This window comes from Lutra lutra, chromosome 8 (assembly GCF_902655055.1).
Source record: "Lutra lutra chromosome 8, mLutLut1.2, whole genome shotgun sequence".
In the NCBI taxonomy this organism is placed as follows: domain Eukaryota; kingdom Metazoa; phylum Chordata; class Mammalia; order Carnivora; family Mustelidae; genus Lutra; species Lutra lutra.
This window is the reverse complement of record NC_062285.1, coordinates 40,422,225-40,677,929: the sequence shown is the minus strand read 5'-3', so window position 1 is coordinate 40,677,929 and position 255,705 is coordinate 40,422,225. Positions and strand designations below refer to the sequence as shown.

Here is a 255,705-nt window from a genome sequence, read left to right as displayed (position 1 = left end):
CTTCAAAGTATAGGAATAGAGGGAACATTCCTGAACTTCATCAAATCTATCTATGAAAAACCCACAGCGAATATTATCCTCAATGGGGAAAAGCTGACAGCCTTCCCTTTGAGATCAGGAACACGACAAGGATGTCCACTCTCACCAATCTTGTTCAAGATAGTATTAGAAGTCCTAGCAACAGCAATCAGACAACAAAGAGAAATAAAAGGTATTCAGATTGGCAATGAAGAAGTCAAACTCTCTCTCTTCACAGATGACATGATACTTAAAATGGAAAACCCAAAAGACTCCAACCCCAATCTACTAGAACCCATATAGTAATTCAGTAATGTGGCAGGATACAAAATCAATGCACAGAAATCAATTGCTTTCTTATACACTAACAATGAAAATACAGAAGGGGAAATGAGAGCATTAATTCCATTTATTATAGCACCAAGAATCATAAGATACTTGGGAATAAACCTAACCAAAGAGGTAAAGGATCTGTAATCAAGGAACTACAGAACACTCATGAAAGAAATTGAAGAAGACACAAAAAGTTGGAAGACCATTCCATGCTCTTGGATCGGAAGAATAAACATTGTTAAAATGTCTATACTGCCTAGAATAATCTATACTTTTAATGCCATTCCGATCAAAATTCCACCGGCATTTTTCAAAGAGCTGGAGCAAACAATCCTAAAATTTGTATGGAACCAGAAGAGACTCCGAATTGCTAAGGAAATGTTGAAAAAGAAAAACAAAACTGGGAGCATCATGTTGCCTGATTTCAAGCTTTACTACAAAGCTGTGATCCCCAAGACAGCAAGGTACTGGCATAAAAACAGACACATAGACCAGTGGAATGGACTAGAGAGCCCAGATATGGACCCTCAAATTAATGGCCATTTCATTTTGTTTTTTAATGCTTCTGCTCTCTCTGGTAAAATTACTCTCTGAAAGGGCATAAAGTATAGGAGATAAATACTATGAAAAAAGAATCCACAAAATGGGAAGCTTCCTTATGATATGTTTTTTGAGAAAAAGAATCACATCTTAGATGTCTTTTTATCTAACACTACAGGGTCTTGAACATATTAGATGTGCAGCAAATGCTAGTTCAACAAACTTGAGGAAAGACTGTCCTGCCGGATCTACCTAGAAACAGGTGGATGAGTTGGAAGCAGCCCCTGGGGGTGAGCCCCGGGGGATGGTCATGCTTTACTGGTGCCACCCTCCTCTTGTCATCTGCACAGCTCCATACAACATGGTTCTACTCTGGCCCAGCTCCCAGTAACTCTTCTGCTTCTACACCTCACATTCACTCTATGTTTGGACAAATCATCTAATAATAATCATCACTGTTAATTAAATACTTCATATTGTTCCCCAGAGCCAAAAATTCAAAGTTGTTATTCTGCTGTTGGGTCCCTCCATAATCCTATCTCCCACCCCATCCCAGTCCCTTGAACTCTTCACTAGGTTCCCAAAAATGGTATATGCAGACAAAAGCTGAAGTAGACATATGGATTAAAGTAAAGAAATGTGGATTTTGGAAAATTAAGTAAAATGGAAAAAGATCAAAATGTAAAGTAATCAGGTAGAGTTTTTTGTTTGTTTGTTTGTTTGTTTGTTTGTTTTTTATCATCAAAATCTTTCCATGCTCTCACCTGCAAATTGGAGTAAAAAATAAATTAAAAATGCATGGTCATTTCAATTTCTGGCATGAAATAGGGTAGATCCACTAATCTCTATTCCACCCCACAAAGAGCAGCTAAAAACTCTGAACATTAACATACATGAAAAGTGGAGAAAAGTGGGCAGAATGGCTGGAGATCTTGGAGCTGATGAACAACAGCAATAAGTTCCCTGTGTTTTCTTTCTCCTAATGTATCTTACCCTGGATGCTGGAGAAGTTGTTAAACTGTAAATGTCAATAAGAGAAGACAATAAAAGCCCCCAAGAAAAGCCTGCTCTCTCTAGCCAAAGGAACAGGAAAGGGACAGCCCAGTAAGAAAAAAAAAAAAAAGTTTAGATAATAACTGACCTACCACAGTCAACAGCCAGGACTGAGAAACTTGCTATTGCCATGGCAATCCCATCAGCAAAGACCATATGGACAGCTTGGGTTTCCACTCTGCCTATCCCCCTCCAAAATGGTGTCATAGAAAGCCGAGTAAGGAAGCCATAATTTTATCCCTGTTCTCCAGGATGCCAATAAGGGAATAGTAACAAAATGGCTCTCTCTTGTCCTAGTGGCATCAGCTGAGGCCTAATGGGGAACCTGAACTTTCTCCCTCAGCAGTAAAATGAGGTACCCCTGCCCCACCAGGTTTCAAAGGAAGCCAAGTAGTAAACCTAGACTTCTGTTCCCACGTAGCGTAACAAAGTAGTATCTTCCTTTCCCCAACAAGGCAGTGTCAGAAAGCTTGCTAAAACAGAAGATTTAAATAAAATTGAGTCTAATAACACAATGCCCCTAATGTCCAGGATGCAATCAAAGATTACTTGTCATATCAAATCTCAACTTGAATAGAAAAAGGCAATCAACTGACACTAACACCTATATGGCATGGATGTTAGAATTGTCTGGAAAAAAATTAAAGCAGCCATAATTAAATAAAAATACTTCAGTGAGCACTATAAACATGCTTCAAATGAATGAAATGAAGACATAAAGAAAAACCAATTGGAAATTTTGAACTGAAAAATACAATAAATAAAAATTGAAAATCCAGGAAAAGCCTTAAAAGCACAATGAAGAAAACATAGAAAAGAATCAGGCAACTTTATTAGAAGATAGAATAGAAATTACTCAATCTGAACAACAGTGAGACAGACTTAAAAAATAATAAAGAGGGATGCCTGGATGGCTCAGTCAGTTAAGTGTCTGCTTTTGGCTCAGGTCATGACCCCAAAGTCCTGGGATAGAATCCCACATGGGATCCTTGCTCAGTAGGGAGACTGCTTCTCCCTCTGCCTGCTGCTCTCCCTAATTGTGCTCCCTTTTCCTCTCTCTGACAAATAAATAAAATCTTAAAAATAATAGTAACAGAGCCTCAAGAACCTTAGACTTTAAGAAAATATCTAATATATTTCATCTGTGTCCTAGAAGGAGAGGAGAGAATGTGAGGCTAAACAAGAATTTAAATAAATAAGGGCTGGAGAGAGGGGGGACAAGATGGCGGGGTAGTAGGAGGAGGCGTCTTTTCAACCTGTACCCTAAAGTGAGCTGATTACCTACCAAAGAACTCCGATCACCCATGAAATCAGCCTGAGATCAGAATTATACACACCTGGATCTCTACAGGGGCAGAAGACTCCAGTAGGCAGGTAAAGCAGAGTGGGAAAGGCGGACTGATATCAGAAGATAAACAAAAGGGGGAGGGAGCCACCAGAGGTGACCGGTTGGAAAGTAATACCCCTAATACGAGCGGGAGTGCCCTGCATGTGGGGACCAGCATTAACTTGGAGACTGGTTGAAAGCACTCCAAAAGAGCAAAAGGTCACAGGGGGGAAACTGTGGGAATCGGGGCAGCTAGGGACAGGGGCTTAAGTCCCCGGTCCCAGGACAGCCTCCCTTGGCGCGGAGCCAGAGAGAGTGTGGCGGAGAAACCAGGTCTTTGTCCCTGAGCCGCCAGCGCGCCCGAGATTGCGTGGGTTCTGGCCCCTGTGAGGGAATGGGAGCCACGCCAGAGGGCAGAACGCGCGAGCCCTGCTACAGAGCCTGAGATGCGCGCGCCCCTCATCCTCCCCTGAGAGAGGTGCAAAGGCCCAGCTGGCGCTCTTTGACACGCACCATTGTTTCAGAGCCTAAGACGCACGCCCCAGACTCTCCCCTGAGAGAGGTGCACACAAGCCGGGTGCTCTTAGACCCAGAAAGACCAGGCACTCCCAGCGCGGGCCAGCAGGAAAATCTCAGTGTGTGATCGCTGCTTGGAACCTCTATGGCGGTCTGGAACTGCCCAGACAGCCGCCGCTGCTGTCGTGGTTTTGGGTACAAGCAGAAGATCCTGCATCCCCAGGGACCGCGACTCGGAACCTACTCTGCCAGCGGCCAAGGGGGGATTTATATGGGCTCTGCAACACCCACAGAAGAACAGACTGAGGCTTCTCTCTGAGAGGGAGATCAGGGTGCAGTTTGCTTTCCTCTAAACCTACAAAAACCATCAAAAGCGGTCAAGGCGAGAGGGGAAAAAAAAAAAAAAAAAAAAAAAGGTGAACAAACATAAAAACATCCAGAGAACAAAAGCCTGAAAAAACCGGTTTCCTCAGAGCCCACCCCCTTGAGGGGGACTGGAGGACTTAACTCAAGGAACATCATTGACTGAAAACCAACATGGCAGGCCCCTCCCCCAGAAAACCAACCAGGAAAGAAAAAAAATAAAAGACTACAAGAGAACCACCACCACTACTTCGTAGGACAACTTTTATTTTTAATTTGTTCCCACTATTCTGGCTCATTTTTTTTTATAATTTTTTAACCTATTTACCATCACAGTGAGCTGTGCAGTACATCAAATTCCATAATAACCTTCTAACCTGAACTTTTTGATACATACACCTGTGTTTTTATTTTGCATTTCTATTTTTTGAATTTTTTTTTAATTTTAGTTTAGTTTAGGCTAGTTTATTCGTTTTTTATTTTTATTTTCCAATATTCATATAGAGTTAAACTTCAAAGTAATCCCCTTTCCCCAATCAATACTACCCCTATAGGTAAACCAATTTTTTTATTAATTTTATTTTTTTTAAACATATAATATATTTTTATACCAAGGGTACAGGTCTGTGAATCACCAGGTTTACATATTTCACAGCACTCACCATAGCACATACCCTCCCCAATGTCCATAACCCCACCCCCCTCTCCCAACCCCCCTCTCCCCATCAACCCTCAGTTTGTTTTGTGAGATTAAGAGTCACTTACGGTTTGTCTCCCTCCCAATCCCATCTTGTTTCATTTATTCTTCTCCTACCCCCTTAACCCCCCATGTTGCATCTCCACTTCCTTATATCAGGGAGATCATATGATAGTTGTCCTTCTCTGGTTGACTTATTTCGCTAAGCATGATACCCTCTAGTTCCATCCACGTCGACGCAAATGGCAAGATTTCATTTCTTTTGATGGCTGCATAGTATTCCATTGTGTATATATACCACATCTTCCTTATCCATTCATCTGTGATGGACATCTAAGTTCTTTCCATAGTTTGGCTATTGTAGACATTGCTGCTATAAACATTCGGGTGCACGTGCCCCTTCGGATCACTACGTTTGTATCTTTAGGGTAAATACCCAGCAGTGCAATTGCAGGGTCATAGGGTAGTTCTATTTTCAACACTTTGAGGAACCTCCATGCTGTTTTCCAGAGTGGTTGCACCAGCTTGCATTCCCACCAACAGTGTAGGAGGGTTCCCCTTTCTCCGCATCCTCGCCAGCATCTGTCATTTCCTGACTTGTTAATTTTAGCCATTCTGACTGCTGTGAGGTGATATCTCATTGTCGTTTTGATTTGTATATACCTGATGCAGAGTGATATGAAGCACTTTTTCATGTGTCTGTTGGCCATCTGGATGTCTTCTTTGCAGAAATGTCTGTTCATATCCTCTGCCCATTTCTTGATTGGATTATTTGTTCTTTGGGTGTTGAGTTTGCTAAGTTCTTTATAGATTTGGGACACTAGCCCTTTATCTGATATGTCGTTTGCAAATATCTTCTCCCATTCTGTCAGTTGTCTTTTGGTTTTGTTAACTGTTTCCTTTGCTGTGCAAAAGCTTTTGATCTTGATAAAATCCCAATAGTTCATTTTTGCTCTTTCTTCCCTTGCCTTTGGTGATGTTCCTAGGAAGATGTTGCTGCAACTGAGGTTGAAGAGGTTGCTGCCTGTGTTCTCCTCAAGGATTTTGATGGATTCCTTTCTCACAATAAGGTCCTTCATCCATTTTGAGTCTATTTTCGTGTGTGGTGTAAGGAAATGGTCCAGTTTCATTTTTCTGCATGTGGCTGTCCAATTTTCCCAACACGATTTATTGAAGAGGCTGTCTTTTTTCCATTGGACATTCTTTCCTGCTTTGTCGAAGATGAGTTGACCATAGAGTTGAGGGTCTATTTCTGGGCTCTCTATTCTGTTCCATTGATCTATGTGTCTGTTTTTGTGCCAGTACCATGCTGTCTTGATGATGACAGCTTTGTAATAGAGCTTGAAGTCCGGAATTGTGATGCCACCGACTTTGGCTTTCTTTTTCAATATTCCTTTGGCTATTCGAGGTCATTTCTGGTTCCATATAAATTTTAGGATTATTTGTTCCATTTCTTTGAAAAACATGGATGGTACTTTGATAGGAATTGCATTAAATGTGTAGATTGCTTTAGGTAGCATAGACATTTTCACAATATTTATTCTTCCAATCCAGGAGCATGGAACATTTTTCCAGTTCTTTGTGTCTTCCTCAATTTCTTTCATGAGTACTTTATAGTTTTCTGTGTATAGATTCTTAGCCTCTTTGGTTAGGTTTATTCCTAGGTATCTTATGGTTTGGGGTGCAATTGTAAATGGTATTGAGCCCTTAATTTCTATTTCTTCTGTCATACTGCTGGTGTATAGAAATGCAACTGATTTCTGTGCATTGATTTTATATCCTGACACTTTACTGAATTCCTGTACAAGTTCAAGCAGTTTTGGAGTGGAGTCTTTTGGGTTTTCCACATATAGTATCATATCATCTGTGAAGAGTGATAGTTTCACTTCTTCTTTGCCGATATGGATGCCTTTAATTTCCTTTTGTTGTCTGATTGCTGAGGCTAGGACTTCTAGTACTCTGTTGAATAGCAGTGGTGATAATGGACATCCCTGCTTCCAGTTTTTCTCCATTGAGAATGATATTTGCGGTGGGTTTTTCATAGATGGCTTTGACAATATGTGCCCTCTGTGCCTACACTTTGAAGAGTTTTGATCAGGAAGGGATGCTGTACTTTGTCAAATGCTTTTTCAGCATCTATGGAGAGTATCATATGTTTCTTGTGCTTTCTTTTATTAATGTGTTGTATCACATTGATTGATTTGCGGATGTTGAACGAACCCTGCAGCCCTGGAATAAATCCCACTTGGTCGTGGTGAATAATCCTTTTAGTGTACTGTTGAATCCTATTGGCTAGTATTTTGGTGAGAATTTTCGCATCTGTGTTCATCAAGGATATTGGCCTGTAGTTCTCTTTTTTGACGGGATCCTTGTCTGGTTTTGGGATCAAGGTGATGCTGGCCTCATAAAATGAGTTTGGAAGTTCTCCTCCCATTTCTATTTTTTGGAACAGTTTCAGGAGAATAGGAATTAGTTCTTCTTTAAATGTTTGGTAGAATTCCCCCGGGAAGCCGTCTGGCCCTGGGCTTTTGTTTGTTTGGAGATTTTTGATGACTATTTCAATCTCCTTACTGGTTATGGGTCTGTTCAGGCTTTCTTTTTCTTCCTGGTTCAGTTGTGGTAGTTTATATGTCTCTAGGAATGCATCCATTTCTTCCAGATTGCCAAATTTGTTGGCGAAGAGTTGCTCATAGTATGTTCTTATAATTGTCTGTATTTCTTTGGTGTTCGTTGTGATCTCTCCTCTTTCATTCATGATTTTATTTATTTGGGTCCTTTCTCTTTTCTTTTTGATAAGTCTGGCCAGGGTTTTCTCAATCTTATTAATTCTTTCAAAGAACCAGCTCCTAGTTTCGTTGATCTGTTCTATTGTTTTTTGGTTTCTATTTCATTGATTTCTGCTCTGATCTTTATGATTTCTCTTCTCCTGCTGGGTTTAGGGCTTCTTTATTGTTCTTTCTCCAGCTCCTTTAGGTGTAGGGTTAGGTTGTGTACCTGAGACCTTTCTTGTTTCTTGAGACAGGCTTGTACCGCTATATATTTTCCTCTCAGGACTGCCTTTGTTGTGTCCCACAGATTTTGAACCGTTGTGTTTTCATTTTCATTTGTTTCCATGAATTTTTTCAATTCTTCTTTAATTTCCTGGTTGACCCATTCATTCTTTAGAAGGATGCTGTTTAGTCTCCATGTATTTGGGTTCTTTCCAAATTTCCTCTTGTGATTGAGTTCTAGCTTCAGAGCATTGTGGTCTGAAAATATGCAGGGAATGATCCCAATCTTTTGATACCGGTTGAGACCTGATTTAGGACCGAGGATGTGGTCTATTCTGGAGAATGTTCCATGTGCACTAGAGAAGAATGTGTATTCTGTTGCTTTGGGATGAAATGTTCTGAATATATCTGTGATGTCCATCTGGTCCAGTGTGTCATTTAAGGCCTTGATTTCCTTGTTGATCTTTTGCTTGGATGATCTGTCCATTTCAGTGAGGGGAGTGTTAAAGTCCCCTACTATTATTGTATTCTTGTTGATGTGTTTCTTTGGTTTTGTTATTAATTGGTTTCTATAGTTGGCTGCTCCCACGTTAGGGGCATAGATATTTAAAATTGTTAGATCTTCTTGTTGGACAGTTCCTTTGAGTATGATATAGTGTCCTTCCTCATCTCTTATTATAGTCTTTGGCTTAAAATCTAATTGATCTGATATAAGGATTGCCACTCCTGCTTTCTTCTGATGTCCATTAGCATGGTAAATTCTTTTCCACCCCCTCACTTTAAATCTGGAGGTGTCTTCGGGTTTAAGATGAGTTTCTTGTAGGCAACATATAGATGGGTTTTGTTTTTTTATCCATTCTGATACCCTGTGTCTTTTGATTGGGGCATTTAGTCCATTAACATTCAGGGTAAGTATTGAGAGATATGAATTTAGTGCGATTGTATTGCCTGTAAGGTGGCTGTTTTTGTATATTGTCTCTGTTCCTTTCTGATCTACTACTTTTAGGATCTCTCTTTGCTTAGAGGACCGCTTTCAATATTTCCTGTAGAGCTGGTTTGGTGTTTGCAAATTCTTTCAGTTTTTGTTTGTCCTGGAAGGTTTTTATCTCTCCTTCTATTTTCAATGATAGCCTAGCTGGATATAGTATTCTTGGCTGCATGTTTTTCTCGTTTAGTGCTCTGAATATATCATGCCAGCTCTTTCTGGCCTGCCAGGTCTCTGTGGATAAGTCTGCTGCCAATCTAATATTTTTACCATTGTACGTTACAGACTTCTTTTCCCGGGCTGCTTTCAGGATCTTCTCTTTGTCACTAAGACTTGTAAATTTTACTATTAGGTGACGGGGTGTGGACCTATTCTTATTGATTTTGAGGGGGGTTCTCTGAACCTCCTGGGTTTTGATGCTTGTTCCCTTTGCCACATTGGGGAAATTCTCTCCAATAATTCTCTCCAATATACCTTCTGCTCCCCTCTCTCTCTCTTCTTCTTCTGGAATCCCAATTATTCTAATGTTGTTTCGTCTTATGGTGTCACTTATCTCTCGAATTCTCCCCTCGTGGTCCAGTAGCTGTTTGTCCCTCTTTTGCTCAGCTTCTTTATTCTCTGTCATTTGGTCTTCTATATCGCTAATTCTTTCTTCTGCCTCATTTATCCTAGCAGTGAGAGCCTCCATTTTTTATTGCACCTCATTAATAGCTTTTTTGATTTCAACTTGGTTAGATTTTAGTTCTTTTATTTCTCCAGAAAGGGCTTTTATATCTCCCGAGAGGGTTTCTCTAATATCTTCCATGCCTTTTTCGAGCCCAGCTAGAACCTGGAGAATTATCATTCTGAACTCTAGATCTGACATCTTACCAATGTCTGTATTGATTGGGTCCCTAGCCTTTGGTACCGCCTCTTGTTCTTTTTTTTGTGGTGAATTTTTCTGCCTTGTCATTTTGTCCAGATAAGTGTATATGAAGGAGCAAGTAAAATACTAAAAGGGTGGCAACAACCCCAGGAAAATATGCTTTAACCAAATCAGAAGAGATCCCAAATCGGAAGGGGGAAGAAAGAGGATAAAAAGAGATTCAGAAAGAAAAGAAAAATAAAAAGAAGAATAAATAATTTAAAAAAAGAAAATGAATAAAGAAAAAATATAATAAAGAAAAAATATATATATTAGGTAAACTAGTTAAAAAACTTTAAAAAAGGAAAGGGTAAAAGTTTAAAAAAATTTAGCAGAAGAAGAGAAAAATATTGAAAAAGAAAAAAAATTAAATTAACTGCAAGGCTAAAGAATCATGGGGAGAAAGCCATGAGCTCCGTGCTTTGCTTTCTCCTCCTTTGCAATTCCGCTGCTCTCCTTGGTATTGAAACTGCACTCCTTGGTAGGTGAACTTGGTCCTGGCTGGATTTCTTGTTGATCTTCTGGGGGAGGGCCCTGTTGTAGTGATTCTCAAGGGTCTTTGCCCGCGGCGGAGTTGCACCGCCTTTACCAGGGGCCGGGCTGAGTAATCAGCTCGGGTTTGCTTTCGGGAGCTTTTGTTCCCTGAGCGCTTTCCGTAGAGTTCCAGAGGACGGGAATGAAGATGGCGGCCTCCCAGTCTCTGGCCCAGAGGAGCCGAGAGCCCGGGGCCCCACTCCTCAGTGCGCCCTCAGAGAACAGCGCCCAATTACTCCTGTCACTGTGGCCTCCGGCCGCGCTCCGAGCTGACCAAGCCTGTGACTGGTTCAGGGTAACCCTGAGTTTAGAGCTCACTCCTCGGCTCTGTCTCTGTAGCCGGCTTCCCCGTTCTAATACGTGTAAGCTCTGTGACACTCGGAGACCCCCGATCCTTCTGTGACCCTCCGGGACCTGAGGCCACGCTGACCCCGTGTGGGCTTCACCCCGGTTAAGCCTCTGGAGCAATTTCCCTCAGCGGAACAGACTTTTAAAAGTCTTGATTTTGTGCTCCGTTGCTCCGCCGCTTGCCGGGAGCCGGCCCCTCCCCCCGCAGTCTATCTTCCCGTCACTTTGGATTCACTTCTCCGTCAGTCCTACCTTTCAGAAAGTGGTTGATTTTCTGTTTCTAGAATTGCTGTTCTTCTTCTCTTCAATCTCCTGTTGGATTTGTAGGTGTTTGCAATCTTTAGATAAGCTATCTAGCTGATCTCCTGCTACCTGAGGTAGTCTCAGCCTGCTACTACTCCGCCATCTTGACTCCTCCGGCTTGATCAATTTTTTATTATTTTGTTTTAATTTCTCTATTTTTTTCATTATGTTGTCTTGATAGCTCTAGGGATTATAATATGCATTCTTAAATTTTCTGCTTCAAGTTACTACTATATAATTGTTAGGTATTATATAATTTTAAGTTTAATATTTTTAAAATGTAGAAACCTCCATAAGTGTAATTCCACCTTACTATGTCACTATTTCTGCTCTAAATGATCATTTGTTTTTGAAGATTAAGAGAAGAGAAAATGTAGTCTTTTATATTTAGCCACATACTTTCTGTTTCGAGTGATCCTTGTTCCTTCCTGTAGATCAGAGTTTCCTTCTTGTGCAGTATATTATTAAAGTATAGTTGACACACAATGTTACTTTAGCTTAGGTGTGAAGAATTTTCTTTAGTGCTTATTGTAGTGCAATTGTACGATTAAGCTTTCATTTATCCAAAAATATGGTTTTTTTTGAAAAGTATTTTTGCCTGATGTATGATACTATGTTAATATGCACACTCTTTCACTTCTTTAAAGATGTCATTTCATTGTCTTCTCCATGGCACTGATATTATTGCCCCAATAGTGGCCTTTAAGATTTCTTTCAGTGGTTTCCAAAAATTGTGTAATGCCAATACATGCTTTTGAAAAATGCATTCTGTGAAAAAGACACTTAATATTTGCAGCTTTGTGATTTTCACTAAATTTGACATTTTTTTCAATTATTTCTTTTATATTTATTCTCTCATTCTTTCTCTGCTCTCCTTCTGTGACTCATTACAATTAGACTACTTGATGTTCCACAGTTCATGGAGTCTATTTTAAAAAATCATCTTATTCTCTTTTTACTTCACATTGGATAATTTCTCTTGGTATGTTTTGAAATTCATGAAATTTTGGTCTGAAGTTGCCAGTCTGCTAAGTTTTTATTCAGTAAATCCCTAACTAAAAATTACTACTGTGAATTTCAATTCTAAAATTCTAGAATTTTTTTTAACATACAATTATTTGCCCCAGGGGTACAGGTCAGTGAATAATCAGGCTTGCACATTTCACAGCACCCACCATAACACATACCCTTCCCAATGTCCATAACCCAGCCCCCTATCCCACCCCTCTACCCCTCAGCAGCCCTCAGTTTGTTTCAGGAGATTAAGAGTCTTTTATGGTTTGTCTCCCCCCGATCCCATTTGTTTCATTTTTTCCCTCCCTACCCTCATGACCCCCCAACCTGCCTCTCAAATTCCTCATATCAGAGAGATCATATGATAATTGTCCTTCTCTGATTGACTTATTTCACTCAGCATAATACCCTCTAGTTCCAACCACATTGTTGCAAATGGCAAGATTTTGTTTCTCTTGATGGCTGCATAATATTCCATTGTATATATATACCACCTCTTCTTTATGCATTCTTCTGTTGATGGACATCTAGGTTCTTTCCATAGTTTGGTTATTGTGGACATTGCTGCTATAAACATTTGGGTGCACATGCTCCTTCAGATCACTACATTTGTATCTTTGGGGTAGATACCCAGTAGTGAGATTGCTGGGTCATAGGGTAGCTCCATTTTCAACTTTTTGAGGAACCTTCATGCTGTTTTCCAGAGTGACTGCACAAGCTTGCATTCCCACCAATAGTGTAGGAGGGTTCCCCTTTCTCTGCATCCTCGCCAACATCTGTCCTCTCATGACTTGTTAATTTTAGCCATTCTCACTGGTGTGAGGTGGCATCTCACTGTGGTTTTTTGATTTGTATTTCCCTGATGCCAAGTGATGTGGAACACTTTTTCATGTGTCTGTTGGCCATTTAGATGTCTTCTTTCCAGAAATATCTGTTCATGTCTTTTGTCCATTTCTTGATTGGATTATTTGTTCTTTAGGTGTTGAGTTTGATAAGCTCTTTATATATTTTGGATACTAACCCTTTATCTGATATGTCATTTGTGAATATCTTCTCCCATTCTGTCAGTTGTCTTTTGGTTTTGTTAACTGTTTCCTTGCAGTGCAAAAGCTCTTGATCTTGAGGAATTCTCAATAGATCATTTATGCCCTTGCTTCCCTTGCCTTTGGTGATGTTTCTAGGAAGAAGTTGCTGCAGCTGAGGTTGAAGAGGTTGTTGCCTGTGTTCTCCTCAAGGTTTTGATGGATTCCTGTCTCACATTGAGGTCTTTCATCCATTTTGAGTCTATTTTTGTGTGTAGGAAATGGCACAGCTTCATTCACATTGGACAGCATGTGACTGTCCAATTTTCCCAAAACCATTTGTTGAAGAGACTTTTTTCCATTGGACATTCTTTCCTGCTTTATCAAAGATTAGTTGACTATAGAGTTGAGCATCCGTTTCTGGGCTCTCTATTCTGTTCCATTGATCTATGTGTCTGTTTTTGTGCTAGTACCATACCATTTTGATGATTACAGTTTTGTAATAGAGCTTGAAGTCTGGAATTGTGATGCCACCAACTTTGGTTTTCTTTTTCAACATTCCTCTGGCTATTCAGGATCTTTTCTGGTTCCATATAAATTTTAGGATTATTTGCCCCACTTCTTTGAAAAAATGGATGGGATTTTGATAGGGATTGCATTAAAAGTGTAGATTGCTTTAGGTAGCATACACATTTTCACAATATTTGTTCTTCCAGTTCATGAGCATGGAACATTTTCCCATTTCTTTGTGTCTTCCTCATTTCTTTCTTGAGCACTTTACAGTTTTCTGAATACAGATTTTTTTGCCTCTTTGGTTAGGTTTATTCCTAGGAATCTTATGGTTTGGGGTGCAATTGTAAATGGGATTGAGTCTTTAATTTCCCTTTCATCTGTCTTAACTGTTGGTGTATAGAAATGCAACTGATTTCTGTGCATTGATTTTATATCCTGACACTTACTGCATTCCTGTATGAGTTCTAGCAGTTTCAGAGTGAAGTCTTTTGGGTTTTCCACATAAAGTATCATATCATCTGCAAAAGAGTGAGAGTGACTTCTTCTTTGCTGATTCAGATGCTTTTTATTTCTTTTTGTTGTCTGATTGCTGAGGCTAGGACTTCTAGTATCATGTTGAATAGCAGTGGAGATATGCCATGTTCCTGACCTTAGGGGAAAAGCTCTCAGTTTTTCCCCATTGAGAATGATACTCCTATCCTATTGGCTAGTATTTTGGTGAGAATTTTTGCATCTGTGTTCATCAAGGACATTGGTCTGTAATTCTCCTTTTTTATGGGGTCTTTGTCTGGTTTTGGGATCAAGATAATGTTGGCCTCATAAAATGAGCTTGGAAGTTTTCCTTCCATTTCTATTTTTTGGAATGGTTTCCAGAGAATAGGTATTAATTTTTCTTTAAATGTTTGGTAGAATTCCCCTGGGAAGCTATCTGGCCTTGGGCTCTTGTTTTTTGGGAGATTTTTTAAAAAGATTTTATTTATTTATTTGACAGACAGAGATCACAAGTAGGCAGAGAGGCAGGCAGAGAGAGAGAGAGAGGGAAGCAGGTTCCCCTCTGAGCAAAGAACCAAACTGCTTCAATCTCCTTACTGGTTATTGGTCTGTTCATGTTTTCTATTTCTTTGTGGTTCAGTTTTGGTAGATTGTATGTCTCTAGGAATGCATCCATTTCTTCCAGATTGTCAAATTTGTTGGTGTATTGTTGCTCATAATATGCTCTTATAATTGTATTTCTTTGGTGTTGGTTGAGATTTCTCCTCTCTCATTCATGATTTTATTAATTTGGGTCCTTTTTCTTTTCTTGTTAATAAGTCTGCCCAGGGGTTTATCAATCTTATTAATTCTTTCAAAGAACCGACTCCTCGTTTCATTGATGTGTTCTACTGTTCTTTTGGCTTCTATTTCATTGATTTCTGCTCTGATCTTTATTATTTCTCTTCTCTTGCTGGGTTTAGGCTTTCTTTGCTGTTCTTTCTCCAGCTCCTGTAGGTGTAGGGTTAGGTTGTATACTTGAGGCCTTTCTTGCTTCTTGAGAAAGGTTTGTAATGCTATATACTTTCTTGTCAGGACGGCCTTTGCTTTGTCCCAAAGATTTTGAACAGTTGTGTTTTCATTTTCATTTGTTTCCATGAATTTTTAAAAATTTTATTTAATTTCCTAGTTGACCCATTCATTCTTTAAAAGGATGCCCTTTAGCTTCCATGTATTTGAGTTCTAACCTTCCTCTTGTGATTGAGTTCTAGTTTCAGAGCATTGTGGTCTGAAAATATCCAGGCAATGATCCCAGTCTTTTGTTACCAGATGAGAACTGATTTGTGACCCAGGTTGTAATCTATTCTGGAGAATGTTCTATGTGCACTAGAGAAGAATGTGTATTCTGTTGCTTTGGGATGGAATTTTATGAATATATCTGAGATGTCCATCTGGTCCAGTGTGTCATTTAAAGCCTTTATTTCCTTATTGATCTTTTGCTTAGATGACCTGTCCATTTAGGTAAGGGGGGCATTAAAGTCCCCTACTATTATTGGATTGTGTTTCTTTGATTTTGTTATTAATTGGTTTATATAATTATCTGCTCCCATGTTAGGGGAATAGATATTGAAAATCATTAGATCTTGTTGGACAGACCATTTAAGTATGATATAGTGTCCTTCATCATCTCCTATTATAGTCTTTGGTTTAAAATATAATTTATCTGATATAAAGATTGCCACTCCAGCTCTCTTTTGATGTCTATTAGCATGGTAAATTGTTTTCGACCCCCTCACTTTAAATCTGGAGGTGTCTTTGGGTTTAAAATGAGTTTCTTGTACACAGCATATTGATGTGTCTTGTTTTTTTATCCATTCTGATACCCTGCATCTTTTGATTGGGGCATTTAGCCCATTTACATTCAGGGTAACTATTGAAAGATGAATTTAGTGCCTTTGTATTGCCTGAAGGTGACTATTACTGTATATTGTCTCTGTTCCTTTCTGGTCTATGTTACTTTTTGGCTCTGTCTTTGTTTAGAGGACCTCTTTCTATATTTCCTGCAGGGTTGATTTGGCATTTGAAAATTAAACTTTTAGCTTTTGTTTGTCCTGGAAGCTTATCTCTCCTTGTATTTTCAGTGACAGCCTAGCTGGATATAGTATTCTTGGTTGCATATATTTCTTGTTTAGTACTCTGAATATGTCATGCCAGTCCTTTCTGGCCTTCCAGGTCTCTGTGGATAGGTCTGCTGCCAATCTTATATGTCTACTGTTGTATGTTACAGGCCTCTTGTCCTGAGCTGCTTTCAGGATTTTCTCTTTGCCACTAAGGCTTGTAAGTTTTACTCTTAGATGATGGGGTGTGGACCTATTTTTATTGATTTTGAGGGAGGTTTTCCGTGCTTCCTGGATTTTGATGCTTGTTCCCTTCACCAAATTAGGGAAATTCTCTACTATAATTTGCTCCAATATACATTCTGCCCCTCTCTCTTTTCTTCTTCTGGGATCCCAATTATTCTAATACTGTTTTGTCTTATGGTATCACTTATCTCTGGAATTCTGCCCTCGTGGTCCAGTAGTTGTTTTTCTCTCTTTTGTTCAGCTTATTTATTCTCTTTCATTTGGTCTCCTATATCACTAATTCTCTCTTCTGCCTCATTTATTGTAGCAGCTAGAGCTTCCATTTTTTATTGTACTTCATTAATAGCTTTTTTGATTTCAACTTGGTTAGAATTTAGTTCTTTTATTTCTCCAGAAAAGGATTCTCTAATATCTTCCATGCTTCTGGACCAGCTAATGCCTTGATAATCATAATTCTGAGCTCTAGTTCTTACATATTACTAATGTCTGTATTGATTAGGTCCCTAGCCATTGGTGCTGCCTCTTTTTCTTTCTTTTTTTTTTTTTTGTGGTGAGTTTTTCTGCCTTGTCATTTTATCCAGATAAGAATAGATGATTGAGAGAACAAAATACTAAAAGGGTAGCAACGACCCCAGAAATATATATCCTAACCAAATCAGAAGAGACCCAAAACTGTGGGGAGAAGAAAGGGAAAAAAAAAAGAAAAAAAATATGTATTAGACTGGTGAATAGAACAGAGCCACACACCTGATTTTGGGTGTATTTGGTCTGTTAGAAGGAACAACTTCCCAAATTTTAAAGAAAGAAAAACACATATATACAAAAATAAGGGTAAACACAATGAAGGGATGGAACATGACTGTAAAGATTTAAATTTAAAAAATTTCTAAAAAAGAATTGATGAGAAGTTGGTTGAGAAAAGAAAAAAAAAAAAGAGGAAAGAATGTGATCAGGCTGGAGACTAGAACAAAGCCATGCACTAAATTTAGGGTATGTTTTGATCTATTAGAAGAGATTGTATCCCAAAATTTTAATGAAAAAGAAATATATGTATACAAAAAATAAGGTTAAATACAATGAAGGGGTAAAATATAATAATGAACGTTTTTAAAAGGTTTAAAAAAAGGTGTTGATGAGGTAAAATAGTTAAAAAACATTAAAATAAGAAAGAGGGAAAATTTTAAAAAGTAGAATAAGAAAAATATAAAATTAAAAAAATTTAACTTTGAAAGACTAAAGGATCATGGGGAAAAAGCCATGAACTCTATGTGTTGCTTTCCCTTAGTTCTGGAGTTCTGCAGTTCTCATTGATCAGTGAATTTGGTCTTGGCTGGATGTTCTTGCTAACCTTCTGCCCCCAGAAGAAGGGGCCTGTTGAAGTGATTCTTAAATGTGTTTGCCCAAAGTGGAATTGCACTGCCCTTGCCAGGGCCTGGGCTAAGTAATCTGCTTGGGTTTACTTTCAGGAACTTTTGTTCCCTGAATGCTTTCCATACAGCTTTGGAAGACGGGAATGAAGATGTTGGCCTCCTAATCTCCCACCTGGAGGAGCCAAGAGCTCAGGCCCCACTCCTCAGTGCTCCTTCAGAGAAAAGCAGTCAATCCCTCCCATCTCCCTGGTCTCTGGCCACTTTCTGAACTCATGCAGCCTGTGACCAAACGTTTCTACCTCTGGCACACGGCCTCGTTTGGAGTCCCCAAACCCAGCAGATTCCTGCAGTGCACTCCTGTGCCACTCCTCCCAGAGGAGGAAGGTGAGTCACCCCAGATCTGCCACTTATGGGGTCCCTGCTCAAAGTTCAGTGGCCTAGCTATGCCCTGGATCATGGTTTAAGGTAACCCTGAGCTGAGAGCCCACTGTTCAGCTTCATCTCTGCAGTGGCTTCTCCTGTCTGATACCTGGAAGCTCTGCCATACTCAGACACCCCCGATCTTTCTGTGACCCTGGGGACCCACACTGTCCCCACGAGGGCTCCACCTCTGCTTAGCATCTGGAGCAATATCCCTCAGTGGAGCAGACTTATAAAAGTTCTGATTTTGTGCTCCACTGCTCAGTCCTTGCTGGGAGCTGGCCCCTTCCTCTGCAGTCTACTTCCTGTTGCTTTGGATTCACTTCTCTGAACATCCTACCTTCCAGAAAGTGATCAACTTTCTTTTTTTTTTTTAATTTCTTTTCAGCATAACAATATTCATTGTTTTTGAAATACACCCAGTGCTCCATGCAATACATGCCCTCCCTGATACCCACCACCTGGTTCCCCCAACCTCCCATCCCCCACCCCTTCAAAACCCTCAGGTTGTTTTTCAGAGTCCATAGTCTCTCATGCATTTCTGTTCCTAGAATTGCTGCTCCTCTTCTTTTCAATCTCCTATTGAGTTTGTAGGTGTTCAAAGTGGTTTGATAACTACCTAGCTGAACTTCTGAAACCTGTTGATATTTCAGTCTCTTAATCCTCTGCCATCTTGCTCCTCCCCTCCCATTTGGTTCTTTATTAGAGTTTCTAGTTTTTCTTTGAGATTTCTCCATCTCACCAATCATTATGTCCATCTTTTTTTTATATCCTTGAAAATCTGAATAGTAGTCTTTTTAAAGTCTTCTTTTAATGACCACATCTGGATGATCTGGTGAATTCCTATTGACTACTTTTCTTTTTTAATGAGTTACATTTTCCTACTTCCTCACATGTCCAGTAATTTGTGATTGTATCTTTAATGTGGTGAATAAATCCTTGCAAAGCATCTGGCTTATATTTTCTCTAAAAAAATGTTGAAGGGTTTTTTTTTTTTTTTGCATATTAATATACTGGCAACTTATTTTGATGCTGTTGAGACTTGCTTTTTGACTTGTGAGAGCAGTTTTAGAGTTTCTTACCCTAGGGCATGGACCTTACTTGTAAGCACCATGATCCTTAGAAGAATACCCAGGATGTTCAGTAAGATCTCTCCATTAAGACTCAGCCAGAGCTCCTGCATCCCCAAAGACTGTGCCTTTAATGTCTGTTATGCTCTCAACCCTGTTGCAATAGGCTAGACTTTGTGAAATTTCTTCCTTACCCATTCAGCCTATCTCTTGTCTGAAAACCAAAGGGAATACTCAGACAGCTCCCTCTTTCTATGTAGCTCCTTGAATTTTGGTACTCTGTACTGAAATTTTCAAATGCTTTAACACCTCCTATCCTCTATCCTCTGACTCTCAGCTCAGGGGACTATCGTGCTCTGCTTGGAGTTCATCAACCAATGGTTATAAAATTGTTCCCAGGTAAAAAGATGGGATAAGTGGAGGGCTCAATTCATGTTTTCCTCTTTTAGGATTAGTCTTTTGCTGCCTATTTTCTGAAAACAGTTGTTTTCATATATTGTGCTCAATTTTATAGTTGCTTTTGGCAGGAGGGAAAATTTAAGGTAAGGTAGAAAATATCCTTCTTTCAAACCTATCAAACTCACTTTCACTTGCCTGCAATTTCAGAGTATCTTTTCCTAAGTGCTTCTTCCAATTTTCTTTCAAGCTGATAGTTTCATCTTGAATTATTTAAATGTAACTGAATGTATTTAAAGTCTCCCTGGAATGCTTAAATGACAAAGAAACTGAGCTGTTGGCTGGCAGGTGGTGGTTGGTAAGTAATCATTATTCATCAGATAACATTTGAAGAACTGAATTTAAAGGCTTATTAAAGTGAATTTCATGGGTAAGTATGGATTTTACAAAAATTGTGTCTACTCTAGTTCTGATGGTAATAGCCAAGACATCCTTGCTAGATAACTGATAAAGCTCACAACCAGGTGTGGAAAACACAAACAAAAAACAAAAACAAAAAACTCACATGTTTTGGTTGGGGCCCTAGTTCTTCTCTCCTTTTGCTACCTTGTTAAGCTATCTATATTGGTCTATTTCCCAGGCTATTCCCCCTCCCCCACCTTGGGGCAATTCTGTTCTTTTCTAGGTACTTAGGGATGATGAATTATGTGAAGAGTTCTGTTACCCTGCCATTTCTCAAGTTAAATGTTTATCAATTATATTGAATATGCCATTGGCTCTTCCTAATTCACACTCTTAATTCTATCAAATGAATTAGGTTTTATTATGCTCCCTAATTCTACAGTATGATTCGTTTCCCCTTTTCCCCAGTTGCTATGGTGAAGGAGATTTGTCTAAGCCTCTTGACTATTGATAAGAATTATCTTTAAAGTGAGTTTTATGGGAAAGGTTTTTTTCCTTGTTTTTTTTTTCTTTTTTTCTCAACAATCTTGCTTATATTATTAATTCTTCTTGAGTCATACTAGTCATATTGCCACTCCTGGCTGAACAGATGGAGTGAAAAACTATTGCTTTGGAATACTTGTTCTGTGTCATATATAGATTTTAGCACAATGATAAATATATAGTCAACCAATTCAGGAAATGAGGAAATATATGCAAAAGGGAAACTATTTGCAGGTTAATTGTATTAACCCCTAAAATTGTAGCATAAAGAAGTATGATTAAAACACTGAAAGGGAAAGAATACAACCTGGTCCAGAGTGAAAATTACCCTTCTGATCCTTAGTTTCTTTATCTATGAAATGGGGTAACAATCCCTGCATCACAGGTGGTTAAGAAGATAAGATGAGGTCACATGTATGAAATGCTTAACCTTGGCTGCCCATGGAAGGTGCTTACAAGATATTTATTTCCTTTTTGTCCTCCAATGCATGTTTACAATCTACAGATAAGCTTCTTCAGCAACTATTATCAAGCTTAGTCTTTGTGAAATGAATGAATCTTCTGAAATTACATAGATATTTGTAGTTAAGTAAGGGTACAGTTTAGTCCCTTGAGAATACATTATCCCCAAATGAGTATAGAATGAACAGAAATTTCAGTGAGGAAATATGAGAGAGGAAGGAGTTTCCCTTTAAAATGTCAGCATTATGAGCAACAAAATCAATCAATTATGAAATATTTACTATCTGGCTAGAAGCTTTAGAGGAAGAGAAAAGATAAACATTATTAATGATTGAGTCACCATTTTTTCCTTAATAGTGTTAAGATTATTTATTCATTCATTTATCTATTTATTTATTTTAAAGATTTTATTTATTTGACAGAGATCATAAGTAGGCAGAGAGGCAGACAGAGAAAGAGGAGGAAGCAGGCTCCCCACTGAGCAGAGAGCCCAATGCGGGGCTCGATCCCAGGACCCTGAGATCATGACCTGAGCCAAAGGCAGAGGTTTAATCCCCTGAACCACCCAGGCACCCCAAGAAAATATAAATATAAAGTTGCCCATACTTGAATGTTCCACTGTTATGTTTAATTCCAATACACTTCTACTTTGAAAAACTTTATTCATTTCCTCTGAGCAGAATTTATGCCCCCAATCTCTTTCTAGAGCTTCAAAGACCAGATATCCATTTTTTTCACTGGACATACCTGATCTTGCAGAGGACTTTCAAATGTGCCTAGTTAACCCAATTATTTCCCGTCATATTTACTCTCCTCCTTTGTAGAATCTCCACTATGGGCACCACCAGGCACTTGATTGCTGAAGTTAGAAACTTCAGAATCTTCTTCCACTACTTCTTTCCCCTCAGTTTCGATTTTCAGATGGCTACCATGTCTAGTGATTTTACTTTAAAATATCATTTATAATTTTTTCCATTATGAAGTTTATAAGACCATATTAGAGAATTTAAAAATAGAAAAAGAAAATTAAGTGCCTATACAACCTTGATACAATAGTTTTTGTTATTTATTACATTTATTAGTACAATTATTATTTCAGGGTATTTCCTTCCCATCTTTTTCCTTATACTTCTGTTTGATTTTCCTGTTTTAGTCTTCTTCTTTGCTTTTTTTGAGCATTTGAATACTTTCTGTACAACAAGATGCTTCAGGTTTATCTTGTATTTTTTGTGCCCCAGAATTAATCATTTCTCTAAGGTACACAGATTCCTAGTATTGGAGAATCTGGACTATGAGCATTGGTTTTCTTTCAAACATTGCTCTGATTGTAGTCACACACTGGACCAGGATGTGGTTCCTATCTTGATTCTAAGCTATGTTTATTGCTTGAGTTTAGTCATCTCTGAGCAGATCTGGCAGAGTGGTAGGGTAGGCAAGCAAGACTCTACTAAAGTCTAGGTGCCTCCTGGAAAATAATGTATGGTAAGGAGAGGAATCAAACAGACAGGTGTAGACAAATGCAAAATCATCATCATCTGATGGGAAGTAGTTCTGACTAGGTATGGTAGATGATGTTTGAATTTGTCTCTGACTCAACATTACTCCCATTGCTCATCAGATTTGTGTCCTGGGGAGAAAAATGGTTGTCAATGGCTAAAAATGCAAAGTCATTTTCACTACCAAAATTCATAAGGCAGCAGATACAAGATAGCTGGGCTTTGATGCCCCCTACTTCCAACTATAGGGAACAAGAAAAGTAGGAATAACTTTCCTTCCAGTATTGGCACAGGATGTCTCATAATTTTTGGCACCTCTAAGGTGCCTGTGAATACATTTGCTGAAGCAGTGGGGGCTGAATACTCCTCAGAAGGAGCTTGTGGGCTGTAAGAGTCTGCTGTGTTTGGTGGAGAGACCACCCACTTAGGATTTAGGAGGAAAAGGATAAGATGTTACATGAAGCCTGGCTGCACTACTTCTAGGATCCCTCAGGGGACTTTCAGAAATACATGAGTCTTTGCAGAGGCATGGAATCCATTAACAGCTGACATAGTAAGGGTCAAATTAATTTGTGCTCTTGGTGGCCCTGTGGCACTATTTAAGAGTCTTATAAAACCTCATCTAGGAAGCTCAGGCTACCTCAATGACTTATTAGCCTGTTCTTCACTTAGCATTCTCTTCTAAGAAGTTTTCATGTTGCAGTATGGCTTTCAAAACCCACCCCCCTTTTTTTAAAAAAAAAGATAACAACAATGATAATATATAATGTTTTTGAATATACCAGACCCTTTGCAAAGTTTATCTCTTTTAAGTGTCACAGCTCTGCAAAGGAGAGTGCTATATATCCTCATTTTGAAGATGAGAAAAATGAGTTTGAAAGAGGTGAAATAACTTGCCCAAGTTTACCTAGCTGGTGAATACAGAATCACCTTACTCTAACACCCGTACTTTCTCCAACAGTCTCTCCTTGTTGACATAGCATTTTAATATTCTATGGAGTGGAGGTACCATAATTCACTTAGTCATTAATGTATCAAATTATGTAATTATTCCCCTGTGCTTGGACATTTAGGTCAGCTTATTATTATTATTTTTGCTGTTATAAACAAAAATGAGGTAGACAGCTCTTATTATTTTTATCAAGTACCCACCTCTACATTCTGAACACCTGAACTATTTGTCCTAATTAAAATGATTGGTACTTTATTTTTCCTATAACCTTCCTCCTATTTGTTCCTTCTGTTGGAGGGACTGAAACTTACATACTTTTCAAGATGCTACATACCCAGGCAGGACTGTCACTTGGCCTTTTAGCCCATGTTGGGCCATTAGCTCACGTTGGTCCCTCCCAGAGGGTTCTAATCACAGTGACCCTCATTGTAAAACATTCCATTCCCTCCATGCATTTCTGAACTTCCCAGGGCCAAGATGCAATATTCATTTAATTCTTTCATTAAAATGTTGATGACTAGGTCCCATAGTAGACCTGTAGAATTGGAATCTGTAAGTTTGGGATCTGGACATCTGCATTTTTACCAATCTATATAGGTGATTTTTATGGACTTGAACATTTGAGGATCACTGCCCCACTGTTCTGAGTAGCGACTAGATGCAGAAGAGGACAGCCAGTATTACCACAAAGACATTCATGTGGTCCTTTTGAGGTAGATGAAGAGTAGAAGGAGAGAAATACTTTTTGGTCTCCAGCTGAGCGAACATCTATCCTATTCTAGAAAACAATAAAGTGACAAAGATTATGATGCAAATTTTTATTAGATTATTTTGTCTTTAATAGATAATTTACACAATATAATACAGAATTAAAATATATAAAAATTGATCAGCAAAAATTCATTCTCCTTCCAACCTGTATTCCTCAGTGCTCTAGTCCCTGCCACCCCCAGAGGTAACTACTATTCTTCTGCATGTTTTTAATAAAGGGCTTATAATTTCATAATGTGATGTACTTTAGTAGTAAGTTTGTTTAGAGTAAGAATCACACCTTTTTAAAAGAAAAACTTTTAATTTTGAAATTACTATAGACACAAAATTTTGCAAAAATAGTACAGAACACTCCTGTGCATGCGTCATCCAGATTCCCCCAATGGATGTATTTCAAATAAGTATAGTGCAATAGCAAAACCAGACATTTGACATTGTTAATTTGTGTGCATACTTCTATGCCACTTGATCAGATGTATAGATTCATGCAACAACCACTACAATTAAGATATTTTAGAACTAGCCCATCACCACTACACATTACATAACTTATAATAGTCCACTACTATCATCACTTTACTAGTTCAAATGAATCGTAAAAATCTTACCTTATTTTAAGCTTTTTTACCCTCTTGCATTTATAATATGATTTACTAAGTACTTCTTTCACATTCTTTCCTTCCTCTTTTCCTTCCTCCCACCTTCCCTCCTTCTCTTTCTCCCTTCCTTCCTTTAAGCTTTATTTATTTCTTTTAGAGGGAGCATGCTTGCATGCACATGCAAGTGGGGGGAGGTGCAGAGGGAGAGAATCTTCAAGCGGATGCCCTGATATGCATGAAGCCCACCTTGGGGCTTGATCTCAGGACCCATGAGATTATGACCTGAGCTGAAGAGATCTGAGGCTCAACCAACTGAGCCACCCAGACACCCCCAGGATTCTTTCTTTTGTTTTGTTTTGTTTTTTTCATTTTGAAAATTTCCTGTAAGCTTTGTTTTAGAGTAAGATCCACTGGCCACAGATTCTCTTTTGAAAAAAAGAAAGAAAATGTTTCTTTTCCTTGCATTCTTTTCTTTTGTTTGAGAATGTGTTGATTTCTCTGCCATTCTTTTTTTTAAATATTTAATTAATTTATTTATTTATTTATTTGACAGAGAGAGAGAGAGAGAGATCACAAGTAGGCAGAGAGGCAGGCAAAGAGGGAGGGGGAAGCAGGCTCCCCACTGAGCAGAGAGCCTGATGTGGGGCTCAATCCAGGACCCTGAGATCATGACCTGAGCTGAAGGCAGAGGCTTAACCCACTGACCCACCCAGGTGCCCTCTCTGTCATTCTTGAGGAATATTTTTGTTGGATAAAAGATGTTGGATTGATTATTTTTTTCTTTACCTACTTGAGAAATGTTATGACACTTCCATTTGGTTTCTGTGATTTCTGATGAGAAATCTGCTGTCATTTACATTGTTTTTTCCCTGTAAGTAAGCTGTCATTTCTCCATTGCTGCTTTTAAGAACTTTTTCTTTCTTTTTTTTTTTTTTTTTGGTTTTTAGAAGTTTGATTATGATGTGATTTGGTGTAGATTTCTTTAAGTTTATTCTATTTGCAGTCACCCAGCTTTTTAAGTTTGTAAATTTATGTCTTTTACCAACTTTGGTTAATTTCCAGCCCTTATTTATTTATTTATTTATTTTACCTTTTTTTTTTAATCAATTTTTTTTTCAGCATAACAGTATTCATTGTTTTTGTACCACAGCTAGGGCTCCATGCAGTCCGTGCCCTCGCTAATACCCACCACCTGGTTCCCCCAACCTCCCACCCCCGCCACCTCTTCAAACCCTTCAGATTGTTTTTCAGAGTCCATAGTCTCTCATTGTTCACCTACCCTTCCAATTTCCCCCAAATGCCTTTTCCTAACTCCACATGTCCTCCATGCTATTTGTTATGCTCCACAAATAAGTGAAACCATATGATAATTGACTCTCTCTGCTTGACTTATTTCACTCAGCATCATCTCTTCCAGTCCCATCCATGTTGCTACAAAAGTTGGGTATTCATCCTTTCTGATGGAGGCATAATACTCCATAGAGTATATGGACCACATCTTCATTATCCATTCGTCCATTGAAGGGCATCTTGGTTCTTTCCACAGTTTGGCGACCGTGGCCATTGCTGCTATAACCATTGGGGTACAGATGGCCCTTCTTTTCACTACATCTGTATATTTGGGGTAAATACCCAGTAGTGCAATTGCAGGGTCCTAGAGAAGCTCTATTTTTAATTTCTTGAGGAATCTCCACACTGTTCTCCAAAGAGGCTGCACCAACTTGCATTCCCACCAACAGTGTAAGAGGGTTCCCCTTTCTCCACATCCCCTCCAACACATGTTGTTTCCTGTCTTGCTAATTTTGGCCTTCCTAGCTGGTGTAAGGTGATATCTCAATGTGGTTTTAATTTGAATCTCCCTGATGGCTAGTGATGATGCACATTTTTTCTTTGTCTGATAACCATTTGTATGTCTTCATGGGAGAAGTGTCTGTTCATATCTTCTGCCCATTTTTTGACATGATTTATATACTATCAGGACAAAAACAAAAACACAGAAACACTGGTGGAAGAAAAAGATGGGAAAGTGGTTATAAATTCTCAGTGTGGACAAGGAAGGTTGTTTTGATTCTTCCTGGATGTATCTTGATATCTTTGTTAAAGGACTCAACTTTCCTAGGCTAAATGGGGATTAAAAATTGGTTTACCTGAGGAGGAGTCAAGATGGCGGAGAAGGAGCAGGCTGAGACTACTTCAGGTAGTGGGAGATCAGCTAGATAGCTTATCTAAAGATTGCAAACACCTACAAATCCAACAGGAGATTGAAGAGAAGAAGAACAGCAATTCTAGAAACAGAAAAGGTAGGACTGGCGGAGAAGTGAATCTAAAGCGACGGGAAGATAGACTGCAGGGGGAGAGGCCAGCTCCCAGCAAGCGGCGGAGCAATGGAGCACAAAATCAGGACTTTTAAAAGTCTTTCCGCTGAGGGACATCACTCCAGAGGCTTAACTGGGGTGAAGCCCACACGGGGTCAGCGTGGCCTCAGGTCCCGGAGGGTCACAGAAGGATCGGGGGTGTCCGAGTGTCACAGAGCTTACACGTATTAGAACGGGGAAGCCGGCTACAGAGACAGAGCCGAGGAGTGAGCTCTAAACTCGGGGTTACCCTGAACCAGTCACAGGCTTGGTCAGCTCGGAGCGCGGCCGGAGGCCACAGTGACAGGAGTAATTGGGCGCTGTTCTCTGAGGGCGCACTGAGGAGTGGGGCCCCGGGCTCTCGGCTCCTCTGGGCCAGAGACTGGGAGGCCGCCATCTTCATTCCCGTCCTCTGGAACTCTACGGAAAGCGCTCAGGGAACAAAAGCTCCCGAAAGCAAACCCGAGCTGATTACTCAGCCCGGCCCCTGGTAAAGGCGGTGCAACTCCGCCGCGGGCAAAGACCCTTGAGAATCACTACAACAGGGCCCTCCCCCAGAAGATCAACAAGAAATCCAGCCAGGACCAAGTTCACCTACCAAGGAGTGCAGTTTCAATACCAAGGAGAGCAGCGGAATTGCAAAGGAGGAGAAAGCAAAGCACGGAGCTCATGGCTTTCTCCCCATGATTCTTTAGCCTTGCAGTTAATTTAATTTTTTTTCTTTTTCAATATTTTTCTCTTCTTCTGCTAAATTTTTTTAAACTTTTACCCTTTCCTTTTTTAAAGTTTTTTAACTAGTTTACCTAATATATATATTTTTTCTTTATTATATTTTTTTCTTTATTCGTTTTCTTTTTTTTAATTGTTTATTCTTCTTTTTATTTTTCTTTTCTTTCTGAATCTCTTTTTATCCTCTTTCTTCCCCCTTCCGATTTGGGATCTCTTCTGATTTGGTTAAAGCATATTTTCCTGGGGTTGTTGCCACCCTTTTAGTATTTTACTTGCTCCTTCATATACACTTATCTGGACAAAATGACAAGGCAGAAAAATTCACCACAAAAAAAAGAACAAGAGGCGGTACCAAAGGCTAGGGACCCAATCAATACAGACATTGGTAAGATGTCAGATCTAGAGTTCAGAATGATAATTCTCCAGGTTCTAGCTGGGCTCGAAAAAGGCATGGAAGATATTAGAGAAACCCTCTCGGGAGATATAAAAGCCCTTTCTGGAGAAATAAAAGAACTAAAATCTAACCAAGTTGAAATCAAAAAAGCTATTAATGAGGTGCAATAAAAAATGGAGGCTCTCACTGCTAGGATAAATGAGGCAGAAGAAAGAATTAGCGATATAGAAGACCAAATGACAGAGAATAAAGAAGCTGAGCAAAAGAGGGACAAACAGCTACTGGACCACGAGGGGAGAATTCGAGAGATAAGTGACACCATAAGACGAAACAACATTAGAATAATTGGGATTCCAGAAGAAGAAGAGAGAGAGAGGGGAGCAGAAGGTATATTGGAGAGAATTATTGGAGAGAATTTCCCCAATGTGGCAAAGGGAACAAGCATCAAAACCCAGGAGGTTCAGAGAACCCCCCTCAAAATCAATAAGAATAGGTCCACACCCCATCACCTAATAGTAAAATTTACAAGTCTTAGTGACAAAGAGAAGATCCTGAAAGCAGCCCGGGAAAAGAAGTCTGTAACGTACAATGGTAAAAATATTAGATTGGCAGCAGACTTATCCACAGAGACCTGGCAGGCCAGAAAGAGCTGGCATGATATATTCAGAGCACTAAACGAGAAAAACATGCAGCCAAGAATACTATATCCAGCTAGGCTATCATTGAAAATAGAAGGAGAGATAAAAACCTTCCAGGACAAACAAAAACTGAAAGAATTTGCAAACACCAAACCAGCTCTACAGGAAATATTGAAAGCGGTCCTCTAAGCAAAGAGAGATCCTAAAAGTAGTAGATCAGAAAGGAACAGAGACAATATACAATAACAGCCACCTTACAGGCAATACAATCGCACTAAATTCATATCTCTCAATACTTACCCTGAATGTTAATGGACTAAATGCCCCAATCAAAAGACACAGGGTATCAGAATGGATAAAAAAACAAAACCCATCTATATGTTGCCTACAAGAAACTCATCTTAAACCCGAAGACACCTCCAGATTTAAAGTGAGGGGGTGGAAAAGAATTTACCATGCTAATGGACATCAGAAGAAAGCAGGAATGGCAATCCTTATATCAGACCAATTAGATTTTAAGCCAAAGACTATAATAAGAGATGAGGAAGGACACTATATCATACTCAAAGGAACTGTCCAACAAGAAGATCTAACAATTTTAAATATCTATGCCCCTAACGTGGGAGCAGCCAACTATAGAAACCAATTAATAACAAAACCAAAGAAACACATCAACAAGAATACAATAATAGTAGGGGACTTTAACACTCCCCTCACTGAAATGGACAGATCATCCAAGCAAAAGATCAACAAGGAAATCAAGGCCTTAAATGACACACTGGACCAGATGGACATCACAGATATATTCAGAACATTTCATCCCAAAGCAACAGAATACACATTCTTCTCTAGTGCACATGGAACATTCTCCAGAATAGACCACATCCTCGGTCCTAAATCAGGTCTCAACCGGTATCAAAAGATTGGGATCATTCCCTGCATATTTTCAGACCACAATGCTCTGAAGCTAGAACTCAATCACAAGAGGAAATTTGGAAAGAACCCAAATACATGGAGACTAAACAGCATCCTTCTAAAGAATGAATGGGTCAACCAGGAAATTAAAGAAGAATTGAAAAAATTCATGGAAACAAATGAAAATGAAAACACAACGGTTCAAAATCTGTGGGACACAACAAAGGCAGTCCTGAGAGGAAAATATATAGCGGTACAAGCCTGTCTCAAGAAACAAGAAAGGTCTCAGGTACACAACCTAACCCTACACCTAAAGGAGCTGGAGAAAGAACAATAAAGAAGCCCTAAACCCAGCAGGAGAAGAGAAATCATAAAGATCAGAGCAGAAATCAATGAAATAGAAACCAAAAAACAATAGAACAGATCAACGAAACTAGGAGCTGGTTCTTTGAAAGAATTAATAAGATTGAGAAAACCCTGGCCAGACTTATCAAAAAGAAAAGAGAAAGGACCCAAATAAATAAAATCATGAATGAAAGAGGAGAGATCACAACGAACACCAAAGAAATACAGACAATTATAAGAACATACTATGAGCAACTCTTCGCCAACAAATTTGGCAATCTGGAAGAAATGGATGCATTCCTAGAGACATATAAACTACCACAACTGAACCAGGAAGAAAAAGAAAGCCTGAACAGACCCATAACCAGTAAGGAGATTGAAATAGTCATCAAAAATCTCCAAACAAACAAAAGCCCAGGGCCAGACGGCTTCCCGGGGGAATTCTACCAAACATTTAAAGAAGAACTAATTCCTATTCTCCTGAAACTGTTCCAAAAAATAGAAATGGGAGGAGAACTTCCAAACTCATTTTATGAGGCCAGCATCACCTTGATCCCAAAACCAGACAAGGATCCCGTCAAAAAAGAGAACTACAGGCCAATATCCTTGATGAACACAGATGCGAAAATTCTCACCAAAATACTAGCCAATAGGATTCAACAGTACACTAAAAGGATTATTCACCACGACCAAGTGGGATTTATTCCAGGGCTGCAGGGTTCGTTCAACATCCGCAAATCAATCAATGTGATACAACACATTAATAAAAGAAAGCACAAGAAACATATGATACTCTCCATAGATGCTGAAAAAGCATTTGACAAAGTACAGCATCCCTTCCTGATCAAAACTCTTCAAAGTGTAGGCACAGAGGGCACATATTGTCAAAGCCATCTATGAAAAACCCACCGCAAATATCATTCTCAATGGAGAAAAACTGGAAGCAGGGATGTCCATTATCACCACTGCTATTCAACAGAGTACTAGAAGTCCTAGCCTCAGCAATCAGACAACAAAAGGAAATTAAAGGCATCCATATCGGCAAAGAAGAAGTGAAACTATCACTCTTCACAGATGATATGATACTATATGTGGAAAACCCAAAAGACTCCACTCCAAAACTGCTTGAACTTGTACAGGAATTCAGTAAAGTGTCAGGATATAAAATCAATGCACAGAAATCAGTTGCATTTCTATACACCAGCAGTATGACAGAAGAAATAGAAATTAAGGGCTCAATACCATTTACAATTGCACCCCAAACCATAAGATACCTAGGAATAAACCTAACCAAAGAGGCTAAGAATCTATACACAGAAAACTATAAAGTACTCATGAAAGAAATTGAGGAAGACACAAAGAACTGGAAAAATGTTCCATGCTCCTGGATTGGAAGAATAAATATTGTGAAAATGTCTATGCTACCTAAAGCAATCTACACATTTAATGCAATTCCTATCAAAGTACCATCCATGTTTTTCAAAGAAATGGAACAAATAATCCTAAAATTTATATGGAACCAGAAATGACCTCGAATAGCCAAAGGAATATTGAAAAAGAAAGCCAGAGTCGGTGGCATCACAATTCCAGACTTCAAGCTCTATTACAAAGCTGTCATCATCAAGACAGCATGGTACTGGCACAAAAACAGACACATAGATCAATGGAACAGAATAGAGAGCCCAGAAATAGACCCTCAACTCTATGGTCAACTCATCTTCGACAAAGCAGGAAAGAATGTCCAATGGAAAAAAGACAGCCTCTTCAATAAATCGTGTTGGGAAAATTGGACAGCCACATGCAGAAAAATGAAACTGGACCATTTCCTTACACCACACACGAAAATAGACTCAAAATGGATGAAGGACCTTATTGTGAGAAAGGAATCCATCAAAATCCTTGAGGAGAACACAGGCAGCAACCTCTTCAACCTCAGTTGCAGCAACATCTTCCTAGGAACATCACCAAAGGCAAGGGAAGAAAGAGCAAAAATGAACTATTGGGATTTTATCAAGATCAAAAGCTTTTGCACAGCAAAGGAAACAGTTAACAAAACCAAAAGACAACTGACAGAATGGGAGAAGATATTTGCAAACGACATATCAGATAAAGGGCTAGTGTCCCAAATCTATAAAGAACTTAGCAAACTCAACACCCAAAGAACAAATAATCCAATCAAGAAATGGGCAGAGGATATGAACAGACATTTCTGCAAAGAAGACATCCAGATGGCCAACAGACACATGAAAAAGTGCTTCATATCACTCTGCATCAGGTATATACAAATCAAAACGACAATGAGATATCACCTCACAGCAGTCAGAATGGCTAAAATTAACAAGTCAGGAAATGACAGATGCTGGCGAGGATGCGGAGAAAGGGGAACCCTCCTACACTGTTGGTGGGAATGCAAGCTGGTGCAACCACTCTGGAAAACAGCATGGAGGTTCCTCAAAGTGTTGAAAATAGAACTACCCTATGACCCTGCAATTGCACTGCTGGGTATTTACCCTAAAGATACAAACGTAGTGATCCGAAGGGGCACGTGCACCCGAATGTTTATAGCAGCAATGTCTACAATAGCCAAACTATGGAAAGAACTTAGATGTCCATCACAGATGAATGGATAAGGAAGATGTGGTATATATACACAATGGAATACTATGCAGCCATCAAAAGAAATGAAATCTTGCCATTTGCGTCGACGTGGATGGAACTAGAGGGTATCATGCTTAGCGAAATAAGTCAACCAGAGAAGGACAACTATCATATGATCTCCCTGATATAAGGAAGTGGAGATGCAACATGGGGGGTTAAGAGGGTAGGAGAAGAATAAATGAAACAAGATGGGATTGGGAGGGAGACAAACCGTAAGTGACTCTTAATCTCACAAAACAAACTGAGGGTTGCTGGGGAGAGGGGGGTTGGGAGAAGGGGGGTGGTGGGGTTATGGACATTGGGGAGGGTATGTGCTATGGTGACTGCTGTGAAGTGTGTAAACCTGGTGATTCACAGACCTGTACCCTTGGGATAAAAATATATTATATGTTTATATATTATATGTTTATAAAAAAATAAAATTTAAAATAAAAATTTTTTAAAAATTAATCAAGCCAAAGAAAGATGGGAAAGGAATGACAGAGGGGAAAAAACAGATGTGATAAATAGAAAACAAATAGCAAAGTAGTAGATTCAAACTCAACCATATCAATAATTATGTTTTAAAAAGGGGGGGACTAAATGTAAACACACCAACTAAAGGCAAAGACTTTTAGACTAAATCAGGCATTGCAAAACTATGATCTCACAGGCCAAATCCAGTTTGCCCCCTATGTTTTTAAAATAAATTTCTTTTTATAGAGCAGTTTTAAGTTTGCAACAGAAGTGGGAAGTGTACAGAGAATTCCCATACACTCGTCGTCCCTGCACATTCATAGCGTCCTCCACTATCAACACCCTGTACCAGTTTAAAATTTGTTTACATCAATGAATGTCTATTCACACATCATTATCATTAAAATCAATGGTTTACAGTAGTGTTCATTGTTGATATTATACATTCTATGGATTTTGGCAAACATATAATGGCATGTCTCCACCATGATAGCATCATTTATAATAATTTCACTGCCCTAAAATCCCTCTGTGCTATGCCTGTTTATCCCTTCCTCCAAACTCGGGTAATCTCTAATCTTTTTACTGTCTCCATGCTTTTGACTTTTCCAGAACGTCATACACTTGGAGTCATATACTAGGAACATATTCAAATTGATTTCTTTCACTTAGTAAATGCATTTAAGTTTCCTCCCTGTCTTTTCACAGCTTGATAGCTCATTTATTCTTAGAGCTGAATAATATTACATTGTTTGGGGTGCCTGGGCCCGCTCAGTCAGTTAAGCATCTGCATTCAATTCAAGTCATGATCTCAGGATCCTGGGATCCAGCTCCACATCGGGCTCCCTGCTCAGCGGGAAGCCTGCTTCTCCCTTTCCACTCCCCCTCTTGTGTTCCCTCTCTCTCTGTGTACCTCTCTGTCAATAAATAAATAAAGTCTTTTAAAAATATATTACATTGTTGGATATATCACATTTTATTTATCCATTCATCTTTTGAAGGACATCTTTGTTGCTTCCAAGTTTTTGCAACTGTGAATAAAGCTGCTGTAAACATCTACGTGCAGGTTTTTGTGTGGACATAAATTTAAACTTACTTAGGTAACTTGTTTAGGAGTGAATACGGAATAGTGTGTAAAGAGCATATTTAGTTTTCTAAGAAACTTCCCACTGTCTTCCAAAGTGCCTATACCATTTTATATTCCACTAGCACTGAAAGAGAGTTCCTGTTGTTCCAATGTTCTCACCAGCATTTGATGTTGACCGTGTTTCAGATCTTAGCATTCTAATAGGTGTGTGGTGGTATTTTGTTGTTTTAATTTGCAATTCCCTAATGCATATGAATGTGGAGTATATTTTCAGATGCTTATTTACCATCTGTATATCTTCTCTGAATTATCTGTTCAGTTGTTTTGTCCAGTTTTTTTTTTTTAAGATTTTATTTTTTTATTTCAGAGGGAGTGAAGAGAGAAAGAGAAAGTATGAGCAGGGGAGGGGGAGGGGGACAAGCAGAGTCCCCACTTAACAAGGAGCCCAACCTGGGGCTTGATCCCAGGAAGCTGAGATCATGACCTGAGCCGAAGTCAGTTGCTTAACTGACTGAGCCACCCAGGTGCTGCTGTCCATTTTTTAATAGGATTGTTAATTTTCTTATTGTTGAGTTTTAAGTGTTTTTGTATATTTTGGATAATACTTCTTTGTCAGATATGTCTTTTGCAAGTATTTTCTCCCAGTCTGTGGCCTATCTTCTCATCCTCTTAACATTGTCCTTTGCAGAAGTTTTTAATTTTAACGAAGTCCAGCTTATCAATTATTTCTTTCTTGTATTGTGCTTTGGTGTTGTATTTAAAGATTCATCACCCAACCCAGGATCATCTAGATTTTCTCATATCTTCTAGAAGTTTCATAGTTTTGTATTTTATATTTAGAACCAAAATTCATTTTGAGTTAATTTTGTCGTGAGTGTAAGCTCTATAAATACACTTGTTTTCTTTTTCTTTTTCTTTTGAATGTGGATGTCCAGTTGTTCTAGTGTCATTTGTTGAAAAGATTATTGTTTTTTAAAAAAAAAATTTATTTATTTGACAGAAATCACAAGTAGGCAGAGGGGCAGGTGGGGGAAGGAGGCTCTCTGCTGAGTAGAGAGCCTGTTGCAGGGCTCAATCCCAGGACCCTGAGATCATGACCTGAGCAGAAGGCAGAAGCTAAACCCACTGAGCCACCCAGGTGCCCTGAAAAGATTATTACTTCTTCATTGTATTGCCTTTGTTCCTTTCTCAAATATCAGTTGATTTTATTCATGTGGGTCTATTTATGAGCTCTCCAGTCTGTTCCGTCAATCTATTTTTCTGTTCTTTTGCAAATATCACATTGTCTTGATTATGGTAGCTTTATAGTAAGTCTTCAAGTCAGGTAGTATCAATTCTCCAACTTTCTTCTTACTATATTGGCTCATCTGAGTGTTTTGTCTCTCCATCAACACCTCAGAAACAGTTTGTTGATATCTACAAAATAACTTGGTATTTTGATTGACAGTACACTGAATCTATACATAAAATTGAGAGGAATTAACATCTTGACAATATTAAGTCCTTAATCCATGAACATGAAATATCTCTCCCTTTATTTAGTTCTTTGATTTTGTCCATCTGAGTTCTGTAGTTTCGTCATATAGATTGTGTATGTATTTTGTTAGATTTATACTGAAGTATTTAATTTGGGTGGGTTCCAATGTAAATGGTGTTGTGTTTTTTTTTTTTTTTTTAATTTCAAATTCCAATTGTTCATTGCTGGTATATAGGAAAGCCATTAACTTTTGTATACATTAGCCTTGTATATTGCAACCTTGTTAGAACTTCTTAGTTCCAGGAAGTTATTTTGTTGATTTGGGGAATTTTCTACCTAGATAATCACATCATCTGTGACCAAATAGTTTTATGTCTTCCTTCCAAAGCTGATCTTTTTTATTTCCTTTTCTTGTCTTGTGCCTTAAATGCACTTCCATTGCTATGTTAAAAAAGAAGTAGTGAGAGGGGACGTTCTTGTCTTGTTCCTGATCTTAGCAGGAAAGCTTCTAGATTCTCACCATTAAGTATGATGTTAGCTTCAGAGTTTTTGTAAATGTTCTTCATCAAATTGAGGAAAATCCTCTCTGTTCTTAGTTTAATTATGTATGGATATTGGATTTAGTCAAATGTATTATCTGCATCTATTGATATAATCATGAGATTTTTCTTCTTAACTTGTTGATGTGAAAGATTACATTAAGTAATTTTTTTTTAAAGATTTTATTTATTTATTTGACAGAGAGAAATCACAAGTAAGCAGAGAGGCAAGCAGAGAGAGAGGAGGAAGCAGGCTCCCTGCTGAGCAGAGAGCCGGACGTGGGGCTTGAACCCAGGACCTGGGATCATGACCTGAGCCGAAGGCAGCGGCTTAACCCACTGAGCCACCCAGGCGCCCCTACATTAAGTAATTTTTGAATGTTGAGCCAGGCTTACATACCCAAGGTAAATCCAACTTGGTCATGGTGTGTAATTCTTTGCTGAATTCAATTTGTGAATATTTTATTGAGGATTTTTACATCAGTGTTCATTGGTCTTCAGTTTTCTTGTAATGTCTTTGTCTGGTTTGGGTATTAGTGTACTAGCCTCAAAGAATAAGTTAGGAAGTATTTCCTCTTCCTGTATCTTCTGGAAGAGATTATAGAGACTTGTTATGAGTTGTTTTTCAAATGTTTGGTAGTGTTCACAAGTGAACCCATCTAGACTTTGTACTTTCTATTTCGAAGGGTTGTAACTTTTGATTCAATTTCTTTAATAGATATAGGCCCAATTTAATTGTGTACTTCTTGTGTGAGTTTTGGCTGATCATGTCTTTCAAAGAATTGGTCCTCAGCTAGTTTATTAAATTTGTGGACATAAAGTTACTCATAGTATCCCTTTATTATCCTTTTAATGTTTATGGGAACTACTGGGATGTCACCACCTTCATATTTTATATTATTAATATCTGTCTTCTCTTTTTTCTAACTTAGCCTGGATAGAGTCTTAACAATTTTGTTAATCTAAAGCTAAGCATTAGCTTTTGATCTTACTGATTTCCTCTATTGATTTCCTGTTTGCAATTTTACTGATTTCTACTCTAACTTTGATTATTCCTTTCCTTCTACTTCTTTTGGATTTAATTTGCTCTTCTTTTTCTAACTTTCTAAAGTGTAAACTTAGATTATTGATTTTAGGTCTTTCTTTTTTCTAATATGTGCATTCAGTGCTGTACAGTTCCCTCTAAGCACTGCTTTCATTGCATTTCACAACTTTGATAAATTATATTTTCATTTTAATTTAGTTCAAAGTATTTTTAAATTGCACTTGAGATTTCTTTTTGACCCATTTAGAAGAGTGCTGTTTAATCTCCATGTATTTAGGAATTTTCCATCTATCTTTTTATTTTAATTTTAATTTCTAAGAGCATGTATTGTACAGTTTCTATTCTTTTAAATGTGTGAAGATTAGTTTTATGGCCCAGAATGTGTCTACTTTGGTAAATGTTCCATTTGAGCTTGAAAAGAGTGAGTATTCTACTTGTTTTGAATGAAGTATTCTATAAATGTCAGTCATATCCAGCTGATTGATAGTATTGACTCAACTCTGTCCTGACTCATTGCCTGCCTGCTAGATCTGTTCAGTTATATTGGGGGTGCTGACATCTCCAAGTATAATAATGGATTCATCTATTTCTCCTTGCAGTTCTATCAGTTTTTACCTCATGAATTTGACACTCTTGCTATTAGGTGCATACACATTAAGCATTGTTATATTTTCTTAAAGAATTGACCCTTGTGTAACATTATGTAATGCCTCTCATTATTTCTATTTTTCTTATTCCAAAGTCTGCTCTATCTTATAGCTACTTTAGCTTTCTTTTGATTAGTGTTAGAATAATGTGTTTTTCTGAATCCTTATACTTTTAATCTATGTGTATTTTTACATTTGGAGTGGATTTCTTGTAGACAACATAAGGTCTAGTTTTTAAACTACTTCTGACAATCTGTTTTTCACTGTTATATTTAGACCACTGATGTTTAAGATGATTATTGATACATTTGGGTAATATCTCCCATATTTGTTAATGTTTTCCACTTATTGGCCTTATTTCTTCCTATTATTGTCTTCCCCTCTTTTTATGCCTTTTGTGTTTTAACTGAGCATTTTTATATGACTCTTTTTTTTCTTAGCATATCAATTATAGCACTTTTTTTTTTAAAGATTTATTTATTTATTTGACAGAGATAGAAATCACAAGTAGGTAGAGAGGCAGGCAGATAGAAAGGGAGAAACAGGCTCCCTGCTGAGCAGAGAGCCTGATGTGGGGCTCCATCCCAGGACCCTGGGGTCATGACCTGAGCTGAAGGCAGAGGCTTAACTCACTGAGCCACTCAGGTGCCCCAATTATAGCACTTTTTAAAATTCTATTTTGGTTGTTCTAGAGTTTGCAATATACATTTACAACTAATTGAAGTCCACTTTCAAATAACAGTGTTATGTTTCGCAGGTACTACAAGCACATTATAATAATAAAGAGTATTTCTCTCATACTCTAAATACTTCACTGTACTCTTTTTGCTTTCATAATTTCTGAGGGGAATTCAGATATAATTCTTACATTTCCCAAAGGTAAGCACTGCCCCCACCACCACTTGCTTCTTTCAGTATTTTTTCTTCACTTTTAATTTTCTGAAGTTTGCATATGAGATGTTGAGGTGTAGTTTTTGGGGGTTGGTTGTTACTTTCGGAAAGTTTGGCATTTATCCTTTTTAGTGTTCTTTGAGCTTCTTGAATATATGGTTTGATGTCTGCCATTTTCCTTTCTATTTTCTCCATCTGGTATTCCCATTATGTATATGTTATAACTCTTATATTGTTCCACCATTCTTGAATATCCTACTCCACTTTTGTCAGTCTTTTTTCTCTTTGTTAGTTTTTAAAGTTTCTATTAACATACTCTTCAACTCAGAGATTCCTCTTCAGGTGGGTCCAGTCTGCTAATGGGCCTAACAATGCATATTTCATTTTTATTATAATGATTTTGATCTCTATAATTCTCTATTTTGTCTTAGAATTTTCATCATTCTGATTAGAGAACAAGAACCTCTCTCATTAGAGAACAAGAACATGGTTCTTGTTCAGTTTTTGTGTTTTTGCTTTTGTCTACTTTGTCCATTAGTGAACCTACCATATTAATCATAGTTATTTTAAATTCCTAGTCTGATAATTTCAACACTCCTGATATTTCTAAGGCTAGCTATGGTGCTTGCTCTATCTTTTCAAATTGTGCCTTTTGCCTTTTAGTATGCCTTGTAATTTTTTGTTAAAAGCTGCACATATTGTACTGGGTAAAAAGAACCATGGTAGTGATGTGATAGTAAGGTGGTGTGGAGGGAAAAAAAGTTTTATATAATCTTATGATCAGGTCTCAGTCTTTAATGAGCCTGTACTCAGGACTGTGAACTTTATAAACGTTTCTCAGTTCCCCCTACACTCTTAGGTGGAACAAGATGACTCAAGGGGGCTATAGGTAGGAATTTCCCTCTTCCTTCCCAGTAAGTTAGGCTCTGATAAAGTCCTATTAGGTTAGGCTTTGGTAAAATAGCTTTTCTTGAAGGCAGATCTTGTTTTTTAAATAAATTTAAAAAATAAGCTTTAGCATATTTCAAAATGATTAATTTTCTCTTCCCATTGGTAGAAGCACAAGAAGATTTTTCTCCAATATTTACTATGAAAATCTGGTCAAGCTCTTAGTGGTAAAATAAAAGTGTGGGCACCCTCATAAGACTGGACCTCCCCCGCCCCAAGGAGTTTTTAAGCTCTGAATTGTTTGCACTGAGCCTCTAGCAATTCATCAATTACAGTTTATGTTTTCCTATCCCAGTACTGGTTCCTAAGGAAGTTTCTGTTCCAGTAAGTTGTGATTCTCTGTATCTGCCTGTCTTTTTAATTTTGAGGGCAGTGGTTTGCCCAGTGGTCTCAATTCTCTGAAGGATCTAGGAAGAGTTGTTGATTTTCACTTTTTTTGGCTTTTTACTTGTTCTTAGGACAAAAGGACAACTTCTAAGTTTAACTGGAAACCAGAAACCCCACCTATTTTTGTAAATAAGATTTTGGTGGAATACACAAGTGGATTGTCAATGGCTGCTTTTGTGGTACAACAGCATATTGACTAATTTTGACAAAAACCATATGACTTACAAAGCCTAAAATATTTACTATTTAGCCCTTTACAGAAAAGTTTGCTGACCCCTGTAGTAGACGACTATATTAAAAGGCAGGACTCAACTATATTCTGTCTCCAAGAGACACATTTTGAGCATAAGGACATAAATATGTTGAAAGTCAAAGATCAAAAAAAGAAATACTCTGCAATAATAAGCATAAGAGAACTGGTGTAGCTATATTAATGTCAGGCAAGAAAGTCTTCCACACAAGGAGCATTAGCAGAGATAAAGGAGAAATTTCTAAAATAACAAAATGATCAGTCAACAAGAAAAATATAACAATCTTAAATGTTTATGAAACTTATAACAAAGAATCAAAATACGTAATGTAAAAAGTGTCAGAACTAAAGATAAACAGGCAAATCTACCATCCTGGAAAGAATAAGTCATAAAACAATTAGAATAAAAAGTTAGTAATTGTATTTGCTTCCTATTGCTACATAACAAATTGACACAAAATTAGTGGCTGAAAACAACACAGTTTTGTAGGGTAGAAGCCAAGGTGAACTTGAATGGCTTCTTCACTGTGTTTCACGAGCCAAAATCAAAATATCAGCTAATTTGGGCTCCATAGCTTTTAGAGAAGAACTCACTTCCAAGGTCCTTTAGGTTGTTAGTGGAATTCAATTCCTTGTAGCTGTAGCCTGTTTGTTTATTGACTGTTAGCCAGGGCCACTCTCAGCTCCTAGAGCTATATGCATTCCCTCCATCTTCAAAGTCAGTAATGGTACATCACAAAATCTGACTTCCTTCTCTGCTACCAGCCAGAGAAAATTGCTCTTAAACAGAGTTTATTAACATGCATACCTCTTGGGGAGACACTTGAGGGAAATGAATAATTCTCAATGTGGTGGCTTAAAATTCAGGTTTAAATATCACCTTCGGGGCACCTGGGTGGCTCAGCGGATTAAAACCTCTGCTTTTAGTTCAGGTCATGATCCCAGGGTCCTGGAATCAAGCCTCCTATTGGGCTCTCTGCTCAGCAGGGAGCCTGCTTCCTCCTCTCTCTCTGCCTGCCTCTCTGCCTACTTGTGATCTCTGACTGTCAAATAAATATCACCTTCAGCTAAAAACAAAACAAGAAGGCTATTGGGAGTCCAGTTTGGGGAGCGATCAGGAAATGTATGGTAAGTAAAAGTAAGATTTGTTATGCAGATTTAAATTGGTGCCTCCCCCTGTCATCAGTGAGTCTCCAGTAATCTTTCTCTTCCAGGTACAGAGAGGGAGATACCATTACAAATGGAGATTTCCTTTATAAAATGTGCTAGAGAAGAAAAGTTTTAATCGAAGAAAGTGAAAGACTCATCAAACAAAATAATCAAATCCAATAATCTTCCAGTGTTTCAAGGTGAACTTCCTAGAAGCCTTGTGAAGAAAATGCTATTTCCAGAACTACAGCATATCTCCCCAACCATATGTGTTTCTTTTCTTATTTAAAAAACTTTACTTAGCACTGGGTGTTATACATAAACAATGAATCTTGGAACACTACATCAAAAACTTATGATGTATTGTATAGTAAGTAACATAACACAATAAAAAAATCTTTGCTTAGTTTTGAACATAAATACTCAGTTCTTATTGAGCAACAACTTTTGATTAGATCTTTGAACAGAAAATACATAAATGCATGTAGATATTCATGCAAAAAATTCCTTACAATTTCAGAGGATTGATGAATCTTAGTCCTTATACGTTAAGCTCAACCTTCCTTTCTCAATTTACCAGGCCGATGCTGGTAATAGCATTTTATCATCATGATACTCTGACAATGGTCTTTAAAAATAATTACTACTGCTTTAAATTTTTCGTTATTATTTATTAGTTTTATTATTATAAAAGTAAAACATGCTCATTGTAGAAAGTTTATAAAATAAAAATAAGCAAATAAAACATTTAAAACACCTGTAATCCCAATACCTGAGGAGAACCAGAGATGACTTTTAGATTAGGTCCTCCTGATCACTTTATTTTTAATTGAAAAAGAGTTGACATATACAACACTGTATTAATTTCAGGTGTACAACATAGTGACTTGACAATTTAGACATTATAGAATGTTCACCACAGTAAGTACAGTTACTTCCTAGTAACTTTTTAAAACATTTTTTACAATAAAAATAAGATCATGTGAAGTTTTAACTTGCTTTTTAAAATTTAATGATATTCTTGAATATCTTTCCATGTCACTGAGTACTCTTCAAAAGCATTATTTTGAAAGGTAGAATAGGGGTGCCTGGGTGGCTCAGTTGTTAAGTGTCTGTCTTCAACTCAGGTCATGATCCCAAAGTCCTGGGATCGAGCCCTGCATTGGGCTCCTTGCTTCAGTGGGAAGCCTGCTTCTCCCTCTCCCACTCCCTCTCCCACTCCCTCTGTTCCCTCTCTCGCAGTGTCTCTCTCTGTCAAATAAATAAATAAAAATCTTTGAAAAAAGAAAGGTGGAATAAAATTTTTATCACAAGCATTCATCCAAGCCTTGATTGTTACTTTCAATGTTTTACTATTATAAACAATGCAACAATAAACATCTTTGAAACAAAATTTAATTCTATGCCAAAATTCACGATTATTTCCCTATGTCTTTGATGTATTATTTTCATATATATTTCCCAATTGTTCTTCATTTCATTTTATATACCATCACCCCAACCTCCTAGCAGTATGGAAGATTACCCATATCATCAATCTTTGCAAACTCTATCTTACTATATTATTGTTGCTGATATTGTTGTTATTCATTAATATGCTAGGTGGAAAATACTGTCATTTAAATTTGTATTTCTTTGATTTCTAATTATATTGACTTTTTTATGGTTTATTAATTGAATATCTTCCTGCTTTTTGGGGTTTCCACTTGGATATTCCACACACAACTTAATTTAATACATAGAAAAGTTAGCTCACCTTCTTCCCCTTGTAAATCTCCTCTTCCAATGTTCCATGCCTTGATCAGTAGTACCACCACCCAGCCAGATTCCCAACCATCACTGATTCTTTCCTTCATCTTCTACAATCAGTTCATGACCAAGATGTGTTAACAGAATTTCCTAATTATCTTCTAAACTGATCCACTTCTGTCTCTTCGCTATTCTCAACTATCAGGATATCTTGCCTAGATGACTTCCCCAGAGCCAGCGGGTTCCCCCTGCCTTGAGTTCCATTCTCTTTTGACCCCTCTACAGGGTGTAGTCAGAATAATCCTTCCAAAATACAGATTTTATTTTGCCATGTTGCTTCAAGCCCTTCAATGGCTTCTATTTTTAGCTGGATGAGGTCCAAGTGTCAAGCTGATATACAAAACCTACATGACTAATCTCTGCTATTTGTACAGCAAAATTTCTTTGCAGCACCATGTCTTGAGTCTGTTTCCTCTGCCTAGAACATCCTTCCTCTTTTCTCTCATTTCCTGGTGTGGTAAAATCCTACTCATCCTGCCAGATCCAGTGTAAACACCTTCCAGGTAATTTTTTCTCCAACTCTCCATTCAGCCATGAAAGTACTCCCTGTGTGCCTATGGTATATGGGTTCTATGTCTGAAAGAGCATCATGTGGCTACATTTGAACTTATCTGTTTACACATATGTCTTCCCAATGAGACTTATTTCCTTAAAGACAGAGAAAATGTCTTCTTCATCTCTGATTCGCATAGCCTAGCATAGAATTGGACATACTGGGGTATAAATAAATACTGAATAAAAAGAATTAATAAATAAACAAAGCGAACCCATGAACTGATGAGTCTCCAAAATGTTTTCTTTTTTTTTTTTCAAGATTCTATTTATTTACTTTTAGAGAGAGACAGAGCAAGCATGAATAGGAGGAAGGACAGAAGGAGAGAGCCCTCAGCTGACTGAACCACCCAGGCACCCCTCCAAAATTTTTCTTAAAGAAAGTGTTCTTCCTTTTTTCATCTTCTTTTATTTCAATTCAACAAGGACTTACTGAGTTCTGATGTACTTGATATAAGTGTCAGGGATTCCACAGAAAATAAGACAAAGTCCCTGACTTCAAGGAGATTACTTGCAGACATTACTTTTCCTTAAAAAAAAAAAAAAAAAAAAACCCGAAGTGAGGAAATCTGTCTCTATCCTTGACAGACATAACAGAACTTCCCACTCTCAACTCATGAAAAAGAAAACCCAGTTCACAGTTCCTCAGATTTGGATAACTGTGGTAATTTAAATAATGTTTCTGCTGTCAATTTTACTACCACATAATATCATGTGGTTAGTACAGTGAAAATAACAGAAGGTGCTCTAATTAACTAGTCAAGTTTTGAGGACAGAGAAGGGAGGAGGAAAGAGAAGAAAGTGAAGATTAGAATTAGGAAGAATATAATCTGGTCTAGGATCTTATCCTTCCTATGACTTTCAGAAACTGACTCATTCCACGACTTTAACTTTACACAATTATAAATGGGGAATATCTCCACCATATGTATCAGTAGTATCATGTGCGGAAAATGACAACCAGTTTTATTCTTACTGAGCATCAATGCCCAGTATCTTGTATAAGTCATAAGAAAACATACTTTGCCCCCTAGGAGTTTGTCTACAGTCTATGAAGGTAAGAAAAAATGAAAGAAAGAAACTGGTACTCTTCATTCCTCTCAGACCTGGACAGTTTGGAGAAAAATCATTTCTCATTTGTGTCTGAGTTTTACGGTTGGTTTCTCACACCTTGGGGACCTAAGAAGAAAAAAAAATGTCATTTTGCTGGTACTTTATTCCAGCTCCATCACTCTAATTGTTCTTCATTGGGTACCATCAAAAATATCCTCCACTATTGATTGCCTTTTCTTTCCTGGCCTTTCAAATCCTTCAACCTCACCCTTTACAATGCCAGCATCAAAATTTAAAAATAGGCAACAGTTGGTTTTTTTATGTAGTGATCACTTATTTTGTCAGTTAGAGGCCACTTCTCTCAAGGCAGGTGTCTAGTCATGAAGCACTTGCTGCAGCAGCACTGGTAAGAGCTGAGGATAGACCAACAGTGAAAATGAGCACCTGCTCTGAAGCTAAGAGGACACGTAGTTAAAACTTCTAACATTGTTTTGCGTGAAATAATTTTCTAAGCATTTTCCCTCCAACAATGATTTTGTTTTATCTGTAACACCTATACCACCTCCCTGAGGAAGAGCAACTTATCTAGCAAATCATCCACCCTTTATCCTTGTGATAAGTATTATTGAATACCTACAGTACATGAGATGTTGTCCAAAGATACCAAGAATTATGCTCAAGGGACCCAGAAGACAAACACCAAACCAGGGGAAGTAATCCCAAATGGAAAGAGATTGTGTTGTGGTCTCCTTACTTTATTATGTTTTATGTCTGACTTGTAATGCCTTTTCTAACTTAGGTTTAAATCCCCAGGGTGAACACTTTGTTCTTTGCTGGTACCCAGTGTGCCCCCTGTAATCACCATTATTAAAATTAGCCCCCCATGTCAACATTGTCATCTTTGATGTCCACTACCAACCATAATCCAGAGGAAGTTTAAAAAAGGTTAACGTAGGTACACTAATTGATGTAGTCTTTAGAGAAGCACCTTTAGATATTACAAGGCCACAGTATTCTCTGCTCCTTGGGAGTGTTTTTACATAAAACACAAGATTCTCTATAATGCCCACATTTTGGCTCTGTAGTCTAACCTGTCAGAAACTGCACACACATTCTATATACCTATTGGATTTCAGCTGATTATTACAGTTCTGCTCCCCTAACATGGCCAAAAGACACGAATACTTATTCACACCTTTGGAACTGAACAACGGTTCTTCCAGCTTCTTATGTCACCTACCCTAGCAGTGACCACATGCTGTCATAAGTCAACGTGGCCAAGGATGCACTATGGGGTTTACAGCTGTGAATTCTAAGACTTCACATGATAACCACAATATTTGTTAAAGATCAGTGTCACAGCTCTCCCTAATTCCGCCAGGAAACATAGATCTGTCATCAGGATTAGTTAGTTGTAAGGGCAGCACACGAATTTACCCTTAAAACTGTCAAGACTTTCTAGGACGCCTGGGTGGCTCAGTTGGTTGGACGACTGCCTTCGGCTCAGGTCATGATCCCGGGGTCCCGGGATCGAGTCCCACATTGGGCTCCCAGCTCCATGGGGAGTCTGCTTCTCCTCTGACCTTCTCCTTGCTCATGCTGTCTCTCACTGTCTCTCTCTCAAATAAATAAATAAAAAATCTTAAAAAAAAAAAAAAAACTGTCAAGACTTTCATAGGTGAAATAGTTTCCAAAAACTATTTTGGCTTTACAATAGGCCTCCAAAGCCTCCAAGGTAGGAACTGAGTACATGGTAGTAGGCAGTGTGTACAAGAGTTATTTTTATAGAAGCTCTGTTTCTTGGGAGCTGGTCAGAGGGAAGGGACTTTGGTAAGTACTCATACTTTCCCCAAAGGAATCAGTATCCTGCCTGAGTTCCAAGTTAAGATTAACCCAGCCTGAGAGGTTTCTCTGCCCAGGACATTCACACAAACCACTGTCCACATAGATTTCTATTTGCCTCTAGCATAATAACAACAGCCACAGAGAACAGTAAGCACTTAAATCTTTCAGTCCCCTCTGCAGGATCTCCTTGCAGTCACTTTGGGATGCAGTGACAAGGCTGGGTGTCTAGCGCCCTTTCTCTTCCAGTCTCCTCCTGGTGGATAGCAGCATCAAATGCCCACGTCCCCACTGATTCTTTCTAAGGACCCACAGTGGGCCCTGAGGCTGCTCTGCTTTGCTCCCTTTGCTCCTTCCCTTCAGGAGAGTGGTTCTCAGGCCTCCATATTGCCAAGGATTGAGGTTTAGTCCTACCAACACTTCCTACTGCCCCATTTCAAATTTGAGTAGCTAGAGTAAGAGAGAGTATAGATCATGTATTTGAGATTACCCTGGGAGCACCACCTCATTGGCTGGGATTTCTAAAGAACTAAGATATTCCTCAAATACCAAGGTGAACTTCAGGTGTACTTCATTAGATATTAAAAGTGCCATAGAGCTGCAATAATTAAAATAGAATCCAATTTGACACAAAATATGGTATATTGATGAAACAGAAGAGCTCCAAAATGGACCCTAATAGTGACAGAATTTGGTATCTGAATTAATAACTAACATGCACATAGCAGTTAATCATGTGTTCTGGATGGTTATCAAAAAGATGTTCACTTTCTTCAGCCCAGTAATTCATTTCCTGACAAGACAATCAGGAATGTGGGTCATGTGTCTAAGAATGTTCTTTGCAGAATTACTTATAATGCTGAGGCCGTTTATGAGATAGCACCCTTTGTCACACCATAACGGACTCTCCTATCCAAACTGGGCACATGTGATTTGAAGGTTCACATCATGGCAAATTCCCTCCATTTCTGGAACAGTCTCCCTGGGAACGGGACAACTTAACACCCCAACTTGGCTTCTGGAGTTATAATGCAGGGGACTTGGTTTCAATATTAATTTTGTCATTTTCACTAAGAGCAAAGAAACCAAGTGGTTTCTGCAGAAAAGACTCAAGATGGCCATGCCGAGCCCCCAGTGCTCTGCAAATTTCTCTCTAGATTAGGCTTCCAGCAGCCTCCTCATGAATCCTGATTCTGCCTGGTTTCAAGGGGTCTTTTCTCCCCCTTAGCTTTCCCTCAGTACTGATAGCTCCCAAATCTATACCTTCTTGTTCTGATGTTAGACAAAATGCCAGTAATGAACTTTGAACCACTTCCGGTCTGATTCTTCACAATCACCTCAGAATCCACACACCTAAAAAGAACATTATCCCTATCAAACTAGGATTGCCCCCCCCTCACCATTTAGCATTTTGAGCAAGGGAATAAAAATTCAAGCTTCTATGTTAAGAGGAAAACTCTGACAATGGTGAAATTTAGAATGAGTACAGAGAAGAAAAGACCAAATAGGAGAAAATTATTTTAAGAGGAGGGGTGGTAAAACAAAACAACAACAACAAAACGGCTACAGGGTCCCCTTCAGAACCACGTCAGTTTCTTGTCTTTGACTCCCCAGCACCTAGCACAATGTCTGAAATATGGAGAGTTCTGCTGAATCGAATTGATCAGAAAACTTCGTGATACCCAACGAAGACAAATGAACCCGGGTCATCAAAAGCTTATTTTATTTTTAGCAATGGTCAGCTCTTCATATATTCTGCTTCTTTGTTTTTATTTCAAAGGGTCTGATAATGAGCCCCACAGAAACGCTATAATCAAAGACTAGAGCTCTGGATTTAGAATCACATTCTGTTTTATGATTCCATTGCATTTGTTTTATGATATCAGCTGTGCATCCTTGGGTGAATCTATCTTGCTTACCCTTATCTGTATAACAGAGATAATACTTCCTTCTCAGAGTGGTTAGGAGCCTAACTCAGGGTCTTGCCTGCCATGTTTCCTGGGGTAAGTGAAATGAGGAGGGGCAGAGACGGTGTTAAATGTATGTGATATGCCAAGTAGACTCTAGTACAGTGCTAGACATATTCAGGAGGAGGTCAGTAATTTTTTGGATGAATGAATGCTTGCTTTGTGCACTCTTCTCATGAAACTTATTAAGGAAACTCAAAAGTGAAGAAACAGTGCTTTTTATCCATCCTATGATCCTGCCAGTTTTCCTAAAAATCCATCCATGCTGTTGTTTGCATTTTGATTTACAACCGTCCAATTAGTCCTGTCCTTGAGAAAGAATCTACATATTAGGTTTAAAGAACCCAGGAGTATTTCTTCAGTTGGCACTGAAATCACACAAATCATTTGAAGAAGGTGGTGGGTTATGAAAGCTTCTCTGAAAACCCACCCTGCCCACTCTGTTAAAGGATCTCCCTACTGAAATTTCTTGTGAACCTGATGATTTCACAGCTCAGGCTTATGCTGGCCCCAGATAAAGCAGGACTGCCGTTCCTTTCTGCCTCAACACCCACTGTTCCCAGTCATAGGGAAAACAGAACTGAGCAGAGAACCTGGGTCTGGACTGGCTGCTGCCGGTGACATGGAGTGGAATCTACTTCCCAGGTTGGCGGTGGAGGTGAGGAAATGCATGAGGGAGCCCAGGGTCTACTTCAGGTCAGCACATGGTACTCCTTGGATCCAGGTTTCCTGTGCTGTCCTGACCCAATACAGCGGCCATTAGGCTGGATTGGGCCACTGAAATTTGGGGGGCACACACAGATTTTTTTTTAATATTCAGTCATCAATATTTAAAAATAAAGAGGTTTTATACATGTATAAGAATTGGATTTTCAGCTTCCCTTGAAAATCTGTGGAGAGCTGGTACCACATCCCCATCTAGAAATAGATGTACTGCCCCAGGTAGCCCCAGTCACTTGAGTTAAAGGATAATTTTGAAACAAAGATACCAATCACGACTCTCATACAGATATAAAAGTGAACACATGTTAAAGACTGTATTTAATTCATGCCAAGTGGTGAGATGTTACAACCAGTTCAAAGGAGATCCAAAGATCCAGAATATTGAAATAAAGGTATCTTTGGAGGCAAAATTAGGGAGGGAGGTCTGCTGAACTCCTGCTGGGCAGAATTCATGTGTCTCTGGATAGGAATTATTTTTGCATTGCTAGCAGTTATTTCCAGTTTACAGAGTTGTGAAACAGCCCCCACAGAATCTGAAGTAGATAGCCGGGGAGGGTGAGTTCTTTTCTACAGTCTAGACTCCAGATGATGCTCTGTTTTCCAAGGAAGTACACATTTTCCCCTACACTTCCATTTCCTGTCATCCTATTTATGGACTGCCTGGCCCCAGAAGTGTTTGCTCACCCAGATCCTATAGAGCTGTTATCTCTTGTTTTTATTCGGTTTCTTCGGTTACGACAGGTGGAGATTAGACCCGATAATGTCTGCATTCCCTCACAACTCCTTAATTCACATTTCTTAGTACTGCTTCCATCTGACACCCCACTCCATACACATATCACTCCATAAATTATTCATCCTTATTCAGGCATTCGGGTCCTTATCAGTGAGCCATAGGCTCCTCAATTTCTGCTAAGGTGTGAATAGGTGATGTGTTAATTATATGCTACTTTATCTTCTGCAGCATCTGCTTCCATAGCTTCAATTACTACTGCAAACCATCATCACTTGTATGAAAGCACTACCCCCAATATTCAGCTTTAAACATAAGCTGCTGCTGGGAAGGTCCACAAATCTGCCAGTGAAGACCCTTGTCCCATAAGACCATGCCTTTCCCCATACTCCCTCACCCATGGCCCAGTTCTAGAGGAAAGAAAACTTCTATTGGCTAAGTGAGGATGAAGATGAGAGAGGGCCAATGACACCATCTTCCTGGACCCCAGCTGAGGAGCACAGAAGAGATTTAGGTTACCAAGCTAGGAATTTTTTTTAAATATTTTACTTATTTATTTGAGAGAAGGAGCATGAGAGAGAGCACAAGCAGGGGGAAGGGGCAGAGGGAGAGGAAGAAACCGACTCCCCGCTGAGAAGCAACACCCCCCCGCCAATGCAGAACTTGATCCCAGGACCCGAAACGAAGGCAGATGCTTAATTGACTGAGCCACCCAGATGCCCACCAGGCTTTTAATTATTACCTGAGACTAGGCATCCTCATGATGAAATTGAGCCTTGAGATTTTATTACAAAATTAAAAATTGTTATTATATGATCAAGACTAGAACAATTTGGGGTCAGATGGAGTTTTCACCTAAGAATAAGGTGAGACTCTCCCTACCCCCTTCATTCAGCAAATACTTGTTGAGGGCTGACTAGATTTCTACCACTGTTTTAGATGTTGGGGACATCACAGTGAATATGACGACAAGTCCTGGTCTCATGTGGTTACATTCTAGTATTGAGATTTTATTTTATTTTTTTAAAAGATTTTATTTATTTATTTGACAGAGAGCACAAGCAGCGAGAGCGGAAGAGGTAGAGGGAGAAGCAGACTCCCCACGGAGCAAAGGACCCTGAGATCATGACCTGATCCGAAGGCAGATGCCCAACCGATTGAGACACCTAGACACCCAGTCAGTTTTTTTTTTAATTTTTTATTTTTTATAAACATATAATGTATTATTAGCCCCAGGGGTACAGGTCTGTGAATCGCCAGGTTTACACACTTCACAGCATTCACCATAGCACATACCCTCCCCAATGTCCATAACCCCACCACCCTTTCCCTACCCCCCTCCCCCCAGCAACCCTCAGTTTGTTTTGTGACATTAAGAATCACTTATGGTTTGTCTCCCTCCCAATCCCATCTTGTTTCATTTATTCTTCTCCTACCCCCTTAACCCCCCATGTTGCATCTCCACTTCCTCATATCAGGGAGATCATATGATAGTTATCTTTCTCTGATTGACTTATTTCGCTAAGCATGATACCCTCTAGTTCCATCCGCGTCAACGCAAATGGCAAGATTTCATTTCTTTTGATGGCTGCATAGTATTCCATTGTGTATATATACCAATCTTTATCCACTCATCTGTTTATGGACATCTAGGTTCTTTCCATAGTTTGGCTATCGTAGACATTGCTGCTATAAACATTCGGGTGCACGTGCCCCTTCAGATCACTACGTTTGTATCTTTAGGGTAAATACCCAGTAGTGCAATTGCTGGGTCATAGGGTAGTTCTATTTTCAACATTTTGAGGAACCTCCATGCTGTTTTCCAGAGTGGTTGCACCAGCTTGCATTCCCACCAACAGTGTAGGAGGGTTCCCCTTTCTCCGCATCCTCTGGCCAACAGACACATGAAATAATGCTCCATATCACTCGATGCCCAGTCAGTTTTAAAGAAAATTTGAGAGACAGAAATCGGCATTGCATTTTGGATACACTGGGAAAAGTTTTTGTTTAATATATGTTATCATACCACTATTACTATCAGCCCACACTGTCCAGTGTTGTAGCTAATCTTCCACCTGTGGTCTGACGCCTATCCCGTCCACTTCCTTCAGGACCAGACACCCCAGACTACACAGGCATCATCCCAGAACATTAAGGTGCTTGCATCTATGTAACCCCCTGTCCCTTTCCCCACCCCATAAGAGGGCCTTATCACTCCCTCAGTCTGACTAAACTTTGGATGGGTTTCTTCCTGACTCTAGGCCCCTGACCTCCCCTAGAGCATTTTCTTTAGAAAATGTGTAGTCTTTCTCTGCCCCTTTGAGACGTATGTAAATATTTTTAAAAAGCTTTTTGTCAATTTTACAACCCGGGAATGTCTTCCTCAAGGACCATCCCTTTGAAATGTAATTATCAAGGAGATAGCACCCCATGTCCAGTTTCTGTAGTGTGACTTGGGCACCTTGCTCCAACGTGTAGAACCACATCCTGTCATAGTTTAGAACGGTTTCTTTTCCCTTTGGATAAAGCCAGTGAACAAAAAAGATAACCTATGACCTCCTTTCACCCTGGGCCTTGTGGAATCCAGATGGCCTACTGTCCACCAGGACTTCTTCTCCAGCTCACCCTCAGCCCTTAAGAATCCTCCCACGCTCTGCTTTAGCAGAGTTGAGCTCAGACTTAGCTCTGGTCTCTCTCTTTGATTGCAATAGTCTCTTTCCCTCCCTTGCAATAATCTTTTCAAATAAAACTTCTCCCTAAGTCTGAATTTGCTTTTTATTTGACACCCTTCAAACTTCTGTCCTGCTCTTACTCCATTCTCTCTTAGGTCTTTCCTTCACCAGAGATATTTCCTCAAATATGCCTTTCATTCCCTACAGTTCCCACTCACTTCGTAACCTTCTAGGATATAAATCTATGTCTTTCTCCTGAGCATCCTTAAACCCTTCCTGGAACAAGTCTCCCATTTTGTAGCCAGATAGATCCAGGTTCGAAAACCAGCTCAGCTACTTACTAATGTGGCAATTCACTTTCTCTAAATCCCTATTTCCATTATTTGGAAAACAGGGATTACTCCCTCCCTCAGGAAAGGCAGCCATTATTTATGAAGTCAGGAAACCAGTAAACGGACTCAGATAGTCATGGTATTTCCAACTTAAGTGATTATAGCTAATGTTTACTGAGAGCTTACTATGTGCCAAATTCAGTGTTTTACATTTAATTCCTCACCACAATCCTATGATTTAGGTATTTTTAGTATTACCTTCATCATCTCCATATTACAGACAATTTTGAGGCTGAGAAAGAGAATTTAGGTAATCTGTCCAAATCTCCAGCTGAGAAGTCTTGAAGTTCACCTTGGGACCTAAGTCTGTGTAGAGCTTACCTGCTAAAACGGTCACATTCCCTCCTCCTTCCTCCCCAAAATAATGGACTCTACCTCCCACAGATAACCACCTACTCTCTATGCCCCAGTGCATTTGCTCATACTGTTCTCTTCATGCCAAGTGACTGCTTCCTCCTTACCCAGACACACAAACAACAAACCCGTACGTACACTCATGTGTGTCTCCAGGTTATCCTTAAGACACTTTTAAAATCCATTTTCTGTGAAATTTTCTCAACTCTTCCAGAAATAGCCTTTCCATCAATACTTCCAGAGCTTCTTCATATCTCCACATAAGCTTCCATTAGAGAATTTATATTTGTTTTTGGGATAAAATATGTGAGGTGACCTTAGGACCAAGCAAAGCTGAGGGAGCTATACAGGAAGGCCAGGAAGAACATGAAAGGAATTTAGAGTAGCATCAGAAAGTAAATAGATTTGTTACATTATAGAGGTGTAATGACAAATGAGGATAAACTATAAATGACAATGTAATGACCAATGGGGTGGGTTTATAGCCTTGAAGGCTGATATCAGCTGTGATGATCAGGTCATGTGCAGCTTGAATCCAAAGAACACAGGATCTAAATGCGCCCCCAGGAGAGCATGATTTGAAGTCTCGACCCAAAAAAAAAAGGCTCTATAAATAAACATTTAGCTCACCCCTCTTTACCAGGAAAAGAACTATCCTGGATAGTGTCCCAGATCTTGTCCCCAGGGCACTGTCCCTGGTCAGTCACAATCTCCACGCACTGAGAAGGAATTCCAAAAAGCTTGGGATGGGACAATTGTCTCCTTAGTTGTTAAAGGTCTTCCACTTCTGACAAGACTTAAACCTAAATATACAGAATGAAGTAATTCAAACCTTGATTTATATTTCATGTCAAATTTGGGGATAACATCTGCATATTTGGTACTGAAAGTATTTGTAATATTTAGGAATTTAGCATTTTAGAGTCTAACAGTTTCATCTTATGATTCTAGTTTCAAACGTGTATTTTACTTATTTAGACTTTGGTTTTCAGGTTGGAAGGTAGAAGAATTTTGCAAAGTTTGCAAAGAGTGTCACGACTACCAGACTTTAATATTAGTATCTGTATAATTAATTCATTAGCCTTACTAGATTTGCCCAAGAACACAGGAAGGTTTTGTATATTGCAAAACTTACGTTGTAAAACTTAACAGAAAAAATAATATATAAAGTTTTTACTTATAATTCATTATTTTTAAAAACAAATTTAACTAGCTCAGGAAATTTAAGTAATGAAATCATAAGAACCCCTCAAAGCCAAATGCTCTAATCAATAAATGTGTAATTACAATTGTGGGTTGAATAAAGAAGTTTAAAAATTAGTTATTTCAATAAATTATATAATATGAAAATTTCTATACTGATAAACTGCCCTCCCAGAAACCTAAAAATTGATATTGAAGTACAGTAACTACTACTTCTATGTCTATTTTCCTGCCTGAACTGTGAATTCACTGAGTGGAAAGCATCCTTGCATCCCGATCATCCAACACAAGAATGGCCCCAAGGGTAAGACATACACCAGCTGATATTATCTGCTCTCTGTTAGGACTGTGATTTGTGATTTATTCGTATACTCTCAAGAAATCCTCACCACAACCTACAGTGGAGGGAGGAAATAGCGACAACCCAGTCACCCAGCTGGGGAGAGCTGGAGCCCGGGAGGAACCCAGGCTGACTTTAGGGGCTGCATCTTCCCTTAACTTTTATGTTACTAGTTGAATGGATAACAATCTTTAATGCTGGGATGCTGGGACTTTGGACAGTATTATTTGAGCTGAGGAGGACAATATGCATGTGCTACACATGGACATAAAATTGTCCCTTGTGGACAAGTGACCAGGACAGAGATACAAGATCCAAGTGGAGCTTCCTGGGAACAATTTGAGAAAAGTAGAAAGGCTGTCTTCCCTAAGAGACAGAAAATACGAAGAGTCTGGAGAGGAGGAGATAAGCAACGAGAGGAAGAAAATAGTTTTGACTTCCTTTAGAATAGGATTAGGAAAAGTACTGTCTGGTCATGATTTATTCAATGAACGCCCAGGAGACATTTCCTTCATGGTCAGTTGACTGTCGCGGCATTATGGTTTGGAGCTGAGGCACAATGCCAGGCAACCCAGATTAAACGGGATTCTCAGGAGCCAAGGAAAATGAAAAAGAACATCTCTGGCACTGGCCTAAGGAAGAAGTACGAGAGGATAAGCCAGGGGGACAGCCCAAAGGAACAGTATCAGAGAGGTTGGCTGACCAGGAGGGGTCAAAATCACACGAGTTTGGTTATTGTGCTAATTCATGGCAAACCATGAATAATGAATAATAATTTCTGTAACTAATGAGAGTTAGCACCAGAGGTACTATGGCAGCTTTTTTGCATTCTGAACTTCAAATGTGCACTCTGTTCAAGAGTGTACTGCGGGGGAGGAAAATCAGAGATCAAGTTGGAAGGCTGAACCATGGTGTGGTGTGGGCCTGCCTGGTAGAAGAGCCAGCAGAGAACGTTAGGTGCTTGTGTTGCACAACTGGCAGGCAAGAGAGGGGAAACACTACACGTCTGCTCAATGCTGTTTCCGATCTTTAAATTCAAGCACTGTCACCTTGCCCAAACCCACCTTTGACCCCCAAGACAAGATTACAACATACTTTTCAAAGATTTCTGTGCATGGATCACAGCAATAGTTCTTAACGGGTGGTAAAGCCTCCTAAAGGCATCTAGAAACCCTGTGGGTACCTCTGGTTATCACGATGACTGAGGAGCACCGGCAGCATGAATCAGGAATGGTAGGAGTTGAAACCCACTAGAATCTAACTCTATTTTACAGATATAAGAAACATCTGGCATGGGTCTAATACATGCTGATTTTTTTTTTTTTTTTTTTAGTATTTTACTTATTTGAGAGAGAGCATGAGAGAGAGCAAGTGAGCATGAGTGGAGGTTAAGGGGGTAAGGCAAAGGGAGAGGGAGAAGCAGACTCCCTGCTGAGCAGGGAGGTTGTCACAGGGCTCAATCATAGAACCCTGACATCATGACTGAGCCAAAGACAGACGCATAACTGACTCAACCACCCAGGCGCCCCCACGCTGCATTTTCTGAGAATACGATTACTATAAACCTAGAAGGGATTATATTTTGTTTTGTTCTGAACTTTACAAGTAGTTGTTCACTAAATACAGAAGCTGGTACCAAGAACAGTGGCAGTGCTCACAGTGTTTCGGTGACCAACACGACCCTTCCCCAGTGATAACAGGCCAGTTTACATCTGTGCCCATTGTGACCGCCTAGCAGAGGCGAGAAAGCAACAACTCCCTCATGCCTTCTGTATGGCTGTGCACACATCGATACACGGGAGTACGTGTTGTTTTATTACGTACTACCTCCATTTCTTGTTTGTACTAATAGGACATTGTATTTTGATTACATGTTGTAGAAGCTAGGACTTTCATATCATATCAGGATAATAAAGGATACATTAGAAAATACAGAAGGTGTTGGCCATGACAGGAAAGAAAAACTATCCTGACTGAATCATGGTTTTTAGAGAAAGCAAGTATGTGGCACCATGAGTTATGATACAAATGAGAAACAGCACTGCTGGAACATGTAGATTCTGTAAGAGAAGATGCTCTATATTATAGAATTATGGTTTCTTTTCAGAGCACACCCGCCCATCTGTGTGCCTACCGGCTGGCTTGTGACCAACCAGGGTGTCATCCGAAATATGTCATCTGCACTGAAGACAAAAAGGAAAGCTGGTATTGGGTTCCTTTCCCTAGAACACTATTCTCACATCTTACTGTGTAGAATAAATCGCCATGTTTAATAAAAATAAAATTGCTGGGTCTTTTTTTCTAGAGATTCTGATTTTAAATGTCTGGGTGGGCCTCAGCCGTCTGAGTCATGGGAACGGCCCCACTCGGTTACAGCATTTCTGCACATCGGTGCTTTTCCACCCATGTGCATACACATCTTCCAGGATCCTTTCTAAAATGCAGATCCTGATCCAACAGGTAGGGCCTGGCATTCCGCATTGCTGCATGTCTTTCCTTCTTTCTTTTTCTAAGATTTGTTTATATGAGAGAGAGAGAGAGAACATACATGAGAGGGAGAAGGGGGAGAGAAAGAGGGACAAGCAGACTCCCCCCTGAGAACAGTGCCCGACACGGGACTCAATCCTAGGACCCTGAGATCATGACCTGAGCTGTAATCAAGAGTCAGAGGCCTAACTGACGGAGCCTCCCAGGCGCCCCTGGCATTCTGCATTTCTAACGAGCTCCCAGGTGATACGGATGCTGTTGGTCCATGACTGCACTGAACAGCACACTTCTGTCCATCTGGGGACAAAAGATTCTGGAGCACACAGACAGTGCAGGTAGAGAACTCACCCTCCACACTCACGCTCCTTACTCTGTGAGGACGAGATGGACATTACCAGAACTGAACAGGGTTTTCCTGGTCACTCCCATCAAACTGACCAAGGGGCTGCAGTGCAGTGGAATGCAAGGGCCAACCTTGGGTCACCACAAATGGCAGTGTGCTGGCTTCACCACAAATGACGGGAGTTTTTAATCGTACTGCATTGAGGGACATGCCCTCACCACACCAACTGTTCACATGGATCCTGGCTGTGATGTTAACAACTTTTATAAAAAATTTTAATTCCTAAGCATTGGCATTACCAAACAGAGGCCGCGGCCTTGCCTCTGCACAGGAGAGAACCCACCCGCACCCACGGATCTGAAATCACCTAGATGTTGTCCAGACAGCAGCAGGACAAAGGCCTCAGGGAGTTCAGATCCAAGCAGAGGACTGAGGAATTACTGCAAGTCGTTGGAGAACCCACGTCTACAGACAATGTTTCTACATGTACTAACTAGTTTTTTAAGTGTATGTAGATGTCATTAAGACAAATCTTTGAAAATACCTTAAGTGTGAATAATTCAGGTTAGTTATGGGACACTATATACTTTCTCAATTAATAGATATTAAAAGACAATCACGTATCACTCAAGGTCATCACAATAGCTGGACATTAAAAAGGGGTTCTTGTCTTCCAAAACATATGCCAGAAATAGCCTGACATAGGGAAATTCAAATCCTTCAATATCTCAAAGAATAAATGATATATATCATTATTAAATATATATTTAAAGAAATTATGTATAAATTCGAAATGACTGAATTTCTCATCTTTTAAGTGAGGAAAGAAAAAGCTGCAGCAGACTTTATCCTCAGGTGATTTCATAGAGGGATCTTATTCATTATATACAGGATTCTCTGACGACAGTGGGCTGGTCACCAGCCGGGTAACCCAACCGACACGGAAAGCCCGGGGCAGCACAGGGGCCGCTAAAAGTTGACAGTCTTGGCCGGCTTCACATCTTCAATATCAGACAATAGCCAGCGGTAAGTACGGTGACGCCGCAGCACCTCGATGGCCTTGAGCTCCAGGGGTGTGGCCTGAATTCCAAGGTCTTCCAAGCCAGGCAGGTGAGGCGACAGCATGTCTGTGATGTGAAGCTGTGGACACAGAACCACGGAGAACTCTGAGAACTGACCAAGAACACAAAGTGCTATCTCACTGACCCCTGAAACACTCAAGCTGGCTTGAGTCCCATTACCGAGACTTGTTTCCAAAGGACACGTGCTGGTTTTGATTCCTGGACCTCACTAAAAGTAGACCACAGAAAAAGAGCTTTAAAAAGAAAAAGGCAAGGTCACCAAATATCAGCGTAAAGGTCCCCAGCACTACCACGAACAAGGAACACTGGCTCCAGATGAGCCATTCCCCAGACTGAACGAGAAATCAATCTGCAATGGAGAAGCGCCAGCCACATCGTCACAGTGGCTTCACAGGAGGTCCAGGAAGAAAATAAAACAGAGGCTAATGCAGAACCAGCCCATTCCCCAATTCTCCCTTGTGCATGGGCTTCCTGCTTCCGTTTGCACTGCTGCATTAGGGAGATAATTGGTGTTTATTCCTTGCTAAGAGATAATCCATTAACCTTTGTGCTTCTACTATACTTTGCCTTGCTGACTGATGCTCGCCACAGATCTAAAAACACCAAACCCATCTTGTTTGTAGAGGAGGAGAATGAGCTGGAAGACTTCCACGATCCCAAACCATGCACAAGTGCATGTAGAGAATCAGTGTGCATATAGAGCACCTCACTTCTTCATCCTCCCCACCTGGCAAAGTCTGCAATTTTTACTGAAATGCTAAGAGGCAGCCTCCAAATCGAAAGCCCATGTTTTAATTTTTAGGTAACACTCAGAGGATCATCTGACTATTCTTGTTGAGAAAAGGTCAACAGGTCCTCAAATGCAGAGACAATATGGAATTTTTATTTTATTTTGTGTTCTTCCTCAAAACACTTCTACATGCTGTGTGGGAGACAGCAAGACAGAAAGAACCGGAGCTCTGGAACCCAACACACTGTAAGGGGACAAGACAGGCAGCCCGAAACTGGTCAAGAGAATGAGAAAGGAATAACTGACCTACTTGGATTAGGGTAGGCAGAGTGGAGACCTTTCTTTAAGCCAAAAATGTTCAACGCTATTTCATACACTTTCAGAATACAAAGTTGAAAACCAAAACCAAAAACAAACAAACAAACAAAAAACCCAAGGGCCGGGAGAAGCAGGGGGAGTTAAGATTTGCCATATATTTTGAGGGTTGCCTGAATAATACCCGCTGATGGGCTATGGCTGTGCTCCACAAAACAGCAGCCGCTGGACAAATGTGGTAGTTTTCACTTAGGTTTAAATTAATTAAAATTAAATAAACTTCAAATCTTATTTCTTCAGTTGCACTAGCCGTTATTTCAAACGTTCAACAGTCGTACGTTGCTAGTCTCTATGTTTTGAACATTGTAGATTACAGAACACTTCCATCGCTGCAGAAAGTTCTGCTGGACAATACTGGTTTAGACTGGTAAGAGAAAGTAATAAATGAGGGGAGAATTGCTAAATTTTTGGCTTGAGCAACAGAGAGAACAGTGATCTCATTAATTAAAATGAGAGAGGCCAGGAGAGAAGCAGGTTTGCAGTTCTATCTGCGGAGATGTTAAGTTTCAAGAAACTGTATTAGACCCAAATACATGTAAGAGTCTGCAGCTGGGAAGGGTGAGGGGCAATTCAAGGCTGGAGGTAAAAATGCAGCCGTGAGCTCACGGACAGCAGCTGGAGCATGAGATGAGGGGAGGGTCGTTCAGAGGTTAAGCAAAGATACAAAAGGGCTGAGGACAGAGCTTGTCAGTCCCCCAACACTTACAGACCAGGGAGAAGAGGGTAAACCAGGAAGACAAACCGAAAAGCATGGCCGAGTGAGAGGAGGAAAAAGCAAGGGAATATGGAGATGGCCAGAAAACAGACTGGCAAGTGAGGGTTCACGGGGAGAAGGGATGATCATAGGTAGTCCAGATCACATATAATCTGGAAAAGAGCAGTTTGTGGGGAGAAGTGGGAATAAAAGCCTGAATGGAGTGGGTTAGAAAGACTGAGGTAAGCAATGGTTAACAGCAGGATAGATAGCTCTTCTGAAGAGTTACGACTCAAAGGGACCCAAACAAACAGGACGGTGGCTAGAAGGGACAAGGGAGGGAGGGCTTCACCTTTAAAAAAACAGAGCCCTGAAGGCATGTTTGTGTGCTGTTGGGAATGATCTAGCGAGAAGGAAAACAGATCACATCTGAGAGAAGCCAAGGGAGCATCCCCACAGCCGGAGCAGGCTGAGGGGGGGTGAGTTTCAGGGCCCAAGCTGCGGGGCCTGCTTCAGATAGAAGGATCATGGACAACAGCATGCAAATAACCCAGCAAGCAAACAAAACTCAATTCTAACTTATCCATCTCTGTAGTTCTCTGTCCAGTACCTGGCCGGAGAGATGTTCATCACATACTCACCCGCTCCACTTTATCCCTTGTCGTCCAGGGTTCAAACGGACTCATTTCAAAGAGTCGTGCTACCCACCTAGAAAAAGGAATAAATACGGCGCATGTGATAGCGTTTCCACACCCAGTACTCAAGCTGGCCTCCAAGAAGCACCGGCAGAAAGGCTGCCATACAGGCGGGAGCTCACTGGCTGTTTTGTTCTGTTTTTAAAAAAATAACCAATATCCTGGCACCCCTACATGTGAGGTTACCTTTCCTTTTAAGCTAACCCAGCCCAACTGCCCTAGCTTGTGGCAGTCCTGTTCTCCACGGAACATACAACAAATCCGAACAAATGAAAATTAAAATAAAGCCATTATTACCAACAAAATAAACAAAAATATCTGACGTTCAGAGAAGTCAGTGCCATCTAATCTAATTTAAACCTCACACATTCAGATATGCTTCTGGTAAGAACCCCGGGCAAGCCAAGTAGTAAGCAAGATGCAAATTGTAATCCTTAAAAACAGGGTCCCCCGCCGCAAAAACAAAACAAAACAAAAAAAAACAAAAAAACAGGGGCCCCAAGGGAACAAAAAAAATTGAAAAGTAAGGAGATGCCTAAGACGAATGATTCAAATCAGGAAGCAAACAGAAAACCCAGGACAAGAGTGCCGCCTGCCTCAATTAATGGCATCTCTCCACTCTTACTGAAAATAGGGTTTTCCTTATCTGCCGAGCTCCTGTTAAGTATCTTCGGAGCAGGGGGTCTCACCTTGAGTCCGGGGAACCCTAGGAATTCCTCAGGGTCCCCACAGAGCACTGGGGCAAAGGCTGGGTGTTCGGGTTCTGAGGACACCCATCACTACACTAGAGCAGCTCTGCTTCTATCTGATTTACCTCGTAGGTCTCCAGTGGGTCACTGAATGCAGGGCTCCACAGCTTTCTAAATACTTAAAAAACATCGTTCTAGTATACATAAAAAAAATAAAAAAGCAAGCTGAAAATGGGTCAGAATTTCTCCAGGAGCAAATAAAGTCTCAGAGTCCAGACAACCGGTCCAGATGGCACTATACTGGGCTATTACAGCGTAATTAAAACACCCCCAGCAAACCTCCAACTCTGTGCTCTGGTTGGGTGTTAACAGAGGACTTCCATTCTCCACTTCCGTGTCCTCAACAGGCCACTCCCTGTGCATATGCCAACTCCACTTCGCGGTAATTCTCAATTTCCTGCTCAGCCCAGGAAGCAGCTCCCTGCAGTCTGGCTTATGGCCCCTGCGCAGCACCAAAGCCACCATCAAAATGACCTCACTACTGACTCCAGTGGATACTTTTAAGTCCTTCACCTCGTCTGACTTTTCAGTAGCCTTTCATTCCACAAACACTGACAAAGTGCCTACTGTGTGTGTGCCAAACACTTTTCCAGGTGTGGGAGCCACAGAAGTGAACAAATAGCCAGGCTCCCCTTCTTGAAACAGTCATTTCCTCCCTAAAACACCCCCTCCTATCCCTATCTAGGCTTCTAAATGTTTTACTTCTTTCACCTAAATGTCTGATGACTCACTTTGAGCCTCTTGATAAGTTTCTCTGACACTGCAGGTCCTTTAAACAGAAGTATTCCTCGTGCTTGGCCCCCAACATTACTCCTTCACGTGCACTACATGCTCTTCCCTACTTACGTCACTCAGAGTACTGAGGATGAAGGAGATGACTTGAAAAACAGAACACCCCAATGAATAGTATCATCACGCTGCAGTCTGCCTATTTTTCTAATACCTGTGTTAGATCACAAGCTTTTTAAGGGTTTAGTATAGTATCCTGAGTCCCTAGTGCCTTGCCTCAGACATAGAGGGCATTTGGGAAATATTTGTTGAATGAATTCAGGAGTGAAATGCCATGTTGGTTTATAAGTCTATCCCTGGCAAACTGGATGTGAAGGTCTCCCCAACCAGACCACAAGTATGTGACATGATCATTCTGATACTCTAAACCTGAAAAGGGAAGAAGTGAACCAAGAAGCAGGGCAAGAAGAAAGAAGATAAGGTACCACAAGATCAAGTGTGAATCAACCCAGCTCCTTTCCCCAATGACGTGACCAGATTGGTTTAATAAAGAAAAGATCCTTTCCCACATCTGGGAGAGAGGTATGAAACAAAGGGAAACCTGATCGTTCCTTTATGCAACCTGCCGAGCAAGACACTTCTCCAAATTAAAACCCAGTGGTTTCTAATGAGAGAATTTGAAGAACTGCAGATTTAACCTCTCAATACACATTGTTTTTCTCATCCACACTAAGCACATTTCCCTTTCTTTGACACCTCTGGTTCTGTCCTAGAGTAACACCAAGACATCAGAAGCACCTCCTAGTTAGAGATTCAGAAGCTCTACTGTAACAAACATACTCCCTATAACCCTAAATGACAGCATTACAAACAAATGTATGGTGTTAGCTCTATTTTAGAAGGCATAAAAAGAAGCACTTTACTTACCGATAGGCAAAATGTGGCAAAGGATATGGCAGGAAGGGTCTGTGAGCCACAGCAAAGGCATACTGCACCAGGTCGAAAAGGAGGTACCGATTGGGCCTACAAAAAGAAAATTTGTAGTTCTCCAAATTATTCACTCCTTACAAATTTTCTTTCTAAATTTAACAAACTAACATTTTTCTGATGAAAGACGAAACACATAGCACTATAGTCAATACAGATTGGCACAAAGAAAACTCACCCATAATCCCATCAGAGATAAATATATTTAATGTAGCCTTCTCATCCCCTTACATATACACATTTTTTGCTTTTACAAATGTAAGATTACACAGGTCTTCCTATTCTGTAATGCCTTTCATTTAACATTAAATCCCAATCACCTTTCTATGTCACTCAATATTCTAGTGCGTGTTTAACAGTCACATAAATAGCACTGCATACAATCATAACTATTGGATAAATTCCCAGTCTCGGGGATATTTAAGTTATTAAAATATATTTTTCTTTTATAAGATAATGCTTCAATGGCACTCTTACAGTAAACATTTGTACTTATCCATAATTATGTATTTACAGTGTATTCTACAATGGAACTGGCTCCGACTATGCTTGGAAAATTTAAGGCTTTTATTGAATATTTCCAAACTGCCTTCCAAAAAGGTCGTATCAATTCACATAAATTCACGTAAAATGCTAGCAGGCCCCTCACCAAAAATGAGTTTAGTCATAAAACTGTGCCAATCTGCGCTAATAATGGTACCCCAACATTCTGATTTGCATTACTTTAATGATAGAGATTTTTTTTTTTCTTTATATAGTTTTGGCTACATATACTTCATTTCTCTCTTTCTTCCTGAAGCCCTGTCTATAAAGAATGGTTTCTAAGAATTCTTTATATGGGGGGGCGGCGCTTGTGCATACATGTGATGATGCGTAGGGGGAGAGAAAAGGAAGAGACAGACTCCCACCAAGGAGGGAGCCTGATGCGGGGCTCGGTTCCAGGACCAGGGGACCAGGACCCAAGCCAAAGGCAGATACTCAACTGACTAAGCCACCCAAGTGCCCCAGAATTCTTTACATTTTAATGACATAGTTGGAAATATTTTTTGCTGTTTGTATTTTGCTTTTTAAGTGTTTTGTGACATACACAAGTTTAAATATTTCACTTAAGCAAAAGTTCTGATTTATTTTATGGTTTGATTTTATATTTAGAAAATCCCTCTTTAGTAACTAGTGACATAAATTCCCACATTTTTTTTTAAGGATTTTATTTATTTGAGAGAGAGAGAGAGCATGAGAAGGGGTAGGGTCAGAGGGAGAAGCAGACTGCCCAGTGATCAGGAAGCCTAATGTGGGGCTCGATCCTGGGACTCCAGGATCATGACCTGAGCTGAAGCAGATGCTTAACCAACTTGAGCCAACCAGGTGCCCGCCCCCCACATATCTTTCTAATGTTTTGAGATTCTTTAATCCATAACATGGTAGACCATTCAGTAAATGGTATTATATCTTTACCTTATGTAGATATAATACCATTTACTGAATGATCTACCCTTTCCCCATATTTTGAAATGTCACATACTATATTCTTACATATATCTGAGGCTGCTTCTGGACTTTCTATTCCACAGATCTGAGCAGTTTTGTCCTGGTATAACCTAGCTTTAATAATTATTATTGTTTATAATACATTTTAATATCTCTTCACCCGTTTGCCTAGACCCCTTTGCCTCAGAAAGTCTGTGAGAGCTCAAGAGCTGAATGAACGTAATTGAGAAACTCCTCATTCTGACATTTTAACAAACAAAAACAAAAACAAACAAAAAAACATGAAAATGTCAGTGAGGGGAACTATCAGACAAAGGCCTCAAATAGCTTCCTTCAAGTTTCAGAAGGATGTGTAAGGATCACTGCAGGGCATACATGCTATGCCAAAAAACAATCTGTAATCTTCACTATGACAAGCAATACTGGTATCAGGGGTAAACTAATTATATGTAATACACTTGCTCTTCAGTTGCTCTGAAGCACTTTGTGTTCCATTAACTGTGACTCAAAGACCCGTTTAAGTGCCTCTGCTCACAGAGAAAGGCACACTGAAGCCTGTGCCCTTCCCAGCTTAGGTTTCATGGTTTGGCATTATAGTCATTCCTTTGCAAATACCCTCAGCAAAACCTTGCCCCCAGCTGTCTCTCCACTATACTAGCATAGCCAAGTCCCTCTTCTGGTTCATGCAAGTGTCTGCCTTCTTTGTGCCAGAACCCCAGAAAGACAGAACTGGAGAGAAAATACAACGGGGCTACCTGACTTCACCTATATTTCTGATCACTAACTTCGAACAGAAGACTCCGTTCTGCTCTGCTACCTTACTCTGCTCTCCTAAATGCTGTTCTTCTGTGCTCCCCAGGAAAACTTCCTATCTTTACCCCAGTCCCTCAAGGTTTCCATATACCTGACTCACCCCCTGCTTTTTAGCGGATGATCTCCCCACTTATCATCATTTTTTTTTTTTAAGATTTTATTTATTTATTTGACAGACAGAGATCACAAGTAGGCAGAGAAGCAGGCAGAGAGAGAGAGAGGAGAAAGCAGGCTCCCCGCGGAGCAGAGAGCCCGAAGTGGGGCTCGATCCCAGGACCCCAGGATCATGACCTGAGCCGAAGGCAGAGGCTTTAACCCACTGAGCCACCCAGGCGCCCCTTATCATCATTTTCTTAATGGTGACTTCTGAAGTACAAAAGTTTTTCATTTTGGTGGAATCTATTTTTATCATTTTTTGTGATTTTTATCACTTTTATCTACTTTTCTGAAGTATGCTGTTGATATCACATCAAAAAATCTCTGCCTAGGGGCACCTGGGTGGCTGAGTCGGTTAAGCATCCAACTCTTGGTTTTGGTTCTGGTCATGTCTCTGGGTTGTGAGATCGAGCCCCGTGTCCAGCTCCACACTCAATGCCAAGTCTGCTTGACAGTCTTTCACCCTCTCTCTCCCTCCCCCTTTGCTCCTCGCCCCACTCACACTCTAAAATACATACATACACACATACATACATAAATAAAATCTTAAAAAAATAAAATAAAAAATCTCTGCCTCGCCCAAGGTCTAGATCATTTTTCTTCCAAAAGTTTTATAACATTAACTCTTACATTTAGGTCTCTAATATATTTTGAGTTAATTTTTTCATGTATTGTGTGAAGTTAAGGCCCCATGTTCAACTTTTTTGCATGTGGATCTCCCAGGACCATTTAAGGAAAAGATTATTCTTTCCCCACTGAAGTGTCACAGCACTTCTGTCAACAATCAATCATCTATAAACACAAAGGTTGATTCCTAGACTATCAGTTCTGATAATTCATCTATATTCTACTCTCATGCCAGTATCAGTCTTTATAACTATGGTTTTAGAGTAAGTTTTGAAATTAGGAAATTTAAGTGCTCCAACTTTATTCTTCTTTGTCAAATTGGTTTTGGCTATTGTGGATCTCTGCATTTCCATATAAATTTGGAATTCATGGGCGCCTGGGTGGCTCAGTGGGTTAAGCCGCTGCCTTCGGCTCAGGTCATGATCTCAGGGTCCTGGGATCGAGGCCCGAATCGGGCTCTCTGCTCAGCAGGGAGCCTGCTTCCCTCTCTCTCTCTCTCTGCCTGCCTCTCCGTCTACTTGTGATCTCTCTCTGTCAAATAAATAAATAAAATCTTTAAAAAAAAAAAATTTGGAATTCATTTGCCAATTTTTGCCAAAACAAAAAACAAAAAAGCAAAAAACCTCCTGGAATATGGATAGGATTGGATTGAATCAACAGATGAATTTGGGGAAAACTGCCATTTTAACAATATTGGCTCTTTCAGTTCACGACCATGAGATGTCTTTCTGTTTACTTAATTCGTCTTTAATTTCTCTCAGCAGTGTTTGCAATGTTCTAGATACAAGTCTTATTTTTGTTAAATTTATACCTAAGTATTTTATTTTTTTGATGCTACTGTGAATAAAATTTTCTTATTTTTATTTTCAGATTGTTCATCTGCAAATACATGGAAACCCAGCTGCATATGCTGATCCTATACCTTGTGACCTTGCTGACTTTATCAGTTCTCACATTTTTATGTACATATGTGTCTATAATAGGTATTTAATGAACAAATGATGGAATGGACCAACATCCTATAGTTAATAACTATGAAAAAACTAGGAGCAAAATTAAGGTCTTATGCTTCTGTCTTCACCTCAAAGTGTCTGAGAAATAAGCCAAGTTTTCCCGTGCTACAGAGACAGAAAGAGAAACACAGATGCCTAGCTACACTTACGGCAGTCACAAAATACGTACGTTGCCATGCCAAGCACTACTCTCCCACCAATGTGCCAAACAAGTATGGCGCACTACAGCCTAGCAGAGAGACTGGCGGTCTCTTTCCCTCAAGGTAAAAAGGGAAAGGGCTAAGAGTTATTTCCAGCAAGTAGTAAGCAAAGTCTGTAAAGCCAGTTCTATTTTCTTTTCATCAGAATCCTAGTCTGACTAGAATCAGATGTCTTTGAGTCTAGTGATTTATGGACACTAAGCTGAACACAGTTTTTGTAGCTGATTCTTCTGGAGTATATAACTGTGCTAACACAGTGAATGAGGAACTCAGAGAGAGGGATACATCCTGCAGCTGCTAGATATGGAAATGTAATATGGTTTTTAACACTTACAAAAATTTTACTAAGCTAAGCCTTTAACAATAGTGAAAAAATAACAATGTATGAATTCATAATCCTCAGAATATATACTCTGCTTCCTGGCTTAGAGAGAAAAGCATCTTTTCTCTGGAAGCAAATATTTCTTAGAAATTATGCTATCACTTAATTGTTAATCAGATTCTCACCTGTCACGGATATCAGGTGTCATCAGTTTGCTTCATAGAATGATAGGGTTCTGGGCCAATTTTTAGGTGGACTTAGTACCTACCAACCTGGCAGACTGAATCTTCACTTTTTAGTTTTAATTAAGTCAGAAAAGAGGTTCTAAACCCAGCTGTAGCAAGATTTAAGAAAATCAGGCAAGTCACATAGCTTAACTGTGCCCATGTGTCCTAACAGCAAAGATAGCATATCATGAACGATAAGTCTCACAAAGCACTACCGACTGTACCCAAAACCAGCCATCTCCAACCGTTTGGGCGCATTGCGATACTCTATCAAAAGCAATTTAATTTTGCAACTGTACTTACTCCCTAAAAGTATTGTTTGTGTTTTTGAATCTATAATAATATCCTTTTATATGTTAAAAAACATCACTGGAATAGTACAAAACCATCCTTGGTGATCACTGGACAAAGTATATGTAATAGTCTAGGGCAGTTGGTTCTCTCAGACTTTGATGACAGAAAAATCACTTATTAAAGCAGATTCCCCAGTTCACTCAAAATTCTGATTTAAAGGAACCATTCAGGAGATTCTGACGATAGCGGACTTTGGACAGCTCTTTGAAACACACTGAACTCGGGGCTAGTGAATAAAATTTCTGGAATAAATACCATAGAGGAAAAATGCTAAAAATGCAACAAATAAAACTGTAGTGACATGTTTAGAAGTTACTGTTCTTATAAATCATTACAATTTGTTCATTTTAACAGGGAGCACAATTTTAAAGTCAAACTCCAGTCACCTACCCAACGAAGGCAAAAGATTTCCCTCTGGAATCTGGATCCTTAATTGCATTAATAATTCCTTTTGATACATCTACAACCTATAAGAAATTGTAACACATGTTTAAGTAATTGTCGGAAGAGAAAAACAGGGATGGGGAGAGGGAGGGCGGGAGGAAGGAAAGCAGGCCACATCAGTCACAACCAAAAAATAAAAAATAATAAAAAGAAATTAAGATAATGGCACTGTCCATTTGAAAAAGCTCCTTAAAAAACCCACTCCTCAAGGCCTCAAATGATCTGCATATTGGAAGGTTCACCTAAATATTTTTTCTGGTCAGCACATGTTCACACTCAGGTGGCTGCTGAGGCCTTTGATCGGACTGTGCCCACTGTCTCTGCAATCTCACCCCTTAACACTCGTCCTAACGCTGTTACCAAGCTGTCACAAATTAGTAGGCAGAATCCTCCGGAACTGCCAATATCCTACCATTCTGACTTGCCCACTTTATATGGTTTCAGACCCTGTGGTTTTCAACAGGGGTGATCTAAACCTCACCTGGAAGGCCCTTTTGGCAAAATGCCTAGAGATATTTGTAGCTGTCACAACTGGGGAGGTAGTGCTACTGCCATCTGGTGGTTAGTGGCCAGGAATGCTGCCAAACATTCTACAGCAGCCCCTCCAACAAAGAATTATCTGTCCCAAAATGTCAACAGTGCCACAGAGAAGAAAGCCTGGTTTCAACGTGCTCTTATGGAACCCAACATGCTCTTACCTCTGGACCCCTGTACTTCTGTTCTGTTCCTTCGGCTTGGAATGCTCTTCCCCAACCCCCTTCATCTGACTTGCTACTAGTCATCTTTGAGGTCTCACCTTAGATGTTCCCTGTGGGAGGCTGTCCCTGACCCTGAAGCCTGGATTCAGTGTCCCTCTGCTGTAATTACATAATCCTCTCCCCCATCACAGCACTTACCACACTGCATGACAAATGCTTTGCAAGCCTGCCTCTGATTGAGGCCAACGTGAGGAGAGCAATTTGTGTCTCATTCATATCTCGATGTTCCCAGTGATGTGTACAGTGTGCCTGGCACATTCAACTTATTTTTCTTATGTGAGTGAACAGGTGAACACAGAGAATATGTGTGCCTCTTAGGTAAATTGAGAGGCAAGCGGTTGGAGCAAGTCGAAAAGAAGAAAATGATGGAGTTACAGGAGTAGATTAAAACCGGAAAACGGATCACCTGAATCTGGATCCAGCCAAAGCCCCTTCATCCAGGGTACTTACGTATACTGGTTGTTTCACTGTCTTCTTGCCCAAGGAAATAAGAGGTACACCACCAAACCAGCGAATATCTGGCAGAAGAAAGAGAAGTATGCTAAGAAGTCCTCAACTACTAGAAGGCTCACCAAACTCCACATGCTCCAGGTTAGCAGAATCATTCTGCATAACTGAAATAACAGCTACATAAATGTAGCTGACACTGAGAAAGCTAATGGGCAGCCAGGCCAAATCTTGAAGGACGTGGAAAGTAAGGGAAAATGGTCAAATGGCTTGGCCACTTGGTGCACGGCCACTCCCAAGACCAGACAATCACTGCACCCCATCCCAAGGAGGAACATGGGAATCAACAGATCAGCAATACATATGGGTAACTCAGAAAAAGACTCTGATAAAAAAAAAAAAAAAAAAAAAAATGGGAATTTAGAATATGATGAATACATTACCACAAATATGTGGGAAATGAAAAGATTATTTAATACATGGTGTTGAGACAATCATTTATTAAAATGAGAAAAAAAAAGAGAGGATGAGAGGGAGGGAGAAAAGGCTTGTATCTCACCATAAACCAAAGCAAATACCAAATGGATTGAAAGTAAAGGTAAAAAAAAAAAGCCTTACAAAAATTTTTTAAAGTAGACATTATTTATAAAAGCATCAAAAAGAATGAAACACTCAGGAATAAGTGTAACGAAGTTGGCTAAAAACTTGCACACTGAAAACTATAAAACATGCTGAAAAAATTTTTTTAAAGATTTATTTATTTATTCGAGAGAGAGAAAGAAAGGTAATGGGAAGAGGGACAGAGAGAGAGGGAGAGAATGTCAGGCAGACTCCAAGCTGAGGGCAGAGCCCGACACAGGCTTTATCCCACGACCCTGAGATCATAATCTGAGCCAAAACCAAGAGTGGGATGCTTAATCAACTGAGCCCCCCAGGCACCCCTCCTGAAAGAAATTTAATGAAGACACAAATAAATAGAAATGCATCTCATATTCATGTCAAACTACCCAAAGAATCTACCGGTAATGAAAACCCTATCAAAATCCCAATGGTGTATTCTGCAAAAGTATAAAAAGCTCCATCTTAAAATTCATGTGGAATCTTCAGGGATCCCAAATAGCCAAAACTATTTTGAGAAAGAAAAACAAAGTTAGATCATTGGTGGGGGGGTGGATTTCAAAGCTTAGTACCAAGCTAGTAATCAAGATCCAAACAGTGGCATAAAGATGGACATATAAACTAGTGGAATAGAATAGGGAGAAATAACTTTTATATGTATGGTTAAATGATTTTTTTGACACAGTGCCAAGATCATTCAACGGGGAAATGACAGTGTTTTCAATGACATCAGTTTCAATGGTGTTGGGGAACTGAAATCCACATATAAAAGAATAAAGTTGGACCTTTACCTCACACCATATACAAAAATTAACTCAAATTGGATCAAAGACTTAAACATAAGAGGTACAACTACAAAATCCTTATAAGAAAATACGGAGAAAAGCTTCATGACACTGGATGTAGCAATGATTTCTTGGCTATGATACTATAACATAGGAAACAAAAGTAAAAACAGATAAGAAATGAATTTGGGGAACAGAGGGAAGACAGTGACATAATTCAGTTCAAAGCAGAAGATAAATTTTATTTTATTTTAATTCATTCATTCATTCATTTAGGACATTCCCTGCCCAGTGCAAAGCTCAACACGGGGGTCCTGGGATTGAGCCCCAAATCGGGATCTTGCTCGGCAGGGAACCTGCTTCCTCCTCTCTCTCTGCCTGCCTCTCTGCCTACTTATGATCTCTGTCAAATAAATAAATAAAATCTTTATTTAAAAAAAAAACTAAAAAAAATAAAATAAAATCTATAAATTTAAAGCAATGTAAGTAAATAAGCCAACAACAACAAAAAATAACAGTAAATATAACAAAAGATGTATACCTTTAATATATAGTCTAAATAAATCAGTATAAAAAAAATCTCACAAAACGACAAATACACATAGGCAAAGGCTGTACAAAGAAAACGGAAAGAAAAAATATGAGTAGTTAACAAGGAGAAACAGGAAACTACTGATAAAACTGTACCTCACTAACCATCCTGGTATCTCCTGGTATTTCCTAGTACTTTCTAGTACTTCCCAGGAGGGTCAGAATCCTCTCCTAATAAATAAGTGAGTACACTGAGAGGTAACTGATAATTCGATAGAATCAGAAACTGAAGCTGGGTTCTTATCGCAGATTTTAAAAATGTATTCTCCCTTCCCACTCCCACAAATGTACAGGAAAGTTACTTTTTTAACCTGCAAAATCTCAAACCCTCATCACTTAGTCAGGGAGACTGATTTCCTCTACCAAGATAAGTCAAATCATTACACAAACAAAGCCTGAGAGCAAGCACAACTCGATGTCCAGCCCATGAAAGTAGTTTCCATACCAGTTTAGCAATGGTCAAATTCCTATGTATTAGTCCCTAATCCCATTCCACAGAAGTTCCTATTAACAAGGAAGAATGACATGATCTCAGGATCATGAGATTGAGCCCAATGTCAGGCTCTGCGTTCATTGCGGAGCCTGCTTGAGATTCTCTCTCCCTCCACCCCTCCCCACTGCTCGTGCTCTCTCACTTTCTCTTCCTCTCTAAAATAAATAAAATCTTTCAAAAATGAACAAGCGAACAAGGAAGACTGATTACATGCACCTGACAAACTACAATGCTGTCTCTTTGTCTTTCAAAATCAACATCCAAGGGATCTGGCAATCAGACTAAAAGTGAGAAAGTAGTTAAGAGGGGCTTCATGTGAAAAATGTAAATAAGGCCAACACCGAAGCACTGACTAGTATGGTGACATGCGCTACTTCATTTCAGTAACACACCACTCTTGAGACAGACATTTTCATCTCCATTTCAACATACAAGGAAGCTGCCCCTGGTACCCTTGCCACAGCCAGTCTCTGCCTCCCAAGACTGCACTCTTTCTGTGAATCTAAGGTGCTTCTTTTCATAAACAGTAATGAAGACCACACTAGGCACTTCTGGGGGACAGAAAATATACCTCAGTCTGACAAGTCAGAGAACCACTGTTAGCTTGTGCTTAGCTTTAGTCTGGTTAACCTGTATCCTCTTCTCTTGTACTAGGAAAGAATACAAGAAAGAACACATACTTGCAAAATGATTGAGGAATCTATCCTCTCTTCCAAAGATGTCCGATGGCTTTATGATAATGGCTTCTGGAAACGCATCTCTCACTTCCTTCTCTCCAACAGCCTAAACAACCAACCAAACAAAAGAAAACAGAGTTCAGAGATGAGTGACTAGAGCTTGCATTCCTTCCACTATCAGGACTTTACTTGTATTTCAAAGGTCAGTGTCTCCAGATTAAGGTAGGATTCATGAAAGTCAGTTACACATAATTTTTTTTTTAAATAACATCCATTTTTTTTCTGTAAAAATACCTTCACCGATTATTTTATTCGGAAAAAAACAAATAGAAGAAGAAAGAAACACAATTCTGGTATTTGCAGTATCTATCAGCTTTCAATCTGACTCTCCTGTCCAGAAGCATTTCATGTAAAAATCCATCTTTCTAGGCCTTTTTGAGAAGGCCCAGTTACTGTCTTCTTTACTTATTTTAGGTTTGTGGTCTTGAAAGCTCTGAAATGTCTTTTCGTAATTCATTTCACACTGTTTAACATTTCCTTCATCCTGCCTCTAATGGCTCTTGTTAGGCGTCTTCCTATATTTATCCTAGGGAAGCTTACACAGAAGAAAGGAGAAAAATCAGAGTAGAATTTTTCCAGCCTCCATTTTTCTTCCTAACCACAGGTTGCCTGGATGTATCAACAATAGAGCAGGCTACCAGAGAAAGGAGAGTGTGGTTGGAGGTCTCGATATGGAAGTGGCAGCACACATACCTACCCAAAGGAGTGGGGACAGGCCAGGAAGCTTCCTAACCTCAACACCTTCGCTTGTTACAATCCACCTCCTAGACAAGGCCTCTTTCCATGCAGGTATCAGCACCTTGTCCAGCCTTCCTCTCCAGCTGCACTGCCACTGAGAGTGACACACATGTCCAGGTGAACTTGAACCTCTCAGTTTCTGGAGCTTCTCAACTCCAGTGACCTTCTCCTCTCTCCACTTCTGCCCCTTCAACTCATTCAGGCCATGGCCCACATCAACAACTGCAACCGCCCTTCTGAAGCACTACCTGAAGACATCCTGCTCTTAGATGGCAATCTCCCGTACTTCTAGCTGCTGCTTCTTCATACTGGTTCCTGCGATGTCTGGTCATCACCCTCTCAGGAGCGCTAGTCTGACGCTGCTTTCCTCCACATCAAGCCCTCCTAACTTACCTCAGACTAGATTCCACAGCCCAACTTTTCAATCACTCTTTTACCAATATGGTAAACTACCTCAGCCCTTTTGTCTTTACTCCCCCACCCACCAGGCAAAATTCCAATTCTGAAAGAACCGCATTAGCTTCCTTCTTTGAGCCATGCACTCCCGTTGCCTGCAGAGCTAGAGGAAAACAAATGCACAAAAATCAAATTGGACAACTTTAAAGCAAAACAAAAACAAAACAAACAAAAAAAAGCTCACACTACTTAATTAAAAAATGTGCAGAGGATCTGAACAGACATTTTTCCAAAGAGGACACACAGATGACCAACAGGTACATGAAAAGGTGCCCAGAATCAATAATCATCAGGGAAATGCAAATCAAAACCACAATGAGATATCACTTCACACCTATTAGCATGGCGATTATCAAAAAGACACAAAACAGGGGCGCCTGCGTGGCTCAGTGGGTTAAGCCACTGCCTTCGGCTCAGGTCATGATCCCAGGTCCTGGGTTCTGAGCCCCGCATCGGGCTTTCTGCTCAGCAGGGAGCCTGCTTCCTCCTCTCTCTCTGCCTGCCTTTCTGCCTACTTGTGATTTCTCTCTGTCAAATAAATAAATAAAATCTTTAAAAAAAAAAAAAAAAACGACACAAAACAATGTTAGTGAGGAAATGGTGAAAAGGGAACCCTTGTGCACTGTTGGTGGGAATGTAAATTGGTACACCCACTATGGGAAACAACATGAGGGTTCCTCAGAAACTTAAAAATATAACTACCATATGGTCCAGAAACTCCACTTCTGCTAGTATGTCCAAAGGAAATGAAAACACTAACTTGAAAAGAGGTCTGTATCCCCGTGTTCAGTGCAGCACTATTTATAATCACCACGACACAGAAGAAATCCTAAGTGTCCAGTGGGAGATAAAGGGTTAAAGAAGATGTCATAAACACACACATACACACACACACACACACTTACTCAGCCATTAAAAAAGGAAATCTTGCCATTTGCAACAAGATGGATGGACCTTGAAGGCATTATGCTAATCAAAGTATTCAAAGACAAATACCATATGATCGCACTTCTATATGTAATTTAAAAAAAAAAAAAAAAAAAAAAGGCAAAACCTCACCAAACTCATAGACACAGAGAACAGATGGCCAGAGACAGGGGTGAAGGGGCTCAAAAGGAACAAACTTCCAGTTATAAAATAAATTAAGTCTCAGGATGTAACATATAGCATGGCAACTACTGGTAATAAGACTGTATTGTATATTTGGAAGTTGCTAATAAAAGAGTAGATCATAAAAGCTCTCATCACAAGGGGCTCCTGGGTGGCTCAGTCAGTTAAGCATCAGACTCTTAATTCTGGCTCAGGTCATGATCTCAGGGTCATGGAATCGAGCCCCACATCGGTCTCTCTGCTCAACAGGGAGTGTCCACTTGGACCTCTCCCTCTGCTCCTCCTCCTGCTCATGTTCTCTCTTTCTCTCTCTCAAATAAATAAATAAAATCTTTAAAAAAAAAGTTCTCATCACAAAAAAATCTGTAACTGTGTGGTGATGTTAACCAGACTTATTATGGATATCATTTTACAATATATACATATGTCAAATCATTCCATTATACACCTAAAACTAAGATGATGTATGTCAATTACCCCTGAATTTAAAAAATCATAAATTGGTGCCATTATGCACTCACTTCATTAATTTTAACTGGGCACTCAACATTTCCCAAGTACTGTTTTCTTCTAATTAGCTATTCTCTCCCGTAACAATTTCAAACATTCTCTATTCTATTCAAATTCCTCCCTTACTATTCTTTTCCTTCCAGTAAATGACTTCACCTTCTCATCCAAAGAGAAGACACTGCAGCAGACAAAAACCACCTTAAAAGTTCCTACCGGAAAATACACACCTCTCCCCCTTTCTTATTTCTTACCTCCCCTGCTCCAGGACTGACTTCCTTTCACTTTCTCAGGAACCTGCCCAACTGACTCTCTCCTTTATCCTCAGTCTTACTCTTTCCAGCTCCTACGCAATGTCAACACCTTCCACCTTAAAAAAAAAAAAAGATTCCCAACTCCACATGGTTCTCCAGCTTCTTGCCTCCTCCCTCCTCTTACTAAACCGTGTAAAACTGCCATCTGCTCTTACTGTCCCCGCCACCTAAGCTCCTGCTCACTCTCTGCTCACCTGTGCTCTAGATTCTGCTCTAACACTTGCACCCAAACCACTCTCGATCGGATCACAGATGACCTCAACATTGGTAAGTCCAAGGTTCTCACCTCACTCGGCTTCTCACTGGCATTCATAAGCAACTACTCCCTCCTTGCGACACTGTCTTCCCTTGGCTTCCATGACCTTATACTCTCCAGGTTTCCCTTCCATCTCACCACATCCACTCCTTCTTGATCTTTGTTTGGGTTTTTGTACGTACCTCTTCGTCTATCAGAGCACTAATCATTAGTATCCCTCAGGCCCGTCCAAAGTTCTCTCAATCTACACTGCCTCACTAGGCAATCTTATTCCCAAACATTGCTTCAATTAACTGGTTTTCCATTTTTTAGAGATTTTGTTATTCATTTGGGAGAGAGAGAGAGAGACGGACAGAGCAAGAGAGAGCAAGCATGAGCATGTGGCGGGGCAGATAGAGCTGCAGGCTCCCCACTGATCAGGGAGCCCACTGAAGGGGCTTGATCCCAGGACCACGGGATCGTGACCCAAGCTGAAGGCAGAGGCCCAACTGACTGAGCCACCCAGGCGCCCCCAATTAACTGTTTTATATCTCCAAACCTGACCTCACTTCTGAGCTCCAGTATCATAAACCCCATTCACCATTGTTACTTGGATGATGGACACACACCTGAAACACAACCCATGAGTCCAAAATTGGATCATCCTCTTCCTTCTCTGTAAATACTATTTTTTATCTTTGCTGGGCTTTGGAATTACCTAGGAAGAGTTAAAAATATTGCGCTCAAGTTCTATCTCCAGAGATTCTATTCTCATTGGTCAGGGTGCAGGATTTTTCAAAGTTCCATCAGCGCTTCTAATGGGCAGCTAAGGCTAAGAACCACTGCCCGACAGCCCTGTCCTTCTCAAGTGTCTCTCCCCTTATTTGCCAGCACCACTATCCACCTCGTGGTATAAGCCACAGGACTGAACATCTCTGAATACGCTCCTTCTCCCTCATCCATGTGGTATGAAGACTGTGAGGGTTGGACGTGCTGCTAGCCACTCCCATGACCACGAGGCACAGAGCTTACACAAAAAGGAGGAGCTGAAAGAATCACAGAGGAAAAAAAAGAATCACAGAGAAACAAAGCCGAAACTCTTATGAACATTCGCACCAATGTGACTAAGTTTCCTTAATGCTGGATCTTTCAGATAGAGGGGCCTACAAACCCCCTTTATGTCTGAGCCAGTTTACATTGAATATTCGGATGCTAATAATTAAATGCTCCAAACTGACAGATGCCCTCTCTTCCCCATTATATGCTATGTCACAGTTCTCTACTTTGCAACACCAGGCGCAAGTGGAATTATTTTCCTCAATGGATTCGAAAATAGACAGGGGCTAAGGCTGTGTCTGTTTTATTTGCTACTGTATCCCCACCACCTAATACAATATACAGTACACAGCAGATATTTAATACATCATTTGTTCAATAAAAGAATGCAGGGGATCAAAAAGTTGGAGCCACTGGCAAAGAACTCTGTGGTCCTTATCAATCTGACCCAAAGCAGGCTCATGATGGCAGAAAACAAACGCTAAAGACAGACCCAGACACGGCAATTCCTCTGAGTCCCTGATAATAAAGACATTTCGGGCTACAGAATGACCCCAAATCAGGATGGTCAATCCCTAGGTACAATCTGGATGACAATGTGGTTTCTGGAAGTATAAAAAACCTAAATACTAGATTTCCTTTGTCATTCTCAGCCTTTCCATTACCCCCGCCCCCAAGAGCAGCATATGACCATGACTAGGCACGATGTTTGAGGAAAAAAGATGGTCTTTTAACCTGTAGGTGACATGGGTAGGATGCTTTAGACAGGAATAATACTCTACTTTTTATGAGGTTTACTATATAATTCTAATATGTCCCAAGCAACCTGCAGCATTTGAGAAGAGGTAAGAATGCTCTATCCATCTCTGAAGCCCCTTACCGTAGTTCCCTGCATACAGAAGGCACTCTTCTGTATTTCAGAACACAACACACACATCATACACATCAATCTATTCTGGATACAGAGAATTAGAAACCCGTTTTATTTCTGGATATGTCAGTGAGAAATCCTTATCACTTAACTCATGTTTCAAAGGGGCCAAGAAACTCCAGCTCTGGGAACCACTTCCCAAGCCAACTTGTCACTTACCTTATTTCTCAGATATCTAGAAGAACTTTTAATATCAGCATTCAGATGCGAAATATGAATGAATTTTTCAACTCCAGCTTCTTTGGACACTTGAGCAATTGCTTGGGGAATCTTCACAAAAACATCCTCAAAATCAAAGTTTCTGGAAGAAGGAAAAAAAGGGGGAATCAGTTGAGAACACCTGACTTGGGATTCCAAAGCTTTCTGCGATAAGCTCGTTTTCATACTATTGCTGGAATTTGTCACAGTTAACCTTTTAAATGGCAATGATTTAACCCAAAGTCAAAATTAATATATATGTGTGTGTATTTTATATACATGTAAGTTCTACTGCTCATCATCATTACTGTACATAATTTAAACCTTACCATAAGTTGTAAATCAGTACACATAATATTCTCTGTCCTCTGTCCTCCCAAGGAATCCCAAGGCTGAGACCCTTTAAGAACAACTAGCTGCAGTGGTTGGAAAGGAAGGGGGGAGTGTTGGGAGCCGAAAAGGGACCCACTTCTTATCCCTAGGCCTTTGTTTCCCCCAGGGGAAAAAAAACTAAAAAAATCAGTTACTGGTTTAACCCAGTAACATTAACATTACACAATAACATTAACACTTAAACTGTACAAGGCACTGTTATTAGTCACTAGATTTAAAGTTGAATGAGACTCTCCAAGTCACCAAGGAACTTAGAAAAATGTGCTAAGGCAGACATAGATTTTCAAACTTTAATAAATGTTAAGAAAATGGTATGAACAAAGTGTTGTGAAACTGCAAGGTTAAAACACTACCTGTTGATAAACAACTAACAAAGGCTAAAAAGAACTGTTCAAACCAGTACTCACATCATCTTTGATTAATAATGGAAACACTAGATCTAGAACACTGTTCACACAAGAAAACCAATGTTCAGCTGGATGAACAGTAGGATGGGCAAAATCATCCTGCCTAATCCATCCCAGCCAGACAAATCCAAACAAAGGATCAGCCATTCATGAACCAACTGGTCATTCCTGCTAGCTGATGACACCAACCACACTGACACAATCTCCACTGACTTTTTATGGGCAGCCCATCACATTGCTCACTTATACCAGACTTACTGCCAACTGCAGCTCCTGAGAGGGGGGTTTTCGGTATGTAAACAGCTGTTCAATCAATGCTTAATGATGGACTAATTAAAAATGTGATAACTACAATTCCTGACATTAGAAGGTACCCAGCAAATGTCTACTAAGCCCTAAGACAGCATATGCAAAGAAAAAATAAGAGCAAAAACTTACTTGGTTTCCCATTCTCGCCCAACAAGATTAATGACCACGTTGCTGTGCTTCACTGCTCTCTGGATAGAATCTCTGTTTCTCCCGTCCCATTCCTATAAGAACAACAGCCAGTCAGATGCAAACATTAGGGCAAGTTTCAAACTAGGTCATCTGTGGTAGGTATAATATGGTACCATTTCATAAAGGCTCCATTTATTACAAGAAAAATGGTCATGAGGTCTCGAACTCCCTGCTGATTCTCTGATTCTCCTGGAGATAAACAGGTCACAGTGTATCTATTTTATTCAGGTAATTAAATGATAGAATTAGAGAAGACAGTATTCACTTTTAGTGGGGAACATCCATTTCTGGCCATCCAACCGCCTCCTGCAAGTTTGTAAGGGACTCTGGTTACCAAATCTCCCTTCCTGAAATACAGCCCATCAGCAAGGATCATTTGGGAGGAAAACTGACTTTCCCTTTTACAGCAACCAGATACAGATCGAAGATAGGTGGAGTATCTCTGAAAGGCTAACATTAAATTGGGAGCATTCATGACTTTTTTCTTTTTTCTTCTTAACTCTTTCCTCTTTATAATCCCAGATCTAGTCATTTCTACTTTAAAGACATGAAAACAACACTCAGGGAGGAGTGACCTGCCTAAAAGTGCAGGGTGAGTCAATGGCAGATTTCAGTGTAGAACTAAATGTCTGAGCGATTCAGGCTACAGTCAGGTTGACGATTCTTGTCCAAAATGGAGACCAGGAATTAAATGACCTCAGAAAAAGGTACAGCATTTTCTATGTTAAAATGATATGAGGAAGTTGAGAGGCAACGTGGGGGGTATGGGGGTAGGAAAGGAATAAATGAAACAAGATGGGATCAGGAGGGAGACAAACCATAAGAGACTCTTAATCTCACAAAAAAAACTGAGGGTTGCCGGGTGGAGGGGGTAGGGAGAGGGTGGTTGGGTTATGGACATTGGGGAGGGTATGTGCTATGATGACTGCTGTGAAGTGTGTAAACCTGGCGATTCACAGACCTGTACCCCTGGGGCTAATAATACATTATATGTTAATTTTATAAAATTAATTAAAAGAAAAAAAGAAAGACCAAAAAAAATGAAATTGGATATTTTTAAACATTTCAAAGGAAAATAATAAGTAGTAAGAAGTTCTTGGGGTAAAACACTAAGGGGTCTGTATGAGTGAGTGGAGAGAGAGAGAGAAAGGAATGATGTGGAGATGGAGGAAGCAGGTGGGGCCCACTAACCAACCTGAGCAATTTAGAAAAGACAGGGCTCCAGAAACCAAACTCACGAGCAAAAGATGAAGCCCTCAGCAGGAGGAACTAGGTACAACTGATGAAGGAGATGGGGTACAAGAGACACATAGAGTGACAGCTGGGGAGTCAGACAGGAATTCCATTTGTCTTTTGTGAACTGTGTACAAGGTTATCTCTCCAATCTCCATGGAAAATTTGAAAATACAACCCATATCAAGGATTTGCTATGAAGATCAAGTAAAACAGACATACAATCTACAGCATGGTAAGTGACATAGCTAATAAAAAAAAAAAGCAGTTCTACACATAAAGAGCTAAAAAAGGCTTTTTTTTTTTTTTTTTTAAGAAAAGAGGGCAAGGATGAGAAAAAAAGAATCCAAGAAGACTCAGAGTAGAAGAGCTTGAGCTTGGGGCATACCTGTAAGAATGGTGCAAGAGAGAAGCCTGGAGAAAAAGAATTAAAAGGAAACCAAATTCCCAGGGATAAGGCTCAGGGAGCACAGTCAAGTTAGCAAACCAGGTGGTAATTTAGACAGCAGTTTCCAACAGAGATTAAAGCAGGGAAATCAGTACCTCACTTAGTATGGTACACCCTTCTCCAAAATAAACAACAATACAGTGAAGTCCTCCCATTTTATCTTTCTTGCCTTTCCCCTTTTATAAACAATACTATATTCAAAGTAGTATGTTTGGGGTGCCTGGATGGCTCAGTTGGTTAAGCGTCCATCTCTTGATTTCAGCTCAGGTCGTAATCTCAAGGTCGTGGGATTAAGCCCCACATTATGCTCTATGCTGGGCACAGAGCCTGTTTAAGATTCTCTCTCCGTGATGGGAGTTGAGGGAAATTGGAAGGGGAGGTGAACCATGAGAGACTATGGACTCTGAAAAACAATCTGAGGGTTTTGAAGGGGCGGGGGGTGGGAGGCTGGGGGAGCCAGGTAGTGGGTATTAAGGAGGGTACGTATTGCATGGAGCACTGGGTATGGTGCAAAAACAATTAATTCTGTTATACTGAAAAGAAATAAAAAAAAAAAAAGAAAGAAAAGAAAAAAAAAAGATTCTCTCTCCGTCTGTTCCTTCCCCCAAGACCGCACTCACATGCACTCTTTCTCTCCCCTTCCCTAAAAAACAAACAACAACAAAAAAAAGTAGGTTTAGTCTCTGTGTTCTCTATTAACACTGAGAGCTCCCTGTGGTCTTGTTCATGAAGACATGCTCAGAGTTTAACTCAATGCCAGGCACTCTATAAATACCTGTAGAAAGCATGGGATATATATCATATAGCTCAATTCCAATGACTCGGCATCTGCAAACCAGTCAATGTTTTCACCTATTATTTGTGAGATACTTTAGAGGATTGACAAAGTGACCGATAAAGTCAAGTCACAAAGAAACAGGGAAAAAGCTAAGCTCTTCTACCTATAAGACCAAGAAAATATTTGAGAACAAGATTTTAGAGAAAAAAAAAAAAAAACTTCAGAAACAAGAATTTCCAACATAGTATTATACTTAGCTTGTGAACATTCAGTAAGGAATAAATGAAAAAGCTATCAAAAATAAGTAAAAATTTAAAAGCAATCACAAATAATCTACATGAATATATCAGAGATCTTAAGGATGCTTACCAAATTATTTTTTTTTAAAGATTTTATTTATTTATTTGACAGACAAAGATCACAAGCAGGCAGAGAGAGAGAGAGAGGAGGAGGCAGGCTTTCCGACTGAGCAGAGAGCCCGATGTGGGGCTCGATCCCAGGACCCTGGGATCATGACCCAAGCCGAAGGCAGAGGCTTTAACCCACTGAGCCACCCAGGCGCCCCACCAAATTATTTTTTAAAAGGGGAAGTGTGTACATGGAAGAACGCAAGTCCATACAGAATGATAAAAGCTGGACAATTTAGCCAGAAGAACAGGAGACAGAGCATCAAGGCCCAGAGTGTTTCTCAATAGGGTAACTGTAGGCACTAGGGGCAGTGTTAATTCTTTGTGGAAAGGGACTGCCCAGCATCCCTTACTCCTAACTAATAAGTCAAGATGGTCTCCAGTCACGGTGGCAACCAAAAAGGCCCACATGTTTTTAAGCACCTCCTTGAAAGGTCCCCTTACCCCATTCCTCACCACTTCACCCCATTGGCAACTCTTGGCCTAAAGGAAGAACCTACAGATTAAAGAATAACAATAAGGAAGCAGAGCAAGTACTGTTCTAAATTCAGTCTGTGCCAAGGAAACTAAGTTGTAAAACACCCTATCTGTGATGCTCACCATCTACAGAAGCACTGTCCCACAGAATTATAACACGAGGCACACAGGCAATTCTAAATTTTCCACCAGTCACATTTAAAAGGGTAAAAAGAAAGAGGTGAAATTCATTTTAATAATATACTTTATTTAACCCAATATAGCCGAAATATTATTCCAATATGTAATAAATATAAAAAATTATTAAAGATCTATATCATTTTCTTTGCACTACATCTTTGAAAGCTGGTGTGTAAGCTGGTATGTACGCTAAGTACTGCACATCTTAATTAAGATTAGCCACATTTCAAGTGTTCCATGGCCACATGCGGCTACTGGCTACCATACTGGATGGCACAGGCCTAGAGCAGGGGCTGGCAAACCATGACCCACAGGCAAATCTAGCCTGTAGTCTAACTAGGTACATAAAGTTTTATTAGAACACAGCCACTTCCATTCATTTATATATTATCTATAGCCGCTTTCAGGCTAGAAGGGCAGAGCTGAGTAATCATGAACAGACTCTGTGACCTACAAAAGATAAAATATTTACCCATGGCCCTTTACAGAAAACGTTTGTCAACTGCTGGGCAAGAGTTTACGAGACCGGGATAAATGAAGGATGCTCTCGGTTCAGTCTGGGTGAAACTGCTGCTTTATCACACTGTCTCTCTCCTAAAAATGACCTCAGTAATTTACATCTGTCAACACAGGCTCTTACCAAAAATATAATCTGGCCAAGGTCACCCATGGGACGAAGGTGCATGGTGTCATACAGATCACACCGATAGGGTACAATCACCTGTGACCCCATACGTCCTAAAAAAAAGAATGGATTGAAATAAGGATCAAGATTAATGTAATATGAATACTTTCTAGGACAGCAATTTGGTAAATATTTAACTTCTAGTATGGTAAGTAAATGGATACCATGTTTAACAAAAAGCCTATTTTGCTGTGCTAGAGATGCCATAACTTTTCAGAGACCACATTCCTGTTTCTACATCCTATACAGTAAGCACGGTAAGCTTCCTAATGCATAGCAGATCAAGATGACATAAATCCAAGACAGGAGTAATCTGTAACACTGCTAAATGGAAAAGAAACATGCTTCATGGCTTCTCAATAGGCAACCGTAATAAATGGCACTGGAGTATACTGAACTCAAGGAACTTTACTTACCAAGGTGGTTGACAACGTATCGGCCCAGGAATCCTGTTGCTCCAAACACAGTGGCCACAATCCCACTGACTGAGGAACGCCCACCTTTGCCATGAGGTATGAGTGCATGATGAAGCTGGCGCCGGGGAGGGCCATGAAACACAGCAGTGGCTCTTGCAGCAACAGAAGAACCTTAGACAAAACCCCAGAGTACAAAAATGGCAAATGTTAATACAAAAGTGAGTGTGAATAACCTCTTTTCCTCAAAACTGGTAACGTTATTTTGCTATCACTACTTTCGTATGCTTAAGTTTAAAATGAACTTTTAAATCAAAAATTGTAATTTAAGTGCCGACAGCAATAAACACAAAGCACCACAACCAAGAATCCATGTGTTGTAAGGAAATAAAAAATATTAGAAAGTACAGTTGATCCTTCAACAACACAGGTTTGAACGTCCACTCACGTGCAGATTTTTTTCAATAAATAAAGCACAATACTGTATTTTCTTTCCATTATAATTTTCTTTAATAACATTTTCTTTTCTCTCACTTTACTAAGGACATAGTATATAATACATATACGTAAAACACACAGAATATGTTAATCAACTATATATGTTACCAGTAAGGCTTCTCGTCAACAGAAAGTCATTAGTATTTAAGTTTAAGGGGAACCAAAAATTATACATGATCTTTTGACTGCAGGGATGGGGGGGGTTAGTGCCCCTAACTACTGCATTGTTCAAGAGTCAACTGTAAACTCCCTGCCCTATGGGATACAATATACCTAGGAAGATAAATCACAATTGAAAAATAAATGTTACATATTGAGAGTATAAACCCCCACAGTAAAAGGAACACAGAGAGAATGCAAAGGAAGGAAGCAAAAATTTAGATAATTACAAGGAAAGATTCCTGGATAAGGCGGATTTGGGGGACTTTTCTTCCAGTTTTACTGAGAAATAACATACATCACTGTGTTAAGTTTAAGGCATATAGCATGGTAGTTTGACTTACATATATTATAAAATGATTACAACAGGTTCAGCTTATGTTCATCATCTCACAGAGATATAATAAAAAGGAAAGAAGAAAAACACAATTTTCTCCTTGTGATGAGACCTCTTAGCATAAACTACCTTAACGTTTCTATGAATCATACAGCAGCATTAGCTATAGTCGCCATCTTGAACATTACATCCCGAGTACTTATTTATAACTATAGATTTGTACTTTTGACCACCTTCCTCCAAACGCCCCTCCTGCAACCCTCTGTCTCTAGGAACCAAAAGTCTGTGCTCTTTTTCTATGAGTTTGGGTTTCTTTTTAATCCCACATATAAGTGAGAACATACAAAGTTTAGATCATACAGCATTTGTCTTTCTCTGACTTATTTCACTCAGTGTAATGCCTTCATGTTGCAGCAAATGGTCAAATTTCCTAGTTTTTTATGGCCAAATATTCCATCGCATATAAATACCACAACTCCTTATCTGTTCAAACCCTGATGGACGGGGCACCTGGGTGGCTCAGTGGGTTAAAGCCTCTGCCTTCACCTCAGGTCGTGATCTCAGGGTCCTGGGATCGAGTCCCATATCTGGCTCTCTGCTCAGCGGGGAGCCTGCTTCCCCCTCTGTCTGCCTGCCTCTCTGCCTACTAGTGATCTCTGTCTGTCAAATAAATAAAATCTTTAAAAAAAAAAAAAAACGATGGACACTTAGGTTGTTTCCATGTCCCCATTATTTGTAAATAATGCTGCAATAAATGTGGGAGTGCAGATGCCTCTTTTGAGTTAGTATTTTCATATCCTTTGAACATATCAGCAGAAGTGGAACAGCTAGATCCCATAGTAGTTGTATTTTTCATTTTTTGAGGAATCTCGATGCTGTTTTCCACAGTAGCCATTTTCTTTTCTCCACATCATAGCTAACATTTGTTATCCCCTGTCTTTTACATGATGGCAATTCTAATGTCTAAGGTGGTATCTCATTGTGGTTTTAATTTGCATTTCCTTGATGACAAGTGATGTTGAGCACCTTTTCATGTACCTGTTGGCCTTTCACATATCCTCCTTGCCCATTTTTTAATTGGGTTATTTGCGGGATTTTTGCTATCAAGCAATAAACTAATTTGAGTAAGGTTGTAAAGAGGAACAACAGAAAGAAAAGATTTCTGTGTGAAACACATTACACATACAACAATGTAGATGTGGAAATGAATAAGCCCAGCGCAGGGAAGAGAAGATTTACCTGAAACAGACTCTGAAACTGATAATGAATGAAAAAAATAAAGTTGATGATACATGCTGGAGGCAGAGGACTCTCAGCAGAGAACATTTTTTTTCTTAAAAAGAGTACAGTTCAGACAATATAAAGCTATTGAAAATCATCAAATGTAATGACAAATGGAATGTTTGCAAAAAGATTTTCCGACCTTTAGAAAGGTTAATTTGCCAAACCTCTCACTATTTACATCTCCACTTTATATGCACAAGGAGAGCATGTGGCCTTAGCCTAGACATCTGCAAGGTGGGGAAACATGACTTCCCATCACAGACCATTCTTATTTGAGCCATTCTAACAGAGGGTTCCACCACATGGGAGATCAATGACTGTTTCCCAGCAGCTTTGATTTCTTTGCTCCTCTGGAATGACAAAGAACAAATCTAATCCCTCTCTCTCATTTAAATGAAGCAAGTATATCTCTAAGTCTTCTCCAGGTTACACACCCCTAGTTCCATCAACTATTCTGCATTCCACAGAGGTGTAAAACTCCTTTGGAATCACACTCCTAATTTTCAAGCCCCTTGAAACGTATTACGGCAGAGTTTTAGAGGAAGTTACCTAACCTTCAGGGAATAGGTAAAAAACAAGTAAAACATTTAAAGTGCTAATTAACTTTTGCTAGAATCAACAAACTGTTTACCATCAGCACTGGTGTTCTGTAAACTTGGGGAACACTGAAACAAATAGGAAATGCTTTAGAGAACTTGTGTTTGGGGGGGGGAAAGGAAGGCAGTCAGGGAGGGAGGGAGGGAGGAAAGGAGGAAGGGTGGGTAAGTGAGTATCTAAGTAAGTGTGTCTCTTTTCTGCACATGATTCTCCAGTGGCACTCTGCCCAGAAACCATGGTTTTTCCCTATCCAAAAGCATGAAATTAGAGAAAAAGCCCACTTTTTCAGCTTACTGAACAGTGACTGAAACCACAAAGATTAGTAACAAGCACTGCAGATCAGATACATAACCAACAAACTACAATAACAGCTAAATTTACAAAACTGCTAGCCGATGCCGGGCATTGTTCTAAGCGCTCAGTAGGTATTATCTTATTTAATACTATTCTTCCTGCCACTTTACAGATAAGGAAGCTCAGGCTCAGAGAGTTTAAGTGACTTGCCTGAAAAGCCAGCAAAGGAGACTGAACAGCAGCCCAGTAAGTAAGGGGAAAACAAAAGGAAATGGTACCCAGAAGGTAAATGAAGAAAGGGACTGATAGAGGTAATAGTTAACTCTATCAAAGGCAGCTGAAAAGTGAAGTAGGATGGGGACAGAGGACCATAGACCTAGATGTTGGTTTTGAGTGGCCCTAATAGGAGCAATTTTATTGCTGTGGGAATGATAGCCTGACTCGAGCAGGCAGTAGAGAATGTGAGGAAAAGAAGTGGGAAAAGGAGTATTGAGGATTCTTCTGAGGAGACATGATGTAAAAGGTAGGGGGAGGACTAGAGGAACATAAGGCCAAGGAAGGATTTTTTTTCCATATGAGCTATTATAACATATTTATACACTGACAGAAATGACCCAGTAGAAGGGGAAAACGAGTGATTCAGGAGAGGGAATACACAGGTAACTGGAATGGGATGGAATGCAAAACAAAAGAACTGGCTTTAGATCAAAGTACGAGGAGTTTATCCACTATCACAGGGCGGAAAGCTGAGAATTATCACAGCTCAGCTATTAGATTTTTATGGTGGGAAAAAGATCGTTCTCATCTGATTCCTCTGATTTCTAGGTAAAGGTGAGAATGAGACAGAAGCACATGTTACAAGTTTCAGGAAACTGACAATGTTAAATAATCATATGGAAAAGGGAAAACAAATTTCTTTGAAAAACATAATATTGAAAATCTACTTGATATTTGTATTCATGAATTTAAAATAAGGTCAGTTTGGAGTTTTCTGTAGCTCAGTTCTCTACTATTCAGGGGTACACAGGAAATATGTGGAAAGCTTGGTTTAATTAGTGTTTTGTTTTGTTTTAAATGCCACAGGCAGATGGGCTGAGGAGTTAAGAATATATGAGAGAATGATTAGAATGTTCAATAAGGAAGGAAATGAGGACACTGGATAAAGCAGGAAGAATGACTACAGTCAAGGAATTAATACCACAAATGATTGTTAGGAGTATTATAGTAAATGTATACAAAGCACTTAGCACATTATGTAGCGCATGTTAAGCACTCCATGAGTAATAGAAGCTTTCACTTGTTATTACCTCAAAATCTTTCAGGTGATGTTACACTAACCTCATGAGATTATTTGTTTATTTTTCCCCAACAATTACAGGCCAACCACTAATCTAGAAACTGACTAGCACAATAAAAAAGACAGTCCCTGGTCTTAGGGAGCTTACATTTTAGAGGGTTGACTTGAAAATTAATATATGGGTAGGTACCTATCACAGTGCCTTGCACTACTAGGTACTTAATAAATCTAAGTGGTTACCTTCTTTGGCTCCAACTTCTCTATTTTCTTCCATATATTATGAACACCATTAGGAGAGTAATAAATAGTCTTTATTCATTATATTCTTCTGCTCAAAAACCTCTATTGGCTTCTTACTATAATATATAAACCGATCTTCTCCAAACATATTTGCTTGCACACTGCATAAGTTTTAAACATTTATAAATCACACATACATTCTGTGTAGTACCAATATGTCATATACACTATAAAGCATATTAAAGCACTTAGAATAGTGTCTGGTATATAGTTTGAACTACGTGTTAGCTATTGTTGTTATTATTACTGAAAATGTTTCCTTAAGTTCTAATACTGAATTTTTGTATCTCACTGATTCCTCTTGCAAAACCCATTTTCCAGACCACTGGACAAAACTGCTTGACTTTCAAAGTCCTCCATTATTTGATCCTACCTAACATATTCAACTTTCTTTCCTACTATTCCATATCTACAGGTAGTCAGTTCACTGCCTCCTAATCACTTTGTGATTCCATTCTCACCACCTTGTCCTTGCCCATGCCAGGAAAATGCCTAGTTTCTCTCACTTTCCAAATCATAACAATCCTAAAACACAAAAAGAAAAATCAGTGGAAGCACTACAATTCTCCACTGCTCTTCCAATCTTCCCTACTTCAAATGATACTAATCTTTCCCTTTTCTGATTTCCTATGGTACTTAGAAGTCTCTCCACATCTCACCATATATAATTGTTTCACACAGTTCCATCCTATAGTTTTTTTGTTATGTTATACACTAGACTGGCCTCTCTAGAGTTGATGCAAAAGCTTACTCACCAGAGACAATAAAGCATAGAGGTTAACAGAACAAGCTATGGTTTCAACGCAAAAGAAGTTAAAGTGAAAATATTTATTTTAAAATACTTATTTTAATAAATATTTACTTAAAAATATTTAGGACTGTGTTTAGCAAATAGCCAATACACAAAAATAGCAGTTATTATCATTCATGATCTACATTATGTCCCACCTATGTAATACTTTCACAAGAACCAACAAATGTCTTTGCAAAAAAGTCACAGCTACAAAACCACCCACTATAAACCACGTGAACCAATCACCTTTCCAGTGGTATGTAGCAGTTCTACCCAAGATGGAAAATAGAAATGTGTCCTCCAAATACTCCGGACTTGCTCCTCACTCTAAACATCAGAAGGACTTGTGGAGCTTTTTCGAAACCTAAGGTGCAAGGAGTCAGTCTCAAAAATTCTGATTCAATAGCTCTGCAATGAGTCCCCATTTCTGTTTTTTCTAAAGCACTAAAAATGATTCTGACATGCAGCTAACTTTGAGAGCAAATGATATTTGATAATGACCTGAATTCACTATGGAAAAACACAACTTTTGGAGGCTGACTGGGGCAAATTTGTGAAAGCGTGGAAAGGGAAGAATGATAATAAAGTGTAACTGTATTCCCAATTTCCTTGCTTTTCTTGCCTCGTTTCTTGGTGTAAGAGCAAATGTATATTTTCAACTTGAGGACCATGACAGCAGATCCAATCAGAATAGAAGGAAAAATGAACAATGCTTAGACAAACCTTAAGATATCCTTTACTCTTCTTCACATTCCTTTCCGCCAAGCCCCTGATTGTTCTCTCCAGCATCCCTCACTCCCCCAGTCCCCAGTGTCTCGACCTAACACATTCTACATATGCAGGGATGTTTTTGACTCAGAAAGTACTTCAATAAATATTACTTTATTTAATCGTTTCGTAAACTTCCTGACATTGTGGTATTACCATCCCCACTGTAACATGAAGAATCTGAAATTGAGACAGATTAAGGGCTTGCACAAGGTCGTACAGTTAATTCATTAAGAAACTTCTCTATCCTTTTTCTTCCATCCTTTTCAGATCTCACCCCCACCCCAACCCCCGAACGTCCCGCCACCGGTCACACACACTAATTTTTTAATTTTTTATAAACATATAATATATTTTTATCCCCAGGGGTACAGGTCTGTGAATCGCCAGGTTTACACACTTCACAGCACTCACCATAGCACATACCCTCCCCAATGTCCATAATCCCACCACCCTCTCCCAACCCTCCTCCCCCCAGCAACCCTCAGTTTGTTTGGACACACATACTAATTTTTCATAACCTCAAACCCTTACAACCCTATGAGAACTGATCTTTCGATCCTTTACATGTCCCGCACTTCCTCCTTTTCCCTTCCCACTGCTCACGTTCGCTCAGCACAGACCCCCTTCCCAAAAGTACAATTCAATGTGAGTCAAGGAGGGGAAAGGAAAGCAGAAACTACAGGCAGTCGCGGACCTAGAAAGACCAAGTAGTCGGGAGTCGGCGTGACCACTGCGGCACCGCGCCACTCTCAACACTTCCGATCCCCGCCTCGCAATCTCAAACGGAGGCCACTGTTCCCGGTGACACTTACGTGACATTGGCAGGGCCCGGACAACCCGGGGGCGAACGACGGCCGCCATCTTCCCCCACAATCCCCCTCGGCCGACGCTCCGACCCACTACGGCTACTGAGCTGGGCTAAAAGTCATCGTCCACGTCTGTTTGCGCAGGCGCGAACCGAGAAGCGAAGGCGTGGGTCAGAGATAGGGGTGGGATATGAAGAGAGGAGAGGTGGGGGAAGAGAGAGCAAGGCGCAAGGGAGGAAATGTGAAGGAGAAGGCAAAGAAGAGAAATAGAGAAGAATCTTGGGATTAGAATCTCAGATCTGGGGTGGGCCGTAAAGATAATCTCATTGCCAGAGAACGTGAAGTTCAGAGTCAACCAGTGACTGACTGAAGGGCGTGCAAAATGGCAGCAGAACCCGAGCTGCAGGGACCCCAACATTCCCGACTCTAAGTTCAGTTCTTTATTTCCTGAAATGTCAGAGAGAGCAGCTCTGGTGAGACTAGGGAAAATGGAGGCGTGGCCCCGGCACTCAGGAAATTCTCAAATGAAAGAACTGGGGTCCAGAGGAGAGGTTGAACAAGAAAGAAGTGAGGCGGGAGGGCAGAGAAGGGAAGGAAGAGAAATGGAAATCAGGATGTGCACGTCGAACTCGCCAAGCACATTGTCTCCTCGGAGCCCTAGCTCTTGCTGTACCCTTTACCTGGGATGCTCACTCAGAAGTCTACACCAGCTCAAGTTTCTGCTCGGAGAAAACTACTCTGACACCCCCAGGTGGTCATCATTCCGTCGTCTCTTTGTTGTTTTTATTTAATATGAAAGCACTTATTACCACCTGACGTATGACTCCAGGGATTCTTAACCTGGGGTGTGATTCATGAATGGGCTCAAGGAAGTCTGTGAACCTCCTGAAATGTTAAGTAAAATTTAGCGGGTATGTATGCCACTGCACTTTTTTTCTGGAAGGAAACTCAAGACGAGTCTAGAACAATAGTTTATAATTTTTATTTTCTTAACCGTGGACTCTGAGAATCTGCACTGTTCTAGAGTCTGCGGAGATTGCAGAAAGATTAAACACTTGCATTTTTAAGTAGTTTATTCTGGTTGCTCAAAATTTCTGCATGGCAGACAGCAACAAGCAATCTGTCCTGAGACATCTGCCTTGGGTTTATTAAAAAACAAACTAGTTTGGGGGATCTTTCTAGATTTGGTAATTCTTTCAGTGCTTTGTTTTTGTCAAGAGGAAAGTAGTGTGAGTTGCTTGGATGGACAAAAGTCCCCTAATGAGTAGTGGTTGCCTATTATTGGGCTTGTGAGATCCGTTGTTTCCCACTCCCATTCCACCCCCAACTATTTCTTGAAGTGTCCTGTACCAAACTGAATTGGAAGAGAAAAGAAACTCTTAAAGGAAAAGAAAATTTCTTGAGGAAATTTTATCAGAGAGGTTCGATAATGTTACAGTCTTATATTTCTTGGCCTCATCCAGTGTTCACTCAGCACTTAAAATTCTCTAATATTTGCTTCTGGAATCAATATGAATATAAAATATTTGACTGGTTCTGATAAACTGGCAGACCCCGTTATCATGAGTGGCCTCCTAATACCTGTGTAAAATGGCAAGGCTGCTATTTTACATCTTGAAGTCGAACAGTGGCTCATGTTCTCAATACTAATTTCAAGATGACATATTGTTGAAAGAGCACTGACTTAAAACTCAGAATATTAGATCCCAGTCCTCGCTCTATCAGTTAATAGTTGTCATCTGGGCAGGTTTCTTTTTTTAAAAGATTTTATTTATTAATTTGACAGAGAAAGAGAGAGGTCATAAGTACGCAGAGCAGCAGGCAGAGAGAGAGGGGGAAGCAGGCTCCCTGCTGAGCGGAGAGCCTGATGTGGGGCTTGATCCCAGACCCTGAGATCATGAACCGAGGGAAAGGCAGAGGCTTAAACCACTGAGCCACCCCCTGGGCAGGTCTATTTACAAACCATCAAAGTTTCAAAAATTCTAGACTGTTAGAGCTGGAAGGGATCTCAAGAGATAACTAAGCCCAGTTCCTTTATTTTAAAGATGAAGAAACTGAGACAGTATAAAAGATCATCAGTAGATAAAAAACCTTGTTGAAGGAAGCCTGTAACAAACCAGTCACTTTTGAATTTGTTAAAAATTTTAATCTTTACCTTGTGGCCTTGATCAAGATTCTTTTTGTTTCATGAAAACTATGTACTAGTCCTATACTTAATTGTTAGTTAAAAGTTCATAGGGTAATATTTCCAAAGAGAATGTACTAAGAATAAAGTCCTCCTCAAGGACAGAAATTGTCAGCCAAATGTCTCTAAGTGTGATTTATCCCAGTACATTTCCTCAGATTGAGGCATTGCAGAGAATGGATTAGATTTACTGTCTCTGACCATTGAAGATAAATTATAACCCAGAGATAGTCAGTTTGGGCAAAATATCTGCAAACTTACTTGTTTGCTTGTTTGTTTGTTTTTACAAAAGGTAAGATGCTTATAACTCAGAGTCAAGGCTGGGTTCACAAAATGAAGTGATTTCATAGGCTTTGCACAAAAAAATTTAGTTGATGCTGAATTTTTATTTCTCCCTCTCTGTACCCATCTGAATTTGTTTACATATAATACTCTGTTGTTTTAAGTACGATCCAATGGCAAAATTTTCCCCGCCCGTATTCCCTGCCCAGTTACTTAATGGAGAAAATTAATTAGGGGAAAGCAAGCCCAGTCCTTCCAAACTAAGCATCAGAGACATGGAGTGTATTTTAACCTATCCCCCTTGTCCTTTGACAGCTCAGTTTCTGATAGCCTCACTACTGTTGCTATAGAGACAATGATATCACCAGTTGTCATTCTGATGTCACTCTTCAGTCCCAACAAGGGGGAGGTACATGGAAGGCTGGAGGAGGAAACAAGATCTTGAGCTGAGCAAGAACATCCCAGCATCTTCATTGACTTTTAACATATAGTCTGGAGTCTTCTGTGGTTCACTCTTCCAGTGCTACAGAGGTAGGAAATCCACTGGACTGATACAACAGCCCATTTTCTGAGCCTCTGTACTTAAAAAGGAGAATTCAGTGACAAGTGATGGTTAACTTTTAATGTTCAATCCAGCCTTCCTTCTTGCACAGTTTACATTTTACATCAGGGTTTTCTTGAAATAAATGAGCCTCTCCCTCAGTAGTATAACAGCTAAACCTATCGTCTTTGCTGCTGAAATTTTAACTTAATTGCAGATTTAACCAGATCTCCTTGGCCATCCTTTTGGGATCACCAAGGGGACTTACTCCTCACTTCCCAATTTGATGATGAGTCTGGAAGCTTAACTACCTGCTGACTTCTCTTCATTGTGTAACTATTCCAAAAGTTGTGTTTTTTGTTTTTTGTTTTTTGTTTTTCTCCCTGTGCTCTAATAACAAAATTAGACCAGTGTAGTTCTGAGTCCTGCGTCTTAATTCTCATTTACTTTCATCATCTTTACTGTTATTTCTGAAGCCGTGGCTAGACAATAGAGAACATGGAAAAGTCAGGATATATATAAAGCCTTGTGGAGGAAATATCTGTATTTCTGAGGCACCAGGAGAAGAAGTTAAGGGAAAGTGAAAATGGAGGAGATCCACAGAGAAGCTAACAGTGAATGGTATCTCCAAGGGAAAAAGACACACACACACACACTTCTAATCCTTAAATAACCAATTGTAACTGATGTTAAGAATAACAAAATTTATTGAGTGTGTACAATGTACCTGGCACTTAAAAGAAGGGAATGAGAGAGAAAAAGAGAATGGATATAATTGAATATATTCTTTCTTTTCAAAATTAGTAATAAAAGTTGGTTGAATAAACTTTAAATAATTAGTAATAACGTTGGTTGAATAAACTTTAAAACATGATGATATAGGTATCAACCCAGCAAAAGCTTTATTTATGTTGCCTGTAGTTTGGGCTTTTCTGTGACTTTAAGAACCTTGAGTAAACAGGAGCCTCTTGCTTATGATGGATATCGGAGAAAAATGTCTTGAGATAGAGCTGTGGTCTGAAGTACAGGAACCATAACCAAATTCCTGTGTTATGCCCTCTCTGGCTGGCATTCACGATTTGCATTCCTCCTCGATTATTATTGAGGCAGTAACCACACTGGCACTTTTTAAGGGTTGTCCCTTCTATGGGCCACAGGATCCCTCTTGGCTATAGAAAAATTTCATACCTTCTGGGATGTTAACATGCAAAGCTGTATTATTTAAAGGAATATATCCAGTGTTTTTAACATTTCCTTTCTGGGACTCAGTTTCTTAATCTATAAAGTAAGGTTATTAGAATAAATGGCTTCTAGGGTCCATTTATCTATATACTGTATAGAGTTAGCTTTCTTTCCTCCTCAAATTTAATAGATAATACAAAGCATCTTTTTAATTTTCTACCCTAACTCCAGGATATTATTCACCAACTTTGAGCTTAAGATATTTATGAATCTGTTCATTGGGTCCATTAAACTCTAGATTTTCCTTCCCTCTTTTTCAAATTTCATTATGGGAAATGTATACAGATTTAGAAGTATGAATATCATTATCATCAAAAGATGTTTAAGTACTTCATATAAATACAATTAGCCAGGACATTTGGGGCATTTAAAATCTAAAAAAAATTCATGGATGCAGATAAAAATGCAGAAGACATACAAAATAGAATAAAAACATTAGTATGTGTAAGTAGAAGTGTTTGTTGGATATATATGACTAAAAGGTTGTTGATTTATTGGTGTTATTGGGATAGGAAGTTCTGTTAATAAATTGTTAGATAATTATTTATACCTTGAATGTGTTTCTGGGGTGAACTTATCCCCAAAAGGAACCAAGCTTCAAGAAAGCCTGAATGTGTGGCTTAACACCATAGGAAACTTGAGCAAACCATTTTTTGTTGTTCTCAGATTCTCCTATTTAAGAAAGAAAGAAAAGATTACACTATCTGGAATTCGAAATAGGCAGTTTTCCTGTATTCATTCTTTCAACAGATAATTTTTTTTTCATTTTATTTTGTTTTATTTCTTTTCAGTGTTCCAGAATTCATTGTTTATGCACCAAACCCAGTGCTCCATGCAATATGTGCCCTCCTTAATACCCACTACCAGGATCACCCAACGCCCCACTCCTCTCCCCTCCAAAACCCTCAGTTTGTTTCTCAGAGTCCACAGTCTCTCTTGATTTGTCTCCCCCTCCAGTTTCCTCCAACTCACTTCTCCTCTCCAACATCTAGTGTCCTCCATATTATCCCTTATGCTCCACAAGTAAGTGAAAGCATATAATAATTGACTCTCTCTACAGTGGATAATTATTAAGCACCAACTTTAAGACACTAGTTACTACGAGGGATCCCAAGATGAATAAGAAAATGCATCTGTCCTCAAAACACCATCTTATAATCAAAAACTAATGATGTACTATGTGGTGACTAACATAACCTAATAAAAATTTTTTTTCATTTAAAAATAATTACAGAGATGAAATATATGTGAGCAATTAAAGGACTAGATGGGATGTAAAGATTGAAACAAAATATGATGGAAACTTTGGCAGAGGAGCAATCATGTTCAATTAGATATTTAGAAAATATTTATAGACGTGGTAAGCTTGTCCTGAGCTTACCAAGCAAGGGTGGGATTTAGAGAAATATCACAGGAGGGTGGGGTGTGCATGGATATTCCAATATGAGAGTACAATGCCCTAATGTCTTCTCTGTAAATGTCTCAGAAGAGGAAATACAGGGAAAATTTTTTATTTGGAAGCTAGAGCTAACATTAACTATATATGCTCTTTGCAAGATGAAGATGTATATTTCTCTTAAGTCCTCAAAAGAATATTTACAAAGTGCTTTGAGATCCATGAACTCGGGACACTTATTCTTCATCCTAGCTACTACTATTCTGACTTCCTAATCAAGAAATTTGAGATGAAGTTAAAAACTTCTAGTTTTGTCATTGTTAAATAACCCTATATACCACTGATTTGAAAGTAGAGAATAGCAATAGTCATTTCAGACAATGTTGGCCAGAAGATGGAACTTTTTTTTTTTTTTTTTTTTTTGTCATCTGGGAACATCAGACTGCACCCAGAATAAGATGTGGCCTTTAAATTGAATGTCATTTTGTGCTTATGACCTGTGTACTACATGTGAAAAATAATGAGTAAATCAAGTCAAAATCATTATTTGGTAATCAGAGCAATAGGGTTCATATGTAAAATTAGTCATTTTTATCTGTGTCTTTCCATTGCAGATCCCTTATATTTCATGGCAGGAGGGGTGGGTAAATTTAGGGATAGTGAAGACAACAACAAATTAATCACGAGCTTTCCTCGTATCTCAGAACCTGTCCTCAGTAAGAGTAAGTGATCACATAATTTCCTTCCTTATGTACTTAATTTTCATTCTGGCTTTTTAATTGCAATAAATAGCTTAAATAAGTGAGGAGCCTCTATCAGTTTTGTCATTTTCTATTAGATGTAATTCATTAAGATAAAATATCAACTGGAGATTGAAAGGTAAGCTTCTGGCTTTCACTTGTTCTAGCAACAGTTCAGAGCAGTCTATTTCTAAGTCTTCTCATTCTCTGTCCAAGTAATAATAACATCCATTCCTTTGTTCATGGTACTATGCTTACTCAAGTATAAGAATATTAGCAGATAATAGTTGCTGAGAGACAATAAAGCCTTGACTTCATAGACATTAAGAACTCCTGTATTATGGTTTTTAAAAAAATTGAAATAAGATACTAAAGAATGTTAGGAAATCTTAGATAATTTTTAAAGAAAAGAATAAATAAAAATAAATCTGGAGAGACTATGGACTCTGAAAAACAATCTGAGGGTTTTGAAGGGGCAGGGGGTGGGAGGTTGGGAGAACCAGGTGGTGGGTATTAGAGAGGGCACGGATTGCATGGAGCACTGGGTGTGGTACAAAAACAATGAATACTGTTACGCTGAAAAGAAATTAAAATAATAAAAAAAATAAAATTAAAATAAAATAAAATAAAATAATCTGGAGCCAGGCAGTCTTTCTCAGAATCCCCAGACCCAGAGATTCTCATTCTTATGTAGATGTACTTCAGAATCACCCAGGATGCTTTTAAGATATTCAGTGGCTAAGTTTCCCCACCCAAAACAAATGAAATAAGGTTCTTTGGGAGGTTAACATCTCAGTCAGTATCTTTAAACAGTTCTCTGGGTGATTCTAACATCTAATCAAGGAGGAAAACCCACTGTGTTCCCAAGGAAACTATTGTATTACAATGCCAGGAAGAGTAAGAGAAACTGTCCCTAATCTGAGTTAGTGATTAGGGTGTGAAAACAGGTACAAATCTTTGTGGGAGCAAAGGACAAGTAGCTCTTAAAAGGTCTTATTTTTTTTTTTAATTATTACTTGTAATACGCTATATAAGAAAAATAATAAATCCATTTATAAATAAGCTTAAATCTTGTGTAATCTGTATTTGATTTGTGTTGGTTTTTATCTTGAGGGAGGATGTCAGCCCCCACCATTGCCCAAAGTCCTTTAAAACAAACATTTCCAATTAACCCAGGTATTCAACCCTTCATAATGCTTATATCAAGCAATTTTTAATAAAATTTAATTTCACTGTGAAAAAAAGGAGAAGCTTTTGGACTTTATTGTAACAGTTTAAAACAACTTACAACAATTTTAGGATTTTTTAAATTAATTTATTTGAGAGAGAGCGTGCACAGAAGCAGGGGGAAGGGGCAGAAGGAGAAGCAGACTCCCCACTTAGGCAGGAAGCTGAGGTCAATCCCAGAATCTCTGGATGGGACCTGAGCTGAAGGCAGGCGCTTAACCCCTTAACTAACTGAGCCACCCAGGCACCCCATAACAATTTTAAATAAATGTTTTATTTTCTTCAAACCAAATATGAGAATACACACACACACATTTCTAAAAGACATTTCCATTAGAGAGGAAAAATTGGCCATCTTATTCCACCTTGTTGAGAAAAATTGGACATTTTATTCCACCTTGTTAAGCAAAGTTTATAATGAAAGAAGGGAACTTCAGTGTGGAAGCCTAGTAATGGAAGTCTGGCATGGAAAAAGAGGTCAAAGAAAAGCTTCTTGTAGATTATCAGTGGACAAATATTATAATTAGCCATGTTTTCAAAGACTCTCAAATAAGATGCAATGCTAAGGAAAATAGACAAGACTAAGGCCAAAGGAAAGGGGGCTGTTACGCTAAATTTTGAGGTTAGCAAAAAGCAAGTATAATCAATTCTTTCATGAAAATTGTCAACAAATGAAAAAAGAAAGTGGTAGCAGCTAGAGGGAGGCTTTGGGGTGCAAGAAGACAACTAAAATGATTATCATTTTTCTGGTTTGGAAGACCAGCTAGACGGCAGTGCCTTTACTGAGATTAGGGAGTAGAGTGAAGTATTGGGAGGCTTATGGAACAATCAACAACAGCAAGGGCATCCATGCAAATGTCCGCTGAACGGTGTATGTGGCATCTCTTTTCTCCTGGCACCAGAAGTTTGGCTGAACCATGGAGACTAAGAATTTCCCCCACCCTTAGCTATCTGGAGGAGGGATTAAGCTCCTCTTAAGGAGGAACTACTAGAGTTACTGCTAATATAAGTTAAGTTAGTGCTCCAGAAGTTAATGAAAATGAAGCATCTACTACTTTAAAAGTAAAAGTTGGTGGGACAAAAAATAATAAGTCAGTGGGACAAGAATGGGCAGGGAAAATATAAATTAATTCTATTTTGATCACATTGAGTTTTGATTGTCTAGTGAAAATCCAGGATGTGGAAAGGCTGTCAAGCAAAGACACACAGAGCAGGACATGGCTACATAGGTTCATTCATAAACAATCTGTAGTAAGTACCTCTAGCATATACCAGGCACCGGCCTCAGTACTAGAGATACAAATATTTAAGGAATCTTCATGCAATTGAGAACTGAGAATGGAGAGATCTAGAGTTTCATGCATTGTAGTAGCTCGTGGGACAAGTCTCTATTGAAAGCGTTGCTCCTGTTGGGCACACCTGAATTATTTGTCTTTCTTCTTCATTTCATGTAACTCGTCCTTTGATGGCCCTTTCTCATTTTTTTCTACCTCCAGATGTCAGAAAGGGTTGACTGGTTACAAAGCCAAAATGGAGTATGCAAAGTTGATGTCTATTCACCTGGAGACAGCCAGCCCCAGGACTGGAAAATGGTAAGGTCGAACTTCTTTAGAAATACTGATTTAGGAATAAGTGGAATACTCCACCACCACTACTCACCTCTTTGACCCACTACTCTTTAGTTACTCACTACTCACTTAAAATTCTTGGGGAAAAACATGAACTCCTCTAGAATAAAAAATTCTCACCATATTGTTTTGGGGAGAACATCCTATATATGGTAATTTCATAGAAGAAATATAATTAATGCAAAACCTATATATTAACAGCTGTAAGTTTTTTTTAAATTTTAAATAGAAGGGGATTTGATTTCTAATAAATGTCTACAAAGTTCATAGAAACTATTTTTGAAATGTAGGATACCTCAAAATTCTCAGAACTTTATCATTCTGTTGTCATCATTCAACAAACATTTATTAAGTACTTAGTATCAGGCATTGTAAGTCAGGGTCCAGTCAGAAGATGGAAACTATAGCAAATAATGTGATATTTAAAAATTTAGTCTACCCCTGAAACAAATAATTCATTATATGAGTTACTATATATATTATATGAGTTACTATAGAGTTAGTACCAAACAAAACTGCTTTTATTACATATTTTATTTACCTGTGTTCTTTCATGTAGATAAACAAAAGATAGATGAATTTCAATACTAAATCAAGTAAACAAAAAAAGTCATGATTTTTCATTAAGGAAGAAACACTCCGGGAGATGCAAAAAAAAAAAAAAAAAAAAAAGAAAAGCAAAGAAAAGAAAAAAAGAGGGGTGCCTGGGTGGCTCAGTCGGTTGAGCATCTGCCTTCCACTCAGGTCATGATCTCAGGGTCCTGGGATCAAGCCCCACATCGGGGGCTCTCTGCTCAGCAGCGGGGGCCTGCTTCTCCCTCTCCCTTTGACTCTCCCCACTGCTTGGTCTCTCACTTTCACTCAAATAAATAAAATCTTCAAAAAAATAAAAAAGAGAGAAAATAAATTTCTGCCCCCACAGACCTTACTATTAATTTGGGAAAATAAAAAATATACGTGTGAAAATATAAAAATAATTGAAAAGTTCTAAATAACCGATAGACCCCAAATATAAGAAATTCATGATAATTTACCAAATAGCTTTTCTGACCATAATTGTTATAGGTATTTAAAGAACAGATCAAAGTGGGAAGAGGTCAAAGAAAATTTCATAAAGTATCTTTAACAGAGATAGAGGTGAAGAAGAAGAGGATGGTAGGTAGACATGTTGACTTCAAACTAAGGTACTGGAGCAGAAGAACCCTTGCTATCATATGGAAGTGGGAAGACGTTACTGCTTACAGTTAGTGCTTTTATGAATGACAAATACTGATAGTTTATAGCTTCAATTCTAAACTTTCAGCCATTAGATTCAAATGTCCAGTTTTCAACAACAATCACAAGATGTACAAAGAAATGGGAAAGTATAGCTCACTCAACGGAAAAAAGTAGATCAACAGAAATTATGTCTGAAAAAGACCTGATGGCAGATCCGGCAGATCCACTAGACAAAGACTAAAAACTTGGGGCACCTGGTAGTCTCAGTTAGTTAAGCATCTGCCTTCAGCTCAGGTTCTGGTCCCAGGGTCCTCAGATTGAGCCCCATGTCAGGCTCCCCACACAGCAGGGGGTCTGCTTCTCCCTCTTCCTCTGCCCCTCCCCCCACTTATGCTTGCTTGCTTTCTCTCTCTCTCTCTCTCTCTCTCTCCCTCGCGCGCACGCGCACATGTTCTCTCTCCCTCTCAAATAAATAAAGAAAATGAAAATAATCTCCTAAAAAACAAAAGAAATAAACGAAAAAACAATTGCCTTAAAGATGCTCAAAGAACAAAAAGAAACACGTGGAGAAACCCAAGAAAACAGTGTATGAACAAAATGCAAATATCAATAAAGAGAAAACCTAGAGATAATGTCAATGAAGTTCTGCAGATGAGAAGTATCTTATGTACATTACTATAGGAGTACAAATTTTGTGCATATTCTCTCATTTACTATAATTGCAATCACATAAGGAAATTATTAAAATTAACAATAATTACCTCATGATCCATCAGTTCCACTTCCAAGTGCAAATCTGAAGGAAACAAAATCACTATTTCAAAGTGATAACTGCAGCCTATGTTCACTGTAGCATTATTCACAATAGCCAAGACCTGGAAGCAACCCAAGTGTCCATCCATGGATGAATGAATAAAGAAAACGTGGTATGTGCACAATAGAATATTATCCAACCATAAAAAGAAGGAAATCTTGCCATTTGCAATAACATGGATGGACCTAAAGGGTGTAAGCTAAGTGGAATAAGTCAGAGAAAGACAAATACTGTATGATCTCACTTACATTTAGAGTCTTAAAAACCAAAACTCCTAGATACAAAGAACAGATAGGTGGTTGCCAGGGGTGCGTGGTGTGAGAGTGAGCTAATGGGTTGAAAGAGTCAAAAGGTATAAACTTCAAACTATAAGATAAATGAGTCCTGGGGATTTGATGTACGGCATAGCAACAATAGTTGTTAACACTGTACTGTATAATTGAAAGTTGCAAAGAGAGTAGATCTTAAAAGTTCTCATTACAAGAAAAAATAATTTTGAACTATGGTATGGTGAGGGATGTTAATGAGACTTATTGTGATCATTTTGCAATATATACAAATATTGAATCATTATATTGTGTACCTGAAACTAATACGATATTTTATGTCAATTAAATCCCCATTAAAAAATAATAAGCTTTCAGCCATGCATCAGAAATAAACAGAAACACAAGACTCACCTGTCTAGAAATCAAAGAACTCTTCTACTTCCAAGTGGGCACAAAATTCTTAATTACTTTGAGCTTGAGATGGGCAAAAAAAAAGCTACCAACACAAATTTTCCATTGTTTCTTACCCAACAGAGAATAGATTTCTATAAACAATTAATCCATTAAAGAGATCACCAAATGATTAAACAATAAAACCAAATTCTTGATCACCACTGTCACTAATGGTTATTGGCCATCAAGGAGCCAAATTGAAAATCAAAAGCAAAATTAGTACAGAGAAAAATTAAAACTAGAAAAAACAGAATGGGGATGGCTGGGTGGCTTAGTCAGTTAAGCTGCTGCCTTCAGTCCAGGTCATGATCCTAGGGTCCTGAGATCAAGCCCCGAATTGGGCACCCTGCTCAGCAGGGAGTCTGCTTCTCTCTCTCCTTCCCACTCATGCTTTCTCTTGGTATCTCTGTCTCTCTCTTTCAAATACATACATACATACATACACAGATACATACATACATACATAAAATCTTGAAAAAACAGAATGCAAAGTTCTATTGCCACCTCGGATTCACCTCTGAGGCCAAAGGAAAGATGCACCTCGTACCCTTCCCTCCAGATAATATTTATCTCTGTTAGGTGGATCTGCTGGACATCTTGGCAAAGAATTCCAAAACTGTTAAAAGATCATTTTCAGAGAAGGTGAAATAATGACTTTCATGTATATATAAAAGTAAACTCACAGTGGGGCTCAGACTAGGTGAAATAATGTGTGTAAAGAGGGAACAGAGTGCCTGGCAAACACAAGTATGTAAGAAATAGTAGCTAGTCGGGATGCCTGGGTGGCTCACTTGGTTAAGTGTCTGCCTTCAGCTCAGGTCATGATCCCCGGATACTAGGACCGAGTCCCACATCAGGCTCCTTGCTCAGGGAGGAGCCTGCTTCTCCCTCTGCCTCTACCGTTCCCCCTGCTTGTACTCTCTCTCTCTCTCTCTCTCTCTGACATATAAATAAAAAATCTTTAAAAAAAAAAGAAAGAAATAGTAGCTAGTAACTTATGTGACACTTGATAAATAAAGTGCCAAGTTATTCTTTAAAGATGGGCAATACTTGTAGTCTTTCCTAGATAGACATTCCTCTAATATAATTACAGTGTTCCTTTACATTTGATAGCAAATAGGACACATACTTCTTTTTTTTTTAAAGATTTTTTATCATTATTTATTTATTTGACAGATCACAAGTAGGCAGAGAGGCAGGCAGAGAGAGAGAGAGGAGGAGGAGGAAGCAGGCTCCCCACTGAGCAGAGAGCCCAATGAGGGGCTCAATCCCAAGACCCTGGGATCATGACCTAAGCTGAAGGCAGAGGCTTTAGCGCATTGTGCCACCCAGGTGCCCAGGACACATACTTCTTATTTTAGTCTATGCTCAAGTGAAAATTATATTGTAATATATACCTAAAAATATGTATATGTGCTTATTACAGCTAGTGTCCATTAAAGAATCTGTATTCATTCAAAACTAATAAATTGTCCACAGATATTAACTCCTCAATTAAAAATTGATTGTTCACTTAAGTGATATCATATAGTTCATTGGAAGCCATTTAATATATCAAGACTGGCTTATATAGCCCAGCAAAGTGATTAATGGTGCACAATTGTCCTTGAATTCTCTAATTTTTTTAAACTATAGTTTTAATAAGAGATCTAAATAAAAACAGATAAATCATAGAAAATAGCAAGTAATATAAAGATAAGAAAAATTGGATTCAGTGCAAATGCTTACTCTGCTACATAGCAGATGACTGTCAGATCTTAAAGGTATATTTTTTTTTTAAGATTTTGTTTATTTTTTTTATTTGACATACAGAGATCACAAGTAGGCAGAGAGAGGCAGACAGAGAGAGGGAGGGAGAAGCAAGATCCCCGCTGAGCAGAGAGCCTGATGCGGGCCTCCATCCCAGGACCCTGAGATCATAACCTGAGCTGAAAACAGAGGCTTAACCCACTGAACTACCCAGGCGCCTAGGTGCCCCTTAAGGGTATATGTTTTAAAAGCACTATAGTGTAGTGGCTGAGAGCATGGTCTCTAGAGTCAGACTGCCTGGGTTGGAACTCCTGCTCCATCAGTGATTAGCTGTATAACCTCAGATAAGTAACTAAAGTGATCTCTCCTTTCTTCAGTTCCTTCTTCTGTACAATGTGGATAATAAGAGCACTAACATTTAAGTTTACTGTAAGAATAATGTTAACTGAGGAGCATCTGGGTGGCTCAGGCAGTTAAGCATCTGCCTTCAGCTCAGGTCATGATCTCAGGGTCCTGAGATGGAGCCCTGCTCTGAGGAGAGTCTGCTTCTCCCTCTCCCTCTGCCCCTCACCCTCCCTTTGCCCCTCCCCCTCACTCATGCACTCTCTCTCTCTCTCTAATAAACAAATAAAATCTTTTTTTTTTTTTTTAAAGAATACTGCTAAGTGAGATAGTAGCCTTAAAATACTCGGAATAGTGCCTGATATATCATACTAAGTACCTAATAAATATTGGTTACTTTTATTGTGATGATAAAGCAGTTAAGGCTTGAGAAAGGTGACCATTTTTGTAACCAGTCTTTGAGGTTGTCCTGAATGTCCCATATCTTTACTTTGTTATAGTCGGATGAATCCTTGTCTATTTTTAAGGAAGCCTCAACTGATCCTATCAGAGTGCTCAGCTGGCTCCGCAGAGACCTGGAAAAAAGTACAGCAGGATTCCAAGATGTTAAGTTCAAACCTGGAGAATCCTCCTTAGGTGGGGAAATGAGTGACTTAGGAGACCCCTGCAAGGGTTTCTCTGTGGACTATTACAATGCCACCAACAAGGGCAGTCCAGGAAGGTTGCATTTTGAGATGACTCACAGAGAGAATCCCATCCAGGGCCCCAGTGTCCAACTTGGTAATGGGAGTTCAGTAGATGAAGTTTCTTTCTATGCTAATCGCCTCACAAATCTAGTCATAGCCATGGCCCGCAAGGAGATCAATGAGAGGATAGATGGTTCTGAAAACAAATGTGTCCATCAGTCATTATACGTGGGAGATGAACCCGCGCCCAACAAAAGCTTGAGTACGGTGGCATCAGAACTGGTGAATGAGACTGTCTCTGCATGTTCCAAGAATGCTACCTCAGATAAGGCTCCAGGCTCTGGTGACAGAGCCTCAGGATTATTACAGAGTCCCCCAAATTTGAAATATAAGACCACTCTGAAGATCAAGGAGAACACCAAGGAAAGCAAGGGTGCAGATGATAAGCCTCCTTCTAGAAAGTCTTTCTTCTACAAGGAGGTGTTTGAATCTCGTAATGCAGGTGATGCCAAAGAGGGTGGAAGGTCCTTACCTGGGGAGAGAAAGATGTTCAGAGGACAAGAAAGGCCTAATGACTTTACAGCTTCCGTTAGTCAAGGGATCATGACCTATGCTAATAGTGTGGTATCCGATATGATGGTGTCCATCATGAAGACACTGAGGATCCATGTGAAGGACACAACCATTGCCACCATTCTGCTAAAGAAGGTACTGCTCAAGCACGCAAAAGAGGTTGTCTCAGATCTTATTGACTCCTTCATGAAGAACCTCCACAATGTCACAGGGACCCTCATGACTGATACAGACTTTGTCTCAGCTGTAAAAAGAAGTCTGTTCTCTCACGGAAGCCAGAAGGCCACAGATATCATGGATGCCATGCTTGGTAAGCTATACACTGTAATGTTTGCAAAGAAACCTCCTGAAAATGTCAGGAAAACTAAGGACAGGTCTGAGAGTTACTCCCTTGTCTCCATGAAAGGAATGGGTGACCCTAAAAACCAAAATGCAAACTTTGCAGCCATGAAATCTGAAGGTAAATTGAGGGAAAAAGTGTACTGTCCTGCATCCAAACCTGAGGAGAAGTCTTGTGTTGAAACTCTGGGTGAACACATTATCAAAGAAGGATTGACACTTTGGCATAAAAGTCAGCAAAAAGAAGGAAGATCTCCAGGTTTCCAAAGGGCAACATTTGCAGCTCCCAACAAACAGTACAAGCCTGTACCAGACATTCCTCTGGACTATCCTTTGGATACTTCCAACCTCAGCCCCCCTGTGCATCACCAAGAGAAACCTGAGAATTTTATGTGTGATTCAGACTCCTGGGCCAAGGACCTGATCGTATCTGCCTTACTTCTGATTCAATACCACCTGGCCCAGGGAGGAAGCATGGATGCACAGAGCTTCATTGAAGCAGCTGGCAGTACCAACTTGCCTGCCAGCAAGTCCCCTGTAGTTTCTGATGAGTCCAGCCCCAAGTCTCCTCAAACAGGAGGTGACCAAGAGGAAGCAGAAAAGAAGGATCTGATGAGTGTTTTCTTTAACTTCATCCGGAATTTACTTGGTGAGACCATTTTCAAGAGTGACCGTAGCTCTGAACCCAAGGTGCCAGAAAAGCCAATTAAGGGAGAATGTAGCCACCAGAGTGAAAGACCTGTAACCCCTTCTCCCATCAAATTAAGTGAAGGTGATGAGGCTGGTGGTCCCTTTGCTGGGCTGACCAAGATGGTTGCTAGCCAGCTAGATGGCCACATGAATGGGCAAATGCTAGAACATCTGATGGACTCAGTGATGAAGTTATGTCTCATTATTGCCAAATCCTTTGACTCTCCCTTGGCAGAGCTGGGGGATGATAAGTCTGGGGATGCAAGCAGGCCAACTTCAGCCTTCCCCGATAGTTTATATGAGTGCTTACCAGTCAAGGGCACAGGGACAGCAGAGACTGTCCTGCAGAATGCCTATCAAGCTATCCATAACGAGTTGAGAGGTATGTCAGGACAGCCCCCGGAAGGGTATGCAGCACCCAAAGTGATTGTCAGCAATCAGAGCCTAAGTGATACCGTTCAGAACAAGCAACTCCAAGCTGTACTTCAGTGGGTCGCCGCCTCTGAACTCAATGTCCCTATTTTGTACTTTGCTGGTGATGACGAAGGAATCCAGGAGAAGGTAAGGAGGTAGAGTCAGAGGGATTTGGGAAGATTCTTGAAGGATTAATTAGGGTTTTAAGTTCTATTTTCTTTCTGCATGGGATGTTGGCTATAAGAAGAGTAGGAGGAGGATAGTGAGAATTTGAAGATGCCTCCTGGCAGAGATAATGGATGAAGTAAAATGGGAGTCTGCCCAATAAGAGGCATATTAAAGGGGAAAAAGAGGCATAAGTGTGTATGTATATATATATATATATATATATATATATATATATATATATATATATATATAAAATGTGCTGTTGATTTATCGTAAGTGTATGATATGTGATAAATCAAATCTGATCCTTTTTTCTGCATACAGTGGTAGGAATGCACAGATGAAAAACCTCTAAGAGACTTAGGAAAAGAGTCAGATAAAGGTCTGGACCTCAGCCTGAAATTTGGATAGGACAGCATATTGCCTTAAGAATGAGAAAGAGCTGCTAGGAGGCATCCCAGGAATGTACTGAGGGGGCGGGAGATTAGTGTAAAGGATCTAGGCTTATACCCTTCCAAACTTGTCATTACTCTCTCAGCTGGTTGTCTAGGAAGTGTTGGGGATTTGACAGGATTCAGTAAATAACATCCCTCTTCCCCTTACTCTAAGTTCTAAATCAATTGAGAAGTAAGACTAAAGAATAAGGCAGATGGGAAATCAACTTATCTCTGTTATTACTGATAAAGGTAAGTGCGTGCCATCTAACTCCTTGCTTCTCCCCATGAGGCCTTGGAACTGCTTACTGAAGAGAATTGTGCATGTGTCTGGTAAGATTGGTATATAACTTTACAGGCAGACCTCAGAGACATTGTGGGTTCTGTTCCAGACCACTGCAATAGAGCAAAGTCAGATGAATTTTTTGGTTTCCCAGTGCATATAAAAAGTTACGTTTACATCATACTGTAGTCTGTTAAGTATGCAATAGCATTATTTCTTTAGAAATAAGTGCATACTTAAATTTAAAAATGCTTTATTGCTAAAAATGCTAACCATCATCTGAGTTCTTGGTAAATATAACTGCTAGTCAAGATCACTACAACAAATATAATAAGAAGGAAAATGTTTGAAATATTGCAATAACTGTCAAAATATGACACAGGGACCCAGAGTGAGCAAATGCTATTGGAAAAAAAGCACCAATAGACTCGCTTGGTGCTTTATAAAAGCACCTTCACTTTGTAAAAAACAGTATCTGCAAAGTATGGTAAAGCAAAACACAATAAAACAAGTATGCCTGTATCTCAGTTTCAGGTGTACATTGTAATTCGATATCTGTATATACTGTAAAATAATCATCACCATAAGTCGAGTTACCACCCATCACCCCACAATTCAGCTGTTCACACACCCCTAACCCTGTTTTCCTTTGGGTACCACCAGTCTGTTTTCTGAATGAGTTTGGCATTTTTTGTTTGTTGTATTTGTTTTTGTTTTTTTAGATTCCACACATAAGTGATATCATACAGTATTTGTCTTTCTCTATCTGACTTACTTTACTTAGCATAACACCCTCAAGTTGTCACAACTAGCAAGATTTTCTCCTTTTTTATGGCTGAGGAGTATTCCGTTTTACACACACACACACACACACACACACACACACAGGGCCTATACCTTCTTTATCCATTTCTCCATCAAAGGACACTTGGGTTGTTTCCGGGTCTTGGCTATAAGATGCAATAAACATAGAGGTATATATAGCTTTTCAAATTTGTGTTTTTGTATTCTACAGATAAATACCCAGAAGTAGAATTGCTGGATCATATGGTAGTTCTACTTTTAATTTTTTGAAGAATCCCCATATCATTTGCCACAGTGGCTGCACTAATTTACATTTCCACTAACGGTGTACGAGGATTTCTTTTTCTCCACATCTTCTCCAACATTGTTATTTCTTGCCTTTTTTATAATAGCCATTCTGACAGGTGTGAGGTGATTTTTTTTTTAAGATTTTATTTATTTATTTGACAGACAGAGATCACATGTAGGCAGAAGCCAGCAGAGAGAGAGAGAGAGAGAGAGAGAGAGAGAGAGGAGGAAGCAGGCTCTCCACTGAGCAGAGAGCCCGATGCGGGGCTCGATCCCAGGACCTTGAGATCATGACCTGAGCCGAAGGCAGAGGCTTTAACCCACTGAGCCACCCAGGTGCCCCGTGAGGTGATATTTTATTGTGATTTTGATTTGCTTTTTCCTGATAATTAGTAATATTGAGCATCTTTTTATGTGCTTGTTGGCAATCTGTCTTCTTTCAAAAAATGTCTATTCCAATCTTCTTCCCATTTGTTTGTTACAGTATTTTTAAAAATGTATTATTATTGAATACAGTCCACACACAATATATTAGTTTCAGGTGTGCAAAGTAGTAACTTTTCAATCCTGTACATTACTCATTGCTCACTGTAATGAGTGTAGTCACCATCTTTCACCATATGAGGTTATTATAGTGATATTGACTATATTCCCTATGCTGGACTTTTCATCTCTGTGACTTTATAACTGGAAATTGGTACCTTTTAATCTCTTTCACCAATTTTGCCCATCCTCCAACCTTCTTCCCTCTGGCAACCCCCAGTTTGTTCTCTTTAAGAGTCTGTTTGGTTTGGGTTTGTTTATTTATTCATTTGTTTTGTTTCTTAGGTTCCACATATAAGTAAAATCATGTAATATTTGTCTTTCACTGTCTTGACTTATTTTTTATTATTATGTTCAGTTTGCCAACATAGTTTGCCAGCATCATTAATTTTTGATGTAGTGTTCAACGATTCACTAATTGGGTCACAAGTAGGCTGAGAGGCAGGAAGAGAGAGAGGAGGAAGCAGGCTCTCCACGGAGCAGAGAGCCCAATGCGGGGCTCGGTCCCAGGACCCTGGGATCATGACCTGAGCCGAAGGCAGAGGCTTTAACCCACTGAGCCACCCAGGCACCCCTTATGTTCCACCCTCTTACACTGTTGGTAGGAATGCAAGCTGGTACAGCCACTCTGGAAAACAGTATGGAGGTTCCTCAAGACATCTTTTAACCTTTATATTAGCTTTATAAGTGGTTAATCCACTGCCTTTACTTACACTTATATTTACGAGTGAGATTTTTGCTTTCATATATTTTCTTGTTACTGGTTAGTGCCTTTTGTTTTTGGCTTAAAGAAGTTCCTTTAACATTTCTTATAAGGCTTTTCATTCTATAAGGCTCATCATCATTCAGTTTAGTGGTAATGAACTTTTATAGTTTTTTACTCTTTTGGAAAACTATCTCCCCTTCAGTTTTGATTGATAAGCTTGCAAGGTAGACTCTTCTCAATTGGAAGATTTTTCCTCCAGCACTTTGAATATATCATACTGTTCCCTTCTGGCCTGCAGAGTTTTTGCTGAAAAATCTGATAATCTTGTGGGGGCTCCCTTCTATTTTCTCTTCTAAGAGAAAAATTGTTTTTTTTTTTTTTTGTGCTGCTTTAATATTCTCTATCTTTAAGTTTTGACATTTTAATTATAAATCTAATTATCTCTTTGGATTCATTTTATATGAAATTTCCCTTGCTTCCTGGAGCTGGATGTCTGTTTCCTTCCCCCAGGTTAGTAAAGTTCTTAGCCATTCCTTTTTCAAATAAGTTTTCTCTCTGTTTTTTTCTCTCTCCACTTCTTCTGGGACCCTTATAATGAAGATGTTATTCCGCTTGATGCTGTCCTGCAGGTCTCTTAAGGTATCCTTACTTTTTAAAATTCATTTTTCTTTTTGCTTCTCTGATTGGGTCATTTCCAGTGCTGTATTCTGGATTACTGATCTGTTCAATTTCACCTAATCTTCTGTTGAATCCCTCAAGTGTATTTTTCAGTTTAACTATTGAATTCTTCCACTCTGTGACTTTTGTCTGGCACTTTCTTATGTTTTTCCCTCTCTTTGTTGAAGTTCTCACTGTGTTTATTCATTCTTCTCCTGAGTTCAGTGAGCATCTTTATGACCATTACTTTATACTCTTTATCAGGTAGATTACTTATCTCCATTTCACTATGGTTTCTTTCTAATATTTTGTTTTTATTCTTTTATTCGGAACATATTCCTCTGTCTTTACATTTTGTGTGACTCTGTAGGTATCTGTGTTTGTTTTATAACTATTAGGTAAAACAGCTATCTTTCCCAGAGTTGAAGGAGATGAACCTTATTGTTCAACTCTGCCCTAGCTTTTGGTTGCTTCTCAGACCTTAGTGGTGTTCTTTTTTTTTTTTAATTTTTTTATTTGACTTCAATTTAATCAACATATACTGTATTACTCTTAGTTTCAGAAGTAGAATTCAGCAATTAATCAATTACATATAGTACCCAGTGCTCATTACTTCAAGTGGCAACGTTAATGCCCATCACCCAGTTACCCCATCCCCTCACCCACTTCCCCTCCAGCAACCCTCAGTTTGTTCTCTCTAGTTAAGAGTCTCTTGGGGTTTTTCTCTCTCGCTGTGTTTATCTTATTTTTCCTTCATTTCCCCTATGTTCATCTGTTTTGTTTTTTAAATTTAACATATGAGTGAAATCATGTGGTATTTTTCTTTCCCTGACTTACTTATTTCACTTAGCATAATACTCTCTAGCTCCATCCATGTCATTGCAAATGGCAAGATTTCATTCTTTTATTTATTTATTTATTTTGTTTATTAACATATAATGTGTTATTTGTTTCAGGGGTACAGGTCTGTGAATCATCAGTCTTACACAATTCATAGCACTCACCGTAGCACATACACTCCCCAGTGTCCATCACCCAGCCACCCCAACCCTCCCACTCCCCTCCATTCCAGCGACCCTCAGTTTGTTTCCTGAGATTAACAGTCTCTTATGGTTTGTCTCCCTCCTGATCCCATCTTGTTTCATTTTTCCCTCCCTCTCCCCCCAAGCCCCTCTCCCTGCCCCTCAAATTCCTCATATCCAGAGAGATCATATGATAATCGTCTTTCTCTGATTGACTTATTTCACTTAGTATAATACCCTTTAGTTCCATCCACGTCATTGCAAATGGCAAGGTTTCAGTTTCTTATGGCTGCATAGTATTCCATTGTATATATATACCACGTCTTCTTTATCCATTCATCTCTTAATGGATATCTGGGCTCTTTCCATATTTTGGCTATTGTGCACATTGCTTCTATAAACATTGGGATGTTTGTGCCCCTTCAAATCATTTCAAATCACGGTTTGTATCCTTTGGATAAATACTTAGTAGTGCAGTTGCTGGGTCCTAGGATAATTCTATTTTTAACTTTTTTGAAGAAACTCCATACTGTTTTCCAGAGTGGCTACACCAGTTTGCATTCCCACCAACAGTGTAAGAAGGTTCCCCTTTCTCCACATCTTTGCCAACATCTGTTGCTTCCTGAGTTGTTAATTTTAGCCATTCTGACTAGTGTGAGGTGGTATCTCATTGTGGTTTTGATTTGTAGCTTGATTTGTTCTTAACAGATCCCAGTTGTTGAATGTGTGCCAAGATCTGTCAGTCTTCCAAAGGGAGGGATCTCAGACAGTACCTAGTTTCAAGGTAATTGTAAGCCAGATACTCAGGCAACAACTTTTTTTTTCATAATTTTTTATTTTTTAAATTTCAGTGTACCAGAATTCATTGTTTATGCACCACACCCAGTGCTCTGTGCAATACATGCCCTCCAAAATACCCACCACCAGCCTCACCCAACCTCCCACCCCCTGCCCTTTCAAAACCCTCAGATTGTTTTTCAGAGTCCATAGTCTCTCATGGTTCATCTCCCCCTCTGATTTCCCCCAACTTCCTTCTCCTCTCCATCTCCCCATGTCCTCCATGTTATTTCTTATGCTCCACAAATAAGTGAAACCATATGATAATTGACTCTCTCTGCTTGACTTATTTCACTCAGCATCATCTCTTCGAGTCCCGTCCATGTTGCTACAAAAGTTGGGTATTCATCCTTTCTGATGGAGGCATAATACTCCATAGTGTGTATGGACCACATCTTCCTTATCCATTCATCCATATTGAAGGGCATCTTGGTTCTTTCCACAGTTTGGTGACCGTGGCCGTTGCTGCTATGAACATTGGGGTACAGATGGCCCTTCTTTTCACTACATCTGTATCTTTGGGGCAAATACCCAGTAGTGCAATTCCAGGGTTATAGGGAAGCTCTATTTTTAATTTCTTGAGGAATCTCCACACTGTTTTCCAAAGTGGCTGCACCAACTTGCATTCCTACCAACAGTGTAAGAGGGTTCCCCTTTCTCCACATCCTCTCCAACACATGTTGTTTACTGTCTTGTTAATTTTGGCCATTCTCAATGTGGTTTTTTTTTTTTTTAAGATTTTATTTATTTATTTGACAGAGAGAGATCACAAGTAGACGGAGAGGCAGGCAGAGAGAGAGAGAGAGGGAAGCAGGCTCCCTGCTGAGCAGAGAGCCCGATGCGGGACTCGATCCCAGGACCCTGAGTTCATGACCTGAGCCGAAGGCAGCGGCCTAACCCACTGAGCCACCCAGGCACCCCTCAATGTGGTTTTGATTTGAATCTCCCTGATGGCTAGTGATGATGAACATTTTTTCATGTGTCTGATAGCCATTTGTATGTCTTCATTGGAGAAGTGTCTGTTCATGTCTTCTGCCCATTTTTTGACATGATTATCTCTTTTGTGTGTGTTGAGTTTGAGAAGTTCTTTATAGATCCTGGATATCAGCCTTTTGTCTGTACTGTAATTTGCAAATATCTTCTCCCATTCCATGGGTTGCCTCTTTGTTTTGTTGACTGTTTCCTTTGCTATGCAGAAGCTTTTGATCTTGATGAAGTCCCAAAAATCATTTTCCCTTTTGTTTCCTTTCAGGCAACAACGTTTAAGATATGTAAATACATACAATCTTGTGGGTCCACAGTTGCAATCCCTGATGACTTCCAGACTAGGAGATCTGGAGGTGTTGCTGGGCAACACTTGCAGAAATCATTATTTAGACATGTGCATATGCTTCTTTTAAGGAGGTATCAGCAAACTGTGGCAAGGCCAAGGGACTGTGCAAATATAATGTCTCCCTGCCCATGTACCTTGGGGTGCCTCTGTAACCTCTGGGTGTGTGGCAGACCTGAAGCCTGACCCTCAGGCTGAAGTTCCAGGACAAGAATATAGGCCTTTTCCACATGAAGGCTGGAGATGTGTTTTAGTCTGCTGTCTGTGCAGTGCCATGGGACAGTACCTTGCCAAAGATTCTGATTATTTCAGACCATAGGACTCAGAAATGCAGTCCCCTTTGGCCCCCAGAGCCAGGTTCTCGAAGACCATCCCCTGTGTGGTTTGTGCCTGCCCACTAGCTGTGGCTTGGTGAGCTGTGGCTTCAGTGTGCAGAAACGGTGCTTCCACTGGAGCAATAGGCTAGGAGGTGGTGTGAGAATGGCATCCACCAGTCCCGGGACCAACAAAGCAGAAGGAAAACACAAAAACAGCCTCTGCCAGTGCCTTCATCCCCAGAGAGAGTACCAGAAGGTTTCTGCCTCCCTGGCAGATGAAGAAATGAATCTCATCTGCATGTAGTCCAGGACCCTTTCAAACTGTTGCTTTTTTGCTGGGTTCCAGGCCAAGTGGGTTTGTGTGCAAACCCTTTAAAAGCAGATTTTTCATTCCCTATAACCTTTTGGTTCTCCTGGTTTTTAAGACCAGACACTTTGGGGGCTTATTTTTCTGGTGCAGTCCTAAGGGTTGAGGTACCTGATATGGGGCATGGACCCTTTCATTCCTGAGGGACAAGGTCCATTTTTGAGATTCCTCCTAATTGTAGGTCACTGTCCCAGGGTTGGGTTTATTGCTAGACCATATCTCTGTTTCTCCTATCCATCTTGATGTGGCTCTTTTATTCTCCCTCTTTAATTCACTCTCTGGAAGCACTGTTTAGTTAGTTTTGGGGTCCTTTTCAGAGGGAATTATTCCATACGTAGCTGTAGATTTGTTGTGTTTGTGGGAGGAGATGAGTTCAGGATCCTTATATGCTGTCATTTTGAGTCCTCCTCTGAAAGGAAATTCTGAGACTGGAAAACATTTATTTAAGTAGCTGCTTCATGGTAATGTAGAGGAATTAAGAAACGAAGTATCTCTACAGCACACACACACACACACACACACACACTTTTAGGACTTTATAATTTCATCTCAAATCAGAGAAGTGGAATAGCACCAACTAAGTAGTAAGCATGGCATAGGAAATATAAAAATTATTATCGTTATGAGAAAGCAATTCATCCCCATAGAAACCAGGGGATGTAGAAGAAGAGATTTTTCTCTGTTTAATAAGTGGTATTAGTAATCCTTAACTGGGTTACTTGGTTTATCTGATGCCTGGGGAGACACAGGATTGTAAAACATCCAGATAAGGCTTTACGAAACAAGAAACTGTATGATTTAGAGACTTGCTAACAAAGTGGGTCTGTGGACCAAGGTCATTGACATTGCCTGGAAGCTTGTTACAAGTACAGAATCCCAAGCTCTACTCCTGCCCTACTGAACTAGAAACTCAATTTTAGCAAAATCCCCAGGTCATATATGTGCACATTTAAGTTTGGGCTAAAGGACAAAACATGGGGTTCCAATCTGAGATACATCCCTGAGTTCTTGGTAAGTTCTGGCTCGTTATAGTTTTCCCAGTCTGTAAAACAACTAGTTTGGTATATAACAATTAACAGAGGGGGCTATTTTCACAAAAACTGATGAAAAAAAATCTAAAAAGGAGCGTAGGTTCCATGTGTATAATGCATGAATATATTTTTGTTCTATATCCATCTTTTAAGTCAAACCCAGCATACATAACATACATAAAACATTGTTTTATATTATTTTGAATTAGAATGTCTATAATATACTTATCCAAAATGAAGACAATATACTTGATTTACACACACACACACACACACACACACACACATCTCTGCCCACTGTAAAGATAAAGAAGAACATCTAAAAGAATAGAAAAGATAGGTAACAGCACATCCAAATTTCAACCAATGAGTAGATTTGCATTGAATATCAGTGTGTTTTTAATAAAAGTTGGGTGATGTATACATCAAAGAAACTACCTAAGAGTAATTTGAGATTTTTTTGGAAAGAGATTTAATTAATATATGGAAATACTCTTGTGCTGAGATAGTAATGCTGGAATGCCCATGAACCCAATTCCTTTAAACAAATTGGTGTCCGTGTTTGAATAGATAATATGTGCATAGTCCTAAATCCAAAGGCACAAAAGGCACAGGGAAAATGAAGGCTTTTTTTCTATCCTTATCTCCCATCTCGTTTCCCTCCCTGGAGAAAACCTTTCTGATCAATTTCTTCTTTATCCCTCTAGAAATACATATGTATGCACAAGCAAATACTTACAGGTATATATTTTTTTTCCTTAAGGCACAAATGTTACTTCTATATATATATTCTGTTCTGCAACATATTTAGCTGCCACATTCTTTTTTTTTTTTTTTTTTAAGATTTTACTTTTTATTCGAGAAAGAGAGCACAATCAGTAGAGAGGGAGCAAGGTCAGAGGGAGAAGCAGACTCCGCTATGAGCAGGGAACCCAATGTGGGACTTTATTCCAGGACCCGGGGATCATGACCTGAGTGGAAGGCAAATGCTTAACTAACTGAGCCACCAGGGCTCCCTGCCACATTTTTTAGTGGCTACATATTACTTTATGAAGATACTGTATTTAACCACTGTATGGACATTTCAGTGGCTAATATTTTGTCCAAAAGCAGTGCTGAATGCACAGATTCAAACATCTTTGGATGTGCTAAACACCTAGGAAAGGAATTTCAAGATGTCTATGAAAAATGTATTAGTATATTAGATATATATTTCTAGATTGCCTTCCATAGAGCTTGCACCAATTTTCACACCTTTAAAACAATATGAAAGCGGTGCCTGGGTGGTTCAGTTAAGCGTCTGCCTTCGACTCGGGTCATGATCCCAGAGTCCTGAGATTGAGCCCCACGTCTGGCCTCTTGCTCAGCAGGGAGCCTGCTTCTCCCTCTCCCTCTGCCTGCTCCTGGTGCTTGTACTCTGTCTGTCAAATAAATCAATAAAATCTTTAAAAAAATTATGAGAGTCGCCATTTCCCATGTTTTATCCAAATGTGTATGCCAGACTTTTCATCTTTGCTGAATGTTGCCTCGCTTTGCACTTGTCTTACTAGGAATGAGGATAAAGATCTTTTTATATGTTTAAGAACCACTTGAATGTCCTTTTTTATGGATGAATTGTTCATAACCTCTGCCCATTTTTCTACTAGATTGCTAGTCTTTTCCTTATTGATCTGTAAGAGTTTTATGTACGTATGAAAATTAGTCTTTATGATATTAAGTGCAATTTTTGTCACTTGTATTTTTGTTTTGTTTTATTTTGTTTTTGCCATATAGAATTCTAAAAATGTTTATGTAGTCAAATCTAAGTAATTTTTCAAGTTTTTTCCTGGATTTTATGTCATATTTGAAGAAAACATTCTACACTACAACATATTAACAAAACTTACTCATGTTTTCTTCTACTACTTTTGTGATTTTTAAAAAATACTTAAGACTTGGGGCACCTGGGTGGCTCAGTGGGTTAAGCCTCTGCCTTGGGCTCAGGTCATGATCTCAGGGTCCTAGGATTGAGCCCCGCATCGGGCTCTCTGCTCTGCAGGGAGCCTGCTTCCCCCCTCTCTCTGCATGTCTCTCTACCTACTTGTGATCTGTCTGTCAAATAAATAAATAAATAAAATCTTTAAAAAAATTAAAAAATATTTAAGACTTTGATGCATTTTCAATTCATTTTTATACAAGATGTGAGGTAGGGATGCAACCTCTTATTTTTTTTTCCAGATAGCTACCTGTCTTTGGTTCTTTTCTTCAACTTTCTGTTCTGTTCCTTTGAATTATCTACTCTTACTATTTTAATAGCATCCTGTTTTAATTACTGTTATTCCATAATGTGTTTTACTATCTGATAAGACTAAGGACTCCTTATTTCGCTATGTCAAAACTTTCTAGGGTACATTTCTGTTTCTAACCCCCAGCCACAAGTAACCATTTACCTGTTTTCTATCATTCTAGATTTACCTCTCTGTCATTTTATATAATGGAGCCATAAAATAAATAAAATAAAATGTGGCTCTTTTACATCTAGCTCTTCACACTTAGCATAATGTTTTTGAGGTTAACCCATTTTGTAGTATGTATCAGTTCACTCCTTTTTATTGCTGAATAATATTTGATGAAATGGATATACTGTGTTTTGTTTATCCATTCACTAGCTAATGGGCATTTGGATTGTTTTTAGTCCTTTGCTCTTATGAATAATGCTCCTATGAGTATTCACATACAAGTCTTTGTGCGGACGTATGTTCTCATTTCTCTTGGCTAACAAGGAGTGGGGTTGCTACATCTGAAGGTCAGTATAATTCCTACGAAACTGCCAAACTTTTCCAAGATGGCTGTACCATTTTACATTCCCACTAGCGATTTATATGGACTTAAATTTCTCCACATTCTCATCAACATTATTTTGTTGTTGTTATAGCTGTTATAATGGTATCTCACTGTAGATTTAATTTGATAGACATTAAAATGACTTAAGAAGGTTGAACATCATTTTGTGTGCTCATTAGCCATTCATAGATACTCTTTTTCTATGTTTTTTTTTAGATTTTATTTATTTGACAGAGAAAAAGATCACAAGTAGGCAGAGAGGCAGACAGAGAGAGAGGGGTAAGCAGGCTCCCTGCTGAGAAGAGAGCCTGATGCGGGACTCAATCCCAGGACCCTGAGATCATGACCTGAGCTGAAGGCAGAGGCTTAACCCACTGAGCCACCCAGGCGCCCCCATTCATAGATACTCTTTGGTGAGTTGTCTGTGCACAGCTTTTGTCCATATTTTGACTAGGTTGCTTTCTTCTTCTTATCAAGTTATAAGAGCTCCTCGTATATCCTGAAAAAATATTCCTTATATTAAGGAATTAAGGAAAAGAGAATTCCTTATATATTCTGGATGCAAGGCTTTTATCAGGTATATATGATTTGCACACATTTTCTCTTAGTCTGTGGTTTGTCTTTTTATTCAATGGAGTCTTTCGAAGAGCAGAAGTTTTTAATGATAAAAATATACTTTATCATTTTTTGCCTTTATTGCTTGTATTTTTTATGTTATATCTAATAAATTCTTATCTAACCAAGTGGTTTTCAACTGGAGGCAGTTTTGCCTCCAGGGGACATGTGGTAATGTCTGGAGACATATTTTGTTGTATCAGCACTGAAGGGAGTTGCTACTTAGGTCCAGTGGTAGAGGCCAGGAATGCCACTAAGCATCCTAGAATGCTCAGGACAACCGGCAACGAAGAATGACTTGGCCCATAAGGTACATAGTACAAGATTGAGAAACCCTGACCTAACCCAATGCCATGAAGATTTTCTCCTTTGTTTTCTTCTAAATGTTTGATAATTTCAGCTTTTATGTTTAGGTCTGTGATCCATTTTGAGTTCATTTTTGTGTGTAACTAGGTAGGCATCTAAGTTCATTTTTTGCATATGGATATGCAGTTGTCTCAGCATCATTTGTTGGAAAGACAATTGGATATCTGGCCCTTTGAATTCTCCTTCCCTTTATAAAATATCAATTGACCATAAATGTTGAGGTTCCAGCTTTCTTTTGATTAGTGTTCCAAGGATACAAATTTTTTTTATTATCTTACTTGTAACTTACTTGTATCATTTGAAGAGAGTTTTTTTGTAGGTAACATATAGTTGGGTCATTTTTTTTTTAATCCATTCTGACAGCTGGTGTGTTTATACCATTTACATTTTAGCCTTATTATTGATATGTTTGGATTTGGGTCCACTGCTCTCTCTAATTTGTTTCCTTTTCCCCTATTTGTTGCCTTCTTTTGGATTATTTAAATTTTTTTTTTAGTATTCCATTTTAATTTATCATGTTTTTGACTCTATGTTGTTTCTCTAGGGATTACAGTATACACTCTGAACTTTCCAGAGTCTACGTAGAATCAATAGTTAACACTTAAAAGGTAGTTTTTAAATCTTACAAATACATAGGTCTCTTTACCTTCCCTCTTACATTGGGGTTATTTTATATAACCTTACGTGTATTGAAAAAAATCCTTGGACAATATTGTTTTTGCTCTTAACTATAAAGCATACAGCCTTACCTCATTTTATTTCACTTCACTTTATTGGGCTTTGCACATATTGTTTTCTTTACAAATTTGAAGTTTTGTGGTAACCCTGTGTCAAGCGCGTCTATTGGCACCATTTTTCCAACAGCATTAGTTCACTCCATGTCTCTGTGTCAATTTGGGTAATTCTCACAATATTTCAAAATTTTTCATTATTATATTTGTTATGGTTATCTGTAATCAGTGATTAAAACCAACTGGACACTCAGATGATGGTTGGCATATTTTAGCAATAAAGCATTTTTAATTATGTACATCATTTTTTAGACATATGCTGTTGCACACCTAATAGTGTAAACATAACTTTTGTATGAACTGGGAAACCAAAAAATTTGACTCACCTTATTGTGATATCACTTAATTGTGTGGTCTCGAACTAAACCCACATTATCTTCAAGGTATGCCTATATTTTAAAGAACTAAAAAAAAAAAAAATAGCTTATTTATAATGAGAGTTTTACTGTTTCTGTTGTTTTTCATTCATTCCCGATGTTCCCAGCTTCCTTCTAACATCATTTTCCTTCTGTCTAAATAATTAGAACACATTCTAAGTTTTCTTTAATCTGAACATTCTTTTGGACCTTATTCCTGAAGTAGAGTTTTTTTTGTAGAATTCTGATTTGGCAGTTCTTTTTAGTGCTTCAGAGTGTTGTTTCATTTCCTTCTGATTTCCATGGTTTCTGATCAGGAATCTGCTGTCATTTGAATTGTTCTCTTATAAATAATGCAGCGTTTTCTCTGGCTGCTTTCATATTTTTTTCTTTAATTTTTAGCAATTTGATTATGACAGGTGCTAAAGTGGATTTCTTTGGATTTATCTTATTTTAGGCTCACTGAGCTCTTTGAATTTGTCAGTTATATCTTTTGGCAAACTGGAGAAACATTTATCCATTATTTCTTTTTTTTTAAGATTTTATTTATTTGACAGACAAAGATCACAAGTAGGCAGAGAGGCAGGCAGAGAGAGAGGGGGAAGCAGGCTCCCTGCTGAGCAGAGAGCCCAGTGCGCCACCCCCAGGACCCTGAGATCATGACCTGAGCCGAAGGCAGAGGCTTAACTCACTGAGCCACCCAGGCGCCCCTCATCCATTATTTCTTTAAGAGTTTTTTCTGCACCACCCTTTTCTCCTCTCCTGGGATTCTAATGACATAAATGTAAGACCTTTGGTATTCTTTCACAGGCCCCTGAGCTCTTATTTTTTCAAAGAGGTTTAACTGAAGAAAGTTTAATCACTCATGTTGTTCAATGTGGTGGTGGTGGTGGTGGTTGTTTTTCTCTACAAATCGGTCTTTAAGTTCACTGACCACTGACTTTCCTCTCTTATCTTCATTCTATTTAGTCCATTTGGATTTTGTGTTTTTTAGTTCTAAAATTTTCATTTGGTTCTTCTTTTATCTTTCTTTCTTAAGACTTGGTCCTTCCATTTGTTTTAAGAACATGCATATGTACTTTCAGTCTTATGGAAACATCCCTTTTGGAAAAGCTCCTAATATTTGGCCTGTTTGTTTTCCTTTTCAGTCTCCGAGAGTCAGGTGCAGAATACACAAAATAAAAATCTGGTTACTGGGACGCCTGGGTGGCTCAGTTGGTTACGCAGATGCCTTTGGCTCAGGTCATGATCCCAGCATCCTGGGATTGAGTCCCACATTGGGCTCCTTGCTTGGCAGGGACCCTGCTTCTCCTGCCTCTGCCTGCCACTCTGTCCGCCTGTGCTTGCTCTCGCTCCTCTCTCTCTGACAAATAAATAAATAAAATCTTTAAAAAAAAAAAATCTGGTTACCTAGAAGAACGCCAGTGTACTGTGTTCATATGGCTAGAATGTTTGCTTTGGCTCATTTTTCCCATTTCGAGCTTGGCGCGAGAGCTAACATAGGGTTCCCAGACCTGGGCGTGCATGTTGCTTCTGCTAATTTCTAGCACTGTATTACTGACAAGTCTCTCCACCTCACTGGGCTGCACCTTCCAGGGCCTGAATGGATCTCTGAGCTGCTTTCCTGCTCTAGCATTCTAGGCTGTCTGTTCTGTGGGGCCTGGAAAGCACCACATGCATTTATCCTCTGGCTATTTCCCCCTTGCCCTTGTCTGGCTTTGGGACGATGATGGAGACTGTTTTGTGACATTACAGTGAACTTAAGAACTTTAGAATTCTTAGAAAACGGGAACCACCATTGACCAAACACCCACTGGAAGCAGCAAAATTTAGTCTTAGTGGGAAATTTTATGTTCCCTATGATGGCCAGGTGGATGCTAACATCTCTTCTTTAAGGATGATAGTACTCTCTTCTGTCTGACAGGCTGCATACTTTCCAGGTATGGAGGTCGTCTTAGCATCACTGCAGTTTTCCAAGGTCTGCCCAGCCTCTTTGTTCTAGCCTTGGCAGGCCCTTTCTGGTCTGCTCCAGGATGCTCTGCCCCTCTACTACTGCTTTTCTTTCCTTTTCACAGCTACTTCAGCTCTCGGCTGCTGCTGTGGACAAAGGACGCAGCGTAGGTGAGGTCCTGCAGTCAGTGCTGCGCTATGAGAAGGAGCGACAGCTGGATGAGGCGGTGGGAAATGTTACTCGACTGCAGCTGCTGGACTGGCTGATGGTGAATCTGTAATCGGCGCCCACCTACTGCTTTCCCCCTCCCCCTCCCTTAGTACCTCCACAGCTCCGCTCTCCATATCCTTACAGAGCCCTAACATTATCTTCATACCACTCACATCAAAGACATGTCATCTTATGCTAGCCACTGGATTTTGCAGATTTTCCTGTCCATGCAAGCAAGGACACAAGATTAAAAAAATTACAATTAAAGGGCTCCCAGTGTTTGGTTTCCTTGGGATCCAATGGGACAATGAGGTAAAGAAACTTCAGGGATTAAAAAATTATCAGATGGATAGCAGAAGAAAAATAATGCTGTCCTGAGAGGCCCTGGCTAAGGTCATTCATCCTATTTCTAGGTATCTGATCTAGTCCACAACTTGAAGATCCCCTGCCTTAAAGTGTTCCTAAGAATAAGCAGTTACAATTTATTTTATAACCATGTAAATCACAGCATATTCTCTCTTCAGCCTAAATCATTCTAATTATGATATTGAGGACATGGCTACTTCTCCTGTCTCTGTAGAGTTGCAGAACACTTGTCTCCCTCTACTTTATCCATGGTTGAACATAGCTAGTGTCAAAAAAGATCCAGAAGATCTGAGTTCTATTGCCAATTCTGTACTTTTCTGGCTCTAGGACCTGGGACAGGTCCTAGGAAGTCACCTGTTATGACACTTCTCCCATTTAATATCCATATCACCCCACTTAAGAGGGCGTTTTCTATTCTTATCCTGACCTTTCTGTGGAGTTTTATATTTTTTATCTTTCTAGAAACTTTCTCCTTTGGTTTCTAATTTTTGGGTTGTTTTGTTTTGTTTTACATCTCTTGGGGATTCTAGTTAACTCCGTCACCCCCAGCATATTTATCTTTCCTACTTTCTTTTGACCCTTTGCTATTCTCATTCTGTTTTACCTCTCCTGGGTGATCTTATCCAAACCCACTGCTTCAATTATCTGGTGTCCCTCCTTCATGAAATATTACACAGTAATTAAAATAAAAACTAGAAAGCCAGGTATATTTTCCATGTTGTTTATGAGGTTATGATCCTTTTTTTTTAAAGATTTTATTAATTTATTTGACAGATCACAAGCAGACAGAGAGAGAGGAGGAAGCAGGCTCCCCGCTGAGCAGAGAGCCCAAAGCAGGGCTCGATCCCAGGACCCTGAGATCATGACCCGAGCTGAAGGCAGAGGCTTAACCCACTGAGCCACCCAGGCGCCCCTATGAGGTTATGATCTTAAGAAGTTTCTTATAAAATTGTATCTGTTCTATAATTAGAATCATATAGAGATTATGAAAAACTAGTTTTTCATTTTCAAACAAGAATTCTAACAGGTTAGCTGTCTTGGGGAAAAGAAAAAAAATTTAGAGTTCTGTTAGTGACGCTATGACGTTGAGTGCTTACCCCTCCACCCCCATATACATACATCATTTTATCTGGTTCAGGGCATAAGGAGGGAGTGTAGGTGCAAGGACATGCTCATCTCTCATAATAGGAATCATGCTAACTGGCCATGTGAATAAAGTTTTTTTTTTAAACAAACCTTTATGCATTAAAAAACAATCTGAAATATTGTACAATATAAGTGCTGTCTCTAATACAAATCATTGGTGGAAAGGAACAGGACACACTTTCAGCAAAGGTCATACAATAGGTGGTAAAATATTCATGTTCTTGGGTGATGAGTTTTTACTTTGTTTTCCTGGGGAGGTCTTGGACTCCTCTGGTCCAACAAATGCCTCTGGCTTTCCGGAAGTTTCTGTTAGTTGAGGCAGCGGGACAACTTCAACTGCCTGCTGCAGAGAGCCCTGCTGATCACCCGAATTCTGAACCTGTTTAGTGAGGCCACATTTTATTTTGTCTGTAGTGTCTTCTTTGATGATCAGCTCTGCCGAAGGTGAGAGAAGTCAGAAAGAACACTCAGATGTGAATTATATTCTCCCCATTAGACTGTAAATCACTTTGGGAAAATCCTGGTTGTAATGATATGAAAACACACATTCTATGTGCTTTACAAATGAATAATGCTTAGACTAATGCCAGTGCTTATTCTAAGCACTTTACATTTATTAATTTCTCTGATCCTTTCCACAACCATAGAAAATAGACATTATTCCCTTTCTCATAAATGAAAAAACTGAGACACAGAGTGGTTAACTAAATTGCCTAAGGGCCCACACATGGTAAATGGTAGAGCCAGAATTTAATCCCAAGCAACCTGACCCCAGTGACCATAAACAAAACCATGAGGCCATATTGTATATAAAAGATACCTGCATAATGCTGTACCCTGCCTGATAAAAATTCAAAAGGTAGTTATAGGTCGGGCAGAGGAGGACACAGTGAAAGGAAAGAAAGGAGGAGAAAGGGAATTGAAGATAGAAGAAAAGTGGAAATTCGTGATGATAAGGGGGCAAGAAAGAAGCAAACCCACGAGTCTCCTGAAACAGGTTAATCTCACAAGTGAGAAATGGCTGGCTAGTAGTGATGTAGTCAGAATAATTGACAGGAATCCTCTAGAGATACCCAAGCCCTGGACTATAGGAGGAAGACTGGCTATTTGAAGGGCTGTACCTTTTACATCCAAGTGATGATGCCCTTGAACCTTGGCCTTCTGAGTCTCAGAGGGGAGACAGAGACTGGCTTTCCTCAGGGTCTGGGGCCTGGACCGTGGTTTGAGATTCCGTGGCTCATGAATCCAAGCATGCTTGAGGGCCTGGTCAGGGGTCATGCGAAGAGAAGGTTCCCATCTATATAACAAAGCCCAGCATGGGTTATTGTTTTGCTTCCCTTTCTAATGTTGAAAACATTTAAAAAGACCCCCAAAAAAAACCTAAATAAGATATAATAAAAATAGTTCATTCTTAACCCATTTAAACCATATTATAACTCAAAGATATCATCGTAGAACAGAGATTACAACATATAAAAGTGTACCTGGAAGCGATTATCAAGACAATCTTTGTGAAATTTGCATGTCAAACCAGGGAATATATTAGAGCCCAAGTCTTCCAGAGTTCCTAGGATTTCTTGCTCAAGAAATATAGAAAATCTTAACCATATCTTAACCAATCTTAACCATCTCAATAAACTGAGATCAAAACAAAGAGAGGCTTAATTTCAAGTTCCAAACTACAAAATCTGGGCCTTCAAATATATCATACACAACATTACAGAGTGCTAGAATATTAATATTATAAGGAGATTTGGGTATAATCCAGCCAAACAAAAGGCATCTGACAGAACCTTCAACATTGAATCTTGCCATTCTGGAGTATTTTTAGTGACAAGGAGCTTAGTCACAGAATTAGCTATTCCAATCTTGATAAAACCAATTCTTCAAAGTTCGTTTTTACTGATCCAAAATTCATACTTCCCAGGAACTTTTACACTAGTAACTTTGACCCAGGTTCTAATTTTACCCATTAACATTACAATAGTCCTCCCTCACCCGTGGGGGAATGCATTCCACCCCCGTGGATGCCTGAAAGCACAGATAGGATAAAACTCCACATATACTATGTTCTTTCCTATACATACATACCTATGATAAAACTTAATTTATAAATTAGGCACAGCAAGATATTCACAATGATAACTAATAATGGAATAGAACAATTATAACAATATACTATAGTAAAAATTATGTGAATGTGGTCTCTCCCTCTCAAAATATCTTCTAGTGCTGTACTCACCCTTCTTATGATGTGAGATGATAAAATGTCTATGTGATGAGATGAAGTGAGGTGAATGACAGAGGCTGGGTAATGTAGTGCTAGGCTAGTGGTGGCTTTCTGACGACATCAGAAAGTCCATCTGGATCTGGACTGCAGTTGACCACGGGTAACCGAAGCCACAAAAAGCAAAACTGGGGCAGAGGTGGGGGGTGCCTATTGTATACAGAATGAGACAACTAATCTTTTATGTCACAATCGTCCAACTATCCAAATACTTGTACATCACTACTAAGTGTGGTCCTTTAATAGGGTTGTCACCTTCCTAGATAGGAAATTTCAGCTGTTGTCTTACTGGTGTCCATCATGCTGGGAATAGCTTCTAACTGCAGGTAGGTGGCATTAATATTCTAGATTTATAAGGTCATAAGCAACTCAAGCTCCCAGTTCTTTTTCAAATGAACTGCTGCTGAGCTATAACTCCCCTCTCCTGAATTTCTCAAGTTGGCCTACAAAAACTTGACATAGGACTTTACATATACCCCTATTAAATTTAACTCAAAATGTTTAGTTTATCATTCCAAAAATTTGCTAATTAGAGGAAAAAAAGGATAAGGTAATAGGCCCCATTAGCTTGATCACCTCTTGCAAGTTGTAAGCAACCAGCCCCTCACACTAAGAAAGAAAATTTCTTTCTTGGTTCTGAGCTGTGATCTGGATGGTTGGGGTTTCTGGATAATTCATCTCCGTCTCAGTAGTGAGTTTCTGTCACTTGTTAATGCACATTCATTCTGTAGCCTCAGCAAAAGGCTGGGGCAGGGGGATGGAGGTAATAGGATCCTCCTCTAGCTCCATTCTTAAGATGAGTAGCAGGACTCTCTAGTTGGGAAAACTTCCAGCAGTACTTGGTGGCCTATCTGCTGAGCCAGTAGCTTAATTTCCAGAGTGCACAAATACAAGAAGAGTATGTGGCTAAAACTACTCCATCCCACTGGAGGTATGAGAGAATATAAACATATGGTTTCAAAAATGCTCAACAATTATAGGATTGATACAGCTAAAAAGGCACCTTAGGAATACTTCATTATAAGGAGAAAGAAACTGAGGCCCAGAGAGAGACAATGACTGACCAAATATCACGTGGCTAATCTATTTGCCATTTAGTGGAGACACACTTGCAAAACCTCTTTTAAAAGAATGACAAGAGCTAGTGTTTTTGAAACACTAGGTATTATTCTAAATGCTTTATGTACTATTCCTTTTTTTCACTATAACTTCATCGAAATACAGAACCTAATTTCTAAGAGTCAAAACTAGCATATAGATTCTAAAAAAAAAAAAGCTGTACATAGTAAATGCTTTATAAACCATCCCTTCCCTAATCCTTTAATCTAGGCTGTGAATCCTAGGGGAAGGAGGGGCGGAAACCATACACTGGGTGTGTATGCAAACAGTTACAACATGCAAGAGGTTTACCTCAGTTCCTGAAGCAGAAGCTATTTAGAACTGGCCTACAACTTTGCTGCCCAGGCAGTCTGAGAACAAGAAGGCAAACTCTATCCACACACTAGTCCAGGGTAAGTCATTGAGCCTCAGCTTCCACATCTCAAAACGGAGCAAATCCTCTGCCCTGCTAATCACCCAGGAACAGAAGAGAACAGTCTGATGAGGGAAAGTATTCTACAGACTCTCAAGCTCTATGGTCAGTATTTTTTATTTTTATAACTATGTTCCAGCCCCAGACTTTTCACCAGCAAATATGTGGGAAAATACAGTGTTTTAAGAGGAAACCCAGGGGCGCCTGGGTGGCTCAGTGGATTAAGCCGCTGCCTTCGGCTCAGGTCATGATCTCAGGGTCCTGGGATCGAGTCCCACATAGGGCTCTCTGCTCAGCGGGGAGCCTGCTTCCCTCTCTCTCTCTCTGCCTGCCTCTCCATCTACTTGTGATCTCTCTCTGTCAAATAAATAAATAAAATCTTAAAAAAAAAAAAAAAAGATGTTCTATAAGAGGAAACCCAGAGGCAAAGACACCCTTGCAAACTCACACCAAACACCTTCTGAGAAAGTCCAGGAAGCTGGTGTCGTAGGTTTTCAGCACCACCGTGAGATCCTTGGAATCCGGGTATCTTTTTTTCCCCCTGTTGTTGGTCATATTTTTAGGAAAACCTTTGGAATCTTTAGAGATACAACATTCTGTGTTTAGTTCCATGTGTTAATATACATTAGTCACATCAAGCTGTTCACTCAACCATGCTGTTTCTTGGAGGGGTCTTTGCAGCTCTAGATCTGTCCTACACTAGCCCCCTCCTCCACACACATGACTTCCATCTCAGACGGAAAGAGTCCTATGTAGATTATACAATGGATGCAATTAAACTTTACAATTTTCCCCCCATTCAATATGTTCTGAGCCTCCTTCCCACCTCCCCAAATCAAATGGCTTAACCTTAACCAGGGTACAATAATAATTATAATGAATAATAATAATATAATAATAATAAAATAAATCTGAAGTGACAAAACCACTCAGCTCTGAACAAAAAAAGGTATTGTCTATTCTTGGATTATCTATGCCATTGTTCCTTTCCCACTAACCCAATAAATTAAGAATATGGAAGTACAGTAAGAAAGTCATTGTAGGAGAATCATCTGCTTTCAGAACTCTTTTATAAGCCACACAAGCAAATTAATCTCATTACTTTTTTATAGCCACATCAAAATTCTGTCCATAAATTGGAATGATTAAACTTGGTTTGTTGCTTAAGACACAGCTTGGAAATGACTTCTTTCAGTTATTTTGATTGATTAAAACTCTCACCAAATGTATTTATCATGCCTAGAAAGAAGTCCTGGAGATAGCTCCAGAAGTTTCCCTAAAATATTCTGTGCAATGCTTTGAAGGTGAGGTCACTCGTCTGGACATCATGTTCAGAAAAGTTATGCATGTTTAGAAAAAGTGACCACTTATACTCACACCTTGTAAATCTGCATATGGATGGATGTGAATATACACACACAGTTTGTTTACACGTTATACTGACACCTCACAAAAACTCAGTGGGGTTCACATGACATATTCTAGAAGGTGCATAACGAAGCCCTTCTATTACTTTTGTAATCAGTGCAACATGTGGGGCCTCAAAAAGAACATCTGCTCACACTGAATTCCTAGAAGAGACCACGAATTTGTATATATGTGTATAGACAAACATGGGTATGTGTATTTACAGACATAAAAATGAGCTGGGAATATTGCATAGGGCATAGGTACTGTGAACTCCTACAAACCCCTTTTCCTTTTTGACTATGACACCAGTGCTCCCATTGGATCCTATGTTGCTCTTTTACAAAAGACTGAATATTCAGGCTCACATGCTCCTAAAGTAATCACTATGTAATTGTATTTCTTGTACAAGTTTTCCTCACCTCTCTGACACTCCCCCATATTTAATAAATCTTTATCTCTCCATCCCCTTCTTGTGACCTGGAGCACCTAAATATCTTACTGCCTTTGAAGCAACATCACTTTGCTGCTAACAGGGGGTGTAAACTACAAGTAGCTGGGAGTTGAGGAGCTGTTGGCAGCCCAAATCTGGGGAAGGGAGAGTCAAGAGTTGAAGTGAACTAAGTGTTTCTCAAACTTATAAGAATCACAAAGATCATTCGTCAAAAACATACAGACTCTTCCACCACACCTCAAATCTGCTATATTATAGGTTACACAGGAAGATCATAAAAATTAGCATTTTTTCGTGTCTCCAACTGATTCTTATAATCGCATAAAGTTTGGGCAATGCTGAAGAAGATGCCCATCCCGATAAAGCCCTTTCTTATGCAGGAATTGAAGTCATGTGGATATTGCTATCAAAACCACATTATTCTAAAGCCTCACTGATGATAAAAACCATTCTCTATGAACCAGACCCTCTTACCAGATGCCCTATATCCCTTTACTTTCAGTGTCCTTCACAATGTATAATCTTAAATTTAATGTTCTAGGCTTAAGATGTAGCTCTTCCCACAATGCCTTTGGCAAGAGGGAACAACAATGTTCTCTTTTCTTTCCCTAAATCCTTTGAAATTCAGAAGGTTAAATTAGAAGTGGTAAATGCTAAAAGCATATCTGGGGTTAAAAGGCCAGTTCCATTGTTCTATGTATGTTACAAACAAGTCAGCTAGATCTTCCTGCCTGCCATCAGACTACTCTAGAAGAAGGGTTAGTGCATGGGCACTGCTCAAAGACAGCCAGGATGCTGACTGTGCCCAAAGGGAAGGTTTTGAAGCTCCAACCATGACTACAAGATGATGTCTCAACGATTTAACCATTAGAATGCCAAGTGATAACCAATCAGAAATGATGATAGCTTTGGTACTGAAACAGGGTCATGGAGGCCTCTCTGCTTGCCTGGGCTTAAACTTTTAGTTTCTGGATAATGGTGTGTCCAACAGGTCCTGGGAAAGAGGCCAGGGAACCTGTCGCTGTGGAAGGGGCTTTTTACCAAATGATGCAGAAGTAGATTACATTTTAATCCCCACATGACTGAACTAATGTATACTGACTGACCATCAACATGACTAAAACCTTTTTGTCCATGAATCCCCCATTAGGGTATTTTTAACTCTTTTATTTTATTTTTTTTTCAAGATTTTATTTATTTATTTGAGAGCGAGACAGTGAGAGAGAGCATGAGGGAGGAGAAGGTCAGAGGGAGAAGCAGATTCCCCTTTGGAGCTGGGAGCCCAATGTGGGACTCGATCCCGGGACCCCAGGATCATGACCTGAGCTGAAGGCAGTCATCCAACCAACTGAGCCACCCAGGCGTCCCTTAACTCTTTTATTGATAGGGCAAGCTGTGGAAAGAAAGTAAGAGATTTGCCCCATTTTGAAGGCACTCTTGAGTGGAAATAAGAGATGAGAGGGCTAGGAATGATGGCAATTCCATAACCAATAGAAGCCTATGAACTATCCTGATGAGACTGGGCTGGTCAGAAATGTCATTCCAGATGGTGCAGAGCCCCATCTGTGTCTATCTCATGTCTGGCTTCACTCCACTTGGCCAAACTTCTAGTCACTATGGATTTTTCTACATAATAAACCCTTAGGTTTTTGTGGGTCTTTAAAAGGATTTTAGATATGGGACTGACTTTATCTATTTGTATAATGCCCTGGAAGCCCTGCCTCAGTTGGACCTTGTTGATCTACCTGTCCATCTCATACAGCACCAGTCAAATAGAAAGGCAGAGGATCAGAAAATCCAGAGCCTGGGAACTATGATGTGGGGTGGGCAGCATGGGGCAATGGAGGAGGCTTAATTCCAGCAATTAGGTAACTGTCCTATACATAACTAGCAAGTCACAACATGTGCACAGCCAAACTGTTCTAACAGCCTTTATTTACCCATTTTATAGAAAAGTTGTGATGATTCTGGCATAGAAAAGATTTGGAGGATTAAGAGATTTTCAGCAGGAAAGAATGATGTTTCAATAATCATAAAATGTAGCAAAGAAATTTCCCACTATTCTTAGAAAGAAGCTTCTGTTCTTTGACTTCCCTGCACAGTACATAGTGTGAAGGGGCAAGCTGCTTGCAGAAGTAAGGAGAATTTACAGGAAAGGGCATCATTATAGGCTTTGAAGTTTCAATTTCTGCTGATAGATCTTCTGAGCAGGAACCTGGTCATTTTTACGCCAAGACCTCCTTCCCAATGTGACTCCCCCATCCCATTTCCATCGTGCTTTCTGGTACCACTTCACAGCAGCTTTTTCCTTTTCTAGCAGAAGTTCCTAGTCACAGCTTGCCTTTGGGATGGGCCAAGGGCAAGAGCACTGAATGATGTTTAGGTATGGGGGGGTACCTCCAAGGTCTATGAGACTTCATCATCACAATTGGAGAAAGAGCATTAGACCTGGGACTTACCAAAGAATGTCTGTCTCCTGGAAGCCGTCTGAATGAAGTGGGTTGGTGGCAGGCCCAGCACCTTCAACAAGTACAATGCAGTGGGTTCACTCTTGTGGAGTCACACATTAGAGCTGGATGGGACTTTGGCCAAATTTTGCTTCTACAGATAAGGATCCGGGGATATTAAGTGATAACCTCAAGCCAATGAGAAAAAGGACCAGCGCATAGGACTTCTGACTCCTAATTTAGGGCTCTTAGAGTATCCAGAGCATCACTATCAGTCATGTTATTCTAAATAAGCATTAAGACCAACTGGAGGTAGCCAACTTTTTTTTTATTGTTTTTTAACTTTATTTTTTATAAACATATAATATATTTTTATCCCCAGGGGTACAGGTCTGTGAATCGCCAGGTTTACACACTTCACAGGAGGTAGCCAACTTTTAATGGCGGCCAGATCTCAGTGTCAGAATAAATAAACCATTGTATGTGCTGACCACCCTTGAATTAAGGAATGACATATCCCAACTCTGAGAAGTGGAAATCACCAGATGAGTATCAGTCCACTATATGAGAAAAGAAATGTGCACCACCTACTTATTCACCTTTACCCACTGCAGCCTATAGGGATACACAGAGACAGAGCACAGGTGTCATCCTCAGCCCTGGGTTACCTATCCTCAGCTGGGTTCCCAGCCACATCCATGCACAACCCTATCCTATCCTCCTCCTCCTCCTCAGTCTCAGTGACACTGAGATCAGGAGGAAGCTGAATCAGTTCTGGGCCAGGGGTACCTCAACCCAGATCCCATACTCCCCCATTCTTCTTGGTATTAGAAACAGGATTAGTTCAGGAATGCTTCATTAAATCATTCATCATCAACCTTAGAAGCCAAGTACTCTGATCATCTCATTTTAGAGTGGTCCAGAAGAGGGGAACTGACTTGCCCAAGAGAAAGGGTTCAGACTAGGCTCCATTTTCATGATTCCCAAGCCAGTGTTCATTCCATCATAGATATCATTTATAACTACTATCACCTAAATTATTTTAATACTTATTAGTTTCAATCATGAAATGAAAGTATGTTTAATAATTCTCAAGTTTATGTGTGTGTCTCTCTGACCAGCTGTTCCTTTGAGTCGATCTAGAAAATAGAAATTTGGGATGGATAGATAAACAGATATTAGATAGATAATTAGAGAGACTAACATACACACACACACATGCATATATATATACATATGTATATGTGTGTATATATATATATATATATATATATATATATATATGGAGAGAGGGAAATTAGATCTTTGTTCATAGTCAAAATATCTTTGTTCACTGGTATAATCCTAAAATATGAAATTCCTAATTTTTTAGGGTTATTTTCTCCTGTTTTGTCTAATTTAGTTCCATAACACAATGCTTTTAAGAATAATACATAGTAAATCATCATACAATGAGTCTTTTTTTAATATTATATTAGTCACAACACAGTACATCATTAGGTTTTGAAGTAGTGTTCCATGATTCATTGTTTGCTTATAACACACAGCGCTCCATGCAATCCATACCCTCCTTAATACCCATCACGAGGCTCACACATCCCCCCCACCACACCCCTCCCTTCTAAAACCCTCAATTTGTTTCCCAGAGTCCATAGTCTCTCATGGCTCATCTCCCACTCTGATTTCCCTCCCTTCATTTTCCCCTTCCTTCTCCTAGTGTCCTCCATGCTAGTCCTTATGTTCCACAAGTAAGTGAAACCATATGATAACTGACTTTCTCAGTTTGACTTAGTGAGTCTTGGAAAGACTTCTTATTGGAAGATATTCTTTCCAGAAAGCTGGGATAGTGAATGACTACTGACTGAACAATACATAGATTTGGATAGGTGTCATCTCTGGTTTTTACATTTGAAAGACTGCTATAATAGTTTCATTTTAAAATGTCACTATTCTAGCAGAAAGAGAAATTAAGAAAACAATTGCACCAAAATAATAAAATACTTAAGAATAAACTTAACCGGAGGGGAGGAGTCAAGATGGCGGAGAAGTAGCAGGCTGAGACTACTTCGGGTAGCGGGAGATCAGCTAAATAGCTTGTCTAAAGATTGCAAACACCTACAAATCCAACAGGAGATTGAAGAGAAGAAGAACAGCAATTCTAGAAACAGAAAATCAACCACTATCTGAAAGGTAGGACTGGCGGAGAAGTGAATCCAAAGCGACGGGAAGATAGACCGCGGGGGGAGGGGCCGGCTCCCGGCGAGCGGCGGAGCAACGGAGCAAAATCAGGACTTTTAAAAGTCTGTTCCGCTGAGGGACATCGCTCCAGAGGCTTAACTGGGGTGAAGCCCAGGCGGGGTCAGCGCGGCCTCAGGTCCCGCAGGGTCGCAGAAGGATCGGGGGTGTCTGAGTGTCGCAGAGCTTACCGGTATTAGAACGGGGAAGCCGGCTACAGAGACAGAACCAAGGAGTGACTCTCAGCTCGGGGTTGCCTTGAACCAGTCGCAGGCTCGGTCAGCTCGGAGCGCGGCCGGAGGCCAGGGTGGCGGGAGTCACTGGGCGCTGTTCTCTGAGGGCGCACTGAGGAGTGGGGCCCCGGGCTCTCGGCTCCTCCGGCCGGAGACCGGGAGGCCGCCATCTTCATTCCGGTCCTCCGGAACTCTACGGAAAGTGCTCAGGGAACAAAAGCTCCCGAAAGCAAACCCGAGCGGATTACTCAGCGCGGCCCCGGGTAAGGGCGGTGCAACTCCGCCTGGGGCAAAGACGCTTGAGAATCACTACAACGGGCCCCTCCCCCAGAAGATCAACGGGAAACCCAGCCAGGACCAAGTTCACCTACCAAGGAGTGCAGTTTCAATACCAAGGAAAGCGGCAGAATTCCAGAGGAGAAGAAAGCAAAGCACGGAACTCATGGCTTTCTCCCCATGATTTTTTAGCCTTGCAGTTAATTTAATGTTTTTTTCTTTTTCAATTTTTTTTTCTTTTTCTTTTCTTCTGCTAAATTTTTTTAACTTTTACCGTTTTCTTTTTTAAAGTTTTTTAAATAGTTTATCTAATATATATATATATATATTTTTCCTCTTTTTATATTTTTTCTTTATCGGCTTTCTTTTTTTTAATAGTTTCTTTTTTTTTTTTTTCTTTCTGAACCCCTTTTTATCCCCTTTCTCCCCCCTCACAATTCGGGATCTCTTCTGATTTGGCTAAAGCATATTTTCCTGGGGTTGTTGCCACCCTTTTAGTATTTTACTTGCTCCTTCATAAACTCTTATCTGGACAAAATGACAAGGCGGAAAAATTCACAACAAAAAAAAGAACAAGAGGCAGTACCAAAGGCTAGGGACCTAATCAATACAGACATTGGTAATATGTCAGATATAGAGTTCAGAATGACGATTCTCAAGGTTCTAGCCGGGCTTGAAAAAGGCATGGAAGATATTAAAGCAACCCTCTCGGGAGATATAAAAGCCCTTTCTGGAGAAATAAAAGAACTAAAATCTAACCAAGTTGAAATCAAAAAAGCTATTAATGAGGTGCAATCAAAAATGGAGGCTCTCACTGCTAGGATAAATGAGGCAGAAGAAAGAATTAGCGATATAGAAGACCAAATGACAGAGAATAAAGAAGCCGAGCAAAAGAGGGACAAACAGCTACTGGACCATGAGGGGAGAATTCGAGAGATAAGTGACACCATAAGACGAAACAACATTAGAATAATTGGGATTCCAGAAGAAGAGGAAACAGAGAGGGGAGCAGAAGGTATATTGGAGAGAATTATTGGAGAGAATTTCCCCAATATGGCAAAGGGAACAAGCATCAAAACCCAGGAGGTTCAGAGAACCCCCCTCAAAATCAATAAGAATAGGTCCACACCCCGTCACCTAATAGTAAAATTTACAAGTCTTAGTGACAAAGAGAAGATCCTGAAAGCAGCCCGGGAAAAGAAGTCTGTAACGTACAATGGTAAAAATATTAGATTGGCAGCAGACTTATCCACAGAGACCTGGCAGGCCAGAAAGAGCTGGCATGATATATTCAGAGCACTAAACGAGAAAAACATGCAGCCAAGAATACTATATCCAGCTAGGCTATCATTGAAAATAGAAGGAGAGATAAAAACCTTCCAGGACAAACAAAAACTGAAAGAATTTGCAAACACCAAACCAGCTCTACAGGAAATATTGAAAGCGGTCCTCTAAGCAAAGAGAGATCCTAAAAGTAGTAGATCAGAAAGGAACAGAGACAATATACAATAACAGCCACCTTACAGGCAATACAATGGCACTAAATTCATATCTCTCAATAGTTACCCTGAATGTTAATGGACTAAATGCCCCAATCAAAAGACACAGGGTATCAGAATGGATAAAAAAACAAAACCCATCTATATGTTGCCTACAAGAAACTCATCTTAAACCCGAAGACACCTCCAGGTTTAAAGTGAGGGGGTGGAAAAGAATTTACCATGCTAATGGGCATCAGAAGAAAGCAGGAGTGGCAATCCTTATATCAGATCAATTAGATTTTAAGCCAAAGACTATAATAAGAGATGAGGAAGGACACTATATCATACTCAAAGGAACTGTCCAACAAGAAGATCTAACAATTTTAAATATCTATGCCCCTAACGTGGGAGCAGCCAACTATAGAAACCAATTAATAACAAAACCAAAGAAACACATCGACAAGAATACAATAATAGTAGGGGATTTTAACACTCCCCTCAGTGAAATGGACAGATCATCCAAGCAAAAGATCAACAAGGAAATCAAGGCCTTAAATGACACACTGGACCAGATGGACATCACAGATATATTCAGAACATTTCATCCCAAAGCAACAGAATACACATTCTTCTCTAGTGCACATGGAACATTCTCCAGAATAGATCACATTCTTGGTCCTAAATCAAGTCTCAACCGGTATCAAAAGATTGGGATCATTCCCTGCATATTTTCAGACCACAATGCTCTGAAGCTAGAACTCAATCACAAGAGGAAATTTGGAAAGAACCCAAATACATGGAGACTAAACAGCATCCTTCTAAAGAATGAATGGGTCAACCAGGAAATTAAAGAAGAATTGAAAAAATTTATGGAAACAAATGATAATGAAAACACAACGGTTCAGAATCTGTGGGACACAACAAAGGCAGTCCTGAGAGGAAAATATATAGCGGTACAAGCCTTTCTCAAGAAACAAGAAAGGTCTCAGGTACACAACCTAACCCTACACCTAAAGGAGCTGGAGAAAGAACAAGAAAGAAACCCTAAACCCAGCAGGAGAAGAGAAATCATAAAGATTAGAGCAGAAATCAATGAAATAGAAACCAAAAAAACAATAGAACAGATCAACGAAACTAGGAGCTGGTTCTTTGAAAGAATTAATAAGATTGATAAACCCCTGGCCAGACTTATCTTAAAGAAAAGAGAAAGGACCCAAATAAATAAAATCATGAATGAAAGAGGAGAGATCACAACGCACACCAAAGAAATACAGACAATTATAAGAACATACTATGAGCAACTCTACGCCAACAAATTTGACAATCTGGAAGAAATGGATGCATTCCTAGAGACATATAAACTACCACAACTGAACCAGGAAGAAATAGAAAGCCTCAACAGACCCATAACCAGTAAGGAGATTGAAACAGTCATCAAAAATCTCCAAACAAACAAAAGCCCAGGGCCAGATGGCTTCCCGGGGGAATTCTACCAAACATTTAAAGAAGAACTAATTCCTATTCTCCTGAAACTGTTCCAAAAAATAGAAATGGAAGGAAAACTTCCAAACTATTTTATGAGGCCAGCATCACCTTGATCCCAAAACCAGACAAGGATCCCAACAAAAAAGAGAACTACAGACCAATATCCTTGATGAACACAGATGCAAAAATTCTCGCCAAAATACTAGCCAATAGGATTCAACAGTACATTAAAAGGATTATTCACCACGACCAAGTGGGATTTATTCCAGGGCTGCAAGGTTGGTTCAACATCCGCAAATCAATCAATGTGATACAACACATTAATAAAAGAAAGAACAAGAACCATATGATACTCTCCATAGATGCTGAAAAAGCATTTGACAAAGTACAGCATCCCTTCCTGATCAAAACTCTTCAAAGTGTAGGGATAGACGGCACATACCTCAATATTATCAAAGCCATCTATGAAAAACCCACCGCAAATATCATTCTCAATGGAGAAAAACTGAAAGCTTTTCCGCTAAGGTCAGGAACACGGCAGGGATGTCCGTTATCACCACTGCTATTCAACATAGTACTAGAAGTCCTAGCCTCAGCAATCAGACAATAAAAGGAAATTAAAGGCATCCAAATCGGCAAAGAAGAAGTCAAACTATCACTCTTTGCAGATGATATGATACTCTATGTGGAAAACCCAAAAGACTCCACTCCAAAACTGCTAGAACTTGTACAGGAATTCAGTAAAGTGTCAGGATATAAAATCAATGCACAGAAATCAGTTGCATTTCTCTACACCAACAACAAGACAGAAGAAAGAGAAATTAAGGAGTCCATCCCATTTACAATTGCACCCAAAACTATAAGATACCTAGGAATAAACCTAACCAAAGAGACTAAGAATCTATACTCAGAAAACTATAAAGTACTCATGAAAGAAATTGAGGAAGACACAAAGAAATGGAAAAATGTTCCATGCTCCTGGATTGGAAGAATAAATATTGTGAAAATGTCTATGCTACCTAAAGCAATCTACACATTTAATGCAATTCCTACCAAAGTACCATCCATGTTTTTCAAAGAAATGGAACAAATAATCCTAAAATTTATATGGAACCAGAAAAGACCTCGAATAGCCAAAGGAATATTGAAAAAGAAAGCCAAAGTTGGTGGCATCACAATTCCGGACTTCAAGCTCTATTACAAAGCTGTCATCATCAAGACAGCATGGTACTGGCACAAAAACAGACACATAGATCAATGGAACAGAATAGAGAGCCCAGAAATGGACCCTCAACTCTATGGTCAACTCATCTTCGACAAAGCAGGAAAGAATGTCCGATGGTAAAAAGACAGCCTCTTCAACAAATGGTGTTGGGAAAATTGGACAGCCTCATGCAGAAAAATGAAATTGGATCATTTCCTTACACCACACACGAAAATAGACTCAAAATGGATGAAGGATCTCAATGTGAGAAAGGAATCCATCAAAATCCTCGAGGAGAACACAGGCAGCAACCTCTTCGACCTCAGCCGCAGCAACATCTTCCTAGGAACATCACCAAAGGCAAGGGAAGCAAGGGCAAAAATGAACTTTTGGGATTTTATCAAGATCAAAAGCTTTTGCACAGCAAAGGAAATAGTTAACAAAACCAAAAGACAACTGACAGAATGGGAGAAGATATTTGCAAATGACATATCAGATAAAGGGCTAGTGTCCCAAATCTATAAAGAACTTAGCAAACTCAACACCCAAAGAACAAATAATCCAATCAAGAAATGGGCAGAGGACATGAACAGACATCTCTGCAAAGAAGACATCCAGATGGCCAACAGACACATGAAAAAGTGCTCCATATCACTCGGCATCAGGGAAATACAAATCAAAGCCACCATGAGGTATCACCTCACACCAGTCAGAATGGCTAAAATTAACAAGTCAGGAAATGACAGATGCTGGCGAGGATGCAGAGAAAGGGGAACCCTCCTACACTGTTGGTGGGAATGCAAGCTGGTGCAACCACTCTGGAAAACAGCATGGAGGTTCCTCAAAATGTTGAAAATAGAACTACCCTATGACCCTGCAATTGCACTGCTGGGTATTTACCCTAAAGATACAAACGTAGTGATCCGAAGGGGCACGCGCACCCGAATGTTTATAGCAGCAATGTCTACAATAGCCAAACTATGGAAAGAACTAGATGTCCATCTACAGATGAATGGATAAAGAAGACGTGGTATATATACACAATGGAATACTATGCAGCCATCAAAAGAAATGAAATCTTGCCATTTGCGACGACGTGGATGGAACTAGCGGGTATCATGGTTAGCGAAATAAGTCAATCGGAGAAAGACAACTATCATATGATCTCCCTGATATGAGGGAGATGAGATGCAACATGGGGGGTTGAGGGGGTAGGAGAAGAGTAAATTAAACAAGATGGGATTGGGAGGGAGACAAACCATAAGTGACTCTTAATCCCACAAAACAAACTGAGGGTTGATGGGGGGAGGGGGTTGGGAGAGGGGGGTGGGGTTGTGGATATTGGGGAGGGTGTGTACTATGGTGAGTGCTGTGAAGTGTGTAAACCTGGCGATTCGCAGACCTGTACCCCTGGGGATAAAAATATATGTTTATAAAGCTGTAAAAAAAAAAAAAAAAAAAAAAGAAAAAGAAAAAAGAAAGGATGAATACCCAAGTTTTGTAGCAACATGGACGGGACTGGAAGAGATTATGCTGAGTGAAATAAGTCAAGCAGAGAGAGTCAATTATCATATGGTTTCACTTATTTGTGGAGCATAACAAATAGCATGGAGGACAAGGGGAGATGGAGAGGAGAAGGGAGTTGAGGGAAATTGGAAGGGGAGGTGAACCATGAGAGACTATGGACTCTGAAAAACGATCTGAGAATTCTGAAGGGGTGGGGGGTGGGAGGTTGGGGGCACCAGGTGGTGGGTATTGTAGAGGGCACGGATTGCATGGAGCACTGGGTGTGGTGCAAAAATAATGAATACTGTTATGCTGAAAAAATAAAAAAACTAAAAAAAAAAAAAAGAATAAACCAAAGAGACAAAAGATGAAAAAATGCTTAACATCACTAGCCATCAGGGAATTACAAATCAAAGCCACAATGAGATACCACCTTACATCAGTTAGAATGGCAAAAATTAACAAAACAGGAAATAACAAATGTTGGTGAGGATGCAGAGAAAGGGGAACCCTTTTACACTGTTAGTGGAATGCAAGCTAGTTCTGTTTACACTCTGGAAAACAGTATGGAGGTTCTTCAAGATGTTAAAAATAGAGCTACCCTATGACCCAGCAATTGCACTTTTAGGTATTTACCCCAAAGATACAAATGTAGTGAAAAGAAGGGGCACATGCACCCCAATGTTCATAGCAGCAAAGTCCACAATAGCCAAAAATATATTTTATTTATATGTACATATTTTATTTATATATATATATTTATATATATTTATATATATATTTATATATATATGATTTTATTTATATGTACATATAAATATATATGTATATATATATACATATATATATATATATGTATATATATATCTCACAATGGAATATTACTCAACCATCAGAAAAGATGAATATCTACCATTTGCATCAACATGGATGGAATTGGAGAGGATTATACGAGGGAAATAAGTCAAGCAGAGAAAGACAATTATTATGGTTTCACTCATATGTGAAACATTAGCAACAGCATGGAGGACCATAGGGGAAGGGAGGGAAATCTGAAGGAGAAATTAGAGATTGAGACAAACCATGAGAGACTATGGACCCCGGGAAACAAACTGAGGGTTTCAGAGAGGAGGGTCGTGGGGGGATAGGGTAACAGGGTGATGGGTTTAAGGAGGGCACGTGTTGTGATGAGCACTGGGTGTTACATGCAACTAATGGATCATTGAACACTACATCAAAAACTAATGATGTACTATACAGTGCTAACTGAACATTAAAAAAAAAAAGACCTGTACTCTGAAAACTCTAAAACACTGATGAAAGACATTGAAAACAACACAAACAAATGGAAAAATATTCCATGTTCAAAGATTAGGAGAATAAATACTGTTAAATATATATGTGTGTGTGTGTGTGTGTGTGTGTGTGTATTCTATACTATCCAAAGCAATATATAGATTTAATGCAATCATTATCAAAATACAAACAGCACTTTCACAAAATTAAAACAAATAATCCCAAAATTCATATGGAACTGCAAAAGACCCCAAATAGGAAAAGCAATCTTGAAAAAGAAGAACAAAACTGGACATCTCACAATCCCAGATTTTAAGATATACTATAAAGGTGTAGTAATCAAAACAGTACAGTGCTAGTGCAAAAATAGTCACATGGATCAAAGGAACCAAATAGAAAGCCCAGAAATAAACCTATGACTATATGGTCAATTAATCTTTGATAAAAGAGGCAAGAATATGCAATGGAAAAAAGACAGGATTATACCAGCGAACAAAGATACTTGGACTATGAACAAAAATCTAATTTCCCTCTCTCTCTCTCTCTCTCTCTCTCTCTCTCTCTATATATATATATATATACATATACACATATTTCTTTATATATTTTATATGTATAAGTATATATAGTATATATTTATGTTAGTCTGCTTAATTATCTAATTTCTACCTATTATCTATCTATCTATACATCCCAAATTTCTGTTTTCTAGAACGACTCAAATGGTGTTAAGAAAACCGGACAGCAACATGCAAAAGAATGAAAATGGACCACTTTCTTACACCATACACAAAAACACTTAAAATGTATTAAACCTAATGTGAGATCTGAACCCATAAAAGTCCTAGAAAAGAGCATAAGCAGTAATTTCTCTGACATCAGCCATAGCAACATTTTTCTAGATATGTCTCCTAAGGCAAGGGAAATAAAAGCAAAAATAAACTGCTGGGACTACATCAGAATAAAATACTTCTTGCACAGCAAAGGAAACAATCAACAAAATGGAAAGACAACCTACCAAATAAGAAAAGATATTTGTAAAGGACATATCTAATAAAGTGTTAGTATCCAAAGTAGATGAAGAATTCACACAACTCAACATCTAAAAAATAAATAATCCAATTAAGAATGGACAGAAGACATGAAAAGATATTTTTCCAAAGAAGACATACAGATGGTCAACAGATACATGAAAAGATACTCAATATCACTCATCATCAGGGAAATGCAAATAAAATCCACAATGAGATGTTACCTCACACCTGTCAGAATGGCTAAAATAAAAAACACAAGAAACAACAACTGTTGACAAGGATGTAGAGAAAAAGGAACACTTGTGCACTGTTGGAGGGAATGCAAACTGGTGCAGCCACTCTGGAAAACAGTATGGAGGTTCCTCAAAAGATTAAAAACATAATTACCATATGATCCAGTAATTCCATTACTGGGTATTTACCCAAAGAATACAAAGGCACTAATATAAAAAGATAAACACACCCTTATGTTTATTGCAGCATTATTTACAATAGCCAAATTATGGAAACAACCCAAGTTGTCCATCAATAGATGAATGGATAAAGATGTGGGGGTTGTGTGTGTGTGTGTGTGTGTGTGTGTGTATTTAGAGAGAGAGAGAGAGAGAGATGTATACATATAAGAAGATGTGGTGCATATATATATTATGGTATATATATATGGATGCGGTATACATACATATACAAAGATGTGGTGTGTATATATAGATGTGGTATATAGATACACAACAGAATGTTACTCAGCTACAAAAAAGAATGAAATCCTGCCACTTGCAACAACATGGATGGATTTACAGAATATAATGCTAAGTCAGAAAAATACAATATAAACAGAATATATGAACAGAATATAATGCTAAGTCAGTCAGATAAACACAAATACCATACGGCTTCACTTATACTCAGAATTTTAAAAACAAAACAAATGAACAAAGATAAATGAGACCAAAAAAAAAAAAAAAAAAAGACCAGACTCTTAATTATAAAGAACGAGTGGTTACCAGAAGGGAGGTGAGCGGATGACGGGCGAACTAGATGAGGGGAATTAAGAATATACTTATCAGGGTGCCTGTGTGGCTCAGTTGGTTAAGCATACAACTCTTGAATTTGGCTCAGGATGTAAGCTCAGGGTCATCAGATGGAGCCCTATGTTGGGCTCCATGCTGGGCATGGAGCTTGCTTAAGATTCTCTCTCTCTCCCTCTGCCCCTCCCCATCCCACCCACCCTCGATTCAGGCTTGCAAGTACATTCTCTCCCCCCAAAAAATAAATAAATAAAAATAAAAGGAATACACTTCTCATGTTGAGCACTGAGTAATCTATAGAATTATTGAATCATTACACCTGAAACTAATATATCACTGTATGTTAATTATACAAGATTTTTGAAATGATTAAACAATAAAAACAAATAGAAATAAAAAATAAAATGTCACTTTCATAATGTGGAAATCTCATCCTCTGCAACTACTTAAATGTATGATAGAAATGTTTGATGTTAAGGCAAAAGTGTACAGAGGTGCACGTAATTCCAAAGCTATTTTTAGGGAACACCCAACAACAACAAAAAAGCACACAGGCCACTGCCCTACAACGACTGTGATGCAGCCCAGTGTTTGGGAGGGCAAGCTATCTACTATCCCGTGGCACCTCAGCCCTCCCCTCACCTCCATGATGCAGGCCAGCTGCTCCACTTCATTCTCCCCAGGGAACAGAGGGTATCCGGTGTACAGTTCAGCCATGATGCAGCCCAGGCTCCACATATCAATGGCCATGTTGTAGGGATGGCCCAGGATCACCTCTGGGGATCTATAGAACCGGCTTTGGATGTAGGTGTACACTGGGAAAGAAAGAGAACCAGCATGTAAAATCCTTCTCTCCAAAACACACTTCTCCAGTATACCTTCTCAGGTGAAGGTCGAGGATAACTAAGACTCCCCTCCCCTTTTCACTCTCCAGGCTTTGCAGGGAGATGGAAGTACAGCTGACCAGCACTTTTTTTTTTTAAGATTTTATTTATTTATTCAACAGAGAGATCACAAGTAGGCAGAGAGGCAGGCAGAGAGAGAGGGGGAAGCAGGCTCCCTGCTGAGCAGAGAGCCCTATGTGGGGCTCGATCCCAGGATCATGATCTGAGCCAGAGGCAGAGGCTTTAACCCACGGAGCCTCCCAGGATCCCCTGACCAGCACTTCTGAGTCAAGGTACATGTATAATCTCATCAAATCTTCACAGCAACCTGATTATTATATGGTGTTACTATGCTCACTTTATTGGTCAAGAACTCTTAACGTAGGCATTGTTCTAGGGAAGGACATTTAAGTCAACCAAACTGTATTAAAAAAGGAAACAGATTAATATAAAGCTAAATTTTCAAACTATCATGTTAATTTTGGGTAGCTATCTTCTGTAAGTATTGTGATTTGGCAAGGAAAGAGTCATAGTAAAATGGAAAAAGAAACACGCAAAATGTGTACTCTCCTAGTGTGTCTTCAATATATTGTGTGCATTGTGTTGTATAACATATAGGAGGAAGGGGCCCCAGAGTCTCAACAGATGAAGCCGTACAGAAGACAGTACGGTGGGGAGCCTATATTTTTCAGAGGTGAGGAAACGGGACACTATAGTTACTTCCGCAAGCTAACATTCTTTACCTAGATGCTGGCAGGGCAAGGATTCTGTAGTCACTTCTCTGTTGTTTGGATTGGTTACAGTAAAAAACAACAATTTTGTGATTTAAAACAAAGTAAAGATATAACAAAAATGACTTTTACATGCTGCCTATGTACAAAATGCTTTTGAGGTACCTTGCAATCAAAGGACATATATACCCAGCATAACTTTGAAAAACAGATTTAATGGGCACTCCTATAATCCTTAACGTGTGGGTGGCTCAGTCAGCTAAGCATCTGCCTTCGGCTCAGGTCATGATCCCAGGGCCTGGGATCCAGTCCCTCATTGGGCTCCCTGCTCAGCGGGGAGCCTGCTTTTCCCTCTCCCTCTGCCTGCCTCTCTCCCTGCTTGTGCTCTCTCCCTCTCTCTCTGTCAAATAAATAAATAAAATCTTAAAAGAGAAATCTTTACCATGTGCCAGGCACTATTCCAAGTGCTTTATAGAAAGCAACTCTTAGTCTTTCAACAATCCTGTGAAGCAGGTGCTATTACTGTCTCCATCTTAAAATGAGAAAACTGAGGCATACAAAGATTCAGGAAATTATCAAGGTCATTCAGGGATAAGTGGCAGAGCTGGGATTTGAACTCAGGCCGTTCAAGTCTAGTATCCATACTCTATACAACCTCATGGTTGTATAGAGTACTCTATTTAACCTCTATCCATACTCTATTTAACCTCATGGTTAAAATAAAGATAAAGGGAACTCAAAAGATACAGAAAGGGGGAAATGACTATCCGTAAGCAAGGACAGGATCATTACAAATTCTGTTGGGAGCATCCTGGCAGCCAAGGCAAGAGGCTGCACAGCTTTCGTGGCTGAGAAGAGTAAGCAGATGGGTACTCTGTGGGAGGAAGCCTGTTTTCTAGCTGGAATTTCTTATGGGTTCCATACATAAAAGACGTGTGTCTTCAAAAGTAGTACTGCAGAGTATGTGGAAACAACCATCTGGTAGTCTTTTCTTTGGCCTCAGGAGGCTTCCTCTGACATGCCCTGCCACCTTGAAGGCAGGTCCCAAGCGCCTCTTTGCTATGCTCCTAGCACAGTCTGCCCATACTCATAATCACTGTACCTGTTACCTTCATATCTTTGTTTCTTCCACTGAACTGTAAGCAATCAGAGCACAGGACATGTTTGGTTTTTTTGTTCCTGTAACCAGAATGGTAACAGACCTAGAGAAGATACTCCATCAGCATTTATTAAATGGTACATGTTCTTGCCTTCAAACTTGATAGAAGTCAAAAGAAGAGGCACTTAAATCAAGTTGAGTGATGTTTGTGCAAATGTACCCCAATGCTGTTTTCTGTATTCTAGCTTGGGAGAAAATATAGTCTTGAGAGCTTAGGGCCGTGAATCCCAAACCTCAGAATGGCTGTGTGTTCTACAGTGCAGACGGCTGGGGTCTCCCCCAGAAATTTAGATTCAGTACATCTGGGGTAAGACCCTGGGAGCTGTAAATTTTCAGAGGTCTCTAGTAATTTAGATGCACATCTAGTTAGTTTTGGGGGTCAAGGCTCTGGGGTAATTCCAGATACAGAATTTAAGAGCTGCATGGGGCGCCTGGGTGGCTCAGTGGGTTAAGCCGCTGCCTTCGGCTCAGGTCATGATCTCAGAGTCCTGGGATCGAGCCCCGCATTGGGCTCTCTGCTCAGCAGGGAGCCTGCTTCCTCCTCTCTCTCTGCCTGCCTCTCCGCCTGCTTGTGATCTCTCTGTCAAATAAATAAATAAAATCTTTAAAAAAAAAAAAAAAGAATTTAAGAGCTGCAAAGGACCCTTGTAGAATTTGAGTCCAATCTTCTCATTTTATAGATGAGGAGATTTAGGTTCAGAGAAGTGAAAGAACTTGTTCAAAATCACACCAGCAATTGTTACAGCTGAGCCCAGACTAGAACCCAGGTGACCCCACATCAGAAGTGGTGCTTCAGTAAGTGAAAGAAATCAAAATAGGAAAATTCAGAAAGGGAGCAGAATGGGCCTACCTTTCTGGTGTTCATAACAACTTGATCCAAAGTCAATGACTTTAACAGAGACTTGGCCCTTTTGGTATAACACTATATTCTCCTAGAGAGAAGGAGAAAGACAGATGTCAGGTTTTAATAATGTTGCTCTACACACGCTACTTACCAGAATGCCTGCCATCCTCTGGGAACCAGTTCAAAACGTGACTAGCTCCAAGCTGGCCTCCTCCCACATCTCCAGACACCATGTTCTCCCCGCTCCTCTGACTCCATTCAATCTGTGGTCTGTACCTCTTATTTTGACCCAGGATTGGCTGCCTGGCAGTATTTCTTTTGCACATATTTTGTCTCCTTCCCCATAGAGAATGTGTAACTCCTGAACCCTATTTTTATCTCCTTAGCACCTGACTCTATCTCTTGCTTGCATAAGGCCTTAGAAATATCATTGACTAAATCTAATGTTTCCAGTAAATGTTCCTCCAACATACTGATATGTCAGTAATGGATCAAAAAAAAAAAAAAGGCAATAATTCAATTTGAGTTGTGATTCTTTCACTGACTTTGGGGAAAATGTGAAACCAGGGTCCCCAGGGAGCTGTGATTAAGGAAGCAGAGCTGGGCTTTCCGAGCATGAGGGTGTACTACCTAGGGCTGGAGTTTAAAGTAACAGTCATGTTTTCACAGTTCTCAATACCACAAATCAAGAAAGTACAAATTTAGTCCATATTCCTTTCCTAAAGAATATCTATATTAACTGGAAGTCTTCAATCAGCAAAAGTCTGTAAAAAGCAGACATTACTGGTGTGTCTCCAGACCAATGCAAAGGTTCCGTAACTGAATGGCATAGGCCTTCCCATCATATTGACAGAATATAGCTCTAGAAAGGGGATTGATGCATCAAGCCATAGCGGCTCATTAGAATTATCCTTTGAGTCAATAACTCCTTGAATCTTTTAAAAAAATTTAAATTCAATTAATTTACATATTATTCATTTCCATGGTAGAGTTCAGTGGTTCATCAGATGTATATAACACCCAGTGCTCACTATATGAAGTGCCCTCCTTAATGCCCATCACCCAGCTACTGCATTCCCCTACACCCTACCCCTCTCCAGCAGCCCTCAGTTTCCTATGATTAAGAGTCTGTAATGATTTGTCTCCCTCTCTAATTTTTCTTGTTTTATTTTTCCCTCCCTTCCCCTATGCTCATCTGTTCTGTCTCTTGAATTCCACATTGAGTGAAATCATATAATTGTCTTTCTCTGATTGACTTATTTTACTTAGCATAACACCCTCTAGTTTCTTCATCCACATAATTGCAAATGGGAAGACCTCATTTCTTTGATGCCTGAGTAATATCCACTGTATATATAAACCACATCTTCTTTATCCATTCATCTGTCAATGGACATCTGGACTCTTTTTCCATGTTTGGCTATTGTGGACATTGCTGTTCTAAACATTGGGGTGCAGATGTCCCTTCACAACACTACATTTGTATCTTTGAATAACCCCCCGATTCTTGATCTACAATCACCAAGCCCTCTCCTGGTTGCATGCACACTTTTCTACTGGGTATGTATATTCTAGTTTACTATTTCTCAAAGAAATCCACTATGTCATGTGAATTTCCTTGCTTAGGGTCAGTCTTCTAAGCCCAAAACCATGGATGTAGTGACCCTTTGAAGTGACAAAGCTGAGGATTAGGAACTTGAATGTGTAGAACAAAACAATGTATCACCAGTCTTGTGAGACTCCACCAGTAAGCCCTGAGAGAACATCTCTATCTTGTCAATACTGGATTGTAAATATATCCCAAATTTGCCCAATGAGTTACAGTTTTTTAAAAAAAAATATATTGTTTTGATATGGAGGTTCCTCAAAAAGTTAACTGTGGAAAGAGCCAAGTTGCCCTTCAACAGATGAATGGATAAAGAAGATATGGTCCATTTATACAATGGAATATTACGCCTCCATCAGAAATGATGAATACTCAACTTTTGTATCAACATGGACGGACTGGAGGAGATTATGGTGAGTGAAATAAGTCAAGCAGAGAGAGTCAATTATCATATGGTTTCACTTACTTGTGGAGCATAAGGAATAACACGGAGGACATTGGGAGAAGGAGAGGAGAAGTGAGTTGGGGGATATTGGAGGGGTAGACAAACCATGAGAGACTGTGGACTCTGAGAAATAAACTGAGGGTTTTGGACGGGAGGGGTTGAGGAGTTGGGTGACCCCAGTAGGGGGTATTAAGGAGAGCATGTATTGCATTGGAGCACTGGGTGTGGTGCATAAACAATGAATCTTGGAACACTGAAAAAAATTAAATTAAAAAAAATAGATCTACCCTATAATCCATCACTGGATATCTACCCCAAAATACAAAACACTAATTCATGGGCACCTGGGTGGCTCAGTGGGTTAAGCCTCTGCCTTCGGCTCAGGTCATGATCTCAGGGTCCTGGGATCGAGTCCCGAATCAGGCTCTCTGCTCAGCAGGGAGCCTGCTTCCTCCTCTCTCTCTCTACCTGCCTCTCTGCCTACTGTGATCTCTGTCTGTCAAATAAATAAATAAAATCTTAAAAAAAAACACTAATTCAAAGGGATGTATGCACCCCTATGTTTATAGCAGCATTATTTACAATAACCAAATTATGGAAGCAGCCCAAGAGTCCATCAACTGATGAATGGATAAAGAAAAGGTGGCATAAAAAAAAAAGAAAAGGTGGCATATATATATATATAAAATAGAACATTATTCAGCCATAAAAAAGAATGAAATCTTGCCATTTGAAACAATGTGGATGGAGCTAGAGAGTATAATGCTAAAGGAAATAAGTGAGATGAAGAAAAATACCATATGATTTCACTCACGTGTGGAATTTAAGAACCAAAGCAAAAAAACGAGAGGAAGAGAGAGACAAACCAAGATGTTTCTTAACAGACTCTTAACCACAGAGAACAAACTGATGGCTATCAGATGGAAGGTGGGTGCAGGGATGGGGGAAATAGATGATGGGGATTAGAGAGTACACTTATCATGATGAGCACCAGTGTGGTATGGAAATGTTGGAGTCAATATATTGTACACCTGAAACTGATATAATGCTGTATAAACTATACAGGAACAGAAAACAATAAAAAATTAACTGTTTCAGGGAGCGTGAGGAGAAGGGAGGGAATGAGGAAAATTTAAGGGATATTTACATATCTGTGAGAGCCATGTTGTTTTTGGAACCAGCTCCTGATTGCCTACTTCACACCCTTATCCCTTTCCCCTAGCTACCTCCCCACACTCTTCAAGTCTGCAGTCATTAACCCTTCTAACAAGCATTTATTTGTTGCCTACCATTACTATTGCCAGGTACCATGATAGATCCTGGGAATTAAATGGTGAGAAGACATGGTCCCTGACCTTGGGGGAGCTTGCAGTTAGTGGAAGATAAAGAAAGCATCCCTACATAGCAACCAGAGCAATAATAGAGCTAAGAATAGAACGCCAGCAGGACATGTGGGAAGGGCACGTCATTTGGAGCAAAGGATTTGCTGTACCCTAGGACCAACTCAGAGTACAGTGGATAAAGTCAGGGTTTAGTACAGAGGTTCTCCATCTACCTACATAACATATGTCTCTGCACATCCTTAAGCCCCCTGTAGGAAAGCCCTCAGACCTTCCTGCTCCCGTCTGTCTTGATGATAAACCATTGCCCTGATGATGATAAAGCATTGCCCTGATATCTGCCCCTTAGTCTTCACCGCATTGTTCTTGGCTTACACAACATAAAAACATAACTTCTTGGCTCCCGCCATGGAACCTTGGCCATGATGGCTTCTCAGTTACCACTGGAGAACAGAATGGGGCGAACCATTTCTGAGGGTGGGAACCTGCTCCCTTGGCAGGACAGAGCTTGTACTCACAGGCTTGAGATCACAATGAATGATTTTCTCTACATAAAGCATTTGCAAACACTTCAAGACAGAGAGGGTGAAGCGTCGAACTATCGACAGACTGAAGCCTTGAAAGCTATTATTCTTCATCAACTCATATAAGTTGATTCTGAAAAAGGGAGAGAAAGTGAGGTGTGTGTATCAGTGCAGAAGATATACTGCTGAGTTTGAGCCTACAAGCAATCCCGTATCACCTGGTTTCCCTCTGGGAGTAGGCAAGCCTCAGACCAGAGGCAGGGCTTTCCATGTCCTACATACTCAACTTTTCCCATGATTCTTGGGGGACCCGGTGTGAAGCTCACTGTGCTGGCCTCTCAGATGTCCCCTTGTTTCTTATGTGGCAATATCATTTAACCACTTTGTTACACATGTGGGTGTTAAAAGGTTGGGCCAAACTTCTGAAATATTCGTAGTTTCTCAGGCCCTTCGAAGAGATCCAGGAATTCCACCACCCAAACAAGTGGCCACTCCTACCCCCCCAAGCTAATAAGGCTATCTAAAACATCTAAAGGTTCCTGATAGTAAGGGGATAAGAGAGTGAGCAGGTGGGGGTTAAGGCAAATGGAGAAACCCTACCCTATCTAAAGTGAGCCTGGATGCTTGGTCCCATCCAACTGTAGCCTTGCAGAAATGATTTACTCTTGCTAGATTATCCTAAATTTTCTAGACAGGCAGAAGCCTGCACTATTGTATAAAAAACCTTTTATATTATGTGAAATCTGATGACTTACAAATGTTGGAAATAAATGCAAAGCATTTTAACAAGAAAAATGGTTCTGTGGGCTACCAGTTTGTGACTCTGCAAACTGTTAAGATGGGGAGAAGAGAGAAAGAAGGGCACAGCCCAGAGACAACTCTGCATCAACTTCTTCCTGGTTTCTCCCGATCTTCCATTTCTAAGCCTTCTTGAACTCTGGAAGTATTTAGGAAGCCATTTATTCTTGAGGAGTACAGGGGAGATGTGAAGATCTAGCCTCATCCTGACTAGCTGTGTGTCCTTGGGAAACTCCTAACCTCTCTGGTCTTTGGATTCTCCCTCCGCACTCCTGTCCCTCCTCACTTATCAAAGTTCTCTTAAATACAATATATCTATCTGACTGTGACTGTGAGTAATGGTCTAAAAAGGCATCCTGGCTTGTTCATTTTGACAGAAGAAAGATAATTCACCTCTGCATACTGGAAAGTGGACCACATTTTGTAGTCATCAGAGGTGCTGAGAAAAGTATCAATGTTCCTTCTGATTCAAATTTACCTGGTTCCTAGAATTTTACTAACAGCAGTGGTGTCATGGGAGCACCAAGCTACCAGCTCAGTGAATCCCATAATACTGAGCCCCTGAGCGTCTACCCTAATTATGCCCCTTTGCTAAATTCTTTCTGGGTTTTTGGTTTTGTTCAAATTATGGAAGATGATCTTCTCAGAGAGACAATTAATTAAATTAGCATGCCTTTCCAATTAGCACACCCTTCTGGCTCCAATATTCAGAAAGGTGATGCTAATCTATTTCAGTCAGATTCTGTTTCCTGACCAAAAATATCTGCTCCTATCCTTATTTGCTCAAAATCAAAGTCCTTCCCACCCACCCCCTCCCCGGCCCCGGAACACTAGCTGCCTGCTCCCTTGGGTTCCAAACTCAGCATCACAGGATTATAAAGTCAGTGAGTGGGGACATGGTGGCAAAGAGTAATCCCTTTCAATATATTTCTGTTTTAGTCTTGAGGGAAGAGGACTTGTATTGGTTATGTCACCCAGTTTGGCACCCAGAACTGAGGCAGCACACCCTAAGTATGCTGGCAGGCGACAGGTGTGACTGAGGGATGGGGTGAGATGGGCAGCTTTGTGTCAGCTCCGTTGGCTCCTTGTCCATCGTGTCCACTCTAATCATTAAAAGCCCACATCTAGAAAAACCTAGTGTCCTGACCTTGAAGTTTCTCTTCTGTCACCTTAAGCAACTTTTCAAAAGAAAATAAATTAAGAGAAAAAGCAGCTGACCCCAGGAGTTCAAAGGAGATGCAGAGATGATTGCGAAAATAGAAAAAGTCCTTCATGTGCACCACATTGTGGGTGTTGTCTTTGTCCTTCCTTCTGAGAGCTTCCAGGATCTTCAGCTCCACCAGGGCCTGGTGGTGAAATCTGAAGCGGCAGGGGAGTGGCAGGGAGGATAGGGAATGGGGACAGAATTCACAGTGTCATGTCATACTGTAGCAGTTAGCCACTTTCTCCAGCCCCTCCCCATCGCCCCAACAAGAGTCCCGGGGGTGTGGGTAGAAAGCACTAAAAACATCATATTCTTGCCTCCTCTTTGCCCCATTGTGGAATCAGATAATTAGAGAAAGAGGAAAGGACAAGGAAGATCAGAGGAAAAGGCAGAGTCAGGAAGGGTTGGCATTGTGAAGGGGCCAGAATCATGCAGACCACCCCTCCCATGGCCTAGGCCATCTACCAAACCACACCTCTTTTTGTTCCTGATGATTTTCAAGGCCACCAACTCATTGTTTTTGTGATCCAAGCACTTGGCCACCTGTCCAAAGGACCCTTTCCCAATCATCTCCAAAACCTCATAGCGGTAGGCAATGTGGTCATGCAGGACCTGCAGAAGTCAGACCAGGGTAAGGAACAGAGCCATAGGCTCTGGGGCTTCCCTGATAGTGGTGTCCCTGTGTCAGGCCCTGGTTTACCCCTGGGGGAACTTTCTGAACTGCACCAGGTGTTTGTGCAACTCCCATCCTCCTCTCCTTACTGCTGCATTGGTCAGGTGGCTGCTCAGATCCCAGGCTACCAATGTGGCGTCAGGAAGGTCCCACAAGGCTCTATCCATGTCAGGCAGTGCAAAAAACATTGGATGGTCTTTAGAAAACTTGGGTTCTAGGGATGCCTGGATGGCTCAGTCGGTTAAGTGTCTGCCTTGGGCTCAGGTCATGATCTCAGGGTCCTGGGATCGAGTCCCACATCAGGCTCCTTGCTCAATGGGGAAACTGTTTCTCCCTCTGCCTGCCTCTCCTCCTGCTTGTACTCACTCTTTCAGACAAATAAGTAAAAAAAATCTTTAAAAATAAAAAATTTAAAAAAAGAAAAACTGGGTTCTAGCCCCAGTCCTGCTATCACCTCTGCCTATGTGGGAACCTGTAAAGTTAAGATGAGTGAATGAAGTAGTTCTAAGGTCCCTTTCAGTTTGGATATTTCATAATTCTTGAATGTAGCTAAGCAGCAGGCTCAGTTTGGGGGAAGTTCTATTTCAGACCCTGGATGTGTCTCCAGCAATCAAAGAAGGCTTCCTGTCTGTTCTGCCTCTTCCTGGACAGATCTGGCTCCCCTCTTGACTTACCCAGATTTAATTCTAATGTGAGAGTTAGCAGTACAGAACTTGAACCTTTCTCAACTAAGAGGAGAAAGATTTTCCAAGAGCCAGAGTCACCATGTCCCTCCATGGTCTGGGAACTAGAGAACAGGTATTTACTCAAAGCAAAAGGAAATTTTTAATTTAAAAGACTTTATCTCCCTATCTTCAGACAAGTCACTTTCCCACTCTGAACTGAGTGCCCTCTTCTGTAACTGAAGGTCCTAGATAAAAACCTCTAATGCCTTCCAGTTCTGAGAATCTCTGATTCCCAGTTTTGCACTCAGGAATTTGGGAGAGGTGAAAGACGTGTTTGTACACAAGTCCTCAGGGTGTGTCTGTGATTCTGTGCTGCTGGTTCATTTATACAGCAAGAATCAGGACCATGCGTATCAACAGGTACGTTACTAATACATGGATATGGATTACCCTACTTGCAACGGTTTGTCATGACAATGTACAGGGAAAGGGCAATGGACAAGTTCTGCGCCTGTTGGCATAAAGGTATTTTGCACAGGTCACCAATTTGGCTGCATCATAATTATTCATCTACATGTCAACTTTGACATTGATTGTTATTACTTGAGGCCAGGAACCAGGTTGTACTCATTTCTATAGTTCCTTTTATATTTCCAGAATCTGGCACATGCTCAAGCATATGATAGGTTCTCAAACAGCTAATAATGGCTGACAGAATAGAAATGAGAATGCAGTTGTGCTGCTTGTTTGGGAATTTGGCATGCACTGGAATGAAATGGAGATGGAGATTTTGATTATGCAGTGAGCATGCATTATCCCCGTGCTTGCCTCCACCAGTAACATTGCTCCCTGGTACTTGAGACTGAGGAACTGAACTGCAGTGAATTAATATAAAGGTACTGCTGACATTGCTGGGGAATTTCCCAGAGACTTGACGCCCAGGTAGGGTCGGGGTGGAGGAGCTAAAGGTGTCCAGATGAACTGGAATTAAGGTTTGTATTGGAGATTCTTAACCAAGGATCCCTTAACAATCCACTCCTCTTTGAAACTATGTATGTTCAGGATGCATTTTCTAGAATGAGGACTTATAGCATATATCAGACTCCCAAAGGGATCCTTGGCCTAAAAATGTTGAGAACCAGGGCACTAGATGGAGAATCTGTGCCAGAAATTCTAAAGCCTTCCTTCTCAGAGTGTGACCCAAGGACCAGCCGGAAGGGCATTGCCTGGAAACTTCTGAAAAAGGCAAAATCTCAGACTCCACCCCATACCTGCTGTATAAAAATCCACATTTTTAACAAGATCTCCAGGGGAATTGTGTGCATAGTAAAGCTTGAGACACACGGCTCTAAATACTCCTAAGAAATATGTCTCTTCTCTGAAGCCATCGAAGACCAATCTTGTCTTCTTTAAATGTAACCACATTGTGAGGAAATGTCCAGAGGAGGAAATTCCCAGCAGCCTAGTAACCTGGTGGACTAAGCATCATGTATCTGGACATTTTCAGAAGTGGAAATTGCTTTCTGAGGCAAAAGAGACACTTTCCACTGCCCAGATTTTGCCTTCAGGCTGATAAGAGGCACTATCCTGGTTAATCCCAGAGATGCAATCAGAAGAGGAGAAGGAGAGATCCCCTTCCCAGGATCCATCTCTGGGAAATTGAAAGGAGTCAAGGACTGGGTGCCAGGGACTACAGTGAGAAGAACTTTTTTTGGTTGTGGAGAAATGGCATTTAAAATGAAATAGAGGTCCATGTGTGGGATTGTATGGAGGAGACAAAAAAGAGGATGTTGTGGAGACTGCATTTTTCCCCTGGAGTCTGGCTCTTCCAATGGGTACAGGGATATGCAGAAAAAGAACCTGTGGGAATTTGCTCAGGATGCAAGCCTGTTCCCCAAATACTCTTGGAGAAAAATCAGTATCTGTTAGCAGAGTAGTTTGTATATTAATTGCATGTTTTCCCATTTTTAAACATGACATTTCTTTGGTTAACACCTACTAGAATCCTTCAGGATGCCTAGTTTGAGATATATCATCACCAAATGTTATTTCAAAAAAAAGAAAAAACCCACACATTTTTTTTTTCTTTCCAGACTACTTCTTGTCCCTGAGCCCCAGGCCCCTGGAGTTACCACGACATATTTCCCCATCACCTTTATATAGGAGCCGTGTTCATCATCAAAACTCGTTTTGCTGAACTTCTCAGGAGTCACGCGGAGCTTCTCTGCTTCAAGCCCCAGGAACCACAGCTCCGTGTAGCCCAGGATTTCACTTTGCTCATATGAAGATAGCTCGTTCTTAAAAAACTTAAGAGCCTCTGTGTGAAAGACACTATAGTTGTCAGTTGAGGCAACGTGGGGATTTGTGCAGGGTCCTGATGATGGCACGCCTTCTAGCTCATGAGCAGCCACTCCTGCCCTCAACTACGTGGCTTACTGAATCTCACAGGTAGAAATGTAAAGGATAAATGTTAAGGTGTTGTGCTGATTCCAACAAATCAGGAGGGAAACACAAAGGAAAGGAAAGAGAGAATTTAGCCCCCAAAAGCTATGGGTTGCAGCAGCATGGGTAAAAATTTCAGGAGGTAAAGCTGGTGTCAACAGTAGTATGAAACTACTGACAGCAGTTTCCAAGTTGATATGGTTTGGGGCTACACAGTTTTTCCCAAGAGGGTTTGCAAACTATAATGTCTTCAAGCGCCAGGCAGGTTACTAAAGTGCAACTTTAAAGGCCCAGGAGGTATTACCCACTCAAATCTGCAGCTCGGACTGCAAGGACTGTGTTGGCTCTTCTGCACCCTCTTCTGGCCAGCCCCCATCAGGTGTTTGGTGTTTGGTGTTTGGTTTGGCATCAGGTGGGGTGGGGTTCAAACTTTAAGGGGTTACATTGGAGAGTGCCGAGAGAGAGAGAGTCCTGAGGATTGGGAGTGGGAGGGGAAGGCACCATGTTATTTGACAAACCGCTGAAGAGTTGAAGAAGGAACTGCCAGGAGGAAGAAAGACATGAGAGACAAGACCTGTGTGAAGGGCAGTCATGTGAAAGTTGCGTAAGGCCTATTCTTAGCCCAGAAGACAGAACCAAGACCTAAGACAGCAAGGAAGCAGATATGAGCTCTGTAAAGGCAGAACTAGCTCAAGATTGAAGTGGTCTCCTTGTGGGTAGTTCCTAAGATTGTTTAAGAAGAGGAAGGACAACGACTTAAAGGCTGTGGGTAAAGAGCTCCAAGCGTCAGATAGTGTTGGCAAAGTGGGTGTTGGTTTTCTTCCTTTGAAGAAAGGATGCATCTCTGAACCTTGTGAGGAGTCCTGGCCAAAAATTATGAGTGCTCTTTCAGGCCCAACAATAGGTAATTATAAAGGTTTCCTAGCAGGGTTCATGGGTAAGCTGCCCTCCCCACACCAGCATTGGTGCAGAGCCAGTGCATGAAATCTCTGAGAAGTTGCAGTCAAGGGCTCAGGTTCCCCTAAGCAGCCATGCACTTATGCACATCTACATTTCTAACCCAGGAGCCCCTATTCAGATGCCTTCCTCAGGTACTTCTGCCAAGACCTCCTTATCAAGAGGAGGACGTGAGACATCAAGACACTTGCCCTACTCTGACTCAGTACTCAGTACATTTCCACTCTGAACCCTTCCCCTCCACCTCTCTCTCCCCCTCCTGCATAAAATGACAGGAGGCTTGTTCATCTCCTTAGGCAGTGAACTCTGACTGAGCTCACACATCTGACCTGGAGTGATGCCAGTCCACAGGGAAAATGGAACACTGAGGAGCTGGTGTTTCCCCGTTTATCCTCTTCCTTATATTATCACAGTAAGTGATGAGAAGCTTACTGTTACTTTCATTTTGGCTTGTTGTCTTAGTTGACTTCTCCAACACTTCAAAGCTTAGCCCTCTCTGGTTCAACCCCCTATATCTAGAATCAACCCCCTATATCCTGCTACTTCCCAAAAGACATACCTGCCGCTGTCAGAGGCACCTTGTGCTTTCTTGGTGGTTTCTCCTCTGGCTTGGGATCTTCAGCTTTAATGCTTGAATGAAAAGGCATTTCTGAAGCCTTGAACTCAGAGGCTGGCATCTGATTGTGACTTTGATTCTCCTGTCCAGACAAAGAGACTTGAAATAAAGGACCGCTTAGACTTTTGGGTGTCACAAACCATTAATCAGTCCAAGAACACCCACATCCAGCCAGATTCTTCTCCTAGCTTTCCAGGGAGAAAATGATAATCATCAGACATTAGGTTTTCTCAGTCTTCCTCTCAAAGGAAGTATCTGTCTGACACACATTATTCTCTGTGAGGCCATTCACAATACCTTATGCAGTTGACAGCCCCAGTGACATCTTACTCCAGGAAAAAATAGGAATAGTTTTTTTTTTTTACTACTGCTCTTAAGAAGGCCATTTCCTAACTAGATAAAGTGATTTGCCCAAGGGCACAAACTCTTCAACTTTTGTGTCTGTAATACCTCTTTAACTTGGCATGTTCTTATGCTCTTTCTTTTTGGTACTTCCACCAAAAAATATAGGAGACATTGAAGGAAAACAATCATTTCATATGCTTCTACCATTTACATACCAGACATTTCATTCTTCTTTCCCTCAATGAATCCTCAGGACAACCCTATGGAGAGCCCATTTTGTAGATAAAAGAAAGTCAGTGATTTATTTGCTAAGGTTTACATTCATTGTAAAGAGTAAGAATGGGACGAGAACCCAACTCTTCAGGTGACATTGTGCTTTTCCCACCATCCTCAGCCTTTCTAAACTTGGTTCCGGACCAGACTATTTGACCTGCCTGCTCAGGGCCATGTCCACTACCCTGTACTCACCTGATACAGGAGGGGTGGCTTTAGCAAGATTTTGTTGCTGATGCGTGGGAAGTTAACCATGTTCTTCTTCCCCTTGGTATCCACAAAAGGGAGTGAAGCAATGCTGGTGTTTGGATTCTATATAAGGAGAAAGTGGATAAGATGCAGAAGCCTCAGACAAGAACTCTATGTCTCCAGGTAGTCATTTCTCCCAGCTCCCCTGCTACAGCAAGAATGAGTCTGAACCAAATCCAGACCTAAATCTATTTTCAAAGCTCTTGTAGAAAAAAGCAGAGTGGTCAAGAAGATGAGCTCTGGGTTTGAATCCCGGCTCCACCACATACAACTGCAGACCCTAAATAGGCCACACATCTCTTTCTCTAAGCTTCAGTTATCTCACCACTACCATGGGGACAAAAATGGGATCTACCTCATAAGGCTTTTGGGAGGTAAATGAGGAAATTCATGTAGAGTATTCCGTAAGTGTTAGCCATTATTATCTTCATTCCAATATCTTATCATCCTAATATGGGAAAACATTTCCAGCTATAAAATGTACATCTCCTTTGGTGCAACATAAGCTCACATTTCCCTTATATTATTGATTTGACCTCACTTGGATCCCTGCCTTCATGCACTGAATGATTACAAGAGGGGTAGTCTCTCGGTGAATAGCAACATTTAAAATAGTGTGGAGATGTGAAAAGAACATATGCATCATGTCATGCTGAGTTGATGAAAAATGCCTCTGAAAAGCTATCCTAGCCACCCGCCTACCTTCAACCTTTCCTAGAAAAAAGACACTAAACATCACTTCCCACCTTAGGCAAGAATCGAGTCATTCTGAGGTCCTTGATCTTGGAAGGTGGCTTCTGGGCTTGAACCAAAGGCTTACTCTCAGCCTAGATCAAGTAGAACAGTATTAGAATAGTATTTAGCATGCTATCATCTCAAGATATTGAGAAATATTTTGCTTCATTACAACAATCAAGACACAGTTGGAGCCAGCTCTCTTGATACCAAAGCTAGGAAGAGCTAAGTAAGAGGCCTAGAGAAGTACTGAATGAATATATGGATGAAGTCGTCTTTCTGGCAGTACCTACCCTAGAGTGAATTGCCCTATGGTTTTCAAACTTTAAAAAAATCCATAGAAGCCTTTCTTCAAATAAAATCTTAACTAGGCACCCTGGACAGGGGAAATACTAAAAGCTGAGCTCCTCTTTCTGAAGAGAAGAAAATGCCCACAGTCTTGCCCAGGGACTCTCTCTACCCTCAGAGTGGCTCTGAAGGTGCCCCTGTGGAACCCACTAGAATACAGGAGCCCAGCCTGGACACCTGTGACCTGATCAGAACAGACTTCACACCTAAAAAGGGGTCAGGAGGAAAAACCAAAACAGCAGGGCTGTGTCCCCCAAAGGGTCGCAGACACACCATCAAGGTATGTGACATAATTGCATGTGATACAAGAGAACAGCTATCTAATATTTATACATTTATTTTAATATCCATTTGAAAAACTATAACATATTAAACCTACAATGTTACTATGTAAAATGAGACCAAAATTTAAGTTAAAAAATGTGAGCATTATGCAGATATGGCAAAAACCATGAAGGTGGCACTAAAATTACTAAAGTTTAGCAAGTACAGGCTACAGTTTGAATCTAGGTTCTTCTCTTTGAAGCAGAACTCATGGGTGCGCCTTCTTTTCCAGCTCCCTCTTAGGGAGCTGAATGAGATTAATCTGAGACACAGCTGGTGCCAGACCCACTCCTGTAAAACCTGGCATACTAGCCACACTGAAATAGGAACTGGGGACAGTTCTTCCACTTAATATCACCCCGCACAGCTAAGCCCTATACAGAGCTGTAAGGATGGGAACTATGTAGAATAGGCCATCTTGACCTCCTAGAATAGGGACATGATCTGAGGGAGTAGGGGCTGCATAGAGCATGGTTCATGGTCTAAGACCAAACTAATTTGATTGGCTAACATATACTAATGCAGCATTTGATTATCTATTGAATGGATAATGATGATATCTGAGCAAATACTGCAATCACAAATCTCACAAAGTCCCAACTTCTCATCAAATAAGTCATGCGGGAATTAAACTTATAACAGTCATCAACAATGACAAGCTGGTATTGAGAACAACTAGGGAGACTGGAGAGACCAATGAAAAGTATATTATTAAAACACAACTAAATACCAAACAAAGGGTATGAATAATGAGTGTCGACAAAGAAGGAAGAGATCCATGCAAATGCATCTGCTAGAGGGGATTTGAGGAGGCTTTGTGGAAGGGGCTTGGCTTGATCTGGGCTTTATCTGGGAGGATGGGTAGAGAGTGTGCTCTTAAGGTGAAACAGTATCTCAGAATGCTCTGACAGTCTTCACTGCTCATGCTGGCTAAGCTGGAGCAGAGGATATACTGAATTGAGGAAGGCAGTGAAGTCTTACCTAAGACATTTGGTCTTTATCGAATGGGGAGTGGTGAATCACTGATAGTTTGCAAGTCTGGGTGTTACATATGCACAGCAGTACTTCAAAAAGAGGCTTTAGCAGCAATGTGGCACAAAATAATGATCACAGATATGAACTCTGACATCAGACCTTAGTTTTGAATCCCAGCTCCACTACTCATTAGTTGTTTGACCTTGGGCAAGTTACTAACCTTTCCCCTTGTAGTACAGAGATAATGACGGTACCAGTCTCATAGGACTGTTATAAGGACTAAGTGAGTTCATGTACATAAAGCACTTAAACCAGTGCTTTGTGTATACCAAGGGTAAGTACTTGCTAGAAGTCATTCTCTTGTAAAATGGAGAGTGAGGGGCGCCTGGGTGGCTCAGTGGGTTAAGCTTCTGCCTTCGGCTCGGGTCATGATCTCAGGGTCCTGGAATCGAGCCCCACGTCAGGCTCTCTGCTCAGCAGGGAGCCTGCTTCTCCCTCTCTCTCTGCCTGTCTCTCTGTCTACTTGTGGTCTGTCTCTCTCTATGTCAAATAAATGAATAAAATCTTAAAAATAAATAAATAAATAAAACAGAGAGTGATTTTTTGGTTATTTCTCAGGAGAAGGAAAACATGGACTCCGCATTGATGGAGTATGAGCAAGATTAGCAGTCTAAAATGCTTAAAGGCACTGAGGATATTTAATATGAGAGAAGATAAAACAAAACAACATGTCTGAGAGGTTAACAATTCTGATACTGCCATACATATATATTGGAATCAAATGACTAAATAAATGGATTGTGGATGACAGGAACCAGGTTTCCCACAGTAGACTGGAGATTTACAGATAATCAAAGTCATCATCAACATTACCACCATGTGATAATGGATTAGGGTTAGAGGCATCAGTAGGAACTCATGTTTAACTCAATGTAGTTACAAATGGTTACATATAGAAATATCTATAGATACGTGTTTACGCAAGGGTTAATGCATGCACTTGTGTGTGTGTGTGCACGCGCGCGCACACACACACACACAGCTTTGTTAGCTTGAGAGGTCCTAAAAGAAATAACACCCCAAAGGAACAAGCACACCTAACACTCACAACTTGGTTTCTAATACCATTCTCCGGTAAAAGGAACCAAGGCTCCTTGGAAAAATGATTGATTCTAGGACTGGATCTGGAAATGCACAAGATGAGCCTGGAGCATCTTCTACAGACATAAAGTAAGAAAGGGCCATCCGTACCCCAATGTTCATAGCAGCAATGGCCACAGTCACCAAGCTGTGGAAAGAGCCAAGATGCCCTTCAATAGACGAATGGATAAGGAAGATGTGGTCCCTATATACTATGGAGTATTATGCCTCCATCAGAAAGGATGGATACCCAACTTTTATATCGACATGGACGGGACTGGAGGAGATTATGCTGAGCGAAATAAGTCAAGCAGAGAGAGTCAATTATCTTATGGTTTCACTTACTTGTGGAACATAAGGAATAACAGGAGGGCATTGGGAGAAGGAGAGTAGAAGGGAGTTGGGAGAAATCAGAGTGGGAGACGAACCATGAGAGACTGTGGACTCTGAGAAACAAACTGAGGGTTTTGGAGGGGAGGAGGTGGGGGATGGGTGAGCCTGGTGGTGGGTATTAAGGAGGGCATGGATTGCATGGAGCACTGGGTGTGGGGCATAAACAATGAATCTTGGAACACTGAAAAAATAAAATTAAATTTAAAAGATAAAGAAAGAAGAGCTAAAAAACAAACAACAACAACAACACATTGATGAAAGTGTGTCAAAAGGACACAGGAACCAACTAAAAGAGTTCCTAATGGCCAAAGCTGGAAAAATTTTAACAAAAAAAAAATAAAGTAGTGTTGGATGTAACTCAAAGTTTAAAGTAAATATCTATGAATCCATACTGATGTAAATAAATTAATAAAGAAATAAATAGGGGAGAAGAAACAAGTTTCCCATGCAGAAGAGTTCCTATTATATAGACATTCCACCCTGAAGAGGAGAGCATAACTCCCCACCCTTTAAGCTGTGCATAGTGACTGGTTTCCAAAAAGTATGGCATGGAAAGCAGGGAACAAAAGCAACTTTACAGGATAAACTAGACAAAGACTACCTTAGCCAGGTAATCTAATCAACATCAGTGACCATAAACCATGTGGATAACATGGACCATTGATACGATGGATTGAAAATGGCCCTTTACTTCAAGTAAGCTTCCTCCCAAACCCCACTACCCCAATGACATCATGAGAAAAACAAATTCTGACAGAAAGGCATCCTACGATATACATGACCAGCAGTCCTCAAAACTGTCAAGATCATCAAAAACAACAAAAGTCTGAGAAATTGTCACAGCCTAGATAGGAACCTGGAGCAGACAAAGGACCTTAGGTAACAAGGAAATCTGCCAAAAGTGTGGAGTTTAGTTAAAAATGTATCATTATCTTGGGGCGCCTGGGTTGCTCAGTCATTAAGTGTCTGCCTTCAGCTTAGGTCATGACCCCAGGGTCCTGGGATCAGGCCCTGCAACAGGCTCCCTGCTTGGTGGGAACCCTGCTTCTCCCTCTCCCACTCCCCCTGCTTGTGTTCTTTCTCTCACTGTTTGTCTCTCTGTCAAATAAATAAGTAAATAAAATCTTCTAAAAAAAGTATCATTATCTGAATTTAAAAAAAAATAAAAATAAATAAGAATTCGGTGTCTGCATAGCTTAGTGTGTTAAACATCTGACTTGTGATGTCAGCTCAGGTCATGATCTCAGGGTTGTGAGATCAAGCCCCATGTTGGGCTCTGGTGCTCAGCAGGGAGTCTGCTTGAGATTCTCTCTCTCTCTCTCTCCCTCTGTCCTGTGTCCCTCTCTGTACTTGCATGCATGCTCTCTTTCTCTAAAATAAGTAATAAATTTTAAAAATCTAAAAAAGTTTATCACTATCAGTTCATTATTACAACTGAAGTACAACACAAATACAAGATTTTAATAATAAGGGAAAGTGGGTGTGGGGTATAGAGTGATATATATGGGGACTCGGTACTATCTGCTCAATTTTTCTGCAAGTATAAAACTGTTCTTAAAAAAGTGTATTAATGGGGCGCCTGGGTGGCGCAGTGGATTAGAGCCTCTCCCTTCGGCTCAAGTCATGATCCCAGGGTCCTGGGATCAAGCCCTGCATCCGGCTCTCTGCTCAGCAGGAAGCCTGCTCCCTCCTTTCTTTCTGCCTGCCTCTCTGCCTACTATCTCTCTGTCAAATAAATAAAATCTTTGAAAAAAGAGAAGGGTATTAATAAACAAAACTCCTGAGGGGAGGGGTAGTATCAGAAGTGCTGTAGTTTATGATTCAGTAAAAGCCTATTCTATGTAATCTGAAGGACAGAATGAGGCCAAAGTATAGAATTTATAGAGAGGTAGTTTCTAGCTCAATATAAAGGAGGATTTTCTAGAGCTTAGAGCTGTCCAAAAATGGAGTGGCAATCCTTAGGAGCTAGTGAGCTCCCTATCACAGGAAAGGCCAAGTCCACCAATAAGCTACTGTGAGAAATATGCATGGACTCAGAGGGCTGGACAAGATGCAACCTCCAAAGTCCCATTTGTCTGGAAGACTCATTTAAGTGATCCTTGGGAGTGTCTTGAGTGGATCCTTAATCCTCTCATGGAACCAACACTGAGAACCATTGTATAGAAGAGTGCTTCCCGAACTTTGTTACATCATGACAGACTATAAAAAATTACCTTTGTGTGACGACCCAGGGTAAAAAGAGAAGGCAGCTCACAGACAGATGCCACCAGCACAGGATGCTGCCCGAGGCCTGTCTGCCCCAAGGGCCTCTGGCCTCTATATCCGTGCACGCCTCTACCAGTGGGTCACACAACTTTACCAACTTGCTGCTTGTTTGTCTCCAGCAGCTTCCTCAAGAGGGACCCGAGGTCCCACAACAACATTTCATTCTATCACAACATCCCCAGGAGGCAGGAAGAAGAGAGTATGATCTTTCACATGCACGGTGGCAAAAAAGACGTTTTCCTTTAAGAACAGGAGCTTCGTAACACTGTACTATGGTCCCTCACTGACCTTTGAGCCACTGCAATGGGAATCTCTAAGAGTCATGAGCTCTCTATCCAAATTTAGAGTCCTCAGTATAAAAAAGATTTTATGCACAGGGGTACCAACATAGGCAGTGATTCCTATGCTGTCTAAGACCTGGACACTGGTCTGAGCTGGAGAAAACCTCTGGAGGAGTCAGGAGATAAAAAGGCAGAGTATCCGAGGATGCCACCAGGGTCCTTTCATGGCTCTTTTCTGTGTGCATCACTGTTCCTGGAGGTCTCCTCAACGGCCAGAATTGAACTGTGAAGCTCCTTTATTTTCCAAGCTTCTTATATGAACATGTACAGCTTTTATAATACAGAACATATCATTGTTTTAAAAAGCAATATTACAACACAGAAGTCTAAATGGTTCATTGCAACACTAGTGGGGAAAGACAGTGACATTGGCAGGGCGCACTCTTTCCCTGAGAGCCCGAACCATCGAAAATTAGATCTGAGGAGACACTGTCAAGGGACCTGGACTCAGAGCCTCAGAGCACGGACTCTGCACTATGCAGATCACACGAAGGGAGGCAGACCCCTCTGCTCACAAGTGGGCTCAGATTGCTAAGATTCTCCACATCTAGGCCCACATTTGAATCTTGGGATTCCCCTAGGGTCCCCAGCTAAGCTTGCCGTCACTGGTAATAGACCCCAGAGGGTCTAGGCCCTGCACCAACATGCACAGCGACTAGGGAGGTTGAGCAGAAGCCTGGTGTCTCTGACCCTGGGCCCCTCCTCCACCTCTCTTGTGCTTTTGTCTTCTGAACTGGAGTCCCTTGGGTTCTCACACTTCTTTTGTTTTCTCAGCAAAAGAAAAAGGCAAATTCCATCTCACTACTTTGCAAAAGCCAGCTCAAATAAAAGCTGAGTTCGGCTTAAAACCTGATTCAGAGGAAGGTAGAAAAGCTGAAAAGCTTCTGCACCCCCACCCTTGTCCCCAACAATCGGGCAAAATAGCTAAAAGGTACCAAACTATTCCGGTTGCTGATTCCTGTGACTTGGACTCAAGGATTCTCCCAGGAACACCTGCTTCCTGCCTCCCCAAGCTGAGGTGATACCTGGAACCACAGAGTTTGGATGGACCTTAGTGACGCATTCATTTTTAACAAATTTACTGAGCACCTCCATGTGTCAGGCAGTATGCTAAAGCACAGATCACAGAGTCCAGGGGTTTCAAATTTCTTGAAAAGCTCTTAAAACACATCATCTCCAACCTGACCCCAGACTCCCTAGTGGTGGAACCCAGAAACCCATATTTTTAAAAAAGCGCTCCGAGTGAGTAATGTGCAGCCAGAATGGAAACCACACTCTAATGACATCCCCTCATTTGGAATTAATCCCTTCTCACTCTGAACTTGGTTTTCCTTTATGTCCTTGATATGTATGAATAATTCCTAATTCTTTGTGAATTCTTTTCTGCCCTCAACAAGAGTCTATGGCAGGAAACAGGAGGCCTCTCAAGATTATTTCCTCTGGCTGGTTCATTTAGGGGTCTCCAGAGTTCCTAGCCAGGTGTCAACATCCATGGCATCCATAGTCATAGGAGCCTGGACTGACCTGGGACCACCTGCAGAGACTGGGCATACCGTCTTCCTTGCTGGGATAATAGGATTAGTTATAGACTATTTCTAATGAAGGCTGCCTCTGTGTATGTTGTCACAGGGAGGTGCCTTTGTTCTAAATCTAAATTATTCAACACAAGCTGGCTGCAGTTAGCACAACCTCCCACTTACAGGACTGAATGAGAATGTTTTCACAAACTTGCTAATTGTCATCTATGGTTTCCTACCATGGATAGCATAATTATGTTCCTCCATAAATATTCCTCCAAGACTCTGCCCACCATATCCCTAGTTTAGGCGGCTGTTGCAGTGGTTCCCTTTAATAAAAAAAAAAAAAAATAGGAGTCTTATCTCAGAATTCTGAGCCTTAAATATTTGCCAAAGGAAGGAAGGGAAAGAAAAGGGAGAGACTGAAGAAGAGGAAACCCTAGTCCTTGTCCTCAAAGACTCTATTCCTGGTTGGTAGTCCACCTTCTCCCCGTGTATCTCCATATTCCCTCTTCTAGTGGCTTCAGTTCTCACCAGGGGAGCTAGTGCTGTCCTGCTCCTCAGCACTTCCTTTTGGACGAATGCCTCCTAATCAGCAAAAGCACATAAGAGAATTCCCCTGCCAATACCCTCTTCTCAAAGGTAACTGCATTTTTCAAAGAGAAAGAAAAGGTGTTTTGGTGCAAATAAATGAATCTCTACTCACAGAAGGCTTCCCGGTGCTGGGGAGCTAGGTGAAAGAGATCGTTCATTTTAGGAAAGAAGGTCTTCACAAATCCTATCAGATAGGAGCACATTCTCATCATCAACCACAAAGACATGTAACTTCTATGTCCGAATGGAGGACAGAATTGCACCAATCCCGTGTCTTGCATCAGTGTCCTCTCCCTGGTGGCACTGTGTCTTCCCCTTCCCTACTTTGCATTCTCCTCATGCCAAGCCCCCATCCCCAACATGCACAGTTCAACCATGAATCACAAGGGAGTACATTTCCTGCCCCCTCACTGAGAGCTAAAGGATAGGGTTCCTTGTAGGGCTAGTTAGAACAGAATCTCGAGATACACTGTCTTGTCTTATTACCTTGGACTGAGCCCTGGATGTCCTCATCTGCAAAGTTCAGGGGAGAAAACAAACGGATTCTCAGCAGGCATCAAGGCCAACCTGGTCTCCTGCCCCTGGGCCACCCAGATGTTTCGGAAAGGCATACACCTCCATCAAAACACCTGCCTCGATCATACCTCACTGGCTATTTTTCTATTTTCTTAGCTGGCTCCTCCTTGTCTCCTCCTCCTTCCTGTTAATTAAAAAAAAAAAAATCTCCAAGCGCATGATCAAGGTTGGGTGGGCAGATGAAACTCAAGTTCTGTGATTTCAAATCACAGCTTCCTCCTTGTAAGCTCCATAATCCCTTCCCAGAAGCCAGAGCAACTGAGAGTTCAAAACAAATGCATTAACGCAGAGAGAGGGTATGACAAGAAGAGAGAAAATAAATCTTTGGGGACTCTCTACAGAACACAACAAGTTTGACAATTAGGATCATCCGAGCACTGCAGAGAGCTGGGAGAAAGAGACAGTTGCTAGGCTCCTCACATCCCCAGCTAAGGCGTTAAGCTACTGTCGTTGCACAGAGCCTAAGCAAGCTGCAGCATCTCTCCATGGCCACTTGTAAATAAGATTCTGCCAAAAAAGCCCCTTTGCTGTGTGAGGAAGCCCAGGATGTCTGGACAGAAAAGAGTAGCCTCCTGCTTATACCCACAGCCAAGCCTGGACTCAGGAGACCCATTAACAGAGTGAACATGGCCAGCCACTTGGGAAGACTGAGGCTTTCATCTCACTGATGCAGTGTCCTCTCTGGAGCCCTGCCCACCAGGCTATGGCCCTGGTGAAGGTGGAGGAAGGAGAGCCTGGATGTCTTTAGGGCTTGAGGGAGGGGCAAGAGCAGGAGCCCGAAAGCCCAAGTGCTTGGAGACATTTTCTATTGTCCCTAGTGCATGGCCTTGGGGGTGACGTTTCCCCTTCCGGACTTCCGTTGAGTGGCGCTTGGACAATTATGGTGCTGGAAGCCACCTTAAGGAATCTGTAATCAAATGCCCTCATTTTATAGATGGAGAAAGGGAAGTTAAGAAGATTATCCACGTCATTGAGTTATTAACATACTACAAAACTCACCCAATTATAAAAAGTTAACAATAAGGTATTTCACATTCCTTTTCTCACACCAAGTCTTTGAAACGTGGTGTGTATTTTTCACGTGCAGCACACCTCCAGTTGGACAAGCCCCATCTCAAGGGCTCCGTAGTCTCACGTGGCAAGTGGCTGCAATACTGGACCTTATAGTTCCAGAGGGCGAGGCTAACAGTAAACAAGTTAAACAAACAACTACATAATATAATTAGAAAGAATGGTGAGCAGAGGCACGTCCAAGGAGGCGGTACTCAGCAGTTAAATGATTGGATGGGTAGAAGAGAAATGAAAGAGCAAGTCCCTGTTTTTCTAGTGCTGAAAATAGAAAGCATGCCTTTAGAGGGCTTAGGATGTACTTTCTAGCACTTGTCCTCATTATTGACAGAAAAACTGTAAAGTCACACTCTAAATTAACAGAGTCTTCAATCCCAGAAGCTGGCCAGGAGACAACACATTTCCTTTGAACAGAGTGACAGAAAAGCCAAATGTTGTGCAATGGACTCACTCACTGAGATAATGAGGACCGGAAGAGAGGACGGTCCCTCTGCTGGCAGTTCGGATAAACTCTACCGTGAGGCCATTTTCCTCAAGTGCACAGAGAACCTATGTCACTGGAAGCCACTGGGAGACTCTGTGATCCTAGCCGGCTAATTGAAAGGATGTGGACTCTCCACAGGCATCCAAGACAAAGCACTCCCTGTGGAGATCTCTCTGTTGCAGATGGCTCTTTGATATTTTACTGTGTTTTAGCCAAATGAATGGGGGCATCTTTTAAAGAAGCATATACTACTATCTAGAGGATCACACTGTTGTCTTACATCAGTTATTAAAAACAACATTTTTAAAACTTCCTTAGCTGAAACACTACCAAGATCTATAAATACTTAAGTATTATTTATTATTGTAAATATTATAGTTATAACTTTAATGTTATAACGTTAAATGCCATGAAGTAAATATAAATTACTATCAATTTACGTAAAATATTTTTTCAACACTTGCTTGGCGCAGTTGATATGCTGAGACCCATAGTACTCTCATCATCCAAGTTTCTTAAGGTGAGGAGATTATAATTCATTCTTCTCATTCTCCAATTAATATTGTAACTATCCACTAAAACCCAAGATTTCATGTGCTGAGAACGGTTATTGATTTGTTTGTCTTTCCTTACTTAGACTTATTCAGCTCAACTGGAGGAGAAGTCCAATGGGAAAAATGAACATATGGTGAAAAGACATTTATTTAGGGCCCATAAGAATAATTACCAATGTAAAGACAATAGCAGTAAGTTTAGATAATATTTTTTATTATTATTTTTTTTATTTTGGGAAAGAGAGAGAGAACATGTGCACGTCCTCATGAGCCAGGGAAGGGGCAGAGAGTGGGTGGGGAGAATCTCAAACAGACTCCTCGAAGGGCTTGATCCTATGATCCTGAGATCATGACCTGAGCTGAAACCAAGAGTCGGTCACTTAACCAAATAAGCCAGCAGGGGCCCCTAGAGAGTATTTTTAAATGGTATTGGCAATTGTTGGCAGTTAAAAAAATATAACATCAATGAATTTGTCTTCAGTGTGATTTTTTTTATTTTTAAAAATTCCTATCATAGCAACTATAGCAGAATATGCTTTCCTTAAAATTAATATAAATATATTATGGAATTTTATACAACAACATTTAACAGAGTTAAATGACTTTACTCAATAAAGAGGCATGGAAAAGAGTGGTTAAGACTATGGGTTTGCATTCTATCTGCCACGCAATGGTGTATGGCAATGGCTGGTTAAATCCACTTGAATTTTAGCTTTCCCATCTGTAAAATGAGGATAATAATTGTACTTGCCTCTAAAGTTCATGTGAGAGACATCCAAACACTCAATAAATATGAGCTCAAGAAGGTAAGAAAATAGATACAATTTGTAAAACTTGTGATGATTTTTCTAAGTCATAACCAAGACCATCTGTTTGCACAATATTTTTAAATTTGGACAGAATATTGTCTTTATTATCCTGTTTTGGTATAGACTTACTCTTTTAAATATTTTATATTGTTTTGTCAAAAGAAATGTTTTAGGAATTAGTAAATTTTTGTGGCTGTTAATCACAAAATAATGGTTTCTGTTGTATGCGGTAATGCCAAGGGTAGGGTTGGGGGGCAGTGGGCTTTGCATTAGGATTCATTTTTATGAGTTATAACCCAGAGGGAGAGAATGTTAAGGCTAAATCAGGAACACTGCTTGAAGGAGGTGATGTAAGAGTCATAATTTTAAGGAAGTGGTGTGTGATCTACAGGGGGGAGAATTTTTATCGGATCTCAGATAGGCTTTTGAACTCCGGCTCTTCCATTTAGTGACACAAGCAGGATTCAAAGTCAAACCTGAATGCCATGGGCTCAAGTTTGCCACAGAATTTTCAGAGCAAAGATCCAATATGATCTTTTGAGTCAGGTGTGAAATTCAAACTGAGGGCATTAGATGAAAAAGTACATCTGATTAAGAAGTAATTTTGTGGGGCGCCTGGGTGGCTCAGTGGATTAAGCCGCTGCCTTCGGCTCAGGTCATGATCTCAGGGTCCTGGGATCAAGTCCCACATCAGGCTCTCTGCTCAGCAGGGTGCCTGCTTCCCTCTCTCTCTCTCTCTCTCTGCCTGCCTCTCCATCTACTTGTGATCTCTCTCTGTCAAATAAGTAAGGATGAATACCCAAGTTTTGTAGCAACATGGACGGGACTGGAAGAGATTATGCTGAGTGAAATAAGTCAAGCAGAGAGAGTCAATTATCATATGGTTTCACTTATTTGTGGAGCATAACAAATAGCATGGAGGACAAGGGGAGATGGAGAGGAGAAGGGAGTTGAGGGAAATTGGAAGGGGAGGTGAACCATGAGAAACTATGGACTCTGAAAAACGATCTGAGAATTCTGAAGGGGTGGGGGGTGGGAGGTTGGGGGCACCAGGTGGTGGGTATTGTAGAGGGCACGGATTGCATGGAGCACTGGGTATGGTGCAAAAATAATGAATACTGTTATGCTGAAAAAAAAAATTAAAAAAAAAAAAAAAGAAGTAATTTTGTGACCACAAAGTCACCGCATCACAAAATTACCTTTATGCTGTAGTGTTTCACTAGTTTTTGAGGCTGGGTAAAAAGAAAGACACTATGTCTGTGTTAGGGAAAAACAAAACAAAACAAAACACACAGACCTTTTCTGGAAATGTTTGGGGCAATTCTGGGACACCTCCTGTGTGGTTCCAGAAATACAGAGCCTAATACAAAATACTGTAGTACAGACACCAATCCAAGGTTTCCTCAAACACAAGCCACCTGTTCAATGAAGGTCTTGCAGTTCTGGAGTTCATGAAACTACACTCTGGCCCGGCAGCCAATCTCCCTCCAAGCCCACCCAGACCTGGCTCTGCCAACCAGCCTGGTCCCTCCACACCAGAACTTCCCCTCATCCTGTCATCAAAGGTGCTAGGAGGAAAACAGTCACTCCTGGTCTCAGGTCCCCAAGTCTTCATGATGATACCTCCCTTGCCCAATGACAGTCAAGGATCTTTACCTTCCCAGGGTTGAGATTCTGTTTCTTTCTTGCTTTCAAAATTGGGAAGGATGTCAAACTGCCATTCCTTGTTTTTTTAGCATCCATGGTAGTCCTGTGGGAAGAACAGTAAAAAGTACATTGGCAGTAGGAGCAAAATATAATATAGCCCCTGCACCCAAGGATGGGAAGAATGGAGGGCAGGCCTCGAGATAAAAAGTGGCAGGCTTAAGGTGTCTAGGTGGCTCAGTCTGTTCAGGGTCTGCCTTTGGCTCCGGTCATGATCCCAGAGTCCTGGGATCGAATTCCGCATCTGGTTCCCTGCTCAGTGGGAAACCTGCTTCTCCTTCTTACTCTGCCTGCTGCTCCCCATGCTTGTTCTCTCTCTCTCTCTCAAAAATAAATAAAAATACTTTAAAAAAATACAGTGGCAGGCCTAAAAGCAGTGGCAGATTCTCTGTTAACTCCTTTTTTCTGTCCTGGTGGCTGATGATGTCAGGAGAGAGAGCATCTTGACATCAGTCCTTGGGTGCTCAGGGCAGAGTGAGACAGCAGTCAAAGGAGGAAGATGAGCTAGTGAGGCGGCCAGCAGTTTAGGACGCCAAACAAAAAGACCCATTTCCTCCAGCTCACTGCAAAGTCAACCATTCTCTTCCCACAGCCACCTCTTGCTCTGAAAGATACATGTATTAGTGGTTACTTGGTAGGTTGCTGCCTACAAGAAAAGAAAAAGGGACAATGGGTAGAAGTGCTTTGCCTCAATCTCATTTAGCCATTTTTTGCACCTTCTTTATTCAGAGCAGATCTGTATGAATAATGAACTCACTGCAAGATGAAAAACTAATTCACATTAAATGTACAGAATCTGGTTAAAGCGGGAAATCATGTAAATGGAAGAGTCTAAGAGGCTCTCAATCCACTGTGACATGCCTGTTCCATTAACAGACAGTGGCTAGGGTTCAGCTTTGTGTCCCTTTGACGCTCCTTTCAGCCTCTAACTCTAGCAAGAGCCAAGGGAGCCAAGGACATATGAACAAGGACAGAATAGGGATCGGTGCAAACGTTATCCTGGCTCCTGCAAACCACTCCATTGGTAGGTTCTTGCAGATCCTATAATAAATGGTGACAGCATCACAATTCTGAAGTTATTCAGGGGACTCAAGACAAGTCCCGCCCACTATTATTGCCTCATAATGTTGAAAACCCAGAAATTACTTGTCTATTTATAAATAAGAAGTTAAAAAATATGGTACACATGTATTATAGGATATGATGCAATCACTTTTAAAAATGAAGTAAGTCTATATGTATACCTTGTAATGTATTGAATAAAAACAGAACAATATGTATGATTCCATATTTGTTTAAGAAAAAAACAAGATGGAGGCACCTGGGTGGCTTAGTCCATTGAGCTTCTGCCTTCAGCTCAGGTCATGATCTCAGGGTCCTAGGATTGGGCCCTGAGTCAGGGACTAAGCGGGGAGTCTCCTTGTCCCTCTCCCTCTACCCCTCTCCCTGATCATGCTCTGTCTCTCTCTCTTCTCTCAAACAAATAAAATCTTTAAACAAGAGGGAAAAAAAAGATGTTTGCATGTCTTAATCAGGTATATTGAAGAATAAAGAAAAAAATAAACTAAAAATAATTACCTTTGAGAGGTGGAACTGGGAGAGGTGAGGGGAAACATGAATTTTAACACACACACAATATGAAAAAATCCTATGCAAAAGTAAACAAAAAGTACTAGTTGCTTCTCTTCAAATGATCCTAATGTCACTTCTCTCTTCCCTTCCTTTCTTTCTATAAACATCTGCTGAGATAATTCCTCTGACAAACCAGCCACAGCCTCTAGTTTGTCCTTATCTAGGAGAGAGACACATGGAGACAGGTCAGTACAATGCCTATGATCAGGGCAGTAACTGAGGCCAGTGCAAAGAGCTAACGGAGCGCACTGCAGGGGGGTGACTGACTCTGTTGGAAGAGCTGAGGAAGCCTTCACACCTGAGCACAGCAGAACTGTCCTTGAAGAACAAACAGGACAGGCATGGAGTCCAGAGCTGATGGACGAGACTGCAAGCACAACGGTATGAGAGAGTTCTGTCTTCTTCAGAAAGTGCGAGCACACGGACGTTGCCGGTGGAGGGCCAGAGACGTGATTAGACTCTAAAGAAAGCGTCGCATGGGTCATTCTAAGTCTGACAAAATCAGATTTGTACTTAGGGTCATCTCTCTGGCCATACCACGGAGCAAGGTTCGGAGGAGCTCAAGTAGGAAGCTGTCTTGAGTATCCAGGCAAGAGATGATGAGGACTTCAACCAAGGCCATGAGGGTGAGGAAACAGTGGATGTGGGAACTTGGGAATAATTGGGGAGAAAGAACTGGTAGAATTTGGACCATCAATTCGATGTGAGGGTTGCCAAATTCAAACATGGAGTAAGAATGAATACAATTTTTCCTGCCAAGGCCTCCTCCATCTACTTCACAGGGATGTGGGAGACAGTACAAGTCCCCCTGTATCTTTGCCAGCAAGTGGAGCTCTTTTCTCTCTTCAGCTTCTGGTAGAGCACCAGATGAAGAGAACATGTAGGTGAAGAGAACATGAAGACCTGAAGAATACGTTGAGGGATCTTGGAGTCTAGTCTCCCTTCTGCCCTCAGATTCTGAGCAAGTCCTATGCCTTGTCTATACTCGGTTTCCTCATTTGCAAGATGACAGGACTGGACTAGATGACCTCTGATGTCCCTTTCAGTTCTACACTGTATTAAATACTGAGAGACTGGAAAAGGTCTATTGTGACTTATGCCACCAGTTCCCTCCTTTGGAGAATTCTGTGGTCACCAAAGACTATCTTACGCCTTTTCCCCTAATAATGCATTCAATCTAACTTCAATTTAATCTATGACACAGAAGCTATATTCAAAGCTTCACAAATGCCACCTATCCTCAAAATAAATGGTGGACCAGGAGAATGTTTTATATCTTGTTTATAACTGCTGCATGAAAGGTTAAAGATAACGCATCTCAGAGCTAGAGTGAATACTGCTTTGAGAATTGAAACTAAAATTTAAAAACTTCCTCCTATTATTTTACACCAAGATCAGTTTCCCTTCCTCTCCAGCCCAGACCCATCTCCTTCCTCCGGATTTCAGCACTTTTGTGTGTGGAGATCATTTTGTCACTTGGTCAACAACTTGAGTGTTAATTGTTTTAGGGGCATACGTTTCATCTCTTCTTGATTGTGAATCTCTTGGAGGAAGAATGATGAGCTCGGATTTTATTTTGTTTCTTATAGTCCTCCTTGGGACAAGGACCATGGCTTGTCTACTGAAAGCTCTTGGTACAAATGTGTTGAAGAAAGAGAAATCTAAGATAGTTTAGGTTAATTCATCAAAAAACTTGAGACCACCATCTGAATGCGAGACCATGCTAAGCATGGGGAACTGAGAGATAAGTAAGACAGAATCCTTGCTTTCAAGGAGTTCAAGGTCTTGTGGGCATGACAGACCCATCAACAATGGGGCCAGCATTCTGCATACATAGTATTTTTACATAATGTGTTATCTATGTACACCAATCTTCAAGGCCCAGGAAAGAAATAGATCTTTTGAGATTCACCTGTTACGATTTCAGTATTTCTACTGCAGCTGCCAGGCAGATTGATCTTTACACCCTGGAGAGCTATGTTTGGGGCAGAAATTGTGGCAGTGTGGGACGGGCAGGGACTCCCTTTGCATTTCTGTGGATAGGAGATAATGCACTTAACGTATGTAAGTTACTCTCACTGCCGCAAGGAGAACTCCTTGGCCCTTCCACCGTTATCCTTGAAACTCTTCATGGTCCATGGGTGGTCAGAGCTGGAAGAGGTGTTAGGGGCCATTCATCCGTTTTCCCACCCTGGCAGAAATCCTCTTTAGAGCACTCCCGGCAATCACTGGGTCTTTGCTTGAATATTCCAGTGACAGAGCTCACTGTTTATCTGGGCAACCCATTTCCCATGGGGCTGGTGCTCAGCAAATGTTGGTGGGAAGAAATGATATTGAGCAACATGTCCTCCAGGGATACTTGCTATCCTCTGCAGAACAACGAAGAACACATCTACCCACCCTTCTACTCCAAGAGCTCTTGAATATTCAGAACAGTGCCTTTTTGCCTCCGTACCTACCCATCACCAGGCATTCTGTCGTTTTATTTCAAGTACATCTTGGTAGGACAGAGCATTCAGACATGACAGAACTTGTATTGTGGAGCGCCTGGGTGGCTCAGTGGGTTAAAGCTTCTTCCTTCAGCTCAGGTCATGATCCCAGGGTCCTGGGATTGAGCCCCACATTAGGGCTCTCTGCTCAGCAGGGAGCCTGGTTCCCCCCACCCCCTCTCTCTGCCTGCCTCTCTGCCTGCCTCTCTGCCGACTTGTGATCTCTGTCAAATAAATAAATAAAATCTTTGGGGGGGAAAAGAAGAACTTGTATTGTTATTGTCCCTCTCTACCTTCCTATTTTTTTATGACCTTGTTTTAAGTGGCTACAGTTTTCTAGAGTCTAGATTATGTACAGACAGTGAGATCTCCACATCACTCACCTGGTTGTTCTGTTTCTATTAATGAAGACTAGACTGGTGTTTGCCCTTTTTAGCTGTAACAACACAGTCATGTTGGATTTGGGATCAGCTAAAACCATGGACCCCCAGCACTGGGTCCTCCACAAGTTTGCAAAGCATGTGTTCTAGCCAAGTTGCTGGCGACAGTATGGAGCTGGAGAAGGCAGAAGTCAAAGAGTGACTGTCACACCACTCGAGACTCCTTTCAGGTTATCATTACCCTCTTGATAAGGACTAAAACTAAGGAGGGAAGTAATACACCTAAGTCCCAGAATCAATTAGACAAAGTCCAGGTTTGAAGAATTCCTTAGAACTCCTAGATTTTTATGTACTTAACACATGTAGATGATTAAATCCTAGATTTTACATACTGAACACACGTAGATGGCAGCAAGGGACACGTTTTTCCTTTCATAGTTTGAACTCTCTGTTGTCTCCACTGAAGCCTGAACAGTGAAGCTTGAATTAAGATAGAGGTCAGAGGGGTCACAAGTTACTTAAGCCGTGAATTGGCTGATGGACATTTCAAATGTAGCAAGCACCACGAATCAACTACAGATTTTTTTTTTTAATCCAAATTTTGTATTGTTCATCCCCCTTTTAAGGAAAATATTTCCTAGGATGAGCATTACCTTAAAGTGGCAAGGACCACCCAGAGGGAAAGTGACGCCCTGTATGGACCTATGATCCACACACAGCTTAAAGATGTCCTGCACTTGGCTCTGGTTGAGCATGGAGGGTGCAAGCCTATGGGCTGAGCCAGGATAGTCCGGTACCAGCCACATCCTAGGACAACCAGCAGGTGTGGGGTTGTGGGCTCACCTTTGACCTCCCAAAGGACCAGTCACGCCCTGGAGATAAAGGCGGAGGGAAGTTTTGTGCCCCATGTTGTCGGGGTCAGGGCTGAAAGCAATTTTCAGGTCTTTATGAGTTCCCTAAAATCCCATCGCTCCCCACCCCGCGCTCAGCTGAAGTGAGGATGCCCGGGTTCAGAGCACTTTTCCTCCTGTCCGCGCCCACACCCCGCCCCTCTCTCTCCTCCGACCACACTCCCCCTACTATTTTGCATTCTCTGTACCTCCCTTCTCCCCTCTACCCCCTCCTTCTTCCCGCGTTGCCCCAGATGCTTCTGGCTCACCGCGGTACCTTCTGCCCCGCTAGCGCCCCGCACTGCCTTACTTGGTTCGGGCGCCGGCAGGAGGTGGGAAGAGCTGCATTGGGCTGGCGCAGACTGCCCGGAGGCCGAGTCGGGGCGCTCGCTGGGGCACCCTGCCAGCGCCGGTGGGGGACCACGCCCTCCTCCCGTCGCCATAGAAACTCTGGCCGCCCTTTTTGTGACTTCGGCCGCGAAAGGACTTAGACTTTAGTCCCGTCCCAAACCACCGTTCACAGCGGCATAAAGAACACCTCTCTTCCCGCCCTACTCCCGTTCTCTCGCCCCAGGTAGAGCTGAAGGGCATCCCAAGGATAGGCAGATTGGAGTTCCCCGAACTGCCCAGGCTCATGAAATTATCTCTACTTTTCTCCCTCTTCCAAAACGTTTGTGGTTCCTGGTAGCTCATAGCAAAAGTTCCGGATATAAAATAGTGATCAGATGAGCACTGTTTGAGCATTGACTCTGCATCAGGTTTTAAATGCATGAAAACAAAAGTTCTAGCCGAGTGACAGTAGCGTGACCTGGAGGAATAGCTTCTGGTCTCTAGAGGAAACGGACATTCAGAGAAAGCTTTTAGAAAGATCTGCGTTGAATTTGAATCTTCAAGGTCAGATAGGAATTAGCCATGTAAAGCAGGCAAATAAGAGCCAGTGTAAAGGCCGGGAGCTAGGGGACCACGTGGTATCACGGATGCTGGCCGCGTTTGGTGTGGCAGGAGTCATAAGTGCATATGGGCAGCATGCGACCAGGTTGAAGAAGCAGACAGGGGATAGCCAGATTTGAAATAGCTTGTGAACTAAACAGGCTAGGGTGTATGTACCTGGATTTTAAGGTGAGGGGTGTTCATGCTCAGATTTTAGAAAACTTTCTGGCAATATGGTAATGGAGGGTAGGCCAGAGTAGGTTAAAAATCAAGGCAAAGATGCCCGCTAGTAGTGAGTGATAATGTTTCAGAGTAAGGGACAGCAGGTGGAAGAACAGTTCTGAGCAATTTACAAAATGGAAAAGAGCTCAGTGACTGGATGTGATGGGTGGAAGTGCCCCCTGCCCTCCAGCTGATGGCAGTGCCCTTTACTTACAGAAAATCTAGTGGGGGAAACATGGAGGGTAGGAAGGATGTTACTGATTTACTGATGACTTACTGCATCGGATTATCAACGGACCAGGCTCTTTTGTAGAGCAAGATCAGGGCTAAAAATAAATCCCGACTTGGCAGTCATTGTCATATATGTGACCACTAGAGTTTGAAGTCCCCTAAGCTTAAGGGGGGGGGGGGGGCGGGACGAGCAGGGGAAAAGAATGGAATGGAATCACACAGAATAGGGCTCAACGGTGGAAAGAGTGGATGTAGGTGACACAAGTGTATAAGGCTGCGAAATAATCAAGAGCAGGCAGGGATGTGGCGAGAAAACTACAAGAGAATAGTGTCAGGTGAGCCCAGAAATAAAATGCATTAATAGGGAGGGTATGATGAATAGGGTCTATAAAATTAGGTGAGAAAAATGTACACTGGATTTGACAACAGAAAGGTCATTTGTGCTTTCTGCAAGGCCAGTTTTAACATTATTTAAGGTAATTTTCAGTGCAGGCTGTTACTTCTTTAAAAAGATTTTGCTTTTTTAAAAAGACTTTATTTTAGAGAGAGAGAAAGCAAGTTACAAGTCAGGGAGGGGCAGAAGGAGAGGGAGAAAATCTTAAACGGACTCTCCGTTGAGTGCAAGCCCAATGCAAGGTCATGACCTGAGCCAAAAACAAGACGTGGGGGGATGCCTGGGTGGCTCAGTGGGTTAAGCCGCTGCCTTCAGCTCAGGTCATGATTCCAGTGTCCTGGGATCGAGTCCCGCATTGGGCTCCTTGCTCCACGGGGAGCCCGCCTCTCCCTCTGCCTCTGCCTGCCACTCTGCCTGCCTGTGCGCTCTCTCTCACTCTAACAAACAAACAAAATTAAAAAACAAAAACAGGGGCGCCTGGGTGGCTCAGTGGGTTAAGCCGCTGCCTTCGGCTCAGGTCATGATCCCAGGTCCTGGGTTCGAGCCCCACATCGGGCTTTCTGCTCAGCAGGGAGCCTGCTTCCTCCTCTCTCTCTGCCTGCCTCTCTGCTTACTTGTGATTTCTCTCTGTCAAATAAATAAATAAAATCTTTAAAAAAAAATAAAAAAAAAACAAACAACAACAACAAAAAAAACAAGAGTTGGATGCTTAACCAACTGAGCCACACAGGTGCCCCCAAACTTACTTGGAATAACACAGAGGAAACAGGTTCATCAGGCTGGTGCCAGATGATTAATCAGTGATATCAGTACCGAATTCAGGGTAGGCTCTTAACAAATATTTACTGTTAAACTGTACCATATACAGCACCTTAATACCTTATAACTAAATACATGTTTTAAGAAGGGGATGCAGTGGGGTAGGAGAGGTGGTATATGACAATATAAAAATAAACACAAGAAAAAAAAACATACAAGCAATAAGCAAATGCTTGCTTTATTTTTTTAAGATTTTATTTATTTATTTGAGAGAGAAACAGAGCATGAGCAGGGGAGGGGCAGAGGGAGAGGAAGAAGCAGACTCTCTGCTGCGCAAGGATTCCCAACAAAGAGCTCGACCCCAGGACCCTGAGATCATGACCTGAGCTGAAGGCGGATGTTGACTGAGGCGCGCATGTGCCCCTGCAAATGCTCACCTTAATTATAATCCTAAATTCCTTATTTTCACATTAACAGATGTTTCTATAAACCAAGGAAAAAACAGAACTAATAATATTATACATGTTTTAATGGTTGACATGATTTTAAAGGTTTTATTTATTTATCCATTTGAGAGAGAGCAAGAGAAAGAGAGAGAGAACTTGAAGAGTGGGGGAGGAGCAGAGGCGGAGGGAGAGGGAAAAAATCTCGAGAGATTCCATGCTCAGGGCAGAGCTCAATCCCATGACCCCGAGATCATGACTGAGCTGAAACTGATAGTCAGATGCTTAACCATCTGAGCCACCCAGGTGCCCCTAATGGTTAACGTGATTTGAAGAGTCTTTATTAAAAAGTGATCAGGAGCTGGTTGAAATTCTCACCATAAAATATAAAATATCTATAACTATTTTTATTTATAACAAATTCACATCTAAGCTTCCTGAAGAGCTGTATCATCTGTCATATAGATGTGTCATAATAGGGATGACTAATTACTTGGCCACCCTCTATAGCACTGGCTTAACATGAAGTGATGATTCTAAGAAACAGCCCCCCCACCTTATAGTTACAACAAAAAGACTTAACTTTTTTTTTTTTTTGCGCAAAACATTCATTTAATCATGAAATGTAGACAATCAGAGATAGACGGATGTAACGGTATCAAGAAAAAGAGCACACCGAGACTCTTCCACTTTTATTACAGGTTTTGACAATGAGAGCTTCATAAAATCTCATGTAATTCTGTTGGCTATACAATAAACATCTACTTCTGAGTAGGAGACATATGCCACATTATAGCAACCAATTTAATGTGCAAAATAATTCTGAATTCTTACTATAAAAATATTGGCTAAAATATGAAACATCTTTGCAGTAAAACTGATCATGTAACTTAAGATTTCAGAAATGTCTCCTGGGAAAAATGGGAATGTTTCCTTTCGCCAGATAAATTCTCAACAGTGAAACTTAAGGTGCCATAAATTAGACAAAGCTAGAAAGCAACACCATTTTACTAGAAAAGAGCAGTATGCAACATGGACTTCCTCCTTGTCGAAGGGACAATCACTTAATGACAATGCCTTATTATAAACACAGGAAAAAGAGAATACATTCTTCAGGAGGAAATGACACCACAAGATAATTCTTATAAACAATTTTCTTCTTGAAGTCTTGAACAGCTTCAGAGAACATCTTCACAAAATAGGCAGAGGCAATTCACATGACATTAAAAGATTCCTTTATATTATGACACACCTTCCTTAAACAGAAACACAATTCAAATAGAAACACATTGTAAAACTCTGATTCTCTTAATCAAACATTTGTTTACTGCCACACTCAGCTATGAGCGGCGTTTGGATGCAAAGGTTTAACTCGTGCTAATCTGGACAAGCCAAGGCGGAGACTCTGATTTGGAGACTTAACAGACACCCCTGCCAGTGGGCTCCTGTTGCTGTTGCTGCTTCCAGAAGTTGCTAAAAGAAAACATATCACCTGATGCTCAGTATGTTTGCAATCTCTTAACAATGATCAACTTATAAAACAGAAGATGCAAAAAATAAACAAAAAGTAGGTATGGATTACTGTGGTATACAAGTTCTATCAAGTTATAAACAAGATCAAAAGAATCAACAGTATAAAGGGCAGAAAGAATACAGCACTGCCTATTTTCAAACATGCTCAGAAAGCAAGATAATAACACCAAAACTTTATGTACAAAAGCTGAAACAGGTAAGTTGGAAGCAACTAATACTGGTTATAAAGACACAAAGAAATGCATGAAGTTATAATTTCTAAAGTAGCAGGAAAATCCAATGCATTTTTGAAAATGCTGCAATTCTTACAAATACTCCTTGAATCTATTTTTTCAAATACTATTGTAAACATGACGAATATTCTTTTTATTTATTTATACTAGTTCATTTAAGTGACATGATACAGCATTTGTCCTTCTCTGAGTAGGGGTGGGAGTAGATGGTGAAACAGATAAGGGGGATAAAGGGTTCAGAGACACAAACTTCCAGTTATGAAATAAATAAATCATGGAGATCAAAAGTTCAGCATAGGGAATATAGTCAGTAACAGTGTAACACCGTTGCATGGGGACAGGTGGGGACTATGCTTATCATGGTGAGCACTGAGTAGTGTGTGCAACTGTTGAGTCAATATGTGCCTTATATTTCACAAGATGAAAGGTAGTAATTAAGAGACATTAAGTAGGGGCGCCTGGGTGGCTCAGTGGGTTAAGCCGCTGCCTTCGGCTCAGGTCATGATCCCAGGTCCTGGGTTCGAGCCCCACATTGGGCTTTCTGCTCAGCAGGGAGCCTGCTTCCTCCTCTCTCTCTGCCTGCCTCTCTGCCTACTTGTGATTTCTCTCTGTCAAATAAATAAATAAAATCTTAAAAAAAAAAAAAAGAGACATTAAGTAACCATGCAGTCTCAGACTGCACTCTTTTTTTAGTAACGCTTTTTATTTAATATTTCAAGTTTTTATTTAAATTCTAATAACATATAATGTAATACTAGTCTCAGGAGTAGAATTGAGGGATTCATCACTTACATATAACACCCTGTGCTGCTCACAATAAGTGCCCTCCTTAGTGCCCATCATCCATTACCCCTCTCCGCCGCCCGTCTCCCCTCCAGCAACCTGCAGTTTGTTCTCTATAGTTTAGAGTCTCTTATGGGAGAAATCAGAGGGGGAAAAGAACCATGAGAGACTATGGACTTTGGGAAAAAGGAAAGGAAGAGGGGTGGGAGGATGGGTGAGTTCAGTGATGGGTACTAAGGAGGGCATGGATGGCATGGAGCACCGGGTGTTATTCGCAAACAATGAATCATGGGACACTATATCAAAAGCTAATGATGACTAATATAACACAATAAAAAAAAAGAAAAGAAAAAATAAATAAAATAAATTTAGAAAGAGTCTCTAATGGCTTCCTTCCTTTTTTTTCCCCTTCCCCTGTGTTCTTCTGTTTTGTTTCTTAAATTCCACTATGAGTGAGATCATATGGTGTTTGTCTTTTACTGATTTATTTTGCCTAGCATAATACCCTCTAGTTCCATCTAAATGGCAAGATTTCATTCTTTTGGATGGTTGAGTAATATTCCATTTCATATATATACTACATCTTCTTTATCCATTCATCAGTTAATGGGTATCTGGGCTCTTTCTGTAATTTGGCTATTGTTGATAACGCTGCTATAAACATGAGGGAGCAATACAAAAATACTGACTCTGAAAAATACTGACTGAAATCTGTCTATTAGTACCTAGTCATCAGGGGGTGACGACTGTGGGCCAATCAAGAAATGTAAGTGAAAAGATATGAGTAGATTTGGAGTGTCTTAGAGAAGGAGAGGGGGAAAATGAGGATAGATAAAAGACCAGAAAATGGACACAGACAGGCTCTGACAGAAGACGACATACACGGTGTTTAAGGAAGAAAAATGGTATCTGTTTCCCTGGACTAGAGGGTGCATGTGGTTGGGGGAGAGAAAGTGGATATAGGACTACTTAGGAAGCCACAGGTAGTTTGGGCATAAACTGGACAGGGCCTGGACTAGGTTTTTGGTAATGCCAAGATAAATGAAGGTCAAAGAATTCTTGAAGAATCAGTGAGACTTGGTTGTAGAGCAAAAAAAACCCAAAAAAACCAACAAAAAAAAAACCAAAACAAATAAACCAAAGAGAAGTCAAGTCTGCAAGGGCATTTGTTAAATGCTGCAAGACCATGTACAGGTCCTGAGGCTTCAGTCAGACTGTGACCAGCGGGTCTTGAGCAAAAAGGTTTGTTACCAAAAATAAATATCAGGAATGTTAAATGTTAACAATCTTTGACACTGTAAATCCACCACTAGGAATTTGTCCTAAGAAAATAATCAAGAATGTGCCCACAGATTTCTAAAAATAAGGATGTTTGTGCTTATTACCTTATTTATGATGCTGAGAAAATAATAAACAATCTCAATGCTCAGTATAAGGGAATGACATATGATGAATAAATGCAGTAATTAAAAACCTTGGTTTTGAAAAGTATGTAACGATATGGTGTGACACTTAAAACTAGAGGAAAAAATCAGCCAGTGATAATTTTCCAAGCCCCTGCCCTTGATCAAGAAATATGCCATACCTGGTGGGACCCACTTAGGTTTTCTGCTTTCAGCTGAAGGGCTGCGTATTTGTAATGGTTTCCTAGTGGCCTCTGAAGGAAGAGAAACCTTTTTTGGTGAAGGCTGAGATTCTGATTTCACAGCAGCTGGAGCAGAGTCTCTTGAAGTCGCTTCTTAAAAATAAATAAATAAATAAATAAATAAATAAATAAATAAATAAAATGTATACACATATATATACACATATATATGGAACGAGAGAGAGAAAGTAATGAGCACTGGGTGTTATACACAACCGAGGAATCACTGAACTCTACCTTCAAAACCAATAATGGACTCTGTGTTAATTAACTGAATTTAAATAAAATAAAATTTAAAAAATATAAACATATAAAAAGTTTTGCACAGAGGAAGATTAAATCTAGCATGTAGATATAAAAATTATTAAGTTACATAAACTTATAAAAATTAAAAAGGCAATATCATAAATTTGGAAAATGCTTACATTCACTGAGAGCCTGAGAATAGTCATCTCTGATGAGCATTTGTAGGCGAGGCAGTATGGTACCCACACCACATACATTACTTTTAACTCTCTGAGCAATTCTGATACAGATATTCCTATCCCCACTATCAGATAAGGGGGAGAGCCCAAGCAATCTGCCTGTAGTCTGGTAGCTGATTAAGTACCTGAGCCAGGATTAGGAACAAGGTCCACCTCCCAAGTCTATATGTGCAGCCAGGACATACCAGTGTCTCATCAGTACGTGTCAATGAGACGATACATTAGGCTCTAGGGTTACAAAGAGTATAGCTCAGGGATCTTGTTCCCAAGGAACTTAGACTCTAATAGAGTGCAGTCACTAGACTCTAGTAAGAAGGGGAAAAAAAGCAATGAGATGTGTATCGCGCAGTGTGATGAGACAGAAGACAACTCTAGAGGTATGCACAGTAGGAGGGAACCTACAATCTATGTATGTATGTGTATAGGTTTAACAGGTCACAGGGAGGTTGTCTGAGGATAGTTTGAGCCAGATCAAGGCTGCAAAGTAAAGAGAGAGGAAAGTTTTCTAGGCAGAGGGAGAAGAGCATGCAAAGCTGGAGAATGCAGCCGGTTCTAGGAGAGCTGCCGGTTCAGGATGGCTAGATAAGAACAGGAAGGTCAAGGATAGGAAGGTGAGAGATGGACAGGGTGCACATCACTGATGCAGAGTTTTGCACACCATGGAAGGAGTCTGGTTAGTCACAATCAGGTACTGATTTTTCTCAGGAAAACCTGTGTTCTGAATACATCTCTCTGATGGTAGGGTAAGACAAGCAGACCACTTAGAAGGCTCTTAAGGTACTCTAAGGTAGAGGTGATAAGGGCCTGAACCAGGGGTGAATGGAGGAAAGAACAACAGATTGGAGATCTTCTAAGAATTAGATGGGGGCAGGTGGTGATGGAGACAAAGAAATAATCATGACTTGCAAGTTCCTGTCATGGGCACACTGCCTGATGGTGTCATTTACCCAGAGAATAAGCATACGAATGGGACTAGGTTTTGTTTTTTTTTTTGTTTTTTTTTTTTTTTTGAGGGATGTGCTGGAAATGAAGGGAGGAGGACAGGTGAAATATAAACTCACTTTTAGATAATGCTTACTATGACATGATTTAAGGGATATCTAAACGCATATGAATACATAAATTTTCATCATATACTCTTCTTAATGTTAACATCTAGATCCTAGATGAGCACTGTCCAACAGAAGTTTTTCTGCTACGATGGAAATTCTGTGCTGTCCATGTGATAACCACTAGCTACATGTTGTTATTAAGCACTTGAAATAAATGTGGTTAGCAAATCCACGGAAGTGACTTTCAAAGTTTATTTAACTTTAATTAAATCTAATATAGCTGCATGTGGCCAGTGACTATCATATTGGACAGCACAGCTCTCGAGATTTTCTCTATCAAGGGAGAAACTGTAGCATGTGCTTGAATAAAGACTCTCAAAAGTTACTCAATACCTTATTAATGGGGCTAGAAAAATAATCCTTCTTTGCTGATTCCTAATCCCATTATTTAGCAGGTAAATTTTACTTCTAATATTACATATTAAACTTCCTTGTGAAGCAACATGCTTTAAGGTGTATAGAAGACTTGAAATGGTAAATTCCAATGTGGAAACTGACATTTTATTTGTGTGTCTTAGTGAGGAAGTATAAACAAATGTCCAAAGAAAATATAAAACATGTTCATGTTGTTAATGACTTTTTCATATCTGTTTGTGGCCGGCAGAAGAATGGCCCCAAAGACGTCCATATTGCAAATGCCAGGGCACAGCAAAGGGGCTTAGCAGATGGCACTGAGTTAAGGATCTTGAGATGAGGGGTTTGTCTTGAATTATCTGGGTGGCCCAAAGTACGCACAACGTCCTTATAAGTGAAAGTGAAAAGCAGGAGAAAGAGAGAATCAGTGATGTGATGTGAGAAAGTCCCTGCCTTTGCTGGTTTGAAGGTGAAAGTGGACCATCAGTCAAAGAATGCAGGTGGCCTCTAGATGCTCCAAAAGGCAGGAAAAGGAAAATTTCCCCCAGAGTCTCCAAAAAGGAACACAGTCCTGCCTATAGCTTGATTTTAGTGCAGTGAGAACCACTCTGAACTTGAGGCCTACAGAATTACAAGTTAATAAATTTGTGGTTTTAAGCCACTATGTTTGTGGTAATTTGTCATGGCAGCACTCAGAAACTAATACACTACTTTCTCTCTAAAACCCTCTGTGCCTAAAATCTACTTTCTCAAAACCAGATGACTTTGTCAATTTAAAAGGACACTAACTGGGATGCCTGGGTGGCTCAGTCGGTTAAGCGTCTGCCTTTGGCTCAGGTCATGATCTCAGGGTCCTGGGATCCAGCCCCACATCCGGCTCTCTGCTCAGCAGGGAGTCTGCTTCTCCCTCTCCCTCTGCCCCTCTGGCCCCCAGCTCATGCTCTCTCTCTCTCTCTTAAATAAATAAAATCTTTAAAAAAAATAAAAAGACACTAATTAGAACCTCATTAATTCAAAATATAGTGGAGGGAGGAATATGCCTCAATCAGTATTTAGTTGTCATTTCTTAGTAAGTACTCAGCACCATGCTATTTTAGTGAAAGCAGCTCCCACGACTAATAGGGGGAGTCCAAATAATGGAAATTTTAGTTTCAAAGAACTAAGACATAAAAATATATATCAATAAGGAAAGAAAAATCAGGTTAATGTAGGTTATATTTTACAATAATCTATCATATATTATGAATTCAAGAATATCCTGTCTTCTTTTACATAAGAAACAGGTATTCCGTGCTCAAGTTGTCATAAATTCCAAGTTTTACTATAAAAATGGTTTCTAACGTAATTTGTTTTGAAAAACCAAAGAAGCCCTAAACACGTGGCAAAAGGGTTCTCAAATCAAAGACTAAGGTAAGCATGAAAGCAAGAAATGAGAATCATGCAAACTTCCCTGTTCATTGTCTGGAAAAAATATGGTCCAGTGGCTACAGTTTGGGCTCTAAATGGATAAAACTGGGTGCAAATTCCAGCTCCTCAAATAATTATTCGTAAGAATTTCAACAAGTTATTGAACGTGAGCCTCAGTTTTCTCACCGTAAAATGCAGGTAACCCTAGCTGTCTAGGGTGGTCGTCAGTGCCACAGGAGGGGAATTCTAGTTAAGAGCTCCATAGGTAGTGGGGCTTAGAACTCTCGTCTGCTTTTCTCCCTTCCCCGCCCCCCTTCCTCCTATGTACCTTAGCTAGAAGTGAACACTGGCAAAAAGTTAAAAAAAAAAAAAGGCAGAGAGAAGAAAAACACATTAAATAAACCAAACATATTTCCTTTATAAAATTAAGTATTTTGCACTAAGCTTACCCAAAGTATCACATCTGGATTTAGGCTTCTTCTCCTTTTTCTCAACTGGGGATTTTACCTTCACTTCTTTCTTTTTAATTTCTTTTGCTTTATTTTTTCCCATGGTGAAGTCTTCGTCATCATCTTCACTCTCACTAAAATCAGAGTCGTCCTCAGACTCTTCACCTAAAACAGAGGATTACACACCGATCTTTGTTCTAAAAAGTGAGGCTTCCATGTGTACCTGAATCTAATGTAACACTGTATGTCAATTCACTTCAATTTTAAAACAAAGTGAGGTTTCTATTGCCTTGACTTTACTGCCTTTGCACTAAATTCTTGGGCAGCTCGCACTCTGCTGGGCACGGCAGGACTGAGAGCGTGGTTGCCTGGGTTGGAATCCTGGCCCCTCTGCTTACAGAGGGCCTCAGATAGTCTGCTCACTTCACTGTGCTTAGGTTTCCTATGTATAAAATGAGGACCATCATAAAGCCTACATCAGAGGGTTTTGTGCAGATTAAATGAGTTAATACAGGTAGAGCGTTTAGAATAACATTTGGCAAACAACAAGGAAAACAGAACTGTTTGTTCTTATTATTATCATTATAATTTTCCATCAGTTCTCTTTACTTTCAATTTTTCCAATTTAATTTAGTAACTTAAGAAGAATGGTAGGGCATGATATTATATTAGCAACTCCTTCAAAACAAGGACCTTGATGGTAATAATAATAGTATACTTTTTTAAATCAACATTCTAGAATAAAAACCCAGTGGAAATCGAGAAGAGACTAAACATACCACAACATCTTAACTGATAATCTTATGTATGATTTCATTTGGGACAAACCTCTCATTTTCCACAAGCTCTTCTCTGTATTATATGGGATGATACAAGCCAGAGAGGTGATAGGTTAACTAGCTACAGCTGCTCTAGAAATCAACATTTTTCACAGAGCTGGAATAAATAATCCTAAAATTTGTATGGAACCAGTAAAGACCTCGAAGAGCCAAAGGAATGTTGAAAAAGAAAACCAAAGTTGGTGGCATCATAATTCCAGACTCAGAGCTAATAAAGAGCTAATAAAGCTCTATTACAAAGCTGTAATCATCAAGACAGTACGGTACTGGCACAAAAACAGACACATAGATCAGTGGAACAGAATAGAGAGCCCAGAAATGGACCCTCAATTCTATGGTCAACTAATCTTCAACAAAGCAGGAAAGAATATCCAATGGAAAAAAGACAGTCTCTTGAACAAATAGTGGTGGGAACATAGGACAACCACATGCAGAGGAATGAAACTAGACCATTTTCTTACATCACATACAAAAATAAACTGAAAATGGATGAAAGACCTAAATGTGAGACAGGAACCCATCAAAATCCTAGAAGAAAAGACAGGCAGCAACCTCTGTGACCTTGGCTGCAGTAACTTCTTGCTAGACATGTCTCCTAAGGCAAGAGGAACAAAAACGAAAATGAACTCTTGGGGCTTCATCAAGATAAAAAGCTTCTGCACAACAAAGGAAACAGTCGACAAAACCAAAAGACAACCTACAGAATGGGAGAAGATATTTGCAAATATCTTATCAGATAAAAGATCTGATAGGTCCAAGACCTATAAAGAACTTTATTAAACGCGACACTCAAAAAACAAAAAATCCAGTCAAGAAATGGGCAGAAGACATGAACAGACATTTCTCCAAAGAAGACATACAAATGGTTAATAGACACATGAAAAAATGCTTACCATCACTCATCATCAAGGAAATACAAATCAAAACCACAATGAGATACCACCTCATGCCAGTCAGAATGGCTAAAATTAACAAGTCAGGAAACAACAAGTGTTAGCAAGGGCGCAGAGAAAGGGGAGCCCTCTTACACTGCTGGTGGGAATGCAAGCTGGTGAGCCACTTTAGTTCTTCTAGAAGCTAAAAACACATGACCCAGCATTGCACTATTAGGTATTTATTCGAAGGATACAAACATAGTGATCTGAAGGAGCACCTGTATCTCAATGTTTATGGCAGCAATGTCCACAACAGCCCAAACTACAGAAAGAGCCCAGATGTCCATCGACAGAGGAATTACTCAGACATCAAAAAATGAAATCTTGCCATTTGCAATGACGTGGATGGAACTAGAGGGTATTTGCTAAGCCAAATAAGTCCATCAGAGAAAGACAATTATCAATCTTACTCATATGTGGAACTTATGAAACAAAACAGAGGATCTTAGGGGAAGGGAGGGAAAAATAAAATAAGACAAAATCAGAGAGGGAGAAAAACCATGAGAGACTCTTAACTCTAAGAAAAAACTGAGGTTTGCTGGAGGGGAAGGGGATTGAAGGGATGGGGTAGCTGGGTGATGGACATTAAAGAGGGCACATGATGTAATGAGCACTGAAACTAATAATACGGGATATGTTAATTAATTTAATGAATTTAAATGAATTTAAATAAAATTAAATTAAAAAGAAAAAAGAATATCTGATAGTTAAGCAATGATTCTTCTGTTCTGGGGAAGGCCAGGGGAGGGGAGTCAGAACATCATGTCTTATAAATAATAAATTCTGAATACTAAGTGTAAATAAGTAGTAGTACTGTATTTATAAAAACTTCCTTACATTTTCTATATTATAAAATAGTACATACTTATTGCAGGAAATATAGAGCACACCAAAGAAATATCAAGGCAAGGGGTGCCTGGGTGGCTCAATTGTTAAGTGTCTGTCTTCGGCTTAGGTCACGATCCTGGGGTCCTGGGATCAAGCTCCACCTTGGGCTCCCCGCTTGCTGGTCTGCTTCTCCCTCTCTCACTCCCCCTGCTTGTGTTCTGTCTCTAGCTAAGTCTCTCCCTGTCAAATAAATAAATAAATCTTAAAAAAAAAAAAAAAAAAAGAAAAAAAGAAATATCAAGGCAAAAGAAAATCTACTCCTAACCTTGCCACTCAGAGATAACCACTGTTATGCTCACCGTATATAATACTTACCTATCTGTAGGAAATAATATTTTATATAAAAAATAACTTACATAAACATTCCCAAGCATATACAGCAATAGACAATAATAAACTACCGCTCAGACTCAATATTCATCAATACGTTCCTACATTTGTTTCATCTCTCTCGTCTTCTCTTCCCCTCCCTGCTCGGAGTATGTTAAAATAAATCTGAGACATCAGGTCATTACACTTCTAGATACTTCTGAGTATGTCTCTGAAAAATGGGCTTTTTTTTAACACAACAATGTCATTATCATATCTTACAGTATCAACAATAGTTTCTTGGTATCGTCTTCTACACAGTCAATATTAATCACTTTTAAAAAGAGCAGTATCCCTTCCCTTTTCACCCCAATGCCTCTGAGTTGTTGAAGTAACCAGGTCAGATGTCCTATAGAACTTCCAACATTCCGGATTTGTCTGTTTTCTTCCTCATGGTATCATTTAGCTTACTCTGTGAGTAGGAATTTTCTCAAGGCTCAATTAGAATGAGGCTCACCTTATTTTTTTTCCTAAGTGATCACTTCATGAGTGATGCTCTGTACTCCATATTGTATCAGTACACAAAGCACATAACATCTGTCCTACTCTTAGTTGGCTCAGCTGCCCAAACTCTCATTGTGAAGGTCCTCATCAGCCCTCCATTGATGGTCTTTGCCTAAATAACATCTTTATGATCTTCAAATTGCGATTTCCTTATTTTGTCTTTCCACACAAATAAAAACTTAAAAACAGGTATGAGAGTAATCAACCCGCATACTCGCATAATGATTACTGGGTTACATAGAAGTAGCCGTATAATACCAGCAGACCACATGGAGGCTGCTAGAAATAGTACATTGTAAAATCAAATAATTATTTCTGGAGTTCCGAAAGGATCTAGGTGGGGAGGGCAAGTAGTGGAGTTTCTCCAAAATTTCAAAATACAGACTCTAGGAGGACAAAACGTCCTATATATCCAACAATATTGGTAGTGCATATATTCTTTTCTTGGCTTGAGAGGATAAATGGTAGGAGCTGGCTAAACTCCATCAAACTTTTCTAAGATGGGGTCCAACTGATCATCATCAGGCAACAAAGAAAGTAGTTTAAATAATTTGGTGGTGGGAAGACAGAGCTCCCAGAATCCCAAGTCATTAAAATTCCATATTGGCAAATCTGGCAGGCCTAAACAGTGGGGTTATGGATTCTGTGAATCTTCAGATGCCCTTAAGAGAAGTCTTATGTTCTCTCCAATTTTCATTTTTCTTTCTCTATGGAAGGTCACAATGATCCTTCTCTTCTCATCTAGGGTGAGTCAGTGCAGGGGGAAGTTCTGACATATCCCCTCAAGAAAAGGCTCCCGCTCAAAAATAACTTCAGGTTGTCTGAAACAGTTACACATTCAAGTGCACTAAGCAATCACCTCTGAGGGGACTGGAAAGTTGTCAGTCACCACTGGCTTAGGGTGAAAGAAAATAAATTGATTGTACTGCTCCCCAAAGTACACTAAACATGAAGAGGAACAGGTTTATCCTTCAATTTTAAAGGTAAAGCAGGCCTGGCTGGGATAGCTTAAGGAAGCTTACATAGCCAGATGATAGGATAAGGCTTTTGCATCCTCAGGTAGGGAACAGAAAAAGTTAGAGAGACAAGGAGAAAATTCTGTCTAAAGTTTAGTTTGTATAACCATGGCACAGGCCGGCAGGCAGTTATCACCACAGCTAATGAGCCAGCAACCTCCAACAGAAGGACTCTTTCTCAGGGTGGACCACAGGGCATTTTATAGGGAGAACAGCCGTACTGTTAGTTTGGTGGAAACCAAAATAATGTAACCGGTGGGGGTGGGAGGGGGGTGGGGACAAACCAGCTCTCAAAGAGCTGGACAAGTAGCAGTCATTTTAGTCCACAGATTATGCTAGATAAGGGATAATTCTTAGAATCTAAGAATGTATACTACTATATAAACACTTAGCATTATTTTCTCCCATTGTCCTAACCAGTCTCATATCTAAAGATTTGGACATCCCATTTATTGACAAATCAGTTATCACAATAGCTTCCTGTTTTGACTACTGTCCTAGTTATAATGATAATGGCCCTAATAATCAGATTTCACAATAAGATCACCATATGACAACCACATTTCCCTCCCAACAGCTAACAGGTCTTGAATCCGTCCAAAGGAAGGGAGAATAATTTTCAGTTAGAAATATTTCTTGCAGTCCTCATATCCAGCATAACCCCAGAAGCACGCATTTCAGTAAATGTTTTCTTTCCTATTTTTGGAGTTTTCTATATCCTAAATCACCATTTGACTATACAGAACTTGAAATTAAATCTATTCCTCTCACAGAACTATGGCTCATATTTCATCTCAAAAATATTTGCTTACGCAAAACTAAACAAGAAAAACCTAAAACCAAGCTAGTTACTTTTTAAAAATGATTATTATCTTCTTTTAAAAAATTTTCTAATTGTGGTTAAAAAAAACCATATTAATATAAAATTTACCATCTTAATCCTCTTAACGTGTAGAGTTCAGTAATGTTGAATATATTCACATTGTTGTGCAATAATCTCTGGAACTTTTTCATTTTGCAAAACTGAAACTGTACCCATTAAACAACTCCCATTCCTGCCTCTCCCCCATCTCTGCTAACCACCATTCTATTTTGTTTCTATGAATCTGACTGTTTTAGATACCTCTTCTAAGTGGACACAGTATTTGTCTTCTGTGACTGGCTTATTTCACTTAGCATAAAGTCCTTAAGGTCCATCCAAATTGTAGCACATGACAGGATTTCCTTCCTTTTCAAGGCTGAATACCCCACTGTATGTGAGACCACATGGTGTTTATCCATTAATCCGCTAATGAACATTTGGGTTGCTTTCATCTCTTAACTATCATGAAGAATGTTGCTATAAATATGGGTATGCTAAAATCTGAGACCCTGCTTTCAATTCTTTTGGGATACATACCAGGAAGTGGGATTGCTAGACCATATGATAACTTATATTTTTAATTTCTTGAGGAACTGCCATCCTGTTTTTCACAGCGAAAATCCCACTACCAGTGCACGAGGGTCCTGATTTCTCCACATCTTCACCAACACTTGTTATTTTCTGGCTTTTGACATTCTGATGGGTGTGAGATGACAGCTCACTGTGATTTTGATTTGTATTTCCCTAATGATACCGATATTGGGTGTCTTTTCATATGCTTTTTGGTCATTTGTGTATTATTTTAGAGATTTTTAACTACTTTTAAAGGCATACAAGCAACTATAAAGTCACTATCCAAATTACAATTTCAATAAAAACTTATTTTTATAAAAGGATTTGAGAGATTATCTGAAATTCAAATGCAAATAACACAATATTTCTCTTTTTAAATCCCTATCATGCCTGAAACATAATCCATATAAACCCAGCCAACAAAGCAAGTGATTTCATTTCCACAGAGAAAGCAAACATTTGAACCATTAGTAAATAATTCAATAATCTGAACCACTATTAAAGACAAATTCATTTCACTGGCATGCTAAGTAGACTTGCAATTCATAACTTTAAACTTGTTTATGGATTGATCTGACAAGCGTGCCTCAGATAACGGCAACGACATTCTAGCAGTGCTATGGTTATCACCCTGAAAAAGCATTTAAACTGACAGGGGTTATTTTTATCATGTGGGGCTTTTCGTATTCAGTAACCTTAAGTTGGGGAGCGTTCAGCCCGTGCTCTCCTATACTGTTTCTCCAGGGTGTTTTTTTTCACTGGCTCCTGCTTTCAGACGTTCCACTTATGTCTGTGTTTCTCCAAGTAGGACCCCAAGACCGCCTGCTTCGGTATGACCCGGGTCATGTAAAACAGCTCTACACTACCTTCCTCTTCTTCAGGGCTCTTCTACGATGACACTGGATACATTCTACATTTCAGTATTGTCTGTGTTCCCTCGCTTGAATTTAAACTCCTTAAGGGAGCTCTGGTTTTTATTGTTGTTGTTCACTGCTATATTCCTAGTGTCCAGAATATGATGCACAGAACAGATACTCAAAGATTTCAGAATGCGGATGAACAAAATCATTTGTCAAGAGCATGTTAAAATCTGTCAAACTATATCACCTGATTTGGCAAAAATTTATGGATTTATTCATTTTAAGTTTTAATTAATATACTATGATGTCCTGTCATCTATGTCATCTATATTAATATACTATGATGTCCTTCTCATCTGCCCTAATTTCTGAATGAGTCTGAGACCTGTCACAATAAAATACAGGTTTCATCTCACTTCAACCCCAAAATGTCATGAATTTCCACTACCTACAGAAAAAAGTCTACAGGTCTCAGAGTGGGCCTGAGACCCTCCATGATCCTGTGCCCACCTGCCCCTTTAGCCTCTTCTGTAACAGTCTCTCCCGCAGGCTCACTGACTTCTTATATGGGTGCTTATCTATGCCACTGTTTATGCCTTTCTGTCAGTCAGGAATGCTATTTTGCCCTGGTATTTTGCCTAAGTGCTACTCATTTTTCAAGGCACAACTAAAAGGTCACCTCCACATAAAGCTTTCTCCCCAAATGGCAGAGCTGAATTTGACTGTCCTGTTTGTTCTCAAGTTTGCACATATCAAACATTTAGCACAGTGCCTCACATATATTAATGGTCTCTAAGAACTTTTGACTGAATTTCCATAGGCTTAATTTTGAGGTAGGATGTAACTCACCAGTTGCAGAGTCTGGTTCAGAGTCATTAGCACTGTCGCCATCACTGCCTTCCAAAAGAATCTTCCTCTGTTGTACCACAGCTTTTGATGCTGCTTTTCTTTTCCCTTGAGCACCGTGCAAATCCTCTTCCTCAGTAATCTTATCCAAATCTTCAGGAGAGGTGTAAAAACCAACGGGAAACTTTTTGTCACAGATAATATTGAAAGAGCTGCAGGATAGACTTCTATCACATCTCTTGTTTTTACGTGCCCTGCTCCGTCCCTCCGCTGCTTCTGAGAGATCACAGAGTTCGACCTGGGTCAATCCCAGTACATCAGTCTCCTGACGAGAGAGTCCAGTTTAAGGATACGTGTGAGACTCAACTGAGGAGGCTTTCCCCCCAAAAACGGTAAAAACTGGAGCCCCTTTCTTCCGTGGTCAACAGTTATTGGCTAGAATCCGGGGGTCGTCAAGGCCCTCCCCCAGGGAAGAAAAAGAAAAGGCAAATGGGTCTGTAGTAAGAGGGAAGAAAACTAAAATACGAAGCAACAAAGGAGAAGAGGAGAAGGGAACCTTGACAAATTTAAAGATCTTGGTTCTAGCTACGGTGGCAGTGTTTAAATAAAAGTCAGAAAAATAGCAATGTTGATAAGTAAATATTATTATTAATATCAAAACTTACCTAAATAATCACTGGCCACACTGCAATTGGAGATATGGGGAGACTTAGTCACTGTTCTGATTCTGCTGCTGCCGCATTTTTCAGTGCCTAAAGAAAAGGAAGAAGGAAAAAGATACAGATGCACCTTAACCAGCCAAGGAGCAGAAAGAGGAAAATTGGTGCTCTGATGTAAAAGTCCCCAGATACAGAGAAATGATCCAAACTCAGAACACAGTGATTTACCTTGGAAAGGTTAGCATATGGTTAGGAGTTTGGGCTCTGAAATCACACAGACTTAGACTTCTGTTTAAATTCAGGCTCTATCACTTACATTGGCTGTACAACCACGGGAAAGTTGCTTATCCTCTCTAAGACTTAATGTCGTCATCTATAGCATGGAGATAAAAAAAAAAACAGTGTGTGGAATAATTGGATTTATTGTGGGTGATTAAACGCCAATCACATGTAGGAATTTTTTACTGTAGTGCCTAGCACATAGGAAACAGTCAATAAATATTAGCCATCATTTCCGCGTAGGCAGATACATGCTCTTACTAACAGAACCTCTTCAATCATTGTAATAGCCTTAAAATGATCTAAAGTATTTCAAGAGGACTTTCAGTCATGATAATTGGTACTATTAAATCCCATTGCTATAAAGTGCATTCATCTATGAGAAGTGGTACTTCCAAGGAAATCCTGCCATGTATTCTACCCTCTCTTACAGAAGAGAGATGAATTTCATTTTCTCAATTTTTGGATATAAGATAATCCTCTTTTTACATTTCTTCAATTTCCTGATTACTAAATGGCTCCCTAATCAACAGATTCTCAATAACTTCCAAACTGGAGGCAATATTGATTTAAACATCTATACCCCTAAATAAGCTAATGAACTAAAAATATCCTCCAGCATAAGTTAAGCCAAACAACTTCATCCAAAAAGGATTTTAACAGTTTGACTATCTTTTCCAGGAATAATGATTTCTGCCTCTCCAGAGTATCAGTATTGCCATCTGCTGCACAGTTGCCAGAAAAATCGAAGGAGAAAAACCCAAAGAGATCCACAAGTCACACATCTCTTATGTCCACTGAGCTTGCTAACCAAACTAGTATCTTTAACCGCTGTAAAAAATAAAAATTACCACCAACAGGTCATGTTTAACTGATTTGAATTTTGAGAGAAAACAGGCAGATTGTTAGGACTGTATAGACCAATTCATTTGATCAAGAGGTTAAAAGTCCACTGTAAACAAAAATGTAACTTGAACACCCAAGCTCATAATCCATGACCGCAAGCTGACAGTGAGTGTGAAGCAGAGATGTGTGTGTGCACAGAGATTTACACATCAGAATAAACAGCCGGATCTAACTGGGCCCTCTACAAACTGCTCCATTTGTTGTCCCAGGCGTTAACATTTTATTCTTTCCTCTGTGAAATGGGAAATGATGACAGAAACAATAAGGTTATAAAGATAAATAAATGGAAAATGAAGTTACTTTTATCTTGAGCCTCTTCTACATCAGTGGTGACTCTTGGAAGTTCCTTCACTGATAAAGCTAGTGCGACTTCTAAGTCTCGCTGGTAGAGCTTGTCATCTAAAGCCATCCTAAAGTGGACACACAAATAAAAATGAGTTTTTAAAAAATCAATCTCAACCAAACAGCAAAATCTGCGATTTTCCTGAATTACTATTTAAGAGCTGCCAATCTCACAAAAATGTTTTTAAACAGTAATCATAATCATAACTGACAACACTGCTAATATGTAGTAATGTCATATTACATCTAGCACAAGAGACTGAAAAGAGGAGCAGCAAGCGCCCTTGTAAGTACTGCTTCCTTTCTGTGTAATGTCAGTCCTAACTACCCACTCCAAGCACCTGCTCAACCTAGAATAAAGACTTGGCTCAAAAGTCCACTTAGAAATCTTCCTTGACCTCACTCACACTTCCTTTAGACGAGCATTATAGCTCTTATATTAAACTGGTTTTTCTTAAAGATTTTATTTATTTATTTGATAGAGAGATCACAAGTAGACAGAGAAGCAGACAGAAAAAGAGGGGGAAGCGGGCTCCCCACTGAGCAGAAAGCCCAAGGCGGGGCTTGATCCCAGGACCCTGAAATCATGACCTGAGCCGAAGGCAGAGGCTTAACCCACTGAGCCACCCTGGCATCCCTTAAACTGATTTTTAACATCTGTTCCTCCCAATCTCAGTTTTAACAACTATGTCACCAAGTACTTACTATGTATGAGACACACACTAGATAGAATACTAAAAGTACCCTCAAGGAGTCTGCAGTTAATGAGGAGGGTAGGGAAATAAGACATACTAATAATTATCCTACACATGCAGATTATTATATCTCCTATTCAAGGTGGTTCAAAGTGCTATGATATGTAAGAAAAGAACTCAAAAATTAAAAAAAAAAAAAAAAGTTACATAAAAGATGAAATACTGAGGGGCGCCTGGGTGGCTCAGTGGGTTAAAGCCTCTGCCTTCGGCTCAGGTCATGATCTCAGGGTCCTGGGATCGAGCCCCGCTTCAGGCTCTCTGCTCAGCAGGGAGCCTGCTTCCCCCTCTCTCTCTGCCTGCCTCTCTGCCTACTTGTGATCTCTGTCAAATAAATAAATAAAATCTAAAAAAAAAAAAAAAAGATGAAATACTGAGATGTACCTTGAGGGATTTATTATTTTTTTAAAAACAAGTTTTATTGAGATATAACTCACATAGTATAAAACTTACCCTTTTAAAGTGTACAATTCAGCAGTTTTTAGTACGTTCAGAGTTGAGAAACCATCACTGCTATCTAATTCCAGAGCATTTTCATCACCCCAAAAAGAAACCCTACATCCATTAGCAGTCACTCCCTGCTTAGCCCTCCGCAGCACCTGGCAACCACTAATCTACCTTCTCTTTCTACGGACTCACCTATTCTAGACATTTCACATCAGTGGAATCATACATGTGACTTTCATGGCTGGCTTCTTTTGCTCCGCATGTTTTCAAGGTTCATCCATGTTGTAGCATATATCAGGACTTATTTTTATTGCTGAATGGTATTCCATTGTGTGCAGAGACCATATTTTATTTATCCATTCACCAGCTGGTAGACATTTGGATTGCTTCCATTTTTTGGCTATCATGAATAATGCTGTGAACCTTCTTCATGTCCAAGTTTTTGTGTGGGTATGTATGTTTTCATTCCTCCTGGGTATATACTTTGGCCAGGTTATAAAATAACTCTTTATTTAACATTTGGAGGAACTGCTATCTCTGCTTTCCAATGTGGCTGCACCATTTTACATTCCCAGCAACAATGTGTGAGAGTTCCAATTTCTCCACATCCTCTTTAACAGTGGTTTCTGTCTGTGTTTTTGATTATGGCCATCTCAATGGGTGCGAGTACTGCCTCACCACAGTTTTGATTTGCTCTTCCCCAATGGCTAAGAAAGTCAGGCATCTTTTATGTGCTTATTAGCCATTTGTAGAACTTCTTTGGAAAAATGTCTACTCAAATCCTTTGCCCATTTTGTAAATTGGGTTATTAGTCTTTTTACTGTAGAGTTGTAAAAGTTCTATATATATTCTGAATACAAATCCCCCATCAATTATATGACTGGAAAATATTCTCGTCCATTTGTAGGTTATTTTCTTCACTGTATTTAAAATGTAGTACAAGAGGACGCCTGGGTGGCTCAGTTGGTTAAGCGGCTGCCTTCGGCTCAGGTCATGATCCCAGTGTCCTGGGATCGAGTCCCACATCGGGCTCCTTGCTCAGCGGGGAGCCTGCTTCTCTCTCTGTCTCTGCCTGCCTTTCTGTCTGCCTGTGCTCACTCTCTCTCTCTCTCTGACAAATAAATAAATAAAACCTTTAAAAAAAAATGTAGTACAAGCAGCTCAAAAACAAAAATGAATTTTAAAAAAGAAAGAAGAAAAAGAACGTGGAGTAAATTTCTCTTTGTTAATCAACTTTTCTCACACTTGCAGCAGTGAACCATATCATGCCCTACCTTCCATTTGTTAATACTCCCCCTCAGCCCATCTCTTCTCCATTCTACAGGTTTGGGGCCTCTCGGGACTTGCTTCCGTCATTCTCTCTTCTCTTTTGGTACTAACTAATGGAAATCCAGAATTCATCTACAAACTATAGGAACTTCTCAGCGCTGGGCAACTCTCAACAATATAAAGAGAAAATATCTTCTATCTACAGAAAAATACATTGTTTAATTTTTATAAAATTATCCTTACAAATGTAATTTTTAACAAAGTAGCCTTATAAGACTTGAGGACTTTAGAGACAGGTACAGAGTCCTACCAAAGTAGCTGTAACTCCTAAACGTTGTAATTATGATTGTCTTAATACTTAAATGAGCATTTCCTTACATGTTTGTGAATTTCTAAGGCAGAAAGTCAGAAGGGGATGAATGTTACATCCCTGTTCTCCTACACCCACTAAATAAAATAATACCTACGACTCTGCTCAAGTAATAATTTAAACCAAGAGTTTGAATCTCTCTCTCTCTTAAATGAACACAGCTAATGTATATTTACTCTATGTCTTACCTCTCACCTTTTTTTAGGTGTTTTCTCTTGTAGTGGGATATCTTCTTTCTGGAGATTCTTCAGCTTAGGTTTCCTTGTTTCTAGTTTCAACTCCTTCGGTGTTGTTCTGGGTTTCTTATTTAAAGGTGCGGTTGCAGAAACAAAGTCATCTATTTATGTGTGGGTCAAAAATAAACGTCTATGAAATTGCTTTTAGTAAGTAAGAAATAAAAACATTTTCTGAGCAGTTGAAATTCATTACGGTGTGCATTCAAGTTTTAAACATTAAGAAAATTGTTTAACTGCCACAACGTAAAAAGTATTGCTGGCGTATTATTTACCTTTATTATCATTCATGCTTTCAACTTTGTTTTCGTGGCATTTATTTTTAAATTACCAGGCTAGCAAAAACTGAAAAAGTTTCAGTGACACTCAACATAAAATTGTTGCTATAGCTTTTACACTCATGCGTGACACACGTGTGCATAGCCTCTGACACATGCAGTCTTAATTGCAGCATTAGTATTAATACATGTTGTCTCTTTCAAGCTTCCCCGAGTAGGAATATCATAACTTGTGGCTTGCCCCCCACCTCCACTATGTCTAGAACACAACTGGCAATTTATAAAAATCTACTGACCTATTGATGACAGTAATAAAAAGCTACAAGTTAGAGTCTCTACTATTTTCTTCCAAGTCTTAGACACACTTATAGTCGAGCCCAAAGCAAAAAAACAGGTTCCTTCAAATCTCAAGATTACTAAAACATTTGACTCACAGAAAGCTCTGGTGGTCTGAGAAATACAAAACCTACTTCGAAGTATAATGTAATCTAACTGAATGTTTCTCACACTTTCTGACCAAAATTCTCTTAATAGCAGAGACAAAAAAATATGTCAAAATCACGTATAGGGTATAGCTTACTCCTAACCTTTCTTCCAGGTCTTTTTTTTTTTTTCTTCCAAGTTTTTATTTACACTCCTATTAGTTAACATTCAGTGTAATATTAATTTATTAGAATTTAGCAATTCAACACTTATAACCAACACCCAGCACTCATCACAAGTGGTGCCCTCCTTAATCCCCATCACCTATTTCCCCCATCCTCCACCCATCCCTACTCTGGTAACCATCAGTTTGTTCTCTACAATTAATAGTGTATTTCTTGGTTTGACTCTCTTCCACACTGCCCCCTGACATTTTCATCTGTTTTGTTTCTTAAATTCCACATATGAGTGAGATCATACAGTATTTGTCTTTCTCTGACTTATTTAACTTAGCATCATACATTTTAGCTCTATCCTTGTCGTTGCATATTAGTAAGATTTCATTCTTCTTTATGGCTGAAAAATATATGACCCAGCAATTGCACTAGTAGGTATTTATCCAAAGACTACAAAAAAATACTAATTCAAAGAGATGCATGCAGACTGATGTTTATAGCAGCATTATTTTTTTGAAATTTAATTTTAATTTTCAGTGTCTATAATTCATTGTTTATGCATCACACCCAGTGCTCCATGCAATACGTGCCCTCCTTAATACCCACCACCGGGCTCACCCAATCCCCCACCTCCTCCCCTCCAAAACCCTCAGTTTGTTTCTCTGAGTCCACAGTCTCTCATGGTTTGTCTCCCCCTCCAATTTCCCCCAACTCACTTCTTCTCTCCATCTCCCAATATCCTCCCATAATATTCATTGTGATCCTCAAGTAAGTAAAACCATATGATAATTGACTCTCTCTGCTTAACTTATTTCACTCAGCATAATCTCTTCCAGTCCCGTCCATGCAAAAGCTGGGTATTCATCCTTTCTGATGGAGGCATTATACTCCATAGTATATATGGACCACATCTTCTTTATCCATTTGTCTGTTGAAGGGCATCTTGATTCTTTACGCAGTTTGATGACTGTGGCCATTGCTGTTATGAACACTGGGGTACAGATGGCCCTTCTTTTCACTATATCTGTACCTTTGGGGTAAATACTGCTATGAACATTGGGATACAGATGGCCCTTCTTTTCACCACATCTGTACCTTTGGGGTAAATACCCAGTAGTGCAATTCCAAGGTCATAGGGTAGCTCTATTTTTAATTTCTTAAGGAATCTCCACACTGTTTTCCAAAGTGGTTGCACCAACTTCCATTCCCACCAACAGTGTAAGAGGGTTCCCCTTTCTCCACATCCTCTCCAACACTTGTTGTTTACTGTCTTGTTAGTTTTGGTCATTCTGTGTAAGGTGGTATCTCAATGTGGTTTTGATTTGAATCTTCCTGATGGCTAGTAATGATGAACATTTTTCATGTGTCTGTTAGCCATCTGTATGTCTTCTTTGGAGAAGTGTCTGTTCATGTCTTCTGACCATTTTTTGACATGATTATCTGTTTTGTGTGTGTTGAATTTGAGGAGTTCTTTATAGATCTTGGATATCAACCCTTTGTAGTGTCATTTGCGAATATCTTCTCCCATTCCGTCAGTTGCCTCTTTGTTTTGTTGACTGTTTCCTTTGCTGTGCAGAAGCTTTTAATCTTAAAGTCCCAAAAGTTCATTTTCACTTTTGTTTCCTTTGCCTTTGGAGACATGTCTCGAAAGAAGTTGCTGTGGCTGATGTCAAAGAGGTTACTGCCTACGGTCTCCTCTAGGATTTTGATAAGATTCCTGCCTCACATTGAGGTCTTTTATCCATTTCAAGTTTATCTTTGTGTGTGGTTGTAAGAGAATGGTTGAGTTTCATTCTTCTATACGTAGCTGTCCAATTTTCCCAGCCCCATTTATGGAAGAGACTCTTTTTTTCCACTGGATTTTTTTTTTTTTTTTCTGCTTTGTCAAAGATTATTTGACCATAGAATTACAGGTCCATATCTGGACTCTCTACTCTGTTCCACTGGTCTATGTGTCTGTTTTTGTGCCAGTACCATGCTGTCTTGGTAATCACAGGTTTGTAGTAAAGCTTGAAATCAGGCAACACGATGTCCCCAGTTGTGTTTTTCTTTTTCAACATTTCCTTAGCAATTCAGGGTCTCTTCTGGTTCCATACAAATTTTAGGATTGTTTTTCCAGGTCTTTGAAAAATGCTGGTAGAATTTTGATCAGGATGGCACTGAAAGTATAGATTGCTCTAGGCAGTATGGACATTTTCGCAATGTTTATTCTTCTGATCCATGAGCATGAAATGCTCTTCCATCTTTCTGTGTCTTTTTCAATTTCTTTCATGAGTGTTTTGTAGTTCCTCGAGTACAGATTCTTTATCTCTCTGGTTAGGTTTATTCCCAGGTATCTTATGGTTCTTGGTAACAGCATTATTTACAATAGCCAAATTATGGAAAGAGCCTGAATGTCCACTGACTGATGAATAGATAAAGAATATGTGGTATATAAGATTTTATTTATTGTACCATTAATGGGGATTTCACATTATATTCTGTAACACATTTGTGTTTTAAAAGACAATGTGTTTCTTCTTAGGGAAAGGGACAAGAGGAGACAAACCCCACTATGAGAAACATGAACCTAGAATAGTTTAGATCTAAAAAGCCATCTCACCTGGCCCTGTTCATTTATCACTTACCTACATAATTCTTGTCAGTGTAATTATCAGCACAATCATCCCAAATGCTTAGAACATCATTTTTACAGCCCTAACTCATATACGCCTGGACAATATGTTCAATGTTAGAGTTCTAGGTTATATAAATTCTGAGGAAATAAATTTCCAAATTTTTAAAGCAAAAATATGAATCTCCACTTACCATCGCTGTCAGAATTCTCAAACTGTGAGTAATTGATTGGTTTCTTATGCCTATGACCAAGAGAGAAATTTAATTACACAAATGCCAATTTCCCACCTCCAATCCTTAAGACCACTGAGTAAAGGAAAATGTGTTTTGACTCTCTTAAGAATACTTAAACTTGAGGGCGCCTGGGTGGCTCAGTGGGTTAAGCCGCTGCCTTCGGCTGAGGTCATGATCTCAGGGTCCTGGGATCGAGCCCGGCATCGGGCTCTCTGCTCAGCAGGGAGCCTGCTTCCTCCTCTCTCTCTGCCTGCCTCTCTGCCTGCTTGTGATCTCTCTCTCTGTCAAATAAATAAATAAAATCTTAAAAAAAAAAAAAAAAAAGAATACTTAAACTTGAAACACGAGTTGATTTTACAGTTGGAACTTAGCATTAGCTGAAATAATTACAACTATACTTGATACATCTGATAAGGAAAATATGTATTCAGATAACCATCAAAGTAAAAACAATCAATATCATTAACACAATTTACATATTGTTTAATTGCTGTGGGGCACTTATAAGTTCCTGCTACATGTATGTTAGTTTTATCTGTGCATTCTGTCTCCTTATTAGATTATAAACTTGACACTGAAAGCTATTGTCTCTCTTTTTTAAATCTCCCCACAATACTAAATAATGTTCTTTATGCACTGGACAATGAAACAATGGTGAGTGACTTGTACCTGCCACCTGAAACAAATCTTTCTACTACTTTAGAGAGCCATTAGAAGAAAGTGATATTCAAAGTGGTAAAAAATGAACTCACTTTCTTCCCCCTTCCCCTAGGCACTAAATAAAACAGCATTGTGGTTTTCTTGTCTATCTTCTGCCAAATACAAGTGTGAATAACCTAGTAGGCCAGTTCCTTCAAACAAAATGGTGTTCTATGAAAAAAGAGGTCAGTTCAGCTCCCAACTCAATCTCACAAGTGCTTTCCCTGAAGACAATCACTGTAGAAGTAGTTTATGTTGTACATATGTAACTGTGTCACTCTCCTACTCTTTGAAGTTAAAGAATTTGAAAGCTGAATAAAATACGAAAACCCCTTTAGTAACTCTGAAGACTGAATAATAGTAAAATATAATAAAACCTCTTAATAAAAGAAATACAGTCAACAGTTGAGCTATAACATGAAAATTCTTACTGTTTCATCAAACACAGTCTTAAGTGAAACTGGCATTTTCTCTCTCTCTCTCTCTTTTTTTTTTTTTTTGTACTCTGAATGTGCAGCAGTAATGAATACAAAGATATTTGTAGAGTTTGGTGCCACGGTCTTAATTTGTGCTGAGCCTCCAGCAGTTATGCCACCACTGCAGTGCAAATGACAGAACGATGAATAAAGCGAGCGATGTCTTGGGATTACTATGAAAATAGTTTTGACCTCATGGACCTCCTTACAGGGTTTCAGAGAACCCTAGGGGTCTGTAGACAGTACTTTGACAACTGATATTCCAGACAAGAGGATTATGTCTTCGCTATTTGGGTGTTTAAATCCATTTCAGACTTCGTGAGCTCAAAAATGGAACTCCTGATCCCCCATACTCAAAGCTGTTCCCTTTCCTAGTCTTCCCTACCTTGATTAGTACAAGGATCATCCATTCAAGTAGCTCAGGCCAAAAATACTGTGAAATCATCTTTGATTCTTTTTTCCCCTTACGTCTACATTCACTTCACCAACAAGTTCTGTCGGCAATATCTCCAAAATATATCCCAAATTTATCTGCCCCATTCCATGTCCACTGGTAATACCCTACTCCAAACCACTATCCAATGATATGATGGTTTCCCTGTCCCCATTCTGGTCACCCCATCTTCCATTTTTCTCCACCAGGAGCCAGTGAATTTTATAAAGCCAAAATTAGATTTCCTTGTTCTACTTAAAACTCTCCATTGGCTTCCCATTCTACATAGAATAAAATCTAAACTCCTTTCTAGAGCCTACAAGGTCCTACCTACTCTGGCTCCTACCTATTTCTCTGACCTAATCTACAATTCTCTCCACTGCTTGCTAATGCTACAGCTTTAGGGGCCTTCTTTCTGTCCCTAAACATAGTCAAGTTCAGGGCCTTGGCTCTTGTCCCCGCTACCTGGACTGTCCCAGATTTTCACTGGCTCTCTCATTCTCATCATTCATGTCTCGGATCATGTATTATCTCTGCAGAGAGGTGCATCCTAACTACACTATTTAAAATAAGTTTTTCCTGCTCACTCTCCATCACTTTGCGGTACTGATTTGTGGTCCCCTAACCTTACCCCTTGACTGGAATGTAACCTCCCACAATCAGCACAGTATACCAGTAAACTCTCTGAATGAGTGCCTGACTCTAGGCCTCCATAGCACTCCACTGTGGTTAAGAAGGGGAATAGTTTCAAACAGTATAATGGAAAGCACAGAGGATCTAGAGCCAGAAGATTTAGGTTTGAGTGTTACCCTGCCACTCACTAGCTGTGACTCAGCTAAATTGTCCTTTATGCCTAGGAGTTTAAATCGATAAAAACGGGGATATCTAAACTGTTATATCAAAGAATTGTAGTGATGAAAAAATGAAAAAACACGCAAGCAGGAGCTAGGTGAAATGTAAAGCGCTGTTCCAACGCTAACATAACCAGGGCTTATTTGAATGGGTGGGTAAAAGAATCCGCAATAGCTGCGAAGGGAGGCAAAGAGAAGGAAAAAGTTAGCATGCTAGGATACTTCTACGGATTGGGGGACTCTCAGTGGACACTGGACAGCTTCCCAGAAACCGTCCATCCCAGCCCACCGTCGCTAACCGCCGTCCTATTTGGCCCTCTCCCCTCAATCGTGTGTAGACGAAGTTGCCTACAGCGTCTTCCTGCTTTTTCTCCCCATCGCCGCCGCTGTCACGAACTACTCACCTCACAGGCCGCACCATGGCCCCCTCCTAGGCTGAAAATTCGCAGCTTTCAAGTTCCTGTTGGCAGCAGCGGCGGTTTCAATTCCCGCCCAAAACCAGACACCGGAGCTCTCCGCCCCCTGCCACCAGCCCTCCAATGATTACCAGCCATTCTTGCAACTGCGCGTGCGCTCTGAGAAGAACTGATTGCGCTCGTCGTTCCCAAGGCATTGCCCTTCCGCATCCGGTCTACCAAAGCCGAGTTTGTGCTTTGTCCTTCCACTTTCGCCACGAGAGTGGGTTTCCTTACAAATCAGTAGAAATACAGTAAAAATACACATTCTTATGTTTTTTAATGATTAAATTGAGGTAGGATGGGAAAAGGGACACTTAGACCGAGGAATTGTCTACAGAGTGTTGGGAAAGAGGAAAAGGTATGGGCGAATCTGCTGAAGCGGATCTGTTGGCTGTAAAAACAAAGGGGTAAGTCCGCTGATGTTCCCTGTGCCCCAGCTCACTGACAGCTTGGAGTGTGCGTTCGGCTCAGGACTTCGGAACTAGGGTAGGTGAGCCCAGGACCAAGAGCGAGGAAGATCTTTGGGACTGCAACCGCCTAACGGAGGGGGTGTTGTCCTCATTCGGCAAGAGCTTCTCGCGCCGGCAGCTTGCCATCCCTTTCCTGCACTCAGAACCTGCAATCTGTTGGCGGCAGGATCCCATCCCAATTTTGCCCGGAAAACCTTCCTTGATTTTACCCGGAAAACCTTCCTTGATTTTTACCCCTGCTAAAAATAAATAAAATAAAATAAAATAAAATTGGGGAGAGAGAACTAAAGTTTCAGTTTGTTGAAACGTAGTAAGTTTATATGTTGAACCGTTTAAAACCGGAGCTAATGGTTTTTGTTGATCGAAAATACTGAATCTAAACAAGATTAGATCATAACCCACTTATCCCTAACTTTCAGTTCCCTTTTACAGTGTTCCCTTACTGCCTTTGTCTTCATCACGTATACTCAATCAGTAACCTATGATTTTTAAATTACTACGGTATTAGAGAACTTTCATTATTACTAGCCTTCATCTGTTGATCATCTTGTTTGTCAGATGCTTCGTATTTATTGCTCAATTAATCCTTATGACAGTCTTACAAATTTAAAGACTCCCCGGTGCCCATCTAAGCTGAGACCTGAAGAACGAGTAGTTGTTATCCAAGAAAAAAGCAGTAAGAGGGGGCGCCTGGGTGGCTCGGTGGGTTAAGCCGCTGCCTTCGGCTCAGGTCATGATCTCAGGGTCCTGGGATCGAGTCCCACATCGGGCTCTCTGCTCAGCGAGAGGCCTGCTTCCCTCTCTCTCTCTCTCTGCCTGCCTCTCTGTCTACTTGTGATCTCTCTCTGTCAAATAAATAAATAAAATCTTAAAAAAAAAAAAAAGCAGTAAGAGTGCTCTAGGCAAAGAAAAATCATTCAAAAAGGTTGGAAGTGGAAAGAGAGGTTTGGTATTAAAAAGAGCTTAATATGGCTGGAAAACGGTTTGTGAATTTGTGTGTTGAGGATGAGGGGTTGCAGGTGCTGGGGGCGGAGGGGGGGGAAGTGTGGAAATAGAAACATTGTGTACTGGGTGAAGGCATTTGAATTTTATCCTGAGAGCAATGGAATATGATCAAAAACTTTTAAGTAGATGAGCAACATGATCAGATAGGCACTTTGGAAAGATTACTGTAACTTCAGCATGGAGAATACTGTGAAAACTGATTTGATGGTGAAAAGTGTAGAGATGGAGCCTACTAAGGAGGCTGATAAATAAATCCTTAATTGATATTGATTCTTACTCTTTGTGGCCAGAATTTCGTCTTTTTGAAAAGTGTCTGATTTACCTTTTGGGATATACTGTACTTTTTTTTTTTTTTGGTTTATCTTTTTCTCACATGGAAATCTTCCTAACACCATCTTTTTTGCATCCGTATCCAATAAGATCTCATACTTACAGCATCCGAGATCTTCAAGATCACTTCTTGGTCCCCGATCTGTTTCTTTGACTTTGTATTCACCAGTTGTTTCATAAACTCTCTATCTGTCCACCTAGTCATCTCTTCCTAAAAATCTTCTCTGCTCTTCTCTATGTTCTCTCTCTATTATTGAGAACTCTGCCTAGGTATGCAAAATACTTTATGGGCATAATGTTTTTTTTTTTTCCCAAGTGGAATTCAAAAGGAACTTTTTTCATTAAAAAAAAGAAGCACTTCATTTTCTTCATGAAGATTAAAATGCAGGGATGAAGGTAGGAAAACCGAAAGTAATTAGCTTTGAGTCACACAAACAAAATCACTGAGTCGTGGAACATTTTCTTAGAAGTGGTACAACAATAACAAAACATGATTTTTATGGACTTATAATCTGCTGGGTTTTTGTTTGTTTGTTTGTTCTACAGAAATCCTGCCGAAGAAGATGAAGAAAAGCAGAGAAAGATTCTGCAACACAGAGAGGGAATTTGTATATAAATTCAAAGTAGGAAGTCAGTGCTTAGAACTGAGGGTGCCTCTCAAATTTCCTGTTCAAGAGAATGCCAGTCATTTACATGGGCGCCTGATGCTGCTGCACAGTTTACCATGCTTTATAGAAAAAGGTGAGAACTAATTTTGTAAAGGTTTATCTATTTATTTTAGAGAGAGAGAGATACAACAAGCATGTGGGGGTAGGGGAAGGAGCAGAGGGAGAGAATCTTCAAGCAGATTCCCCACTGGGCGTGGAGCCCAGCACTGGGCTTGATCTCATGACCCATGAGGTCATCACCTGAGTCAAGATCAAGAGTCAGACACTTAACCAACTGAGCTACTGAGGCACCCCGAGGACTGATTTTTTAATACCACTTTATTATTTTCTGAGAGTCTCTTCCCTTAGACATTTCATATTAGAAAGCTTAAGCCTGAGAAGCTTGAAACAGCAGATATGTTTGTTTCCTAGAATAAAAAGGTTCCCCAGGCCTTTGTTTTATTGAATTTTTTTCTATAACCCTTGTAGTTGTTTACTAGGTAATTTAGTATTAAAAATTAAATTATAGGGGCACCAGGGCAACTTGGCCAGTTAAGCGTCTGACTCTTGATCCCAGCTCAGGTCTTGATCTCAGGTTGTGAGTTCACGCCCCATGTTAAAAAAAATTTTAAAATGAATGAAAAATTAGCTACAAGGTTTGGGTTAGAATGCTTACTCTCTTAATTTAGTTGGGTGGATTCATTTCAGTTATCACTAATTATGATATTAGAGAATTGCGTTGCTAATGCATTGCCTTTTTAATGATCTGGTCCTCTATTCCTGAGATGTCATGGAAGGGAAGCAATACTAATCTTTGAATAATTATTGCTTACCTAAATTAATTCCATAAGGTCATCTGTATTAAATCATTTGTAAAAGGTCTCTGTGTTCTATCTCGCAAATGATAAAAACATTTGAAGCTGAGAATATGTTAGGTCATAGAGTTGTAATGGAATCTAGGAACTTTTTAACACGATCTCATTATACAAATAAGGAAACTGGTACATTGAAAAGTTAAATTCTTTGCCTAAGGCAGCAGTTCCCAAAGGTTGTTCCTTGATTAGAAGCTACAGCATCCCTTGTTAGAAATGCACATTCTTGGGCCTCGCCCCATTCTTTCAGAATCAGACACTCTGGGGGTGGCATGTAGCAATCTATTTCGGTAAGCCCTCCAGGGAATTCTGATGCATGCTAAAAACTGAGAACCATGGGTCTAAGGTTACAAACATAGTGACAGAGCCAAAATCAGAACACAAATATCCCGATTTCTATCCCTATGCTCTTTCCATTATATCATCTCTAAGTAGTGTTGCTAAAACTGGAATTATAGATCATCCCAATTAAATCCATTTAATATGCTAATCACCCAATTTCTCTTTCAAATTCAAAGAATGTAACTCTATATATAGGAAGCTTTTTTATTTAAATACAATAGCCTTCTGAAAATTTGTAGATTTTTCTTTTTCAGTTTTTCAGTTTCTTTTTCAGATTTTTCTTTTCAAACTGAAAAATCAGACTTAAGAAAGTAATGTTTTTAAATCAGTGTCAAGGTTATACATAAGAGTTAAGAGTTTTAACCATTCTCAATGCAATAACCTGTAATAGTAAGAAAAATAATTGTGAAACTAGTCAAATGATCCCCAAGCTAATTTTATTTTATTTAGACATTAAGTTAAGGATACAAGCTTGATAAAATTTCACATTGGAAGACCTATCCAGGTAAAATGTTCCCTCTTTATGTTGGGATTTTCTGATGTTGGCAGTTCTTATCCCTGTTACAGACTTAAAAGAAGCTCTAAGCCAGTTTATAGAAGAAGAATCCCTCAGGGATTATGACAGCGACGCCGAAGCATCCCTGGAAGCTGTGAAATCCGGTGAAGTAGATTTACATCAGCTAGCCAGTTCATGGGCCAAAGCTTATGCTGAGGTAAGAAAATAGATCAGATTGTGAATTTCAGGGATATTCTGGACTTCGATGAAGCTTTTTAATTGCTAAAGTAATAGTGAAACAGTTGTGGAATCCTTTTTTCTCAACATACTAGACTTTATTCCATAATACATGATCTGTATTGACGTTCATGTGCTTCCTTCCTGTATGAGGGTAAGCACCAAATACTTTATGTAATGTCTTTGTAAAAGGAAAGCTACTTTTGTATTTCTAACCAGGACAGGGTTGGCAGATTTAGCAATGAAAAATATAGGGCACTCAAATCCCAAAGAATGAATTTTTTTTTTTACTGTAAGTATATCCCACATATTATATAGAATATAATTAGAGTAAAATTTATTCTTTTCTTATATGAAATTCTAATTTAGCCAGGTGACCTGTATCATCTGGAAACCTTAAACTAGCAGTAGTGGTTCATTTTAAGCTTTTACTTTTGTCCTCTCACTTATCCTCACTGTTCCTTGTTGCCTTTTTTGTTTTTTTTAAGAGATAGAGCAAACTGGCATGAGTAGGGGTCGGGGAGCAGAGGGAGAGAGAGAATCTTAAACAGGCTGCATGCTCAGTGCACAGCCTGATGCAGGGCTTGATCTTACAACCCTGAGATCATGATCTGAGCCAAAATCAAGAGTCAGTCACTAACCGCCTGAGCCACCCAGGCACTCCCTCACTGTCATTTTTATAGTTACATATGGTCATCATTTTTCTATTTAAGTAATATATCTTATTTCATAAAGTCTAAGATGCCGTCGATCATAACACACCATTATTTTATTTACTACTGAGATAGAACACCACCACCAATTAAACAATGATAGGATACCAAGATATCATCAGTACAAGACACATTCTGATTTCTCAGAAGTATAATGTGAAAAAATATGGACATATAACGGTGAATGAGATAGATACAAAATGAATTTACATTTGAGTTAGAGAGCCAGAAACAAAACTACACAAACACAAATTCGATAATTGCAAGCTATAATGAGTGAATTACATCCCACTTTAAGCAACTCGGTCTATGAGAATTTAAAAATCAATTTTATGGGGTCATATTTTGTTGTTCAAAGCCGTTTCCTTCATGCCTATTAAGGTTTCCTAGTATATTTAAAAAATATGATACTATTTACATGTATTATTTTAAATATTAAGAACACAGGTGCATTAAAAAAGATACACCTGTAAAAATTATTATTTAAAACCACATCTTTCTGCTGATGAGAAAGAACATAAGATGTAGTAAAAGAATAATTCTACTCAATTTATTCAAGTAGTATTTTTTTTGTATATCTAAAATGGGTTGGGTACACAATTGAGAATAAGTCTTTGCCTTCAAAGAGCTTATGCTCTGTGGAAGGAAACAAAGAAGTCTGTAGCCAGTAACACTGTGCAGTTAGTGTTGGGATCAGGGTAAATACCTAGGAGCATGTAGAGAAGGTAGGGGAGGAAGGGTGCCCAAGAGTTCCTGAAGAAAGCAATCAACCCCTCTTCTGGGATTGCTATTCGTTTGATACAAAATCTGGAAGCAGAGCCTCTTCCAGCCCTGATTTGGTATAACCAAAGAGACAACTTCCCAAATGTTAGGTCAGTGACTGGTTAGGTGTTTAAGTTGATATTATTATAAAAAAGTAATTACCATATTCACTAATTTATGGCTTTCCTTATTCTTCTGCATATTAGCCATTCTAAAAATAGGAATTTGACTATCTTCCAGATTAATGATCATAACAATAGTAATAATAATAAGAATATTAATATAACAAAATAAAAACACTTCATACTTACTCATTTACTCCCAAGAGTACGAATTTACTGTGAACTAAAATCAACAAGCCTCCATAAAGCAAGTAATCTGTTCTCACCCTCTGCAAATTTAGAAGATACATAGCACCCCATATTACATAGAGTTCAGCTTTCTAGCAATGCCAGAATATAGAAGTATAGTTGCCTGTTTGTTTTTAAAGAATTAAGGAAAGAAAGAGTGAAGAATCTAATTCTGAAAGTAAAAAATGGAAATCTTGACTGTCAGGAAAAAAACCGAGAGGACCCAAATACTGTTATACCCACCGGATATATTCAGGCTGTGAAAATTATAAAAGCTGAACAGCTAGTACAAGCTCAAGAAATGTAGGAATCAGCAACTAAAAAGGAGTTAAAAAGGAAAAAGAAACTATGTTGCAAGTCACCAAAAGGCCAGCAGAGATTAGAAGCTGCGCCTTGCAGAGATCAGAAGAATCCAAGTGTGATGAGCCCCAGAAAGGGGGCTACCACATGGCTGCGGTGTATGGGTAAACAGTATTACAGTCACCTGAGAAGGATAACGGACCATCAGTAAAAAGGTGAAAGAGCATAATGTTTACAGTAATATTGATGACCTTGGTTTTGAAAGAAGGAGCTCCATTTACTATAAATGGACTTAGCAGATATTTCAAATGCTAATATATTTAAATCATGAAACTTTTGCCTTCACCACTTTTTGACAAAGATCTTCTAAAAATGTAGTACAGGGGTACCTGGCCGGCTCAGTAGGAGGAGTGTGCAGCTCTTGATCTCAGACTCCTGAGAACCCCGTGTCATTGTTATAAATATAAATGAAGATACCTTTAGGTGATACAGTGAGGGGCAGTTCCAAGGAAGGATGTCTGTCCCATCTCTGCAGAGATGTACCGAATATCCTGCTATCATGTAAGGGATTTCTGTTGTAGAGGACCATTGCCCCCTGACAACAGAGCTGTATGTACTTCAATGGATGTACCTGCCTGGTAGCAGAGGTTCTGATGGCCTACTAAAGTGTGTCTGACTGTGAATCCCTACTGTGTGGAGGAATTCTCTTTTCTTCCGTGTTTCCTTTTCTTGCCTACTGCCATAGGTTCTACGTTTTCAGCCTCTAAAAACCTTTTATGGTTTTTTCCTAATCAACTGCTATGTCTTTGCTATTGTACTAATTTTTTAAAATTATGAGAAGTAAGCTTGGCTAGATGAAGAAAGCTAGACAGAGCCAACTGTTGGCAAAATTGTGAAGTTGACTTTGTATTTTTGGCGGTGCCCTATGTTCCATTTCAGTGTTGTCTTCTCAAGTCTCTGTATTCATCCATTCATCAAATGTGAACTGAGCTTCTATTGGGCGTCAGATATTGTGTTAGGCACTTGGGGATAAGCAGAAAGAAAATAGACACAGTTCTTACCTTCATAGAGTTTACAGACTGACAAATATTTAAAATTGAGTGCCGTGGGGGCGCCTAGGTGGCTCAGTTGGTTAAGCATCTCCCTTCAGCTCAGGTCATGATCTCATGTCCTGCGGTGGACCCCCATGTGGGGCTCCCTGCACAGTGGGGAGCCTGCTTCTCCCTCTCCCTCTTCCCCTCCCCCCACTCATGCACTCTCTGTGTCTTATAAGTGAATAAATAAAATCTTTAAAAAAATAAAAATTAAATTAAGTGCAATGAATGTGATAAGTGCTATGGTACAGAACAGTGCAAGGAGAGCACAAAGCTGGAGAACTTCAGAAAAGCTTCCCACAGGAAAGAGAAAGTGAGTTGAGGCCTGAAAGATTAGTTGGAAATAGGTGGGTGGAAGGTGTGTGGTGGGAGAGGAGAGAAATAATATCCTAGGTAAGGGGTATAAATATAAAGGTCTGGAGGTGAGAGAGCCCATGGCACATTAGAAAAACTGAAAATTGTTCAGAATGGCTAAGAAAGAGAATTGCAAGTCATCTTGCATTCTGTCTTTATGCTGAAGGTAATGAGCAGCTTTAGAAGAGTTTAGCAGAGAAGTAAGATGATGATCCTATTTGCACTTCAGGAATATCAGTTCAGTGCATTAGTGTGAAGAGTTTATCCTGCAAGGGAGAAATACTGGAATAAGTTAGAAGACTGTTATAGTTAGGGGAGAAATTATGAAAGCTTAGTCTAGAATAATGGTAGTTAAAATGGTAGATAAAGAGAAGATACCAAAGACTTTCCATTCATATATTTGTTTATTCAGCAAACACTGTGTGTGGATCCTGTACCAGACATTGGGGATGTATCAACATGACAAATCTGGGCCTTATTCTCATGTAATGTTCGTGAAGAAGACACTTAATGAGTATGTAATTTACAATATTAAAAATGTTATTAAGGAAATAAGTAGGGTGCCATGGAGAGCCATGAAGGGGGTGAGGTAGGTTGGGAGAACCTAATTTATATAGCATTAGAGAACTCCTCTCTAAGATGGTAGTAATTAAGCTGAGACTTGAAAGATAAAATATCACTTGGCTCAGATTTCTGTCTTGGACAACTGAGGGAATGGTGGAATGGTGGCTCCCTTCACTTGAGCTCCCTTTACCTGAGAAGCAAGTTACAGCATAAAAATGATGGCTTCAGTTTATACCCTTTAAATGGGAAGTGCCTACAAGAGGCACCTATGTGGAGAAGTCCCATAAGCACTTAGCTGTGTACACCTGACACTCAAGAAAGATGATTGGATTGGAGACATGGGTATGGGAGTCATTCATACATAGATAAATTTTGAAGTCATGGGATGAATGAAATTGCCCAGGGTGACTATGTAGAAGGAAAAGAATGCATTCCTGTGCAGAATCTTGATGAAACCCTGCATTATAGTTATCTGTTGACTTACTTGTATCTACTGCTTGTGTGGATAGGCGCCTGGAAATGTTTAGTGTATTCTCTATTATAGCTCTGGTACCCAGTGCCTGAAAATAACAGTGCTTTGGTATGGGTTGGTAGATGGCAAAAAAAAAAAAAAAAAGATAGATGAATATACAAATAAATGAACACACTAACACTTAAGAGATGAACAGAGGAAGAAGAATCTGCAAAGGGAAGAGAGGGATTGGCCCAGGAAGTAGAAAGAAGAGAGATTATGGCTTCATGAAAGTTGAGAGAGAAGAGGTGCCAAGAAGGAGGAAATAGCTCATAATGTCAAATGCTGCTGAGAAAATGAAGTGAGGAAAAGACTCAAAAAATATCCATTGGGTTTATCAAGTAATCTTTCTCTGCGGCAAGATCAGTTTTAATGGATTGGTGGGGCTGAAACTAGATTTCAGTGACTTTAAGAATGTGTGGGAGTGTGGGAGTGTGGAAATAGAATGAGTACAGATAACTCAAGAAGCTTGGTTGCATAGAAATGAAATGAAAACACAAGGTCAGAGGTTTGTTTGCGATGGTACCAATGAAGACTAGAAGGGATAAAATCCAGAACTCAGGGAATTAATCCTGACTGGGAGGAGGGACATTTCTCCTGTTTTGGCAGAAAGGAAGAAGGAAAGGATGGATACAGATTCTGAAAATTTTACTGCTTTAGTAGCAGGAAGTTGAGGACATTTTCTTCTAACTGCTTCTACTTTATCTTTAATAAAGAACAGGCCACATGTTTAGATGAGGTGGGGAACTAATGACACAATTGGATATTTGAGGAGAGAACTGACCAGAAAAAGATGGGATTGCCAGGCATCATTCAAGGGAAACATTAGAGTAGCACCAAACATTAGAGTAGCACCAATCTGTCACCATAAACTTCACAGTTTTGTGCTTTTTTTCCTGCTTCAGTGTTATACAGTCTGATTTCAGGCATAGAGAAGAGGAATATGAGTTTTGTTAGGTGGGCAAGAGAAAGAATATCAGTTCTGGGGGGTTGAGGATTTTGGCAAGACAATGGACCATTCTCTAAACAACTAAGAGAAGAAAATGAAGCTGGGCTGGACCTAATGGCTGATAAAATATGAGAAAGTAGAAGGGTCTGTGCAGTGGAGATCCTGATGATTTAAAGAACCAGTTGCCTGGGAGTAATTGAATGTGAATCTTGGTTAGAGGTTATAGTCAAAGACTGAATGTTTCAATTTCAGAGGCTAAGCTATTCCTGGGGATGATGCAGAATGGGGTTTTAAGGAGAAGTAGAGAACTTAGTAAAAATAAGTTCTAAGAAGCAAGAGGAAGGGCATTGGATTGGTTTATCCACATGGGCATCCAGGTAACCCAGGCTGATGACAGGAGGTGGAAAAGAGAGGACGTCTGTGAACTCAGGGCCAAAGCTTTATGCGGGAAGGTGGAAGTGGAGAAGTAATGGCCTGGACATTAAACAGTTTTCTCTCTGTAGGCCTTTACCCAGTGCTCCCATTCCCCACAGCTATCACAGTTCCCTTCCTAGTATCCTCTATCCTGAATGGATGGCATGAGTTAGGTTAGGAAAAAACTCTATTTAGTGCTTCTCGTGTAGGTAGTTTCTACCTATTTGTAAGGCTTGCTCTAGGCCAAGTTTTAAATTGATGCTGCCAATTATTAGTTAGCTTATCTGGTACTATGTAGGGGCGGGCAGATCCCTATGATCTCTCAGGGCTCCTTCCTACAAAATTTGAGCATGAACCTGAAGTGAATTTTGAACTGAGCTTAAGTTACGTGGGCTATTTATAATTCCTAGAGCAGTTACCAGAATGTGCTTTTGGGACTTCAAGTCAAAAGCTTCTGCACAGCAAAGGAAACAGTCAACAAAACAAAGAGGCAACCCACAGAATGGGAGAAGATATTCGCAAATGACACTACAGACAAAGGGCTGATATCCAAGATCTCTAAAGAACTCCTCAAACTCAACACACACAAAGCAGATAATCATGTCCAAAAATGGGCAGAAGACATGAACAGACACTTCTACAAAGAAGATATACAAATGGAAAGAGACACATGAAAAATTATTCATCATCATTAGCCATCAGGGAGATTCAAATCAAAACCACATTGAGAAACCACCCTACACCAGTTAGAATAGCCAAAATCAACAAGACAGTAAACAACAAATGTTGGAAGGATGTGGAGAAAGGGGAACCCTCTTACACTGTTGGTGGGAATGCAAATTGGTGCAGCCACTTTGGAAAACAGTGTGGAGATTCCTTAAGAAATTAAAAATAGAGCTACCTATTACCCTGGAATTGCACTACTGCGTATTTACCCCAAAGGTACAGATGTAGTGAAAAGAAGGGCCATCTGTACCCCAATGTTCATAGCAGCAATGGCCACAGTCACCAAACGGTGGGAAGAGCCAAGATGCCCTTCAAAAGATAATTGGATAAAGAAGATATGGTCCATATATACAATGGAATATTATGCCTCCATCAGAAGGGATGAATACCCAACCTTTGTATCAACATGGACGGGACTGGAGGAGATTATGCTGAGTGAAATAAATCAAGCAGAGAGAGTCAATTATCATATGGTTTCACTTACTTGTGGAACATAAGGAATGACACGGAGGACATTAGGAAATAGAAGTGAGTTGGGGGAAATTGGAGGATAAGACAAACCATGAGAGACTGTGGACTCGGAGAAACAAACAGGGTTCTGGAGAGGAGGGGGGGGAAGGAGTTGGGTGAGCCTGGTGGTGGGTACTAAGGAGGGCATGTATTGCATGGAGCACTGGGTGTGATGCATAAACAATGAATCTTCGAACACTAAAAAAATAACATTAAAAAAAAAAAAGAATGTGCTTTCAAGTTTTCAGAGGCATCAGAGCAGATGAAATCCATGTTCAAGATTCAGCTAGTCACCTTAAACTCTTCCCTCCTGATCTGGCAACTGGTTGAAGTGTAAGTGAAAGAAAACAAGGGGGAAAGCTTACCTATTGAGTGACTGGGTTCAAGATAACCTATTTCTGGGATATGTCTGCTTGTTTAATTTTTAGGTAAATTATTACTCTAAGTTGTATCATCATCGATTACAGTTTTTATTTTCATTGGTAAGAAAAGGGAAGAATTCAGATTGTTCTTTTTACAGGTGTATGTCTACAAAGATCAGTAATGGAAAAAACATTGAATTCTTTGTGTCATTTCCACTTTTGCTGTTAAATTATATAATCTTTGACAAAGGACTACTCAGCCACTTTTCTCACTTGTAAAAGCATTGTGTCTGTCTGATGTATTGACAGATCCCAGGTCCTTGGGACAGCATCTGTACCTCCCCAGATGGTTGTGTGTATACTTCCTTGGGTGGATCTGTGTGTGTGTTGAGGGTATCCTCATTTTGCCTCTCCCCATGTTTCTGTTTTTCTTGTTTATCAGTGTTTACTCAGTCCCTTATCATTTTGATAGTAAACTGTTTTCATATCCTTAAAAGCATATTTTTAAAAATTTCATATTCTTAAAAGCATTTCAAGAAGAAAGCAGAATACTAGAAAAAGTCAAAATAATTGAGTAGGTTTATCTTTTTTTTTTAAGATTTTACTTATTTATTTGACAGAGGCAGAGAGAGATCACAAGTAGGCAGAGAGGCAGGCAAAGAGAGAGGGAGAAACGGGCTCCCTGCTGAGCACAGAGCCTGATGTGGGCCTCGATCCCAAGACCCTGAGATCATGACTTGAGCCAAACGCAGAGGCTTAACCCACTGAGCCATCCAGGCACCCTTTGTGGATTTATCTTGATGTAAAATCCTACACATGAATTGGGTTTTCAGGGCTATTGCATCACTAAACATAGGGCTATTGCATCACTAAACATTTGAGTATAAATGTAACCTCATTTTCTAAATGTATATCCTAAAAACCTTTTTTTAGCAATGTATTTTTGATAATGAGAAGCTTTTTTCTAATTATAATAATATAATATAAAGAAAGTTAAGGTCATCAGAAATCCCACATTCCTGAAGTAGCCACCATTAGCATTTTGTTGATCATCCCTTTGTGTGTGTGTGTGTGTGTGTGTGTGTGTGTTATTTTACAGAAATGAGATCATAGCACCCTTAATTTTTTTTCAATTATGGACACTTCCTATCCTTTCCTCCATATTAGCACCCCCTCCTCATCCCTACCTCCAGGTAATTCATATTATAACTTAGTTTATGTCTTTCCATATTTTTTGTATACTCAAATAATCCTATATAACCTATATCTACAAATATATAAATAAAAGGTCTCAATCCATTGTCTGATGAACAAAAAAAGATTCATACTATATGTACTACCCTAGTAGTATAGTAAATGAAATGCCATGTCATGATTTGAGAATGTCTGTATGTCATCTTGTAGACCACATTAGAGCATGCAAGACCTGAAGAGCCCAGCTGGGATGAAGATTTTGCAGATGTGTACCATGACCTAATCCATTCTCCAGCCTCTGAAACTCTCCTAAATTTGGAACATAATTACTTTGTTAGTATCTCAGAACTGATCGGCGAAAGAGATGTGGAGCTGAAAAAATTACGAGAGAGGTATTTCAGATTTCTTGCACTATCATGATTAAATGTCATATTGTCCGATATGATGGCTGCAGAACAATTGGTTTTCATTTAATTGTAAAATCGAAGAACAAAATAGAAAAAGGTTCTCTAATTTTGAAAATTAATTTTCTTATGTGTTTCAGTTTGTAATTTCAACTTAGGAAGTCATCATAGGCTTATAAAATTTCTAAGTGACTTACCTAAATAAATTATGGTGGCTTTATATGTTATTTGTAAGTTCCAGGCACTGCGCAAAGAGCTTTAGATGATGTCTTAGCCCTGTTCAGGCTGCGATAACAAAACACCATAGACTGGGTGGCTTAAATAAGAGAAATTTCTTTCTCCCAGTTCTGAAGGCTAGGTAGTTCAAGATCAATGTGCCGGCAGATTTGATTTCTGGAAGACCCATCTGGCTTATACAGAGTGCCTTCTCAGTGTGCGCTCCCGTGGCCTTTCCTCAGGTTGTGGTCCTAGTGCATCCCTTCTGGAGAGAGAGCTCTAGATACTAATTCCATCATGAGGGCTCCAACCTCATGACTTTGTCTACACCAATGACCTCTGAAAGCCCCACCTCTGAATATCAGCACACTGGGGATTTGGGTTTCAATATACGAATTTGTGGGGACGCAAACATGCAGTCCATAACAGATGCCCTATCTCATTTAATTCTCACCACAACCCTACTATTATTAGCCCCTTCTACAGATGAGGAAAATGAGGCTTAAATAAGTCAAATAACTTGTCTAAGGACAAGCTGGAATTTGAAGTCGTAGCTCCACTCCAGAGTTTTTAACCACTGTACCATGCTCTCTCCCCATTCAGAATGTATTTAAAACCCTGCCATTACTAAGTTCATGCTCTCTTTCAGTTCATTTTTGTAAGCTTATTTACATGAGGGAAAAAATAGCACTAGTATTAGTCCAGGACATTTTAATTAGTTTTTAATTCATTGTGTACAGTATTGCAAACAGTCCTTTTGTGATTCATTTTTTTTCCCTCCAGAGTAAGTAAAAGATTGCTAGCATTATTTATTTTAAAGTATGACTTTCCAGATTGCTTCCTAGCAATTCTATAAAATATAATAATAATCAGGATAAGCTTCTTCTAGATAATCTATTTTAATCTGGCAGAATCTAATAACATTTATTACCTTGCAAATGCTCATTTAAGACTTTAGGTACATGGCATTAAGATAATGTTTTGAGTGGCTGATGTGAAATTTCTTTGATTGTGAAACTATATTAGGACCAAATCACGTGTATTTTTTGTGACTGACGTGATAGTCTGTCCCAAACTAATAAATTTAAAATGATGTACCAGTTTGCTTCTGGCTCTCATTTGCTTTACATTAGAAAATGCTGGGACCAGCAAGATGAGAATAATCTGTTATCTTGAGGGTTGTCATAGTTAGGGAAATTTAACATGCAAAAATTATAAGCAAATGGATTGTCATTTTTTTCCTGAGAAATATGGTTCTGCATACCAGATCAGCATTTTCACTATATTGCATAGATTTGTGCATTTTCATAACAATTCTATTCCTCTCAACTTTTTATTTTCCAATCTAGTAGAATATTAGAGCATTCCCTGTCAGAAAGAACTTGATGTTTTGACATCTGTCACTCCGTATGGGTTTAGCTTTGCTGATGAGCTTCCCTGAGGCAGTTTATTCCTTTCTAGGTGGGACACCTGCAGTACAGGTAGTTGCCACCAGGTAAAGAGTTGAAGCTGTGACCCTGAAGAAGACAAAAATTTGATTTTTTTTTTTTTTTAGTCCTTTATTATGTAGCCGGTAGAACTGTGAATATATTTTTAGAATAAGAATGAAAATATAGGTTAACTTTATATAAATATATGGAAGTATAACTACCTAACACTACTTTCTGTTGAACTTCATTTATTTGATTTTTCCTACCAAAGCTTCAAATAATATAACCTTCAGCTCATTCTGAATCTACTCCTAAATCTCAGGTTTTCTGGGACTGTCCTCATTCTGCCTATTTAGATATATTGAAAAATTCCTAGCTTGGCTGTCTGGAGTCCATTAGTAGCCACAAGTAGTACTTTCATTTAGCTGGTGAGCTACTCTGAATTGTGCCCACTTTGCCACCTACTCACTACACCTCACAGAAAACTCTACATCTGGCCATCAATATTCTATAATTGTTCTTTTTTTCTAAATCAAAAGAAGATTTCTATTCCACGTGATTCTTCACCTTTTGGGAAGCTGCATTAACTTACTAATTATCTGCATTTACTGGTACTTCATACTTTGCTTTCTATCGTGGAATAGCTTTTTAGCAGGAGTTTATTTGGATTTATGTTATTTTTTGAAATGTCCTTTGGCCAAATCTCTTGATGGGGTTTTGTTTTGTTTTTTTTCTTTGTAAACATAATATTTAAATACATTTATTTTGACAACAGTTTGTAGTTTATTCTCCACATACCCAAACTGTTAGCTTGAAAGGGAAAGGTAAGCTAGGTTCCTCTTGAGGTAGGTGATTGTTGTAAAGGTGAACAGTATAATTTAAGGCAAGTTGGAATTCACTGATAGCCATGGAAGCTCACCCAATTCATTTACCCCATGCATAAGCAGAAGTGACACATTTTCTTAGTCCTCTTTTCATTTTAATTCCACTTTGCATCTTTAAAAGACAGTTTCTTAGCACAGTATAATCATTGTTTGCTGTTTTGTTCTGTTACAGCAGACTTTTGTAATCGTTTTTTCTAAGTGTCTTCAAGATAATATTCAGGTTGTTAGAATTGTCACACCTGACATACTGAGCCAATATCTAGTTAGACAGAACTAGAAATACAATAAAATTTCCTTTGATCTTAATCTGAGACAATTGTATTGTATCTTTAGCTCTTGCATTTCTGACACATTTAGGATAAAATAAATGTTCATGCAGTTTCCTTTGTTGAATTATTGATTAGTCTTTTTTTCCTCACTGTTAATTTACTACTGTTAGCAAGCCAGATTTAAGATATAAATGTTTAAAGATACTCATTTATTGATATTTAAAGATACTGAATCTTTAAAACTTAAAAATGGCAATGATATGTTTTATCCACTAGAGGGAACATGCGTAATGTAAAATATTAATCTATTTATATCAAAGTTTGTATTTATAACTCTGTTGCCGTTATTTCTTCTTTAATTAAAAATTTTACTTGCAAGCACCTGGCCCCCATAGATATTAGAAGTTAATGGGGTCACCCTCATTAGAATTAAGTGAGGACGAAATGGTACTGAATATTTAATACTAGGAGGTAAATATAGAAATGTATAACATATAAATGACTTTTATTTATCATATACGTATAAGTATCTTAATCAGTTGTTATAAGTAAGGATAAATTCTTTTAAGAGCATTTAATATAATTAGACTGATAGTAAAATCCTTTTCATTTATATCTTTATTTCATTCTTTTCCCATCTGTTTGAAATACATTTTAGAACAAACTTTTTTAATACATTTATATAAGAGGATAATTTTTTAATTTGAAAATTTTTAAGAACTTATTTATTAAAATATATAGAAAAGACAACAAACTTTAGGTATACAATTCAGTAAGTTTTTATAAAGTAAGCACACCCCTCATCACTCAGCATAAGAAATGGACTATTTCCAGCACTGCCAAAGGCTCCCCCAGGCCTTCTTGCACAGCCCATCCCTCCCACAAATAATTGGTATCTGAACTTCTAATACCAGTGATTAGCTTTTCCTGTGGAAAAACCATGTTTAATTTCTGCACAAAGAATGTAAGGCCAAAACATATCTTTAGAATGTATTTTATATTCTGTAAAGAGAACTTTGTGATTTAATACCAGTTTGATTCTTAGAACCTAACTGACAGCTTCAGGTGATAACTATAAGCTAACTTTCAAAGCTTGAAGTCACTTTAACTCTTGTGCATATAAGTAGAAAATGTACAGCTGGAGTCAGAGTGTCTTCTTTAAGGAAATCTGCAGATGAGAAAGGAGTCTAGTTTCAAGCATTAGTCATGGAAATTGAAAGATTGCCTAGATTTTGACTGCTTTCACTTTTGTGTTAAATTTAGATCAAGATCTAGCTGAACAAATGAAGCGTTATATGACATTATCATCATTCTCACATCCCCATTTCCAGGCCTTCAGAGTGCTTTCCAGGTATTACAGTTGCTTTTCCTGGACATCTTCTTATAAAAGAAAAAATTTTATTTTCACTCCTTGGAGCTTGTTCAATGGATCTGGAGTGGCCATCCCCTTAAAGATATCATGAATATATCTGATCCGCTTATTTATGTTTTAGACAAGGCATTGAAATGGAAAAAGTGATGCAGGAATTGGGAAAATCACTGACAGATCAAGATGTAAATTCACTGGCTGCTCAGCATTTTGAATCCCAGCAAGTAAGTAAAGTACAATGATTTTTAGATACACAGTTACATTTTCTTTCACTTATGCTTATTTAAAAAAAAAGGAAAATGACCACTTGGTGTACTCTCTCTTTTTAGGACTTAGAAAATAAATGGTCAAATGAATTAAAACAATCAACTGCCATCCAAAAGCAAGAATATCAGGAATGGGTGATAAAACTTCATCAAGACCTAAAAAACCCTAACAACAGCTCGCTCAGGTATTACCCATCTGTTGTTCTTATTAGATGAAAGTTCATTGTTAGGAAGAGTTCGTATATATTATAAAATTGAATCTTTTAGTTGCAGCTATTTTTAAGTTACCAATGATCATCCAAGATAATTTTATACTTCTAACACCTTTGGTATTATCTGGATTTGTGTGGGTTGTTTGGGAGGGGGGTTAATTGGTTGGCCTAAAATAGTGACTTACCCCCCTAGAACTTAGCTATAAATCTCTTAGGTGTGTATATCTAAATATCCCAAGTACAATCTCTTGTTTGTTTTCAATTGGTTTCAGTTCAGTGCAGTTAGCATTGGTTGAATGCATCTTAAATGCCAAGCACTCTCTAAGCAGAAAAACAAAGATGGCTACACATGTGGAGCTTATATTCTAGAGAGACTGATCTATAAATAAAATAATACTGTATAGAATGACATTTGCAGTCATAGAAGCAGGTACAAGGTAGAAAAGGAGTGTATATACAGCTAATGAATCATTGAACACTACATCAAAAAATAATGATGTACTGTATGTTGGCTAATTGAATTTAATTTAAAAAAAGAAGGAAAAGGAGTATAGAGGACTTCTGTAATTTATAACTTGTACAGTACCTGATGGCCTAAATGCATTTTATTCATATGTTGCCCTGGAGCTTGACAGCGCTTATATTATTTCCTGGGTATATACTCATATGTTTGAGAATTTCTTTCTTTCAAATCTTAAAGTATATTCAACTAGAAATGTACTTAATACAAATATGATAATCCTGTTTCCAACAGTTGCCTGGTATCTGCTCCAAACATTTAGAAATAGCATTTTATTTGTGTAATGTCAGTCTCCCTTGCTAGTCTTGCCTTGAAGACAAAAGCCATGTCTGTTTTTTCTACTGTTATACCCAGATCCTTGCCAAGTGTCTACCTCTTCACCCTGGCACATAAGACATGCTCAATAAATATTTATAGGATGGGGAGACAAATAGGCAGATGGATGAGTTATCATTTAACTGTTTACCTGATATCTGTATCACCTCTTCTCCAAATATTATAATCTGTCATTTGCCTTATTTTCCCAAGGCAACACCTTAGAAATATTTGAACAATTTTTATGATTAGAAGTGGGGTAACATCCTTGACACTGATATATTTGACTCTACTCCTCATTTCAACTAAATAATGAACAAGAAATTTTAAAAACTAATGAACACAATACAAAGGGAGAGGTGGGCAGAAAGAAGTGTTGAGAGCATCTGTATCCTATAATGTATAACCGTGTTTCTCAAACCGCTGGTTGCAGTCTGCTAGGACCATTCTAGATTCATTACTTTCCAGTAAGATGTTTAAAAAGAGCAATAAAATGGAATGGAATGAAATGGACTGGAACGGAGTATGGCAGAGTAGAATAAGGAAAAAATATGAGAGCACATCATGGATGAAGCTTTCTATAAATAAATGTGTGTATTAAGCCAGAATGTAAAGTATATGCTGTATGTTTTGGTTAGAAATGTGGAGAGTCTGGTGATGGGCATTAAGGAGGACACATGATCTGATGAGAACCGAGTGTTATACGCAACTAATGAATCATTGAATACTACATCAAAAACTAATGATGTACTGTATGTTGGCTAATTGAATAAAAAATAAAAATAAAAAATAAAATTAAAATTAAAATTAAAAAAAAAAAGAAATGCGGAGAGTCACGGATTTCAGAAAGCTGAAAATGCCCCTTGTTATAAAAATCATCTCTCGCTTTGCTGCTATAGTTTTAGAAATTCAATCTATAGAATTAATTCCACTGTGTACATATTGGCCTCTAGCTGATGTTGCTTTTACAAACTAAGTATTCCTATGAAAAGATGTTTTTACTGTGACTTTGTCAGTTTTGCTTTTCTTTTAATAGCGGTTTCCTTGGGCAGCAGAAACTTGTTTTCAACTCAACTCCGTATAGAACTCCTGTAAGAAATTGATAAAAGTGGCATTTTATTTTTAGCCATTATTTTTGCTTTTTTTAAAAACATCAGGCCTACTGAAGGGTAAATTATGCAAATTAAAATTTACCTCTTTTAGGTTTTGATGAGTTTTGATAAACTTAACTGTCATGAAATCATCACTGCAATCAAGATATAGCATTTCCTTTTTATATCTTTATAGCTCATTCCTTTCTCTTTCCTAGCTCCTGGCAACCTTCTCTGATTTCTGTCCCTGCAGTTTTGATTTCTTTTGGAATGTCTTATAAGTAGAATCAAACTATTATGTAGCAGTTTGTGTCTTGCTTCTTTCTCTTATCATAATGCTTTTGTGACTTATTCATGTTGTTTCATTTATGAATAGTTCTTTTCTTTTTATTACCCAGCAGTATTCTAGAAATATTATAGTTAAGATTTATAGGCATTAGTCGCGATGTATTATTTCATATACATTATATGTAAGTAGTTATGTCTACTATAAAATAAACATATATCATATATGATGGTGTAGAGTTTTGTTTTTTTTCTTTTTAAGATTTTATTTGTTTATTTGACAGACAGATATCACAAGTAGGCAGAGAGAGAGAGAGAGAGAGAGAGAGGAGGAAGCAGGCTCCCTGCTGAGCAGAGAGCCCGATGTGGGGCTCGATCCCAAGACCCTGGGATCATGACTGGAGCCAAAGGCAGAGGCTTTAACCCACTGAGACACCCAGGCGCCTCTAGTTTCATTTTTCTTATGATATCTTCATTTGGCTTTGACATCAGGGTAATGGTGGTATCATAAAACAAGTTGGTGGTCTGCTGATGAACCTGTCAAAGGAGTTGATATCTGTAATCATCAATCTGATATCATGTTTTTCTTTCTGGTACTTTAGTTTCCTTTCTCCCTTTGCTTAAATTACTTATGCATCCTTGTGTGTTGTTTTCCAATAGATCTTTTAGCATATTGATCATCGTTGTGTGAAAGTCTTTTTCTTTTATGCCCAGTACCAGTCTCTTGCCCAGTCTGTATGCCCAGTCTGTGTCTGTTGATTGCTTTTGCTCTTGACAATGGGTTATTTGTTTCTTTTGCTTGCTTTTTTGGGTGTCTCTCTCTCTGTTTTTTAGAAGATAAATGCTGGATGTTGTGTGTATTAGAAGAGACTAAGGTAAATAATATTTATGTCCAGAAATGAACAGGCCATTAATGTGAAGGTCATGCTGCACTAGTCAGTAGTTGAGCTGAGTTTGGTTTTTGTTTTTTCAGTGATAACCACAGGCTTCATGTTCTGTACTGTTGTAAGCTGCTGCCACTTTGTATTTAGGATGGGGCTTTGGTTTCTAGAGGGGTTTTCCCTGTCATCCTGTTCCTTCCAAAACTTCTAGTAGTTTTTGCGGGCCTGTGCCACAGCATGAGGTCTCTATGCTGTTGCTCTACCCCTGAGGAATAGACTGTTGTTGTTTGTGAATCAGACTTGGTGCTAGACTCATAGTTGGGGGTGGGGAACAGGTCTCTATTGTCTTTGTCCAGCTTCAGTCTTGGGCAAGCCCTGTCTACCTAGGGCTTGAACTTAGAGGTTCTCAGCATTTCTGTCTGTGCCACCAAAGGGGCTCCCTTGTCTCCTGGACTGCCTCCAGTGTTTTCTTGGAAACACCTGGTGGAGACCAATGGAGAAGAGTTTGCAAGTACATGCAGACCTCCCTTGTGCCTGAGGCTCATAGCTATTCCAAATTTACATGCTAGCCCACACTTGGCCTTTAAGAATTCATTAAAATTTTAGTGAGTTCTTCTTACCTCCTTACATTACAACAACTCATTTCTACCATGCGCTGCCAGAAATGAAAACTGTGTCTCCTGTCTGCCCTAGGAGGGGTGTGTTGCACTTTAGAATTGAATTTATTTGGTTGCCATGTTACCTCAAGTTTCAGAAAAGTTAGGATTTTATAGATGATCTGGCTTTTTCTTGTTGTTAGAGTGGGAGCAGCAATCTCTTGGGGCTTTTCACATCCTACAATGAGAGTGTTTTATTAATATAAATCTATTTTTAGGTTTAAATTTCCTGTATATACTAATGAAGTTAGTGAGACTAATGAGACTCTTTGGAATAATCCCAAAAATGTAGTCCAAAATGACTATTAGAGACTTATGTCATCTTCAGCATACCGTGACATTTGAATTTACAGTTGTACAGTGCCTCCATGGAAACCTTTTCAGCAAATAAGCAAGAACACAGTAGAGCAAAGAGAGAAGTCCTTGAAAGGGAGGAGAATGTCTTTGAAAGGCAGGAAAAAAGACAGGAAAAGGTTAAAAAAAAAAGATGTGAATACATCAAAATGAACTTCATCTTTTTTTTTCTTCCTTTTATTTGACTTCTCAATTTTTATTTCTATCACTTCACTGATTTTTTAGTTTTTCCTAGAGTCAGCCTTGATATAGGATATATTACATTTTTTTAAATGTGCCATTTTAAAATAGTAAGTTAATTACTTCATTTAATATTCTCTTAGGCCACATGCATTGATATTCTAATGACTGGAAAGAATAATATGTATTACTTACTGTAAGGAAATCAAAGAACAAGTAGGAATTTTAAGAACTTCTGGTGTTTATGATTCTTCCTTGTTACCATGGATTAAGGAGTAGTTTAGGAATAAATTAAGTGGTACTCTCAGCTTTCATTTTGTCTCATTTCATTATGAAGCTTTCTTTCCTTCATGAAGAGTTTTTGACAAATAGACAAAAAAAGCATATGAATAATTTTATTAATTTCAGTGAAGAAATCAAAGTTCAACCAAGTCAGTTCAGAGAATCCGTAGAAGCAAATGGAAGGATTTATGAGGAGCAGAGAAAGTTGGAAGAAAGTTTTACCATTCACTTAGGTAAGTGGATTCATTTTTTGCAGGCATAATTTATTATAACTTGGGTAGCTTTTTTTATGATGTAAGAGAAAAATCCCTAGCATATGAGTACAATGTACCCATGTTGTTTTTAATTACAAATTATGTCCTGCTCCCAGCGACATGCAGAAGAATGAAACTAGACCTCTTTCTCATACCCATACATAAAAATAAATTCCAATGGATGAAAGACCTAAATGTGAGATAGGAGACCATCAAAATCCTAGAGGAGAACACAGGCAGCAACCTCTTTGCCCTCAGCTATAGCAACTTCTTACTAGAAATGTTGCCAGATGCCAGGGAATCTAAAGCGAAAATGAACTATTGGGACTTCATCAAGATAAAAAGCTTCTTTCTGCACAGCAAAAGAAATGATCAACAGAACTAAAGGATGGCCTTCAGAATGGGAGAAGATATTTGCAAACAATGTATCTGGTAAAGGCTCAGTATCCAAAATCTTTAAAGAACTTATAAACTCAACACCCAAAAAACAAATAATCCAGTCAAGAAATGAGCAGAAGACATGAATAGGCACTTTTCCAAAGAAGACATCCAGAAGCTTACAGACACATGAAAAGATGCTCAACCTCACTCATCATCAGGGAAATACAAATACAAATACAAACCACAGGTGTGAGATACCACCTGTCAGAATGGCTAAAATTAACAACACAAGAACCACAGGTGTTGGCAAGGATGCCAAAAAAGGTGAATCGTTGTGCTGTTGGTGGGAATGAAAACTGATGCAACTACTCTGGAGAACAGTTTGGAGGTTCCTCAAAAGGTTAAAAATAGAACTGCCCTACAACCTAGCAGTTGCACTGCTGGATATTTACCCGAAGGATACAAAAATACAGATTTGAAAGGGTATATGCACTCCAATGTTTATAGCTGCATTAGCACAACAATAGCTAAACTATGGAATGAGCCCAAATGTCCGTCAACCGATAAATGTATGAAGAAGTTGTGGTATGTATATGTACAGTGGAATATTACTCAGCCATCAAAAAATGAAATCTTGCCATTTGCAACAACATGGGAGGAGCTAGAGTGTATTAGGCTAAGTGAAATAAGTTAGTCAGAGAAAGACTAAATGATCTCAATCACTGTCGACTTTAGGAAAGGAAACAGATGAATATAGTGGAAGGGCGGGGGAATAAAAAAAGGGAAGAAGGAAACAAGCCATAAGAGAATCTTAACCATAGAGAACAAACTGTGGGTTGATGGAGAAAGGGGAGTAGGAGATGAGCTAGATGGGTTATGGGGATTAAGGAAGGTACTTGTTGTGATGAGCACTGGGTGTTGTATGTAAGTGAATTCTACACTGAACTGTATGTCACTGACTTCTTCCCCAGAAACCAATATGGAACTGTATGTCAACAAAAAAAAATTTTTAGCAAAAAAATTATGTCCTTCTTCCATAGTTAGTTTTGCCAAACATTTTCTGTTTTAGCTAATATATTACTTTTTTAAAATAGGAAGGTTAAATCTGTATAGTTATTAGGATGCGAAATTGCAAAGCCTATTTCTAATTATTTGTAGCACAGATTTATCTGAATTCTTGCCATAGAGGTTTGCATCCTGTTATACTGGATTTTGCAGCTGTCTGAGTCTCTTTCTGGGACTGTTGCCCACCCCTCAGGAGCCCAGCTGAAGACCATGCATAATTTGAGATTGCTGAGAGCAGATATGCTGGACTTCTGTAAGCACAAAAGAAATCATCGAAGTGGCGTGAAACTCCATCGACTCCAGACTGCCCTGTCACTTTATTCCACATCTCTGTGTGGCCTGGTTTTACTAGTAGATAATCGAATCAATTCATATAGTGGTATTAAGAGAGGTAAGTTAGCATTACCTTATTTATTTCATTAAGTTTCCCCCTTTTCATACCATTCTTACAAAGAAAGAATTTATAGAAAAGCAAAACATTTAGTTAGCCTTAGTATTTTAGTAGCCAAGCAACACACTTACCCAGCCGTGGCTGTTTTAGATTTCTTTCCTACTTTAGCACTGGTAGATTGCTTCAGGATATTGACTTTCTCTTAAAATTCTGTTATATCCTAAGTACTGCTCTTACAAGATTTTTGCTTCAAGGCGTAACAAAAAGAATAATCAAGATATAAACGTATTCAATTCAGAAGCCGATCCTGGCTCCGTGAATTTTAGCTCATCCCTTTGTCCTTTCTTCCTAGGATTTTAGATAACATATTTCTTAAATGTGCTAGGTAAAATTCTAAGTTCCCTCTGTACAACTCAGTTTGTATGATTATTTAAAAATTTTTAGATATATATATTGAAATGTATACATTTTTAAGGAAGCTTGAATAGGGTTTATTTACCATCATGACTATAAGAACTGTCTTGTTTTTTTTAGCATTCGGGGGACTGGATGATGATTAAAGTAACTGTTATTTAAAGAAGGTTTGAAATTACCTGAAAATTTCCTTATCTATTAATTGTTTACTCTTTTGAGTGAGAGATTAGGTTTCTGATTCCAACAAAAATCACTGTCCCCTAACGTAAGACATAATTATTGAAAGGGCAAATATAAGAAATCATACTTACGAATTTTATATTTTATTTCCACTAGTTGTCATTTTATAAGTAAATACTAAATATTTGATAGTTCACTTGTAGAAGTTTATAAATGTTTTGGGTCCCTTAGATTTTGCCACAGTTTGCCAAGAATGCACTGACTTCCATTTTCCCCGAATTGAAGAGCAGCTGGAAGTTGTCCAGCAGGTGGTACTTTATGCTAGAACCCAACGAAGGAGTAAGTGGAAAGAATCACATGGTCAGTAAAACTCAAATTTTTCAAAAGTTCCTTTCAGTGTATTCTGTCCCTAAGCACTCTAATAGCATATGGACCATTATTAAAATACAGAAAGTTGTATTGGTGGAAAAGTGGAAGAAAGAAATTGAGAACAAAATTTAAGATCTTCAGAAGCTTGAATTCTGTTCTTAATTTCCTTTTTGCATGATTTTGTTCAATAATCTTAGCAAAACTGTTTTAATTTTTTTTTTTAGCAAAAACTGTTTTTAAATTTAAATTCTGGGGGCGCCTGGGTGGCTCAGTGGGTTAAAGCCTCTGCCTTCGGCTCAGGTCATGATCTCAGGGTCCTGGGATCGAGCCCCGCATCGGGCTCTCTGCTCAGCGGGGAGCCTGCTTCTTCCTCTCTCCTTCTCTGCCTGCCTCTCTGCCTGCTTGTGATCTCTGTCTGTCAAATGAATAAATAAAATCTTTAAAAAAAAATTTAAATTCTGTAGTTAAACTTGAAGTACTCAGTGGAAAGTTGGTGGTCTTTTGATCCAAGTTCTATATCTCTAAAGTGGACATAATTGCTACCTCGAAGGGCATTGAAGTGATAGAGTAAATGTTAGCACAAAATATATACTTATTATATGTTCCATCTTTGATCCTTCTTAGGTAGCAGGAAGTCAATTATAAGACTTGTTTTTCATTGTTCTTTTGAAAAATTACTATGTCCAGAACTATGTCCTGCTTTTTTTTTTCCATATTTATCCACAATATAAACATCCTTTCTAACTATTTGAGAAATTTGCTGGAATGTTATTTTTAAAGCTATAGAAAATGTTCACGGCATTGCTCTGTAGAAGATTTCTATTTATTGATAGACTTAAGGGAAGATATGGGTAAAGGAAAGAAATTTGGCTCAAATTATAGAATAATTATATTTTTAATTGAAAAATATAAGTTTAAAAAGCAGTTTCTTTATAAATTAAATTGGCACTGTAAGTTTGTTTAGTTAAGATCTAACTATAAGGGTAATATCCATTCAAAAATAAATGTAAGCTGTGTGTTTCTTGTTTTTCAGACATCTCATATTACACAGGCATAAAATTGCAGTAGATATTCTTATTTGGCTTTAATGCATACTCAGTATTTTATTTTATTTTTTTTCAAAAACTTGATGTCTTCCCCAAAAAATAAAATATGGCAAGTTATTAAAGTATGTCTGGTCAGACTTTTAAATCTTCTGGTAGTCGGATGTCTTTTTTGTTGTTTTGTTTTGCAACTTCAGTGTTTAAAAGAAACCATCATAGTACTTTTGGTTCATATGTTGTGTTCAGTAGTAAGCTAAGAGATACTGCTTTATCTTTGCTTGCTGTCTTTCTTCTTCTCCCAGTAGAAATTGTAGAATTTCTCCCTTTTTCCTAATGCTAAAAGGTAGCATTACTAGACTGACTTTGATTAGCATTCACTGTGGTTTCTATATTCAAGAGACTTTTAAAAACTTGTTTTATTTTTTAATCATTTCCTAAATAGGTAAAACAATCTCAAGATTCACAATTTAAACTGTACAAAGAGCATACAGTGAAGGTCTTCATAATTGTCCACCAGCCATTCAGTGCCCTTCCCAGAGTCAGCCAAGCCTGCCTTGTGCCTTCCAGACCTATGCTAATCTGTGTATCCATGCGTGTATGTGTGTGCGTGTATTTATTTTTCCTTTTTACACAAGTGGCATCTTTCTCTGCACACTTTTCCATACTTTTTTTTTTTTTACTGAATATTTATCTTGGCCATCAGAGCATATCAGTGCATAAAAAACATCCTTACTACCTTCCCACTGCCACATAGTAGTCCCTTGCAAGGCATCCTGTTATTAATCAGTTCCATGGTAGACATTTAATCTGTCCCAGCATTTTTGCTATTATAAGTAGTAATAAATACATAAACCACCTTACACATACATCATTGTGCACATGTGAGCATCTCTGTAGGCAGCGACTCCTAGAGACATTACTGGGTTAAAGGGCGCATCCATTGCTAATGTTGATAGTGTTCACAGTGGCTCTCCATAGCATCGCCGCTAGTTTATATTCCACTCTAGGGACTGTGGCTTTGCTGTGGCACTGTGTGTCACATATGACAGAGCCAGGCTGTATTAGGAAATCATACAGAAATGTATCCGAACAAAGGACCTTTCAGAAAATTCTAGTCTGTCCTTTTACACTTCTATCATCTTCTTCCTCCACCTCATTCAAACTAGCAGTGATGTAATCAGAAACATCTTAATATTATTCTTAGTAGGGACTAAAAGCATGGAGATTGAGATCATGACAGGTGTGGGAGAAGGAGGAGGATTCTAAGTATATTTATGAGAGTTAGAAAGTGCAGCAAATGACAGGAAGTCTTCAAACCACATACAGTTAAGGCAATGTGTGTAAATCATGGTATTATTTTGTTCTTGTTCAAGCAACTATTTTGTGGTTTCAGTGAGTCAGTGAAACAAGTGGGGCTATAAAAGTCAACTTTCTGAAAGGAACCCACATGTCGTCATAGAAGAACTCTGTGGAAATACTTTCTCCGTCTTTTCCTCTTCTGTGTACACCCACGTATTTGTTTTCCGTGTTTACATCCTGATACTCAAGTACCTGTTTATTCTAAGGCATTCCATTGTTTTCTTTACTGTGTTCATTATATTAGGATCTTTCTATTTCTACAATCCATGATAAGAAGCCAAATGCAGTTTTGTTTCTGTGTACATGTTATATAAAATTTTTAAAAAATGAAAAATAGTCATTTTCTTAATATTACAAGGTATTACCATTAAAACATGGGGAGGGGAATGGACAATGACCTCTTCTCTCTTATTCACTTAGTAGGGATTCTGTTTGTTCATACCCCATATGAACAAAATCACTAGAGGCCTTATTTATCATTTCTTTTGTTTTCTGTGTTATGATCATACATTTATTCAAAGCCTATCAGTTACATCATACTGTATGAGAGATAGACTATTACAGTAAATATAGATTCTGGCAACACAGCGTCTCCTCTCTCTGCCTCTCTCTCCCCCTGTTGATAAAATATTTGCATTTATAAGGTACAATGATATAGTCAATTATTCAAAGTAGTCACTAAGTAAAAATATTAAGTTACTTTCATTCAGAACATTTTTGAAAGCATAATTGCCCTTGGTATTTTCAGTTTACCCATTTGAAGTTCTGGCTGTTTTCAAGTGATACTCTGATGGTGACAGCCATTCCAAATAGTTGTGTATTTAATTGGAATACATATACACCCTCTTAAAGATAGCTGCTTTGAATACTAATATTCATTCTGCATTTTTGAGTTTTGGTAGAAGATACATCTGAATCTTCGAGGAAATCTATTAAAAATACATATACGTACATAAAATAATTTGTGTCCAAGTATAATGCATGGTCAATTGTGATTTGTCTTATTTTACCAATATTTATCCTTCTAAATAATATCATCCCTTCTAGAAAGAAAGAACAACTATTGACTATCTAAAACAAAAATTTCCCATTTGAAACAAAGTCTCATGTATCTGTTTGAAATAAATTGTATGTGGTAACAGATAAGAAATGACAGATTTCAGAATGGGCTGAATATCAAGTGATTCCTGGTACTACTAACCATTTGCTTGTAGTCCTGAACAAGTTATATCACCAGCAGTGACTCAGAATCTAAAAATAAAGATGACCACACTACAACTATCTAACGAAGTTTTTTTATGTGTAGTTAATTTAGTGCCCTGAACCTCCTAGATGAAAAATAGGATAGTGGCAAGTGGAATGCGGTTAAGACCATAGAGTTTGGAATCTGGATATGTGAGTTCAAGACCTGGTTCTGCCATTTACTGTGCATCCTTGGTTAAGGTACTTAACTTATCTAACCCTCTGTTCCCTCATATACACAATGAAGATAGTAACAGTACCTACATCATGAGGTTGTGTTTTAGGAGTTTTGTGAGAATTAAATGAGATGATACATGTAAAATATGTATCAAAATGCCTGGCACCTAACTAGCCTTAGCAAACTTTTGCTGTTACTGTGATTGTTTGGGGAGCAGTAGAATTAATGTGCTTTCATATGTTGTTATGTTCTTTCATGTTGCATTATCTCATGAGTAGATTCTGGAAACCGAAATGGAGGAAGTGACGATAAGGCTAAAAATGCTGACAGAAACTATTTAAATATTTTACCTGGTAAGTAGTATTTTATTTGAAATTTGCAGTTTTCTTATAATCACATCCATGGAGATCAGAGATTTGAAATAGAAGTTTTTATGGTGTATACATTATAAGAAGTTTGTCAGTGTATCACTTTGAGACAACATTGTATCGACAGAATGTACTTTTGCAGATGTTCTGTAATTTAAATCTTTATTCTTATTCTAATTCTGACTTTCTAGATCCATACAATAAATATTGTTTAGACAATTGCATAAATTTGATAGCATTTGCTATTTTAAATTTCTTCTGTTATACATTGTTTCTTAGTTTCTTAAATGAAGCGAGAAGTCATTTTTACTGTGAAATATAAACAATACTAGAGACGGAAACAGTTGAACTTGTAGAAAAAATGTGGGTCATATAATTTACAATCTTTCTTACTTCCACCTCCCCATAACAGTTCCTATTTCCCATTTCTTTAATTTCCTTTGTTGTTTTTGGATAGATTATTTATCAGCTGGAAATTCAAGCTCTTGATCCTCTTCCAGACTGAATTCACTGTGGTGACCCTTGTAGTGTTTGGATGACAGGGTATGTAGCAAGGAAGACATATCTCTTCACAAGCATAAAGTCTTTTAAGCTAACTAGTAAAGTTTGCATTTCCCTAAATAACTAGGTTGTTCCTTCACTGTTTCTACCCCAGATTTTCTACATGTAGGTCACATTCCATTTAATGTAAGCAAATAGCATATCGCTTTCTGGTATCCATCTTGTCAGTCCCAGTCAGTTAGCTTGTGGTCATCAGCTTCCGAATTCCCTCCCACCTTCAGAGATCCTACCTTCGTGGGTAATGTTAGAGGCAGGATTGCATCACCACATGCTGTTTCCTCCACTTTGTGGAACAGGAAACTGTCCTCCTCTCTATCTAAAAATACCTTCATTGAGACAGGATTTATTGTATTTCTCTGCACAGATCCATAATTTAAATCATCCATATTTTGTGGCTTTCTTAAAATGTGCCAATCTCCTTACCTATTCCGGAGGTACTGATGTGTGGGTTTTTTGCAACTTACCTCTTTCTTGCTATATTTATTTCCTTCCTTGCTCCTTTTTGGGAAGAGCCTATAGGTTAGTATCACAAACACTAAATCAGGAGGATATGTCATAGTGAGCATTAGAAAATGAGTACCTAACTATTGGATTAGATACACTGACAGCATCTGAATTTCCATTTGTCCAACAGCAAGAAGGTTTACCAGAGATGAAGAAAGATCCAAATCACAAATGCTTTTCAGTTTTCAAGCTACAAAACAAAAGTTTTTTTTTTTTTTTTCTTAAAGATTTTATGTATTTATTTGAGAGACAGAGATCACAAGTAGGCAGAGAGACAGAGGAGGAAGCAGGTTCCCCGAGGAGTGGCGAGCCCAATGCGGGGCTCGATCCCAGGACTCTGGGATCCTGACCTGAGCCAAAGGCAGAGGCTTTAACCCAATGAGCCACCCAGGCGCCCCCAAAACAAAAGTTTTATTTATATATTTGTATACTTCTATATTTGTATGTTTATGTATTTCATTAAGTATTTATGGTTTATATCATCTAATTCTCACAACAACTTAGTAAGGAAAGCAGTCAGGCATTATTTTTCCCATTTTTTACACAAAGTACAGGAAATCTATAAATCAGATTGATTTGCCCAAGATCACTCAGCCAATAAGTGCTTAGAGACCAGACTTTCTCAATACCCAATCTAGTCCTTTTTCTGCTATATCATGTTATTTTGATGACCACTGCCAGCTCATAACCCCCATTTCACTACTGGGTAAAACAAGGCCAAGAGACAAGTCATGTAAGGTCAAATGAAGCAGTGCCAGTTTGGGGATTAGGAGCACCTGACTTGTTCACTAAGTCATCTGCCTTACCACTGGACCATAGCCCATATTTAATGCTGCCACTCCCCTCATCGAAATGATCAGTTGGAGCTGAGGTAGTAATGTACTTCACTGGGCCCAGAATGATACTGTCTCATATGGTCTGCCAAGTTTCTAATAGGTAGTCTGCATCTTTTATTGCCTTCCTGGGAAATTGTAACTGTACTCTTCCACCAATTTTCCTTTTCCTTTTTTTTTTGTTTTTTGTTTTTGTGTAGTTTATTTTGATGTCTCTGTTACTATAATTTCTTTATCTGCTTATCTAGTCTTTTATCTTAAGTCAAAAGAAAAAAAAAAAAAGGCCTTTGCACGGGGCCTGTCAGTGGGTGCAGCTTACAAACACTGGTAACTACCCTATCCATGGGTACAGCTTACAAACACTGGTAACTACGGATGAGTAAACATTGTGCTAATATATGTCTAATACTTTTAAGCATACTGTGAGTTTTATAAGTCAATATAAGTAAAATCCTACAATAATGACTTTGAAGCAAGGGGAAGTAGAATTTGTGAGGGCAGGGGTTAGTGATGGAAGTATAGTTCTTAGAAGAGCAAAGCTTTCCTAGAATTTTCATATCAGAATTTCCAGGGAGGCATGTATGCTTATAAAAACATAGTCTTTATAAGCTTGTATATTTTACGTATTTATATTGAGAGAAACTGTAGAATATAAAGGCCGTTGACTAGTGTGGCTACATAGAAAACGGAACACTTATAGGAAGCATTGATTTTAAGCCTTGTCTATAAACATTTGTTCATCCAGTCATTCAACAAATACTTACTAAGTACCTTCTATGTAGCAGGCACTGTTCTGTGTGTTGGAGATAAAACATAAAACAAGATAGACAAAATTCCTGTAGTCATTGAGCAGAAACAATGGTCTCTTTGATTAAAAAAAAAAAAAAAAAGCTTTTGCACAGCAGAGGAAACAGTCAACAAAACTGAAAGGCAACCATAGGAATGGGAGAAGATATTTGCAAATATCTTATCAGATAAAGGGCTGGTATGCAAAATCTGTAAAGAATTTATCAAACTCAACACTCAAAAAAACAAAAAATCCAGTCAAGAAATGGGCAGAAGGCATGAACAAACATTTCTCCAAAGAAGACATGCAAATGGCCAAATAGACGCATGAAGAGATGCTCAACATCACTCAGAGTCAGGGAAATGCAAATCAAAACCACAATGAGATACCACCTCATGCTGGTCAAAATGGCTAAAATTAACAAGTCAGGAAACAGCAGATGTTGGTGAGGATGCAGAGAAAGGGGAACCCTCCTATAGTTGGGAATGCAAACTGGTGCAGCCACAATGGAAAACAGTATGGAGGTTCCTCAAAAAGTTAAAAATGGAGCTACCCTACAACCCAGAAATTGCATTACTAGGTATTTACCCAAAAGGTACAAACATAGTGATCCAAAGGGCACCTGCACCCCAGTGTTTATAGCAACAATGTCCACAACAGCCAAACTATGGAAAGATCCCAGATGTCTGTCAACAGATGAATAGATAAGAGAGGTATGTATGTGTGTGTGTGTGTGTGTGCGCGCGCGCGTGCATGCACATACACACACACACACACACATATAAAATATTACTTAGCCATCAAAAAGAGTGCGATATTGCCCTTTGCAATGACATGGATGGAACTAGAGGGTATTATACTAAGTGGAATAAATCAGAGAAAGACAAATACCATATGACTTCACTCGTGGAATTTAAGAAACAAAAGAGATGAACATAGGGAAAGAGAAGGAAAAATAAGAAAAACGGGCAGGGAGGCAAGCCATAAGAGAGTTGTAACTTAAGGAACCAACTGAGGGTTGCTGGAGGGGACATGGATAGGGGTTGGGGTAACTGGATGATAGCACTAAGGAGGGCACTTGAAGTAATGAGCACTGGGTGTTGTATGCAACAGATGAATCACTGAATTCTACCTCTGAAACTAGTAATACACTATGTATTAATTAAATTGAATTTAAATAAATTTTTTTAATAAAATAATCTCAAATGAAGAAAGGAGAACAATGTGGAGAAAAAATAAGGGGTGTCCTAGGTCAGATGGGAGAATCAAGGAAGAGCTCTCTGAGAAGGTACTCTTTGATCTGAGACATCATTGGTGAAAAGAAGTCAGACATATAAGAATCTTGGGGAAAAACTTAGACAAGGCAGCCCTGATTTGGGAATAAGCTCTACGTGTTTGAAGAACTTTACAAAAGCCTGTGTGGCTGCGTCAGAGGAGATGGTGAGACAAGAGGACAGACATACATAGGCAGTATCCCGGTCATATAGACCATGGGAACCACAGTAAAGAGCTTGGATTGTCTTCTGGAAAAAGTGTGAGCCTGCTGGACAATGTTAAGTAGATGAGTGATATAATCTGATTTATAATGAAATTGTTTGGGCTGCAAATGTGGAAATGGTTTGTAGGTAGGAAAGATGGGAGCAGAGAGGTGAAGAGGCTTTGACAAAACCCTAGGTGAGCGATGATGGTGGCATGTACTAGGGTAAGAGTATGAGCTAGGGTAATAGCAATAAAAATGGAGTGCCTCAGGTTTGAGATACTTGTTGGAGATATTATTGAAAGTAGTTGATGGTGCACTGTACTGTGGATTAGGGAAGAGATACCGAGATAAAGAAGGTAATTAAGGGCAACTTCTGTGTTTCTGTCCTGTGCCAGTTAACTAACTGAAGGGAGATTAGATCCATGAATTGAGATGGAGAATGCTGATTTAGGGTGTAGGGAAGAGAGGTTATCAAGCAACCTGTTTTTACATGCTCACTTTGAGTCAAGTAGGACATTTTGAGCATTTACGTAAAAATAGAGATAAATACTCATTTGGTTTGCTTACTACTTAGTGGTCACTTCAGGCCAATTTGTGAACCTAATGCAAAATTGGCTATTGTATCTTTTTTTCATCACCTCTCCAAGAATGAAGGAGCAGTGGCTGTATTTGCTTCCTGAGCCCAACATAGATTCCTGATACACCTCTCCTAGTTGAGCTCATTGACTGCCATATAGTTCCTTATAAAGCCCACTGATGAATGAGATTTATTCATTTGAAAATCATGCTTTTATTTGGTGTTCCCAGGAGAATTTTACATTACACGGCATTCTAATCTCTCAGAAATACATGTTGCTTTCCACCTTTGTGTGGATGACAATGTGAAGTCGGGAAACATTACTGCTCGAGATCCTGCCATTATGGGACTTCGAAATATCCTCAAGGTTTGCTGTACCCATGACATCACAACAATAAGCATACCTCTCTTGCTGGTGCATGATATGTCAGAGGTAAGCAGGTAGAAGAATAATACCGTAATTTTATAAGTATGTTAACCATCAACATTGCGTAATAATAATAATAATCCACTTTACATTTTAAAAGCACTTTTTAAAAAGAATCCAATGGACCTTTATATCCCCTATATGGTTAATAGCACTGAGTGACATATGATACAAAACAGTAAATAATCCTTAACAATTTATGTCCAGAGAATTATAGCCTTAACCTATATAGTAAGTAGACTAGAAAATCAAAATTAGCTTAAGCTTTGGATAAGACATATGGCCCTACTCCTCCGCCTTCTCTCCCTCTTCCTCTGTTTTGTCTTAAGTAGCGTTAGAATTACCTCCACGTTTATATTTGGCCTACACTAACATTAAAATTAGTTTGCATTCTCTGAGTATGCACTAATAGGCAGCAGAAGGAGGTGCTAGATAACAGGAAGAAACCGGCCTCATTTTAACATTCTCTCAAGGCTGCTCGAGGATGCATTTTGGATAATACAATTGTTGGCTTCCACAGTTAAAATATGGCATAATCATTGATTCATTTTATTACGTACTGTGCTTTGTTTTATATTTTGGAAAAAAGTCTTCCCATGACTGTTTGCTTTCTCCTGTTTTCCTTCTCATCCACATAAAAACTGGTTAGAGAGGATAAGCTGAAGAAATAATGCAAAGACCAAAACTCAACTTCAAGTAGTTTGGAGAAACAAAGTAGCCTCAAAACAGTGGGTGCGGGCAAGTGCTTTTGGGAGAGCTAGTGGTCAGCCTGGTGATGAAGGACCCGTATCAGCAACTTGGGGCCCGCTGGTTCAGAGGTGGCTTTTTTTTTTTTTTTTTTTTTTTTTTAAATAAAATGGCTCGATGCTCATTGTGAATGTCAGGAAGGAAACCTGCCCATTGATTATGAAAACTTATTTCCCAAAATAAAAGATGTATAAATGCTACTTTTTAGAGCAAGACATTTCGATTCATTCATCTTAAATGTAGTACCCTATGTAAACACACACACAAAATCAATTCCAGGTAAGACGAGGTGATTTTAAATGATTTACCACTTACATCCCATTTGTATTTTCATCAGACACATTGTTTCAATTAAGAAAATTCTGGCTCCATCCTATGAAAGCTGCATCAGACTGCCTAATCTGTCACCATTCACTTATGTAGCCTAAGTCGTACCTAATATGGTATCAGGAGAGATGAACACACATGGTTTGTTTGGGGTTTTTTCAACTGTAGCTTTATAAAGTTTTAGTTCCATCAGGCATGTTTAGCCGCGGTTAAGTTATCATCACTAACTAGTCCATCTATAAAAGTCTTTGGAAAATAACAAAGAAAGTTTGTGATGAATTCCAGCCGCAAGGAAACATCCAAACATTCCTGCAGCTGGACTCCTGGTTAACCAGTTTATAAAAATGGTTATATGTAGGTGGGAAACAACCTCAAAAACAGTATTTCCAAAAGTCACTAAGTTTGGATTTACTTCCAGACATCTGATACTACTAGCATTCCCTCTCCCACAATGTTACAAAAGTTACATGTTTTAAATTGGGACAGCCAGCTGCAGGACATTAAGTTTGTTTCCAAAGTGTCCATTTTAATTCACAAAAGTATATTGAGCCACCATCCTCCCATTTGTTGTATTTAAACACCCATTCGGGTCAAGAAGTTTATTCTACAAATTCAGACAACACTGCCCAGGATACAGAGTTAATCTTTTGTTTTCGTTTTCGTGCAAGGGTCCCAAGGCATTTTCAGGTGTTGTTTACTTTCTCTAACAAACAGAATTTCTAGACGCTCGGTTACCACATTTTAGTGTGTGCACAGTAATGACCATAGTGTCTGTGGTATTTAGAGCTGTAGAAACTAATTGCAGTTCTAAGAAAAAAAAAAAAAAAAAAGACGGAAAGGAAAGAATAATCTATCAGCAAGAAGAGAGACATCCTGATAATCACCAGGTTATCCCTATAGATATTTGTGATCTAAGATACTGTCATACCGGAGCCAATCTAACCTGATGGGTGTAGAATGAACCTACAAGTCAAGAATCCCAAGTTCCTGATTCCCTTTTATTTTTTACTGTTAACTTGTTCAATAATTTGGAACTTAGAGCTTTTAGTTACTATAATTGTGGTTGATGAAGATGTTATTTGTTTTTAAATTTTTATTAGAGTAGAATACACATATAGAAAAGTATACTGAAGTATATAGCTCAAATTTTCACAAACTTAACACCCCTGTAACCAATACCTAGATCATAAAACAGAACATTACCACCACCCCAGAAGAACCCTAACCCTTCCAGTCTCATAAACCACACTCTCTCCATGAGGGTAACCATTTTTTTTTCCATTTTGAAAAGCATGGATTGCTTAGGCTTGTTTTTGTAGTTTATATAAGTAGAATCCTATGGTATGTACTCCTGTATCTGGCTTCTTCCACTCCATAATTATGTTTGTAAAATTTACCTACATCATTGTCTATGGTTGTTCATATTATTCTATATTACTCTGCTGTGTGCCAAGACCACAATTAGCAATGCATTCTACTATTTAGGGGCATTTGGGTAGTTTCTAGGTTTTGATTATTATGACTTACGTTGCTATGAACATTCTAGTAGGTAGATTTTGGCATTTCTATTAGGTATATACTTAGGGATGGAATTGCTCGGTGTCACGGTATGTGTATGTTTAGCTTCTGTATTTACAACCAAATAGTTCCCCAAAGTGGTTTATGTAACCCATTGTTTCTGCATGTGAAAAATCAGAAAGCCAGATTGTTCCTCACCCTGAGATAATGACTAAGAAACTGATTAATAGGATTATGTCAGGTCCCTCAGAGACATATACTTGAGAGTAAAGAATAGTCTTTCAGTTTCTCCCATGGGTGTATAAACTCAGAAAATAACTCTTTGGTTACGTTCATTCCTATGTATTTTATGGGTTTTGGTGCCATTGTAAATGGGATTGATTCTTTAATTTCTCTTTCTGCTACTTCATTATTAGTATTTTTTGCATTTTTCTGTTTTAATTTCTAATGTAATAACTACCAAGAGATAAAATCCACATAGGCAAAAGCTCATTGGTGTCCTCATTGATTTTTAAGAGGGTAAAAGATCTCCCACTTCGGGGTCCCTGCTTCTCAGGGAAGACTCCCTCTGCCCGTGCTCATGCTCCCTCTCGTTCTCTCTGTAAAATAAACAAAAATCTTAAAAAAAAAAAAAAAGAGTGTAAAAGATCCTAAGACCCAAAAAGATTGAAAACCACTCTAATGAAATAATAAATGTACATTATAGTTTTGATTATGAAGACTTGCAACATGGGAAAGTAATTCTGGTGATAATGAAAAGAAGTAGAATTTAAAATGGTATAATCACGGATCATAACTATAGAAAATAAATGGATCAGTTCTAGTCTGGCAGTAGCACTCATGTGTGCATTTGATCAGAGATTAGAAAGGAATGTAGAAAAATGAATGCATTTGGTTTGGTAGGTGACCAGGATGGAATGTTTGTGTATTTCTGTCACTTTTGTAATAACATGTTATACAATAAAAGCATTTTAATGCATTGTTCCAATATTATACAAGTTAACGGAATTATTCATGCTAAAATTGAGAATATTTGGAGTTCCTATGTCAATTTGTCTTTAGAATTAATTATCTAGAAAGTTTTAAGGGTATATTTATTTTTTTAATTATAATTAGTAGGATAATTAAATTGGTTTATATTCCACAAATGTAGTCTAACAGTTACAACAAATTATACCTAAAGACCAGAAGAAATCCACTTAAAGTTAGCAAATAGGTGCCCAAATCTGTTCACAAAGTAGATGGTCAATATTATAGGTCATTTTTTTTTTTTTTTTTTTTTACAGAGTTCTGTTAAAAACCTATGATTTGTTTTGGTCCTCTTTTTAGGAAATGACTATACCATGGTGCTTAAGGAGAGCAGAACTTGTATTTAAGTGTGTCAAAGGTGAGCAGAACCTTATATTTCAACAACATGACCTGTATTTCCTAGTCCCAACTATTGAAAGTAGAGCAGCTCAGGAGAAGAATATGAACATTACCTCTGTCCTCTGGTGTCCCAGTTAAAAGTGTTTTAACAAGGCAAATATTTTTTTACTTCTCTTTTTCCAGTCATAAAGGAAACAAATCTCTGGCCCTCTTGAAATACAAGGATATTTGGATGTTATTTGTATTTTGCTCTGATTATACGTTGCTCTCTCTTGCCTTTTTATTTTCTTAAGAAGAAAAAATAGAACCACATCTTCACTTTTCCTTCAATAACCTGCTTTAGCTTCACTGTGTAGAGACTAAAAGGACTTGAGAAATCATAAGGGAAAATGCATTGACAAAATGATGTTAAACCTCTCTGGCATGGAGAGTTAAGGATTGCAGAAGTTCATCTGTTCTTCCGGCCTAGCCTCTCCTACACACGAGTGGCTACCCAGAAAGGCAAGACATGAAGCCCCACAGTGAAAATTCAGTTTATCTCCATAAGGGGCTGGTAGATTTGAAGACCAGAACCTGTAATTCAGCAAAGTCTGTTGCTCTGTTTTAGGTTTCATGATGGAAATGGCTTCATGGGATGGAGGAATTTCCAGGACAGTACAGTTTCTGGTACCACAGGTGTGTTATCTTAATAGATTTCTCCCCAGTTTAATCTCTGCTATAATATCGCTCCCAGATACAGCTAGGCACCCTGTCCCAAACTCAGTAGAACATAATAAAATGCTAACAGCTTTCTATTTATTAAGGGGAGAAGTGTTTGGATGCCATAACGGCATTTAGATTATTGTCAAAGATGTCAGCATCTTCCACTCAAGGGATCTTTTATTTAACCCCTGAACCAAATTTGACTCATCTTTTGTTCTTTTCCCACATTCGTGATCTATAGTTCTTGAAAAATTCACATAAAAGGACATTAGCAGAAAATGATTCTGTATTCTATATAGAGCTTAGCAAAATCAGTGGTACTTTAGTTACTGACTACACTAGAGTTATCTAGGGATTTTTCTGGTAATTAAACTTACTGTTTGACAGAAACAACATAGTTTCTCAGAACGAAAACACCCACTGCCCATAACCACGTGGTTAACTCAGTCATGAAAGAGAATTTCCAAATACGGCTGTCCTTAACTAGGACTAGTTCCATATTTTAAATGACTTTAAAATTTGAAAAATCAATGATGGTTTAACAAATGTGAACTTTTTTTTTTTAACTTCTGACAGAGTATTTCTGAAGAGATGTTTTATCAACTTAGCAACATGCTCCCCCAGATCTTCCGAGTATCATCAACACTTACTCTGACATCCAAGCACTAAACCCTTAGAGACTGACACATTGGCAGAAGAAGCCTCTTCAACTTTCCAGGAACTTGAGCTGTGCTGGGATTCTGTCAAGCAAAAGATGGCCAGAAAGAGAACTTATAATCCAAGCCATGTATGTCTGTGAAACCTTCCAAAAATTCATATACTGTATAGTCTAGTGATCAGCCTTTTAGTCCTACATTTATTCTTAACATTTCTTTATGAAACAATCTTTTTTTTTCTACTGTTATGCCCTATCTGCAAATATTAGTACCTGGACACTTGATATGGAAGATTGTTCATTGCATTTTCTTGGAGACATCTGACTTTTCCAAAAGATTTGAATCATATCAAGTGCAAGAGTTCATTAACCATAAAAATAAAATCTTTCCTTTACCTTATTTGCCAAGCAAAAATTAAAGGCAGTGCGATATACAATTGCAAGTATGGATTTTTTGTGAAAATCTTTGTAGAAACACAAGCATATGAGACAAATGTGCTTATCCTTTTAAATTCTCCTGTTTCAAAAACTCTTTTAAGGTTTTATAAGTCAGGGAAAAAAAGTCAGGAAAGGACTTTGGATTCTTTACCTCTGTCTCATCCTCTCTATATGACCTTGCCCTTGTCTATTAATAACGTTTCATGGGCTGGGAAAATAGTATACTCACTTGCAAGCCCAATGGAAAGTTAGTCCAAGCCAACACCTGGCAGAATTTCAGTGCTCATCAACATCGTGACAGACAACAAAGATCATTTTTATTTCTCCATCCTGCTTCCTACATCCTCAACTTCCTTAACCAGTCTCCTACTTCCTGCATTCCCTTGCTGATAACTATGTCCCCATTTCTTTCTGTGCTCTGTTTCCTCTCCCCTTTTTCGTCATCTTTCCTACTTTCTCAGAGGACGCATATCACTTATTTCTCCATCTGTAACACATTTGCTGTGAGTAGTGACATATTAAACAAAGACATTTACAAAAGAAATAATTTGGGGCGCCTGGGTGGCTCAGTGGGTTAAGCCTCTGCCTTCAGCTCAGGTCATGATCTCAGGAGCCTGGGATCGAGCCCCGCATCGGGCTCTCTGCTCAGCAGGGAGCCTGCTTCCCCTTCTCTCTCTGCCTGCCTCTCTGCCTACTTGTGATCTCTCTCTCTGTCAAATAAATGAATAAAATCTTTAAAAAAAAAAAAAAAGAAAGAATTTCATCATATTCAAGTTACAAGGATGTTGTAACTGACCAATGAAATGAAATGGAGGACCTTTGATATCCTGATGAGGTATTACATCTTGATTCCAAGAAACAGAAAGCACTCTCGTTAGTATATCTAAATACTTAAATATAGTAACTTATAGAAACTCTTTTCACACACAAAATGCTTCCCCATAACACAGAATGTGTCTTGATTTTCTATGCAAGGAAATGACTGTCCAAGTAACAACACTAAGGAGGACATGTACTCCAGACTGTATCTGTTACACACTAACACCTTCCACATGCTTTTCCAGGGAACCTGGTGATCCCACCAAGAAGAAGGTAGGTATTCTGCTCTCAGAGTGAGAAATTATCTTCCAGGCATCACTATTGTCCTTAAGACTGATTCTAATGAAAGCAAGGTACACAGAGGAGGAAAATAGGGGTGTGTGAGAGCAGTATCAAAGACTACTTTAGATCATAATATGAAAGGTCAGATTGGAGGTGGGTGTCCTTGGATCAACATAAGGCATTCAAAAGGAGGAACCGAGAATCTTTCCATAGAGGTCCTATAACTAAGTGGACAGCCAGTAGCTCTGGGTACAGCCAGAGGTCAGGGGGTAGGAGTAAGAGTTCACTCATGGAAACTTGGTAAATGCTGCTGCCCTGTCCTTCCTTTTTCACTATATAATGTAGTGGCTTTCACCCCAGGGCAATTAGAGGTACCGTTTGGCCCATGAAATCAAGATAAAGGTATTAAGTATCCTTTTTTTTCACATGGTACTGTATTATGAGATATACAGAGTGTAAGATTGGAAAAATGCTTATGATGGTATACGAAGACATACCAAACTCTGAGCTAATAGCAAATATATAATTCAAAGCACTAATTATATGTATTCAAGTGATGGAGATTTTAGTGAAGCAGTAGATAAGGAAGTCCAGAATTTTGTGTTTGGACCAGAAAGGGTGAGATCATGACCTTTTTCGGAGTGTTCTAGAGGGCTTCATGGAGGGGAGTGGTTTGGGACTTTTCATGAGTGATGTGAAGAAGGTATCTCAACAGGCTGAGAACGGAAGGGGCATTCTAGGTCTAAGATACAGATAGGAACAGAAATCAAATGAAGGGAGGCACTGGCAAATGGCCCGTGAGTTGAGAGAAGCTGACCACAAGAGCCTTTTGGGGGTGGATATAAGGCCTTAGTTCAAACATTGGTGAGGTGTTCCACTGAGCATGAAGCTTTCTGGTTGCATGAACAGTTACAGTGTTCCTAAGACAGATGACAATATGGGCCTCAAGTCCTTAAAAACATGCTTTGGAAATCATGCAGGGGCATTGAGCCTGGTGTCTCCATTCTGTATTGCTCTGTCCTCCCCCTCCCTAATTTTTGTCCTCAAAGCACAAAGCCAAGCAAAGCTATAACCGTGCCATTGATCAGAAGTGTGGCATCAGCTGT

The 255,705-nt window shown here is 39.5% G+C and overlaps 5 protein-coding genes across 24 annotated transcripts; 2 read left to right on the top strand and 3 right to left on the bottom strand.

The window, feature by feature from the left end:
* Positions 1 to 58,998: 58,998 nt before the first annotated feature.
* Positions 58,999 to 93,008, bottom strand: NDUFA9 (NADH:ubiquinone oxidoreductase subunit A9). Its single transcript, XM_047740853.1, has 11 exons — positions 92,875 to 93,008; positions 85,736 to 85,906; positions 85,275 to 85,372; positions 81,052 to 81,143; positions 79,775 to 79,916; positions 74,212 to 74,314; positions 71,048 to 71,115; positions 69,786 to 69,862; positions 64,136 to 64,231; positions 61,677 to 61,743; positions 58,999 to 59,294 (listed from the first exon to the last, which is right to left on the bottom strand). The coding sequence occupies exons 1-11, from the start codon at positions 92,921 to 92,923 to the stop codon at positions 59,124 to 59,126; spliced, it is 1,134 nt and encodes a 377-aa protein (XP_047596809.1). The 5' UTR covers positions 92,924 to 93,008; the 3' UTR covers positions 58,999 to 59,123.
* Positions 93,009 to 93,133: 125 nt separating this feature from the next.
* On the top strand, positions 93,134 to 126,650 carry AKAP3 (A-kinase anchoring protein 3). 6 transcript variants are annotated; one of them, XM_047740852.1, is made up of 6 exons: positions 93,134 to 93,779; positions 95,729 to 95,866; positions 99,129 to 99,236; positions 101,978 to 102,073; positions 107,482 to 109,803; positions 125,470 to 126,650. In XM_047740852.1, the coding sequence occupies exons 4-6, from the start codon at positions 101,978 to 101,980 to the stop codon at positions 125,623 to 125,625; spliced, it is 2,574 nt and encodes an 857-aa protein (XP_047596808.1). In that variant the 5' UTR covers positions 93,134 to 93,779; positions 95,729 to 95,866; positions 99,129 to 99,236; the 3' UTR covers positions 125,626 to 126,650. The 6 variants fall into 6 exon arrangements, with proteins under 6 accessions (XP_047596808.1, XP_047596802.1, XP_047596805.1 ...); XM_047740846.1 differs by having other exon boundaries at positions 107,455 to 109,803; XM_047740849.1 differs by lacking the exon at positions 95,729 to 95,866 and having other exon boundaries at positions 107,455 to 109,803.
* Positions 126,651 to 127,004: 354 nt separating this feature from the next.
* Positions 127,005 to 182,340, bottom strand: DYRK4 (dual specificity tyrosine phosphorylation regulated kinase 4). 9 transcript variants are annotated; one of them, XM_047742705.1, is made up of 16 exons: positions 182,252 to 182,340; positions 181,895 to 181,975; positions 176,503 to 176,596; positions 163,470 to 163,550; positions 162,670 to 162,786; positions 161,800 to 161,938; positions 159,995 to 160,158; positions 156,979 to 157,115; positions 156,518 to 156,658; positions 154,496 to 154,634; positions 150,593 to 150,674; positions 147,611 to 147,783; positions 135,206 to 135,266; positions 131,334 to 131,463; positions 128,189 to 128,364; positions 127,010 to 127,502 (listed from the first exon to the last, which is right to left on the bottom strand). In XM_047742705.1, exons 1-16 carry the CDS (start codon positions 182,287 to 182,289, stop codon positions 127,258 to 127,260), a joined length of 1,998 nt encoding a protein of 665 aa, XP_047598661.1. In that variant the 5' UTR covers positions 182,290 to 182,340; the 3' UTR covers positions 127,010 to 127,257. The 9 variants fall into 9 exon arrangements, 8 of the variants coding, with proteins under 8 accessions (XP_047598666.1, XP_047598661.1, XP_047598663.1 ...); XM_047742707.1 differs by lacking the exon at positions 181,895 to 181,975 and adding an exon at positions 176,951 to 177,154 and having other exon boundaries at positions 182,252 to 182,324; XR_007129581.1 differs by having other exon boundaries at positions 127,415 to 127,502; positions 128,189 to 128,330.
* Positions 182,341 to 185,503: 3,163 nt separating this feature from the next.
* RAD51AP1 (RAD51 associated protein 1) lies at positions 185,504 to 212,617 on the bottom strand. Of its 4 annotated transcripts, none has more exons than XM_047742714.1 (9): positions 212,461 to 212,615; positions 209,556 to 209,605; positions 205,833 to 205,974; positions 202,758 to 202,867; positions 201,279 to 201,365; positions 200,617 to 200,766; positions 192,922 to 193,086; positions 189,055 to 189,204; positions 185,504 to 186,393 (listed from the first exon to the last, which is right to left on the bottom strand). In XM_047742714.1, the coding sequence occupies exons 1-9, from the start codon at positions 212,475 to 212,477 to the stop codon at positions 186,257 to 186,259; spliced, it is 1,008 nt and encodes a 335-aa protein (XP_047598670.1). In that variant the 5' UTR covers positions 212,478 to 212,615; the 3' UTR covers positions 185,504 to 186,256. The 4 variants fall into 4 exon arrangements, with proteins under 4 accessions (XP_047598670.1, XP_047598669.1, XP_047598672.1 ...); XM_047742713.1 differs by having other exon boundaries at positions 189,055 to 189,207; positions 212,461 to 212,614; XM_047742716.1 differs by lacking the exon at positions 192,922 to 193,086 and having other exon boundaries at positions 189,055 to 189,207; positions 212,461 to 212,617.
* Positions 212,618 to 212,786: 169 nt separating this feature from the next.
* Positions 212,787 to 253,497, top strand: C8H12orf4 (chromosome 8 C12orf4 homolog). 4 transcript variants are annotated; one of them, XM_047741821.1, is made up of 14 exons: positions 212,792 to 212,921; positions 214,866 to 215,060; positions 216,748 to 216,893; positions 225,927 to 226,108; positions 230,413 to 230,512; positions 230,618 to 230,739; positions 235,457 to 235,563; positions 237,224 to 237,421; positions 238,247 to 238,375; positions 242,485 to 242,559; positions 247,547 to 247,749; positions 251,665 to 251,722; positions 252,311 to 252,378; positions 252,982 to 253,497. In XM_047741821.1, the coding sequence occupies exons 2-14, from the start codon at positions 214,883 to 214,885 to the stop codon at positions 253,072 to 253,074; spliced, it is 1,659 nt and encodes a 552-aa protein (XP_047597777.1). In that variant the 5' UTR covers positions 212,792 to 212,921; positions 214,866 to 214,882; the 3' UTR covers positions 253,075 to 253,497. The 4 variants fall into 4 exon arrangements, with proteins under 4 accessions (XP_047597781.1, XP_047597777.1, XP_047597778.1 ...); XM_047741822.1 differs by having other exon boundaries at positions 212,912 to 213,000; XM_047741824.1 differs by lacking the exon at positions 212,792 to 212,921 and adding an exon at positions 212,960 to 213,004.
* Positions 253,498 to 255,705: the final 2,208 nt, after the last annotated feature.

Excerpts from the sequence above, each read along its gene's own strand:
- NDUFA9 (XM_047740853.1), bottom strand. The coding sequence starts at position 92,923 with ATGGCGGCCGTCGTTCGCCCCCGGGTTGTCCGGGCCCTGCCAATGTCA. Across the intron at positions 79,917-81,051 it reads GGGCGAGAATGGGAAACCAA|AAACTTTGATTTTGAGGATG; the intron begins GTAAGTTTTTGC and ends TCCTTCTTCCAG. Across the intron at positions 69,863-71,047 it reads CAGTGAAACAACCAGTATAC|GTTGTAGATGTATCAAAAGG; the intron begins GTAAGTACCCTG and ends AATTTCTTATAG.
- AKAP3 (XM_047740850.1), top strand. The coding sequence starts at position 101,978 with ATGTCAGAAAGGGTTGACTGGTTACAAAGCCAAAATGGAGTATGCAAA. Across the intron at positions 102,074-107,454 it reads AGCCCCAGGACTGGAAAATG|TCGGATGAATCCTTGTCTAT; the intron begins GTAAGGTCGAAC and ends ACTTTGTTATAG. Across the intron at positions 109,804-125,469 it reads ACGAAGGAATCCAGGAGAAG|CTACTTCAGCTCTCGGCTGC; the intron begins GTAAGGAGGTAG and ends TCCTTTTCACAG.
- DYRK4 (XM_047742705.1), bottom strand. The coding sequence starts at position 182,289 with ATGCAGCTCTTCCCACCTCCTGCCGGCGCCCGAACCAA. Across the intron at positions 160,159-161,799 it reads GGTGCCTCTGACAGCGGCAG|AGGCTCTTAAGTTTTTTAAG; the intron begins GTATGTCTTTTG and ends TCTTTCACACAG. Across the intron at positions 154,635-156,517 it reads ATCTCCTTTGAACTCCTGGG|AATCAACTTATATGAGTTGA; the intron begins GTCAGCTGCTTT and ends TCCCTTTTTCAG.
- RAD51AP1 (XM_047742713.1), bottom strand. Across the intron at positions 201,366-202,757 it reads AGAAGAGGCTCAAGATAAAA|GCACTGAAAAATGCGGCAGC; the intron begins GTAACTTCATTT and ends CCTTTTCTTTAG. Across the intron at positions 189,208-192,921 it reads ATCCAGATGTGATACTTTGG|AAGCGACTTCAAGAGACTCT; the intron begins GTAAGCTTAGTG and ends TTTATTTTTAAG.
- C8H12orf4 (XM_047741821.1), top strand. The coding sequence starts at position 214,883 with ATGAAGAAAAGCAGAGAAAGATTCTGCAACACAGAGAGGGAATTTGTA. Across the intron at positions 230,513-230,617 it reads AGCATTTTGAATCCCAGCAA|GACTTAGAAAATAAATGGTC; the intron begins GTAAGTAAAGTA and ends CTCTCTTTTTAG. Across the intron at positions 242,560-247,546 it reads CTATTTAAATATTTTACCTG|GAGAATTTTACATTACACGG; the intron begins GTAAGTAGTATT and ends TGGTGTTCCCAG.